The sequence below is a fragment of the Fulvia fulva genome, chromosome 13 (assembly GCF_020509005.1).
Source record: "Fulvia fulva chromosome 13, complete sequence".
NCBI lineage: Eukaryota > Fungi > Ascomycota > Dothideomycetes > Mycosphaerellales > Mycosphaerellaceae > Fulvia > Fulvia fulva.
The window spans coordinates 556,498-822,927 of NC_063024.1; the positions used below are offsets into that span (position 1 = coordinate 556,498).

The 266,430-nt window shown below is 52.6% G+C and overlaps 102 protein-coding genes across 102 annotated transcripts; 50 read left to right on the forward strand and 52 right to left on the reverse strand.

Moving 5' to 3' along the window:
- Nucleotides 1-9,794: 9,794 nt before the first annotated feature.
- CLAFUR5_14249 (uncharacterized protein) lies at nt 9,795-10,840 on the forward strand (the record flags this gene model as incomplete). Its single annotated transcript, XM_047913397.1, has 2 exons — nt 9,795-10,179; nt 10,233-10,840. The coding sequence occupies 2 exons, from the start codon at nt 9,795-9,797 to the stop codon at nt 10,838-10,840; spliced, it is 993 nt and encodes a 330-aa protein (XP_047769521.1).
- Nucleotides 10,841-10,984: 144 nt separating this feature from the next.
- On the reverse strand, nt 10,985-13,119 carry CLAFUR5_14250 (Phytoene desaturase; the record flags this gene model as incomplete). Its single annotated transcript, XM_047913398.1, has 2 exons — nt 10,985-11,024; nt 11,366-13,119. 2 exons carry the CDS (start codon nt 13,117-13,119, stop codon nt 10,985-10,987), a joined length of 1,794 nt encoding a protein of 597 aa, XP_047769580.1.
- A 313-nt stretch (nt 13,120-13,432) lies between these two features.
- CLAFUR5_14251 (Bifunctional lycopene cyclase/phytoene synthase) lies at nt 13,433-15,420 on the reverse strand (the record flags this gene model as incomplete). The annotated part of the gene is made up of 2 exons (XM_047913399.1): nt 13,433-15,284; nt 15,398-15,420. The coding sequence occupies 2 exons, from the start codon at nt 15,418-15,420 to the stop codon at nt 13,433-13,435; spliced, it is 1,875 nt and encodes a 624-aa protein (XP_047769581.1).
- An 889-nt stretch (nt 15,421-16,309) lies between these two features.
- CLAFUR5_14252 (Carotenoid 9,10(9',10')-cleavage dioxygenase 1) lies at nt 16,310-18,472 on the forward strand (the record flags this gene model as incomplete). The annotated part of the gene is made up of 1 exon (XM_047913400.1): nt 16,310-18,472. The coding sequence occupies one exon, from the start codon at nt 16,310-16,312 to the stop codon at nt 18,470-18,472; it is 2,163 nt and encodes a 720-aa protein (XP_047769578.1).
- Nucleotides 18,473-21,015: 2,543 nt separating this feature from the next.
- CLAFUR5_14253 (uncharacterized protein) lies at nt 21,016-22,009 on the forward strand (the record flags this gene model as incomplete). Its single annotated transcript, XM_047913401.1, has 2 exons — nt 21,016-21,046; nt 21,102-22,009. 2 exons carry the CDS (start codon nt 21,016-21,018, stop codon nt 22,007-22,009), a joined length of 939 nt encoding a protein of 312 aa, XP_047769579.1.
- A 1,914-nt stretch (nt 22,010-23,923) lies between these two features.
- Nucleotides 23,924-25,669, reverse strand: CLAFUR5_14254 (N amino acid transport system protein; the record flags this gene model as incomplete). The annotated part of the gene is made up of 4 exons (XM_047913402.1): nt 23,924-24,771; nt 24,819-24,917; nt 24,965-25,306; nt 25,519-25,669. 4 exons carry the CDS (start codon nt 25,667-25,669, stop codon nt 23,924-23,926), a joined length of 1,440 nt encoding a protein of 479 aa, XP_047769583.1.
- A 970-nt stretch (nt 25,670-26,639) lies between these two features.
- Nucleotides 26,640-27,216, forward strand: CLAFUR5_14255 (uncharacterized protein; the record flags this gene model as incomplete). Its single annotated transcript, XM_047913403.1, has 2 exons — nt 26,640-27,095; nt 27,151-27,216. 2 exons carry the CDS (start codon nt 26,640-26,642, stop codon nt 27,214-27,216), a joined length of 522 nt encoding a protein of 173 aa, XP_047769584.1.
- Nucleotides 27,217-28,037: 821 nt separating this feature from the next.
- On the forward strand, nt 28,038-29,245 carry CLAFUR5_14256 (Versiconal hemiacetal acetate esterase; the record flags this gene model as incomplete). Its single annotated transcript, XM_047913404.1, has 4 exons — nt 28,038-28,442; nt 28,506-28,777; nt 28,854-29,005; nt 29,115-29,245. 4 exons carry the CDS (start codon nt 28,038-28,040, stop codon nt 29,243-29,245), a joined length of 960 nt encoding a protein of 319 aa, XP_047769582.1.
- A 392-nt stretch (nt 29,246-29,637) lies between these two features.
- CLAFUR5_14257 (uncharacterized protein) lies at nt 29,638-30,246 on the forward strand (the record flags this gene model as incomplete). The annotated part of the gene is made up of 1 exon (XM_047913405.1): nt 29,638-30,246. One exon carries the CDS (start codon nt 29,638-29,640, stop codon nt 30,244-30,246), a length of 609 nt encoding a protein of 202 aa, XP_047769566.1.
- Nucleotides 30,247-30,360: 114 nt separating this feature from the next.
- On the forward strand, nt 30,361-31,053 carry CLAFUR5_14258 (uncharacterized protein; the record flags this gene model as incomplete). Its single annotated transcript, XM_047913406.1, has 1 exon — nt 30,361-31,053. One exon carries the CDS (start codon nt 30,361-30,363, stop codon nt 31,051-31,053), a length of 693 nt encoding a protein of 230 aa, XP_047769585.1.
- A 179-nt stretch (nt 31,054-31,232) lies between these two features.
- CLAFUR5_14259 (Cell wall protein phiA) lies at nt 31,233-31,511 on the reverse strand (the record flags this gene model as incomplete). Its single annotated transcript, XM_047913407.1, has 1 exon — nt 31,233-31,511. The coding sequence occupies one exon, from the start codon at nt 31,509-31,511 to the stop codon at nt 31,233-31,235; it is 279 nt and encodes a 92-aa protein (XP_047769344.1).
- A 51-nt stretch (nt 31,512-31,562) lies between these two features.
- On the reverse strand, nt 31,563-32,192 carry CLAFUR5_14260 (uncharacterized protein; the record flags this gene model as incomplete). The annotated part of the gene is made up of 1 exon (XM_047913408.1): nt 31,563-32,192. One exon carries the CDS (start codon nt 32,190-32,192, stop codon nt 31,563-31,565), a length of 630 nt encoding a protein of 209 aa, XP_047769248.1.
- A 1,265-nt stretch (nt 32,193-33,457) lies between these two features.
- Nucleotides 33,458-34,309, forward strand: CLAFUR5_14261 (uncharacterized protein; the record flags this gene model as incomplete). Its single annotated transcript, XM_047913409.1, has 1 exon — nt 33,458-34,309. The coding sequence occupies one exon, from the start codon at nt 33,458-33,460 to the stop codon at nt 34,307-34,309; it is 852 nt and encodes a 283-aa protein (XP_047769559.1).
- Nucleotides 34,310-34,415: 106 nt separating this feature from the next.
- Nucleotides 34,416-35,669, reverse strand: CLAFUR5_14262 (FAD-dependent monooxygenase asL4; the record flags this gene model as incomplete). Its single annotated transcript, XM_047913410.1, has 1 exon — nt 34,416-35,669. The coding sequence occupies one exon, from the start codon at nt 35,667-35,669 to the stop codon at nt 34,416-34,418; it is 1,254 nt and encodes a 417-aa protein (XP_047769548.1).
- Nucleotides 35,670-36,089: 420 nt separating this feature from the next.
- CLAFUR5_14263 (Efflux pump) lies at nt 36,090-37,944 on the reverse strand (the record flags this gene model as incomplete). Its single annotated transcript, XM_047913411.1, has 2 exons — nt 36,090-37,799; nt 37,855-37,944. 2 exons carry the CDS (start codon nt 37,942-37,944, stop codon nt 36,090-36,092), a joined length of 1,800 nt encoding a protein of 599 aa, XP_047769547.1.
- Nucleotides 37,945-39,321: 1,377 nt separating this feature from the next.
- Nucleotides 39,322-40,400, reverse strand: CLAFUR5_14264 (Aldehyde reductase AdhA; the record flags this gene model as incomplete). The annotated part of the gene is made up of 3 exons (XM_047913412.1): nt 39,322-39,558; nt 39,615-39,874; nt 39,905-40,400. 3 exons carry the CDS (start codon nt 40,398-40,400, stop codon nt 39,322-39,324), a joined length of 993 nt encoding a protein of 330 aa, XP_047769546.1.
- A 714-nt stretch (nt 40,401-41,114) lies between these two features.
- CLAFUR5_14265 (40S ribosomal protein S4) lies at nt 41,115-42,125 on the reverse strand (the record flags this gene model as incomplete). The annotated part of the gene is made up of 4 exons (XM_047913413.1): nt 41,115-41,404; nt 41,458-41,519; nt 41,613-41,897; nt 41,974-42,125. 4 exons carry the CDS (start codon nt 42,123-42,125, stop codon nt 41,115-41,117), a joined length of 789 nt encoding a protein of 262 aa, XP_047769544.1.
- Nucleotides 42,126-43,089: 964 nt separating this feature from the next.
- Nucleotides 43,090-44,648, forward strand: CLAFUR5_14266 (uncharacterized protein; the record flags this gene model as incomplete). Its single annotated transcript, XM_047913414.1, has 2 exons — nt 43,090-43,934; nt 43,976-44,648. The coding sequence occupies 2 exons, from the start codon at nt 43,090-43,092 to the stop codon at nt 44,646-44,648; spliced, it is 1,518 nt and encodes a 505-aa protein (XP_047769695.1).
- A 94-nt stretch (nt 44,649-44,742) lies between these two features.
- On the forward strand, nt 44,743-45,591 carry CLAFUR5_14267 (uncharacterized protein; the record flags this gene model as incomplete). Its single annotated transcript, XM_047913415.1, has 1 exon — nt 44,743-45,591. One exon carries the CDS (start codon nt 44,743-44,745, stop codon nt 45,589-45,591), a length of 849 nt encoding a protein of 282 aa, XP_047769535.1.
- Nucleotides 45,592-46,017: 426 nt separating this feature from the next.
- Nucleotides 46,018-46,578, reverse strand: CLAFUR5_14268 (uncharacterized protein; the record flags this gene model as incomplete). The annotated part of the gene is made up of 2 exons (XM_047913416.1): nt 46,018-46,313; nt 46,380-46,578. 2 exons carry the CDS (start codon nt 46,576-46,578, stop codon nt 46,018-46,020), a joined length of 495 nt encoding a protein of 164 aa, XP_047769534.1.
- A 615-nt stretch (nt 46,579-47,193) lies between these two features.
- On the forward strand, nt 47,194-48,695 carry CLAFUR5_14269 (uncharacterized protein; the record flags this gene model as incomplete). Its single annotated transcript, XM_047913417.1, has 3 exons — nt 47,194-47,757; nt 47,814-47,970; nt 48,019-48,695. The coding sequence occupies 3 exons, from the start codon at nt 47,194-47,196 to the stop codon at nt 48,693-48,695; spliced, it is 1,398 nt and encodes a 465-aa protein (XP_047769694.1).
- Nucleotides 48,696-48,807: 112 nt separating this feature from the next.
- Nucleotides 48,808-50,041, reverse strand: CLAFUR5_14270 (putative 1-aminocyclopropane-1-carboxylate deaminase; the record flags this gene model as incomplete). The annotated part of the gene is made up of 2 exons (XM_047913418.1): nt 48,808-49,693; nt 49,743-50,041. The coding sequence occupies 2 exons, from the start codon at nt 50,039-50,041 to the stop codon at nt 48,808-48,810; spliced, it is 1,185 nt and encodes a 394-aa protein (XP_047769219.1).
- Nucleotides 50,042-52,292: 2,251 nt separating this feature from the next.
- CLAFUR5_14271 (uncharacterized protein) lies at nt 52,293-53,272 on the forward strand (the record flags this gene model as incomplete). The annotated part of the gene is made up of 3 exons (XM_047913419.1): nt 52,293-52,330; nt 52,480-52,877; nt 52,944-53,272. 3 exons carry the CDS (start codon nt 52,293-52,295, stop codon nt 53,270-53,272), a joined length of 765 nt encoding a protein of 254 aa, XP_047769376.1.
- A 634-nt stretch (nt 53,273-53,906) lies between these two features.
- CLAFUR5_14272 (Versicolorin B synthase) lies at nt 53,907-55,899 on the reverse strand (the record flags this gene model as incomplete). The annotated part of the gene is made up of 2 exons (XM_047913420.1): nt 53,907-55,400; nt 55,447-55,899. 2 exons carry the CDS (start codon nt 55,897-55,899, stop codon nt 53,907-53,909), a joined length of 1,947 nt encoding a protein of 648 aa, XP_047769377.1.
- A 544-nt stretch (nt 55,900-56,443) lies between these two features.
- CLAFUR5_14273 (Monooxygenase hypC) lies at nt 56,444-57,065 on the forward strand (the record flags this gene model as incomplete). The annotated part of the gene is made up of 2 exons (XM_047913421.1): nt 56,444-56,573; nt 56,629-57,065. The coding sequence occupies 2 exons, from the start codon at nt 56,444-56,446 to the stop codon at nt 57,063-57,065; spliced, it is 567 nt and encodes a 188-aa protein (XP_047769446.1).
- A 432-nt stretch (nt 57,066-57,497) lies between these two features.
- Nucleotides 57,498-58,631, reverse strand: CLAFUR5_14274 (uncharacterized protein; the record flags this gene model as incomplete). Its single annotated transcript, XM_047913422.1, has 4 exons — nt 57,498-58,048; nt 58,105-58,186; nt 58,275-58,481; nt 58,578-58,631. The coding sequence occupies 4 exons, from the start codon at nt 58,629-58,631 to the stop codon at nt 57,498-57,500; spliced, it is 894 nt and encodes a 297-aa protein (XP_047769378.1).
- A 678-nt stretch (nt 58,632-59,309) lies between these two features.
- CLAFUR5_14275 (Fatty acid synthase alpha subunit hexA) lies at nt 59,310-64,823 on the reverse strand (the record flags this gene model as incomplete). The annotated part of the gene is made up of 5 exons (XM_047913423.1): nt 59,310-59,447; nt 59,499-64,411; nt 64,469-64,629; nt 64,680-64,706; nt 64,762-64,823. The coding sequence occupies 5 exons, from the start codon at nt 64,821-64,823 to the stop codon at nt 59,310-59,312; spliced, it is 5,301 nt and encodes a 1,766-aa protein (XP_047769233.1).
- A 977-nt stretch (nt 64,824-65,800) lies between these two features.
- Nucleotides 65,801-74,017, forward strand: CLAFUR5_14276 (Fatty acid synthase beta subunit hexB; the record flags this gene model as incomplete). Its single annotated transcript, XM_047913424.1, has 9 exons — nt 65,801-65,931; nt 65,979-70,470; nt 70,523-70,607; nt 70,658-71,143; nt 71,191-71,588; nt 72,226-72,414; nt 72,473-72,964; nt 73,017-73,616; nt 73,670-74,017. 9 exons carry the CDS (start codon nt 65,801-65,803, stop codon nt 74,015-74,017), a joined length of 7,221 nt encoding a protein of 2,406 aa, XP_047769381.1.
- A 743-nt stretch (nt 74,018-74,760) lies between these two features.
- On the forward strand, nt 74,761-75,618 carry CLAFUR5_14277 (Short-chain dehydrogenase/reductase phmF; the record flags this gene model as incomplete). Its single annotated transcript, XM_047913425.1, has 2 exons — nt 74,761-75,132; nt 75,196-75,618. The coding sequence occupies 2 exons, from the start codon at nt 74,761-74,763 to the stop codon at nt 75,616-75,618; spliced, it is 795 nt and encodes a 264-aa protein (XP_047769383.1).
- A 1,599-nt stretch (nt 75,619-77,217) lies between these two features.
- Nucleotides 77,218-77,864, forward strand: CLAFUR5_14278 (Dothistromin biosynthesis regulatory protein aflR; the record flags this gene model as incomplete). Its single annotated transcript, XM_047913426.1, has 2 exons — nt 77,218-77,387; nt 77,444-77,864. 2 exons carry the CDS (start codon nt 77,218-77,220, stop codon nt 77,862-77,864), a joined length of 591 nt encoding a protein of 196 aa, XP_047769366.1.
- Nucleotides 77,865-78,396: 532 nt separating this feature from the next.
- On the reverse strand, nt 78,397-79,200 carry CLAFUR5_14279 (Oxidoreductase ordB; the record flags this gene model as incomplete). The annotated part of the gene is made up of 1 exon (XM_047913427.1): nt 78,397-79,200. The coding sequence occupies one exon, from the start codon at nt 79,198-79,200 to the stop codon at nt 78,397-78,399; it is 804 nt and encodes a 267-aa protein (XP_047769485.1).
- Nucleotides 79,201-81,141: 1,941 nt separating this feature from the next.
- Nucleotides 81,142-82,661, forward strand: CLAFUR5_14280 (Hydroxylase/desaturase CTB9; the record flags this gene model as incomplete). The annotated part of the gene is made up of 2 exons (XM_047913428.1): nt 81,142-82,290; nt 82,347-82,661. The coding sequence occupies 2 exons, from the start codon at nt 81,142-81,144 to the stop codon at nt 82,659-82,661; spliced, it is 1,464 nt and encodes a 487-aa protein (XP_047769203.1).
- A 1,914-nt stretch (nt 82,662-84,575) lies between these two features.
- On the reverse strand, nt 84,576-84,959 carry CLAFUR5_14281 (Heterokaryon incompatibility protein 6, OR allele; the record flags this gene model as incomplete). Its single annotated transcript, XM_047913429.1, has 1 exon — nt 84,576-84,959. One exon carries the CDS (start codon nt 84,957-84,959, stop codon nt 84,576-84,578), a length of 384 nt encoding a protein of 127 aa, XP_047769202.1.
- Nucleotides 84,960-85,545: 586 nt separating this feature from the next.
- Nucleotides 85,546-87,090, reverse strand: CLAFUR5_14282 (putative 2-dehydropantoate 2-reductase; the record flags this gene model as incomplete). Its single annotated transcript, XM_047913430.1, has 1 exon — nt 85,546-87,090. One exon carries the CDS (start codon nt 87,088-87,090, stop codon nt 85,546-85,548), a length of 1,545 nt encoding a protein of 514 aa, XP_047769205.1.
- A 422-nt stretch (nt 87,091-87,512) lies between these two features.
- Nucleotides 87,513-88,367, forward strand: CLAFUR5_14283 (Ubiquinone biosynthesis protein COQ4, mitochondrial; the record flags this gene model as incomplete). Its single annotated transcript, XM_047913431.1, has 1 exon — nt 87,513-88,367. The coding sequence occupies one exon, from the start codon at nt 87,513-87,515 to the stop codon at nt 88,365-88,367; it is 855 nt and encodes a 284-aa protein (XP_047769204.1).
- Nucleotides 88,368-88,738: 371 nt separating this feature from the next.
- Nucleotides 88,739-89,266, forward strand: CLAFUR5_14284 (uncharacterized protein; the record flags this gene model as incomplete). Its single annotated transcript, XM_047913432.1, has 1 exon — nt 88,739-89,266. The coding sequence occupies one exon, from the start codon at nt 88,739-88,741 to the stop codon at nt 89,264-89,266; it is 528 nt and encodes a 175-aa protein (XP_047769201.1).
- A 1,149-nt stretch (nt 89,267-90,415) lies between these two features.
- Nucleotides 90,416-90,829, forward strand: CLAFUR5_14285 (uncharacterized protein; the record flags this gene model as incomplete). Its single annotated transcript, XM_047913433.1, has 1 exon — nt 90,416-90,829. One exon carries the CDS (start codon nt 90,416-90,418, stop codon nt 90,827-90,829), a length of 414 nt encoding a protein of 137 aa, XP_047769200.1.
- A 436-nt stretch (nt 90,830-91,265) lies between these two features.
- Nucleotides 91,266-92,564, reverse strand: CLAFUR5_14286 (uncharacterized protein; the record flags this gene model as incomplete). The annotated part of the gene is made up of 1 exon (XM_047913434.1): nt 91,266-92,564. The coding sequence occupies one exon, from the start codon at nt 92,562-92,564 to the stop codon at nt 91,266-91,268; it is 1,299 nt and encodes a 432-aa protein (XP_047769207.1).
- Nucleotides 92,565-92,752: 188 nt separating this feature from the next.
- On the reverse strand, nt 92,753-93,982 carry CLAFUR5_14287 (Metal-dependent hydrolase lscR; the record flags this gene model as incomplete). The annotated part of the gene is made up of 1 exon (XM_047913435.1): nt 92,753-93,982. The coding sequence occupies one exon, from the start codon at nt 93,980-93,982 to the stop codon at nt 92,753-92,755; it is 1,230 nt and encodes a 409-aa protein (XP_047769206.1).
- Nucleotides 93,983-94,340: 358 nt separating this feature from the next.
- CLAFUR5_14288 (NmrA-like family domain-containing protein 1) lies at nt 94,341-95,258 on the reverse strand (the record flags this gene model as incomplete). Its single annotated transcript, XM_047913436.1, has 1 exon — nt 94,341-95,258. One exon carries the CDS (start codon nt 95,256-95,258, stop codon nt 94,341-94,343), a length of 918 nt encoding a protein of 305 aa, XP_047769211.1.
- Nucleotides 95,259-96,031: 773 nt separating this feature from the next.
- CLAFUR5_14289 (uncharacterized protein) lies at nt 96,032-96,517 on the reverse strand (the record flags this gene model as incomplete). Its single annotated transcript, XM_047913437.1, has 1 exon — nt 96,032-96,517. One exon carries the CDS (start codon nt 96,515-96,517, stop codon nt 96,032-96,034), a length of 486 nt encoding a protein of 161 aa, XP_047769210.1.
- A 976-nt stretch (nt 96,518-97,493) lies between these two features.
- Nucleotides 97,494-98,657, forward strand: CLAFUR5_14290 (uncharacterized protein; the record flags this gene model as incomplete). The annotated part of the gene is made up of 1 exon (XM_047913438.1): nt 97,494-98,657. One exon carries the CDS (start codon nt 97,494-97,496, stop codon nt 98,655-98,657), a length of 1,164 nt encoding a protein of 387 aa, XP_047769348.1.
- Nucleotides 98,658-98,857: 200 nt separating this feature from the next.
- CLAFUR5_14291 (uncharacterized protein) lies at nt 98,858-100,824 on the forward strand (the record flags this gene model as incomplete). Its single annotated transcript, XM_047913439.1, has 6 exons — nt 98,858-99,673; nt 99,724-100,136; nt 100,186-100,205; nt 100,252-100,304; nt 100,358-100,510; nt 100,561-100,824. 6 exons carry the CDS (start codon nt 98,858-98,860, stop codon nt 100,822-100,824), a joined length of 1,719 nt encoding a protein of 572 aa, XP_047769349.1.
- Nucleotides 100,825-101,298: 474 nt separating this feature from the next.
- On the reverse strand, nt 101,299-102,420 carry CLAFUR5_14292 (Methyltransferase psoC; the record flags this gene model as incomplete). Its single annotated transcript, XM_047913440.1, has 5 exons — nt 101,299-101,428; nt 101,634-101,646; nt 101,706-102,251; nt 102,307-102,354; nt 102,405-102,420. The coding sequence occupies 5 exons, from the start codon at nt 102,418-102,420 to the stop codon at nt 101,299-101,301; spliced, it is 753 nt and encodes a 250-aa protein (XP_047769341.1).
- A 945-nt stretch (nt 102,421-103,365) lies between these two features.
- Nucleotides 103,366-105,994, forward strand: CLAFUR5_14293 (uncharacterized protein; the record flags this gene model as incomplete). The annotated part of the gene is made up of 6 exons (XM_047913441.1): nt 103,366-104,280; nt 104,328-104,743; nt 104,800-104,819; nt 104,868-104,920; nt 104,981-105,085; nt 105,134-105,994. The coding sequence occupies 6 exons, from the start codon at nt 103,366-103,368 to the stop codon at nt 105,992-105,994; spliced, it is 2,370 nt and encodes a 789-aa protein (XP_047769346.1).
- A 332-nt stretch (nt 105,995-106,326) lies between these two features.
- On the forward strand, nt 106,327-106,998 carry CLAFUR5_14294 (uncharacterized protein; the record flags this gene model as incomplete). Its single annotated transcript, XM_047913442.1, has 1 exon — nt 106,327-106,998. One exon carries the CDS (start codon nt 106,327-106,329, stop codon nt 106,996-106,998), a length of 672 nt encoding a protein of 223 aa, XP_047769712.1.
- Nucleotides 106,999-107,014: 16 nt separating this feature from the next.
- CLAFUR5_14295 (Methyltransferase pytC) lies at nt 107,015-107,987 on the reverse strand (the record flags this gene model as incomplete). Its single annotated transcript, XM_047913443.1, has 2 exons — nt 107,015-107,825; nt 107,878-107,987. 2 exons carry the CDS (start codon nt 107,985-107,987, stop codon nt 107,015-107,017), a joined length of 921 nt encoding a protein of 306 aa, XP_047769338.1.
- A 2,257-nt stretch (nt 107,988-110,244) lies between these two features.
- On the forward strand, nt 110,245-111,935 carry CLAFUR5_14296 (Cytochrome P450 monooxygenase; the record flags this gene model as incomplete). Its single annotated transcript, XM_047913444.1, has 2 exons — nt 110,245-111,864; nt 111,918-111,935. 2 exons carry the CDS (start codon nt 110,245-110,247, stop codon nt 111,933-111,935), a joined length of 1,638 nt encoding a protein of 545 aa, XP_047769708.1.
- A 523-nt stretch (nt 111,936-112,458) lies between these two features.
- CLAFUR5_14297 (Aryl-alcohol dehydrogenase) lies at nt 112,459-114,027 on the forward strand (the record flags this gene model as incomplete). The annotated part of the gene is made up of 7 exons (XM_047913445.1): nt 112,459-112,500; nt 112,612-112,831; nt 112,883-113,313; nt 113,367-113,544; nt 113,598-113,822; nt 113,878-113,930; nt 113,983-114,027. 7 exons carry the CDS (start codon nt 112,459-112,461, stop codon nt 114,025-114,027), a joined length of 1,194 nt encoding a protein of 397 aa, XP_047769709.1.
- A 1,283-nt stretch (nt 114,028-115,310) lies between these two features.
- Nucleotides 115,311-117,759, reverse strand: CLAFUR5_14298 (putative metal-nicotianamine transporter; the record flags this gene model as incomplete). The annotated part of the gene is made up of 3 exons (XM_047913446.1): nt 115,311-115,496; nt 115,558-117,663; nt 117,715-117,759. 3 exons carry the CDS (start codon nt 117,757-117,759, stop codon nt 115,311-115,313), a joined length of 2,337 nt encoding a protein of 778 aa, XP_047769497.1.
- A 2,051-nt stretch (nt 117,760-119,810) lies between these two features.
- CLAFUR5_14299 (Norsolorinic acid ketoreductase nor1) lies at nt 119,811-120,828 on the reverse strand (the record flags this gene model as incomplete). Its single annotated transcript, XM_047913447.1, has 4 exons — nt 119,811-119,896; nt 119,954-120,045; nt 120,113-120,653; nt 120,705-120,828. 4 exons carry the CDS (start codon nt 120,826-120,828, stop codon nt 119,811-119,813), a joined length of 843 nt encoding a protein of 280 aa, XP_047769498.1.
- An 868-nt stretch (nt 120,829-121,696) lies between these two features.
- Nucleotides 121,697-122,627, forward strand: CLAFUR5_14300 (5'-hydroxyaverantin dehydrogenase; the record flags this gene model as incomplete). The annotated part of the gene is made up of 2 exons (XM_047913448.1): nt 121,697-121,772; nt 121,870-122,627. 2 exons carry the CDS (start codon nt 121,697-121,699, stop codon nt 122,625-122,627), a joined length of 834 nt encoding a protein of 277 aa, XP_047769504.1.
- A 500-nt stretch (nt 122,628-123,127) lies between these two features.
- Nucleotides 123,128-123,509, reverse strand: CLAFUR5_14301 (uncharacterized protein; the record flags this gene model as incomplete). Its single annotated transcript, XM_047913449.1, has 3 exons — nt 123,128-123,160; nt 123,222-123,343; nt 123,440-123,509. 3 exons carry the CDS (start codon nt 123,507-123,509, stop codon nt 123,128-123,130), a joined length of 225 nt encoding a protein of 74 aa, XP_047769505.1.
- A 516-nt stretch (nt 123,510-124,025) lies between these two features.
- Nucleotides 124,026-125,727, forward strand: CLAFUR5_14302 (Versicolorin B desaturase; the record flags this gene model as incomplete). The annotated part of the gene is made up of 3 exons (XM_047913450.1): nt 124,026-125,264; nt 125,321-125,524; nt 125,599-125,727. The coding sequence occupies 3 exons, from the start codon at nt 124,026-124,028 to the stop codon at nt 125,725-125,727; spliced, it is 1,572 nt and encodes a 523-aa protein (XP_047769667.1).
- A 2,060-nt stretch (nt 125,728-127,787) lies between these two features.
- CLAFUR5_14303 (putative Rho-GTPase-activating protein 7) lies at nt 127,788-129,984 on the reverse strand (the record flags this gene model as incomplete). The annotated part of the gene is made up of 2 exons (XM_047913451.1): nt 127,788-127,896; nt 127,949-129,984. 2 exons carry the CDS (start codon nt 129,982-129,984, stop codon nt 127,788-127,790), a joined length of 2,145 nt encoding a protein of 714 aa, XP_047769670.1.
- A 317-nt stretch (nt 129,985-130,301) lies between these two features.
- CLAFUR5_14304 (Pyridoxamine 5'-phosphate oxidase) lies at nt 130,302-131,057 on the forward strand (the record flags this gene model as incomplete). The annotated part of the gene is made up of 2 exons (XM_047913452.1): nt 130,302-130,409; nt 130,464-131,057. The coding sequence occupies 2 exons, from the start codon at nt 130,302-130,304 to the stop codon at nt 131,055-131,057; spliced, it is 702 nt and encodes a 233-aa protein (XP_047769500.1).
- A 240-nt stretch (nt 131,058-131,297) lies between these two features.
- CLAFUR5_14305 (uncharacterized protein) lies at nt 131,298-131,882 on the reverse strand (the record flags this gene model as incomplete). The annotated part of the gene is made up of 1 exon (XM_047913453.1): nt 131,298-131,882. The coding sequence occupies one exon, from the start codon at nt 131,880-131,882 to the stop codon at nt 131,298-131,300; it is 585 nt and encodes a 194-aa protein (XP_047769501.1).
- A 480-nt stretch (nt 131,883-132,362) lies between these two features.
- CLAFUR5_14306 (uncharacterized protein) lies at nt 132,363-133,195 on the reverse strand (the record flags this gene model as incomplete). Its single annotated transcript, XM_047913454.1, has 3 exons — nt 132,363-132,629; nt 132,682-133,038; nt 133,088-133,195. The coding sequence occupies 3 exons, from the start codon at nt 133,193-133,195 to the stop codon at nt 132,363-132,365; spliced, it is 732 nt and encodes a 243-aa protein (XP_047769502.1).
- A 283-nt stretch (nt 133,196-133,478) lies between these two features.
- Nucleotides 133,479-133,772, reverse strand: CLAFUR5_14307 (uncharacterized protein; the record flags this gene model as incomplete). The annotated part of the gene is made up of 1 exon (XM_047913455.1): nt 133,479-133,772. The coding sequence occupies one exon, from the start codon at nt 133,770-133,772 to the stop codon at nt 133,479-133,481; it is 294 nt and encodes a 97-aa protein (XP_047769503.1).
- Nucleotides 133,773-133,777: 5 nt separating this feature from the next.
- On the reverse strand, nt 133,778-134,265 carry CLAFUR5_14308 (uncharacterized protein; the record flags this gene model as incomplete). The annotated part of the gene is made up of 2 exons (XM_047913456.1): nt 133,778-134,110; nt 134,164-134,265. 2 exons carry the CDS (start codon nt 134,263-134,265, stop codon nt 133,778-133,780), a joined length of 435 nt encoding a protein of 144 aa, XP_047769672.1.
- A 363-nt stretch (nt 134,266-134,628) lies between these two features.
- Nucleotides 134,629-135,691, reverse strand: CLAFUR5_14309 (uncharacterized protein; the record flags this gene model as incomplete). Its single annotated transcript, XM_047913457.1, has 2 exons — nt 134,629-135,423; nt 135,497-135,691. The coding sequence occupies 2 exons, from the start codon at nt 135,689-135,691 to the stop codon at nt 134,629-134,631; spliced, it is 990 nt and encodes a 329-aa protein (XP_047769673.1).
- A 511-nt stretch (nt 135,692-136,202) lies between these two features.
- Nucleotides 136,203-137,364, reverse strand: CLAFUR5_14310 (uncharacterized protein; the record flags this gene model as incomplete). Its single annotated transcript, XM_047913458.1, has 2 exons — nt 136,203-136,985; nt 137,035-137,364. The coding sequence occupies 2 exons, from the start codon at nt 137,362-137,364 to the stop codon at nt 136,203-136,205; spliced, it is 1,113 nt and encodes a 370-aa protein (XP_047769463.1).
- An 835-nt stretch (nt 137,365-138,199) lies between these two features.
- On the reverse strand, nt 138,200-138,817 carry CLAFUR5_14311 (uncharacterized protein; the record flags this gene model as incomplete). The annotated part of the gene is made up of 1 exon (XM_047913459.1): nt 138,200-138,817. The coding sequence occupies one exon, from the start codon at nt 138,815-138,817 to the stop codon at nt 138,200-138,202; it is 618 nt and encodes a 205-aa protein (XP_047769462.1).
- Nucleotides 138,818-139,479: 662 nt separating this feature from the next.
- Nucleotides 139,480-142,473, forward strand: CLAFUR5_14312 (Outward-rectifier potassium channel TOK1; the record flags this gene model as incomplete). Its single annotated transcript, XM_047913460.1, has 9 exons — nt 139,480-139,696; nt 139,784-139,914; nt 139,976-140,371; nt 140,458-140,693; nt 140,779-140,860; nt 140,954-141,110; nt 141,197-141,526; nt 141,569-142,176; nt 142,273-142,473. 9 exons carry the CDS (start codon nt 139,480-139,482, stop codon nt 142,471-142,473), a joined length of 2,358 nt encoding a protein of 785 aa, XP_047769461.1.
- Nucleotides 142,474-142,847: 374 nt separating this feature from the next.
- On the forward strand, nt 142,848-147,764 carry CLAFUR5_14313 (RNA-dependent RNA polymerase 1; the record flags this gene model as incomplete). Its single annotated transcript, XM_047913461.1, has 2 exons — nt 142,848-142,911; nt 143,056-147,764. 2 exons carry the CDS (start codon nt 142,848-142,850, stop codon nt 147,762-147,764), a joined length of 4,773 nt encoding a protein of 1,590 aa, XP_047769460.1.
- Nucleotides 147,765-148,638: 874 nt separating this feature from the next.
- Nucleotides 148,639-151,593, reverse strand: CLAFUR5_14314 (uncharacterized protein; the record flags this gene model as incomplete). Its single annotated transcript, XM_047913462.1, has 1 exon — nt 148,639-151,593. One exon carries the CDS (start codon nt 151,591-151,593, stop codon nt 148,639-148,641), a length of 2,955 nt encoding a protein of 984 aa, XP_047769386.1.
- Nucleotides 151,594-153,810: 2,217 nt separating this feature from the next.
- Nucleotides 153,811-155,538, forward strand: CLAFUR5_14315 (uncharacterized protein; the record flags this gene model as incomplete). Its single annotated transcript, XM_047913463.1, has 2 exons — nt 153,811-153,886; nt 153,938-155,538. The coding sequence occupies 2 exons, from the start codon at nt 153,811-153,813 to the stop codon at nt 155,536-155,538; spliced, it is 1,677 nt and encodes a 558-aa protein (XP_047769384.1).
- Nucleotides 155,539-156,857: 1,319 nt separating this feature from the next.
- Nucleotides 156,858-157,679, reverse strand: CLAFUR5_14316 (Putative epoxide hydrolase; the record flags this gene model as incomplete). The annotated part of the gene is made up of 1 exon (XM_047913464.1): nt 156,858-157,679. One exon carries the CDS (start codon nt 157,677-157,679, stop codon nt 156,858-156,860), a length of 822 nt encoding a protein of 273 aa, XP_047769464.1.
- A 245-nt stretch (nt 157,680-157,924) lies between these two features.
- Nucleotides 157,925-159,747, forward strand: CLAFUR5_14317 (Deoxyribodipyrimidine photo-lyase; the record flags this gene model as incomplete). The annotated part of the gene is made up of 2 exons (XM_047913465.1): nt 157,925-159,298; nt 159,361-159,747. 2 exons carry the CDS (start codon nt 157,925-157,927, stop codon nt 159,745-159,747), a joined length of 1,761 nt encoding a protein of 586 aa, XP_047769380.1.
- Nucleotides 159,748-161,403: 1,656 nt separating this feature from the next.
- CLAFUR5_14318 (pH-response regulator protein palI/prr-5) lies at nt 161,404-164,015 on the forward strand (the record flags this gene model as incomplete). The annotated part of the gene is made up of 3 exons (XM_047913466.1): nt 161,404-161,590; nt 161,640-163,107; nt 163,163-164,015. 3 exons carry the CDS (start codon nt 161,404-161,406, stop codon nt 164,013-164,015), a joined length of 2,508 nt encoding a protein of 835 aa, XP_047769726.1.
- Nucleotides 164,016-164,823: 808 nt separating this feature from the next.
- On the forward strand, nt 164,824-165,336 carry CLAFUR5_14319 (uncharacterized protein; the record flags this gene model as incomplete). Its single annotated transcript, XM_047913467.1, has 3 exons — nt 164,824-164,948; nt 165,036-165,090; nt 165,184-165,336. 3 exons carry the CDS (start codon nt 164,824-164,826, stop codon nt 165,334-165,336), a joined length of 333 nt encoding a protein of 110 aa, XP_047769714.1.
- Nucleotides 165,337-165,821: 485 nt separating this feature from the next.
- CLAFUR5_14320 (uncharacterized protein) lies at nt 165,822-166,279 on the forward strand (the record flags this gene model as incomplete). The annotated part of the gene is made up of 2 exons (XM_047913468.1): nt 165,822-165,946; nt 166,069-166,279. 2 exons carry the CDS (start codon nt 165,822-165,824, stop codon nt 166,277-166,279), a joined length of 336 nt encoding a protein of 111 aa, XP_047769699.1.
- A 333-nt stretch (nt 166,280-166,612) lies between these two features.
- CLAFUR5_14321 (Putative formamidase) lies at nt 166,613-167,617 on the reverse strand (the record flags this gene model as incomplete). Its single annotated transcript, XM_047913469.1, has 1 exon — nt 166,613-167,617. One exon carries the CDS (start codon nt 167,615-167,617, stop codon nt 166,613-166,615), a length of 1,005 nt encoding a protein of 334 aa, XP_047769701.1.
- Nucleotides 167,618-168,892: 1,275 nt separating this feature from the next.
- CLAFUR5_14322 (MFS siderochrome iron transporter 1) lies at nt 168,893-170,682 on the reverse strand (the record flags this gene model as incomplete). Its single annotated transcript, XM_047913470.1, has 2 exons — nt 168,893-170,360; nt 170,417-170,682. The coding sequence occupies 2 exons, from the start codon at nt 170,680-170,682 to the stop codon at nt 168,893-168,895; spliced, it is 1,734 nt and encodes a 577-aa protein (XP_047769715.1).
- Nucleotides 170,683-171,917: 1,235 nt separating this feature from the next.
- On the forward strand, nt 171,918-174,248 carry CLAFUR5_14323 (putative metal-nicotianamine transporter; the record flags this gene model as incomplete). The annotated part of the gene is made up of 2 exons (XM_047913471.1): nt 171,918-172,311; nt 172,366-174,248. The coding sequence occupies 2 exons, from the start codon at nt 171,918-171,920 to the stop codon at nt 174,246-174,248; spliced, it is 2,277 nt and encodes a 758-aa protein (XP_047769752.1).
- A 383-nt stretch (nt 174,249-174,631) lies between these two features.
- On the forward strand, nt 174,632-175,036 carry CLAFUR5_20381 (uncharacterized protein; the record flags this gene model as incomplete). Its single annotated transcript, XM_059463217.1, has 1 exon — nt 174,632-175,036. The coding sequence occupies one exon, from the start codon at nt 174,632-174,634 to the stop codon at nt 175,034-175,036; it is 405 nt and encodes a 134-aa protein (XP_059319200.1).
- A 442-nt stretch (nt 175,037-175,478) lies between these two features.
- Nucleotides 175,479-175,860, forward strand: CLAFUR5_14324 (uncharacterized protein; the record flags this gene model as incomplete). The annotated part of the gene is made up of 2 exons (XM_047913472.1): nt 175,479-175,739; nt 175,804-175,860. The coding sequence occupies 2 exons, from the start codon at nt 175,479-175,481 to the stop codon at nt 175,858-175,860; spliced, it is 318 nt and encodes a 105-aa protein (XP_047769697.1).
- A 104-nt stretch (nt 175,861-175,964) lies between these two features.
- Nucleotides 175,965-177,564, reverse strand: CLAFUR5_14325 (uncharacterized protein; the record flags this gene model as incomplete). Its single annotated transcript, XM_047913473.1, has 2 exons — nt 175,965-176,204; nt 176,677-177,564. 2 exons carry the CDS (start codon nt 177,562-177,564, stop codon nt 175,965-175,967), a joined length of 1,128 nt encoding a protein of 375 aa, XP_047769698.1.
- Nucleotides 177,565-180,143: 2,579 nt separating this feature from the next.
- CLAFUR5_14326 (uncharacterized protein) lies at nt 180,144-181,387 on the forward strand (the record flags this gene model as incomplete). Its single annotated transcript, XM_047913474.1, has 4 exons — nt 180,144-180,293; nt 180,345-180,449; nt 180,501-180,987; nt 181,050-181,387. The coding sequence occupies 4 exons, from the start codon at nt 180,144-180,146 to the stop codon at nt 181,385-181,387; spliced, it is 1,080 nt and encodes a 359-aa protein (XP_047769770.1).
- A 401-nt stretch (nt 181,388-181,788) lies between these two features.
- Nucleotides 181,789-182,304, reverse strand: CLAFUR5_14327 (uncharacterized protein; the record flags this gene model as incomplete). The annotated part of the gene is made up of 1 exon (XM_047913475.1): nt 181,789-182,304. One exon carries the CDS (start codon nt 182,302-182,304, stop codon nt 181,789-181,791), a length of 516 nt encoding a protein of 171 aa, XP_047769696.1.
- An 833-nt stretch (nt 182,305-183,137) lies between these two features.
- CLAFUR5_14328 (uncharacterized protein) lies at nt 183,138-184,007 on the reverse strand (the record flags this gene model as incomplete). Its single annotated transcript, XM_047913476.1, has 1 exon — nt 183,138-184,007. One exon carries the CDS (start codon nt 184,005-184,007, stop codon nt 183,138-183,140), a length of 870 nt encoding a protein of 289 aa, XP_047769707.1.
- A 1,167-nt stretch (nt 184,008-185,174) lies between these two features.
- On the reverse strand, nt 185,175-186,211 carry CLAFUR5_14329 (Fluconazole resistance protein 3; the record flags this gene model as incomplete). Its single annotated transcript, XM_047913477.1, has 3 exons — nt 185,175-185,718; nt 185,777-186,042; nt 186,098-186,211. 3 exons carry the CDS (start codon nt 186,209-186,211, stop codon nt 185,175-185,177), a joined length of 924 nt encoding a protein of 307 aa, XP_047769374.1.
- Nucleotides 186,212-188,775: 2,564 nt separating this feature from the next.
- CLAFUR5_14330 (Putative methyltransferase C9orf114) lies at nt 188,776-189,987 on the reverse strand (the record flags this gene model as incomplete). Its single annotated transcript, XM_047913478.1, has 3 exons — nt 188,776-189,676; nt 189,776-189,912; nt 189,967-189,987. The coding sequence occupies 3 exons, from the start codon at nt 189,985-189,987 to the stop codon at nt 188,776-188,778; spliced, it is 1,059 nt and encodes a 352-aa protein (XP_047769426.1).
- Nucleotides 189,988-191,756: 1,769 nt separating this feature from the next.
- CLAFUR5_14331 (Acetate transporter protein patA) lies at nt 191,757-192,755 on the forward strand (the record flags this gene model as incomplete). The annotated part of the gene is made up of 4 exons (XM_047913479.1): nt 191,757-191,954; nt 192,005-192,133; nt 192,190-192,370; nt 192,427-192,755. 4 exons carry the CDS (start codon nt 191,757-191,759, stop codon nt 192,753-192,755), a joined length of 837 nt encoding a protein of 278 aa, XP_047769425.1.
- A 427-nt stretch (nt 192,756-193,182) lies between these two features.
- CLAFUR5_14332 (uncharacterized protein) lies at nt 193,183-193,380 on the forward strand (the record flags this gene model as incomplete). The annotated part of the gene is made up of 1 exon (XM_047913480.1): nt 193,183-193,380. One exon carries the CDS (start codon nt 193,183-193,185, stop codon nt 193,378-193,380), a length of 198 nt encoding a protein of 65 aa, XP_047769428.1.
- A 6,041-nt stretch (nt 193,381-199,421) lies between these two features.
- On the forward strand, nt 199,422-201,455 carry CLAFUR5_14333 (ATP-dependent RNA helicase DED1; the record flags this gene model as incomplete). Its single annotated transcript, XM_047913481.1, has 6 exons — nt 199,422-199,751; nt 199,808-199,943; nt 200,004-200,367; nt 200,418-200,497; nt 200,555-200,900; nt 200,954-201,455. 6 exons carry the CDS (start codon nt 199,422-199,424, stop codon nt 201,453-201,455), a joined length of 1,758 nt encoding a protein of 585 aa, XP_047769427.1.
- A 610-nt stretch (nt 201,456-202,065) lies between these two features.
- CLAFUR5_14334 (uncharacterized protein) lies at nt 202,066-202,359 on the forward strand (the record flags this gene model as incomplete). The annotated part of the gene is made up of 2 exons (XM_047913482.1): nt 202,066-202,110; nt 202,219-202,359. 2 exons carry the CDS (start codon nt 202,066-202,068, stop codon nt 202,357-202,359), a joined length of 186 nt encoding a protein of 61 aa, XP_047769422.1.
- Nucleotides 202,360-203,004: 645 nt separating this feature from the next.
- Nucleotides 203,005-205,882, reverse strand: CLAFUR5_14335 (uncharacterized protein; the record flags this gene model as incomplete). Its single annotated transcript, XM_047913483.1, has 2 exons — nt 203,005-205,688; nt 205,828-205,882. The coding sequence occupies 2 exons, from the start codon at nt 205,880-205,882 to the stop codon at nt 203,005-203,007; spliced, it is 2,739 nt and encodes a 912-aa protein (XP_047769421.1).
- Nucleotides 205,883-206,485: 603 nt separating this feature from the next.
- CLAFUR5_14336 (ATP synthase subunit J, mitochondrial) lies at nt 206,486-206,945 on the forward strand (the record flags this gene model as incomplete). Its single annotated transcript, XM_047913484.1, has 4 exons — nt 206,486-206,525; nt 206,591-206,620; nt 206,715-206,765; nt 206,872-206,945. The coding sequence occupies 4 exons, from the start codon at nt 206,486-206,488 to the stop codon at nt 206,943-206,945; spliced, it is 195 nt and encodes a 64-aa protein (XP_047769424.1).
- A 2,131-nt stretch (nt 206,946-209,076) lies between these two features.
- On the forward strand, nt 209,077-210,359 carry CLAFUR5_14337 (Casein kinase I hhp1; the record flags this gene model as incomplete). Its single annotated transcript, XM_047913485.1, has 4 exons — nt 209,077-209,088; nt 209,195-209,267; nt 209,326-209,814; nt 209,869-210,359. 4 exons carry the CDS (start codon nt 209,077-209,079, stop codon nt 210,357-210,359), a joined length of 1,065 nt encoding a protein of 354 aa, XP_047769423.1.
- Nucleotides 210,360-211,872: 1,513 nt separating this feature from the next.
- CLAFUR5_14338 (putative S-adenosyl-L-methionine-dependent RNA methyltransferase RSM22, mitochondrial) lies at nt 211,873-214,344 on the forward strand (the record flags this gene model as incomplete). The annotated part of the gene is made up of 1 exon (XM_047913486.1): nt 211,873-214,344. One exon carries the CDS (start codon nt 211,873-211,875, stop codon nt 214,342-214,344), a length of 2,472 nt encoding a protein of 823 aa, XP_047769459.1.
- Nucleotides 214,345-218,035: 3,691 nt separating this feature from the next.
- CLAFUR5_14339 (Zinc cluster transcription factor acuM) lies at nt 218,036-219,778 on the reverse strand (the record flags this gene model as incomplete). The annotated part of the gene is made up of 2 exons (XM_047913487.1): nt 218,036-218,093; nt 218,184-219,778. 2 exons carry the CDS (start codon nt 219,776-219,778, stop codon nt 218,036-218,038), a joined length of 1,653 nt encoding a protein of 550 aa, XP_047769414.1.
- A 3,348-nt stretch (nt 219,779-223,126) lies between these two features.
- Nucleotides 223,127-223,898, forward strand: CLAFUR5_14340 (uncharacterized protein; the record flags this gene model as incomplete). The annotated part of the gene is given in 3 exon segments (XM_047913488.1): nt 223,127-223,373; nt 223,388-223,428; nt 223,446-223,898. 3 exon segments carry the CDS (start codon nt 223,127-223,129, stop codon nt 223,896-223,898), a joined length of 741 nt encoding a protein of 246 aa, XP_047769755.1.
- Nucleotides 223,899-225,100: 1,202 nt separating this feature from the next.
- On the forward strand, nt 225,101-225,997 carry CLAFUR5_14341 (uncharacterized protein; the record flags this gene model as incomplete). The annotated part of the gene is made up of 1 exon (XM_047913489.1): nt 225,101-225,997. The coding sequence occupies one exon, from the start codon at nt 225,101-225,103 to the stop codon at nt 225,995-225,997; it is 897 nt and encodes a 298-aa protein (XP_047769756.1).
- A 169-nt stretch (nt 225,998-226,166) lies between these two features.
- Nucleotides 226,167-230,586, reverse strand: CLAFUR5_14342 (putative feruloyl esterase B-2; the record flags this gene model as incomplete). The annotated part of the gene is made up of 4 exons (XM_047913490.1): nt 226,167-227,814; nt 228,753-228,779; nt 228,835-230,476; nt 230,544-230,586. 4 exons carry the CDS (start codon nt 230,584-230,586, stop codon nt 226,167-226,169), a joined length of 3,360 nt encoding a protein of 1,119 aa, XP_047769692.1.
- Nucleotides 230,587-231,654: 1,068 nt separating this feature from the next.
- Nucleotides 231,655-233,123, reverse strand: CLAFUR5_14343 (uncharacterized protein; the record flags this gene model as incomplete). The annotated part of the gene is made up of 2 exons (XM_047913491.1): nt 231,655-232,938; nt 232,995-233,123. 2 exons carry the CDS (start codon nt 233,121-233,123, stop codon nt 231,655-231,657), a joined length of 1,413 nt encoding a protein of 470 aa, XP_047769499.1.
- A 269-nt stretch (nt 233,124-233,392) lies between these two features.
- Nucleotides 233,393-234,766, reverse strand: CLAFUR5_14344 (uncharacterized protein; the record flags this gene model as incomplete). The annotated part of the gene is made up of 3 exons (XM_047913492.1): nt 233,393-234,043; nt 234,089-234,556; nt 234,608-234,766. 3 exons carry the CDS (start codon nt 234,764-234,766, stop codon nt 233,393-233,395), a joined length of 1,278 nt encoding a protein of 425 aa, XP_047769209.1.
- Nucleotides 234,767-235,546: 780 nt separating this feature from the next.
- On the reverse strand, nt 235,547-236,525 carry CLAFUR5_14345 (uncharacterized protein; the record flags this gene model as incomplete). Its single annotated transcript, XM_047913493.1, has 3 exons — nt 235,547-235,789; nt 235,842-236,348; nt 236,403-236,525. 3 exons carry the CDS (start codon nt 236,523-236,525, stop codon nt 235,547-235,549), a joined length of 873 nt encoding a protein of 290 aa, XP_047769212.1.
- Nucleotides 236,526-237,284: 759 nt separating this feature from the next.
- On the reverse strand, nt 237,285-239,546 carry CLAFUR5_14346 (uncharacterized protein; the record flags this gene model as incomplete). Its single annotated transcript, XM_047913494.1, has 6 exons — nt 237,285-237,481; nt 237,553-237,985; nt 238,040-238,365; nt 238,418-238,663; nt 238,720-238,971; nt 239,030-239,546. The coding sequence occupies 6 exons, from the start codon at nt 239,544-239,546 to the stop codon at nt 237,285-237,287; spliced, it is 1,971 nt and encodes a 656-aa protein (XP_047769757.1).
- Nucleotides 239,547-239,717: 171 nt separating this feature from the next.
- CLAFUR5_14347 (uncharacterized protein) lies at nt 239,718-240,605 on the reverse strand (the record flags this gene model as incomplete). The annotated part of the gene is made up of 2 exons (XM_047913495.1): nt 239,718-240,238; nt 240,293-240,605. The coding sequence occupies 2 exons, from the start codon at nt 240,603-240,605 to the stop codon at nt 239,718-239,720; spliced, it is 834 nt and encodes a 277-aa protein (XP_047769758.1).
- Nucleotides 240,606-241,155: 550 nt separating this feature from the next.
- On the forward strand, nt 241,156-242,631 carry CLAFUR5_14348 (Acetyl-coenzyme A transferase nodX; the record flags this gene model as incomplete). Its single annotated transcript, XM_047913496.1, has 1 exon — nt 241,156-242,631. One exon carries the CDS (start codon nt 241,156-241,158, stop codon nt 242,629-242,631), a length of 1,476 nt encoding a protein of 491 aa, XP_047769754.1.
- A 917-nt stretch (nt 242,632-243,548) lies between these two features.
- On the reverse strand, nt 243,549-245,944 carry CLAFUR5_14349 (Phototropin; the record flags this gene model as incomplete). Its single annotated transcript, XM_047913497.1, has 3 exons — nt 243,549-243,944; nt 244,044-244,485; nt 244,545-245,944. 3 exons carry the CDS (start codon nt 245,942-245,944, stop codon nt 243,549-243,551), a joined length of 2,238 nt encoding a protein of 745 aa, XP_047769691.1.
- Between the last annotated feature and the right edge of the window lie 20,486 nt (nt 245,945-266,430).

Consider the following 266,430-nt stretch of genomic DNA (forward strand, 5'->3'; position numbering starts at 1 on the left):
TTCAACTTTGTGATCTCGTATACGCCCGGTCAGGCCAACTCGATAGCCGACGCCCTTACCCGTCGCCCTAGTAACTCCCTAGTTAATCGAAGAGGGGGCCGGTAAATCGTAGAGTAACAAGTCATTAAAGAGCACAACCTCTCTTCCGAGCTTCGAGAGTACCTATCGAACGGCTAGCCTACGCTTGCCGCTTCCTTTACTACTCTCGTGCTCGCTCCTACCTACCTTAACGAGAGTAACGATAAATCCGAGCCTAAAGAATACGCCTCGGACGCTAAGGACTTAAACGACGATAAAGAGGGCTTAGTAACGACCGACGGCTTATCCGAATCAGACTTTAAGGGGTTTAATAATAAGGAGCAGCCCGAAGGCATTATAGTACGAGTACGAATAGCGTACGATACCAATATAGACGCCTAAGAGTTAGTTTAGGCCCTTGAATCTAGCGCGAGGACATTCCCGGGCTTCTCGCTATCCGAGTACGAGCTCTAGGAAGGTGTCGTCTACTTCTATAAGAAGCTTTACGTACCGTAGCCCGAAGGCTCTAATATCCGAGCTAAGATTCTTTAAATTATCTACGACTCCGCCTCTAGGGGTCACCTAGGCGTAGCTAAGACCTACAAGCTCCTCGCTAGGTATTACTAGTAGCCGTAGTCCTAGAAGGACGTCCGCCGCTACGTGCTAAACTACGCTACTTACCGAAGAGCTAAAGCTAACCGCTACCGTCCCTACGGTCTCTTATACCCTCTCCCGGCTCCTAATTGTCCGTGGAAGTACATTACTATAGACTTTATTACCGATCTTCCTTACGGCAAGACCTTTAGCGGCGTGAAAGTAAAGGCCCTTCTAGTGATTATAGACCGTTACTCTAAGGACCGGTATATAATCCCGTACTAGAGTATGACCGTAAAGGAGACTACTCGCTTGTTCTACGAATTCGTCTAGCGCTTTTAAGGCCTCCCGGATAGCATCACCTCTAACAGAGGCACCTAGTTCATCTCGTACTTCTAGAAGCATCTATATGCTATCCTAGGCATCAAGTATAACCTCTCGACTAGTTTTTAGCTACAGACCGACGGCTAGACCGAAATTACGAACGCTATCCTCGAGTAGGTCCTTCGTTACTTCGTCGACTACTACTAGAAGGATTGGCCTTAGTATATCCCTACGGTAGAGTTTGCTACTCGTAACTAGGACTCGGAGACTACTAGCTACTCTCCCTTCTATACTACGAGAGGTTACTACCCTCGTATAGGTATAGAACTAGAAGAACCTCTCCCGCCTACCGAAGACGTAAACGAGTAAGTAGTAGACGAGTTTGCTACTATACTCTTATAGATCTATAAAGAAGTTCACGACGAGATAGTGTACGTATAAGTAATCTACGAGGATCAAGCTAATCGTCGTCGCTAGCTAGCTCCCGACTACTAAGTAGGCGATATAGTCTACCTTAACTCTAAGAACATTAAGACGGACCGCCCCTCTAAGAAGCTAAACTAGAAGAACCTAGGTCCTTTTGAGATCACCGAGCGTATTAGTTTATACGCCTACCGTCTAGCTCTTCCTACGAACATAAAGATCTACGACGTCTTCTATTCCGTACGCCTTCGGCCGTCGGCTAAGGACCTATTCCCGAACTAAAACTAGGACATACTAGGTCCTCCCGATGAAGTAGAAGTCGACGAGCCTATTAACCTACCTTCTAACGACTATACCGTCCGTAAGATCCGGGGAATCCGCGTAGAGCCTAACGACGTTAAAGAACTACCGCCGATTAAGTATAAAGTCGAATAGTAAGGTTACCCTAAGTAGGATACCTTATAGGAACCTATCTAATATATTATCTTCAATCGTCAAGTAATCGAAGAATACTACGCCCGCGTAGACGGCCTAGAAGTTAATATCGGTAGGCTCTTCGAATCTAAGCTCTTCGACGGGGCTTACTAATAGTATATCGACTATAATATTAGGCCTAGGCCTAGTACTAAAGCTAAACATTCTCGATATATAGAACTACTACGGCTTCGTAGGAACTTAGCTTTATTCGGGGGGGCTACTGTCATAGTCTCCCTATAGAGTGTATAGAAGGTAGGGACAGAAGAGCCTTAGAGTGCTTAGAAGTCGTCAAGAAGTGGTAGTCTAGCTTAGTATATAAGCGCTAAGAATGATATACCCCGTAACATTTACTACGGGACCTAGCCCTCTACATTCACCCCTCTACTAAACCTTAACAAATTCACCTCGGCTCGTAACTATATGACTTACGGTACTCCCGCGAGCACCCGCGACTACGCTAGACCCTAGAAGAAGCACGTAGAAGACTCGGAACGTAGGGCAGGTTAGAATAAGGTTTTGAGCAAAGCTACTAAGCGCGGCTTCGTACGGGTTAGCCCTATTAATACGGGGACACGTACTCGCGAGGGTCGCGTATAAATATCTAGCCTTCCCTAGGCCTCTCTTGCTTTCTTCGTCTTTCGTTTTGTGTAGTAATTATACTATACCCTTTTATATCTACACTTCGCACCTATATTCTCGCTTTCACCCTTACATCTTATAGGCTAGGCTCTCGCCCTAACAGTCGGCTCGAGCCTAATCCCTAAATCCTTCTCCTACTACTTTACTAATGCAATAAGTTCTTTTACATTGTTAAGCCTTACTGCTTTTAGCTACGCTAATAATTTCCTCTCTGCTTTGATCTTCTAGTTCTAGAGAGCAACTAGAGCATCTTCTCTTTTCCTAAGAGGAAAGGTCCACTTCTTCCTAGAGAAGTTGTTAACAATCTTAAGCTAGTATTTGAATCCTAGTCTTAAGATTGGTAGTAGGCTACATATATTAATAGATATAAAGGCAAGTCTTTCAGGTCTTCTCTCTATAACTTTACCTTTATACTTCTTTATCTTTGCTATTGAACATACTCTGTACTAGTGAAAGCCATCCTTAGGGATAGGAATAGGTTCTTTTAAGTCTATTACCTTATAAAGATTCTGGAGCAAATTCTTCCTAAAGTGTACAAATCTTCTATACTAAAGCTCCTACTGCTTTAGGTCGGTCTCTAATTAAGCAGTCACAAAGGCATTCTCTATTAGTAGTGCACATAATGAGTAATGTGCCCGTTCTTATAGGAGAGGAGAAATCTTATTAATAAATAGAACCCCCCTAAGGAGATTTGTCTAGATAACAGTCTTACTAGAGGGGGAAACAAGAGAAAATAATAGAGGTTGAACACTAAACTGCTTGCTAAACTAGTTCTATAAAACCAGGTTTACTCCTAGCTTAGGTATTAGCAGGACATCTTCTAAAACAACTTTTCTGCTAGCTCTCCTACTCATCTCTACATTCCTAATATAAGTAGCCAATAAAAACCTACCTCCCACTTTGATCTATTTCTTCCTTATTAAGGGAGTTATAGATCTAAAGAGGTAGCTTTAGTCAGTTATATAGGATAAAGTATAGGAGTTAAGTAACTACTCTAACGAGGGGAACTTGCCTTAGACTTCTATAGTTGAGTGAGCCACTTTATCATACTCATTATCATTAGACATTGTCTCTAGGGATGAGCTGTATAAGTCACGTGACTCTTAGGCGGAAAAACCTTTTCTAGTCTTCTTTGCTTTAGAGGTATAAGACTAGGCCTAGTTCTTCTAGAGTGACAGCATATTAGAGCTGAGTTTCTTCACTATTTTCTTAAGTTCTTCTATAGAGGACTTCTCTCTTAGTGTCCTCCTTGAAGTAGGTAGTAGAGTTCTCTTCTTCTTGACATATGTTATATTCTAGGAAGATAGTAGTTAGGAATGAGATCTAAGGACCTTTCTTGCCTTAGGTAGACTAGGGCAGTCCTTGATTAGATGATCCTTCTTATAGAGAAGGTAGGAGAGTGGTCTTGCTAGACCTAAGGGCTTGACCTAGGTAGCTGCTATACTATACTTAGCCTTAGAGGGATCCAACCTAGCTTCTTAAGATTTAAGGATCTTTAAGGTCCTTTTATGATCTATCTTTAGCTAAGCTATAATAGTATCCCTAGCTATATAGTAGTTAGGTGGCAGTGAGCTTAAGAGCTAGGTCATCCTTATATTAGCTTTCCCGTAATGCTAACCCTCTAGGTCAATATTAGCAATCCTTTTTCTAAGAGAAACTAGGTGTGTCTATACAGATCTAATAGTGAACTCTTCACTTATCTCAAAGGTTACAAATTGCTTTATAAGCTAATATGTATAGGTTAGTAGCACCTAGCTATACTTGTTCTAGAGATATACCTACTTCTTAGTAGCTCTTCTAGCTTTATATAAGCCCTTAAGCTCAAATTTATCTTCTTCTATAATTCTACTAAGGATACTAAAGTTGTACACTACATTATGTCTTGTCTATATTAGCGTATTAAGGATCTCTTTAGTTGTAGCCTCTTCTTAGAGTTTTAGAGTCTTGCCCTTAATGTTATTAAAAGACACTTCTATTAGGTCATCAATTATAAAGAATGCTAATTAGCTCTCTATCTTATATCTCTAAAGGTTAAACTATCTCTTCTAATTGTCCCTCCTAAGAATTAGGATTTTGCCTCCCTTCTCCTCTGTCTTCTCTTAGTATAAATCTATAATAGATTAGATATAATGAAATAAGGTGTGTATGTTCTAAAGTAGTGGCTCAGATCCTACTAAGGCTTCTAGTGTAGAGTAGGAAAGTTCGTAGGTGTGGATACTAAGGCCTACTTAGTAAAGTAAAGAAGGAGCGGTATGAGGTCTCGGGGCTAGGATATAGGTCTGTCTCTCCTAGTAGAGCTTCAAATAACTTACTTAAAGTCCTTCTTAATAGTATCTCGATACAGTTCTACCTATAGAGTATCTTCAAGGTATTAGCTTTAAGTAAGCCGTATAGAGTCCTTATCTAGGTTACCTATTACTTAGTATCGAACTAAGCTCCTTAATAGGATAGACGGGGTAGACTTCTAATTCCTAGATGTTTTCTGCTACGATAGTAAGGGATATAAGTAACCTGTACTAATATAGGTTGCTCTTATTCCTATACAAACCCGGGCTTATAACCTATTAAACAGGTACGGGTAGATAGTAGCGGAGTGGAGTAAGAGATCAATCTTTAACTAACTAATAGCACGAGTATATAGTAATATATTAGGAACTAATATGTTGATTATATTAGATGTCTATCTAAGCTAAAGGGGAGAGAAGGTATCTCCCTATAAGCTAAGTTATTATAGATACCTTAGGCTACTAGATCACTTCCTAATTATTGACTCCCTTTAAGATACTACATCTTAACAGTAACTATAGAAAGAGAGGTAGAATAACTAGGGTGTAGGGTATAGTAGACGCCCTTAGCTAGCGGGATAACCTAAGGAATAGTTAGCTACGAAATCCGCGGTCAAGCACCCTCCGAAGCTTATCTACTACTATACAAGGGTATAGAGTAGTATAGTAACCTAACTACGAAGCGTATATATCGGCCTCTAGAGATATCTATTATAGAGGAAGGTTCTAGAATATACAAATACTAGCTACCTCTACGGCTATTACTCCTAGAATATACGGTACGTACTCCTCGTCTATCCGAGGTAGTTGCTAGGAAGAGGGGAGTAGATAGTAAAGGCGAGGAACCGGACAATTAGGGTACTCCGTAATAACGTTAAGGACCTACGGTATATTACGAACTAGATACTAGAGAAGGGCTAGCTAGAACAGTATCGCCTAGTAGGAGTAGTATAGGAAGAGAGGATACGGCGTAGCGCGACGAGACCGGCTCGGAGCGGGGGCTAATGGGGTAGTAATATAGACTACGTACGTTTAGAGAGAAAGCTAATCTAGATAAGGAGAAGTTAGGGCGGGAAGGTTTTTCACCTATTCGGGTTTTCCTTTGTATATAACAATAGATATATACCTATATAGGCCGAATAGGGTCCTAGAATAGAGGAATAGCAAATCTATCTATCTATCTATCTATCTATCTATCTATCTATATACTAAAATGCTCGCCTATATATACGTTATTAAATACGTACCTTAAAATGCTATATACTAAGAGTCTACCTTCCCGAGAGCAAAGAATAGCAAAGTCTTAGCGCTTATTAACGTTGATAATTTACGATAAACTTTTATATATATAGCTATAACTCCTACTATAGTGTATTTAATATTACGAAACTCAAATTATCGATAGATCTATATTGGTTCTATATTTCTAGAAATTTGTATTCTCGTATCTAGCTATACTACGAAGTTATATCTTTTTTTTGATTTTTTTTTAGAAAACTCGCGATTCAGCGGACCGGGAAAGCCGAGTGCACCAGGTGTTTATGCTAGCGTTCTATCGCAAGCCACAATGGTGGGGCCCTCGCCCGGCGCAGTTCGAGCTGACTAGGTTCACTCTTGGTCTTGAGCAACACAGTAGCAGCGCGAGGGCACAAGAATTCTTCAAGCGAAATGGGCGATGGATCACCCGGAGTGCAATCTGCTGGAGGACTGCTCAAACCAGTGCGACTTCGTCTACGACAGCCTGACCACATCTGAGCCATGTCTCCGCCTGCTACAAGTATGGCATACTTCTCGGGATGCAGTGGTGACCTGCTCACTATCGACGTACAGCCTCGCGAATGCACCGACCTATCAAGCACTGTCATACACATGGGGCAGGCCCGACATGTCCTGCAGCATTCTTCTAAACGGCTCACGCATGCCTGTTCGTAAGAACCTCCTTCGTTTCTTCCACGAGGCTCGAAAACCTAATGCATGCGCTACTACCTACTTCTGGATTGATGCTATATGCATCAATCAGAGTAATGTCGCCGAGCGTTCTCAACAAGTCGCGATGATGTCGCTGATATACACAAAGGCTGCGAACGTGCTGCTGTGGCTTGGGCCAGCTTACGGCGAGAGTAGAGCTGGAATGAGAGCTATCTCAAGACCCCTGACAGACGAAGACATGACTCGGATTTGGTGGAAATCTGCAGGATCTGGAATTCGTCGTATGTGCGAAAGAGGATACTGGTCAAGGCTCTGGATCCTGCAAGAGCTTACACTTGCGCGGTCCATCACGGTACTATGTGGATCGGTGCAAGTCTCATGGCAAGCCTTTATCAACTTCTTGGAAAGAGCACAACGAGCGCCTCCGCTGGACACCCGAGGAGTGAACCTGGAGTACCAACCATCTCTCAAAAGTCCAGCTATGTCGATGATCCATCAAGTGGCCGAGCAAGCGGGATCAATCTCATTGCACGACAAAGTCCTGAGTTCCGCTCATCTGCGTTGTCTCGACCCCAAAGATAAAATATATGGCCTACTCGGTGTGGTAGATTCGGCAAGTCATGGAATCACACCGGACTATTCCCTGAGTGTGCAATCCGTGATGCACGATGTCTTACGCAGCCACTTCCGAGTCGAAGCACCACGGAGCTTCAAAGATGTGCGACAACGCTATGAGAATCTGGCGAAGGCGGTCGGAGTCGACGTCAGGAGCATGTTTCGAGTCGAAGATGCCGTTACCGATAGCATGTTCCTCGAAGAATACCGGCAAGATATGAGAGACTTTCCGCTAATCTGTCGAGATACTGATGAGGAAGATGATGGTCAGAGTATCGAACCTCAGATCAGTCTTTGGTGGGCACTGCAACATCGCCATGAGCCTATTGTCCGGTTGTGTCTTAGAGATTACATACAAGCCGGGTCGATGCCTTCGAGCCTCAATGTATTGCTCCGGAACTTGGACGAGACAATAACCAGGGAAAGCATACACGCGTATCGAACCGTTGAGAAAGCTCTAGAGTTGAGCATGCACAATTTACCAGAGCTACCACTCCAAAGAAGACGCCATGATCGGGAGGAAACGCGACCACTGCTACTGGTTGATATGATGCTCCATTACACATCACAAGCAAAGTACTCTTTGCGTTTTGGACTTTCAGGTCTTGATCGCGAGATCGATACCCTCAAGACCTTGCGTGCCGATTCTCGCAATGTCTCAACGCGCCATTTCCAAGGGACCTATGTGCTTCACGTAGCGGCGGCCTTGGGTCGTACGAAGTTACTGGAGTGTTTGATAGCACACGCAGATCTTGATGTCCAGCAAATGGACCGGCAGGGTAGGCATCCCCTGTCTTTAGCTATCCAGAACGAGCATTTGGAAGCTGCGCGTATCCTCATGGACAGCGGTGAAGCTAGCGCGAATATTCTCGCCCGCCGCATCGTCCTAGATGAACAAGCATCTGCCACAGGAGCTTTCACCTCGTCAGTCGGCGCGGCCACTCCCGTATTGAATCTAGCTGTCGCCCACGGAGACATTGCTACGATCGAGTCAGTGCTATTGATGCCTATGATAGATCTGGGACTTCGCGATGAAGACGGCCACAACGCGCTTCACGAAGCTATCAAGAAAGGCATGCCACTGGCAGGTCGGCCTGTTCTGCGCAAGTTACTGGCCACTGAAGGTATTGATGTCAATGCACAGAACAAGTATGGAGAAACTCCATTACACTGCGCCTTGCGCCGCGATCTGACCTCCGAGGAGCTCAAGTTCACGATCGGTGAATTGATCGCCCACAAAGACATCAACATCAACGCGAGAGCATACTCAGGCTGCACCCCTCTACACTACGCAGTGCGCAACGTTGCCGGCATGCTCGGTGAAGAATCTCACATGGATGCCGCAACGAAAAGAGCTCAGGTGGCGGTCAAATGCTTGCTACAGCACCCAGACATCGATGTTCTAGCACGGAACGGCGCTGATGAGACTCCTCTGCGAGCTTTCAGAAATTGTTGCGGCAAGTCGATGCGCCAGTACGTCTCACGTGTTACAAGCCTGCTCGTGGACAGGGGCGCAGATCCCAGGGATGCTGTCTACCGTGTTTTTGGACCGCTCAAGATTCAGCCTGCGTGTACGCATTGTGCTTATCATGAAACGAGGACGTGTAATCTGTGTGTACGGCGTTTGGTTCCTGGTAGGTGGAGCTCGTGATCATGAAAAACGACGCCCAGGCGCATTACTCTAAGCGAGATCTTCCATTCAACGCATCAGTAGCGTCACGGATCACTTCCAGAGTTCATCGTGCTGGCACAGAGGCCTTGCTACAGGATGCTCAGCGACTGAGGATAGATCACCTCGGGCAAACGAACATCCTCATCTCTCACCATACGTTCGATACTGGCTGCCAAATGCCTCAATGTGACGGTGTGCGAAACTGGGTGTGGCGAAAGCTCACCGGCTTGCGTCCTTGAGGGTATAGCATTAGTAGAGAGATGTAAGACGCGGACAAACACAACGTGGTCATTGGAATGATCGCTTTCGACACATCGGACAGCCGTACCTTCTGATACGAACATCAAACACGTTTGTCCGGCAAGGCATGTTGCTGCCGGACTGATCGTTCTAGGAATACGTTATGAAGACTAGGTCAACAACTCTGTCAAAGCATAAAGCGAATGTGGGCTTGAAGTTGACGCAGTGATTTGTCAAGCAAACAACATCTCACCGAGCTCACCCGTATATAGCGAGTGAGTGGGGGAGGGACTTTTTCTGAGAAGCATGCACCAGCATTACGCAAGTCGAAACTATGGTGGCACCAACTCCGACGGTCAAAGAGGTAGACATCGTGCCGAACAGCAACGTAGTCTTCCTCTGCTCTTCAAAGAATATCTAGCGCGCAGCTCAGACGTGAGAACAAGCATCTCATACTCCAAAGGCTCAACTAACATCCTCGCAGCTACCACTTACGTGCATCCGCCACCGTACTCACTCTCGCCTCCCCTGTCTTTGCCGCGCTATTCAGCCCAAGTCTCAGCGAAGGGCGCAGACTTATGAACGACTCCAGCCTTGAGATCCCACTACCTGAAGACGATGCCAACGCCCTCATCATCCTCTTGAATGTGCTGCATTACCGTAATGACCAAGTCCCAGATGCTCTGTGTACTCACGACTTGGTAGACGTGGTCAATCTCGCAGACAAGTACCTCTGCAAGGACAGAATCCAGCTCGCTGCACGACTGTGGGTACGGAACATGGAAGCTGTGACAGACGCTTTGAAGCTCGCTAGGTCGCTCACCGTCTGCCGCCAAATGGAGTTTGATGGGAAGTTCTCGACTATCTGCCGTCGGATGCTGTTGTATAGCACTGGTGAAGCGAAACTTGATAGTGATGAGTGTCAATATGGAAACCTTGAGGAGAACTTCAAGCTTGCTTTTGGTAAGTCAACGGCATACCAGGAAGGTGAAACGTCGCTAATGCTTTCTGCTCAGAGATGTTGCAATCGGACAAGGAGTATCGCTTCTACAAAATCGACCAATTCATCAAAACCACCATCAAAACCTTCATCTGGGCTCGACGATCACACCCCAACAACACTTGCGACTCGACCTGCCACGTCGCCGAGCTGGCCACCTACGAGCTCTTCGACTTGTTGCGAACCAAGCACCTCGAACCAGACTTCCTCTCCTGCTTCGAACTGTACATAGTCCTCGACGCCATGAAGACAATGCCCCAATTCCCTTTCTCACACCGCTATCAACCATGCTCATCAGGGTGTATATACGACGAGCTCGAGAAGAAGATGGCAGCCGGCACCTTCGCAGCGAAAGCGGAGGAGCTAACAGCACCGACGAAGCCTCTGTGTCTGGCAGGGTATAGAGTGCATGGAGACGTATGGGGCGGGTGTTGCGGTTTGAAAGGAGGTGTCGCGCGTTGTAGACACTGCGATCCGACGCTGTGGGGCTGTGGATGTTGTGGCGTCTGCGTTCACGCTGCTCGACAAGGCTACAGTAGGGAAGGTGAGCGGTTGGCGGAGGAAGATGTTGAGGAGAATGTCGAGTGGACTGAGGCGGCTCGTGCTCGGTGCGAAGATCGTTGAGTTGCGATGTACACTTTCTGTTGTCATGGTTCCAGTGATGGTGTTGATCACCGCTACCTGGCATGTGCAAGGAGTTGTGCGAATGCGGTCGCCTCCGTTTAGGTGGATGAGCATGGCTCGATGGTGTTGTGGTGCTGCAACTTTCTACTTGCAGTATTGAGGAGTCAGAGCGAGCAGACTGAATCTATGGTGACCACTTGAGATAGGTCGTCACCGAAATCCACAGTAATGTGAAGTCCTCAACTCGTCCCCACCCCAAGCCACGCCACAAACAACATCACCACCCACCCCAGCACCCCCACCCCAATAACAGCCGCAATCCCACTCAACCGATCAAACCAGCTCGGCCTCCTAACCACATCCAACCTCCCCTTCCCACTCTCCCTCTCAACCCTCCTCCACGGCACCCCCATCCCCAAATCCCCCAAAACCTGCTCCGCCACCAACGCCCCACCCGCCAACACAATCGGCACCCCCGTCCCAGGATGCGCACTCGCACCCACCATATACAACCCCTCCACAAACCTGCCCTCGCCTCTGAACGCATCCCCCACAACCTGCACTACCGTCCCCAACGGTCCTAGGCCGCGGGTGAGATCATCGAGGGGACCGGCGCGGCGGGCTTTTGTCGAGGGCCGGAAGCAGAGGACGTTGAAGAAGGAGTGCGAGAGGCCTAGGATGGCGCCTTTGTCGAGGTTGAAGCGGGAGCGCCAGGTTGTGGGGTCGTTGGTTAGTTCGGTGCTTATGAGGGGGGTTAGGTCTACGCCGGTGCGGGTGGCGATTGTGGTGAGGATTGTTTTGCGGGCGAGGGCGATCATGGAGGGCCAGTTTTGGGTTGAGGTTGGGGTGAAGCCTGTCTGATTGGATGGTGAGGCATCTTTGAGGTGGCCGTTGGATGTTGCTGTGCCGTTTGAGGTGTTTTCGTATCTTGATCGTTCGTCATCCACGAGATGTCCCACCGGCACAAGCACCACGACTGTATCCTTCCCCTCCGGCGCCGCAGTAGGGTCCACTCTGCTGGGGACATTGACGTAAAAGCTCGGCTCATCTGGTATCAGGTGCTTCTGGAAAATCGAATCGAAACTCTCCCGGTACTCGTCCGCTAGGAAGATATTATGCGCCTCCAACTCCGGCACCTTCCTATCCAGCGCCCAGTAAAAGCTAATACTGGAACAACTCCCCGGCCTCTTCTCCAGCGCCTCCGCATAAGCAGCCTTCTTCGCGCTCTCGCTCTGCGGTAGCAGGTTGTTGTATGCATAGACCAGATCCGAATTATTCACCACCACATCCGCCTTCAACACCTCTCCACTCTCCAACTCCACTCCCTCCGTCTTACTCCCACTGGCATCAAGCAGAATCCTCCTCACAGGCGTACTCATCCTAAACTCCACCCCCTTCCTCTCCCCAACCCCCACAAGCGCCTCCACCACTTTATGAAACCCGCCAACAGGATACCAAATCCCTTCCGCCAACTCAGTATACTGCAGCAACGAATACGTCCCCGGCGCATCAAACGGCGACATCCCCATATACATACTCCCAAACGTAAACACCCTCCTCAAGCGCTCCGTCCAGAAGTACTTCGACGCGCGAGTCCAAATCGATTCGAAAGGATGCAACTCAATCAAATGCCGCAAAAACTCAGGCCGCAACATACTCACCACCCCATAAAAATTCCTCAAAAGAACCTCCCGCACACTCAACTCATAATGCCTATGCGCCTCCCCCAAAAACCCCAAATACCGCTCATACCCGCTCTTCCCCTCCCAGCGTTCCACCTCCCCCTTCATCACGCTCAAATCACTACTCAATCGAAACTTCTCCCCATCATGGAAATGCACAATATAATTCGGCTCACACTTCACCAACTCCACGCCCTCCTCTTGCAAACTCGTTCCCAGCTCTGCAAACGTCCTCCGAAACAGGTCCGGCAGCAACAACAACGAAGGGCCCTGATCGAAACGGTGCCCATCCGCGTACAGAAGCGAGCAGCGCCCGCCGGTGAAGGAGTTCTTTTCGAGGACGGTGACGCGGAAGCCGGCGTGCGCGAGGCGGGCGGCGGTGCTGACGCCGCCGACGCCGGCGCCGATGATTAGGGCGGTCTTTTGGGGGGTGGCATTGGGGGCCATCTGGGAGATACGGTAGGCGCCGTGGATATGGTAGTTGTCGGTAGTTGCATTGTGGAAGTGGTGGTGGAAACGGGGTGGGAGATCTTGACATGCAAGGTCGACGATGCATGGAAGTGGGGCTGGCGGGAAGCTTAATGACGCAAACACCATGCTGCCAAGAGATCGAATGGCTTGCGATCTTTCCGGGTTCCGAGATACCATACGTATCTCGAAGAGAGGGCAGAGTGGACCCACGGAAGCACGGATACTGTACGATGTCAGCAGATGGATCAGGCTGTCGATGTGCAACCTAGTGAAGTCTCATTGTAGATCGTATGATGGTCACTTGAGCATCAGGTGTTCACCAATCTCGCATCGAAGGGTATCTAGCGCTATGCATGCATTGTCCTCCATGAATACACCCCACCATAACTGTATCTGCAAATGCGAATGCGAATGCTCTATACACATTACTCCTACTAGCTTATGCATCCCTCCTCGGTCCCAACAAAGCTTTCCAAGCGACTGCTATCCTCTTCCATCTCGGCACAGTCGCCCGTCCAGCTTTCACCCGATAGCCAGGCGTCCTCATCTCCCTGCCAATCTGCATATAGCTCTCCACAGCCACTCTCATCGGCGCTCTCGCGGGCTTCGGCAGCTTTTCTATCGCTCTCACGCTATTCTTGTAAAAGTCGAAGCCACGATCCAGCAGTCTCCCACGGACTGTCTCGACCTTCTTAAGGAAGAAGTCGTCCACGCCTCCCGTGCTGCCGGATTTGGTGTTGTTTGCGACTTTCATGAGGCCTGCTGTGAAGGCTTCAGGCGTGAGTTTCTCCTTCTTGAGCCATGCGGGTGGGACGTAGCAGCGTCCAATCTCGGCATCGACTCCGAAGTCGCGAGCGATGTTGATGTATTGCAAGGCTATGCCCATGTCGTGGCCGGCAGCCATTAGTCGTTTGGCTCTCGCATCCTTCGTGCCTGGGTAGTGGTGGAGGACCAGTTGTATGCATAGCAATGCCACTGTGCCAGCAACTCTCGCGCCGTATAGGTCGAGATCATCCTCGCTCTTGATCGGTCCATTGACACCTTCCTTCTTCTCTGTGAAAATCAAGTCCATGTCGAATCCTCGGAGTAGCTCGTACAGTGGCTCCTTCCCAAGTCGCCGCGTAGGCATCAGCAGCAGCGTAAGCTGTGTCTCTGGAGGGAAGTTCTGCATAACGTATATTGTCGCATATCCTTGATTCGCGTCTTGAGGCTGGACAGCCTTTCCGTCTTTGTTCATCTCGGGTGCTCCATAGCACAAGTCCAAGTACCTCCGCAGCTTCTTGACCCACTCTTGCGCTTCCTTCGGACTTTTGGCATTGTCAATCAGATCGTCCGCGACTCGGCAGAAGCTGTACAGAATGATCAGATCGATTCGTAATCGGCCCTGAAAGGTGCTGCTCGCGAGGAAGAAGCTTCGCGACTTGCGCTCGAGTCGAGTGACGGCTTGTTGGAGACCGAGTATGCGATCGTCGTCGTACGCGTAAGATGGTAGAAGCAGGGCGCGAACGAGTAGCACAGGCGAAGGTAGGTTCGGGACTTGTGGGAAGTGCGCTGGAAAGGCTGTAAGAACAGCCACAGCATTGTCGAAGGCTAAAAGTCCAAAGACGATCAACATGTTCGTTAGCAGAAAGAAGAGTGCTTCCTCAATCTCCAACCCAGGCCAGAGTGTCAAGCCGGTCTTCGTTCCAGATTCAATGACCCACGTTCCACGCTTCAGAGCTAATGTGTCCACGACCCAGAGGTATAGCGTTGGTAGAGCAATTGGAAGCGCAGTGCAGTACAGCGGCAACGAGATGATGAACTGGTATGCCAAACTCCATAGTAGCAGGAGGAAAGGTAGCGCCCAAAGCAGTATGAGGCCAAGATATGTCCTCTCCTTGTTGGCCTTCACGAAGTCGATAGACTTCCTGAGCAGCAGCGACAAGGCCATCTGCCCACCCAGCTTCATGTACTTCCATCTTTGCCCTGCCCTCGTCTTGCGATCTTCCTTGACCAGGTATGTCTCCTTCAGTACCGGCTTGCTTGCGATCAAGTAGAGCAACGTTGTGTTGTAGGTCTGAATGACGAAGAAGAAGACCTCCTCAAGTGGGATGTGGTAAAGCTTTGGACCGATAATGACGTTCGGAGGATACGACCAGACGTTGGTCTGGATGAGGTAGCTGTCCCATGGTATCGTCGCAACAACAGCAATCGTGATCAGGAAGGCAATGCGGTAGAGGTCGAGACGAGTCAAGAGCGGGTAATAGAGGACCGTGAGGAGGAGAGCCGGCGGGATGGTGTAGGTGAGATGTCTACGCACAAGTCGTGTAAGTAATTCTGTACTCTTCTTCCACATGTGCTGCAGATCGTAAAGCAAGGCAATGCAATGCAATGGACGGGTAAGGTAGGGTTTCTTCACACATACACCAGCGCATAGTCGTAGCCCATGTCCGCAGCCACTGCACGGAAGACGTGAGAGGTCCGGGCGTTCGAGAGGTGGGCGATGAATGAAAGAGTAACGGCGATATGCTTCCCGCGATTGTGTTTGCCATTACAACAATGCCGCGAAGTCGCTCATTGTTCTCGACCGTCCAGGACGTCGCAAGTAGACTGTTGGAGTGTGAGTGATGACCAACTGGAAAGCATGCGCACCAATCCCAGCCGGCCGCGGAGGCACTCGCCAGCGAAGGAAGATGCTTGGCTCGGCGGTTGTGGTTGAGAGGGAGCTGAGGAACAACGACGCCGCATCATAAAATCGGCATAACAGTAGTGCAGAGATCCGGCGATGCACTATGCCATATATCATGAGGCACAAGCGAGATGGCGATACCACACTTTCTGCAGGCCAGTCGAGCTCAGCAGAGTTCCGGGTGTCATGTGCAGTGGAGTGATGAGAGTGTTTCCAGCAGACGTCATCATCACCTTGCAGATGGCAGAGCTTGAGAGCTTGTCACGTGCTTGTGCCTTGATCGAGCATGCAGAAGACGTGCAGCGTGGTGCGGGGACATTACGGCAGAAACAGGCGACAACACGAGAGGCGTCGTCTGAGAGCTCCACTTGCAAGATCGCATAGTGATGCGAAGGGCCGTCGTCGGCAGCATGTGAAAGCGAAGTCTGCTTGATCTTGTTGAAGCGACATGCTTCCCGCCGCTGGGACGTGAAACGGGAAAGAGGAGGCCAAACCAACCCAAACACACCTCCACTAGCATCCTAACTCTCTCTCTCTCATGTGCTCACGCTTGGCTTGAATGAGGAGCTGTTTCTAATGCTTACTGCTCCACTTGTTGTGTTGTTGCGTCTCTGTACAGCGAGCGGCTCATCAAGGCATTGATTGAGCATGTTCGACCAGCCGCAGTCACTTCGACCCGCCAGCCTCAAGCGAAAGCGAACCTTCTCCGACAACATCGAACGCACGCCTCTGCCGCGACATCCCTACCTCACTGGCAACTTCGCACCCATACAGCAGACGCTACCACTCACGCCGTGTACATATGGTGGTGTAATACCGGAGGAGCTCGCAGACAGCGAGTACGTTCGCAATGGCAGCAATCCCGTATCGAACGAGGACCTCGGACGTGATGCGCATTGGTTCGATGGCGATGGCATGTTGTCCGGCGTGTCTTTCACGAGAGACGATGAGACTGGACACGTGACACCCGAGTTTGTGAACCAATTCGTCCTCACCGATCTGTACTTGAACACACTCTCAAGTCCGAGGTTGAAGGTCCCCATACTACCGAGTATAGCGACATTGGTCAATCCTGTGGCGAGCTTCATATACGTGACACTTCGGATCCTACGGACAATATTGCTGGTCATACTCAGTCACCTGCCTGGCAGTAAACAGAAGATCAAGAAGATCAGCGTGGCGAATACGAATCTAGTGTTTCACGATGGAAGAGCATTGGCAACGTGCGAAAGTGGTCCGCCGATGAGAATACAGCTCCCAGGCCTGGAGACTGTCGGCTGGTACGATGGTGCGGAAGCAGAGGGAGAACCGAAGAGAGAGGTTGCTGGTAAAGAGACAGTGTTGGGACAGGACGGCGGATTGTTCAGCTTCATGAGGGAATGGACCACAGCACACCCCAAGGTCGATCCGCTCACCAAGGAAATGCTCATGTTTCACTCCAGCTTTGCGCCACCGTTCGTGCAGTACAGCATCATACCACAGTCGCCGCATGCAGAGCTGGATTCAACACCGCTGAGAGCATACAAGGCCAGGCAAGACAAGATCTTGAATGCCGCCGTACCTGGTGTCAAGAGCGCGAAGATGATGCATGACTTTGGAGTCTCTTCAACACATACTGTGATCATGGATCTACCACTGAGTCTTGATCCTGTCAACCAGCTCAAAGGTCTACCACCCGTCACATACAACTCCAGCAAGCCTTCACGGTTTGGAGTCTTCCCGCGGCGACATCCGGAGAAGACGCAATGGTTTGAAACAGACGCGTGCTGCATCTTCCACATCGCCAACACTTGGGATGACAGCAGTAGCGCTGGAGGGGTCACAGGCGTGAACATGCTTGCCTGCCGTCTGACGACTGCCACTGTCATTTTCGCCGCAGGCAATATCGCTCCACCCGTCGAGAAGAAGCAAAAGGTCGTCGCAGCAGCACGGAAGCGTATGCCTTTCTTCTCAAAGTACGACGCCGACCGCGAACAGACATACTACGACCACGCCGTAGAGTCGCCCTCGGATGAGAAAGAGCCTCTCCTCCGCATCAGATCAAACTCGCAACCTCTAGCAGACGACGACGACCTTTTCAACGAAGACCAATGCCGCCTCTACTACTACCACTTCGACCTCCAAACCAAGAACATCACCCACCAATGGGCCCTCGCCGCCATCCCCCTCGAATTCCCCTCCGTCCGCCCCGACGTGGAAATGGTCCAAGCCCGTTACATCTACGGCTGCAGCACGACAACCACAGACTTCGGCTCCGCACTCGGTAAAGCTGCCAAGATCGATGCGCTCGTCAAAATCGACGCGGGCAGTCTGATAGCCAGAGGTAAAGAACACCCACCCATAAGCGTCACAGGCGTCGTCGACTCCCGCTCCATGGCTCAGATCCTCGAGAGCGAGGACCTCAACGACCCAATCCAAGTCTTCCGCATGCCGAAGGGTTGGTTCGCGCAGGAGCCACGTTTCGTTCCTGCCTCTACTAACGTCGCCGAAGACGACGGCTGGCTCCTCTTCTACGCTTTCGACGAGTCCCAGCTCCTTACAAACGGTGATGTCCCGAAGGACTCGGACCCAAGGGCGAGAGCGAAGAGCGAGCTGTGGATTCTTGATGCGAGGGATATGACGACTCTGGTTGCGAGGGTGCATTTGCCGCAGCGCGTGCCCTACGGTCTGCATGGGACGTGGTTCTCGGCTGAGGAGGTGAGGGGGCAGAGGGCTGTGGATAGTATTCGCACTACGGCGAGGGCGCTGGAGGCGAGGGAGAGGGGGGCGTGGATGAGGATTAGGGATTGGGTGGAGAGGATGCTGGGTTGAGGTCGGGATTGGGAGACTTGTTGATGTGTGATGACGGATAGGATGTATTGTATACATGTGCATATGGGTGGGCGTCTTTGCTTGGATTGGGAATACATTGCATGGAGATGGAGATACCACTTAGGTGGCGCCGAGTATAGGCGCTTGACGATGTTGTTGTTGGCAATGCATAATGATGAAGAAATGTTGTTACCCGAACATATCTACTGGTGCGCATGATGCGTCCCACTCATCTCTTTGCCTCAAGCCTGTGTGTGAATATCATTCCTTCCTTTTAATGACGGAGCCACTCGTGATGACGTGAAGCAGGTAGAACGTATACATCCGTGTTGCACATCAAGCCCATTCGACAACAGTGCAAGGCACAATGGCTCAGTCAGTCAAAAAACATTTCCGACTGCATCCGCACTTGCCGTACCCATTCTTGGGTGCGGCGGTGGCATTTGTTAGTCGGTCGCCATTGTGCCTCGCATTGTTGTTTTGCTACGTATGGTTCCCTTGACAATAGGTCTTGGTTCTTCTGCGTCGAAATCTGTTCTGTGAGTACGATTTGAGTTCTAATGCGTTGCGTTAATGGCGCTTTGGACCGTTGATGTGGACTGAGGACTCGGGATGATGTTGATGTTGAGGGGATTTTGAGAAGAGTGCGGTGAACGAACTACGGTGGTGGTCGTTTTGCTGGGTTTGGCCTTGCTCGTTGTGTGCTATGATTCGTAGCCTGGGCAAGGTGGTTGTGGAGGAGCAGGTTCTCTAGGTTTTGCTGTGTTCTCATTAAACAAGACTTCGTCCTAAGTGGCTTCAACATGCCGTCGTGGTTGACTGTTGTGCTCTGCGTCGTCGATGTACTTTTTGCCTGTCCGACTTGATAATGGTTTGTGGTATCCGCCATGGAGGATCATCTTCATCCAGCAAAGCTCGGTTGACATTGGCGACGCAGACGCTGATCCCATATCGATATCAATGCTACAGTAGTAGCTACACTTGAGACATGCTCGTCAGTCTTTGCTGTTCCCAATCGTTCTGCACGAGCAGCAACGTCCAAGAGCCAAGATGTAAATCCTCGCGAGGCTCGCGTGACGTGAAGAAGAGGAGGTGAAGTCAATAGCCGAAGCTGCATGTACCGTACGGCTGTACGCCAGCCCAAAGCAGTCGTTGCTGCTTGGTGAGGAGAGGGGAGGAGGAGGAGCTACTACTACTGCTGCTGCTTTGCCTTGGCAGGATCCTTGCGTGCCTTGTTAGTGCTGGTCAGGCACCTGTACGCAGTGTACGGCCTTGGGGCTTGGGTCAAAAGTGCTGATCAGACACAGGCGCTAGAGGTGCCGTTGATGGCTTGCATTTTGGCTGGAGATCTGCCGGCTGGCGTGTGATCTGGAGATTTATGTCACGGTCCTTTGTGAGAAGTATCGGACCACTTCGTGCGTGAAACCGAGTGTTGTCGCTCGTGTGGTTGTTTTGGCATCGGGTCCTATGTTCATGATGAGCATAGGATGGAATGTTGGCTACGAGGTGTGTCGTGAGTAGCAGGCATCGGCTTGTTTGTAGTCGGCCGGCCCGAGCTCCGAAGGAAGAAGAGGATCTTGGTATGATGTGCCGAACCGAATGTGAGAGCAGATCGTCGGGAGCTCTGCTACTGTGCACCTGTGGTCACTTGCAGCCTCGTCCCTTCCGCGACGAGTCATAACGCACCGCGAGCTCTTGCCGTCTCGGATCCCGAGGAAGGAAGTCTGTCGCGAAACAACGCCGCATTTCTTCTCCAGCGACTTCGGCCGACAACTTCCTCATCAACTCAGCCGCCAGAAGTCGACGCGCCCGATCGCCATATCATGTGCACCTCCCACACAAACACAGAAACAATGTGGCTGGCAAAAATGCATAAGAGTGGATTCTGATATCTCGTGCCGGAAGGCAAGCTTTTCCCGCGTCGATCGTTGTTGCTTGGACGAATCGAACGCGAGCGCCAAGATCTGAGTGCGAAGAAGGTTCGCGACTAGCGCGAGCATTGTCTTCTGACCTCATCTCTTCCTTGAAGTTCCGCACACCATAAAGTCCATCACACTTCGAGGCGCCACCACGCATCGAGCGCCAGAGCTGACCAATGCCGCGGACGTATGGTGGAGCTCATCACACGGCGTTGCAGAGGGCAAGGCTTGCGGGCTTTGCTGTGTACCAATGCGTGATGCTGAACAGGGCTTTCGTCTGCACATACTGCTTCCATGCCGCAACAGAGCAACAGAACATACCGGCAGGTGTGCAGACGAACGTGTAAGCGTCTTCGATCCAGCTCTGAAAGGCTTGTGCTGAAGACACAGCCTTCCACTCCACGGGCCACTCGGCATCTTCTGTACTAAGCTCGGAAATGCTCGACGTCATGCATGCGATCTGCAGATCATTTCACGATAGCTATCCATGTTAGTCAGTACCGGTAGGCTAGCGTGGCTAGACAGCAAAACAAAAGCGCGCCCATCGCCAGCAGTATCCTCGCGTCTTGCAGCTTCATCCTCCGTCGACCTTCAACCAGAACCGTCACTGGAGCCACAGCCAAAATGGTAGGCAACAACGCATTGAACGTCAATGGTGAGCTTCAACATTCCCGCAAACCTCCCCGATGCGTACTAACCATCGACACCAGACGCCATCATCAACGGCGGAAGCGCAGACATCGCGCTCACCACGCGCGGCAGCGACTGGTACTGGGCCGTCTGCGCCGTCATGACCGCCGCCGCCTTCGCCTTCATGGGTCTCGCCTACACCAAGCCCCGCCGCGACCGCATCTTCCACTACATCACCGCGGGCGTCGTAATGGTGGCCGCCATCGCCTACTTCACCATGGCCTCGCACTTGGGCTTCACCCCCATCCGCGTCGAGTTCCAGCGCGACAACCCCATCGTCCGCGGCGTCACGCGTGAAATTTACTACGTCCGCTACATCGACTGGGTCATCACCACCCCGCTCCTCCTCATGGACCTGCTCTTGACCGCTGCGCTGCCATGGCCAACGATTCTCTGGGCGATTCTTGTCGACGAGGTCATGATCATTACCGGTCTCGTCGGCGCCCTCGTCGCATCGAGCTACAAATGGGGCTACTTCGTCTTCGGCTGCGTCGCCATGTTCTGGATCATCTACATCCTCGTCTGGGAGGGTCGCCGCCACGCCAACGCCATCAGCACCGACGCCGGTAAGGCCTTCCTCATCTGTGGCTCCCTCACCGCTTTCATGTGGACGCTCTACCCGATCGCCTGGGGTCTCTCCGAGGGTGGTAACGTCATCTCCAGCGATGGGGAGGCCGCTTTCTATGGTGTTCTCGACCTGATCGCCAAGCCTGTCTTTGGTGCTCTCCTTATCTGGGGTCACCGTAATATCAGCCCAGCTGATCTCGGCCTGGCTATTCATGATTATGGTGCTGATGAGCCGATCTTCCATGAGAAGAATCATCAGAATGGGCAGGGACCGCTTGCTGAGCACAGTGGTGCTAACCGTCCTGTCAACAGCGCTACCAATGGCACCAACGGCACCAACGGTGTTACTGAGACTGTCTAAGCATATAATGCGATGACCTTGTCCATGTCTAGGATGGAATGGAAAGGAAAGGGAAAAGAGGATGTAGGATCGTTTTTCACCACTGTTGGCGCTTTGTGCTTTCAGCGATATACCCGGCCAGATGCAATGTCACGAGCGACGCATGTCATGATGGAATGGTCGTTGATGAACTATGAGTAGCGTTGTTGGTAACTTAATCTTGATGTAATATATGATCTCTCAATCAATGGTCTCGACTCATGAAGGCGGTACGTCTTCTCGATTTGTGATGCATTGTGCTGACTTTAACTTGAGTACGTGGTCTTGCGACGATATGACGCCGTACCAGGGACCGCTTCGACATAAATGTACTCAAGCAATATGAGACATCAAGCGCAGTTCTTGTCAACGTCAATACCACATCTAACTCTTCAATACGGCTCAAAGACCAGCAGACTCGAATGCCCACTACCATCTCTCTGGCCTTCCAAGCACTACCTACCCTCCCACCCAGCTCACTCGCCATCTCCAGCAGGTCCTTCCCACCCAAGACTACCTTCAACCACGACCGGCATCTTGAGCATCGCCAAGAGTAGGAGGGTCAACATTGCTGCTGAGGCAATGCTGTCACAGCCTCGCTGAGGCCGCATATGAAGTATAAGGTGTACTTGGTGAGAGTGGGAGCGTTGCAGAGTCCTTTGGCGGACTAGCGCCTGGTAGCTTGAACGTAGCGTGGGTGTGTTGCATGGCAGAGGGTTCAGCATGTCTTGAAGCGATCGAGGTCTCGGGCGTCGTTGCAAGGTGCAGTGGTGTTTCGGATTCTGCTGTGCGAGTGGATAACGAAACACCGCGGTGGGGGTAGTGTTGTCGCACATCGCCTAGCCATTCTCATTGATCCCTTGCTCCTACAGCACGGTAAGTTCTAGCCCACTAACACGTACCTTCAACCCTCTGCCTTTCTTGCAACCATGGACATCAGCGCCAGAAACACAGGCCTCTTCTCCCTCCCCACCGAGCCTCGGATCCAGATCTAAGAACACGCTCTCACCTCTCCCGCAGGCTAAATCTACTTCTGCACCAACCACAAACGCTGGAAAGAGCATTCCCACCATGCGTATCGATCGCTCTGTCGATATCTCGCCCCTTCAGCCACGCAAGGCCACGACCCAGCGCCCAACCCAGCTGTGATCGCGCACGAGGCAGCCTGCCGCCGGGACCTGCGTCTCGCGCTGCTGTCAACATGCCGCCAGATCTACCGTGGGTTTTTGAGGTGAATACATTCCTCCTAGCGCTCCCCCCAGCAGCGCCACTCTCACGCCTAGACGCCAAACCTCTAACCCAACGCCCCAACAATCTCCAGATCCCTCCGCCGATCCAATCAAAAGTCCAGCACCTCTTCATGCACATGCGTCTAGACCCCCGAAACTCCATCGACCAAGACATCGCCACCATGCGAGTCCTGGAGGGTCTGAAGAGTGTCCTCATGAATATCTGCTGTGATGGAGTGTAATCATACGATAACCCACGAATTGGGTCGTAAGGCGCTCGAGGAGGGCTTGGAGGCGCTGCTGGTGGGGAGTGCGGTAGGGTTTGGGGTGGGGAAAGAGGAGGAAAGGGCGTTTGTGGAGGTGCGTCGTGCGACGCCGAGGATTGGGGGCCTTTTCCGCCTGGAGAGGTTGCGTCGATTCGTTAGGAGCCGGGGGAGGTGGAGAAGATGGCTAGGGTGGCATTGGAGGAACGGGTTGGGCATCAGAGGGAATTGATGGGTTGGCGGTAGCGGTGAGGAGATGACGGTCTTGGGTGAAGAGCATATTGCTTGGGTACGCTTGACAAGCTGGCGATTATTGGTCCTGATCCGATGCCCACCAAAAAGTACCACTGGCGACACTGGCCCCGGGCTGATTGAAGAGCTTGTCCTTACACTCATCTACGTCGCTAAAAAATACTATTATCCGCACACGTAAACGGCCCATTAACCCCCTGACTCTCATCCTCAAACCTCGCCAAAAGCCCACTAACAGCCGCATACATCCCCGCGCCATTAACAAAAACCGTCACCACAACAATGCCCCAATTCACCCCCGCCAGACATATCCGCCTCCAACCCTTCCCCTGCTGGTCCCAATTCAAGAACAGCCAGAAGACGCCCGAGATCCCAAACGTAAACCACGCCACGAAGATGGCGGAGCTGATCGATAAGATGGAGTCGAAGACGGGGACGGCGTTGGCGATTATGAAGGATAAAAACCAGAATGCTGTGCCGATGCTGATCCAGAGGGTCCAGCTGCGGGTTGTGTTTTTGGCGTATTCAGAGTCTGCGCGCAGGAAGCGGAGGCCGACGACGAAGAGGTATTTTATCGCTGTGTGGGCGAAGACTAGAGACGTCCCGAGTAGGCACGGAAAGAGGATACCATACGCGATCTTAGCCGGAAGTGTCGGTGCACTGCCGAGTGCGGGACTCCTCACGCCTTGTCCCGCGAGGGCGTAGATGACCGCGGCGACGATGGTGTAGATTGGTATCGCGAAAGATTGCAGGATTATGAGGGCTGGAGTGAAGTCGCGGGCTGCGTTCTTCATTTCTGCCATTACTGTGACGAAGCCTTGGTTGCCGGCGTAGGCGAAGGCGATGTTTAGGCAGGCGGACATGCCTTGGGAGAAGGTTGGGGTGCCGACGAGAACGATTTCGCGTTCCCAGCCGGGGAGGGCGCCTTGGGGGCGTTCTGCGATGCCGAGGGAGATCATGACGATGAGGACTGCTGCGATGATGGAGACGGTGCAGGGAACTGGGCTGTGTTAGCGGTCACGCATGTGAAGAGTCTGTGAGACTTACTGCCGCAGTGTGCGATGAAGGCAAACTTTCGTGGTAAGCACAATGCCCATGATGTGATGGCTGGAAGCGCAATGAAGGCAATCGTGCACAGAGCATGATCTGCAGTTCGTCAGCGTGTTCCCACAATCTGCGAGACTTTCACTCACCCGACATGCTGTTAAGCGCAATAGACATCGTAAGACAAGCAGAAGCACACGTCAACGCCAGATTAAGCGTAAATGCAATCGCAGTGATCCGGGCCAGTGGCTTGCCTCCGATTATCTGGCAGCAGTCGACAATGTTCATAACCGTGGGATAGCGCCTGTAGAATTGCACCAGCACATACGCGGTATAAGTCGTGACCAGCCCAAGTCCGATGATGGCTATGATGCCAGGTATGAGACCCAGTGTCTGCATTGCCGCCGGCAGACTGAGGATCCCGATGCCGACTTCGTTGGTGATGAAGATTACTGCTGTTTGCCATTTCCCTGGCGTCTGGTAGGAGCTGCCTGGCACCCTGGATACATTGTCAGCGTACGACATCAATGATTCTGTATCTTGCGGGGAGGCGGGTGTTGGAGAGATCGACGTGAGATGTTGGGGAGTGTAGTCTACGGCATCGCGCGCGACGCACGTGTAAGCTACAAATGCCCTGCTGGATGTGGTCCAGCTGTTTCTTGTTGCTGAGAACTTCTCCACTGCAGCTAGCAGTACTACGTACCTTGCTGCATAGACACAAAACTTCCTCGCCGTACAGTGTCTACCTGCTCCAAGTCATATCGATCTTCACTCCTGTCATTGTCAGAAGCAAAGCCGGGCTCATCTTTGGGAGCAGTCTTTTCGGTATCGTATAGGTATTGAGATGGTGGCATTGTTGGCTTGTGACGTGTCGAAACGTGATCTCTCCAGCGCTGGTCCTACCATAGAGACATATATCGCACCGCTGAACGACATCACAGGTATGATGTCGTCAAGTTGGGTCCGCCATGTGCGCCATTGCCCAGTCAAGACATTGGCGATAACTTCAAAAGTTCTGCAGAACGTAGGCCGCGGACCTAACGATGCCCCTGCCAGTGCTTGGTGTATGGAACGTCAATCCAGTACAAATCATGTGCCTGAGGTGAGGTAGGCCAAGTCATGCTCGGAGACGCGTACAGGGCTTGGTCATGGCGAGAGAGGGTCCTGCAGCTGCAGTTCTGGCCTTGGCACACGAGGTTCGCGGAAGGCAGTGACACAGGGCTGAGGAGGCTTCTTTTTTGTTGCTATGGCAAGCGATTGAGCATTGCTCATGCGCTTGGTCTGCTCTGACGTGTGTTCGGCTGCTTCGTCTCCTTGAGTGGTGAATGGAGTAGACCATTTCCTGCACTATAACACTATGGCATCCGCAGCAGACCGGAGCCCTGCTGCTGGCGGTTGATCGATCCAGACATGCCGAAGACGGGAGTCTGGTGTCGGGAACAGAAAGAGGTTTCGAGAGAGACGTCCATGTTCAATGTTGTTGGGAGCAATGGGTGACGTAGGCATAGAAGTAGACACTACAGGGGTCGTGGCTTCTTCTGCACGACCCCCAAGGGTCACTTTCACTTCATCGACTTCGCCGAGCGATGAAGAATGGTACTATGTCCACTCTCGCGGCCGACATCATCCATACTCCGAGGCGAGCTGGGCAGCAGCCTCTCGCATAGCGGGGATGTCCATGATCGAAGGAAGAGTCCAGCAAGTGCGTGCAGGCAACGCCGAAACCTTGCAGCCCAGATCACGTCCGTCACATTGCCTATTCGCCATCAGCGCCTCCCTTTTACTCGTAAAGACACACTGACCTTCGAACCTCGATTCGCGGTCATGGCAACCAACAACGTCTGGAACGAGCACCGCACCCGCATAGCAGGCGGCTGGAAATGCGTCTCCTACGAAATGTTCGACAACAGCGGCCCCGAACGAACCCTGATCGCGAAACCGCACGGCGAGAATCCCCTGGGCAGAGTTTCCATCTCACGCAATGGCTGGCTCGCCGCACACCTCGCTCGACCCGAACGAATGCACAAGCTGCGATCCGGGAAGCCGTGGCAGACCGCGGCTGACAAGGAAGTCGCCTACGTAGCAAGAGGTCTGTCTATGTACTGCGGCCATCTCAAGCTGTGTCAAGCTGAGGAAGGTGGGCTGTATTGGCCGACGTTGGTGGAGATTAGTACAGATCCGAACCGCATGGGTGGGATTGAAGAGCGGAAGGTGACTTTGCTGGAGGAGGATGGCAAGTCTTATATGGTTCTTGAGCCGAAGCAGGATGTGCTGCTTGATGTACGTTGGCTGTTCTCAAGGGTTCAGAAGAGATTGGGCAGTCTGAATTGGATAGGAACTGACAAAGCTTGAGGATGGCACACCCACACGGGCAGTTCTGAAGTGGGAGAAGTTCGAATAGTCCTTGTACCGACAACTGCTTCATGGCCAGGTCTCAAAAAATAACACGTCGCCAATACAAGTCTGCAAGCTCACGAGACGTCACAGCTGTGACAAGCATTGCGCTTCATCCTCAATGCTGACTGTGCCATCAGGCCACCAGGCTGATCAACGAGCACTACTCAATGACCGCTGGCAACGGAGAGTGCCAAGTCGATAGGTACGGCTCGTGTATGCCAAGCAGTGAGACAACCGCCGTTTGTAGGGCAGCATCCTTTTTCAGCACATGAGCACGGTCAGCACCATCTGTGTCAAGGCACAAGATATCGCCATGTTGCGGCCTAGAGATAGGTCCTCCAAGAGCCCCAGGCTCTGTATTGTTCTTTGCAATCATTCGCACGTCGACCTCTCATACCACTGTCGCGCAGAGAGATCAAGCCCTTTGCAAGTACTCAGCGTGCAAGGTCGTGCATCAAGCTATGTACACAACACCGGGTAGTTCTAGGCCATCCGGAAGTGTTGAAGGTCCGGCTGACCTTGAAGCAATTGCCAAGGCGGGCGTGCCTAGTGTGAGGAGCTCTGCAGAGCTGAAGCTGAAGCTCTGAAGCTTCAAGCGAGACCCTGCATTGCGAAGGTCAAACGGCACCTATATCGACAGTAGCATGTCAACCTTGATGTATAAAGCCGAGCTGACCTCGTTCTAGTGTTCTGATCGACTTGTCCTGCAACAGTCTACATACCTTGTCCTGCAACGTTCCACATACCTAGTCCTCCAGTACTAGGTCACATCTCGACATCAGCTCACCACCTCCACACCACATCAGACCCTCATCTCCAGACACCATGCCAGGCGAATACGCAACCTCCTGGCTCGACTGGGAAGCCCAATCCGGCGGCCGCGCCATTATGCACGGCACCCCCGACGAAATCAAAGGCATGTACGAAGGCCTCGTGCAAGCCCTCATGCCCATGGCGCCTCCCTTCAGCGAGAACGTTGACGTAACCGAGGGTGACGTTGAAGGCATCAAATACCGCATCTACAAGCCCAAAGGTGTCGAGGGTCCACTCCCCATTGGCTTCGACACCCACGGCGGCGGCTGGATGACGGGCGATCTCAACTCGGACCATATCCTCTGCGGTGTTATTGCGGAGCATACCAAGTCTGTGGTCGTGAATGTGGATTATCGCCTCACGCCGGAGGTGGCGTATCCGGTGCCGTTGGAGGATTGTTTGAAGGGGTATAAGTGGGTGAGTCAAGCCTCTCTAACCGCCTCAGCATCAAATTCTATTGCTGACATTCTAACACAATAGGCCGCAGCCAACGCCTCCTCCTTCGGCGGCGACCCGAACAAATTCTACACAATCGGCGGCTCAGCCGGCGGCGCCATAGCCCTACAAATCGCCAACAAAATCAAGAAAGACCCAGCCCTCGGCCCCGGCCTCAAGGGCGTCGTCGCTATTGTCCCTGCCACGACGCATTGGGATAACGTGCCAGAGAAATACAAGTCCAAGTACAACTCGTACACCGAGAATAAGGCGGGGACTCCAATCATTGACAAGGAGAGTATGGAGATCTTTTACAAGTGAGTCATTCGTTTGCGCATAGGTTTGGCGGTAAGGATGGGGGAAATGGGACTGCGGTGCTGACGAGAGGAACAGGTATGCGAAGGTTGATCCCAAGGATCCGGAGACGTTCACGATTCTGGCAGAGGAGAATCATAAGAATTTCCCGCCGACGTATTTTGCGAGTTGTGAGTTTGATCCGTTGAGGGATGATGCGTATGTTATGGAGGCGGCGTTGAAGGAGGCTGGTAAGTTCATTCGTTTCCCCAGCCCGAGCATGTGGCACCGTGAGGGTCATGAGGCATTATAGCTGTAGGAGCATTTGGCGTCTGAGGAACACTGACGCTGTGACTGTAGGTGTCCCGACAAAGCACGATCATTACCCTGGACTGCCGCATTACTTCTGGATCATACCAGCTGTGCCGGAGGGACAGGTTTTTATTGGGAATTTGTTGCAGGGGATTGGGTGGATTCAGGGTCAGATGTAGGGGCGTGGAGAAGAGAAGTCAGTTGGTGAGGATCGTTCCGTATGGTCACGGTTATGGCACTCACGAGCCTCGAAAATGCGCAACCATTTCCGGAGATGCACGTCCAGCTATGTACGTCCATGTGCTCTCTCTTCTGTTCCACATGTGCTCGGCAAGTCTTCCCTGAAATTCTACAACACCTTAGTGAATGCCGACCAACGGGCCCACACAATAACGCTTAGGCGTTCTTTGTCCGTGCCACTGACAAGACTCCCTTTCCGAGCAAGCCACTACGCCCATTGTCCAAACAACAAACCACTACCTCGAACATACCCTCGCACAGCACGGCCTGCAGGAGTGCTCTACCAGGAATTGAATCACTCGACAACGTACCCAAATCCACGTCAGCAGACATGACCGCCACCAACGAGAAGACGTCCATCATGGACCTCCCACCCGAGTTGTTCGAGAAAGTCGGCACAATGGTTGACTCGAAGGATCTCGGTGCCCTTCGACTGGTTTCGAGACAGGCCAATAATAATGTCACGCGACTCTTTGCGAACACCCACTTCGGCACTTTAACACTACTTCTCTCCGATAAAGAGAGTCTGCAACGGGGCGTTGTAGTTGCTGCTCATCCCGTGTTCGCACCTTCTGTGCAGAACATCAACGTTTACGTGGACGAGATACCTACGTACGATGATATTGAGCACGAGGTAGAGCTGGAGCGTAAGTATGGGCGCATTGAGCGCAGCTACACAAAGAGAGTCCTTGAGTTCGCCGAGCTTCATGAGGGATGGATGGCTACCGGCGAGCAGATGGCACTTGGCAATGCATATGTACAGCATGTCCTTCTGATGCTGCACCATCTGAAGAAGCATGGTCGTGTCAAGAAGCTCGAGATCTGGGACAACATTGTCTCCGATCAAGCACATTCTCCAATGCGTGCGCTTCAGAAATATGGTGACTTCAGCCCGCGCGAACCCTCTCGCAAGGGACCCTGGGGCATATTTGACGATTAGCGGCCATTGCCAGATGCCTTCAAGCTCAAGGTGCCGTCGCCGCATGAATCAGACTACCTGGAAATCTTACTCGAGGCGTTGTCGCTCAGTGGTCTGGAAATCCAGACCCTGAACATGGGAAGATACTTCGGGCCCAACGAGGATCTCATAACTTCATGCGTCCTACCTGTGCACCTCCTCAATAGCGACGACAAGCTCTTGTCGAACCTCCAGGCTGTGATCGCCAAGTTGCGGACGCTCAAGCTCTCAGTCTGGGTCGATAATCACCAGCCCACCACGAGCAAATTCGCGCATGTCTTCAACCATGCAGCCATTCTTCAGGACTTGGAACTTGAGATCGTCAACCAGAAATGCACGACCCAAGGTCTTAGTCGCTACATCTTTGACCTCCCTTGGTACCAGTATGAGCTGGATACCTCCGATCTTGTCAAGAATTTGCTGCAGCAGACCACCATGCCTGTTTTCGAGAGTTTACGCATCACGGGCGGCACGATCGATCTAGCAGACATTCGCGCCTTTGTGAAGCGACATGGCAGCCTCAAGGTGATATACGCTACTTGGTGCGAGATTCGAGGCATTGGGTCTTATGAAGCTAGCTTCGAAGGCGATCACGCTCGATGGAGCCCGTTGACGATGGATGAGATTCTTGAAGGTACGCCGTTGGAGCAGAAGTTGACCCAGGAGCTAGGAGAGGTCAGGGTCGGGTACTTGAGTATTCCCGAGAGGGATGAGCAGATGTGGGATACGGTGGGATGGTATGGGGCGGTCGATAACTCTCTTGAGCACGATGATGAGGTTGCCGAGTAAGTGCTATGACAATTGATCATAAGATGACAAAATATGTACAGTTCTCATCATTCATGGAGGAGCGTCATCTGCTCTTCTGCTATCGTACATGCTTTGCAAGCAGCCAATCATCTGATCATACAATGCATCCAATGCAGCGCTATGCATCAACCAATCATACTATCATCTCCATCCTGCTTCTAAGAAGAAGAAGAAGTGTAAAAACAGCTCACCGGCTTATCCGCTTTAACAGCCCTCAACGCAACTTCCAAACACCCCTCCTGGAACCCCGGCTTCTTCGCATTCGTGAACCAAATGCTCCAACCAGCATCCTTATTCTTCTCGCCAGGCGGGCAAGCCATGGTCCCAGTCCCGTCGAACTCGAGGTATCCCTTCTTACTAATCGCAAAGCCCTTCCTCTCAGCATTTCGTGGCGTAGGCTTAGCACCGGTAGTGTAACCCGACACACCCTGACCCATTCCACTGCGGTCGATCCAAAGTTGCTGGGGAGTGGCGGAGGCGGCGTAGAGTTATGCTTTGCTGTCCTTGACGTAAAAGGTTGCGAAGTCGGAGTCTTTGTCGCAGGAGGCATCTTGCTTGCCGCCGATGGAGATTCTGCCGTGGGCGGCTGTGATGCCTGTTCTGTGGACTCGGGATCCGGAACTGATTGCGATCAGGCCGAATTTATCGTCCTTCCCGGGGCGTGCGAGAGGGTCATTTGGCTTGGGCTTTGGCTTGGTCTGATCCTTTGGCTTGGGAGCTGGGCGTGGTGATGGCTTTTCCTCCTTCTCGATCTTCGTTGCGAGAGTCCAGGAGTTGGAGGTTCCCTGCTTTACCGATACGCCCTTCTTGAACAGTGTGCAAGAGCCCTTTGTCTGAGCTTCGTCGGTTGCGATGTATTGAGAGATGGCGCAGTCGATTGTGCCGTCGCAGGCTGTAAGGCAGCCTTTGTAGCCGAGCTTGGTCGTGACGATGCGGAGGACGGCATCAGCTTCGGCATCGACCCATTTGGCGCAGTCGAGCTTGTACGCTTGGTTGTTGTTTGAGAGGACTTGGCCGCCCTGGAGCCTGGGACAGGTTGTGGCTTCTTTGATGGATGCGGAATGTGTTGTTGGGGCTGCGATGGCAAGGCCGATGAGGGCAAAGTCGATTAGCTGCATAGCCGTGTCGGTCCCCATGCACCCGCGAATGCACGCTCCAGAGTTTACTAGGAACCCAGGTCTGTACCACATGGCATCGAAACTTTCGCAATTGACAACACACACCGATTCTGCCGCCTCGTACAGTTCGTGAAGGTCGTACAGAGCTCTGCAATGTGACAAAAGAGCTTTAAGCCCAGGAGGCGTGACCAAGACGGAAGATAGAGCCATACGATGCTGTGGGTGTGTGGGTAACAAATGCCTCCGGTAGCCGTCTGTCTCTCCGTAGATGTGGCGTCACTCTGGCTCGTGTTCTGGAGATCTGCCAGTAGAGATCTTCGTATGTGTCATTGCCACTGGATGACTATTCAACTGCATAAACCGAGAGTGTCGGCAATATCGTACGGTACGTATCATGAATGACCTATTTCCAGAGTTTGTGAAAGTCGTGAAGAGGAAGTAGTGGCTGAAGTATTGATCTTGACGTCTGGTTTGAACTTTCTATTTTTGGCATGCCAAGCTGCGCTAGAGACCTTTCACGTGACAGCCCAATGATGCACTTCCTCGCTTTCACATCTTGCTTGAGGAACAACGTCGCACCAAACAAGTCCGCTCCTCTCCACACACACAGAGAGATTCTGCCCACGTCGATGATATTGAGGTCTCTCGCGAAACTTCCATTCGTACCGTGAGCTTCACGAAGTATGCACGGACATGAGCCATTGAGGAAAGAGCTTGGGCATATTGAGGAGATTGAGCATTGCAAATGTGGTCCCAGCGTCAGGACAGAAGGGTGATACTTCATCTGGCCTTGTCCTCTCTTGCAAACGTGATCAGTGATTTCATGGAGCGATGCCTTTTATAGCACGCCCGACTGTGCCCATGGTCGGACGTGCCAGCATACAACCCCGCGAGCGTTTGATGAAGACATTACAAATGAGGCCTACATCAAACGGGAAACAAATTAATCCTGCGGTCTACCCTCGCAGGACTTCCTGTTCGTGCTGAGCGTCCTCCCAGAGTCTGTGAGCTAGGAGTGCCTTCGCGGCCTCAGGCTATCGTAGGTAGCACTTGAAGTGTTTCGATGTGATACTGACTCAGCGTTAACCTGCTTCGAACGTTGTGCAAGGCGGTAGCCCGCAGCGCCAGCTCAGCTTCAGCCTGAAACACCTGCCTAAGGCTCTGTCAGAGAGCGTACCAATCTTGAGCAGGAGCCTACAAGGCGCTCATCATTGTCTTCATCCACAGTGCATCCTCTCATCGTGTCAATCGCAGCCCAACTGACCATGGCTCACCCAGTATACCTCACAAAACTCGACCCCACCCGTCCAGGCATTTCCGACCTAGCCACAGAACTCCGCCTAAAACTCTACGAGCAGATCCTCTCACCAACAGGATTCATCTGCCTCTGTAAAGGCCGCAGCACCTTCGACGCAACCGGTGCCAAGCACATCAACGAAGGGAATGGCATGCAGCTAGAGCACAAAGCCCTCTGCCATGCTCCGATCGGAACCAACGTGCTCCTCTCCTGTCGTCAGATCAAGCAAGAAGCGAAGCCAATTCTGTACGAGCAGAACACTTTCATGTTCACTTGTATGCTGCAGACACCACCTTTCATGAAAATGCTTGGGTCTGTTGGGCAGGTTGGACCAGAGGTCGATTTGCCGTTGCGGATAGTTGACAGAGTCAGATCTGCGTTTTTGTTCCTGGATAGCACTGCAGATTGTAACCAGATGGAGGACGACACCAAGCAGATCTTCGCCGGCATGGCGTCGCTCGAGAGGATCCGGATCGTGTCCGTTGAGGACCAGAACTACAATCTGAGTCATCTGTCAGACTGGAGGAGTACAGCACTGTACGCCATCCTGAGGAACATCCCCCAGACCTGCAAAGTGGCATACGGGACACCGACAGAAGCTGAGAGGTCATTCGTGGCGAATGCAAAGCCGCACTGGGAAACTCGTAGTGCTAGGCATGTGCGTACTGGGAGACCAGTCCACTGCCAAGAGATCGAGTCGCAGCGTTTGGGGAATGAGGCGAAGGAGGGTTTCGAGCGGAAGATTGAAGGTAGTGTGGTGATGCAGTCTTCGGCGTATCCGGGGATGTATATGATCTTCGATGATGTTGTGGGGATGTGAGGTGATAGGAATTAGCCTGCGCTTAGCTCGAGAATGGCCTTTTTTTGATATAGTGCGGTCTCGAACACGTTACAACCCGATACCCCTATCGCCCTATTCCCCTCCTTCACTCTGCCCATCCATACCCCACCAACCCCGTGTCCTCCCCCCTCCCAAACGCCCCCGCCAGCCGACTCTGCACAAAATTAACCAACCCACTCTTCGCCAACACCATAAAAACCCCATTCCTCACCCAAATCCCCCACCCCGTCTGCGGCGCCATAATCGTCTGCACAAAAGGTGGGACCTTCTGCCACTCCTTCAACAAAGGCCGCATTTGTTGTTCATAGCCTTCCAGCGCAGCGGCGATGTCGTTGGGAGATTTTGAAACTTCGCCGGCGAGGATATAGGCAGCGACGAGAGCGGCGGAAGTACCGAAACCAGTAGGACCCGTGGCGTGGCCGGCGTCGCCGACGAGGACGAAGCGACCTGCGTGGAGGGAGGGGAGTTTGAGTTGGAGGATTTCACTGGCGTAGAAGTCGGGCGTTGTGGTCATTTCTTCTGTGACTTCTTTGCAGATCCAGCCCTTGCCATCCAATAATGCCCTCAGATATGCATTCAACGATGCATCTCCCTTGCCATGCGCCTCTCTGAACAGCCTCGTCGACTCCTCGCCATGGCCCATTAGTGTGACTTTATTCCCGCCCTTCCCGTCCTGGCCAACTGCGACCATCAAGCCGCCTGGGATACTGTACCCATGCCCGATGGTGGAGGCATTCAGGTAGTCCTTGGCGGTGGAGAAGTAAGCAGCCCAGGAGTGGGCGGGATGCACGTGGTCGCGGACACCGCAGTTCAGAGCTAGGGCGCGAGTTCGGGACGTTGCGCCAGAGCAGTCGACTACGAGGTCGTAGGTCGACGGTGGGAGGGTAGAGGTAAACGTAACATCCACAGTCCCATCATCCTCATTCTGCCGCAGGGCGGAGATCTGCGTGCCGAAGACATACTTGACTCTCGGATGGTCTCTCGTAAGATCAAATAGAATCCTACTCAAATCCCCCCGGAAAATCTCATACTCACTGACCAAACCCTGCTGTTCAGAACTTCCCGTTGCGCCGATGGTTCCATAACTCTGGCCCTTTGAGTCGACGAAAGCAATGCCCTCGATAGGAGCACGGTGGGCGCGAACGGCGGCTTCCATTCCTGGGATTTTGCGCATGACGGTCACGCCTGCGGTGCGGATGTCGACTGCTTGGCCGCCTTCGCTGCGGAGGGCTGGGAAGCGTTCGATGATTGTGACTTCGGCGCCGGCTTTGGTGAGCCAGTATGCTGCTGCTGGGCCGGCTATTGAGGCGCCGACGATGAGGACGCGGAGTCGGGCCATGATGTAGTTGTTGGTATAGTAGTCAGTGGAGGGGCCTGATGCAGTCGATTGTGTGTTGCTTGGATGCTTGATGTGGGTATCGCAGTTGGTGGTAATGGCGGTTGTGCTGGAGATGATTCATGTCGAATATGCAGGACGCGAAGGCTTCTTATCACGTCTACGACGGACAATGGATATTCCCGCGGACTTCTCATGTTTGGTTGTGTTTGGCGTAGTGTTCCTGCGCCGCATGTTACAATTCTCCTGATGTTGGCTCAGCTCGGGTCCGAATCGAATTGTAGACCCGAGGGTCCACGAAGGATCCTAGTTGATCGACACTGCTAGAAGTCCAACGTTAGAGCACTACAGCAGAAGTATGGTCTGCCCAGTGAACGCTTGTACAAGGGAACAAAAGGCTTCGCTCTTATACCATTAGCAGAACTATTGCAACTTTGTGAAACCGCTCCCGTCCAATGCCACCTCCGCGGCACTGTTTCGCCTCTCTCGCTCAACGCTGCTACCGCTGCTGCGATCATGCTGCACTTCATTCAGCTCATGTGCAGCGACCTTGCGATCTGATGTGGATTTCCTGCTTTCCTGAACAGCAATGGCCTCTTCATGATGCCAAAAGTCCTTCTTACCGCGAGCTGCGCGTTTGAGCCAGCCCGGGAGCACTCCGCCGGGCAGTCTGTATGTCCAGAACTCCTTGTCTTCGATGTTGTAAGGTCTGATGCGATCGCCGGAGATCTTCTCGATGATCCAGACGGTGGTGTTGATCACAATGTATGAGACGATACCACCGATGAGACCATATGCGATACTGTAGGTGAAAGGCATCAAGGCGATCGTGAGGAATGCTGGAATGGCGTCGCCGATGTACTTCCAGTTGATGTCAGTAGCTGCTTTCGCCATCAAAGCTCCCACAATAATGAGCGTTGCACCAGTGGCCCATGGTGGGATAGATGCGAAAATTGGCGCGAAGAAGACGCTGATGAAGAAGCAGAGACCAGTGACCATGCCGGCAATACCAGTCTTGCCGCCTTCCGAAATGCCTGCTCCAGACTCGATGAAGGCTGTGACCGGGGGATTACCGAACAGAGAGCTGATTGAGATGCCGAATGCATCGACCAGATAGGCAGTTGCAGACCCTTCGAAGTCTTGTGTCTCTTCGTCCACAAGGCCGCACATTCCTGCCATGGCGTAGAGACAGCCCGTACAGTCGAGGATATCAACGTACAAGAATGTGAAGAAGGCGATCGCGAATTGACCTCCATGAGCTCCGACCGACCAGTCCTGCGCAACGAGCGTATTCCGTATCGGACGAAACGTTACAATCTGTTTGAAGAAGTCCCACTGCGAATCGCCGAGCTCGGTGTATGGAAAGTAGGTAACGGCAGTACCGCGAGGCCACGAGATAATAGCGACCAGCAAGATGCCCGCGATGATGGCACCTTTGAAGCGGAAGAGCATCAAGAAGACGGCCAGGAATCCGCCACAGAAGATACCGATCCACATGGTAGGATTCCGCATCTTCTCTCCCGACGGACAGGTACCTTCTTCTGTGAACGCTGACTGAACGCAACCAGCGAGCTCAAGTGGCGTCGACTGTGCTCCGGTTACCAGGCCAATACCAGCAGAGTACGTCAAGCCGATCAAGGTCAGATACAGGCCAATACCAACTCCAGTGGCCATCTTGAGAGATCGCGGAATCGCACGAGCGAGCCATTGTCTCATGCCGAGCACGGTCAAAGCAACGAAAACAAGACCTTCGCCGAAGACAGCAGTGAGAGCAACGCGATATGGCACACCTCCGGATCCATGGTAGCCGACCACATTGTAGGCGAAATACGCATTGGTTCCCATGCCAGTGGCGATGCCGATAGGCATGTTGGCGAACAGGCCCATGCAGAACGAAGTGAGCGCGGAAATGGCAGCAGTCGCGGTGACCAGATCCCGATTGATGCCCTGCTTGCACAACAGGTATTCTTGGTTGGTCGCGCAGAGATCGGGACTGTCGGATGGGCAGATGCATGTGCCGCCTGTTTGAGAGACGATGTTGGCGTTGACGGAGATGATGTATGCCATGGCGAAGAAGGTGGCTAAACCGGCGCGAAGTTCAGTGAAGAAATAGCTGCCTTTGCGTTCTTCCGGCTATGAGAGCCATCAGCGTGGTGTCAATGCCATGAGTAGAAAGTAGTAGACTCACATGGCCAGAGCCTGCCAAACGGAAGTATCTGCCAACATAGCTGCGGGCGATGGCAGCATTCGTATCATGGACCCAAGTCTTGAAAGCCATATCAGCAGAAAGCAGGTACGCGACCTGACCGGATTGACGGTGTTGATGCTGTGTAGTGAACAAGCGGGAGTGCGCGCAAACCTGATATATATGCAGACCTACCTTTCCACATGGACACAAGGTCCTGTTCTGGAGGTCGCACCGAAGACCCTTCAACACTTCTCACTTCACATTGTGAGAGCAGATCTAGCCCTGCGAGTTTTCATGACTTTTCCCAGCTTACCCTGCTGAAATGGAGGGAGACGATTGGTGGTAGATTACAAGGAAATGCTTGGCTTGTGGTGGTGAGCTTGGCAGCAGGACTTCATCGGATGAATGTTCGTCGTCAACGTCCGCCGTCTGACGCGGCGCAGTGCGAGAGATAAGACGCTGTGGAGTGTGAAGTGAGAGGAAGCTGGTGTGAAAGAAGAAGACAGCTTGGAACGTTTCGCGCCATCGAGAGACTTTGAAACGTTGCTGCAGCCTGCACGCGACAACGCGACACGTCTTGGCGGTGGCGTAAAGTCAACACGCGAAGGAGTCGCTTTGGTTGCGCCTATCTTTCGCAGACATCTCGCACGTCGCCGGAGACTGCATGTACCCTTTGCCAAGAAGATGATAGGAAACTGTCGATGCTACATTCTTGCAATGTAAAGCTATGATGACCACGAACAGCATCTGAACCCGCCAGCCGCTCCAACATAAAGCCAACAGCACAATGATCCCGATGCTGATGACACCGGACGTGAACACAGCATAGGGCCCAAGGCGTGCCAGTCAGCGCCCTCATATCGGCCAGCCCCGATCGTTGAGATCCTCATAGCTGAGATACCCGGGCAGAGGACCATCCACCGAACAACGTTGAGGATGGACGACTATGCCCGGCAAGAGCATCAACATCGAAGCCAGGATCACTCTTGGGCCCAGAATCTGCACTATCACCCCATCTGACTTCAGCATAGTATCTGGGGTAGGTCAGCCTTACGGACGCACGAAAGACTACCCCAACTTGGGTCTCCAACGACGAAGGCGTTCCACAGAGCGCAAGCGGGCCGGAAGATCGTTCCAGAGCTCGATGCTGACTTGCAGCAGCTCAAACGCTCGTAGATTGATTCGCAGGCACAGCAGCCGTCTGGCTTGACGTCCTTCGACCAGGGCTTCTCTTCCAGGGCAGTGGAAGTACTCAAGCGCTGACGAGCTGGCCACGGAACGACTTTGAACGTCCTTAATCGCTCTTTCTATCGTTAGATCCTGAGAACATCGTCGAGCATTACGCGCATTCTAGGATATGCCTGGAACTCCATCACTACACTGCACTCCACATTCGTGCTGGAGAGGCAATGAGGTTGGCATGAGCCAGGTGTGTCACAATTCGTACGCGCTAGAGCTCACGTTTGCTCATTCAATATACTCCGCCCTCACCGCGACAGCTCTATACCGCACCTTCCCATCCTCAAGTCTCGCAAACGCTTCGCTGAGACCCTCAGCCGTCATCTCGAACTCCTCGACCCAAGGCTTGATCCCATGTCTACTCGCAAAGTCTAGCATCTTGATATGGTTCTCCCGACTCGCCTCCGTCGAGGCTATGAGTTGATGGCCGGGGAGTATGAACGGCATGTAAGGGATTTCGAGAGACTGGTGCAAGTCAGCTATCGTGAAGAGGGAGTTGAGGTGGCAACAGAGGTGCTTACATCCTGTTGAATCGTCATAAGCACAATCGTCGCTCTCCTCGCTAGCAGTGGAAGCAGAGATTCCAGACTGGGAACAGCATTCGAGGTAACAAGGAGCACATCGATCTCACCCGCGGGCGATGATGGAAGAGCAGAAAGATCCAGCACCTCATCAGCCCCCAACCTCTCCGCATCATCCCTCTTCCTCCCCTTCGACCCCGTCAAAGCCGTCACACCACACCCCATAGCCCTCGCAAACATCACCGCCAAATGCCCCAACCCTCACACTCCCACAATTCCCACTCTATCACTCGGCTTCGTCCCCGCAGCATCAAGAGCCTCAAACACAGAAGCGCCCGCACACATCAACGGCGCCGCAAATTTACTCTCAATACTCTCGGGAATCAAATACGCAAACTCCGCATCAATAACATGCCAATCCCCAAACGCGCCCTGATCCTCATCACAGAACGCAAATCCACGCGCTGCAGCGCAGTACTGGCGGTAACCTTGGGTGCAGGTGGTGCAGTGGCTGCAAGATTGGCGGAGCCAGCCCCAGCCTACTCGATCGCCTGTTTTGAGATGTGTCACGGCTGGACCTGTGGCTGTGATGGTTCCGACGCCTTCGTGGCCGAGGCAGATGCCTTTGTTCATTTGTTTGGCGTGGACGTCGGTGTAGCATATTCCGGAGTGGGTTGTTTTGATTAGGATGTCGTTGTGGTTGAGGTTGCGGGTTGTGGATTTCTGTGTGAATTGTTTTGAGTTGTGGTTGTAGTGGAAGCTTGTGACTGTGTGTTCCTTTTCCATCGTTATGGCTGCCTGTTCATAGCAAAGTTATGGTGGAAAGATGTGGTAAGCAGTTTCGGGGGATGTTAGCTGATTGATTGAAGATGAAGTTACGAGATGACGTGGAGGAGCTTTCGAATGAAGATTTCGAATGAAGCTTTCGACGGTGTGCACGGTGCAGGGAAAGAGAGTAGAGGAATAATGTGACTTATGGGTCCAGTATGGCAGGCCAAATATTGGCTGAGATAGATGGTGCCCTGTGGTCTTCTTGGTAGTAAGAAGTGATGACGAAGACGGCGTGTGCTGATCCTTGGGTTCATCAATCCATGTATTTGAGGTGCGAGCGGGCCAGCTTGGGTCACTGAAGATCACAAAGACGAGAGGTGGGCATTGTTTGATATCAATATGGTCGAGAGAAACGATGATAATGTAGGTGTGTCTTAAGGCAGGGCTTTTGGAAGAAGTAGGAGAGTGTCGAGAGCGCACCTGGATGGCGTCGCACTGCGATCCGAGCTTGGCACATCTCTGGCAGAGTGTGCATTCGCGAAAGATGCAAGTTGAACAGTTTCTGGCGGGTATCATTCATATCAGGACATTCGAACTACTGCTTTTCAGTCGCTATAGACCCCAGCGCCTCTACGCCGGGCGGAAGTACTTTCTGCTTCCTGGCCCATCCTCGCGAATCTGTTGTGCCCGTCACTAACGCCTCTTTTGCCATCCCACATGCTTCAACACTTAGTTGCCAGCAAGAGCGTAGGCGCGTCTGCGATCTCTCTCCTCGGCAATGCTGAGCTTGACACCCTTGCCCTTTGGAAGCGAGATCCATGGCTTCTCACGGCCGATGACGAAGACGTTGGACTCACGAGTAGCGAACTCGTTGTCGATGGCGTCCTTGATGTGCACGATGTTGAAACCTCCGTCGTGGCGCTCACGGTGGGTGATGACACCGACACGACCCATGTTGCGACCACCGGTGGCCATGGCGATCACACCAGTGTCGAAGCGGATGAAGTCCTCAATCTTGCCTGGAAGGTGTGTTAGAAACGTCGTTCAAAGGGTCTCCGGAGGACATCCTTACCAGTCGAGAGGTTGATCTTGACGGTGTCGTTGACCCGGACGGCTGGGTCTGGGTATCGGATACTGTATCACACATGTTGTCTCAGCATATTTTTCTAACCAAATCTCTGGTCCAACGTCTGAAAGACATCGCAACCACGGCAAGTTTTCACTTACGTGCGCGCGTCATGCGTAACCAGGAATGGAATTCCACCCTTGCCGAGCTGAACTCGCTTGACCTTGCCCAGCTTGTACTCCGCCTCTTCGGTGGTGATGCGGTGGACGGTGAAACGGCCCTTGGTGTCGTAGACGAGGCGGAAGTTCTCGCCAGTCTTCTCGATGGAGATGACGTCCATGAAGCCGGCTGGGTAGGTGGGATCGGTGCGGACCTTGCCATCGACCTTGATCAGGCGCTGCATGACAATCGCCTTGGTCTCGCGGGTGTTGAGGGCGTACTTCAGACTGTGAAACAGAGCATAGGCGTCAGTATGTCATTATCCCCCATGGTCCATATCCTCCTTCACTGTCATATTCATACCGGTTGCGGATGAAGACGACCAATGGCATGCAGTCGCGCAACTTGTGCGGACCTGGCGAGGCCTTTGGTGCATAGGCACCGCTGAGCTTGTCAAGCAGCCAGTGTGATGGCGCTGACAGACGCTTTTGGTGCTTCTTCGGACCACGACCCATCTTTGCTGTTGCTGGTGTTGTAAGGTTGTCGACGACACTGGAGAGCGGAAGGAGCGCACGAGACGTAAAACGAAGATGTGGAAGGCACAGAATTTAGCGAACTCTTGGCGGGTGTCGCTTCGGGATATTCCGACTGGATGAGATTGTCACGTGCGTAGCGGCCCAGACTCGCTGTCCTGCTTGCCACGAATGACGAACATGTTTACTGCTCCTTGCTCCCATCCTGATCTGGATCATTCTGCCTTGTACTGAGAGCCGCATTTCGACACATACGTTGAGGTTCTACCGTACAATCCACGGCTCACCAACGACAGGAACAAAGACGGTCCTCTTGCTGCCGCGACGGTTTTGCTGTATCCGATGTATTGGACCTGCTCGTTCACCTGCTCTCGCGCGTAACATCATGTCTCGGACTTCCGATCTCCAGACGCAGTCGTTCATAGCCACGAATATGTACAGCATACACGAGGGTTGTAGAACACTAGCATAAACACCTAGTGCACTCGGCTTCCTCGATCGTCGCGTTGAACCGCGACGTTTTAAACAAAACAGTATACTAGGCAATAACGAAGCGCTTAACTATAGTGTATTTAATATTACGAGACTCAGATTATCGATAGATCTATAACTTATTAGTTCTATATTTCTAGAAATTTGTATTCTCGTATCTAGCTATACTACGAAGTTATAGTTAAGTTATCTTATTTTCTGAAATTTTTTAGAAAACTCGCGATTCAGCGGACCGGGAAAGCCGAGTGCACCAGGTGTTTATGCTAGCGTTCTACCCCACAATGTGGCTGCATGATGAGCTGTCGTGGCTGTCCACCTGGTTGCCTTGCGCAGTGCGCACCTGCACTGCCATCATTAGCTTGGATGGTACAGTGCTTTAGCTTACTTCCGATAAGAAGCAGGAGTCCAGTCGACGCAGGTTGAAAACCTCGTTCTGTCCAGTGCTCAGGCAAGAATGGCAGAGGTCATTGCTGGAGTGGGCGTACTCGGCGCCGTATCGAGCGTCCTACAAATCGTTGACTTCACGTCTAAACTGGTCTCGCACGCGCGAGAGCTGTATTCTGCTGACAACCACGCCTTGCGCGAGAACGTCGAGATCGAGGGACTTGCTCGCCAATACGAGCTTTTGACGGAACCTGCGACAGAGCTAGAGCGTGCGATACCCGACGCGAGTAAGCGTACCAGGGAGCAGCAGAATCTCGTCGAGACGGGCAGTCGATGCAGGCAAGAGGCCAAAGAGCTCCTGAATATACTACAAAATCTTGAAGTCGGTCGGGCTCTAGGTCGCTGGGCACGAATCAAAGAAGGCACCAAGCAGGCTGTACATTCCCTGCAAGCACGCAAGGATATCGAGGAGCGACGTAAACGGCTAAATGAGATCAGTGTGCAACTGTCGACTGCTATACTCCAGACAAGACCTACGCAGTACACAGCCATCCTCGACCATCTGCATTTCCCTGACATGCAGCTTCGTGATGACACAATTTCGGCCGCTTATCCAAATACTTATCGATGGGCACTGGAAGATGACAGCATGAAACTCAAGCCCTGGCTGCAAAATGAGGAAGGCATCTTTTGGATCACTGGAAAGCCTGGCGCAGGCAAGTCTACGCTGATGAGGTACATCATAAGCGCACGAAACACGCCGGTGCTGCTACAACAATGGGCTGGAAGCTCTGAGCTTGTCCTCGCGAGCTTTTACTTCTGGTATCTGGGGTCAGCGATGCAGAAAAGTATTGAAGGTCTTATGCGGAGCATCTTATACCAGCTTATCAAAGCTATGCCTCCAGTGGCTGGCAGGTGTGTCCAGAATATTTCTCGACATCGCAGCTGCCAAACAGGAATCTTTGGACTCGTGGGAAGCTTTTGCGAGCCATCAACGATGTGATCCGGATCGGTTCTAAAGATGGCGACGGCTTCCCCACCAAGAAGTTCTGCTTCTTCGTAGACGGCCTAGACGAATATGCTGGCAATCAGCTGGACATCATCAAGCTATTCGAAGGCCTTACTCGAGACAGTGGCGTCAAGCTCTGCTTGTCCAGCAGACCCTGGACTTCGTTTCGGAGAGCTTTCGAGGCTTGCTGTCCCTATATTCGATTGGAGGACATTACGAGAGGGGACATAATGACCTATGTGCACGGTCACATCCGTGAGGCGTATGGTGATAGTCGGCGGCTGCTTGGGCCACACGATGATGTTTCGATAGACCTGGACGAAGTGGATGCGCTGGTTGACGATATCGTCAGCAAAGCTGAAGGCGTCTTCGTCTGGGTATTCTTAGTGGTCGCTTATGTCGAGAGAGGTCTAGCGGAAGACGACCCACCAGCCATGCTTCGTCAACGCGTTGAGCACTTTCCTGGGGACTTGGATCAGCTTTTCGATGAACTCATATTCGACAGAATCGAGCATGTCTATCTCAAACAAACGTGTCAAGCATTGCAGCTGGCAGTGTTCCATGCCGGAAACAGGAAGGGGCGCGATTATGGCATGCCCGACGGTCGGGGTATGGCTTGACTATTGGTTGATCTCACAGTCTGTGACCGGCTTGGAGAACGATACATCGGCTCAAAGTATCGCTCGCAGTCCCACGACTCGGGATTTGTCCAACATGGCGGCGCGGTTGGAGACGTTCCTCAGCTCCAGTACCAAGGACCTGTTGGTGCTACGAAGACCTCTTGACAACAGTCTGCCAGTGGATGTGGACTTTCTGCACCGGTCCGTGTATGACTTCCTGTGCACGAACCGAATGCAGCAGGTTCTGCTCGGAAATACCCCAAAGGCATTCCACACTGGACGCATCATTCATCTCATGGATCAGGCGAAAATGATCCTGGCCGCCGGCGTTGTCGATTACGGCGAAAACAACGTGCGTGCTGTTGCACAAGCATCACTGGGACAGCCACACCTCGACCTAAACTCGTACTATGCAGCCAGCTTTGAACCAGCACTCATGGCACATGTCAGACAGGATATACATGCTCCCGACAACACCAGGTATGTCGGAAAAGCTAGAGATGCGCCCGACGACAACAATCGAAATATGGATGCCTGCATCGCAAGCTTAATCGCTGGTGGCGCGTTCACCTTCGCAACCAAATACTACCACCTGAATCATCCTGATCATGTCTGGGCGCTGACGCCAAGCACATGCTTTGCCGCGGCTCTAGGTCTACATCCCACAATGCCTTACGGATTGCAACATGTCAACGTGGACTTTCTGAGAAGGTTCCGAGCGGGATTTCTTGGAACATGGGACGTTGAAGGATATAGAAACCCCATTGAGCATGACATGGAAAACATGTATAGGCACTGCGGGAATAACGTCATGCAGCATTTTTTCAACAAATGGGCCACAGAAGCTCATCGACAGGAACAAGACTACGACAGCAAGGTCCTGCCGGTGGTTTGGGAAATCGTCAAAACTTTTTCTGGACCCACCGAATCAATGGCTGGATAAGCACTTCTGCACGCAGGCTATCGATGGCCCAGATGAGCACGTTCATGAGTACATGAGCGCGCGGCAGTGGCTGTTGCGCGAAATTCCACGTGGCTGGATACGAGAGGCCTGCCTTGTGTCAAATGAGGCTATCACGACTTCTGATGCACTGATCACATTAGGCGTGGTCAAGTCCCCTATGAGAGAGATCGCTTGGGAAAGCTGCGAAATTGCTACCGGCGGACTAGCAACGATGCTACCATCCCTGCCCTTTGAAGACGACTAAACGGAAGACAAGAGCGCAGGGAACTTGAAATGAAACGGAACAGTACAAGTCGAAGGACTACAGCGCGTATCCGGAGCTTACCTCTTGCGGCGGGTTGTTGTGTACCAGCTTCATAGGACTTTCGACGATAGTGTCTTGCTCCCTCCCGCAAGTCTTTGCATTCAGAAGTGCGGCCACAGCCCTCTGCTTCCGAACTCCACCACACCTCCATCCGGATCGCGGACATACACACTGTAGCCTCCCCTCTCCCACTCCATCCTGCCAATGACCTCAACCCCCTTCTCCTCAAAATACGCCTCCCAGGCCTCCGTATCCTCCCTCTTCTCCGTCCCAAAACAAAAGTGCAAGTTCAGCCTTTCATTCCCACTCAGTACCGCCTTCTCAACTTCTTTGGTCGGACCTGAGGCGGGGATACAGATAGGTTTCCCGCTTTTGTTGGCATTTGCATTTGTCCTGGCTGATGCGAGGCCGTCGAAGGACTATGTATTGGTGGAAGACTTGATGAATCCTTCAGCGGGAGGGCGCCAGTCTTCAGTCGTCTCTCCCATCTTGAAGAGCAGTAAGGTAGATGTTGGCCCGACGGGATATGATATGAGACGTTCCGTCTTGACATCTGGAACCAGGCCGATAAGATCACCGTAAAAGGCTTTAGATGCCGATAGAGATCGGACGTAGAGGCATGTTTCGAGGATTGTTGAAGGAATTGGTGGTCTGGGACACATCTTGGCTTCCTGAATAAGGCTTTTGCTTGGATAGGCGAGCGGTATTTTGCTGTGCTCGGCTCTGGGTGAACTGTGGTATGGGGTGTTGCACGAGGCGATATACTTCCTTTATACAGCTTTCTGGTCGGGAGGATTTGGGTGGCGAGTCCCGAATAGGAAGGAGGAATGTCCGAAATGCCGAGGATGAGTGAATGGGAGTAGGTGAATGGGGGTGTGCGTCGAGTCACTACCGAAGACGTTGATCTGGTCTAAATCGGAGAGAGGCACTGCGAGTGGTGTGGAAGGTCAGACAAGTCTGAAGGACCTGGTGCGGTGGCCCGCGTCATGCATCAGCGCTTCGAGCAAACCCAGCATAAACATTTTCGCTCGAACAGGCGAGAGTCTTAGTCGACAGCATGGTATGTATTCATTAATGAGGTTGACTATAGCATGGCGCGCCCCACCAGCTTCACTTTAAGGTTTACACGTGCAAACGGCATCACATGCGCTGCCGTTTGACAAGGATACTCGGCGGCGCTAGCGTTTCAGAAACCTCACAAACACTCGCGCCCCTACTTCAAAAACTCTGCCGCCTTCTACACCACAACATCACCACCACCGACACCACCAACCAAGATGTTCCTCTGCAAGGCACCGCCACCAGCACCGGTCTTCGCACCAGACCTCGAGAAGCTAGGCTTCGAGCTCCGCGATGGAGCCTTCGTGAAGAAGGGCTCATCGCCACCAGAGTACTTCGACTTCTTCCACACTGACGATGACCAGACCAACGAGCGCCGCAAGGAGGCGATCCACGAGGCCGCACGCGCGGCAGTGGCCAGCGAGCTTGAGAAGAAATACGACATCAAGCAAGTCTACATTGCCAGCGACGGTGAGGTCGCCACCATCAAGCCAAGTGAGGCTCACATCACCTTGCTGGCGACCGAGGTAAGCAAGCTGCGCACCAAGCGCGATGTGATCATCGTCGTCGGCGAAGAGGCGGCGGGCAAGCAGGACGCGGGCATATGGGCATACAGAGCATTGATGAACGAGGGCGGTATGGAGAAGGGATCTGCTGTGGGATTGGCAAAGATGCTGGTGGAACAGGCGAAGGGCGCGGCGGCGCGTGAGGATGACTCGAAGGGAGGATCAGAGGAGGATCTGGTGACAAGCACTGCGAAGCTCAGCACCACGGACAACGACGTAAGTGGGCCCAACGCGGCGCGCAATTTACTGCATACACTGACTGATCTACACAGGACGACACAATGGGCGTGGTCATCTTCAACCCAGGCCAGCTTCTCTACTCGTACAGCGAGAACAAGTCAATGTCACAAGTCACTTGGGTCGGACGTCAGCGCGACAGCGCCCTCGACTTGCAGTACGAGATCTCAGAGAAGTACAACAAGGTGCCAGGTACGAAAGCACACACCGGTTTAGAGATCATCCACTGACCGCTCCCAGGCCATCGCACACCACACAGACACCTCGAGCAAGCATTCCACAACACCATTCTCGACCTCGTTAACGACGAGGCTCATCTCTACATCATCGCGATCGGCGACAGCGCCGAACACACAATCGAAATCCTCGACAACATCTGGATGGAGAAGTACGACTTCAGCATCGCCAAGCAGATCGAGGCCATCGCCTTCATCGAACCACAAGGCATTGACGTCAATAAGATTGCGTCCGCCAGCTTCCAGAGCTTCCTGCGCTGCAGCGCTCAGTCCTGGATTCGTGCGACTGAAGTGCCACTAGGCCAGGCAATCGAGATGCCAAACAATGGTCATTCGCGTATCACCTTGAACTCGAAGGTTTCCAACCTTGAGGAAGAGCTGGAGCGTGCCGAGCGTGCCGACTCTGCCAAAGCCATCGAGGATGCCGGTGATGATGAAGTCAATTCGCAGGTCTCCAGCACCGCGGCCGACTGGGGCGAGGAGCAAGAGGACGAAGAGCAAGCAAACGAGGACAATGACGAGATCGTGTGTCCGACATACAGCGCTGGAGATTGTGATGGCATCGCAGAGCTTGTGCTGCCACAGGTGATGGGCCACGTGGTCCACTACTTCCTCCAGAAGAAGAAGACGGCTGAGCACTACGAGGCCATGAACGGTGGTGACGACTTGGACTTTTACTGAGAGAACATCAAGTTCTGAGGCACTGAAGGTGCGAATAGGATGATTTCAACGACAGGAAACTACGAAGAGGTGAAACACCGAGCTTGATCATAGAGCAATGGGTATACAGCACCTACTCCTGAAAATAGCTCGAATAAGCATTCAGCGCCGGCTGACCTCCCAGATGCACATACAACACATTGCTCCCCTTCTTAATCGTCCCCTCCCTCACAAGCTGAACCAACCCCGCCATACTCTTTCCCTCATAGACCGGGTCTGTGATCAACGCATCCGTCCTCGCCGCCAACTTCATCGCCTCAATCGTGCTCGGTCCCGGAATGCCGTAGATTCCCTCGTGAAACCTGTCATCAAGCACAATCGCCTCGTCCGGGATCTCCAACACTGGATCGAGGAGTTCCGCGGTGTTGCGGGCAATCCTCGTAACTTGTTCCTTTGTCGCTTCGACTTTGCCACTGGCGTCGATCCCGATCACTTTCCTCCCCTTCCCCTCCGCTACGGCTCCCACAGTGAGTCCCGCGTGCGAGGATCCAGTGACGCTGCATACAATCAACGTGTCGAAGAACACACCAAGCTGCCTCTCCTGCTCCGCCACCTCAACGACAAAATTTACAAACCCTAGCCCGCCGAGCTCATGATCACTCGCGCCCGCAGGAATGTAGTACGCCTTCCCGCCTTCCTTCTCTACTTCCTCACACGCCGTCTTGGCAGCTTCCTTGTGGCCGATATGGAAGCCTTCGTCGTTGGTTCGCACGTCTCCGCCCATTAGGCGAGAGAGGAGAATGTTGCCGGTCTTGGAGTATAAAGGTGGATCGATGGGAACCCATTTCTCCTGGATCGTGACGGCTTTGAGGCCGCAGGCTGTGGCTGCGGCGGTCACGGCGCGGGTGTGGTTTGATTGGATCCCGCCGATGGAGACGAGGTGGGTAGCGTTTTGTGACAGGGCGGCGGGGAGGAGGTATTCGAGTTTGCGGATTTTGTTGCCGCCGTAGGCGAGGCCGCTGAGATGTATTAGTATCTAATAGAGTGGAAGCAGGGTGGCGATGTTACCTGTTACAATCATCTCTCTTCGCCCAGATTTTCACCCCCTCATCCGGACTGAGCTCCTTCGTGAGTCTAGGCAGAAACTGCACCGGGCTCGGCCCAAAAAGAAACGGCTGTCTGGGAATACTCCGTAACTTCTGCAACCACGCCGGTCCCTCCTCTCCTCCATTCGCACCATTTGCATTCGCCGCCGCCATGGCTGCTTGTACTTCCGGACTGTCGAGGTAAATGCTGGTGCGCAGGGAGTCTCTAGCGAACCAGAGCTGGTCTCGGGGCTCTCTGCTGGGCTTGATTCCTTCGCTCATGGGCACAGCTTGGATGGGAGCATTCTTATAACTTGATGACCCGACGTCGGCCTGGCACGCCTTATTCCTAGGGGAGCTGTCGGCGAGATGTCGGCTGGGGTTGGCCTATCGATACTGATGGGCTACGAGGTGATGTTGTGACTAAGAGCGGGCATGGTCCGTGGGAGGTACAGTGAGGGGTGATCTACTGTGCAAAGTCACTGGTTTCAATGGGATGGGGGGAGAGTTTTGCTGATGGGAGGAAGGAGTGCTCGCTCGGCTGTGCGGTCCGTTCAGCCGAAAGTGGGCCCATGTCTCTAACTTCTGGACAGCCCAGAGGTCTCACTTCTACTCCTACAAAGAAAGCAACAAAACATCAACAAAACGACTTATCGGCATCAGCGGTCCATCTGAATGTCACCTTCGATCGAAAAGTGCGGTCATCAAGGCCATGCTTTGCTCTGTTCTTGATGCATGGCAGATCATACTTCTTCTTCGAGCTATGCCATCATGCTTGTAGCACAAAAGTGCCGCATCACCCTCGTGTCTCGAGTCATATCGAGCTGTTCAATTCCCAGAAACAATGCTCAGAGCCCGGGAAAGCATTGCTAGTCGTGCCAGTGTAAGGACACACAAGAACCTGGACCATTGCGTGCAACCAAGTCTTGTACCCGTGCAGACTCATGAGGACAAGGTAGGGCGTGGAAGACCAAGGTGCATCATGGTAAGTCGACGAACAATTTGCTTGGAATCGACCTTGCAGGCTAGGCGATCTCAATGACCCAACCAGACCATACTGTGCCATTCATTCTACCAAGTCAGCCAAGCATAAGGAAAGCTGGGGGAGACCTTTCGGACCTAGCTGGCATAGCAGCATGCGCCGTCATCGAGTCTTCACCTCTCCTTGGTGAGCATTGGCGCTACTCGTGCCATGCAGCCCAAGCCACGGTCGTCTTGGACGCTTCAGAACCTGCCAAATTGATCACAATGCTATGTGATCCAGTATGCTTCTACGCATCGTTTATTCGACCTTGCTGCTGCTGACAGCGATGCAAGCAAGGCTTCTGCCATGAAGATGTGTGCAATGAGCTTAGCAGTTCGCGGGGACAACTCCTCTCTGTCCACGGAATGATGTTCATTAGACCAGATGCTTCTGGTTCTCACGATTGAAGCTCACGGCATAGCTACAGCTACCTCTCCATAGCATGAAGCTGCGGATGTGATGCATCGAATGGATTGAATGAAGCAGTAAAAAGTTCTGCCTCTTGCCGCCAGAGTTCGTTCGCAGGCGACAGGAGAGTCTTTGCGTACGGAACCAACGTATCGCTGCGAGGAGTCCATTTGCGGCTGATAAAAATAGGTGAGAGAACGATGTTGCCGTCGGGTAAAGTGTCTGCGTAGTGAAAGGAATCTCTCTGTTCTCCACTTGTATCTGTGGTTCCGGCAGCAGCCGATCGTGGAGATAACTGACAGGGGTCGCGGCTGAAGCCGGCCGAAACTCAACTGCCAAGACACGTTCCTTTCTCCTTTCTTTCACGTTCCTCATCAACAAACCATCAACGGTGACTGTGGCTTGCGTCGAGAGACATGCACTACTGTACACGGATCCAGTGAATAGCCCGTGCTATCAACAACTGCTCAACCCGAGGTGCAGGGTGCCGACGAACCGAGGATAGTCATCAAGAACTGTAACTTGCTATCCCTCGAACATGAGGCGTTCAACTCCATGCTTTGAGGCTGCATGTCTCGAGGTTACATTAAGCCTCTCAAGAAGATAGCTTGAAGCTTGCAGACGTTCCCCATGATCATCATACCCGAACAACAAGCGTCTCTTCGGCACGCCTCAACGAATCCTTTTCACAAAACAAGCTCTACGGGATGTCCTACCGTTTGTGACTCGACTCCTTGGCTACGCTTGTTATCGTCCGAGAAATTTGGTGGTCCACATGGGCGTATGAGACTATACATCGAATGGTTCGCTTCGTGCTGACACGAGTGAAGTTGTCTGCACGTGGAGATCGGGGGCACATCCTCCGCAGATATCTACCTGCACGATACTATGGCCATTGGCTGCCGCTCCCCGGCTTCTCGTATCGCTTTGACCAATGTCTAGAGCTTCTTACAGCCATGTCGTGAGAAGTGTTCTGTTCACTGCAGACGACGATGCATGAACATGTCTGCGACTATGCTTGACTGACCATCGAAGCAGGCAGCGTCAGTGTTACCCGTCCTCAGGGAATCCCGCATAGCACCTTCGTCAGGTTCTTTCAATATGGATTTGAAAAGGACGCAGGTCTTCTGGTTTCAGTCGTACGCCAGTGCACGTTGTGCTATAGCATTAGCTCGGGTTCCACTTTTGGATCGCATCTATCCAGACTAACTCATACAGTCCTCGCTCGACAAACGTCTTCTCAATCAGCAACGACCTCGAGGCGTTGGGCGAGAACGTGCTCTCTCAGGCCAGGAGGCACGGCATGGCCTCAAAGAACTATAAGACCTTCATTCTTCCTCTCGTCTCGAAAGAATCATCAGCAAGCAACAGACTTTCCAAGCTCCAGCCTCCGCTACCACATCCACTCTTTAACTCGCTCTATACACTCTTTCAACTCGCGGACTCAAGCAACCCAGCTTTTTAAGCCACACAAAGTCGTCAAGACGCAATACCTTGCTGTCATCCTCGCCGCTGCGAGCCTTGCTGCCGCCGTCCCAGGCTGGCCATACGGTGGCGAGAAGCCAGACTGCTACACTACCGAGACCTGTGCTCCATACTACCAGACCACCACAAAGACCATCCCATACACCGACGTCAAAACGAAGACCATCACTGACTACCAGCCATACACCACTACCGTGACCGGTAAGCCTCACATCCACCCCCATCAAATATCCCTACAATCTAGTGATCACTAACCTCTTCTCCCAGTCCCAGCAACCTACACAACCACCAAGACCGTCATCGACACCAAGGAAGTCCCATACACCACGTGGTCCTACAGCACCACCTGCATCACCACCAAGGTCCCAGTCACCACCTACAGCAAGCTCACCACCACCTTCCTCTCAACTTGCCCATACACCACCGAGACTGCCAAGACGATTGTCACCAGCAAGCCCCACGTCACAACCGAGTGCGAAACTCTCGCTACCTCGTCGACTTCCGTATGCACGGTCACTACAACCAAGTGTGCCCCTACTACGAGCTGCAAGTCCAAGGATGCGTACAAGCCAACGCCTCATGGATATGGACAGTAAGCATGGCGAAGGGGCTTGAGTTATTGTTCGACAGCGAGGTGTTGTTCTGATGTGAAAATGATGGGTTGCATATTGGATCGGAGCTTGTGGTTCAGCATGGGAGGATGCATTTTCTGTCGAGATTATCAAGCATTGCATTCTTTGCACGTAGACAGCGATGGTAATACATTAATGGTTGGTGCTCGCCAGCATGGTTCGAGCCCAAGAACACCTGCTTTCTCCAGGATCATATGCTTCTCGGGACTTTTTGGCATCATTTGCCTCTCGTTGATATTGCACGCACGACAATCTCCAGTGCAGGGTGCTGGGAGTTCCAGTCCGTTCAAGCTTTCGTGGCGTTCAGGAGGCTGACATCTGACAGATCATCACTGCAACGACGTTGTGAGAGCCGCGTGGGCCGGGAAGTATCGCTGAGACCGCGAAATGACGTCCACGCCACCAAGTGTTGTTGACCAGGCAATAGAGGTGAAGAGGTCGTGGTGTTTGATGAGAGTGTTAGCAAAGACACGAGGTTTGTTGTCAAAATGGCATTGTATTCATTGCGCTGTACACAACCTCACGAGCGCCACGACTCCATGCTAACTCCAAGCCATGCACTTCCCTTCCATCATATCACATGACATGAAGATGCCTTCTAGTTACCCGCAAGAATATCCGCAGCAATCTTCTCAGCCAGCGCATACACAGTGCCCATAGGCTGTCCATCAATCGCGAACGGGAACGAGGACGCATCCACAACTCTCAATCCCTCAACACCCAACACTCTCGCCTTCGAGTCCAAGACCGCTTTGGGGTCATATTTCTTTCCCATGGCCGCAGTACCCACACCGGCGTAGTATGCATCACTAGTCTCGGCGATGTAGCCAAGCACTTCCTCGTCAGTTTGGTACTTCTTGCCTGGCAGGAGTTCCTCGCCGTCGATGACGTCTTGCAGGACTTCGTGCTGTGTGAATTGTCTGCAACGACGGAACGCCGCGACGGCCATTTCCTGGTCGCGAGGATCGGAGAGCCACTTGGGGTCGACGATGGGGTTGTCGAGGGTATCGGTGCTATTGATACTGACGTAGCCGCGGGAGAACGTCGTCATGAGAGCGGCGGACATGGAGAAGTAATTCTTGCCGTTGAACTGTGGGACGAAGGTGTCGTCGAGGGCGATGAAAGAGTAAGTGGGCCAGTCGGCTGGGAAGTTCGCGTCGATGTCCGCTGCAGTCTTCTTGGAGAGCGAGCCGGGTCCTTCCTTGGCGTGCTTTTCGAAGGCGAAGAAGTCTTGGCCGGGGTTGGTGAGGAGGCCGGTGCGGTGGTTGTTGTAGTCGTCGATGGAACGGGGGAGGGTGTCCTTTCCACCGAGGAGCTGGGAGTGGGATTCGACGCGGATGGGGTTGGTGGGTCCGAGGATGATTGTGTCCTGGAGATTTTGGCCGACGCCTGGGCGGTCTGAGAGGACTGGGATGTCGAGCTTCTCGAGGGTTTCCTTGGGACCGATACCGCTGACCATGAGGAGTTGAGGAGAGCGCATCACACCGGCGGACAGGATGACTTCCTTCTTGGCCTCGATCTTCCACTTGAAGCCGTCGGTCTGGACTTCGACGGCGTTGGCCTTCTTGTTCTCGTCGAAGAGGACCTTCTTGGCGAGGGTGCGGATGTAGATGTTGAGGTTGTTGCTCTCGACCAGTGCCTCGCGGAGGTAGGAGGATGAAGCAGTCTCACGGCGACGAGTGAATGGGTTGATGGTGTGGGTGATGTACGACTTGCCAAGCAGGACACCGTTCGAGAAGCCCTCGACGTTGGTGAAGCCAAATGCATCAAGAGCCTTGTCAACCCACGAAGAGATGGCGTTGGTGAGGTATGGGTATGCAACATGGACTGGACCACCAGTTGCAGACCATGCCTTCTCGTCGTTGACAGCTGTGGCGTTGGCCGGACGAGGGTTGGTGTTGGGGCCAGAGAACTTGATACCGCGCTGGAAGTGTGGCAGCCACTTGTCCCAGCTGTAAGAGTCGTCGCCAATTTGGACTGCCCACTTCTGGTAGGCACCCTTTGAGCCACGGTGGTAAAGCATGGCACCGCGAGCAGTGCTGCCTCCGAGCGTCTTGCCTTGCATGTAGAACATCTCACGGTTGTGGAGACCCTACTTCTATTAGTACTTGACACGTCATGAAGATCGTTGGACTCACCTCTTGTGGCTCGGTGTACTGGTACCAGTCGAAAAGTGGGTTCTTCATGTATCCATTGTCGAAAAAGTAGTTGAAGAGGTACATGGGCACCTCAGTCGCATTACCAGCATCCATCTCGTAGAAGCCACCGGCCTCAATGAGAGCAACCGAGTTGCCCTCCTCTTCCGACAGCCTCTTGGCCATTGCCAGACCAGCTGTGCCTCCACCAACAATGACATAGTCAAATGACTGATGAGGCCAGCCAATGGGGCCGAAATGTGAGCTGAGCAGATCACGAGCCTGAATACGGCCATCATGCTGTGCTGCCTGTGCATCGTAGGTGCCAACGCCACCTGCATTGAGCATCGAGCCCAGCACGGGGATCTGATCGAAGAAAGAAGAAGATTGCTGTGCGAGGGCGAAGAGGCCAGCGACGGGCATTGCCGCCGCTGTGAGCAGGGTGCTAAGCGCCATGGTCACAGTGAAGTGCAGGCGATTGAAAGGTGAGGGATGGCTGTAGGAGAATACCACTCATCGTTTGCGCGCAGTGGTGGCTGCCATATAGACTGCTACGGATCGTGGTGAGAGCATGCTCGCCACGTGTGGTCGGACTCCCAGTGATGAGCATAGCGCGGAGAGCGACCTCCAAGAAAAGCTGGTCCAATTCATGATGTCTGCTGGTCGGAAGTGATGTGAAAGAGGACGACGGAGTTGAGAACGCGTCGAAGGAGCAAGAACACATCGGCGCGTGAAAGTGCCGTGAAAAGCGGGCCCTGGCCAATCACGTCAAGGCACCATGCTCTTGCTCTTTCGCTCCCCGACTCCCGACTCTATCCTGTCGACAACATCCATCCGACCACTGACATCAACCACACGACGGCGCAACACTATCAGCCCATTGTAAGCCCTGTAGGCCACCACGTAGGTCCCTTAAAGCTATGCAGGATCGAGACAGCTTTGCATACGCTTGATTCTCTCTCCTTCCTCTCCATCTCTCACCAGAAGAACAAACTCTCCTATGCTTCGAGCCGCAACAAACCTCTACTCCCCTCTCACAACCACCCCTACCAGCACCATGTCACGCACATTCGCCCCCTCAGATGTCGGCATCGAAGTCATCCCAGTCATGACTGGCACTTTCCTTTCAGGTACATCGTCACTCACCCCCATTTCCCGGTCATCTCCCAGATCTGACACCTACAGGCGCCATGATGTCCCTCTTCCTCCGAACAATCCCCGTAATCCTCGAAACCACCACAGCGCCCTCCCAACTCCTGCACCAATGGCACCGCATCTTCTACCGCGGCCACATCCAAGGCCCCCTCATCTCCATCGCCACCGGTCTCCTCTACAGCTTCGCCGCCTACCAACGCGCCCAGCGCGGCGGCGCATGGAAACCTCTCGCAGTTTCGGTAGCCATTACGGTGGCGATGATTCCGTTTACGTGGGTGTTCATGGCGAATGTGAATAATAGTCTGTTCAGTGCTGTGGCGGTGACGGAGAAGGGTGGTGTGGGGGATTGGAAGGAGGCGGAGGGGTTGGTGAGGAGGTGGGGTGCGTGGAATGCGGTTAGGGCGTTGTTTCCGTTGAGTGGAGCGGTGCTGGGGTTGTTGAGTACGTGTAAGTTGGTGTCGTTTTGAGGAGGTGCTTGAGGGGGTTAGGGTTGAGGTAGTGTGCGAGGTAAAGTGGTGGGACGAAGGTGAGGGGTGGTGTAGGGGTGTACTAGGATATCTGGTAGATATTTCTGTCTATGAACGTGGGTATGATAATGCCTGTTGGAGTGTGGTGGCATTGCTGTCCCATTGGCGGGAACAGTATTCCGTCGTTGTTCAGAACACTGCTTCAGTCAGAAGATGCTACGTGCGCCACATCCATCGTGCTCTGCTCTCGGCTCTCTGCCAAAATTCCGCATGCACAACATTTAAAGAGGCCAATGGTCCTAATCTATAGCACGTAAGGCGTCTGTAATCACACAAAGCGTAAGGAACAACACCGAAGCAGAGTACGAGCGACCAGACTACACAACGTTGCCGAAGACATTAACTGTACTAGCCCTACACTCAATCTCACTGTTAAAACCGAAGCAGACATACACAAACAAACATCAAACCTACCACTCTCTCCTTCAACAGAGGCTTAACCGCCTCCCTCACGGCTCCCACAACAGCCTCCCTCTGCAAATACCCATAAAACCCCAACCCAACCACACTCCCCACAATCATCACAAGATTCCTCACACTCCTCATAAACCTCGGCTTCATACTCCCCTCCACCCTCTTATGAAACTCCTCCGCCACATTCCCCATCGGAAACTCGCACTCCGGCACCTTGACCCCCAAGAACGCACACAGCGGCTCCCACCCTTGCGTCACATCATACTCCAAGAAGTTGCCGTTCTTGGCTGCAGGGATTGCTGCGCCGCAGACCAAGGCGGCGTGCTCTTTGTAAATGTCGAAGGCGTTACGGCGGATGTTGTGCCGGAAGTAGTGGTCGTTGATGTTCCACCAGCAGCGGTAGACGGCGCGTGCTTCTGAGTCGAGGTTCATGAGGATCCAGTAGAGCCAGGATTCGCGGAGGGCGTTTGCGGTGTTGAGGGTGGATTTGTACCAGAAGTCGAAGGGGCCTGGGGTGAGAACTGTGTTAGTGGGTGGGGGATGGGAATGGATACGGATTGCTTACGTTGGTTGAGGATGACCTTTGCTTCTGGATACGCTTCAATCAATTCGACGGGATAAGCAGCGGAGGGGAAGTCGGTGCAGGCCTGAAAATGGTGGTGTTAGATTTATTGTCGCCATGCCCGTCCACTGTTGCTGCACTGGTCGGATGTGCATTGCTTGAGCCCGACTCACGCTGTAATCGCCCAGAATCTGATCGAAATCTTCCCTCTTCCACGCTTTGCCCTTGTTCTCATACTTGGCCTGCATCGCCTCTACCCACAGCTGCGACTGCTTGTGGTTCTCCATCGACCTCCAGCCATGATAAGTCGGGATGCCGAGGATCTCCAGCGCTTTACACAGCGACTCTGTTCCTGAGCGGGACATGCCCAAGCAGAGGACCTGTCCATATTGTCAACGATCATGTCACACATTGTGGTGGTGTCGATGTTGTTGTTAGAGGGAAAGGTGAAAGGTGATGCGGGAGAGTTGACTGACCTGCATCGGCTGCGTCCGCTTGGCGTTTCTCGGATCTTTGAGCTGGCCCGTCATCTTGAATTACAACCTGGAGGACAACAACAACTCAAACGATATGAAGACGATGCAGAAGAGCTCGAGGATCATGGGAGGTGTAAGGGATGGTGGCAGCCTGATTGCAATGAGGCAGATATGGCGGCAATGGATACCAGAGGCAGATTGAAGGACGTCTCCGACGCGTTGGCGGACAGCGACGCGTTGATATCTACCACGAGCCATGAGGACTGCGACACATGGCTATTCTAGGGTGCCGTCATGGCGTGCTGGACCGCTTGCCGCAAGAAGAGGTGGCCGCGATGGTGGGACTGGAGGTCATGTCGGACATGTGCTCGAGTTCCGATTCAGCCATGCTCGAGATCCGACGCTGCTCGGTCATACACCGGACACGAGGAACGACATGTGAAAGTCAGGTACGATGCCTCAGGCTGGCAGTGGATACGATCCTGTCGCCGGCCAGTGGCATTCCATCCCTGTGGGATTGTAGGTGATGCTCTACCAATCCTGAGCTCAATCGATGTAAGGAGCGGCTTGGCGCTTCATTGAGACGAGGAAGTTATACCATGTCTGGAATCTGAAGATTTGTTCATGCGCCTCAGTGAGAGGTCTGCTACTATACCCTGAAAGATGCCCAACCGTGAACGCCATCGTACTTTGTCAAGCACGAACAATCACCAACCCAAAATGGAGCTTCTATCACAATGTGTACTTCGCTGGCCCATTGCCGGCAATACCAATAGCCACGGCGATCAAACAGTCCTCGCCATGACTGATGCTCAGCTGGATCTCCTCCAAACCAGCTTTACGACCAGCTCTGATGCAATCGTTATGCAACTGGAACATGTCAGTATGAACTCCAAAACACGAGAGACGGTCATCACGTACCTTCACCTTTGGCGCATTGTCACTCTTGACAATCTCAATATCCTTCATCGCAGCCCCAGCCCCTTTCGTCTGGGTATGCAGGCACTTAAACACAGCCTCCTTAGCGGCCCATCGGCTTGCAAACGCCATCTTCTGGTCCAGACTCTGTCGAGCAAAGTCCTTCTCCTGATCGGTGAAGTTGCGCTCGATGAACGTCTCATTCTCATGCGCCGAGAAGGCACCGAGGTCGACCAGATCGATGCCAACTGTGCTTGTGTCCAGCGAGCTGCGACCATTCGTCTGCTTCTCGATCCAGGCCTGGGCAGACTTCGCAGCTTGCGCAAGACCACTAGCGGCATCTGGACGTGCGTTGAGGCGTTCGCCGCGCACAAGGCGGGTCAGCCTGGCTTTCACATCGGCGACGTTGCGGATGTCCTTGGCGTCGAAGTGGTAGGATCCAGTTTCGGCCACTTTTGTTATTCTGGAAAGAGGATCCATGAAGATGCGAGATTGATCTTCCTGCGCGTACGGCGAGTGATCCTGGACTTTCACAATCGCATTCGACATTAGCGCTTTAGCGTACGCTCTGTCGGCGAACTTGCTGCGCTTCCTGACGCGGACACTGTAGTCTTTGTAGACTTCCTCGTCGAGAGTAGCGAAGAAGTACTTTGGTGCTACGCCGACGACTTGTCCACCCTTCTGGCCGAAGCCAAATGAGGTCAAGATGAATGCTTTCACATCCTGGACATGCACAGGGATGGTTGGGAAGCAGAGATGTGTAGCTGTCTGCAGAGCTGGATCGACATTGTCTGCGTTGCGATTTGCTGGGATGATGCGTGTATCCATGACTTGCAGGCAGCCGTTGAGCATCCATGCTGCTGCTGGAGCCTTTGGGTGGCCTGTCACGGATTTCTGACATATCGCCCAGAGAGGTCGTCCTGGCGTGCGGCCTAGGTGGGTCATCTGTTTGCAGATGACTTCCGGCTCGTTGATGTCGTTGGCCTTTGTTGAGGTTCCGTGCAGAGATGCTACATCCAAGTCGTCGATGGTCAGGCCCCAAGTTTCTAGACTTGCTCGCAAGGGCGAGACAGTCGGTCGCTGGCTGCGCAGGCCAGAGGACGATCGCCTGATAGCGTTGGGCCCTTGTGAAGAGCCTGGGGGCGTGACTAGTGTTGCTGGTGAGCCACAGCCACTCTCATCATCCGAGGCTTGTGTCGCACTCGAAGGCGGTGCGCTGCCAGTCTGCTCCAAGAATGTCTGCAACTGTGCCTGACCGGTCTCTCTGGCAAATGTCAAGATGCCCTGTCCAGGCGCAGGCACCGAACGGCCAACCTTATCAGCCGCCATCGTCGAGCCAGCAATGATACCATAGACCGGCAGTCCCATCTCCAGCGCCATGTCACCACGGCACAGGATCTGCACACCACATCCATGCGCTTCCACGAAACCAGATCGGCTTTCAGCAGTAGGCCTCGACATCTCACTCGGCAATCTGCCCTTGGCCAACTCTTCCGCAACGTTCACAGTCGCCTTCATCTTCGAAAACCCGTACGACTCATCCTCATGAAAATCGTCAAATCCTCCCACGATACACATCCTCGTCTTGTCTGCCATAATCGACTCAAAAGCCGAATCAATACTCTCCACACCCGTCGCACACGCCCCCATCGGCGTCTTGATCGGCCCCGTACTCCCAAGTAACAACATATTTACCCACGCCCCGGTAGTGTTGAGATATGTCTCCTGCAACACATCACTCTGCACGTCCTGATCTAAGTAGATGTCCCGATACATCTGCCTAGTCTTGAGCGCACCGCCCATCGAGGAGCCGAGGAAATTACCGATCTCGGAAAGGTGAATGTGCTTGAAGATCTCCAACGGGTCAGGAATACCTGCCGAGTAGAAAGCCTCGGCGACGCAGCAGATGGTGTAGAGGGACACGGGGTCGAGTTGTGGGATCAGGTCTTCGGGGATGCCGTACTTATTGGGAGACCAGCCTTTGGGGAGTTGGCCCGCGACGGAACCCCAGGTGAAGGGGACTGATTTGGGGATTTTGATGGCGGCGCCCCGCTTTACTTGGACGCGGCAGTTTTCGGTGCCGTCTATGGGGATTATGGAGACGTTTGCGCCGTGGCGGAGGCGGAAGGCTTCTGCCGTGGCTGTTGAGGCTTCGAATTCGGGGAGGTCTTCTTCGATGGCGATTTCGTGGAGGTATTCTTTCTTGGCTGGGTCGTAGCCGGCGCTGCCCTCGGGATCGACGAACCTGATGCCGCTATGGCTGCGGATCACCTCGCCGTATTTGGACTCAATGTCGGCATCATGGACAGGTTCTCCGGTCTTGGAGTCCACCCAGCCGACGTAGTAGCCGGTCTTGGTTGGGCCGTCGACATGTTTGATGAGGTCCATCATCCAGGCCATCTCCATGTACCCGACCTGGCTGAACTTGCCCTTGCTTTCGATCTCCCATCGCAGGCGTGCGCTACCCCATGGACCGAGCTCAGAGAAGCCCACGACTACGACTGTTTCTGCCGGGTCGTTCATATTGCGGAGGTGCTCGAGTGGTGAGAGCTCTGTCTCGAAGTAAGGCAGTCGTGGAAAGCCGACACTCAGCATCGATTTCTTCGCTACTGACGATTTGCTTGATGGTGCAGCTACCGATCGAGTCGCTGCTCGTTCGAGGTCGTCTTCTGTCTTAATAGCTCTGGCGACTTCGGCAGCTGTGTTGATCTCCGTCCGAGCTGATGATAGAATCTTGGCACAGTCTTCCAAAGCACTCAAGCCGCCCCCAAAGTCTGCCATCAGTGGCGCATTCTCGCAAAGGTCCACAAGTTCTGGTGTCATCAGCATGGCGATGTTGAAAGCCATCTCCTGCACCGAGAACGTGAGCACACCATGGTCCTCAATGGCTTCGGCTACGATATCGTTGGCATTCATCAAGCCTGTGCCACGTGTCCAGCCAATCTTCACGCCGCAGATCGTCAACTCGTCCGACCACGACTCTGACTGGACACGATTGAGCAGACTCTCCAATCCGAGCTTCGACTCTGCGTACATGCCATCACCACCAAACGTTCCGTGATTGGGAGATAGCGGCAGCAGGACTTGTGTTGGATGGCAGTCGATGGAGCGGTCTCGCTTGTTCTTGATAACTCGACCGAGCATGCGGAAGACGCTCGCCAGCATGAGTCTGTGCACGAGCTCGTTCTTCGCGCCAACATCCTGGATCTCGGTACCACCCTCGGGCGCTGCAGCGAACGGTAGCAATGCATCGAGGTCGCGATTGAGACCGGCAGCATCGTAGATGTGATCGATCAACTTCTCGCAGTCCTTTGCGCTCGCTTGGTTGAATCGCGTCAAGATGAGCTCGGACCCCTTCGCTCCGCTTTCCTCGCACATCTGTTGGAAGTACTTGGCAGTGGACGATGGCTCTCGACTTGTTGTCACGATCACTCGAGCTCCACCAGTCAGCAGGATCTGGACGACCTCAGCGCCGATGGAGCCTTGACCAGCGCCTGTGATGAGGATGTTCTTCCCGGCGAAAGACATGCCTGTGTCTAGAGCTGTCCTGATCCGGGCTAGCATGCCGTTCGTCAGGTCTGTGCTGGAGGCGGCCGACTTGAGGCTGATGAAGCGGGCCACTGCTGGATTTCCATTGAGGGTCTTCGACTGCAGCACATCAACGTAGGCGGCACGACCGCTCACGCCTGGTCTCGCCACCTCTGTGAACTTGATGTTCCCATCGTCTGAGACTGTGGTTCTTGGCCGAGTTGCTGGAAGAAGTGCCTTTGCTGTGGCTGGGCGATCAATGCACGAACACACTGCTTTCTCGGCGCGATGAGCTATGGCAGCCAGACCGGGCACGATCTCGGTCTGGTTTCGTCTGCTGAGACTGCGTATCGTGGCGAGCAAACTGTCGTCTGCCCTGTTGCTGAGTCGATCCAGAAACGCATCCAGTGCTGCATTGTCGTTCGACAGCTGTTCCGCAAGTGTACCAGTGAACAGAGCCGACACATCTTGTCTTGCCGCGTTCCACCAAGCATTGTACCTTCGATTCTTCTTCTCACTGAACGTCGAAGCAACGCCAGTCAAGAAGTCTTCGGAGAACTCGGCTGTCCAAGCATCGAGCTTCTGTTGCAGCTCTGCTGCCATCGCCTCCGACTCCTGAGTCGATGATGGCTTCATCAGATCGACCTGCAGATACTCGGCCAGTGCTTGGAATTGCTTCTTGGCCATTCTGGTGTTGGTTTTGGTAAGCTCCGCAAGGACTGTCGGATCAACTGCTCCTGATGAGCCACTGTTACCAGCAGTACTCTGAGCCGATCGAGCTTGTAGTGTAATGCCAACCCACTCGGCGTATTTGGCTGCCGTATCATCGAGATACTTTTCAGCTGCAGGCAGAGAAGCAAGTCGTGCTTCTGGCTCTGAGGCGATGGCGAATAGCATGACTGCTACGCTTGGCAGTGGTCCAAGGCCCCATTTGGACGCAAGATACTTGCCGATGGCATCAGCATTGAAGCGGGCGGGCATCTTGGAGGACACGAGTTTCGCCAACAGTGCCGATGATACTCTGCCAAGCATGAGACTCCCGCCACTGGCAGATGCGGGCACCAGTTCCTTGAGAGGGATGTCTTCTGGCCTGTCGGGAAGGTTCGTGAACTCGCTGTGGAAGTCTCCCACGATCTCGTTCTGCAATGTTGATTTGCCGTTGCATAGCTCTTTCACCGACTTTGTCGTTGGAATGCTGAGTATGGGCTTCTTTAACTTCCTCGCCACGAGAGCTCGAACGACCTCTTCCGCTGATACCGGCACATCCGCTATAGTCACTGACGGGGTCATAGGCTCTAGCAACTTCGTCGAGGTCGTCGTTGCTCGTGTCAGCCGCGGTCTTTCTGGTGCAGCTTCAGGCGCTGGCTCCTGCGCTGTCGGCTCTTCCACTGCGGCTTCGATCGGTGCATCGTATTCGTATCAAAGCTCTTTGCTATGCTGTGTACTGGCGAGAAATTGGACATTGGCTTCTGCTGGTCGTTCCGCGGACTGGACTTTGCGCTTTATCGTCTTTTGACCCATGCCAAGCAGCACGCTGGAAGGACCAAACTCGATGAAGCGATCCACAGCATCTTTGCCTGAGAGCAGACTCTCTTGCGTGTCGACCCTGGACTACCGTCAGCATCATAGGTGAGTTATGCCGTTGGAAGTACTGACCATTTTACAGGAAACGCGAATTGATGGCTGCCAATAACCTCTGTCAGTACTTTCATGCTATCGCGACCTCTTCCATGCTTACACTAGGAGCTCAACAAGCAATTGATGAGCAATTGTCTTGCTATCGAGCTTCTCTCTCGCCATCTCGTCGAGATCTGATCAAGCTAAGCTCGAACCGAATCATGAAATTTCGAAGTCAACGACAAATGAAAGGCAACAACTAAGCAACCATTACACATCGCAATACAGTATCATGCAACACCATACATAGAGACGTCAGACTAGGTCATTGCTTACACGTGGAGAGCGAGCACGTTTCGTCCTCGATGTCGGACTGTTGCGCTTCTGCTCGGGGCATGTGTTCCGAACTTGGCTAAAGCGGCTGTTCCCGACGTCCGAAGTGCTGGACACCGAGCTATACCAGACCTCTGCATCTCGTTACGCACTGACTTGGAATACAAAGAGTGGATCTCGATCTCGATCGTCGCCTGGTAATGATCAGCTGCGTCGTGCTCGTGTGGTCAACTCATAGGCGCCACGCCTGGTGGCCGGTGCACCTCGAGGTCTCCGAGCACCATCGTCGCGAGTGCACTTTTCCACTGCCATGTGTTAGTGCCTGGAGCACTGCAGGGGCACCTGGAATTCGCGCTCAAGAGGTGATTGTCTGGATAACGGCCTGCTGCGGGTGACTGACTGCCTCATCGAAGTCGTTGACGGTAATCCATGGTGTCCAGGTTGGAGCGGCCGTGACGATCGACAGTTAGCAAGGTGGACGAGACTTGCGATAGGGCTGGCTCGACTCCATGTGCATCCGGTGCCCTCGCCCATGTCCGACACTACTCTCTGTTCCCGACAGCAGCACCGAAGTCCCCACGCACGATGAACAGCTTGATAGCTGAAGCGTGCTGTGTGGTCTCGCATACCTAGCGATACGTCTCTATTGATTAGGATTCCCTGTTACACCTTACCGTCGCTGCACCTCTTTTCATATCTCCAACACATCGTTTGACTTTACCCTTCACCCACTATCTTGCATTGCCACGAAGCTAGGCTATCGACTGCCATCGACTGGCCTCACATGGTTTAACAAGTAACAACAGTGCTCGAATATTGCTCGAAAGATGGGCGCGAAGCACCAAGGTCGTCACGACTCAGCCCTTATACAGGCTGCTCAAGACGGCGATGCAAGAATCACAGCTGCCTTCGGCGGTCAAGGCCCCAGCAACCTGAATTGTTTCAACGACTTGCTTGAGTAAGTGAGAAGAGATCGAGTGCTGAAGAGAACTAATAGCCGCGTAGACTTAACAAGACGTACGGCTCAACGCTTAGACCGCTCATCCACACTGCCGATGCAACATTGAGCGAATTGGCATCACTACCTCATAGCAGTGGATTTCACGAGGATGAAGGGTTCGAGATACTGGAATGGCTGGAAGACCCAGCGGAAGCACCAAGTCGGGACTATCTCGCTCTCTCGCCGATGAGCTTCCCGATCAACACACTGATCAGCTTGTGCAACTACTGCATCACACTTCGAGCTCTCAAGCTCGACCCGAGCCAGTTCCGATCACTACTAAAGAGCGTTGTGGGACACTCGCAAGGCATTTTTGCTGCAGCCGCTGTGGCAAAGGCCGATAGCTGGGAGTCGTTCCTGGAAGCCGCAGATCTTGCTCTTCAAATCTCCTTCTGGGTCGGTCTGGAAAGCCATACTGCTGCACCACATGCACAAATCTCGGCTGCTGCCGTACAAGACTGCATCGATCATGGCGAGGGACAACCATCGTCGATGCTTGGCATCACCGGACTCAACCGTGCTCAAGTAGAAATGCTTGTCGAGCATGTCAACAAGAGCCTCGTCGACGAGAACCGACACGTCTATCTCGCATTGGTCAACTCGAGAGACAAGTATACAATCGCAGGCCCACCACAGTCACTGCGGGCAGTCTGTGTTCAGCTTCGCGAGATCCGGGCTGCCAACGGCGTTGACCAGTCACGCACCCTGTTCAACAAACGCAAGCAGGATGTAGATGCTCAATTCTTGCCCATATCAGCTCCCTATCACAGCCAGTACCTCAAGAGAGTCGGCAATCACGTGCTTGATGCGCTTGAGGTCGATTTGCTCGGAAGCGAACTCGGCACACCTTTGCTACATACTAAGAGTGGACGAAACTTACAGGACTGGAAGTCGGAGAGCATTGTCAAAATACTTGTGAGTGCTGTCACCACCGACATGGTCGAGTGGCCCAACATTTGCCAACAGCTTGACTCCTCGCACATCCTCGGCTTCGGACCTGGCAACATTGGCTACCTAATACACGAAACGACAGAAGGCACAGGCGTGCGAGTGATACAGATGAACGACAGGTCCCCAGGCTCAAGAGGTATTGGCGCCCGTGCTGAGCTCTTCTCAGACGAAATGCCACCACAAGCTCTGGACTGGCGAGAGGCATTTGGGCCCAAGCTTGTTCTTGATCATCGGGGCGATGTTCAAATTCAGACCAAGATGACACAATTGTTGAATGCACCGCCAGTGATGGTCGCCGGAATGACACCTACCACTGTGCCTTGGGACTTCGTCTCTTGTGTTATGCAGGCTGGCTACCACGTCGAGCTAGCAGGCGGAGGCTACTCAAGTGAGCCATATTTCGAGAGAGCACTGCGGAAGCTGGCTGCCAGCATACCCATCTACCGCGGCATTACATGCAATCTCTTATATGCCAGCCCACAGACGATCGCATGGCAAGTCGATGTCCTCCGTCGACTAGTCAAGGAAGGCATATCTGTTGAAGGTGTCGCTATTGGCGCCGGCATTCCATCTCCAGATGTCGTCAAAGGGTACATTGAGTCGATTGGACTAAAACACATCTCATTCAAGCCAGGATCTTCAGCCGCAATTGACGAAGTGATCGAGACCGCTCAGGCGCATCCTCACTTTCCCATCGGCCTACAGTGGACTGGAGGACGAGCCGGAGGACACCACTCTTTCGAAGACTTCCACCTACCGATATTGAAGGCGTATCCCCGCATCCGTAGATGTGCAAACATTGTGCTCATCGCTGGCAGTGGCTTTGGAGGAGGTTCTGACACTTGGCCATACATTTCTGGTGACTGGTCCAAGTCTTTCGGCTATGCACCAATGCCGTTTGATGGAGTCCTACTAGGCAGCCGAATGATGGTCGCCAAAGAGGCCCACACGTCACCACAAGCGAAGCAGCTCATTATCCAGACTGAAGGCGTCGACGATAACGACTGGCATAGCTCATTCGATGCACCAACTGGTGGAGTGATCACAATTACATCTGAGCATGGCCAGCCAATCCACATGCTTGCTACCCGAGGTGTCATGCTGTGGAAGGAGTTCGACAAGCGTATATTCTCAATCAAGGACACCAACAAACGTTTGAGCTACCTGCGCACGCATCGAGAAGAGATCATCACCCGACTGAACAAAGACTACCAGAAGCCGTGGTTCGGTGTCGATGGTAATGGCCAGAATGTGGACCTCGATAGCATGAGCTATCGCGAAGTGCTTGGTAGGATGTGTCAACTCATGTCTCGTGGCGACAAGGGCTGGATTGATCCCTCATGGCTGACCATGGTCCATGACTTTGTTGAGATCGCCGGCGAGCGTTTCGGATGCCATGTCGACACTCATGCTACAAAGTCAAGTGAGATCCGCAAAGCGTTTGAGGGAGCTCTCGGCAACGATATCGACGATACGCTATATCCTGAGGACGTTGCTCTCGTGATGGAGCTATTCAGACGGCGTGGAAGGAAGCCTGTACCCTTCGTGCCGGCATTGGACGAGAACTTCGAGACATGGTGCAAGAAAGACTCTCTCTGGCAGTCCGAAGATGTTGATTCGCTTGTGGGCAAGGATGTACAGCGTGCCTGCATCATTCAAGGACCGGTTGCCGTGCGACAATCGATTATTCACGATGAGCCTGTGCGAGACATACTAGACAATATCTGCAACTATCACATCGAGAGCCTGTCGCAAGCGGGTGTGACGCCTGGATCAATCAGCAAACAAGACAATGGCATACCGAGGTCCGTCAAGAAGAGTGTGCCCGGCGTCCAGATCTCCATCGACAAATCGACGGTACGATGTGAAGTTCTCAAGACAGATCGACTTCCGCCGGAAATGGATGCATTGATCGAGCACATCGTCGGATCTGCCGCCGACTCTTGGGCACGCCACTGTTTGAAGGACGATTGGATCTTCAGAGACCAAGCCCGACTCAGGAACCCAATACGCACTGCCTTTCTACGACAGATCCAGCCGGGAGAGGTCATCGAGGTACGTCTCGGTCGAGATGGTCAAGCCCAAGCAATAGCACTCAAGGCGGCTCTCTTTGGCAAATCGAGCCTACAGACAGTGCTTCGTATCGCGTCAACAGATGGCAAAAGTATCAAGGTGGCACTTACGCCGCCGTCTTTCCTGTCCGACAAACCTCTTGGCTTACAATTCGCTTACCAACTGTCACGGAAGTCTCGAGGCTCGAAACTAGTAGAGGTGACACCCGATAGACTGGACACCATCAAAGGCTTCTATGCGCAACTATGGACTGCCGGCACTCATGATGTCAAGCAATCTGGACTGAGCTCCGAGTTCTGGGGTGAGCCTACGACGCTGATTGCGCAAGACGTGCAGAACTACACAGCGGTCGTCGGCCGTAGCACATCACCTGAACTACAAGCTTGGAACCCAACAGGATCTGTGCCGCTGGACTACTGCATCGTGCTTGCATGGACTGCCCTTACGAAACCTTTGACAATACCTGCACTACAATGCGATCTTCTCAATCTCCTGCATCGCTCGGTCAACTTCAAGTATGCGACGAACGCAACGCCATTGCGTCTGGGAGATGTTACGCAGACTGTATCACGCATCACATCTCTCACCATTCAGCCAACTGGAAAGCTAGTAGAAGTTTCAGCAGAACTTTGTCGTGATGAAAAGACTGTGGTTACCATCACGACAGAGTTCTTCATTGTTGGACAATTCGAGGACTACGGAACACAGTTCAAGTCCTTCGATGAGCCGATGCTTGAAGTCCATGTGCATTCGGCCACTCGTCAAGCACTGCTGCAGAGCCGAAAGTGGTTGATCCTTGACGATCCGTCGATGGACCTCGCTGGCTTGACGCTGTCTTTCAATTTGAACACATACACAATGTTCAACAACGAAGGCAAAGTCGGTGCGTTACAAGTCGCTGGGACAGTCTCAAAGGTGGAGAGCTCTGGCTTCGATACTCGGATTGGCAACATTTACTTCGAGGAAGACTCGTGCATCGGCAACCCGGTGATCGACTTCCTCCACAGGCATGGCTACCTCAGGGAGACACGCCAAGCCCTCGAGAACCCTGGCTGGACCGATGGCTCGACTGTGGTAGTCAAGGCGCCGATCAAGAGCAATCAATATGCAGTGGCGTCCAAGGATACGAATCCTCTGCATGTCTGCGACGTCTTCGCGAGGTATGCTGGCCTACCGGGCACTGTGGTGCACGGTATGCACACGTCGGCAATCGTCCGACGAACTGTCGAGTGGGCAGTGAACGATTCAGATCGTTCTCGCTTCAAGAAGTGGCAAGTCAGCTTTGAAGGCATGGTGTGGCCGAACGATCGCATCAAGGTTCAGCTTCAGCACATTGCCATGGAGGATGGGCGAATGGTCATGAAAGTGCAAGCTCACAACGACGAGACTGGCGACAAGGTGATTGAAGCGGAGGCCGAGGTTGAGCAACCGCGTACTGGCTATGTGTTCTGCGGACAGGGCAGCCAAGAGAAAGTATGACGATCGCACTGTGGCCTGTTATGCTTTTTACTGACGTTGCGTGTAGGGAATGGGTATGTTGCTGTACCATGCGCGACCAGAAGCGAAGGCTCTCTGGGATCGTGGTGACAAATACCTTCGCGAGAATTATGGTCAGTAATACCCGACTCTTGTCATGAAACATGATACTAATCTGCTGCAGGCTTCTCGCTGCTCAGTCTTGTACGCGAGAACCCGACGACCTTGACTATCAACTTTGGCGGCCGACGAGGCAAACGGATACGTGATAACTACTTGGCCATGACCAAGAAGACGTCTCTCGAGAAAGATGCCAAAGACGTCTGCATCGTGCAAGGTCTCACGCCCACATCGACATCGTATACCTTCTCGGAAGCCAAAGGACTGCTGTTCTCCACTCAGTTTTCTCAACCGGCTTTGGCATTGATGGAAATGGTTGAGCACGAACATCTGGTTGCCAAGGGTGTCGTACAGCCCAGCGCACTCTTCGCTGGCCACTCTCTGGGCGAATACGCTGCACTGGGTGCTTGCACAACGTTCATGTCCTTTGAGAGCTTGCTCACATTGATCTTCTATCGTGGCTTGAAGATGCAGAATGCTCTTGAGCGGGATGCCAATGGCCGGACTGACTACTCGATGATGGCTACTGACCCGTCTCGCGTCGGTAAAGGTATGTTTCGCGCTCCACACAGAAGAATGATGGTTAACGTATAGCAGGCTTCGACGAGCGAGCATTTCAATGCCTGGTGGAACTTGTCAACGAAGAGACAGGACTGCTAATGGAGATCGTCAATCACAACGTCAGATCCCAGCAGTATGTCTGCGCTGGTCACTTCCGCGCCTTGTGGATCCTTGGAAAAGTCTGCGATGACCTTGCGAAACATCCTAAGATTCATCTTCTGTCTATGCAGGACTTGAAAGACATGGTCACAGCACATGTACCCGCTGCGACGAAACTCACGAACGACGTTGTTTTGATGCGCGGCAAGGCTACCATACCGCTGAATGGCATCGACATACCCTTTCATTCGACGATGCTGAGAGGGGAGATCGAGCACTTCCGACGCTACCTCTTGACTAAAGTCAATGTCCCTGACATCAAGCCCAAGGAGCTGGTTGGAAAATGGATACCAAACGTTGTCGGCAAGCCCTTCTCTTTGGATCGATCGTATATCGAGCACGTCCAACATGTCACTGGCAGTGAGCCGTTACAGCGAATGCTCGAAGCGATGGCATAGCGAGGAGAGTGATGGGAGGATCTGCAACTTCCATGGCGTCGGGAGCAAGCGCATATGGGCTTCGTGGCCATTACGGTGATTTCCTACCGTCTTCATTATCGTCAGATCGTTTTTAAGGCTCTGAACCGAAGAGGTCACAGCAACATGCAAATTACACACATGATGTTCGATTCAGACCCAATGAAGAGACTCGAGATACTGGCGAGTTGCAAGTGCACATACACTTGCAGAGCACAGATTTGGTCTCTGCAATGCCGCGCGCTACCAGGCCGTGCCACAGGTGCAGCAAGATCGCGCAGGTACGGAATGGTATCGCTCCCAAAATCGTGTGCAGTAGCCAGGGAGTCCACGCCAAGCTACTGTGCTTGGTGGAGCCTTGTACCGGACTCCGACACTATTCCGACTTATAGCAGCGCACGACACGATGCCAGCGTCATTGCCACATCGTACACCGAAGAATCATTTTACCTTTCCGCGACTATCGTCCAAGCAATATGCGCTGACTCTACTGTAGGTCCTAGCAAAACAAAATTCGAGCTCTTTCCCTTTCTCCCTTGCATCAACGATGGCGACCATATCAGCCCAAGTGCTTGGGTCGCTTGAGGGATATCTGAGTTTCTTCATGCCTCGTGGCAATGGTTCTTCTCTTTTCCGGCTCATATTTGGGTACTCATTAGCCGCTTTCGTTATTGGCATCAGCTCTGTAAGCACAGTCCGCCCATGGCTAGATGAGGGTGGAAGGACTGACATTTCAATGCAAGGTGCTGCTATGGACTCTGGCGACGATTTTCTACCGACTGTACCTCCACCCGCTTAGACGGTATCCTGGTCCGAAGCTGTGGGCAGTCTCACGTCTTCCATATATCCGTAGCACAGTGAAAGGAACGATCGTTCACGACTTTCACAAGTTGCACCAGCAGTATGGATCGGTCGTTCGAATTGCGCCAGATGAGCTATCTTACAGCACTCCCGATGCCACCAAAGTCATCTACCAGTCAAACCCCGAGCTGCATAAGGATCCGATGCATTTGCCTCCCTTCCATAATGGCACACCCGGGATCCTTGCAGCGGAAGAGCAACATCACAGACGATATCGACGGCTGCTCGCATACGGCTTTTCTGATCGTGGCATGCGAGCGCAACAACCATTGATTCAGCGTCATATAAATCTTCTGGTCAAACGACTGGGCCAGAAATCTGCCAAAGGCTCTCTGGACATCGTGGAGTGGTACAACTGGTGTACATTTGACATTGTAAGTATGCTCTTTTGTCTATATCTGTTCATCGGGCTAATGCAAGACCGAGATTGGTGACCTTGCCTTCGGCGAGTCATTCGGTTGCCTGGAAGAGTCAAAAACACACGAATGGATTGCATCGATAGCAGGCAACGTCAAGGCTATCCCGATCATCAACGCCATTCGTCGCTTCAACCTGGACTGGGTAATCCCAATGATAGCTCCGAAGAAGCTACTCAAGATGAGGCAGCGAAATGCTCAATTCACCGAAGGCAAAGTCGATCAGCGTCTCAACTACGGCGTGGACCGCGGAGATCTCTGGGACGGTGTCATGGATCCCAAAGGTACCAAGGGTGGCATGTCTCGACAAGAGATGATCAGCAACGCAAGTGCCATCGTGCTTGCAGGAAGCGAGACATCCTCGACACTGCTGAGTGGCTGCACATGGCTTCTGTTAAAGAATCCGGACGTCCTAGCCAAGCTAAAGGAGCATGTCAGGAGCTCATTCACAGATCAATCTGAGATTGATTTGATCAGTGTAGGCAAGCTTGACTACATGGCTGCTGTTTTGGACGAAGCATTGCGCCTTTATCCTCCAGTACCCATGCAGAGTAATAGAATTGTCAACAGTGGAGGAGTTGATATCGCAGGGCAACAGGTGCCTGCTAGGGTGAGTACTGTCCCTCATAAAAGCTGCGAGCACTGGTATTGACGACTTCCTAGACGACTGTAGTCGTGCAGCAATACGCCGCCTGTCGTTCGAGTGAGAACTTCCGTCGACCTGACGAGTTTCTTCCGCAACGGTGGCTCGGCGATCCAGAGTTTGCGAATGACCGACGTTCAACATCTCAGCCTTTCAGTGTTGGGCCACGCAATTGCATTGGTCGCCAGCTTGCTCATGCAGAAATGCGCCTCATCTTGGCACAAATTCTGTGGCACTTCGACCTGGAGCTAGATGCACCGAAGATGGGTGCGCGAGACTGGCTTCGCGAACAGGGTGTCTGGATCTTGTGGGACAAGAGTCCTTTGTGGGTGCGATTGATACCTAGACTTCTCGAGAAGAGCGGGTAGACCCGGAGATTGGGATACAGACAGCGAGCAAGAGATAGTCCCCCTTTCAAATTAAGATAATTTCCTCTCGAGACCGTGTCCTGCGTCCTCATGTTACCGTGAATCGCAAGACGCGATGTTGACCGTGCGGCGGCCATACTTCGGGAGCGCACAGACATGAGGTGAGTGAAGTAGACGCACGACGCTTCGCAGCCATGCCTGACACAGAAGTCCGTCGGATGCGGCTTTGAAATGAAGATGTCCGCAAGTGAATGTTGTCTGCGACATGTGATAACGATGAGGGTCATGTCATGCCAAGGTGGAAGGAATGTCGATTCACGGCTTTTGCGGACTACGGAGACAGGACTTTATGAAACTCTGATTCTGAATGTGAGCATACAAAGCTCCAGACCCCGCTCAGGTGCCTCAAGTGCGGACATAAAAAGTCGTATCGACTCGCAGACATCGTGCTCATTGACATCTTCAATTGCATCGAAGTTCTCGAATAACACCCACTCAACAATCCGGACACTAAGACATTCAAACCACGACCAACAAAATGCCTGCAGCAGGAGACATCATACAGTTCATGGGAGGTCAGATCTTTGGATCGACCAAACTGCCCAATGTTACCTTTGCTGGACAGACAGTGGTCGTCACCGGTGCGAATAGCGGCCTAGGATACGAGTGCTGCAAGCATCTGTAAGCACCCTGTAACAATGAGACCTCCCATTGCTTTACGCTAACACGTCCTCGGGGTCAAGATGAACGTGGGAACTCTGATTATGGGTTGCCGAAGCGTCTCGAAGGGCGAGGCAGCAAAGAGAGAGATCATTGGCAAAGGCTCTCGAGCCGATGTTCAAGTATGGGAAGTCGACATGGCCAGCTACTCCTCCGTCAGGGCCTTCGCGAGCCGGATAAGCAGAGAGTGCCAGCGGGTTGATGCAGTTCTCGCCAACGCCGGCATTTCGACCAATCAGTTCCACGTTGCGGAGAGCCTCGAGGAGACACTAACAGTCAACGTCGTCTCGACTTTTCTCCTTTCGCTCTTGGTCCTGCCATCACTTGAGCAGACGGCCCGACGAACCGGCTCGCCTACCCACCTCTCCATCGTTGGCTCGAACGTCCACGCCTTCGCGGACCCGAACATCATCACACAATCATCACAAGGCAGCGTCTTCAGCTGAGCCAGCAATGAGAAGGAAGCAGACATGGGCGCTCGATACTTCCAAACTAAGCTCATGGTCATGCTCCTAGTCCAAGAAATTGCTGGCCGGATCTCGAAGTTGGACAAGGCCAGTAACTCAAGAAGCGTCATCGTCAACTGCCCTAGCCCAGGCTGGTGCAAGACACCACTGTTCAGGACAGACGATGGTGGCTTCTGGGGTCGGAACATGTTGAAGCTGATTGGTCGTGATGCAGAGCCTGGTGCAAGGTGCTTCACTTCTGCTATCGCTGCGGGTCCAGAGACACATGGCCAGTACCTAAGCGAATGCCAGGTGAAGAACACATCAGCTTGGGTAAGGAGTCAGGAAGGCAAGGAGAGCCAGAAGAAGCTTTGGGGCGAGATGCAAATGTTGCTGAACCAGATATCACCGGAAGCGACTGAGGTATTGGTATGATTCGGAATGTCTGACAGCTCACGATGGCTGTCGATGAAGAAGTATTGTGCTGTTAGATCCAATTTATACCCCGGCCAGTAGTTAAATTCCATAATAGATATGCGTCGCACGTAGCTTTTGTCTACTGTTATCTATATTATGCTGGGCTGTACTGCAAATACCTCGCGTCTCTCATGTGCCGGAGCTTGGTTCCATTCATGGCTTTTCGGTAAGGCATAAGGGAAGAAGTGCGTCGCATTTCGTATGCATCGCTGACAGCTGAGAACGGCTATCGCCAAGCACATCTTTCCTGCGATCACGGCTTCCCTAGACAAGAAGATTCGGGTATACGGCAGGAAATCTCCTCAGGATATGGCATTGTTGACTGACCAAAGCCTTAGTGCCAGACTTCGTGCGATTCAGCTGCACTTCTCACCTAGGAAGGTCACCTATCACCTGGAGAAGGCCAACGACTTTTGGAATGCTGTGCACGTTGATCTCCATGAAGAGTGATGGAAACGGCACGCTTGCAGTGTTCCTTGCGGTGTTCCATTCCCGAACCATGTTCAGCTCGTTCAGCGGCTGGTGGGGCATGCGGCAGGAAGCCATGCCTATGTAGGCTGACGTAGCCTCCGACGGGGTATATGAGCTTTAAGCTTCGGTTGGCAGAGGTGTGTGAGTGTTTCCGCTGAACTGCATCGGCAGAACAATGTGCCCATCTGACTTGCATCATTTGCACCCGTCCGTTCTCTCAAGGAGTGGAGTGCGCGGGCCATTCCGACACATGCATCCTGTTCCTGCGATGCTAGGATTATTGGCTGCACCTCTTGCTGCATTAGGCAGGACAATCGGCCATATCTAAACCTTGTGACGAAGCTTCAGCAAATGTTGGCGGGAGTAGAGGAACAGCTAGCCTCGTGACAAAGCATGTGATAGTCTCTTGGCTTTGACGCAACTTTGCTATCCATTCTTTTAGATTTGTGCTCGCGACCTCGTTAAAATGCAATCGAACAGCATGAAGCATGAGGCTCGCCCTCAACGGAATGCACCTACTGCTGGACCGAAACTGAAAGCTCTTGCGCCGCCTGCGCAAAGTCCAGAGTGCGATGCTCCAAGGACAAGCCTTCGTGCACCCGATGCAACAGACGGGGCATGGAGTGCGTGTATGATGCATCGAAACGCACAGGGAGGCAGTCGAGCAAGACTGCGCATCAGAAGCGACCTGCGAACGACACCCTGACCAATCTCATTGATCTGGACATGACATCCACCGTGGCAGACATGTCTCTTGCCGACAGTATGATCCACGACAGCGGCTCCCTGTTTGATACAGCAATGATGTCTCCGCCCCTTGATCTCAGTACACAAACTTGCTTCCCCGATATGGACTTCGGCTCGAATGTCTGGGGTGGCTTCTTCAACTCGCCGGTATCGACAGCGCCAGTTTCCCCCAGAAGCGCTGACAGCGAAACTCAGAGCCCATACAGCGCAGTCATTGCTTTTTCTTCGACAGTCGAAAGCAGCAAAAGACGACGTGTCGACAATTCCGCTCAAGATTGTTGTCTAACAACGGCCAAGGGTATGCTTCTGCAGCTCAGCCCGAACGCTTTCTTTGGATGTATGAGGGTGGGTGGCAGTGATAGACCACACCTTCTGCGCAGTCTCAACGAAGTGCTCCAGCAAAACGAGGGCGTCGTCGACCAAATGACCAGAGTCTTAGCATGTTCTTGTTCGGAGGAGGAATGTCTTCTCACGATGGTCGCACTCATCGTTTTCAGGCTTATCGATACGTGAGTAACATCCTTACCAGCCATGAGCCACCGAAAGCTGACACTATACTGCCCAGATATGCTGCAGCCGCGCATCTCCCATCCTCGAGACCAACAAGACCATCTGCTCCGAGCTTACGCTGCCGGAACATGCACAACATGGCAGATCCTGCCATGTCCCTGTCTGAAGAAGACAGGAACCCAAGTGCGGACGATAAGTCCCAAGAGAGTCCCCATACTGTGCTCAACCACCTGCACAGGGTTCAGCGAGTGGTGAATCTCCTCTCGGATTGCTTTGAGGGCAAGCGAATTCGTGACCACATGCATCGACCTGTAGCAGGGGGCGCAGCGTCAGCTGATATCGAAGACGGCAGGAGACAGAGAACAACGAGAGGACTGTCCGTTTCGTCTGCAGCATTTGATTCGCTTGAGGGCGATGTCAGGAAGCGCTTGAGGGAGGTTTCTTTTCAGGTCGTCGACCTTATTCGCCAGACATAGAGTCCTTGTTTTGATGACAAGCCAGTTCCGACTTCGTTCGCTTTGGGTCATGAGCAGGAGTAGTTGGCTGTGGCTCGAAGGTAGGAAGATCATCTACGGTATACATCCTAAAGTCGTGCCTTACGTTCCCGTGGGCAAATCCCAATTGTATGCTCCCTAGTCACGGCCTGTGCTGTGTATACGAAGGACCGAGGCTCGGAACGATCATGGCATGAGCTTGCATCCGTCTCTTGATCTCCCAAGGTCATTGGGTCCTCAGGTTGCCGTGAATGAGGTGGCGATGGGATCAAGGTGATCAATTGTGCGTTCGCGAGGGTAATGAACGTTTCAGCGTTGGACTGTCGTCCGTGTCCGTGCTCAATTTGCAGTACGCTTGATAACGTTGCGCGATTAGAAGTCGTTGCAAGAGTTCACGTCATGTTGGGAGAAGAAAGAAGGTCGACATGGACGGTTCAGACGCGTCCGCCAAGGACACACACGCTGATGATGCGTGATCATGTGACAAAATTTAAAACAGCTATTCCATGTTCAGTTACACCCTCTTTTGCGGCAAAACCGGCATTGGCATAGCACCAGTATAGCGATAAGTCCAAGGAAAGTAATGCGCAAGCAACCCCTTCACCACCTCCAGCAGACTCTCATAAGGGAACTTAACGCCAGTCCCTGTAGGAATTACACTGACATTCTTCATGTGGTACTCATCCCCGCTGTCCGCGACCTCCACCATCCCTGCCGCAAGGTCCAGGTAAGAAAGCGGTGTCTTCTCGGTCTCGAGCGAGAGTGCATGTCCCTTCTGTGCATCTTGGACCAGACCCCCTGGCATCATGAACGTTGAAGAGATCCAATGCCGCTCGGCGGTGAGGATGCGCTGCGACTCTTCCAGATCTGCGCATTGGTTGGAGGTGGCGAGTTTGACGAGGACTTTCATCGCGTGAGGCATGTTTTGGCAAAGATTGTCGTCGAGTTTGGCAGAAGAGAGCACGATAACCTTGGGCAAGACAGCTTTCTCGTTTCCTGCTCTGATACTTTGCAGAGCGCCGACCGTGACTCTAGCAGTGTCTTGGGCGATGGTCATGCCAGGCATGTTGTCGGGCACCGCAACTGCGAGGAAGACCGCCCGGGTGCCGCGGATGCAGTCTGCGATGATGGACGTATCATTGAGGCTTCCTTCGGAGACTTTGACGTTCTTGTTGTCGGCTAGCTGTGGTGTGAGGCGAAGGAGCTTTTGCTTGGAGCGGCAGTAAGCGTGAATCTTCTTCTCTGGGGATTGAAGCAGGATGTTGATCAAGGCTTGGCCAGTGTTGCCAGTGGCCCCCAGGACGGCGTAAGAAGCCATGGTGTGGGTGTGAATGTGAGAGAAAGCTGTGTTGAGGTTGCTGCCAAATGACAGGGAGAGCATCAAACTGCCTTACCTTTGGCGATAGTAGCGCTCGTCGGACCGACTGAGATCGGACATCCAGAACGGAGCGTAGTGACTATGTCGTGCGTTCCGGCAGGACGCTACGACAAGGATGATTGTTGCCATATCGTTGCCTTCCTCGCGGTAGCGGCCTTGCCATGTCCATACATACTAAACATGACCTCTGTAGCACTATGAGACCTTGTCTTACGCCGCGAAGATTACACATAGCTCATCAATCGTGTTTTGACGTGCAGTCGTGCTTCATGTCTTGCTGATTCGAGATGAGTAAGAACGTCGGTGTCCGGTGTTATGAGCTGAGAACAGAGCTCCTTTGATGGACACGTGACGTTACCACAATGAATCCGCACAGTACGCTCTAAGATAGGTCTCTCGATGCTGTGGAGACCAGAACGACGGCAAAGGTGCGAAACGAAAAGGAGGTATCGTAGAAGAAACGACGAAGTCGCAGCTGGAGTTTGTGAAAGGATGCTTCCGCCCCGGATGTTTGTCAGCAATCACGTGCTCCTTGGCGCTTCCCCCACTGCTTGCTCTTGTTCACTTCAATGTTGTGAACATGTACGCATCATTAAGCGTAGCGACCGAGCGCTAGCTATACCGGAGTACGAGCTTGCGAGTACGTAGGTGAGGCGTCAGCGAGGGAGTGAAGCTCTATACCAGCCCTCAACTAGCCTTGGCGCCCGCTCTGATTGGTCAACTTTCAAGTGGTAGGGTCACGTGACCTACCGCACTGTGCCTGTTGGCGAACTCGCAAACATATACTCGTCGCTAACGCCTATGTCGTCGTAAAATAAGCACTGTACGTCGGGTAGCGGTAGCGTGGATCGCACGCTACTTTGCAGTCTAGAAGGGTTGGTAGAGAGCTCCACTCCGCTACGCTTACCTTTGGGGGTTCACAACCGCCAACAGCACATTTTTCACTTCATTGCCGCGATTGTGACGACACGGTCTCGTCCACATCCATGCCATCGAAGTGGTTCCTACACGACAGCTACAAATTTGTGAGACACAGCGAACACGAAGAGCCAGGAGAAGATGATCGGAAGTCTTGTCACTGGATTGCGATGTGTACCAATCTCGCGACATTGAATACTACTGCGATACTGATATGGTGTCGCGCCATCCCACCATGATGGACGTCTTTGGTGTGAGCACGCCAGCACAGATCGCCATGACGTCGCAGCATCTCGGAATGGTCTTCGCCCGTGGTCTTTGAGCAACAAGCATGACAGATACGGCTTCTAGCTACAGCATACGGTGCCTGGCGAGACAAGAGACGTATGAATACCGCATAGCACATGTCCGCAGTGCGAACACACACATCGTCCCTGGAGAAAATGAAATTTCCTAGGCCCTGGTCATCTGTACCATTCAGAGCGCTCTGGGCTGCACCGTACTCGTAGGCGTTAAGCATCGACTGGGTCGCTCTTGACTACAGTGCTCTGCACAAACACTCCGGCACCTTCACTTCGCTAGGTGAGGTACTGCTTTGTGGTCGTTGCGGTACGTCACAAGCTGCTCTCTGCGTCCGATTAACTTCCTGAGCTTTCCAGATGCCCGAATAGCGTAAGTCGGGACTAGGCTCATGAGATCTAGCTTTCGCTACTGTGTCGAGCCGCTTACCCTACTGATGAGTAATCCCAACCGCTGGACGCCCGGCAAGAAGGATGAAGCTGTTTGTGCTCCAAAGTACAACGTGGGGTACTGTATTGAGGGCGGGGTAGGTGAAAGTGTGCCTGGCAGTCTGACACACAGATACCACACCGAGAGCAAGATATATACTGCTGACGCTTCATCTGGAAAGTGCTTGATCTGTATCTCCAACACCCGAACGAAACACCAGAAAACATCGCAACCATGGTTCTCGATATCTACCTCGATCCATGCACGATCAACAGCCGCAAGGTCCTGTCAGGACTGGATATGATGGGCACCAAGTATGACTTCCACCACATTGATTACTTCAAGGGCGAGCACAAGGGCGAGGAATTCATGAAGATCAACCCACACGCCACAGTCCCAGCAGCTAGAGATGGCGATCTCAGCTTGACTGAGTCCAACTCCATCTTGATGTACGCCGCAGACTTGGACGGTGAAAACAAGGCATACCCAAAGGACCTCAAGGCACGCGCAGACTGCAACCGCTGGCTCCTCTGGGAGGCCTCCGTCTGGTTTCAGACCAACTACGTCTACGTCGTCGAGTATGTCGTCAAGCCACTCCTCGGCGCCCAGCCAGATGAGTCCATCATCGAGAAGGAAGCCCCAAAATGGCACAAAGCCGCCGGCATCCTCGATGCCCGCCTCGCAAAGAACAAATTCATCCTCGGCAACGACCCCAGCATCGCGGACATCGCCATCGCCGCCCCAATGCACATGCCCGAAGCCTCGCGTCTCCCACTCGACCAGCACAAGAACCTTTCTCGCTGGTATAAAGATATTCAGCAGATCCCCGCCTGGTCAAAGCACCAAGCTGCTGTTGACAAGGCTCTTACTCCCAACAAACAGGTTCGTGCCGAGTTCAATTACACCAAAGATCTTGGCGATAAGCTTACCGAGATTTACTTTTACGAAGACCCCAAGTCAGTAGACATCCACGAGCCCGGCGACGATCCGAGAACAATGACTGTCACTAATGGATGGGATCGCGTCAAGGAGTTCGATGTGGATAAGAATGGGTTTGCGATGAAGGAGTTTCATAGTTCATTTGATTATAAGAAACAGTGGGAAGATACGGATCTTGTGAGGGAAAAGTTCTACCCCGAAGTTGTCGAGTTTTTGAAGAAAGAATTGGGCGCGAAAAGGGTTTTGGTTTTCGATCATACCATTCGCACGAAGGGCAATGCCAACAAACCCCTTACAGATGAGAAAGCAACGTCTCAGCGTGCTCCAGTACGACTTGTTCATTGCGACTATACTGCCGAATCGGGACCGGTGCGAGTGAAGCAGCTGCTGCCCGAAGAAGCGGATGACCTACTGTCACGACGGACGGCGTTTGTCAATGTTTGGGTAAGTCTACTCGTCTATCGGAGATGTTTAGTTGGAACTTCGCTAACATATGGTAGAAACCCATCAACAAAGTAGAAGAAATGCCACTCGCTATGTGTGACGTCCACTCGGCACCACCGGATGACTTCTTCAAGCTCTACCTACGTTACCGCGACCGTACTGGCGAGAATTACGTGATGAGGCACAACGATAAGCATGATTGGATATACTTCCCCGACATGGTACCCGAGCAGACGATCCTGTTGAAGACCTACGACTCCGACACAAGCAAAGCGCAGTTCGTGGGACACACAGCTTTCGAGGACCCGACAAGTAAGCCTGATGCGCCTTTCCGGGAGAGTTGTGAGATTCGGACAATCTGCTTTTTCTAGGTAGTGCTGAGATGTTGTCGTGTCTTCGTCTTCGTCGTTCGAGCGAGTTTCCGGATGGTTGGCTCGTGTACATTACCTTCCACGAATTTTCCCACCGATGGCGGCCGCCTTTTGAGCAGCTTCACGACTAGAACTACGCCTTCTTTTACATATTCTTCGCGTCAATTTCCAGCCTTGGCGTATTCTACGTCCTTCATGTCGTTCCGATCACGGTCTACCTTACTCGGAACGAAGTATTGGCGTCTGAAGCGATCTCATGAGCTTGGCTACAGCTAGGATCAATCGCCTCCATCAACAGCGGGCGAATTGACGAAGGAGTGTGATGGACCCGCCTGGGCATTCATGGTCATGAACAGTAGGGGAGCCTCTTGGCGCCGATGCCATGTACACGTCCAGAGCAAGTTGTGACCTTCCCATTCGATCCAAGTGTGCAATGATGTATGCTGGATGAATGACGATGCTGAGTCTCGCGTGAGAGCCCTTTGAAATATAAATTGTGGCTATGTTGCTTTGCCAGATCGATATCAGCAGCACGGTCCCTGTTCATCGAGGGGGAGTCTCAGATCAGCACGAAATTCCGTTTTCTGAATTTGAGCTCTGGAACTTGCTGTGATAAATCTTCTGGCATGAGTCAATCGACCCAAGCAAAGCCCTGAAATCGCCAGCAAGAGCCTTCTGCCGGTCTTAGGACCATCGGGGCGTGACTGCCACTGGCTAGCACAAGGACGTCTCCCTTCTTTGGAGTTGCATCCATGAGCCCAATGAAGCCACATGCTGTGGTGAAATGACTGATGACGTAGGCTGGTCTGTCGGCACTGCTGATGTCCCAGCGATCCACACCCTGTTTACTGGGCCTTTTCGGGATACACACATTGTCCCAATGAGCACCTCGTGAGTACCCAAAGATGTTTTATCACTCTGGAGGAGAAATGGAAGGAACTTGCAAGCAGATTCGAGGCCGCATGCTGGGGTGCGTGGTCTGAGACTGCGGCATCTTCCAGCTTACTTTTCAGATGTGCGTGACGACCGGCTCTATCAGAGGTTCTGAGTGCGATCTGTGGCCACCAGCCCAATCTCCTCTGTTCAGCGACACGACGTTTGGCAGCATCTCTTGCGGCTGCTAAGGCGGCCACGGACTCGGCGTCACGAGTATGGAGCCCGCAACAGCCCCTTGGTCGATCTATGTGCTCTCGATAGTGCAACCTTAGGTGATCAATGACAGTGTCCAGTAGAACGCCCGCCATAGTCAGATGGCACAATGAGCTGTTGAATCCCACAACCGGTACAGGAGAGTCAAGCATCGGTCGTATCTGTTGGGTGACGTTTGACTTAATCTTGCGTTGCACCAGTTCTTGGGGAGGCTCGGAGTTGGTGAAGTCGAACACCCATAATGGCAGAGAATGAGAGTTGGACGATTGTGGAGAGACGAGAGCCATAATGCCGAAGGTTCCGCTGTCTACGATCGCCGCGAAAGTTGCTTCAGCGTAAACAGAGGCCAGTGGTAGCTGATAGTCGACACGAATCATGCTTTGCATTCCATATGATAATAGGCTGAGGAGACCGTACACCTTGTCTCTAGGGTCCGTCGAACTCGTGGCACTCACAACTCTTGTCATGTCTGTTATACGCTCCGCATGATTCCCGTTGTTACGTCTCCGGTGGTTGAGCTGAGTTATCGCTGCTTTCAAAACTCTTATCGCCGTTCCTTGTTTCATCGCGGATACTTCAAGGTCAAGGTTATACGCTACATGGCAGGGAAGGTCCATCAAGTCAGTTCCAGAGGCGCAATAAGGGCCGTACATGAACAAGGGGGGCCTTCGGGCCATGACGAACTCTTGTACAACCTGTATGTGGTCAGCAAGGCCCATGAAATATCAGATCAAGGTTCTACCATATGCGCTCCCACCAGCGCGGCTAGTGTCTGTGTAGAAGTTCGCTCAAGTATGAAGACTGCCACTCACTCTTGCGTCCGATGTAACAGTGAGAACCGTGATCCATGGTCCAGTCTTTCAGGTTCGGCGACAATTTCCAGCAGCATTGGTCGTGCTCATGATTCTTGTAGTTGTCGTCAGGCCCATCGCCGAGCCAGACTAGGACATCTTCTGCAAGGCTGTAGATTTTAGCCATGAGTTTGACTTGCTGGCCTCGCTCGTCGTTGTTTGACTGATCGATGCAAAGCTGATCGATCCAGAGCTTGCGTGGCTTGCTCCTGTGGCGAAGTCGTTTCAGTGCCGCAAGTAGGTTCTTCATGACTGGCCACTCGACACTGTTCAGCAGGATAATGCCGTGCTTCTGCATCGGGCCCCAAGTATAGCTGAGAGCCTCGTAGGTGTCCAACGCCACTCTACCTCTGCAAGCTTGTGTTTTGAGATCACGATTGATGTGTAGTCTACGTGGCGATAAGTGGCATACAATGACTTCGTCTCCATGGCCAGCTGATAGAGATAAGATGCGAATAGCGTGCTGCACATCGATCGGCACTGGTGGATATGTCGGACATGCGACCACCGGTTCGACATTTCGATTCTGGCGGTCGTCCTCCATATCGGCAGAAAGCATTTGCATCTCTTGGCTTTGAGCCTCAATAGCTGGGTTCCGAGTTCTTTTTGCACGTATAGCGCGAGCGCGCGAGCAGGCGCTGGGACTATACAGAACGCAGTGTTCACTCCAGGTCTGGTCAGGGCCATACCTTTTTGTCGTTATTTATCCCGACCTCGCACTGCGCCTCCTTCGTGTAATCACACTACTCGACCGGTGTAACGATACTGGTCCGGATTCAGAAGTGGAAGCGATCGCAGGAAGCGGGCCAAAGAACACAAAAGCTGTACAATACCAACAACCTACATATCTACACTCCACCCCTCCGCCTCCCCCACCACACAGCTCACTCATCCTCATTCAAAACCCTCTGCATCGGAATCTGATCCTTCACCTCCCTACTAACCATCATCTGCTTCCCCATAACCGTCTGCATAATCGCATAATTCACCACCGCCTTCACCCCCATCTCCTCTCCCCTCTTCACAATATACCCATTCATATACTCAATCTCCGTCTCCCTGCCCGCTCTCATATCCGCAAGCATTGACGATACATTGTCTTTCGTCTTCGTGCAGATCCCGACCACGAGAGCTTCGAGTCGTTCAGCGGAGAAGCGGTGGGGGACGTTGGGTAGACCCCGAAGTTCGGGGAGGGAGCGGATGATCAGGGAGATTTCGGCGAGCATGAGCCGCATTGTGCGGGAGATGGGGAAGTTGTAGAGAAGGTTGCCGTTGCGGTTGTCGAGGAGGCAGGTTAGGGGGTTTATGACGGCGTTCATTGCGACTTTCTCAAGTTGGAGCTGCAGTAGTTCGATAGGCGTGAAGCCAACTGCGCAGAGGACTGGGGTTCTCGTCAAAGTGCGGAGGAGGTAGCGGGCGGAAGGTGCCCAGTCGTCCGTCTTTTTCACGGATAGCTCGCCGCTATTGTCGGTACCTGGACCCGTGGGTGTGGCCGGACGAGAGAGTGGTTTGCGAGGGAGGATGCCGAGGGAGATGGTGCCGTGGCCTGCGTGCACGACGAAGAAGGGGTCTTGTTCTGCCTTTTCGGGAGGCACGTTGGCGCCGTGGGTGACTATGCCCTGGACATATGTTGGGCGGGTGGATTCGTCGGGAAAGAGCTCCTTATTGACATCGTCGATTACTCCCATACCATTTTGGAGGAAACAGATGGTCGAGTCTCGATTGAGGCGGTGTTTGATGCTGGCCAGAGCGGTAATTGTGCGGATAGTCTTGGTGGTGACGATCAGGTTGTGGATGGGTTCGTCCGACATGGCGTGATACCCTTTACCTGGTCGTTGAGGAGAATCGACTTCGACAGTTGCGGCTGTCGCCTCCATCGGCGTGTACTCTGCCACGTCCCGCTCTTTGCGCCGCTGCTCATCCGCTTCTTTCTGCTGCTCGCCCATGATCTTCGCCACTTCATGCGGCTGCGCTCCCGTCTCGTCCGCCAGACTGTAGACATCCGGCGATCCTCGCTGCACTGGCACTTTATGCTGCCTGATCGCATCCCCCTTGAGCTCCACATCGAAGCCCCCTCTCGGCACTGTATATTCCCCATCTTCCACCGTAATTACTTTTTCACTCTGCTCCCACGCCTCCAGCAGCTTATACCGGTGGAAGATCAACGTGACTGGCGGCGCATTCGGTATGCCTCTCAGCGAATGCGCCACAAGCTTCCCAATACTGCCCGTGCCCACAATGTGGATCCTCTTGGGTATATTCGGGGTTGGCGCATACTGCCTATCCACGGGTGACGACAGCACCCGCCGGACTTGGCTTTGCAAATCTGCATCATGCTCCTCACCGTCTGTCTCCGTCTCTGGCTCCGTTTCGGAGTAGTCGACAGTCGGTTGATCGCGATTGCTTGCTTTCGCCTCTTTCGCGTCCATTGTGTGCGTGCTGCTACTCCAGAATGGTGAGTTGGAAGATGCTCGCGCCCGTGAGGAGAAGAAGGCCACCCGGCCGGCAGTAATGCTATCGCAGATCCATGAGTCGTGTGTCCGCGGTATTCGGCGCGGGAGGAAGTAAAGCGCTGTGAAAGGCAGATTTACTGCTGTGCGTTTGCTATGTCAGACTGATCATAGCAACGATGTAGTACAATAAGAAAGGCGAGGGAAGAGGTAGCAGTAGTGGGCTGTAATAGGCGTGTTATAGGCAGACCCGGATTGCAGTGCAAAGTCTCAGGCGTCATCAGCCACACTTTCAAAAGAAAGCTTCGGGGAAGCAGGGATCAGCTCCGCAAACACCATTCACTTCAACAACCTCGCCTCCTGTGCAGCGAATGCGACATTGACATGTGAAAGCCATCACCATGTCTTCCGCCAAGCTCTTCAGCCGCATCCTCGCCCTCCCTCCACCACTCCGCGCCCGCACCTTCAGCGTCCTCAACCGCCCACCTCCAAACTACCCTGGCCACGTCCCTCTCACATGGCTCGAACGCGGCGCTCTCGCAGTAGGCTCAGCATTCGGCTCCCTCAAAGATCCATACCGCCACGATCTCATCGCATCTCTTGGTGAAGCCACAGCCAAGCCATACTTCGTCTCCCGACTGCGGCGAGCAATGCTAGAGAACCCAACAGGTCGAAGGATACTGCGGGACAAGCCGAGGATCACATCGAAAAGCATGCGCCTCGAGGAACTGCGGAAGTTGCCAGAGAACACAGTAGGTCGAGCATACGCGGCATGGCTGGATAGAGAAGGTGTAACGCCGGACACCCGCGATCAGGTGCGGTATATTGATGATCCGGAGGAAGCATACGTAATGCAACGATACCGCGAGACTCACGATTTCACACACGCCATTACAGCTCTCCCCGTCATCATCGAGGGCGAGCTCGCAGTAAAAGCTTTCGAAGCTGCCAATACATTGCTCCCCATGACTGCACTTTCCCTATTCGCGATTGTACGCCTCAAACCTATTGAGAGGCAGCGGTTCTGGGATGTGTACCTGCCCTGGGCGCTAAGAAATGGGATCAAGGCAGAGGAGGTGGTCAATGTCTATTGGGAGGAGGAGCTGGAGACGGATGTGGATGTGCTGAGGAAGAGGTTGGGGATTGAGGTGCCGCCTGATCTCAGGGAGATCAGGAAGGCGCTAAGGGATGAGAAGAGGAGGGAGAAGGCACAGCGGGAAGCTGGGGAGAGGCTGGGAGCTGTTCCGGAAGCATGAGTCTGCTCATGCTCGGGACCTGTTGCCGAACATAGGAAGAATTCATCGAGCTCCAACTTCGGACCAATGCTGCGGATAAGTACAACTTCCTCAGCAGTCATATTTTGTAACCCTCATCACCATGCTTATATCGGCGCCGTCCGTATCGACCGGATCCAATTGCACTGCTGCGCCTCTGTTGCACAAACATTGCCCCGCGCAGAGCTCCAGGCCGCATTGTTCGACTGTCAGCCAAAGGCGTTCTTGGCATGTTGAGTGTGGCTGTGTACTCTGCGTTTCACAAGGTTGTGCGGCATACAAAGCATAACGTTGGCCAGCGCCAGACTTCTCGACAGTTGATTTCAGTTTCATAGCAGGTCCATTTCGAAGTCATGGAGGAAGAAGCTACCAGTGATGTGCTTCAATCTGGAGTCCAGAACCATCCCGAAGCCTACGATACGGAGCAGCTGGGAGATGATGAAGGTGACTCCCAGACTACCTCCCTGGAATGGGAAGCTGAATGTTCCCAATCTGACGGAGATCTGGAAAGCTCCTGCATTCCGTATGCAGGCGTGCATATTGATCCCGAGAACGAGATACGTGTGCTTGTTCTGGATCCTGGAGACTTCGCAGATGAGCTACGAGGCAGTCTGGTGGTACAGAGGTTACGAAGACACGATGGCCAAGGTGTCTCGGACGATCTTGATTATGAGGCTTTGTCATATGCCTGGGGTTGCTGGGAACATCACGAATGGATCTTGCTGGCCGATCATATTCACCCCACTGCGGTCACTCGCAATTTATGGCTTGCGCTGCGCCGATTGAGGATGCAAGAAAAACCACGAAGACTATGGATTGATCAAATGCATCAACCAGGCTGGCTTCTTCGAGAAAAACCATCGGGTTGGATTGATGGGTGAGATCTACAGTCTAGCCACTCAGGTCATCGTTTGGCTGGGCGAAGTCGATGATGTGCAATATGATTTCGCAAAAACGAAAAGTCTTGGAGCTCGCTACACAACATATTAAGTCACGAGGCACGAATTCTGCGTCAAACACTGCGTCTAACTCAACCTCGCTGGTGGGAACGCACATGGGTGAGCATAATATTTCCTGACCCCATGACTTCCAGCTTACTACGTGGCAAGGTCGTACACGAAGTGGCAGAGCACGGGATCCTCCTCACTTCCAGTTTGGAGCTTGCACGATTACCTGGGAACGACTAGACGAGCTTGAGCGCTTTCAATCCGAGCACGGCTACGATACTTCTATTGCCATTTTGGGTAGAGCAACGCGTAGCTTCCGGTCGTTCTGTCCCGAGTCGTCATCTCGATCTCGAGGATTCACAAGCTTCGCAGATGTTTTGAAGCTCACAACCTTTTGCTCAAATCCACTCGACCACGTCTACGGATTCTCCGACTTGGTCAACCCAGCAGAGAGAAGTCTGTTGAAAATCGATTACACCGAGACAAAGCAGCGCGTCTTTGCGGATGCCACATACGCAGCCATCGAAGCGAGCAACAGGATCGACGTCATGAGTGCTATCAGCCAGCGCTTTGCAGGAAGGGCTAGCTTTCCGTCTTGGGTGGTGAACTTCGCATCTTCGCACAGCCCAATATCTCCACTGGAGTCTGCCGACTGCGCGGCATACGATCCATTATTCCCCATCAACTATGACCGGGATCGCCTTGAGCTCAGCATCGGCGCTGTCCAAGTTGGAACCGTTGTGCTTTCATGCAAAGATACGCTCAGTATGACCTCAAGTTTGATCTCAGCCCGACGACCATTGGAAACTGTCGTAGATACTACTGGCATGCAACACGAGACATCAGGGGCTCCCGAAGCACTGGAACTGGCTCGTAGCATCATCACCGACTGGCTTTTGGCTACAAGATCAAATGCCTGGCAATCGGTTGCCTGTAGCACAAGGCATACTAGGTCCACTCTCGAGCCACCAATGATTTCGACTGGTACTATGCACAGGCGCATCGGAGGCAGAGTATCTGCATGGTTAGCGTCCTTCCCGACGGAACGTTCACACGCATTCAGCAAGCTGCGTAGATGCAGGAATGCAGCAGCACAATCTCTTCCCGTCTGACCAGCGGGAGCAAAGCGGTGAGATGCTTTGCTACTATCTGAAGTCTGCATTCGGGCCAGAATACAAGAACATGCCTGGAGATGTCCGAAGACTGGCGGACAAGATCTGCTCCGAGCAATGGAGTACCTACCTAAACTTCATGGCTTGCCCAAGACGGATTTCCTTCACAGACTTCCACGGCATGATCACTGCACCTGAGTATGTACAAGAGGGGGACGTGGTAGTGGTGCCGCTAGGAAAGGCCATTCCTATGATTTTGCGCAAGACTGCTGACCATACTTGGACATTTCAATGTTATGCTGCGGCGCATTGGGACATTGTGAAGCGCGTGCAGCATATCAAGGATACCAATCCTTTAGCAGAAGAGATTTTCATACTGGCTTGAGTTTGAATGGACATGGGCTCAACAGTGCAGTCTTGACATTGCAAAGCCTGCTATGGCACATTGGTGTTCACGTAAGCCACTTCTGTGCCAGTGAAAGACTTGTCACCCAAAATACTTGAAGAGCTTGTCCTAGGATGTTGTCACTTCTGGAAGAACATGATGTCGTGATTCTGCCACTGAATAGTACTGTGCCTACGGTGGTACGCAAGGTATCAGGCTCAACATGGTCATTCACGGGCTTTGCATACGTGCATAGACTTGAAAATTGGTCCAAGGGTGATCCGAGGCTCTTCAGGACGAACCCAAGGTACTTCTTCGCTTTGGCTTGACGAGCTCGGTGAAAGGCAGCCGGTATCGCAGAAGATCCGTTCTGAGCTTCCCATCACAGATACACCGACTCGCCTCTGATGCGGCTTGATGCTGGATTTGTCCTGCATCACCAGCACTTCCACTCCCAGAACTTCTTACTCCAATTCTGCATATGATGCTCCCCATCAAGAAAACACCCCACATCGATCCCAACAAACCCCGTAAGAAACCTCGAAGCCTCCGCAGAAGACTTCGCCAGACACCACTCCTCACATCCACCCATCTTCCCATACATCATGTTGAAAGTCCTCAGTTGACCATTTTGCGCCACGAAACTCTGCAAGTCCTGGACGTAAAAGGCAGCATGATCCAGCCGCAGCGTTTCCAGCTTGGCGAATTTGTGCTTAAACAGCTCCTGCACCACAAGATGGCCTCCTGGCTGCTGGCCATTATCTGGTTCGATATCGCACGCGATGAAGCGGTCTTTCTTGTAGTAGCGCGCGGCTTCCAGGTTTTCTATGTCTTGGTGGTAGAAGCTTAGCCATAGGCTGCTGAGGTGTTGACAGTTCGCTAGCTCGCGGACGAATGCCGTGACACTGCCTCGAGCCGCGGGCACAGGAGTCCAGAGGGCGAGCTTCATATTGGTGACTGTTCGCCCCAAGCTCTCCCGGAAGTTCGAGAGGAGTGCTGGATGGGCGAAGCTATCCGTTGAGATACTCCACGCTGCGGTCTCCAGGGAGAAATGCTGCACGTCCAATTGACTCAAAGACAGCGCATTCAGTAGCAGTCTCAATGGCCTCTGATGGTCAGGCTCAGGCGTCAAGAAGACCGAGCGCGAAGAGATCCAATTGCTATCAAGATCCGCGTACTTGGTCCACGCCCTTCGACTTTGCCGAATGTGGTCTTCATTACACAGATGGTCCCGGACCTGGATTTCTACTTTATTGCCATTTCTACGAACATGGCTGAAAATCGAGTTGAGGAGCAAGAGGTCTTGTCTAGAATTGCGGAGGTACTGTTGGTTTTGGTGCAATTGGTAGCCTCGAAGCATGCCTGTTGCGGTGTTTACGTGACTCCTGGAATGCTGCGTTGTCGATACCATGACGTTGTCGGTCCGCTCGACCTCGTCTACGTTGAAGATGAGAGTCTCGATGGCTTTGCCCCAGCGTGGATGGCTGGCTATCCACTCGGTCCTGATGTGACTTTCATCGTCGCATAGGAGGGTATACGCGGTTGAGAAGTGGTGCTTCGCGAACGCCTTGTCCGCCTTTGCGCAAGCCCGTCGATTGATGAGGCGGAGTGTGGCGTATAGCTTGGCAGTCTCTGAAGGTGAGGAAGAGTCTGATGTTCCGCGTACATTCTCTACTATCTGGTCGAAGATCTCCTGAGGGAGTGTTGTGAGGTAATCGTGCGCTGCTGTGGCCATTTTGCTCGATTGTACTTCGTAGAGAGGTGGGCGATTTGGTTTCGATTGTTGGTGGAAGTCGGAAAGAGGGAAAGGGTACCCCAAAATGTGATATGTTCACTGCAGGGGTCTGCACGCAAGGCCCTCAGCTGTTGTGTAACATACTCGCGTCATGTAATCAGCTGGGACGGAGGGAGTGTGGCCATCAATCAGAACTCCCTCGACTCCCCAACCTCACAAACCTCAAACACTCCCTCCTCAATCCCCCTCCACCTCACCGCCTCCCCCAACTTCCTCACCGGCTCCATCACATCTTCCTCAGTCAGCACCCACGTGCCCCAATGCATCGCCAACGCCTTCTTGCACTGCGTATCCACCAACAAATTCACCGCATCATACGGATTGCTATGCAACGGACTCATAATGAATCTCGGCTGATACGCTCCAATCGGCAGTAATCCTAGATCGAACGGTCCTCGCAATTCGCCGATTTGTTTGAAGGCCGGGCAGACGGGGAGGGAGGAGTACTTTGGGCTGTAGTCGTCTTCGTTGTCGGGCAGTTCGGGGACGGAGCGGTAGCCTGTGTCGCCTGCGAAGTAGGCGGATTTGCCGCCGGACTGGATGGCCCAGGAGGACCAGAGCATGCGACTCCTGTCGATCCCGGTCCGAGCGCTGCCGTGCTGACTTGGCAGACAACTTATCGTCGCCTCAACAGCCCCTTCCTCCCCCTCCAAGGTGATAGTACTACTCTCCCACCAATCCATCTCCACCACAATCGGCATCCCATTCTCCTTGAACCACCGCGCCGTCCCCAATCCACAGAAGAAGCGGACATTTGGGTATTTGGCTGCGATGGCGGTCAGGGTCGGGTAGGACATGTGGTCGTAATGGTTATGACTTATAACCACTGCATCCACAATCGGGAGATCCGCCACTTGACAAGGCGCGGGGGTGGATCTCTTCGGTCCTAGGAAGGAGATTGGACTACAGCGCTCTTCAAAGACGGGATCAAACAACACCCTAAATCCAGACGGGAACTCAAGAAGATAGCACGCATGGCCTAGCCATGTCGCTCGTAAGGCATCGTCCTGTTTGCGGGAGGGGTGGAAGTGAGGCTTCCTGACTGCGAGAGTGGAGGAGGATGAATTGGAAACATCCTTGCCCTGGATCTTGCGACGGGTCATCTTGACACCGACTGTGAAGCCGCCTGGGTCGACGAAAGATGGCCATGGATTCTCGAAAACTTGGTTCCTCTTGAGGTGGTGTTTGAGGTCCTTTGCTTCTGGAGGGGATGGGAGAGTGTATGCTGGCTGAGTGATGTGGACTGTCGATGTTTTGCTAGAGGCGGTGGTGGTTGTTGACATCTTGTGGGCGTGTGATAACTTCCTGGTCAGTGAGGAGGATATATTTCTGATGCGACATAATCGCAGACAGGACATTGAATAGTGCTACGAGAGGTGGTGTGTAGGAGATGATCCTGCTCGCATGAGAGTACGGATCAAGCAGTTGGCGTAAAGGAATGATCTGGGCAGACGTGAGTGAGAGAAGATGGTACGTGAGCCTTGTCGATACATGATGCCGAAGAGCTCGGGCGTTAGTGCAGAAGATTGGACGCATCTTCGGGGTTTGGGAGAGTCCAAAGTCCACCGGAGGTGGCATCAAAACAATCGTCATTCTGTGAATTCGTCCATGCTCACAGGTACGCATGCCGGCGTACGTTACATACCTCTCTTGCCATATTCCTGTTCTGTCTGCAGCACCATACTCCATCCTCAACTGTCCATTGCGGCATTCTCTTTACTTCCTCGGAAACGTACTCTCCCTCTTCAACCACATCTCCAAATCCATCATCTCCGGATGCAACCTCTTACAAGCCTCCACATCCGCCCTATACCCCTCCGCCCCAAACCACGTAATCATATGCCCAATCTCCGCCACCATATACTTCAACACGCCCCCCAAGAACCAGAACGTCGGGTATATATTCGTCGACGTAGTATCCCTAACCTTATCACACAGCTCCTTGACATTCAACGAATCGCCCGCCAACCCCATCGCCTTGTGATTCCACTCTTGCGATTCCTTGAATGCCAGGGCTGCGAAGAAGCCGATGTCTTTGGTCGAAACCCATTGTACTCGTTTCTCGCCTATGGTGCTCTGCATTGCGGCCATGAAGACTTTCGCCGGGAAGCCGGGGGCGAGGTTCTCGAAGAAGGCGACGGGGCGGAGGATCGTCCAGCCCATTGATCCGGCGTTCTTCTTGAGGTGCTGCTCGACATTATGCTTCGTTGCAAAATGAGGCACAGACGTGACGGGACTCTCCCAGCTGTGCTCGTCGCCACCGCGCTCAACGGAGCTGTAGACGAAGTGCTTGACACCCGCCTTGACGGCCTCATCGACCATGGCGCAGCCCTGCTGGACTTCATCGCCGGAGCCTGAGGCGGGGCCGTGGCCTTGGGCAATTTGAACGCTGTAGACGCCCCAGATTGGTCCCGATGCTGCAGACTTTGCGGCGGCGAAGAGAGCGGGACAGTCGTTCTGGTCGGCTTGGACGACTTTGATGTTGGAGCCTTTGGATTTGAGCTTTTCGGCGCCGGCGCCTGTGGCGTTTCTGGTGATGGCGATAAGGGTGAAGGAGGGGTTGTTGGTGAGCTGGTCAATTAAGGCGCCGCCTTGTTTGCCGGTGGCTCCTGTGACGATGATGTTCTTGGACATGATGGGGTGTTGCTATCAGTCTTTGCTGTGGAAGTGAGTAGTGAGGGACAGCACGCGAGAGCAATGGTCAGGCTTTTGTTGTGCTGATCGTCGTAGCCTCGTGGGAGAAGTGCGAAACCTACTGCAGTGTCCGGAGCTTTTCATAGAGCACCCGGCCTGCACGACGCAACTTACCGGTACGGCATCATATGCAGCGCATCGTTGTACCGGGACCAACAAGTCATCATCTCAACCCTTTCCACGATTGCGTGCAGTGTCGGGGCCTTGCTGGTTACACCGAGCGCCTCTTGACGAGTGCCATGCCGCTCAGAGCTTTTCCTGCACAAGCAAACGCCTGGCGAGCTGGTGGTGCCGGCATTGTTGATTCTGCAGGTCGATATCGTGATTGTGTTGTTGCAGAGAGCATTGACTGAAGATGATCTCATCGGCTTCGGATCGGCGTTTCGGCTTTCGGACTCCGCGATCCAATCTCAAACCTTCTTGCCTCCTTCTTTCACACTCCAGCGACCACGACAACAAGACATTCCATCAGACATCAACTGCAGCTTGATGGGTGCTGGATCGTGTCGTGTAATGCTTCTCGAATGAAGGTATCGCACAGTGCGATTGTGCTATCTCGCAAGACTGATCTCATAAAGGCGAGGTCGTCACCACAACAGGGCATGGCAATGGTCTTCAATCCGAATGAGAAAAGATGGAATGTAGGTCCTGCACATTGACCACGATTGCTGACATGTCTAGAGGTTGGACTGATCACTGATTCACTATCAATATCAATCTTCCTCCTCCTGAATCGGCTGCCTCTCGTTCTTCCAGCTACCACTATCATCCAAAGGCTGTCCATGCTTCACCCGAGTGTGCTGCAACACATCCTCAATACTGGCATACTCTTGGTCCTGCTCCTTACAACCATCGACCGTACACTTGTACCTCAGCACCGCTTCCCACGGACGCTTCTTGACCAACTCCAGCATCTTTCGTTGCTTCTGGTCTTCCTCTTTGGTGATCGCCACGTGAGACCAACAACAGGTATCAGAGGCCCACTGGCAGTTGATATCCTGATCTTTCACGCTTGGGCATTCCTGGATCATCATCAACTTATCGACAATCGGACTGACTCGTTCAGAAATGACGGGAAAGAGATGGTGTGCGTCTTTGCATAGTGAGGGTGCATGCTGATGCTTGCACTTCTCCTTCGCCCATCTGTAACAGGTTCCTCGTTTCTCGGGAGGCTGAGGTTTGTTGCTGGCGTTGGACATTGTCTGGGTGCAGCATTCGGTTGATCGAGCGTTTTCGAAGTTGCATCGACGCTCCATTGCACTTTTCATGGAGTGAAGGCATGCTTGCTGTTGCGTTCTCTACGCTTTGTGGGTTACTGACAAACATAGCTTTCTTGCAGGCAATCTTGAGCTGAAAGCACATGTCCGGAGTCAAGACCGAGAGTTGCAGATCAAAGCTGCGGCGCTATTCTTGGCATCAACCGTTTTGACCGTTTTGCCGCCTCGGAGACTTGATCGATGTCTGATCTCATTGGATGCACTATTGGCCCACACATGAGACTATTGCGCGTCCAACGTTCTGCCAACGCCTTCAGGCTTCAGCTTTTCGAGCACCACGAAAGCTGTAACAAGATAACCGGGAACAACCCAGCGCACTTGTTGCTTGATGTATCACAACTCGGACCACTATAAAATGTGCTGTTGGCGGTTGTGAACCTCCAAAGGTAAGCGTAGCGGAGTGGAGCTCTCTACCAGCCCTTCTAGACTGCAAAGTAGCGTGCGATCCACGCTACCGCTACCCGACGTACAGTGCTTATTATACGACGACATAGGCGTTAGCGACGAGTATATGTTTGCGAGTTCGCCAACAGGCACAGTGCGGTAGGTCACGTGACCCTACCACTTGGAAGTTGACCAATCAGAGCGGGCGCCAAGGCTAGTTGAGGGCTGGTATAGAGCTTCACTCCCTCGCTGACGCCTCACCTACGTACTCGCAAGCTCGTACTCCGGTGTGGCTAGCGCTCGGTCGCTACGCTTAATGACTCGACAACAGATCGGGTGCCACGACTGAGCAACGGCGTATACTGAAGTGGAGAGACGACACAGCGGCTTCTCGATCGTCGACCAGGGCAGATCCTGCTCAACTTTCATCGGTTGATGGTGTCGTTACATCTCGTTAACATCCTAAGAGGTGGCAACCTCCAGCAGGTCTCAAGACGAAGTCACAGGGCATCCAATGACCCTACTTGGACGTACGCACAAACGATGGCGATTATGCGCGTACATGACCACGATCTCGGCGCTGGTCCTGGCCATCTTTGTGCTTTTTCGCCATGACAACAGCAGACAGCATGTGCTCTCACGAAGGCCTGACATGGCCGAGTTGCTCGCTGACTACGCCGAGGCCCATGAGGATGTGAAGCGAGACGAGGTCAATGCGCTATGTCGATTCCATGGCTTTAGACCCTATGGACAACCACGTAAGGTGTACGATTTGATTGCATTCACATCGAGTCTGGACTGGCTCGAGATCAGGTTGAACACTCTGGCGGCACATGTGGACTACTTTGTGATTGCTGAATCATCGATAACCAATGTCAGTGCTGGTGGACTAGCTTTGTCACAGAACTGGGATCGATTCAGAGCATTTCATGACAAGATCATGTATCGAGCTGTCAACATCTCACCTGCTCGAGTCGATGCTACGGATTACATGAACAACCTACAGCATGCGGTCTTCACGGAAGTGCTAGCGTCATCGGTCAGCACAGACAAAAAGCCCAACCCGGGCGATGTCTTAATCGTAGGCGACATGCACGAACTTCCACGACCAGGAACAATCTCGATCTTACGCCACTGCGACCCTCCCAGTAGAACAACGCTCGCCAGCCAATCTTTCCTGTACTCCTTCGCCCTCCATCGCACTGGCTTTTCATGGCTATATCCGCAAGCCACGACCTTTGGATCGTCTTTGAGAAATACTATCTTGCCCAGTGATCTACGAAGAGGACTACTGCCCTGGTCTTTGCGCGTTCGGGACATTGTGTATCTGCCATATCACGCAGCACGGCGATGGTGGGATAGAGCTGTGATCTTGGATGCGGCGTGGAATTGTAGCTTGTGTCATGGGACGATTGAGGAGGTGCAGAGGGAGATGCAGGATCTTGGAGCTCTTGACGCTGCGGGGAATGTGAGTGTGATTGTGGATCACGTTCACGCGAGTCAAGATCTTTCGGCAGGCGAGGACAGACTCCTGAGGCTGGTTGAGCAGAAATGGATGGATCTGCCAGAGTATGTCTGGGAGCAGTGGAAGGAGCATGGCAGGTTTGGGTATCTGGTTGATCGAAGTGGACCTGGGGCTGGATTTGGTGATATCCCGGAGACCTTTGTGGGCACATGAGTCATCTTTCGACCATCTTTCTGCCGATCACAAAGGTTCAGCGAGACAAAGCGATGAATTCCCGCTCAACAAGCTCGGGCATCGCTCCTTTCAGGCTGAGCAAACAGCGACTCCTCACATGGGCACAGCACATGTCTCACCTTTCAAAACACCAACTTTGATGAGTGGAGCTATTTGCAACAAGACTCGTCACAGCCAGCATGGCTCTACCAGAAGGAGAACAACTGTGGGTCGATCTAGATATTGATGCTTGGAACAGCGCAGGCAAAGACGGGCGGGGTCGTGCTCCATTCGAAGCAGGAGCTAGGACCAGATGGAACCAACTTGCAGCAGACACCCGTCAGCAGATGCGAGACGCCCTTCAGGGACATCACTACCATGACGAGCAAGTGAGGGCACAGACTGCTAGTCTCGGGCACGAGCCGACCAAGGAGGATATCGATGGTCTTCGTCGGTACATGTTGAAGCTCGATGACCTTATTGACGAGAGACAGAACCTTGGTCAAAGCATAGCTGCTTTGAGAACTCTGCGTAGTGTTGAGGCAGATACAGGTGGTCGGGTGGTGACATTATTGAACCGATCTGAGACCACCAATAGGGCTGAACGCACCGCGCTGATCGACTCACGAACTCGTCTACAAGCAGTACTAGACGGTCATGATAGAAGACAGCAGCGAGAGCATGCACGACGTGAGAATGCTCGCAGGGAGGAACAACAGCAATCGAGGAAGCGGCGTCAAGAGGAACTCCAAAACGTGCAAAGTCCCGGAATTATCGAGAACGATGGTAACGACTCTGATGGACAACGATCAACGAGCGTCTTTGCTGAGGAACTTTTGCGTGGACAAGCCGCAGACGAGGAGCGTTCAGACACAGAATCTGAGCAAGGAGAAAGCATTCGTCAGGCGCAAGGACAGCTGAGCAGTGCATGGGCTGGTCCGGCATCTCTTGGCTCCGGCGCAATGGGAACTTGCGAAGTCTTCGTCAAGCAGAACTCTGATGGTATCATCGTTGACGTATGTCTGCGTACGGTGATCTTCAGAGTGTATTAGCTAACAATTTACAGCGTGTCGCCATCAAAGATGCGAGGGCAGGGCAAAGTGACAAGTTCCAGCATCATGAGCTTACCGATATGCCAGCAGAAGTCGCAGCAATGTACAAACTCCGACCATTGAAGGGCTCAGAAAGGATCGTCAAGATCCGCAATTGGCGGAGATATCCGCTGGATTACCAAGAGTATGACTATCGGATCTATACGGAGTACTGTGGACATGGTGACCTCCATTCGCTTGTGAAGAAGTACTGGCCCGCACGGAGGCTAGACCCTGCAGAACCAGAGATACCTGAGGGCCAGCGCGATTGGATACCAGAGCCATTTCTATGGGCTGTCTTCGAGTCCCTGGCTACGGCTGGAGTGCTCATGCTTCGAGGCGATCTGGAACCACCCATGTCGAGGATGTGGGAGTCCATCGTGCACGGGTATGTTGATTGCCACACCATGTCATAACAGAGGCTGATCAAAGCACAGGGACCTGAAGCTCTCGAACGGTAAGCATCACTTCATCGGGACCACTATTCTTACTAATGATCCAAGTGTTCCTAGGAGAGCCATCGAGAGATCACTACCGTGGCTCTCCTCAGGCGAAGGTGAGTCCCTGTTTTTCCCGTGAGCAGGACTGAGCACGACTGACGTATGGAAGCTCGGGGACTTCGGTGTGTCTTTGATCATCAAGCAAGCACATCAGTGCTTACCAGAGGAAGAAGAACCAGAAATGGCAGATTTTTTCGCCAACGCACAGAAGGATATGCCCGAGGGAGAGAAAGGATTCGGAACTCCTAATGCTCGACCACCGGTGAGACATCCTCTTTATGCTACCTGGTAACGATGCTAATGTAAGCACAGGAACAGAAATTTCAAGTCGCAGTTGAAGAAAAATGGCAACCGGACTCGAGAGCCAATGTTTGGGGTGTTGGCTTCGTTCTCTGGAGTCTGATCAAAGGCATCGATCAGGATAAGACCCTGAACGACTTCGACGGTGCCAATACAGAAGGCAGGAAACCGGCACGATTCATCAAGGCTGCAAGAAATCAATACAGCTATAAGCTGCGAAGATTGATCCGGAATTGTCTCAACTGGAATCGGAACCAGCGACCAACATTTGACTAAGTTCTGAACGCCATACATCGATACACTGCTGCGTCTGGACAGGACCTTGCACGGGGCTTACGAGATGCCCATCCTAACGACACCGGCTTCAGCAGGCCAGCTATTCTCGTGCAGAAAGACAAATGGCCACTGCGTGCAGTTTTGGCATCGCTCCCAGACGCTGAGGATATGGATGGGGCTAGTCAACCGCCTTTACCAAGACCTGTGAGGCGAGGCTCACTGGATGTCTCTCCGTCCAGGACTGGGTCGGATGTCAGCTCGATACCCTCGTACCCGAGCGACTCTGATGACGACGACCTTGGAGGGCCGGAAGGTGATTTTCTAGACATACAGGAGATTCGAGCAGAAAGTGATGGCGAGGAGGGATCCAGCCAGCGACGCTATCCGCCGGTAAGGTTGAATCTGGGAAAGAAGAGTAGGAAGCGAAAGTGTTCTTTGAGTCTACCAGAGTTGCCTTCGCCTAAAAGGTCTAAGTCACAGGATGCGCAGGGGCAGGAGAGTGGTCATGACAGTGCAGATGAAGGAGAGGATGAGGAGGGCGAGGTGATAGACGGTCATGGTCGTGCAGCGAATGGTGTCGATTTTGATGAGTAGTTTGTTGACACTGCCCAGTCATCCGTCAACTTGATGCCCACACTGACCAAGCCACACGGAGTCTGGGCCTACTAGTCTATTACATCTAGCATCATCACGACCCCCGCCTCTGTGCCCACACCACCCGGCAACAAGACTCTGCCCCTCGATCAAGTAGCTCAGCACGCAAGCGTTGCTCTAGAGTCTCCAGGCCATCTCCGGACTCATCTACGTACGGCTTTGGGATTCCTTGATAAGCGTTAGCAACATCGTCAGCCACCACTACTTCACGAGCTCATCCCACTTACTGCCATTCGCCTTCAGCAATTGCGGCACCGCACCACAAGGCGCCTCAACCGACGCATCACAAAGATGCGGCGCGGTCGCAACGATCCTGCTCCACATGTGAGGTCGGAAGATCTTCTCCTGGACGTTCACAAATCCGATGGCTTCCAGAGTTGGCTTGAACTCCGCACCGATGTTAGGGACTCCCAACATACGCATAATGTGTCGAACCAACTTGATAAACGTCGTATAAGCTGGACCATTGCTTTCAGGAAGGACATCATCGTCTAGCTCTATCAGTTGAATCCACCCCCCTGGCTCGATGGTGTCGGTAAGGTTCTGGCCGGATTGCTTGAGGGGAGTGCCGTAGGCTCCTGCTAGGACGTTACGCTGATGGGCGAAGTCGAAGCTGTTGTGGAGGTTGGTGGGGAATGGGGTGCGGATGTCGTGTTGTAAGAAGTCGAAGTCTTTGGAGCTCTCGACTAGAAAGATTGTGCTGTTGATGTCAGTGCTGAGGAAGTAGTGGGTTGATAGGGTGCATTTGCTTGCGACATCGAAGGCCCAGGTTCCTGCAATGGGAGGTCAGCAAAATGAGTTATGGATGGATGGATGGGCTGGACATACCAGCGGCACTTCCTGAGTCCAGGATCCGGAGACCATGGTTGGTGAAGGCTTACGATGTCAAGTCGCAGTTCTGTGCCAGGGCAGATGTGCGATGGTACTTTTCCAAACGTACATCGGGGGGTCTGATACCAGGCGACAATAATCCTTAAACCAAGAATCTAAGATATAAGCGAGGGAGTGCATAGGCGACGAAGGGCATGCCGGATGGGGTAGAGCCGCGAAGGATCAGCGCTTGGTAAGCTCATGCTATACCTTTTTGCCCAACGCAGAAGATGAGCTAAGCGGAGCTAACACAATCATATGGGTTACAGGATGCGCCACGTCTAGGGCTTGAATGCCGGGTCATGTTTCCAGCTATTCTACAAAATGGTCACCCAGCGTCCACCCCCGACCATTGGCAGAGCGTACTATTCTTTTGACTAGGCAGAGCAATCATGTCTGCTCGATGAGCCGAGCAACCTCATGAACTCATCTCGACTTCATCATTCTCGCAGGATATATCAGCGACATACGCATCCCGTTATACGGTGTCACACCAACAATGCTCACAGAAAACACAGGTACTTCCAGGGCGGGATACACAACTTCCCGGCAGTACCTTTCTTCGTGCCGCACATTATTTCCTACGTGTTTGCTAGGAAGCATCGTGGGTCTTGGCGGTATAATCCTTGCACGCTGTGGAGGGATCGTAGAGAGTTGGCCTTCACGGACAATGATTCGGCAATGCTGAACAAGGATTCAATGTCGACGAGAGTAATAGAAGACGCAATTTTTCAGACCAACGACGAGTTAGATGGAAAGCCTGACGCAAGATTCGACATCGGCAGAAGCTGGGCCACGAAACTCAATGACACTACCGAAGTTGATGGGAAGTGATACCTTTCAGCTGCGCTCTTTGTTGTCAATACACGAACACCGCCGATGAGTGATGAGAGAACCTCTCCTTTGTTATCCTCCCTGATCGTGATTTACTCAATATAATAAAGCAAAAGCAAACTAGGAGCTTGCAAGTACACAAGACTCAGCAAGATTCCACAACTGCCATCGCTCGCAAGCGTAATGTCGGCAACTGCCCAAAGTGAAGCTTGGGTTGATCTAGCGATGGAAGCTTGGGAAACGAACCCAAACCGGAAAATCAGGGGTAGAAAGCGTGTGGAGTCTGCAGCTCGCGCCAAGTTCGAGGGACTTGCTGCTGATCGAAGACACAATGTATACACCCTAGTATCGAGCTGGAGCGCGGCCAGAGATGCTCTTGATGTAGCATACAAGGCTGTGGGTGATCCGGAAATTCCACAGAATGCTGAAAACCTCACTGCCCATATAACGCGGCTTGAGGAGGCTATAACGACCTCGCAAGCTGTTCGTGACGCTTTGACCGCCCTGCTGGTACGCCGCGACGTTATACCCGATACCGATGGACGTGTCGTCCAGCATGTGGAGCGACTTTTTCAGCAAGCTAAAGATGATTATGACGAGCCCATTGAGTCAAGGGTCCAGGCCCAGCAAGATCTTGAAGTGGTACAGAACAGCGCAGAAGGCAGGGGCGAGAGCATCATCGACGCACGAAGCAACTCGCAAAGTGAACAGCAGATCGCAGCCCAGACCGGTAAAAAGGCTCAGCTTCGACAAAATGAAAGCGGCCGTGCAAACAATGACACCGAAGGAGAACAGAACGGAGGTCGTAGTGGTGCGGAGCACGAAAATCAGGCACAGTCTACGGGCGCTCAGCCTGCTGACAATAACGTAGATCGATCAAGGGCAGGAAATTCAGAAGACCAGCCACCTCCAATTCCAGCAATGCCACCGCCGCCACCGCCGCTATTGTCTCCTGTGAGTCCAGGAAGTGTGAGACGAGCCAAAGGACTCCTCGGTGTGGGATGGGCAGGACCAAAACTCATCAGCGGAACGAATCAATCCAAATGCGAAATCTACGTCAAGCAGAACTCCCACGGTACCATAGTTGATTTGAGTTTGGTATTCTAATAGCTTCAGCTGAAAGGCACTTTCTAACGTCGAAGCAGCGAATAGTCGTGAAAGACACTGCTGCTGGCCAAGCAGATGCCTTCAAGTATGCAGATGTCGGCGGCATCCAAATGCCAGTAGAAGTCGCTGCAATGCATATGCTGAAGCAGCTGATTGGATCAGAGTGTATCGTGCAGATGAGGAACTGGCGTATGTATCCAAGTACCGTGCCTCACCTGGATTATCGGATCTACATGGAGTACTGCGGACGTGGCGATCTATTCGACTTCAAGAGGCCTTACTACCAGTTCGTCTCACAAGATGCAGAATGTCAACTGCCGCCAGAGAATGGTATCTGGATCCCGGAGCCATTTTTGTGGGCCGTGTTCCATACGCTCGTCGCAGGTGGACTACTGATGGAGCGTGGCGATGGCGATTATCTGGAAGCTGGAGCATGGCACACTATCGTTCACGGGTAAGTTGGAGCGAGTCGCCGTGAAGGTGTATCGACGAAGCTGACAATCCAAACAGTGACCTGAAGTTGGCCAACGGTAATTGCAACACGTGTTGAGGACGAGCTCATGCTAACATGACCCTAGTATTCCTAGCTGAAAACACAAGCAATTTCTATCGAGGATATCCACAGCCAAAGGTGGAACTTCTCAGCCAGATCTTCAAACTGTCGATAGCCCGCGCTGACATGACTTCGTAGATCGCAGACTTTGGTGAATCGTTGATGATTGCAAGTGAGGACATTCGTCAGCCAGAGCAGCTATTCGAAAACGAGGGCATTGGCACTTACAATGCTCGAGCACCAGTATGAGTGCTGTACCGTCGTTCGGTCACAAGCTGATTGTGACCACAGGAACAGACTGTAAGAATTGGGTCGAGCCAAGAAGCCCTGCCGAGATCGTCAACCAATGTATGGGGCATCGGATTCGTGTTGTGGAGTCTGGTACATGGTAAGGAGACGGACAAACTTCTGCACGACTTCGAAGCAGATGGTGATGGCCAGGCAAAGAAGAAGCCAGCAACATTCAATGATGGCGCTAGACAGCAGTACAGTCGCCAGTTGCTTGCTGCCATCGAGCACTGTCTAGCGTACGATGCCGCGGCACGACCTTCCTGCGCTGATCTGATGCACACCATTCGTCGAAATACGGGACACGGAAGACACGATCGAGCACGTGGCTTGCGAGATGCCGATTCGAAAGACCGGAGATTCGTGAAATATGGTGTTGCACCGCAGAGCGACAAGTGGCCGCTACACACTCCATTGGTCGCGGCACCAGAAGCTGGTAAGCTGGGACGTTTCGACCCCCCGCCTCGGCGTCGAAATCGCAGAGACCGCAGAGCTGTTGACTCAGAAACCGAATCTGATGACTCCGGTGAGGACGATGATGATGACGACCTTGGCGGCAATGCTGGAGACATCTTGTCCTTCAGCACAGACGAGGGGAGTGAGCGAGGTCTGGATGAGTCGGGGGTCACGGGACAGTCAAGAAAGCGTCCAGCGGCTGATGGGATTGCACCCTCCACGCCTACGAAGAGAGCCATGACGGACAGGCAAGATCGTGTTCCCAGTGGTGGCACCCACTTCTCGCCATCCACGCCCCCGGAGACAGCCCAGCTTCACAGCCAGCAGCATAATCCTAGAGGGTCCTCCGACCTCCCTTCGCCAACTTACTCGATAACAAGCAGCCGACGAACTAGTAATGCTTCATGAGTGCGTGGTCCGCGAGCTATCACAGTGTCTCACAGGGTGTCCAAATCCTTTCTTTTTTGAGCTCAAGCCCGACGTTATTGCTCATGTTTTGGGCGAAATATTGATATAGTCCAGCACAGGAGTTGGGATTTATGATGTTGGAAAAAACTTATTAGCAAATATGATGCCGTTGTAGGTGACGCGACATAGCACGCCCTTTGACAAGCAAGCTAGCATGTGCATTAGTCCGAAAAGGGAAGGCAATCTCGCTTAGCGGATGAATGATGAGCAGCACAACGAACAATTCTGGACTTCCACCTTCTGATGTACATCTCCGTGATCAATACATTACTATGGCCATCGAAGAAGGACTCAACAAGCCAAAGACGACCGTCGGGCCCTTCGTTAATGGCAAGCCGACCACAGTGTCATTCTTCTCTGCACAACAGTTACAAGACTCGCCATTCTTAACCAGTCTCCTAACAACAATCAACTTGGCATATGCAAAAGGAGAAGGCTCGAAGCCTGAGCTAGGCTTCAGCAAAACTGATCGCCTGAGCTCTATCAGTGGGATCTTTGACTACATACGAGACGATCCCGAGGCGTTTCTCGTTGTTCTCAGCCACCAGGAAAGCTGCGATGTCATTGCCACTGCAACTTGTCGCCGGTATCTGGCCCCTGATGAGAGCAAATCGCCCTGGCTGTGCTCGCATAATGTCGAAGATGGCACTGAAGAGTGGGAAATTAGGCTGCTGGCTACTCATCCGTCTGCGCAAGGGTGTGGCGCCGCAGGGTTCATCATGAAGGCAACAGAGCAGGAAGTCATCGAGCGCTTTGATCGAAAGCGGAAGGCGATAGATACCCATGCATCGACACGACTCAAGATGGTGCTCTGCGCTATCAAGGAACTGTACCCTGAATTCTACATGCGTAGAGGATACGGCGTAGACTATGTCCACGAAGGAGGAGAGGAGCGCAAATTCAACATCTTGTTCATGTCGAAGACCTTGGCTACGCTTCCGTGAGCGACTCTACATCTGACTACGGCTTCCTCCCATACACGGCATACATCATGGTATAATTGCCGACGTCGGGCTTGACCAAAGCATGATACTTATCAATCTCTGCCTGAGCCTCCTCTATCGGCTTGCCAAGTCTTTGTGCAGCGCCATACATACTTGCTTCAAAGGCCTCACGCATGTCCCGATACCAGAATTCGCCGACTTCCTTCATGGCAGGATCCGTTTCATGGGCCCCACCAAAAGATAGTTGGTATTTGTGAACCACGACATCGACAAAGCCGGCATCTTCGAACCAGTCCCTCATCTTCGTGCCTGCATGCTGCTCTATACCTAGGGCCTTGATGATTTCCAGTGGGCCATCGTGAGCCACCTTTCCACCGGCACCGAAAATGGTAAAATCGACCTCATGGTGCTCAAGGTATCCACCAGAATCCAGCATAGCGAACTCTTTCTTGAGCAGCCCATGCCAGTCGGTCATGCCAGCGATGAGTAGACGACTGAAGATGTAGTCAAAGACCGCTTCATCTTGGTCAAGAACAGGTCCGGCAGATCCAGTCCAGAGCGTAGGCTGCTGTGTCAAGACGTTGCCTCGAAGGTACTGAACGTTCGCACGCTGTTCTCTCAGCGTTGGCACTGGCGATAGGTCGAGGCCATACACTTCTGCTTTTGGGAACCTGCGGGCAAGCTTATCGGTCACGTAGCCTGTACCGCATCCGATATCGAGCACCTTGGTCACCTTCGCTTCGTTGACCGGAGCATGAAAAATATTGCCGCTCATCACAGTCTCCAGGGCTCGGGCTTGGTCTTCGAGTCGGACGTGTTCTTTTGCACTGCAGTCTATCAGCACTGGATCTGTCCTCGCCCAATGGAAGTGGAACAAACTCTTTGGGCAAAATATAGTTGGACCCTGCATCGTCATGATATGCTCTCTCTTCTTTGTCGGAGTTCATTGCTGGCTTTTGAGCGAAGTCGCTGCGAGCTGTAGTGGTCATGGCGAGTGCAGTGGGAGTTGCTCATCAGTATGCTGCGAGACATTGAGACCTTTTAAACTGCAACACACCCATGCTCACCGAGCCGCAGTTCACTGATGTTCAGACTGGAAACTTTGCGCCACTAATTCCAGAAAGACCGATTGATTTGTCGGTCCATTAGAAACCACGATACCGGTACGTGCGAACGTTGTTGGAAAGCAGACTCGGCAGAGATATAACCCTGTTAACATCGCGGGTTCGAGGGCTTTCGTTCGGTCACTCCGGTCACTGATGCCTCATCACTTCCCCGGACCCCAGCTAGCCGACCGGACCCTAGTGACCCATCAAGTTCCCAATCAAACTCCGTCAAATGTCGACAGTCTTGCACGTCGCCGTTGCGCCTCGGAGAGGGCACATCGGCGGGCCCCTACCTCTACCTTGTGAGAGCCCCCCCTCCTACTCGTTTCCGGCTAGAGTGCGCGGCAAAGATAGATGCTAAGGGGTTTTCGAGGTGCAGTTTGGAGTTGTAGTAGCAAAGGCTCAATCAACATAAGCGGTAAATGATGGGGTCCGGTCGGCCAGCTGGGGTCCGGTGAAGTGGTTAGGTCACTGACGGCACGGGGGTCAGGGTGCCTGGATAATCGTTATCTGATTGCAGCACCATCCTGGGTCAGGCTGGCCACATATTCCGAGGTCACACATTTCATCTGCGAGAGTGGCTCACACAGACCTGCAATCGACGTGATGCGTCGTTCCTAACTGCCGAACAATCAACAGATGCTGACATGCTCACGATACTGGGTCAAGGGTGGGCTCAACGCGTGCGTTACGGGAGTCCTCCAAAGTGTGCTTGACTGCGATAGATGCAGCATCTGACAGAAAGACCGAGCGGTGTGCCAAATAACATCGCTGTTGTTGTGTAGATCCTGTGGATTCCATGACGCCCAGGACGAACCTGGGGGCGGATCACCTGCCCTGGTCAAACTGCCAGATGGATGACTCGAGTGAGGTCGTTGGCCCTGGCCATTGACCTAGGCTCGGTGCCTTGCACGCGATGCTTCGTGTTCGACCGAGGCATGGTGTTCAATGCTCATCATTCGCACGTTTCATCCATCCTTTGTGCAGATGCTGACTGCAGTATCGCCATGTGGGATCGTTACTTTTCGGATCATCAAACTTCCGGCTGCCCTGTCCGGCTGTCAGACGCCAGGGGAGCTGGTATAGCTGTTGCGTGGAAGACAGGACTCCGCCACCAGAACACGCACCACTCCAGTCGCTTCAAGAGCTTCGCGGAGGCCTGCTTTCAACATCTTGTGCTTGAGGTCAACTAATTGCTACGATTTGGTGAGATTTTGCAGCTCACACCGACTTCCATCGATTTCGATTTTGAAGCTTCTTCGGTTCGTATGGGACAGCCATGAAGTTCCCACAGAACAGTGTTGGAAAGATCTGCTGGCTTCTCACGTATATCGCACGCAGGAGGGCCGGACCAGATCGAAGACGGCGTGCGACGGCTGGCTCGTACAGCGAGGCGCAGAAGACGGCGGACCGGTATCGTGTGAAGAGTTGACGTTTGCGCGTGTAACGTGCATTCCGGAATAGCACTCGCAAGACCATAAGGTTCCGACGAGGCCAAATGTATGGTCATCTGTGGGGATTTACTTGATCAAGAGGCGGCACGCAATCCGGGTTTGAGAGTTCCTCGACATCCTGATGCTCCTGCTGGCTCTTGGCCTCGAAGGTCCCGTGTTGAGCTCGGATGGCGGGTGTCATCGATGCAACGGCTGCTGCTTTCCAGCAAGTTCTGGTGTCACGAAGATGGATGGGACTGATATGGGGATCATCGCCCCGGGTCCAGTGCCCGGCCGAGGACCCAAGAGGTTCGGACATAGCCCAGAAAGCTGCTTGTACCGGACGTGCAAGATCTTTTGAGATGGAAGGCGAGAAGGCCTCTTCACGACATTCTCTACGGGCTTTTGCTACTCCCGGATCGCAATTGCCGAGCCCTAACCCTTCACAAGATAAGGTTTGTGGAGTTCATAGTCTGCAGCAGTGGCCATTCAGATCCTCCCTCGGACATACCAAAACGCCACTGTTCATCGACACAATCACTATAGGGGTCGTCGGCTACCTCGACTATCCGTCGTCCGAGCAAGAACGGGCAGTATGTATTCCTTGCAATTGAGGCCTGAAGACATGTTGACCACATCTTCGCTCAGCGTTGGCACGGCGAAGTCGACAGCTGCAACATTTCAGTGTTGGGAACGGTACACTCGCCATGCTGGACTTCATGACTGGCACGACCATGTCGGGGTATCTTAGTGCCTTGCCACTCTTACTTCTGGCGCTGTACCTACTTTACAGACGTTCAACAGGACATGACCAGCTACCTCTCCCGCCTGGACCGACTGGCCTCCCGCTCATTGGTAATCTCCCCGAACTCCTCTCATCTGTCAAAGATGGAGAGCAGCATCTCCTTTTCCAGAGATGGGCCCGCCAGTTTGGCGCAGTTTACAAAGTCAAGCTCGGCCCACACACGCAATACATGGTGAACACGGATATCGCCGTCAAGCAAATCTTTGACAAGCCTGCTGGTGTCTCTGCGAATCGCCCCGCCTGGCTAGTCAGCAGCCACCACATGTGCAATGACTGGAATGTGCTTCTCATCAACGCAGACACTCCACGATGGAAGCATCAACGCAGAGTGACTCAAGGCAATGTTGGCAGCATTCCTCGAGCAGATGCGGGGCTGCCGTTCTTGCACTACGAGACGTTGAAGTTCATGCACGAGGTCGTGAACGACTCTACCATCAGATCATCGGGACCGGCATTGTGGAACTCCATCATGAGGTATACATACAGTGCGTTTAGCACACAGATGCTGGGGTTCGATGTGCCAAAGTCCACTGATCCCGCTATTGGTTACATACACGGAACTGGAATCGCGCAAATTCTGGGTACATTACCTGGCGCTCACCTGGTGGAGGTACTTCCTTTCCTCGATTACCTACCACTCTTTCTGAAACCATGGGAGCGTGCTGGTCGAGAACGATTTCGGCGAGACCTGGCTTGGAGTGTGAACAAGCTACGAAGAATGAAGAAGGCCTCGGTCGATGGTGTAGCTGTGACGGAGTCACTACTCTACAAGGTCGTCGAAGACGAGAAATCACTTGGCTTTCCTTCCGAGGAAGAGGGTGCCTACTTTTGCTTGATGCTGACCATCGGTGCGGCTGATACCAGTCAGATCTCTACGTGGTCATTCATTGAGGCCATGATGGAGTATCCTGAGGTGCAGGAGAAAGCTCGCCACGAAGTTGACAAAGTAGTTGGTGACCGAATACCTGAGTTCGCCGACTACGAGAGCATACCCTATGTGCGGTGTCTTGTCAAAGAGACCTGGCGATGGAGACCTCCTGTAGGTCTAGGTCATCCTCATGTCACAACTGATGACATCGTATACGATGGCATGCGGATTCCGAAAGGCTCGCATATCCACCTGAACGGGTACGCATTGCAACACGATCCCGCTCGCCATCCACAGCCGGACAATTTCATTCCAGAGCGATTCGAAGGCGACATGACTAGCGTCATGCAGAGCATCAATTCATCGGATGTGCAGAAGCGAGACCACTTCGCTTTCGGTGCGGGGAGACGAATATGTCCTGGCTATGATGTTGCAGAACGGTCCCTAGCTGTTGCGATTATGCGGCTACTGTGGGCATGTGAGATCAAACCCTCTCCAGATGCAAAGCTGCCACTGAATATCGCAAATTGGCGTGGTGATTTCCCGGGTCTGCCAGGCTCAAAGATGCCCGTCATGATGGTGCCACGAAGTGACGAGAAAGTAAGGCTTATCAACGAAGCCTTTCAGTCTGCCAATGATGCTCGACAGAACGTGGTAAGTACACTGTATTGCCCCGGCATCTAGAAGTTTAGCTGACACGGTTGTAGGAGCCGCTGGATATCTGATTCTAATACGCCCACACTTGATTCTGGAAAATGTAACGGACTTTGAAATTGAAAACGACAACAGATAGCCGATACAGGATATGCTCTATACTGGAAAATGTAACGGACTTTGAAACTGAAAACGACAAGAAATAGCTGATACAGGATATGCTCTATCGTCAGCATGCTATAAAAATGGCACGTGATGGCACGCGCTTTTCGCCCGGCAAATGCGGCTGTCTTCACTATTTCCGTGCTCCAATTCTTCCCCTCCGCCCCGACCTCTATTTCTGGTAAGTCGAGATGTTATTGCAGTGGTTCGCATTTCGAAGATGCCGCCGGCAAAGTCACAATGGAGTTGACTCACGTGGTTGAACAATAAGATGTAATTCAACCACCTTACCTGCTACAGCATCCACAAGGACTATACGCTCCGTCCTATGACTTGACCTTGATGGCAGAGAAGTGGTCAGACTATCATATCAAACCTTAAACGACGACACACGATCCACAAGTCTTTGAGTGATCAGCCGACATAGCTTCAATGGCAGCGCGTCCCCTGCGCTCGGCCACGGCCATAGAGCAAGTACGTCTCATCACTTCTTTGCTCCGAGACATTCACCCGCAGAGCATGTTATCTGTAGTCTCGAATTGTCACTCGCCCGCTGGACATCGTATTAACCATCATGTCCGATAGTATGCCAGCATGACATCAAGTCAGGCGATTGTCGCTTCCGAGCCAGGCCCTGAGCACCACGGCGGAGACAACTGGGAGATGACCGATATCAGGGTACCGACCGAGCTCAAGGACGGCGAGATCCTGGTCGAAATGGTGGCTTCCGGCATCTGTCATACTGACATTGCTTTGACGAATCCTCATATGGGGCAGACGTTTCCTATGGTTGCTGGGCATGAAGGTATCACAGTCCTTCAAGATCCGTTTTGAGTACCCAACTGACTCTCATCAGGTTCCGGATATGTCAAAGCCGTAGGACCGAATGTCACAAAGCCAGTCAAGCCAGGCGATCCAGTGCTATTATCCTTCGACAGCTGCAGCAACTGCAAAGAATGCCACTCGAAACGACCTGCTTACTGCGACACATTTGCCCCCATGAATTTGTTTGGCGAGTCAGATGTGTTCAAAGGAAGTGCTGAAACGCAATCGATTGGCGCGAAATTTTTCGGGCATTCTAGCTTTGCGAAGCTCAGCATTGTCAAGGAAACTACTGTGCTCCCCGTAACAGGCTTGATCAAGAACGACGACGAGCTGAAGCTGTTTGCCCCACTTGGGTGCGGGATCCAGACTGGTGCTGGAGCTATCTTGAACTTGACGAAGCCAGGGCCGGATGATATTGTTATGGTCTGTGGACTTGGAGGTGTTGGGCTGAGTGCTGTGATGGTTCGTGAAGCTACGTGAATTGGGCGATATAGTTTACGCTGACAGTCATGAAGGGCGCACATATTGCTGGCTGCAAGCAGATCATCGCAGTCGACAAGAATCAGGCTCGCATCGATATTGCGATAGCTCAGTTCGGCGCAACACATGGACTGAACACGAGTGGTCTCGAAGACCTCACTGCTGCCATGAAGCATATCGCTGGAGGTCGTGGACCAAATATAGTGGTCGAGAGTAAGCAGCAACCCGCTAACCTGGGCGTGTGTGATGCTGACCATGGTCTCCAGCAACCGGCTTCCCTTTGGTACTCGAAAGCGCCTACTACGCAACAGATACACGAGGTGCATACGTACAAGTTGGCGGACCAACAAAGCCAGACTACAGATTCGCCTTGGATCTTGTCCAGCATCTCTTCCGTGGTGTCAAGTTATGGGGCTGTGTCGAAGGCGATAGCTTCCCAGGAGAATTCATCCCGCAACTCATACAGTACTATAGAGAAGGAAAGTTACCGGGTATGTTGGCGGCCACCGGATCGTGCATGAATGCGACGCTGACCTGTTGCTGTAGTGGACAAGATGGTGAAGTACTATGATGCCAAGGACTTTAAGAAGGCCTTACATGTAAGTTGTACCATCGATGTATGGGTTGGGTATGTGTACTGATTGGATGTAGGACATGCACGCAGGCGAGACGATCAAGCCGGTTCTCGTGTGGTAGCGGGCATTTGCAATGGCATTAGCAGATCAAGATTCACATTGGTGCATCTTCGCTCGGGTGCAACAGCAGTCTGAGTCTGCTGCACTTTGTGATGTGACCTTTGCGGCAAGTTCACTTTCGGTCTGCCACAACGGTTCATTCCTTAGATGCAGGTAGACGAGTGAATGCACAACAAGCGTATGAGATCAGACCTTGGAAGCAAACGACACCTCGCATATATCCAGACGCAGTCTGTTCGCTCCCACACTCACTAGAGAACATAGTTCATCTCAACAGTCGTTCATCAGCACAGCACGGTGCTACCAACACGAGAGCAGTTCATGCAGTCACTGAAGTTCTAGCAAGGGCACGAGATGGGGGACTGTGACGAGTGCTCAATCTACCGAATATCTGAAGATCAGTCACATAGCCAGAGGGGTCCGAAAGAGAATCGCTGCCGTGACTATGGCTTAAGAAAATCACAAAAAGCTTTCTCGCCAAGGATGTCACAATCTTGAAGGTTCCATTCCGACGATGAAGGGAACGAACAATCGCTGTCATTACGGAGCGTGACTGCACGGTTCAGGCGTAGACAGGAACAGCTATTCACTGTAGGTACGCGCGGCAACGGCCAGCGTTAGGGACGAGGAGGTAGCTCAAGACCAAAACCACATCCCGACTTTTCCAGGCTCCAGCATAGAATCGATGCAGATATCCTCCCTTGTTACTCCCAGTGATGACCATTGACGACCAAATCGGAGCTCGGTCTAACATAATCATCAATTCATGCATCCAGGCACCAGTACATCGCTGTGCAGCAACAAGCGGTGACCCAAGATCGAACTCCGAGCTGAGAAGTTTTGGTGCGGAGCTCGCACTCGCTTGCAGTCAGTCAGCAAATGATGCAGGTCAGGCAGCAGGCTCATGATATAGAGGACTTGTTGCGACCATGTGTACTCCGACTTGTGATTCAAGCCTTTGATTAGCATCTTGTCTCTATTGGTGCTGGAGTTGTCCCAAGACCGTGGACCGTCTCGTTGGCGAGGAGTGATATGATACGGTCAGTATGAGACCTCTCCCAAATCGCGAGGGAAATGATATGACGCGGGCTTCGTGCTAGGATGCACCCGCAAGAAAGAAAAGAAAAAGCAAGAGACCAAGACAAGATCACAACAGCGACAGAACATCATTCATTCGGGTATCATTGATATCTCGAGACAAGACATCCTCGTCCAACTTCTTCGTCATATCATTTTCCTCGTGAGTTTGCGAGTCTAGTGCTCATACTGACAACAAACATGCTTCTAGCAAGAGTTCGCTGGGCACGCAACGTTTGTGCCGTACGGCGATGGACCGGCGATACCTGCCACCTGGAAGACGGCGTTGATGACACCGCCGATACCCTCGCCTGCGATGAGACCGGCGGCGATGGCGTAGCCGTAGATGTCGAAAGATTTGGGGTTCTTCTTCGCCCAGTAAAAACATGGCAACTGCCGGCGACGTTAGTAAATGCTTAATGAAGGTGACTGGGTTTGAAGGAATAGTACTTACTGCACCGATGATCATAGCAAGGCCGTAGTAGGTCTGTGGCAGCACGAATGCAAGACCAATGCACATCATGTTGGGGTGGTACACGCGGTACTTCTCCCAAGTGCCGCGGTACGCATAATGCCTGACGAAAATCATAGCAGCACCAAAGATCGAGAAGCAAATGGCGAAGATTCCAGAGCTGGTAGGGACCGGGAACTCTGGATCGGTCATGGCGACAGCAACAGCACGCCACGCAGAGACGGATGGTGCGCTGAATGGGCAGACCTCAGCGTTGATGTCGAGGATACATGGGTACGCCTTGGCGAAGAGCATGAAGAGCGCTGGAGCCAAGAAGCAAGCCACGATCGTTCCGAGACCTTGTGCGATCCATTGCTGCTTTGGCGAAGTTCGGAGGAGGAAACCGACACGGAAGTCGCCGACTAGATCGGAGGCCTGGTTGGCACCAATGGAGGCGAGAGAGCCACCGAGCAAGTTGAGACGCTGTGCGTGCTCGACTTGCCAGTGCTCACCCTTGGTCGCGCCACCGAGGACGATCTGAGATGCCTTGGATGCAGCGGTGAGTGGTGTGATGTCGGTGACACCAGCGCATTGCACGGCCAGCAGGGAGAAGAAGAAGGCCAGGAAGATGGACAGCAGACTCATGCCGACTGGCATTTCGAACTGGACACCCATGACGACGCAGGTAAGGATGATGACGACGACGATGGCTGGGAGCCACATGTACCACTTGACGAGCTCGTCGTCGCGAGCAGAGTCCTCGACGAGAACGGACTCGGTCTGGGCACCCTTGCGCTCGAGCTTCTCGGATCGCTTGCCCATCTTCTTCATGCCTGCGGCGATACCAGCACATGATGCGCGGTAGATGGCCTTGGAGACGTAGAAGAAGACCTTGTACTGCAGGCCAAGCTCGACGAACGAGACGACAATCATGAGCAGGACACCCGGCCATAGCAGCCAGAAACGTGGGCTAGGAGTGTCCTTCGTGGAGGCTGCCGTGCCGAGCGATGCGAATGAGACGTAGCCGCCCCAGTGTGGGTCATCTGGAACCAGTGCCATGCCGAATGCTGCGCCCTGGTTGACGAGAGATGGACCGATGATGCCCCAGGCCAAGATGGAGCCAGCGTAGAAGGAGATGGCAGTGTTAAGACCGACAAGCATGCCAGCCCCGATGAAAGCTGGAGTCCACTCGATCATCCAGCCCCAGTTCTCGACGTTGATGGCGGCGTTGTTGTAGTTGCCCCAGATGAAGAACCAGGTGAAGATGTGCCAATCCCACAGGATGCCGATGGCATACTGGGACACGACACGGAGCACGAGTGCAGCAGAGAATGCAATGCTGAGAGCTCGCATCTTCATCTTTGCGATCGCCTCACCACCAGCTGCCAAGTGCATGGCACGGATGGTCATTGCAGTCGCGGAAGGAGTTGGGAATATCAACTTCAGCTCGCGTGCGACGTAGATGATGAAGAACTTTCGCAGTGGTGTCGACATCAGGAAACCGAAGTAGCCACCGACGATGGTCAAGGTGATGAGACGTGGGAAGTCTTCCCTTGGTGTGTTGAGAAGTCCCAATTGGTAGAGTGCTGGAATACCGGAGATGAACACACTCGACAGGCCACCGGCGGCAGTGGCTGCAGTCTGGACGATGTTGTTCTCGCGAGGACCAAAGTCGCCTCCAAGGATAGGAAAGTTGGCTGGAAGTGCTCTGCCTAGTGGCTTGAGTACAGCGAAACCGATGATGGCACCGAACAGCGAAGCACCGAAAGTCCAACCAGTCTTGAGACCAAGGTAGACGTTGGAAGCATTCACCAGCGCACCGCAGACAACACCGATCAACATGGCTCGGATGGTGACAATCGACTGTCGCTCTTCCGGTAGGTTGTCAAAGGGCTTGAAGGGATCCTGTTCCAGCTCCTCTTCGAGACCTTCTTTGAGGTCGGTCTCCTCCATTTCGCCGACATACGTGGCAGTCTTCTCGAATTCCTTCGCAGAGCCATCGCCGGTGTACTCTGGAGTGCCATGCGTGGTGCTGTCTTCCGGGGCATGGTGTACATTGAAGACATTCTGCTTCTCGGTCAATGGCGGCACATCCGGGTTGATGTTGCCCTGGCGTCGTGGTCAGTCAAGCTCCAGTGTCTCTGCACAACACCAACTCACCATGGGCTGGATCTGACGCTCCACAATCTCGTTGACGTTCGCCATGACTGCAATGGATGTCTTGCGACAAGTGTCTCTCACCACCGACACGTATTAATAGGATCGCGACACGCGCGAAGGTTGAAGTGGACGAGTCCGCAGCGCATGGGACAATGCTCCAACTTAATATGCCATGCTCGTACAGGGTACCCCCCTCCACACCAGGGTGATTAGTCCTTCAGGGTCCGGCGTGTCGTGCTGCATGGTTGCAACTGTCTATCGCGTTGTGCTACGGACTATCTTCAAGCCAACCACTCACAAGCAACAGAGGCGTCGCTTGGACATCGAAGAAGCCGTGTATAAAAGTCTTGACTCCTGCTGTTTCCGGTAAGGCTCGGCGCAGAGGTGACCTCGGATCAGCGCACAGATGCGCCCTCGTGCGAAGGATGGAGGCAAATAGAGAGCTAGCGGCGCAACATGTCCTGCAACGTGAAGCGCGGATATGGGATATGGTCTAGGCCAAGCTGATCTATCGGTACAGTACTGCCGCAATGGTGCTCTGTCCCGCCATGGTGTAGGGCAGCGCACTCGGGGAAGCTGATAAGGTGCCCCGCGGCGGCGAATGAACGCAGCCAAATTACGAGAGTCCGCTGGCGTGATCTCGTGGCGGGACATGCTATCCCGGTGAGTTCGCTCAACACAGCACGCGAGCCTCGCCCAGATCGAGCTCAATGCCCGGCCTGCCAAGGACGAGGCCGTGGAGGCGTCCACCATGGCGCATGTCGGGAGCCAACCGAAGAGAAGCAACATGAGCTGTCGGTGTTGTATGGACAGCTCGAGGAACAAGCACTTCCAGGGCCCGGGTCAGAAGCAATACTCACGTCATCTGTCAGACCAACATCTTCGATACAGTATCGACATCGCTGTCGATGCTGCCGGTGAAGACTGGTCGATCCAGAGGCAGGACCAGGATGCATCGCCTCGTGCTCCCTCGTGCTGGCCTTCTGCGTCTCGTAATTTGTGATGTCCGTCATCAACGGCTCAGCATCCATCGCCTGAAAGAGCACATGAGCGAGTCATTCGACCGCCACTATCTCTAGACTCAAGATGGCAGGAGATGCAGAAGTGCTTGCAGCTGTCGAATCACAGCATGTCTCATGACATTTGTCTTCGGAGAAGCCGTGGCACGTGGCTGGAAGACAACTTGCACGTTTCCCCCGCAGCCTTGGCAGAATGGCCTGTGCGCACCGGCTAAACTCTGCTTCGCCAAGCATCCACGCCGGCAGCAGCTGCCAACTCCCATCTCAAAACCAACAACACCACGGCGAGCGCTTGTTCAAGCTATACCGAGCCTTTGAACACGCTCAAACACGGCAAACCGCCTTCCAAAGCGACATCAGCTGCACAAACAACGCCATGCGGCACGACTCGTCATCGCGGCGCGCTCCGAAACATCCACCAAGCTGAGATATGGCTGATATGGCTGATACGAGCAAGCCCGGCTGCCTCTTGCGGACCGCGGAGGGAATCCTCATGCTGTCTGATGCTTCATCCTTCGCTTCATGCGCTGAACAGTGAGCAAGTTCCTTCATTTGTTCCATGCTCGGCATCTGCCCTGCACGCCGCACACCTGCAGGGCATTGACACATCAACGTGGCAAACTTGACCGGAAGCAGTGCGATCAGCTGGAGGTGCGCGGGAGTTGATAGCTGGGGTGCTCGAAGGGTCTACGGCCGACTGCCTCGCGAGATCATTTACTGATATCCTGCCGTCCGCTCTTCCCAGTCTCGACGAACCGCGGTCTTCCTGTACCGTCACTAACATCACGTCGCTCGGCACAACGACGAACGGTCATCTGACAAGACACTGGCTGACAAGGGCGCAATAACATCGACCACGGTCATGTCGGATCCTCACTATCTCGCAAGCGTGTCGGAATATACGCCACCCCGACAGCCAACATATCCTGGTCGGGAGAGGATTTACCCGCGCGCTTGCGAGATGCTGAGGATCCGACATGACCGTGGTCGATGTTACATGCCAGAGAAGAGAGCGTTCCACACCATGGCTACTGACCAGCAAGCATCGCAGAATAGTCACCATACAGTTCGAGCCAACTACCATGGCAGTCTGGATCCATCTTCATGCAGCAAGAACTGGCCCGACGACTCTTCCTTGGTAGCTTCATCAATCTGCAAAAGGTCTTCATCAGCAGTTGATCGCAACATTCAGCACACATCCTCGTAACTTACCCGCGCACAAATTCCATCAACACTCTGCTGCAGCGTCGTCGGCGCTTCCTTACGCCCCATCAACCTGGCACCGGAATCTCCCATATCGGTCTGGACATGTCTAAGAATCATCAGCAACATGCTTTGCCAGGTACCCCTACCCCGGACGCGTACGCGTGAGCACTCACCCAGGATCAATCACAAACGACATCAACCACTTGTTCTCAAAATGGAACTTGCGAACAAGATAGTTCGCCGCCAATTTTGTCAGACCATACGCCCCGAGCGGCGCTCTTGCACACTCCTCCATCTGCGTAATGGTGCTAATGGGCGCACCGATGAAGACGAATTTCGCCTTCCCTGGTGCTGCTTGCTCCAGAAGCGGTCTCGTTGCTTGGAAGAGGAGGAGCACTGAGTAGCAGTTGATCTGCATGTGCTCCTTGACAGCGTCCAAAGGTAAGGTCGAGGTCGGTCCATACGCGCCAGCGATCGCTGCATTTGCTACGACGACGTCTATGTGTCGGATGTTGTGTGTTGACTGCAGTTCCTCGACCACCGCGGCTGGATCTGTCTCGACTGCGCAGTCGAGCTTGACGACGATGAGGGAGCTGCCTTCGGCGTGTGGAAGCTCGCTTAAGGCTTTTGATTGTGTTGCGGCATTGCGGACACAGGCGATTACGGTCGAGTCTGGTCTTCCGAGAAATGAGGCTACGAGGCCTTCGCCGATGCCTTCGATCTTGTCAGCAAAGGACATCTACCGAGAAGTAGCATCCAACACACCTCTACTGGCACCAGTCACAAGATAAGTCGTCCTGTTTGTGCTTTCTTTCGGCCTATGGCCTATGGCCAATGGTGATGGTGTTGTGGAAGCTTGGCATTTTGATATCTGTCTTGTTTGGATCATTCAATTTCCTCGATCGAAACAGCAACACGACAGCAGAGATGATGCCAGCAAGAAACATAACATCAAGCATGTTGCATAGTGATCGCCTCATCTGAGGCTTCGAGATCCTCCTGTGGTGCTGCCTTCACTTCACCGAGCGATGGACTTCCGAGAACGGAAAGAACAGAATAGCTCGGAGTCCGGTGTCTGCGCTGATTTCACTCTCGACACCACGACATAGGACCCAATATCAATGACAACACCAGTATGCAAAGTGCTGAAGCTCAAGATGTGACATATGGGCAAAAAGAAAATGTACTGGCATCACTACGATTCGAACGTAGGCTTCCCACGCACAATCTCAAAGCTCGGTTGCAGTCAGGACCACAAAGTGACCTCTTGCAACTGTTGCCTCCCCCGAGGTTGCTATAAACGGAAGTCTGCAGCCCCCCTTATGTGGTGGACGTGCTTACCACTGCACTATGAAGCGTAGGAGTTGTTGTTGAGGAGCTATGAATGATGGGTAGCTTATTAAGCTTGTGCTCTCATGGAGGACCCAAAATGGTGACGACGACGTGCTTGTCAAGTGATAGAATCACATCCGCCGTGCCCAGCTCGACCTCCGACCTCCGTCAAGACGAGATCCGACGCATCGTACAGGTCACTTGACTCACGAGAAGAAGGCCAAGTAGAATCCCAGCACACCAGGTCGTCTCACCACCGACCTCGTAATACCACTGCCTAACCACTCCAACAATCTCCATCTCATCTCAATGAGCACCATAGCCTTCGCCTCCTACCCATCCAGCACCACACCTCGTCACCTCGGCGTCGACAGTTTCGGCTTCGATCTCTTCTTCCCTACCACATTCAACTTCTCCAAGCTAACATGGAAGCGCTCAACACCAACGTCGACCTGGCAAGCCTTGAAGGCAGGTCTGTACTCATTACGGGCGGTGCATCGGGTACGTTACTCTGAACAGCATGATAGCCACGCACAGCCCGCTGAAGCTGGAGTGCTCGGGCTCGCTGAGGCTGGAGCTCGCTAATCACTCCCCAAAGGCATCGGCCTAGCAACCGCCAAAGCCTGGGCCTCCGCCGGCGCCTACATAACCCTCGCCGACATCCAACCCCTCGAAAAAGGCCAAAAACTCGCCTCCGACCTCTCCCACAACGGCCAACACGTCAACTACGCCTTCTGCGACGTCACGTCCTGGGAGTCTCAACTCGAAGCTTTCCGCTCCGCAGTGCGATTCTCCCCCCGCCAAACGCTGGACATCGTGGCCACATTCGCGGGCACCGCCTTCGCCCCGGGGAATGAGGTGGAGCATGTCTTGTTTGCTGGTGAACCGAGTCTTGACGCGGATTTGAAGTCGCCGAATACCAAGAACATCGACGTGAATTTGACGGGCGTGTATTACTCCTCCTTCCTGGCTTTATACCTCTTCCGCCTCCCCGCCTCCGACGCCTCCCCACCGGGCGACAAGAGTCTCATCTTCGTCTCCTCGATTGGCGGGTACATGGACTCGCCCAAAGCGTCCACTTACCCGGCGAGTAAATTCGGCGTCCGGGGGCTGTTTAGAAGCACGCGCGCCAGGACGCTGGAGTTGGGGGTTAGGTGTAATTTGCTGGCGCCGTGGTTTGTGGATACGCCGTTGATTGCGCCGGTCAAGAGTGCGATGGCGAAGAGGGGGGTGGAGATGGGGAGGGTGTTGGCGTTTGCGACGATGGAGGATTGTGTGAGTGCGGCGAGCTTTTGTGCGGTGGATGGGGGGTTGCATGGTGAGGGGTTTGTTGGGGAGGGTGTAGGATTGTGCTGACGACTTTTGTGTTAGGGAGAGCGATTGCTATTCAGCCGGAGGGGACGTTTGATTTGAAGGATGATGTTGAGGATGGGTGGGGTGGGGATCAGTTGAGGCCGATCATGAAGCGGAGGAGGGAGGCTGGGTTTGATGCTTGAGCTCGTGCGCGGAGACTGCATCGTGTTCTGATTCTCGATTGTTGTGGTCAGCGTCGATGAAGCCATAGAGTGTACGAGGGTCCGACATGGGCATGTCCCTATACACGTAGGCATGAATCGAATTGCAATAAGAATGATCGGGAAACGACACCAAGCCAGTACGGTCGCCTGTTAGACGATACTTGATAGTCTTGCACCTCGTATCTTCTTACCATAGGCTCTTCACGCGTCTCGAAACACCTACTCATTCGCATGCCCCTGCTATGCCTCAACTCTACAATCTCCGGCATGAAATGATATGGAATTCATATTGCATTGTACATCTCTTAAAACTCAATATCATAACCTATCGTACTCGTCTTATCGCATACCTGCTCGTAAGGGACATTCACTCTGTCAACATGTCAGTACGAGTCGTGTCGTCTGCTTCTCGAGAAACACCTGCATTACATACCATCAGCATTGCATGCTCATATGATGACACCAAAGACGATTCGGTGCTTACCATGCCTTGTGCGAGCCTTTGCCATTCCTTGACGTTCTCCGGCTTCGCGTCCTCCTTCAGCTTGAACCATGCTATCGACACTGTCAGCGAACCATTACATCGGATGGAATGGGAAGGCTTGAAGGGCCACATGAGAGCAACAATCCCTCGCCCTCTCGACGACATACCAATGTGAAAGACACCCATGACGCCCAGGGCATTCGTAAGCGACAACCACAGAATGTGGAAAGGCAGCATCGGAATCTCAACAGTCTACAACCAGGACAGCATCCATTACTACGTTTACGGACATGGCTGCCATCAGTGGTGTGCGCTGATACCATGTCCGCTTTCTTCGGGGAACAGCCAGGTCGAGTCCCGAGCTCAGCTAGCCAGCTCCGACTCCGACATACTTACTGGTCTATCTATACTTCACGTGCGATGCCGAGCGACCCTTTACACGAGGCAGCACGCTGCTGGAACGATGAATGGCTTAGTATGATGTCCTATCGTACAGCTGGAGTCGGGTCGTTGCTGCGTCCGTCTACCTCCTAGTAGGCTTGCGAGCGATATCGTGGTAAGCAGGGCTTCACACCACGCCTCCGCCATCCAATGCCCCAGTCGCTGTCCGACATGCGCAAGAGCCCTAGTAGATGGTCTCTATGTACTAACACGTCGTCTCCATCCCTCACGTTCTTGTCTCTGGCTTGCTATATCTGCTGACTGCTAGGTCGAGCCTCTTGCCTTTTATCCTGATCAGCGCTGCCATCAATCATGTCGTCAGCGCCTGATGTCGCTCTCTCATTGAGACTGACCCAACTACTTCCGGGTCTTCAAACCGGTGACATCCTCACGACCATCCTTTCGATTCTCGGCATAGCTCTGTCTGCAATCGCTGCGTGGGGCATCTCAACCTGCGTCTACAACCTCTACTTCCACCCTCTCGCGAGCTACCCGGGTCCATTTCTATGGCGAGCAAGCTCACTGCCATGGAAGATTGCACTTCTCAAGGGAACAATGCACCATGACCTGATGCGCTTCCACGAAGTATACGGCCCCGAGCTCCGCCTGAAGCCAGACGAGCTCTCTTACGCAAACGCTCAAGCATGCAAGGACATTCACGCTCACGTGCCTGGCCGGCCAGAGTTTCTCAAGGATCCCATTCGTCTGCCACTGGCACCCAACGGTGTCATGAGCATTCTCGTCTCGGACACCAAGAACCACGCTCGCTTCCGCCGTCTGTTCGGCCACGCGTTCAGCGACAAGGGTCTGCGAACACAGCAGAAGACCATCAATACCTACGCCGACCAGTTCATGGAAGTCCTTAAGGAAGTCGCTGATACCGGCAAGTCCGTCGAGATGGTCAACTACTACAACATGGCCGTCTTCGACACTATCGGTGCTCTTGCATTTGGAGAGTCCTTCAACAGCATGCGTCATCGCAAGATCCACCCGTGGGTCGACGCCATCCATAAGAACCTCAAGTCCGTCGCTATCTCCCACGTCATGCGATCGATGGGCATTGAGCCCTTGACACCATACATCCTGCCCAAGGACCTTCGTGGTGCTCGCGCCAACAACTACTCCTACGCCATCGAGAAGATCAACCGCCGCATGCAACAGACTGGTGAGCAGGGTGACTTCTGGGACCGCGTGATCGTCAAGAGCGGCGCTGAGGGTGAGATTAACGATGGTACTGGTATGTCTAAGGGTGAGATGCTTAACAATGCCGCTGTCATGGTGGTCGGTGGCTCTGAAACCTCTGCTTCTGCGCTCTGTGGTGCTACTTACCTGCTCGCACACTCGCCGGACAAGATGAAGAAGGCCGTCAAGGAGATTCGCGAGACGTTCAAGGCTAGCGAGGATATTACCCTGCAGAGTGTCACCGGCATGCAATACCTGACGGCCGTTATTGACGAGACGCTGCGCATGTACCCGTCGGTTCCTGGACAGCCGCCTCGTGTTGTGCCAAAGGGTGGTGCTACTGTTTGTGGCAAGTTGGTGCCTGAGGAGGTGGGTGCCTATACTCTCTGACGGATGAATTGAAACATCACTAACATTCAAACCAGACCCGCGTCGGCGTCTCCCACATCGGAACATACTTCGCCTCCTACAACTTCACCCGCAGCCACGAATTCATCCCCGAACGCCACATCGACAAATCTCTCTTCCCAGACGACAACTACGCCGCCTACCAGCCCTGGTCCGTCGGTGTGCGAAACTGCATCGGCAAGAACCTGGCATACGCCGAGCTGCGTCTTATCCTCGCAAAGGTATACCTGCATCCATTCACCCTGACGTTCCACGTCACAATCACAACAACGACATGCTAACAGTAATCACTCAGACTCTCTGGCATTATGATATTACGCTTGACCGCAGCAAGACGGGCGATTTCCTTGACCAGAAAATTTGGAGTATTTGGGCGAAGCGGGAGTTGTGGATGAAGATTTCTTTGGCGGAGAATGCAAAGTAGATGTGCCTGCGACCAGATCTCCTGCTGCCTGGCCGGACTATCATGCGGGACGGTATTTGCTTGTCCTCATGGCGAGGAAGCAGAGATGGGATAGGGTAGGCAGGCGGCTGGAAGGGAGTAGGAAGATGGTAGAGAGTGCTGCGGCGCATCGGTTTGTGGGGGGTGGAGTGGGTTCATGATGATGTTGATGCATGTCTCGTAGGTATCGTCCGCGTTCAGACTTCACGTCTCACGGCAAATGTCTCATCTACATCCAGTGGAACAGGAAAACATAAGCATTCTCGTTGCCATTCGCTCAGACCATGTAAGCAAACAGCAGCCTTTGTCGCAGCTTGAGTTCTACTTATCTTCCGTGACTGCACCACCAGACCTTGACACGATCATCAAACCCTTGCAACAACAAGAACCTCCAACCACCATGTCTCTACCCACCGGAGATCAATTCCTGCTGCGCCTCGTGATCGCCTCGCGCTCTGATCCCACCTCCCAGGAGGACTCTGAATGTCCTATCTGCTGTGAAGTACTCCCCACTCCACGCTCGCCCCCATCACACTCCACCGCTGACTACCGCAGACCTACCCAGACCTCCTGCGAACACCTTGCAATCACCTCTTCTGCTATGCCTGCCTCGCAACCTGGCCTCGAACATCGAACACGTGCCCCAACTGCCGCGCTGTTCTTTTCATAGACCCGCCCGCTCCGGCAGCAATGGTTCTACCAGACCAGCCGAGGGTGCTGAGACGTCTTGCTCCTGAGCAACTGCTCGACTGGGAGACTTCGGGAAGTGTGCGTGAAGATCAGGTAGATCCGCGAGCGGAGTCTTTGAACCGGGAGATTGAGGCTGTCGTTGCAGTTATACCAGTGGAGAGGAGGACTGCGCCACCACCGGCCGATGGCTTGACTCGGAGTGCTCTGCTGACAGATACGACGCAACGGGTCCTGGTAGACGACGCAGCGAGGCAGTCGCGAGGTCACGGTGATATGCCACCTAACGTCTTCGATGCTGCTTCACGCCGTTCAATTCCCAATCCACCACGACGTCCAAGACGACGACCAGAAACAGACGGATCATCTACACCCACCACTGCGCGTCCACGCCAGCGGCGTCTCTATATCCCGCGAGATGCACAAAGCATGGCACCACCATCGATCTCACAGCAGCAGCAGCAAGAGGCTCCGTTCGCCCAGCCCGAAATCTTGACAGCTGAGCACACTGTCGAGGCCAGACACGATAGGGCACCACGAGGAAGAACGGAGCTCAAACGTCCCCACCCCCGAAGTCGTGACTGATGCAGACATGCAGGATCTTGACGTTCACCCGCCGACTAGACGGAGACGTACGTGCCTTCACGCCACCCCCGCCGTCCGCTAGAAAAACACCACATCAGGACCTCGCGCGTCAAGTCTATGCAGAACAAGGCCAGCTGGAAGGAAGCTTGCGTCCTGGAACAAGGACTCCAGGAGTGACAGCAGTGCCGACAAGACTGTCCGTTGAGGCTGGCGAGGATGAATGTGGAGATATTGGCAGGGTTGGAAGCTCGGAGGAGGTTGGTGCGGGAGTTTCCGAGGTATAGTAGTTTGGTCTCAGCGGATGAGTATCTAGGCTTAGTAGCTCGGCCGGAGTTTGCGCGGGAGGAGGAAGAGGAAGAGATGGAGGGGAAGGAAGAAGGAGTAGAAGAAGGAGAAGGATTGTAGGATTCGCAGGTCATTGGGGCTCTTGTTCCGTGGCGCGTATGCTCGTTTCAAGGGTTGTAAGACTGACTGTTCGCTTTGAGGAACTCTACAAAAATAGTCACGTCAACTACAATTCTCAGGATCAATCCATCCCATCGCATCTCACGCTCCTCATTCCTCATCATACATCAACCCCCCATACCATCTCAAAGAATACTCCTCCTCGCCACCATCACCGTGCCCTTCCAGCACGTATGCTCCCAACCCTCCATCCGTAAACTCATCGCTCTCTTCACCGCATTTCTGAACGTACACTCCACCCCTTCTCTTTTCTCCCTCCCCTGAATCGTCTCAATGTATGCGCAACGCTCGCAAGAAGGAGGCCACTAGTCGTCGTCGAAGATGGCGGTTGCGTTGATCAGGATTGTGGCGAGGACGCGGTGCTGGTAGCTAGCGTCGGCGATGACGCCGGAGTGGGTGCCCATGAGGGTGGGTCTGGAAAATGGTTAGTGGAAGGAGCATGACGAGGAGGAGGGAGGGCACTTACGCGAAGCATACGGCGAGATTCTCAGCTGTCATGCGAGTTCTGGACTCATTCTGCATGATTCTGTTTAGGTGTAGCACGAGCGCGCGGAGAGTGGCGTAGTTTGGATCTGGCAGGTCGTTGATGCCCTGGTGGATGGCATCACGTCGTTGGTTTTCATCATCGACTTGTGCGGCTTCGATGAATTGGCCGTAGCCAACCTTTGTGAACAATGGGTCTGGCAGATCTCGGAAGAAGGACTTGAGCAGACTTGCGACTGCATTGACGTCGTGACCGAAGTTCGATGGATTGCGGAAGTCAAGCTGTGGTGAGCTTGCGGGCAGATGATCGAAAGCCTGACGAAGTCGGTTGACCTGTGATGCAGTGCCATTGTGTCGATAAATGCCTTCTGTCTCCAGGCCGAATATATCTACAGCCTGGATGCACTGGAACACGATGATTGGCACCGCGGATTGATCGCGAGCAAAGAGCTCGTCAAGGCTGACGCCGAAAACTGGGGTTTTGCTCTCAGTCGGTGGACCAGTCGGGCCACCAGCGCTAGGTGGGCCATTGAAGCCTCCAGCGCTGGGAGGACCATTAAAGCCACCGGCACTGACTGGACCGCCAAAGGAACTACCGTTGTAGTCGCGAGGAGGCGATATCTGAGTAGGCGCCACTGCTGGGATTGAGCCTGTCGTTTGCTGATGCTGGCTAAATCCGGTACCGGAACGTTCGGAAGGATGAGTGGGATAAGGTGGAGTGTTGTTGTAGGTATCGCGGAGAGGTGTAGGATCAGCTTGGTAGGGAGGCTGATTGGTTGGGAAAGAAGGCACTTGTGGTGGGCCGCTTCCATATCCTGCTGAAGACGGCGGCTGAACACTGAAAGATGATGGTGGCGCAGCAGAGGCAGGTGTCCTGCTGGTCATTGATCCTGGTTGAGATGAAGCAGTGTTGAGGGTCAAAGGCGCCTGCATAGGCGGTGCTGCTGCCGCGGCTGGAGCTGTGGTTGGCATGCTCTTCGGCTGCTGAGTCTTGGGTGCCAGAGTCGGATGCTGCTCATATCTAATCTCGCTGGGTCGTGCTGGAATCTTGCCCTGGTGGCCTGCAATATAGTTGTGGAAGTCACTGTCGTTGTCAATGCCCATGACCAGCTCCCGCAGACTGCGCTGAGACACGGAAGAATTGTTGTCTGTCAACGGGCTAACAGCCAGACCGTTGCCGAGGAGCAGTTTCTCGTTGAAGGTTGCGAACTTCTGCAGCTGCAGAGACAAGGCAGAGTCGCTCTCTTTAATCAACGCCTGCAGCTCTCTCACGGCCTTTGGTCGGTGTTCGCGAACAAGCTGCTCTCGTTGTGTCTGCGCCTGTCGGACTTTGTCCTTGTAGTCTGTGTCTGCCGTCTCAACTTTGCGCATGAGATCGCTCTCATACTGCTCCGCGCTCTTTGGGCCCTTCAGACCGATCCTCCTGCTGCTCTTGGTGTCGCCCGTCTTTGCGCGGTCGTACTCATCGGCAAGACTGTCGTACCTGGCCTTGGCCTTCTGCATAGCGGCTTCCGCTGCTGAAGCCTTGTTCTCAGCATCGAGCCCCTCGTGCTTCCACTGCTTCCGCCCGCGCTCCATGTTCCCACTGAGGACATCCAGATCCTCGTGCATCTGGTGCAAGGAAAGTGCAAACTGCATGCCATGGTCGGCCATGCGCTCATGCACGCGCAAGACGTCGGTGAACTGCTGGGCATATGTTCCACTGCGGACCTCACCCCTCCTGACGCTGTCCAACTGAGACTGCGCCAGTCGCTTGAGGCCCTTGGCTTGCTCTTCCTCCAGCGAGCTGCGCTTCTTCAGAAACGACGCAAAGTCGCGAGCCGAGGCGATGGACTGTTTCAGGCGGTTGAGGAGGGTCGTGACGCCAATGTCGCTGTACATGACATCGTCGACGGCCTTTTGTAGGTGTTCGTTGGGCGCGGAAGAGGTGCCATGGTGGATGCCCGAGGATGTCGGTCGTGCTACTGCTGGCGATGGACTGGCGGGTGCCGAGTCGTCGCGTCCAAGTTCGCTCGACATGGCTGTATGGGTGTGATATGCGGTGGTGGTGACAGTGCGTGAGAGAGGTGTGGAATGATTGCAAAGGGATCAAGTGGTGGAATGTCCAAGAACGACTGCCAATCGACACGACTCGTCGGCAATCGAGGCTTGGACGGCCGGCCGTTCGATGCATCAAGGAACACCCCTCGGCTCAGGCTGCCGGATCGACAACGGCAGTGACATCAACCCGACCCTCTCTGCATGTCAGGTCTGCCGCTGTCACGAGACATTGGATCCACGTTTACATAGCATTCGAACCATACCACCTCAACGTACCGCCCACACATTCAACCGCCATGTCGGCACCACCTCTCCGCTGGGAACAATCCGCCCAACCCTGCAACAGCACAGTCTCCGACCGACTCCCCAAAGAAGTCGAGAACTGCCTGAGCAATGCCCGCTATGTGCGATCATCAGCCACATCCTCCGTACTCCAGCCATGCTGACAACTACAACAGCTCCACCTCGCAACCTGCACCCAAAACACCCCCCACGTCTCCCTCATGAACTACACCTACCTCCCCTCCCACCCCTTCCAGCACTCCTCAGTCCTCCCCCCAGGCCCCGCCATCATCATGACCTCCAACCCCTCCTCCAAAAAGACCACAAACCTCATCTCCAACCCGACCGTCTCCCTCCTCGTCCACGACTGGGTTTCCTCCCGACCCTCCACCACAAATCGCGACGCATCCCCCGTCGCCGGGCCCCGATCCTCCCTCGCAGCGATGCTCATGCAGATGAACTCGACCGAGATGTCGTCCATCTCTGCTACGATCAATGGGGATGCGAAAGTTCTAGAGGCGGGGAGCGAGGAGGAGAGGTGGTGTAAGAGGATGCACTTGGAGAATAATACGTTTGATGCGAGTCAGCAGGCTGAAGGCGGGGGCTTTGGGGGTGCGAGCAGAGAGGATGGAGGTCGGGGGAGTTATATTGAGGATGAGGATGTGAGGGTTGTGGTAGTGGGGATTAGGGGTGGGAGGATTAGTGATTGGAAGGGTGGGGTGAAGGATTGGGTGCTAAGGAGGGAGGGGCCGGTGGTGAATGGGGTGTAATGCAGAGAGGAGATGGAGATGGCTGAGAAGAGCGGGCAAAGTGCATATTCAGCGTGGCGTTTGGGGAAAGGAACCGTTTGGCCTTGGTAAGGGTGTGAGAACGAGACGGTAGAAGTGTGGATGTCACAGACAGCACGTATACGATGGCTATATGCCATGTACCCTCAGCCGCCTCGTCGGCAGTATCCATCCTACTCTAGCACAACTCGCTCCCCCATTCATTGCAGGCAGTGCCTACTTCTACTCAGACCGACGCCATGACGGCTTGGCCATAATCTCATCAACCGACAACTTCCGCTCCCCCTCGCCCTGTTGTTGCATCGACCTGGCTGGCCTATTCCCGTAACTTGGCCCCTGCGACGGAACAGTCGGCGGCGGTGGTCTGCTTGATAGAGCCGCGAAGCCTGGTGCTGACGGTGTCTTGCTGGGAAGACTTGGGTCCGAATAAGATTGCGAAGTCGAAGACGATGATGAGCGGCGCACCGCATTATCCCACAGCTCCCCTGGGGTTGGCTTGGGTAAAAACCCTCGCTGGTTTTGACCCCAATCTCCAAAGCTAGAATCTGGGTTGCGCGACTGATCGTATTGGTCTCGTCCAGGCCCGATAGAGGGGGGGCCGTACGCTTTCGATGTGCCTGGAGGTGTTCGCGAGACGTCTTGCCAACGGTTTGGCGGTGGTGCTTGTCGAAGCTGGTCTTGCTCCCTTGCTTTACGCTCGGCCAAAGTCTTCTTCGTCGCTTCCGTCTGCTGTTCTTCCATGATCTGTTTGAAGGTCTTCTGGGAAGAGTCTGTTGACTCCACGTTCTTGTCGAGTTTGTCGTCCATGATGTGGTTGAGAAGTGCTGGGAGTCTGGAGATCCGAGCCTTTCATATAGCTACTGGCATGGCAAACACTTCTAGACCTGGTCCTTTGTCTGCGATGACATAGACGAGGACCCGTTCCTTCTGGAGACAGTCAGAGCTGTCCAAGGACAGCGAGCTGATTCTGATTAACCGTGTTATGGAACCCCGAAGGACGTGCATCTCGTGCCAGCTGGTCCCGACGCCTACGTATGACTTCTAGGTGCGCGAAGAATATCTTGGGAATCCTTCAGGGCAAGAATACGCTTATTTGTGTTTCGCAAGGCCATGGCACAGGAGACAGTCTGGTCAGCTTGTCACCGGATCTATCTTCGTAGGCTTACTGCCTCTCGAGAGCTGCGAACCTCGCACAGGTCTACAGGCACAGTTCCCGACTTGAGTTTCTCCACAAACATCCAGTGAAGAGCATCTGGTCATCTACCTCGGGAACCTCTTTTTCCGGCTTCACGCCACGCCATTGGTAGTGCGCGAGAACACATCGTGCTCGAATGTGATATTGCCCCTCTCCTGGATCTTGACCTCTTTGGGCTTCTCTTCTCGCTCGACTTTCTTGTTCTGCGTCTCTGAATCACTAGCCAGCATACCGCAGCCTTTGACCATGCTCTGCATGTTCCACCGACTTAACCACTTCGCTACCGTGCCCCTGACAAGTAACAGCATCGCAAGCCCCGCCACGAGCCAGAGCCATCTTCGATTGAGGTCTTGCAGCTTCTGTTCGTAGTTATCCATGTCGTTTGACCAGTCCCGGAGTGTGAGCGAGGACTCCCTGGCTGAGCGATCTTTCCAACTGGAGAAGATTGCTCTGAAGCTCGATGAGCATGAACAACTGTTCTAGTCGGCCAGTCGAAGCACCAGCTACAGCATCTGCAGCTGCATCAGCGATCTTCTCGATCTTGTGGGTGAGCTCATTGCGCTTCCCCATCTCCTTCTTCTGTGTCGGGCTGTTCGAGTCGGCGGTGTAGATCAGATCCCGATACGCCTTCTCGAGTCGGATGAGTTCAATGACGGCATTGTAGGCACTTTGGAGACACGACTGGTTGATGTTGGCTGGGCGGCAAGCGGCGTTGAGGCTTTCGGTGTGCTTATCAACAGGGCTTGAGATTTGGTGGTTCTTGGTCTGCTACACCAGGGTCAGCACAGTGTCGATTTAGACTTGCGTCAAGACTTACAGAGGTACTATCTGCCTCAAGACTCGATTGGTCTGCTCCGTGTGGCTTCACCGGAACACCGCTCACCAGCGATAGGAATGCGACGACGAGGATGAGAAAAAGCTTCATCGTGTGCGCTACGTAGTGTCGCACGTAGTTGGCAGAGCTGATGTTATACCAGGCAGAAGAGTTGTAATTTGGGTCATCTCGGAACTTCTTGGCGCGGCGAGATGAGAAGCGCAATTGCAAGGTGGGTCATAGCACGGGCCACGTCTTTCACATGCCAGCTTCCACGGCGGGGTGTGGGTCATATGCTGAATATCAGTCTATGCTGGAGTATCTTCCACAAGTACTGGACTATTACAGACTCGTTTGATTATCATGAACGCCCCTGGCAGGAGTTCCGTGGCCATCATATCGCACTGTCCTTCTTACGCGAGAAAATATCGTGCTCGAAAGTGTCATTTCTGGTCTCCTGTTCCTTCACCTCACGGCGCTTTTCCTCGACCTTTTCGTCCTTTGCATGGTCACCACTGAACAAATGTCGACCCAGACACCGCTCCATCGCGCTTCCCAGAGCAAACAGCGCCGCGACTCCGGCCACAAGCCAAAGCCAGAGTCGGTTCCTCCGCTGCTCCGTCTCGCACTTCGTGAGAATGGCACTGTAGTCCTGCCAAGTAAGGACAGCAGTTCGATAGCTTTGCATGCTGGTCAAGCGGAGCAATGCTGTTGAAGCTCAATGAGCTGCCGATCCGTGTTTACGAAACGATGGTGAGGTCTCGGTAGTTCAGCGACGGCCTTCATGACAACCTCGGCGATCTCGTTGGACAGAGCCATCCACTTGTCTATCTCAGCTTTGGGTGTTGTCCTGTCGGAGGGAGCGACCCAGATCTCAAGCTTGTACTCTGACTCGAGCTCGATGAGCTCGATGGCGGCGTTGTTGGCGTAGAAGATACACGTGGAAGAAACGTCGGAGGAGTGACAGGTGTTCTTGAGGAGTGCAAAGTGCTTGTCGGTAGGGCTTGCCACATCTTCAACTCCATTCTGCGAGATCACGATCAGGGAAGGTATGATTGCGCACGTGCGGTTGTACTTACAGAAGCCTGATGTAGCGCTGAGCCCGCTCCGTCTGGCTCGACAGGGACACCGCCCACCAGCGACAGGAAGACGGCGACGAGGAAGAAGAGAAGGAACTTCATGCTATCAGCCGTGCAATGTGGTTGAAAGTAGGCGAAGTCGTGATGTCGGGTAAAGTCTAGATCATTTGTAACTCTGAGGTTTCCTCGTGCGGGCGTTGGCAACAGTGTAGTCGCATGGTGGGGCAAAGTTTATGCGGCAGCACGGGCCATGTCTTTCACATGTCAGCTTCGCGGATCACTGTGGGGCTCATGTAACATATGCTTAATTCATTCGTGGCTATATAAGAGGAGGAATATCTCTAGAGCTCCCTGCGGCAGAGAGCTCCGATCGCGAGCGCTTTGGCCCGTCAAGTGCAAGAGTCTGCACTCAGCAACGCTAAACGACCGCTGCCCGTCTCGCTGACATTGGTCGCCCATCTCATCTCACTGCTTCTGACCTGCTCCTTCTCCAGCGTAAATGAGTTCGTCGTCATCAGAGCCTACCTTGTCGACCACGATCCAATCCTCAGGTTCGGCTTGAGTCGTAGTCTTGAGCCCAGGATCATCCTGCTGCTCGGGGTTGGCTTGCTGTATTCTCTCGACCGTTTCGTTTGTCTGTTGATTGGACTTCTTGCAGTGTTTCCTCGCATCTGCCATCATCTCGTGAACGCATTCCAGATGCGAACACGTCGATTTGTCATGGATGGGGCGCTGGTAAGGACAGAACGCGAAGGTGAGAATGATCGTGTAGAGAACAATCGCCAGAGCCCCAGAGACCGCGTGGACCGGTACGGCTGCGACCTTGTCGTCCTGCTGGTCTCCTTCGTTGCTCTGCTGGTCATGAGAAGGTGCAGTCTGTGGCACGCTCGCCTTCGCTCGCATGTCGTTGTCCTTTCTCGCGATCCGCTGCTTCTTGAGCTCTTCGATCATGTTCCTGAGGTACTTCAGCTCGGGCTCCTTCTGACCTTTAGTTTCTACATTGCTGATGACCCTCTCGACCTGACGAATCAGCTCCTCTGAGCGATCGGCGAGCAGGCATGCGTAGTAGAAGATGTCTTCTTCTTCGTCTGGTATCAGGTCGTCGTAGATCTTGACTCGCTTCACCAACTCGTCAGCTCGCTGCAGAAGCTCAAGAGCGGCCATGAGGTTGCTGGTGTACGAGCTCTTGGCGTTAATATCTATGTAGTGGAGCTCGATCGACTTGAACTCGGTCTTGTCCACGATTTCACGGAGTTGGTTCTCGGTCAGGGTTTGGAAATGTATCGAGCAAGTCAGCTTTTGCATTTCTCATATCGTCCTTGTGGAGACTTACGCGGTCGTAGTTGATTCCTGGAACTCTTGGAAAGTGCATTCCATGAATGTTGGCAACACGTTTGTGAACAGGAGAATCGTCGTGGTACTCCTTGAGCAACTCCCAGTCTGCGTCAGGGTATACAACACTGTATGCACTCACGAGTCCGGTCAGTAAGGCTGAGACGACCAGCATAAGCTGGAGAGCGATCTTCATGATGGCGTTGATTGTGAGTTCCGTGTGCAGCACTGGCTGATCGCAGTGTTGTTGTTGTTATTGTGGTGGTGGTAGTGATGGTGGTGACGCGGGAGATTCGGAAAAAGTTGGAATTGCGAGTGGAGAGTAAGATTTTAAGTGTAGGTGGAAGGGTTTGTGTACGAATGGCGCTTCGCCTAGGTGCGGCACGCTAATGCACGTGCGCTGAGCGTCATTCACTCACAGCAAATGTCAAAGACAGCTGTGATGTTTCGGGCCTACAAATCGCACACGTGCCGCAACACAGAAATGATGAAACATTCATCGAGAGTGACTGAGACTGTAATTTAGAACACAATGCTTTCCGCTCGATTGCCTTCGAGAATATGACAGGTCGTGTCGTCCTCGTGGAGGACTTAGTCATCAAGACCCAAGTCTCGAGGACACTATCCATCTTCATGTCTGATGCCTATACTTTCCAAGGCCAATGTATGCCATCACCTGCGTGTCTCTCCCCATCACTGCTCATGTCTCAGCCACTAAAGGCGACCTCAGCTGCCTCCGATTCCTTCTTCTCCACCACGACCCAGTCTCCAACATCGTCCTCACTCTTGCGAGCTACTTTCACTTCGATGCTCGTTTCTGCTGAGCTCACTTCTTCGGCCTTAGCTGCCTCCTTCTGGAAAGCAGCCTTGAACTTGTCCTTGATCGTTGAGATCCACGCCATGAGCACCCGAGATTTGTTGTCGGCGTCCACGGCGTAGCTGATTGTGACCAGCAAGATCATGGAGAACGACGACGATATGAGGACCGGGAGGCATACAAGCTTCAGCAAGAAGAACAAGTAGCTCGTAACGAAGAGCAAAAACTTCTCCTCATGGGTGAGTGCCGCGAATGTCTTGTCATCGAATCCACCCAAAGCCTCGAAAGCGGTCCAATGCTCCACGTTCTGCTCCTTGATCTGTTGCAAAGTGTTCCCGAAATCGGGGAGAGGGCTCTGCGAGTTTACTCCGTATTCGATGCGCTTGAGGTACGGGACGAGTCCAGTATCGACCACCCTTAGAAGGTTGTTGGCCGCCCGGAAGACAGTGTAGCCAGGTTTCAAGGCGTGACGGTCACCTCGGTGCAGCTTGATGTGAGCCACGACCTCCTTGCGGATCTGCGCGCATTGATGCAAGAGCTCAATGGCCTCTTCGGTCTTAGCCAGGAAAGTGTGCATGTCGTGTCGCTGGTTGTACTCCTCGGAAAGCTCGACGATCATGGCGTCGACTTCTTCAGCGACCTTGATCATGTAGGCGGTGGTGTAGTTGGTGAGCTGAGAGATGTTAGCATATGATGATGACGAGCGACTGTGTCAAACTCACAAGATCGTCGTAGCGAAGAGGCGCGGTGCTGAGCACGAGTCCATGTCCTGTTCTGTAGGCGTAGTCGGTTGCGGTGGCCGAGACAGTAGTGGTGCGAGTCACTGTTGTCTCCTCAACGACTTCGTGAATTGTCCTCGTGATGACGCTGACACCGGAGGGTAGTGGCGTGTGGATATTTGCGGTGACAGTCACTGTCTCGGTGGCGGCGGGCTTTCCGGGCTGGAGCCAGCGTTTTGGCGGTGCCATGTAGTCGCCTGCGGGTGACCAAGCGTGCGCAAGTCCAGCCATGAACAATGGCAGAGCCAGCATGGCTGGGACGGAGATCTTCATCTTGTCGATGTTGCGAGTGGTGTTGGTGTTGCTGTTCTCGGATAGAGTAGTCTGTCAGACTCGATGCGTGATGGTTGAAGCTGATGCGTGGCTGGAATGTGGTGTGTATGTTCATGAGAGAAGGACCGCCTTTTGACTGCGGCCGATCGGCAACGGCCGTTTTCACGGGCCGCGAAGCTCATTCACTCACATCGCGCCCCCGCTGCGCCTCACACGTGCCTAGACTTGGGTATGCGGGTACCGCAGATTATGCAAGTGCGCGTGACGTGAGAAGCTAATTGTAAACCTGTTCATTACTCGTCCATTAGCCAGTGCACGCACGATGAGCAGCGCCCTGAGCATGTCCGGGGTCCCTAACAGCGCTGTATCGAGTATTTGTCAATTCCAGAGTATTTCTTGCCACACAGATAACGTGGAAATAAGCGTACACGTTGGTATCTTCCTAGAAACAATAGTTCAATCAGCTGCATGCTAACTTAGCTGCTAGTCATCAGCTTGCCGCGCTTGGCAATATAATTTTCTCTCTTTGACTACGATCATCCTCACTTTTACTTGCACTCAGGTTACACTCCAGAGCACTATTCGCTATGAAGACCTCGACGTCTCGAATGTCAGATCGCGGACCTCAGGATCAGCAATCCGGTAACCTCTTCCTCTTACTGCCCGGAGAACTTCGAAATGCCATCTACGACCTCGTCTTCATGCAACTCCTTCGACAGACGATAGACGGTCAACTAATACCAGATCCTGCAGACTACAGGAGTTATGAGCTTCGCACTTTTATCATACCAGCTCTGGCGAAGACATGTCGTCAAGTCCAGAAGGAGGCAATATCTTACATATTCGCCTTGTTCAGGCTCTTGAGCAGGTAATTGAAGCTTAAGCACAAGAGCACAAGAGTGTTTGCACAAAAATGAAGGGACGCCACACTCATGAACATGTGTCTGAGAAGGCGTTTGGTGTCCGTGCCTGGCTGGCCATTGTTGAGGCCATAAGCCCAAAGGATGTCTTGCACTGAACGACTGTTGCATACATAGGTGAGGAGAGGGCAGTGGAAGTCAGTGCAAAGTAGCGTCTGTTCCCAGGTCACGTCCTCGTGTATATTCGCGTCGTGGAGCTCTTCGTGCAAGACTTGGTCCTCGTCATGTCCCTTATCCACTGGCCGGTTGGTTGCAGCTTTCATCTCGTCGTAACCGTCAATGTGCCATACCGCCTCGGCGCTGAGACGAACAAAGTCGTCTGCGAGATCAGAAAGCATCGAGTCCAACCCCTGTGGCTGCGAGATACCGTGAGGCTGAAATAGATACTGTCGCTTCGCAGCAGCCTGGGCAGCGACGTTCTCGATGTCGGTGTAGAGCTGATCAGCTGCTGGGAAGACGATTGGTCCATCACGCAGGGCCTCATTGGTGCGAGGACCCCAGCCGTAGACATCAAAGCGACCGTTTCTGTACATAAAGTTGGAATCGAGGGGGAGGTTGGTGGCAATCTGACCCTTGACTGGGAGAGTACATTCGAGGAAAGGCAGGCGTGGCTACTCTTTCGCTGTACACGCCATAGTCCCCGCACGGCTCTGTAGGGAACATCAGCCAATTTTCACAACAGTAATCGTTTCTGTCTCCGATAGTTCTCAAGCAGTGCGTGCTGCATTGGCAGATTCCCAGTCGCCGACCGTCTTCAATGTTTTGCCAAGGTCTTGGTGGCACGACAGGGCAGTCTCGCCGTCGCCGAGCTTGAACCACGTCGCTCTCCTGCGAACCTCCATCTCGACCTTGCACACACCGCATCGATACCGTAGTGCATCACAGTCCTCTCGAGGGCGTATAGAACCCATTGCGATGGACAAAGTAGTAGGTCGAGGTTCCAATCCTTCCCTTTGAACTCGGCAGCGGCGGGTAGTGTGCCACGCAATGAGCACCTGCCCTCCAGGCTGTGTCACGGCCTCGTGCCTACTCTCCACCCTCCATTGTTACTTCCTCCCAACAGCAGTACGATCCAGATCGAGCAATGGCAATGCAAGACCACGACCTCCTCATCGAAATTGAATGACACTAAGCGCGTCGTGCACTGCACTCATACACCACGCCACCGATGCAGTAACCCGCGAGAACCACCACCATGAGCACAGTCGATCCCGGCATAGGCGAAAGCGTGTCGCGCGCCGCCGAAGATATGGAACCAGATCACAGAAAAGACGGATTTGCGCAAGAGACGGACGATGACTACGTGCAACCGAATGAATGGTGGTTTGCTTCAGCGCTCTGTCCGCTGTTGGGAGCAACGTTTGGACCAGTCGCGAACGGATTCAGTATATGCGCACTGGTGTACCCATGGCGTAAGTGACCTGTTCTGAGAGCCACGCTCGCCCACCAGTAGCTCAGACAGCTCTGTTGTCGTGGAGAGCGCGCTGATATGGCTGTAGGAGCATACATTCCTCCAGGCAAGGAGGCGGCGGATGGCATCAAGATGGAGGATCCAAGGTGGTTAATTGCTGTGAACGCGGTTTCACTGGCTTTCGCACTGATAGGAAATGGAGCGCTTCTACTAAACATGGTGAGTCTGAGACACTGATGGGCCTCTCCGGCTCAAAAGCAATGGCTAATGCTTTCAATAGGCTCGCCGCGTCAAGTTTTCCATCGCCCAGCCTACAACCATCACCGGCTACTTCGCAGCAGGCATTCTCCTCATCGCCGATACTTCAGCACTCGCTTCAGCACCCAATTACTACATTACGGATTCGAGAGCGCTTCCTGCAGCGAATCACGCTCTCACCAGCGCTTACTACTACGCCATCATGGCGGCGTCCATCTATATGATTATTGGTGCTCTTATGTGCCTCACGGTCTACGGCGCGCTTGCCGGGCGATACAAGAAGGAATTCAATCTGGGACCGGCACAACGGACTCTAATGCTACAGACGATGTCGTTCATCGGGTATGAGCTGCTTGGCGCGCTGGTTTTCAGCAAGGTCGAAGGGTGGAAATATCTCGATGCAGTCTATTGGTCACAGGTGCGTAGCCACATCGGCAGCGTGGAATGACATGATCTGAGTGGGTATCATCCAATGCACGACGCGCTGACTCGAATTCTCCTTAGGTGACCCTGCTCACGATCGGCTTGGGCGACTTCTCACCGCAGTCTAATGTTGGGCGCGGTCTCCTGTTTCCATTTGCAATCGGCGGAATTCTGATGGTCGGTCTAGTAGTTGGCTCCATACGGTCACTGGTTTTGGAGCGCGGACAGGAGAAAATGGCCGCACGGATCACAGAAAAGCGTCGGGAGACTGCTGTCAATAACGTTGACGAGCGGAAACAGACGATTAAAATCTCATGGTACGTTTTGATAGCCGCAATCGCACGACCGTAGCTCAGAAAGCTGCGATAATGTCGAAGCGACGACGCGCTGACTCGCTCTCAGGCTCGCACAAGCCGATTTTAGCACAGATCCGTCCTTGACACCGGCCCAGCGACGAGAGGAAGAGTTCAGTATCATGCGAAAGGTATGTTGCGCGCTCGATGCTTCGAGCTATCAAGCTGCTTCTGAGGTGCTGATGGGCCTACGCGATTCAAATACTGACCCACATCTACTGTAGGTACAAGCCACCGCCGAAAGAGAGCGTCGCTATTTTGCGCTCTGCATGTCCCTGTCATTCGCTTTGATGCTCTGGTTCGTGGGAGCGGCGGTTTTCATGGTTTGTGAACGCGAGCAGGGGTGGACATACTTTACTTCGTTGTACTTCGCATTCACAGGTACGTCTTTTGAGTCAGCGGCGCGCATCAGCACCTCAGAAAGCATGAAACGCTCGGGATAGCCTCAGCCTGACGCGCTTTTCTAGGGCTCCTCACTATTGGGTACGGCGACGAAACACCTGCCAGTAATGCCGGCAAGGCGTTCTTTGTCATCTGGTCACTTCTGGCTGTTCCTTCCCTGACGATCCTCATCTCCAACATGGGCGACACTATCGTCAAATGGTTCACGGACATTACCGAGGCTGTTGCGCAGCTTACTGTTCTTCCGGGAGAAGAGGGTTTCCGAATAAGTCTTAAGAATGTCATGAGCCAGCTCTCCATGACCGCACCGGGCATTTTGGGCGAGACGAAACGGAAGGGTATGTATCTCACGCGCACAGGTGCATCAGCACCATGGAGAGGCTTGTTTACGGCGGGTATAGCCCATTGCACGACGCGCTGACCCAATCTTTGCACAGACTCTCGACTCGACGGCCACAAACACCGCGAACAGATCATGACTAGGCTCGCCACGAGGCTTGAGCAGCACATCGAAGAAGAGGAGCTCCAGGATGCATTACAAGCAGATTCCACTGGCGACCCGCGCGAGCGCGACATCCACTTCTACCATTACGTTCTTTCCAGGGAGCTGAGGAGCGTTCAGAAGGACCTAAATGATTCACCGCCGAAGAAATATACATGGGGAGAGTGGGAATATTATCTCCGACTTGTGGGGAATGTGGAAGACAATACGACCGATGAGTTTCCTGGTCAGAATTTCCCTGATACGCTGGTTCCCCAGCAGCTGCGCGCGCCGCAACATGCCTTCGAACCGTCTTCGTCAAAAGGACTTCATGCGGGATCTGATAGTGATGGTATGGATGCGGATAAAGACGGTGTAGTAGATCGCGTGACGGACCGTAAAGAGAGGCTGTACTGGGACCCCAAGCCGAAGGAAACCAAGAAGGCACGCATACTCAAGACACACGACACGGCAGCATCACTCGGAGCCTGGTCCTGGCTATCAGACGAGAGCCCTCTCATGAGCTCAAAGACCGAATCACAATGGATCTTGGAACGTCTATCGGTATGTGCGCGTCCCATCTCTCACGCTCCCCACGCCTTTCTAAGGTGCTGAAGCGCGATCGTGGCTCATCACTGACATACGTTGCGACATACGTAGGCTGCACTTGTCCGGGAACTCAATCGGGCGCGAAAGGGCTACAAGAAGAAACCGCCTATCAGCATGGATCATATTACCAAGGCTCGACGGTTGAATGAGGAGGCGGGTAAGGCGCATGAGAAGGGGGAATATGGTCGGGAGCATGGTATTAGACGTCAGGCTGGGGATCCGGAGGCGCGTTATGCTATGGGTGAGAAATGAGCAGTCATGTGAGTGATATTTCGGCCGATTAGTCTAGAAATGCACTCCATGGACTAGAGTACATGTACATGTAAGTATGCGTGTTCCAGCTGCATTGCGTAGCCTTGCGAGCTGTGATGACCTTTCTGACGTATCGAACACAGAGTCTGCGACGCAAGGGCTGGTGCAACAACGCCGATCCCTGCATATACCATACGGAAGCAAACGCTGCGCTCCCCACCAAGCAAACGCAGCATCACCTCCAGGACACGGAGGACATCTTTTCTCGACGATCTTCAGCTTGAGAGCTTCGCCATTCAAGGTCTTCAACCGGCTGTCCGATTCACATAGGCTGACATCGCTGTCACCCCTGGCTAAAGACGGCTTCGCGAGCCATGGAAGAAACGACCAATGCCAATGCCCGTAGTCGGACTCCCGATCGGGCGGCTCTTGAGACCGGTATGTGCATTCATTCACTGCACTTGCAAGTGGCACAGACTCAGGTGAAGTGTGCTTGCACTCTCTCGAAGTTCTGATGCAATGCTCCGCAATTCGCCTTTGGTCCTTCCTCGCGGCTTTGGCATCATTGTTGACTTCCCTCAGAGAACAAACTTCCGCCACCTCCGACCGCCGTCTCCACTGCACCGACCTCTTCTCAGCGACTGAAGTCCACCACACCACCACATCGCGGCATCCGTGCTGGAAAGCGTCAACGAGTCTCGGCCATGGCCTTCAATGACTTGTTGACCTCCAAAACCCCGTCTGCTAGCTCATCCTCCGACCGCAGCGTAACACCACCTCACATGCGAGCTACACCATTACACGCGCGTGCACAGTCCAACAACGCCCAGCGGCGGAACTTGACTAGCCCTCCACGTTCTTCACCACGCTCACCACCAACAGGTCGACCTGCTGTACCACAACACCGCCGCCAGACCGCCAGTGATCCACCACACCAGCAATCACCACCACCTACCCGCAACATGGCACAGTGTCATACACCACCACGTCACCGCGCGGCCAGCAACCCCCTCGAGTTGAGAGTACACGCCATGCAACTACCGCGCGAGTGGACCACTCTGCATGTATACAGGCACTTCGAGCGCTTTGGCAACATCTCACGTATTGATCTCCGAGAGCCAGGCACTCGTGACAGATCTGCCAATATTGTCTTCCGACCAGCACCACAGGACACTCTCTGGGTCAATAGGCCGGTTCAAGGCATTGACTCGAGTGGCGTGCTGCGCTCAATCCCATGCAGAAACGAGACCAAGTCGGTCTTCAGGGTTACAATGCCGAGTGGCAAGCTTTCACTTCCAGAACGCATGTCCGTTCCACTCACGGAGGTCGACTTTGGCGTCATGCGCAATGAGACCGTCATGTCGAGCTTCTTCACAGCACAAACCACCAGTACAAGCCAAGCACAGCTCACCATGGATCTACAGATGAAAGCTCTCTTCATACAGTTCCCGATCCAAGTCAAGGCCTTAGCACCTTCAGGAACAGAACACGTCGTTGAGCATCTGTTCAAGGTTCGCATCAACCCAGCCCAGGTCTGCGAGGCTCGTGCTCCCATTGTGCCGGAGGGAGCCAAGTATCACACAATCGTGCTGTCTATCGATAGTCCACCATTGGTATACCGGAAGACCACGAAAGTATACGAGACGCACGACCCAAAAGCAACGTACTGGAACGACCGGCAGATATGGTTTCGACAGACAGATATTGACTTCAATCCGTCAGGCAGGAAGAGTTGTGTGGAACTGCAAAAGCACGACGCCTTCATCGACATCGGCCGTTGGCTGACCTATCAACTGACTTTCAAACCCGATATGTGGCACACACTGCCACTCCGGAACATCATGCAGGCTCTGGGCGAGCACAATATCCCGCTCGATCGGCACAAGACTACAGAAGTAGAGCTCCAAGATGCAGAATCCCTATGGGACTGGCTTGGCACCACAAAGCACGCCAAGTCAGAGTCAACATCCTTCCTCGACGAGCTGCAGGAGATGGCGGAGGAGGTGGTACACTTGCCATTCTCTCTTCGCTACCAGCTCGAGGTGTGTCTCAGCATCAGAGTGCTTCACGAGGTCAACATGAGTCAAGACTTCCTCAAGAGACTGGCCGCTATAGAGCCCGATCGTGCTGTGAAGGTGCTCGAGAAGGTCGCAGATGATCGACAGCGGTACTACAACCCATACGACATCCTCCGACTGCAGAATCAGGTGTTGGTCGTGCAGAAGAAGCGCCCAGCCTACTGCACGAAGATTCCAGCAGTGATTGTAACGCCAAGCACTCTGCACTTCGCCACTCCGGTCTTGGAGACCTCCAACCGAGTCGTTCGTCAATACCAACAGTATGAGGATCGTTTTTTGAGAGTCAAGTTCCGGGATGAGAACCACAAAGGCAAGATCTGGCCTGCAGATGACCACTCTGAGAGCGAAGTGTTTTTACGCATCAGTCGAGCCATGACCCACGGCATCAAGATCGGCGACCGTGTCTACGACTTCCTTGCCTTTGGTAGCTCTCAATTCCGCGAGCACGGAGCATACTTCTTTGCCTCGACAGCTACCCTCACCGCTGCTGATATTCGAAAGTGGATGGGTAACTTTACTCACATCAACGTTGTTGCGAAGTATTGCGCTCGTCTCGGTCAATGCTTCTCGACAACTCGTTCTATCCCACACGCAGTAAATATCGAGAAGATTCCTGATATCGAACGCAACGGTCACTGCTTCACCGACGGCGCCGGCAAGATTTCGCCATTCTTGGCCCGACTCATCGCACACCCCTATGGTCTGCCAAACTCTGATGATGACCACCCGTCCGCGTTCCAGTTTCGTCTTGCCGGCTGCAAAGGTGTGCTGTCAGTAGACCCTGCGCTACGAGGGTTGACCATTCAGATTCGTCCTAGCCAGCAGAAGTTCGCTGCGGAGACATTCGGTCTCGAGATCTGCCGCATCTCCCAATACTCAACAGCCTATCTGAACATGCAAATCATTTTGGTGCTTTCAGCCCTTGGCGTGCCGGACCATGTCTTCCTGACCAGAATGAGGAACATGCTTCGGGACTTCGACGAAGCCATGGTTGATGAGAACGCGGCACTGATTCTCCTGCAGAAGAATATCGACTACAATCAGATGAGTTTGACTCTAGCTTCAATGATCATGGACGGTTTCATGGAGACCAAAGACCCCTTCACTCTGACTTGCATGCGTCTGTGGAGGGCTTGGTCGTTGAAGTACCTCAAGGAGAGAGCACGAATCTTCGTGGAGGAGGGTTTCTTCGGCATTGCTAGTCCTGACGAAACCGGCACCTTGCGTGGCCATTACGAGACTACAGTAGCCAATGGCGACGCCAACGACGACGAGAAGTTGCCAGAGATCTTCTTGCAGATCCCAGATCCAGATATGCCCGGCAAGTACAGAGTACTGCTTGGTGTCTGCGTACTTGCTCGCAATCCGTCACTTCACCCGGGAGACGTTCGAGTCGTGAAGGCCGTAGACGTACTGGATTTGCACCACAAGAAGAACGAGGTCATCTTGCCTACCGCTGGTGATCGTCCTCTCGCCAACATGTGCTCTGGCGGTGACCTCGATGGCGATGACTTCATGGTGATCTGGGACAAGGAACTTATTCCGCCAGAGCGTAACCATGAGCCCATGGACTACACGTCGCCTCCACCAGCTACCAGCGAGGGAGCAGTCACTGTAGCCGACATGTCGAGGTTCTTTGTCAACTACATCAACAACGACAACCTCGGCCGGATCGCGACTGCTCATCGCTACTGGGCCGATATCCTCGACGATGGCGTCAAGGATCAGAAGTGCATCGACTTGGCCAATCTTCATTCCATGGCTGTCGACTACGTCAAGACTGGCGTGCCAGCTCACATGCCAGCAGATCTAAAGGTCAAGATGTGGCCTCATTGGTCTGAGCCGAAAGGCAAGTCAAGAAGCAAGGTCTACGTTTCTCGCAAAGTCCTTGGTCAGCTATACGACGAGGTCAAGCGGGAGACAGTCGTCGCTGCTTGGGACATGCCTTTCGATGACCGCATCCTTAGCGCTCATGAGCCAACTGAAGATATTCTCAGGGATGCCCGCGAGGTGAAGTCTCTCTACGACGAGGCTGTCCGCCGCATTATGGCCCAGCATGGCATCAAGACTGAGCTCGAAGTCTGCACCACCTTCGTGCTTGAGCACCACCAAGACATCAACGACTACAAGTTCGCCGAGACAATGGGCGAAGTCGCGTACAACCTTCGACAACAGCACCAGGAGCTATGCTACGAGAAAGCTGGTACCGATTCCAAGGCTCGCGACTGGAACAAGATGAAACCGTTCCTGGTCGCCATGTATCGAGTCACGGCTGAAGAGATGACTGCGGCCTTGGAGGAGACTACGCAGACGACTGTTCGTGGAGGCCGAGATGTTCCTGTCCGGCAGCGCACCTTTGAGGGCATGCCATTCATGTCGTTCCCTTGGATCTTTGCTCGAGAGCTGGGACAGATCGCAACGAACGGTGTCGATCGACACGAGGCCATGCCAAGACCCACTTTACCTCCCAAGATCAGCATTAAGAAGCCAGTCAACGATCTGCTAGATGGCGATTACGCGCCTGCGCCACTTCGTGAGGTCTGTATGGATGGTAGCACTATGCAGGACGGCGAGCTTCTTGATCTCACAGGCAATGATAGTCAGACGACCGTTGTCGCGAGCGCTCCCCAGCAGGCGCCCAATGTTGGCTCCTTCGACAGTGCCATCGACAGTGCCGTTGATGATTCTAGCAGCGAGATCGTTCGAGTCGATACACCAGCGACAGATGTGGAGGCTAGTACTACGGTGGGTGACTATGTTAACGTCCGCAAGGAGGTTTTCCTGCACGATACATCTGATGGTGTCGCAAAGGTGTCTGAAGAGGTCGCGCGGAAGCTGCGACTGTACGGGGAGGCTGGGTTGCCAATGGATGCAGCGCGCGCCGCTTCGAGTAGCATTGGGCAGACTGTGCTACCGATAGAGCGCCGTGCTGCAGATACAGAGCCATTCCCACGATATGACGACCTCGACACTTCAACCTCAGCGCCGAACATCGCGCAGGCCCCGATCGGCGGTCGAGGCGAATCGCTCTCCAACGCGCCGCTGTTCTCTTACGAAGAGCCATCGGCTGTGGTGTTGGAGGAGGCTGAGGAGGAAACAGAGGATGGCGATCAGGAGGGACCGGGCAGCGATTTCGAGGGCGAGCAGGTTGAAATCGAGTTCGACACCAAGCCGAATGCGCTGGATCGTCTCAATGCATTGGTCGGATCATAGACAGGTAGTGAATGACTGGAGGAATCAACGATAGATCGGAAAATTATTTGGTAGCCATGGAAGGCACATAGTGAGGAGTACTTGGTGCAGTCACTCCCCATAAAGTAGATAGCATGCGTTTCATCGCACCGAATCGCACCGCTTCCAAACTGGATATGCAGTTCCATGCTGTTGAAGCCAGTGCCTACTGCATCAGACAGAGCAACTTTTGAAAGCGCTTCAATTACATAAACTCACTCTGAGCACTACGGTCATGTCTGTACTTGGAAATTGCGCGATTCCACCTTCGTGGCTCGGTCATGTCACACGAGCTGTAAGGACACGTGCGTCAAGTGCCTGCATATGTTCAGCAAGGGCAGCTTCCCTGTCTCTGCCACATGGATGGGTGGAACGGCATCCAGGTGACGGAGCGGAGGCTGGGCAAGGTCGAAGAAGCGGTCAAGTTAGTCGGGAAGAGGATGGAAGACAAGGAGATTCTTCAAGGCACGTTCGAAGTTCCTCCTCGCATTCATGGTACAGTAACAGTAACGTGGGTCTAGTCCCAGTCCCAGTCCCAGTCCCGACCCGTCCAGCGACTCTCTCGAACCCAGAACCCGCCATGCGATGCAGTTCTTTTCATTCATCATACATTATCCTGTCCCATGCGGCCAGGCTCATCTTTCTGTGTTGCCGTCAGTGTATACAGCCGTGGTTCCTCCCTCCCAAATCGCTCATGCTATCGATGTACAGCCACCCTAGTCCTTGAGGTGATTCGGGCAAGAAGTGAAGTCCATGCAGCGCTGTCCGACGCCGCGCTAAAAGTGATCTGTCCAATGGAAGCAAGCTCCCCAATGACCTGCTAGAGGTATTGTCAAGAAGTGAAGGCGTGGTTGTGTTAGCTGCCGGTGCTGCTGTTGCCGCTTCCGCCGCCGACTGTGGTGCCGTTGCTGAGGGTGATGCGGTAGTCTGCGACGCTGCAGCTGATACCGCCGCCGAGAGAGATGTCGTGTGCGTTTGGAGCGTCTCCGTCGACTACAGTGCCACGGAAGTAATCTTGCAGTGCCATCTGCGCGCCATCCGCTCTCCCCAAGTCCTGAGTCTCTTGCAGGACGTAGAGCACAGTGACGCGAGCGAAGTCAAGAGCAGTATCGTCAGCTATGCGATCAGTCGAGTTAGCATTTGTTCCCGAAGCAGAAGTCGCGGTAGCTGAAGGTGAGGTCGTGGCGGTGGCTGAGCCACCTGCGGTTACCATGCCGTTGGTGGTTGCTGGATCCTGTCGCTTATTGACATGCTCGACGGTGATGTCGACCATCAATCGCTTGCTCGAAGCACTATTGAAAGAAACCAACGCATTCTGCGCAGCACAGTCCAGATTGTTTTGCGAGAACATGCCAAGCACTTCTTGCCCATCAAGCGGAACGCTGAAGTTGCTCGCTGCGCTTCGAAGAAGTCGAGGAACAGCTTCACCAACAGTGGCCTCGTCTGATCCGATCGAGATTCTTGTGCAACCCTGGGCCGACATCACCGAACAATGTGGCCCAGTGTACCCATTTGTGCACACGCACCGACACTGATCGCTGCGGCCGACGACATTGACACCGCCATTGTAACATGTCACCTGCTCGCATTGCTTCGCCGTGCTGCTGCTGCTGCTGCTGTCCTTGTTTTGACTCGGAACATAGACCAACAACATGACCGGCACAACGACTGCAGCCGCCACCAGCAGGAAGAGAAGGATCATGACCAGGATGAAAACCCACAATGGCATACCGCAGCATCTTCGTCTGGCCTTCTTCGGTCCTCCAGCGTCGCTATCGCTGGGGAGCTCAGAGTGTCGCAGGCGTGAGTTGCGCCAGCCATTGCGCGACTCTCGTGAGGTGGACGTTTGTGGAGGTGGGAAAGCATTGAGCATGTCGGCAATGCTTCCAGATCGTCGCTTCTCGGCGTCTGGAGCACCTTCCAGCCAATGGCCCATGCCAAGTCTACTGGCAGTCTTGCCACGATCCAAATTCGATGCCAGCTTGGTAGCACGCTTGATGAGGTCAGGTAGGCTGGTCAGTGAGCCGCGCGCTTCGGCGTCACGGACAGCATCGACGTCAAGTCGAGGTGGTCGTCGCTTGTTGCTGCGATCAGAGAGTCCGCCCATGGGCTTCTTAAGCTCATCGGCTTCCTCGGATGTGATTGCACCGCCTTTCTCCAGGCTGGTCAGAATATGATTGACACGTTGGTCCTCAGTTGGTGCAAGAGGCGAAGGTATTCGTTCTTTCTCAGGAAAGAGTGTAGTGGTGAGCGCAGCTCCAAGCAGTTCTCGAGAACGCTGCTTTCTGAGATCGCTCTCGGATTCATCGGAGGAGACGTCCAGGAGACCAGTGCCAGATCTCAAATCGCCCTCCGATGTATTACTACGCGCACCTTTACGCGTCTCTTCGTTCGGCTTCCCGCCAGTGAGGATCGCGAGGGCATTGCGAGGCTTATTGCCATCACCCGCTTTGTCTGAGTCGTGTGCACCAGGTCCAGCTTGACCTTCCGGCATGGTTCTTGAGCTTGCCCGGGCATATAGAGCATCGATTCCATGCTGCGTGTCAATCATCACTGGTGGAGGCTCTTTCGACGCTCTTCTGCTTTGCTTCCGAGATGGCAGGCTTGCGACTCCTGCACTATCGGTGGAAGTCTTGCGGATATGATCGCCGCTCTTTTGGTTCACTAGGGTTGGTTTGCTCCTCTTGCCAATACTAGCCTGTCGCACCAGGACCGGGCTGTGCTGATCTCTCACTGGCTCATCCTCTGCGAAGCCAGAGTTCTCGAGTCGACGGCCAGGTTCTTCATCCACAAATTGATCGTCCGCATCTCTGAAGTCTGTCGGGGTGGAAGGGCGGCCGCCGGCGGTGGTCGAATTCCCACCAATGCTAGGACGTGCATCACGGTCATCGACGTAGAATTGGGGTATTCCGATCGGAATGGCATTGCTGCTCGCGAACGAAGTCTTGCTGTTGTGGTCACCTGTACGTACGCTGCCAGTCTTGATGCTGCCGCGCATGCTGTCCGTCTCTTCTGCTATTGGGTGTACCGGTCCGACTTGTGGGTAGTAGGTGGGAGGACCGCGACGCGCTGAAGGTGGCGGACCAAGAGGTGGCCGTCTGTTCGCATGTCCATACACTGCTTGCTGCGGTATGGGTGGAGTTACGTATTGAGGTATTCCAGATTGTCCACCAGCAGTAGTCGGTGGCAGAGGTCGGCTCGGGGGAGGATGCATGGGCGCCGTGTAAGCATAACCGTCTCCCGTCCATTGGCCGCTACCATGATGTGATGGCTGCAGAGGAGCGATAGGGGGTGGCTGCTCTGCAACCCGAGGTATACCTCTTGGCGACTCACGACTTGGGCGACGATTCTCCGACAGTGGTGACTCGTCTGGTCGTTGAGGTCTTCGAGGTGGTTTCCGCGGACTGCTGTTGACATTGGATGAAGCGTGTGCGTCTCGTGGTGAAGGTTGCGGCGAAGGCTCGGCCGGGAGCGGCCATTGATCGTGCTGGACGTAACCCTCTTCGAAAGCACTTCCTTCGTACAGATTCTGTGATGCATCCCATGCTGACTGTTCGGGGTGGTACGGTTCCTGGTGGTGTCGCTGCCCTCTACCAGGTGAGGCGGTCGAGTGTGCGGGGTTCATGTGCGGCTGGTTGCGCCTGCGATCTTGCGCGGCGTAAGTGGGTTGAGGTATGCGACTCGAGTTGTGACCGGCTGGTCGCTGTCGAGGCGGAGGTGGTTGGTGGTGATGGTGTGGTTGCTGTTGTTGGTCGGGGTGGCAGTATTGCGGAATGCCACCGCTGTGGTCGTCATGGTATGGGCGACTCATGGAAACGGATGTGGGCGTTGGTCAAGTGAGCGTTGGCGGCGGGAGTGATGTAACGAGGGGATCTGCACAGGCGCGCATGCAGGCCAGGATGGCGTTTTCGTCGTGTTCGACCGTCCAGCGTCGAATGCAGGTTCCGGTGGTGCTTCGTGCTTCGTGCTTCGTGCTCTGTTCGATGCCGAAGCAGCGGTCATGTACACTGCCGCGTCGCTCCAATCTCTTTGGCTGCGTTTCCGCAAGGCAATCTCCTCCAAGCTGAGCACGGCGTGGAGAGGCTGGAAGATGATCCTTTCGACAAGTCGTGGGGTCGGCGTGGTTGAGGTTGTGTAACAAGCGAGGGTGAGCCCGGGGTCGATCAACGAGCGGGCTGATGTGCACTGCGTATTGTGTGAGCCGTAGGCACCAGGCTTGATCGACTCCCTCGACCTGAGGGAGCATTCACTCTTGACGTACCTAGGCGGAAGGCGTAGTGGTGTGCAGATCATGCGGGCAGCCCACAGATATTCTGAGGCGCGTGTGCGTTGTCCGGCTTCTGGCTGCCTTCCTTCGCAATCGCTGCAGGCAGGTTTGAAGGAGCTCGCCTTGCCAACGGCCGTCTGCACGCACGCCTTACGCCAGACTGCAGCTCGACAGCGAGTCCTGTGGCCGGGCTGAGTGGCGGCGCAGGTGTGAGGTTGAAACGCAACGTCTGCGTCGGCAAGGGCCCAACGGAAACGATGCTCAAACAGCTACCGCAAAGTCAAACGGGGGCCATCAACGCAGAGCGGCACAACGGCCGTGGTGGCAGAATGTCGATGTCGATGTCGCTGTCCAGTGCTCCCGCAACCAGACTGCAAAATCTCACCACCTTCCTCCTGGCTCCTGCGAAGCGCAATGGCGCTATCCACCCATCCGGATTCCGTGATCCGCGACGTGGATGCGTCCCTAGTAGTTCTAAGATGACCGGCGACCGCACGTGTGGCCGTGTGATCGCGGACGTGTTTCACATGCCCTCTAGCCTCTACTAGGCTCCAGCGACTCCGTTCTTAGCTTCGGCAGGTGGGGTTCGAGAAGAAGAACCTGGCTTCTTCTAGGTTAGAGCCCGCCTGAACCTTGTCCGTACAATCAATCTTGACCTTTCATCTCTCCAAGACTCTTCCAGCGTCTCACGTAGACGGCACACTGATGCTATGAATTCGTAAATCCTCCTCAGCTGCCACCTTCACGCGTTGCCGACGCGTTCCTATTGATGGTAAGGGCTGCTGGTCTTCGTCGAGGGACTGGGTTCCGCGGCGATGGTGTTTTGGTGGATGTGTTTCGCCAGCAGGAAGGGGAGTACTGTCTCCTATGTCGATGCTGTGCCCTCCAGGACACTGTTTCGATCTTGTCCGTCGCACCCAGACCGGGATCCCTCTGTTTGCCAACACGCCTACCACCTTGAGACGCTCAGCACGCTCAAGCGACACGGATGCTAATAAACCCGTTTCACGCCAATCTTGTCGACGGTCCGCTCAATGCACGATGCAATCACACAATGATGCACAAGCGTTCGCGACCACATGGAACTGACCTGCAGTGTTGACACATTTACTCCTCAACGTGCTGGCACGTGCTTCAGAATTCGATCCAAACACATCGCACAGCGCGTGAAATACTATACCAAGCCCAGCTCTACCACATTCCTTTGTGGAAGGTACCACAGCACCGGAGCGCGACTGCCGACAAGGTTAATTGCCAGATGCTGGCAGACTGGCGTTTATTTGAAGCATTAAGCGCACTCACCAAACGCATTTCGACCTTGACGTGACAAGTACAGTTGTCCGCATAGGGCAACAAGTAATGCGCAACACAGCCGAAGGAGCCACGACGTACCACCTTCGGTCTTGCTCGGATCCGTCGCAGCGGTGTCAACGCGACCTCATAGAGATTCCAAAGTCATGCTTTGTTAGGGGAGCATTCCATCTTCCTCTTTCTCCTTTCTGCACAAACAGTAGCTAAAATGTGTCTGAGGTGCCTTCAGGACATTGCTTGCATCTCATGTGATCTGATCTGGTCGAGGCTGCTTAACACGATGAGGGAATCACTCCGCCTTCCTGTCAATCAGGCGAATATCAACGGCAGAAGTAACGACGATGCCATGGGCGACGCGGCGCTACTAGAGAAGGGTGCCTGCTGGGGTGAAGTCACCTAACAACGAGATCAACATGACCCCTGTACAGCAACAGGACTTGAAAGACGAACATGTCTTGGACCGCCTATGCAGCCAACATGGACGCCAAAACGCAAGATGACACCGACAAAGAAAACGCAGCTCCAGGTACGCATTTCCAGCAAACTATGTTTGTGTGCAAGACTAATATCCATGCAGCAGGATATGATGCGCACTACCCACCTCTTCCACTCAACTCAAAAGGCAACATCGTCATGAAGCACCCTTACAGCAACGCTTCTGATCGTGGCAAGCCCTCCGCCAAATCTAAAACTTCACGCAGGCGACGTAATGTCGAAGTGTTGACAGAAACGCCGCCTAGGCCTTCGCGCTCCTCCCAGATATCCAAGATCTTTGCCCGCGAAGCGAATCCCAAAGGGTTGGTGGCATCCTCACCACTCCACTCACCAACAGGTATACCCGACGAGGCTATGCGCGTGTATGAGCACTTCAGTCAGGCTATGCGAAACGCAGCGCCAAAGACATCGAAGCAGGCAACGACCCCGAAGAGCAAAGGCAAAGGGAAGCGCAAGACTAGCAGCGGTCAGAGGACTCCTCGCAGTCTACGGAAGCCAGACTCTAAGCGATCCGTGCCTCCACCCTCGCCAGCATCTTCACCCGCAGACAGCGACCGCGTTGCAGGACTTCAACGTGTAGACTCTGGGTGTGACCTTCGAAGTCTCTCCGCGGCGGAACTGGCAGAACACTGGCCAGCGATAACATCGGCGCCTCGATCAGACTCACCACCTCCAGTGACATCGAAGCATATTCCAGATCCCGACTCTTCGCCGATCGCTAAACCACGAAACGAGCCAGCTCCGGGGCGCGAGGAGTCTGTTTATCCAGACCTCCAGGATGTTATTCAAGAGCAAATCCAGATCGACCAAGCTCGCGCTCACAACAACACTCTGGATGCCGGTGACAGACTGCGCCGTCTTGGACACCTACATTCCCACTTGCAGACCCCCCATTATCCAACACCGTGGATGCCAGCTCCTCGTCATCAGATCAGCGTTGGAAATTCCGACCCAACCCAATCGAACCTAACATCCGCGTCATTTCCACACAGCATCGACCGCCTCACTCTGATCAACCGCAAGCTAGCACGAACAGACCTCTCCCCTCAGCACCGCGGTGACCGCATCAGCTTCCTAGCCGAGTCCGACCAACCCATCAACGAGTTCGAACTAGCAATCGCCAGTTCCTTCTCGTCAACATCACCCGGCTTGGCCGAGCGCAGGAAGACGCTGAATATCAAAGTCACAGACCCATCGCCCCCAAGACGCGTGGCCACGATGCCTATCGCTACTACCGTTCCAGTCGTGCCAGTAGCACCGCAAGTTCCAGATGACGATGACGACTCCTCAACCGACAGCTGGACCGGCGACGAAGTCTTCTTCCCTCGCCCAGCAGCACCCCAACCCGTTCCGCCACCTCCAGCTTCACAACGCTCCATCAGACCACCCTTCACACGCGCCGAGACTGAGAGCACGATTTGGCAGAACCGCCGACCACCACCGCCTCCACTGTTATCGCCAATGAGGGCTGTGCGCTCTTCCCGCTTTCACGTCCCGGAGATACGAGGTCGCGTGTGCGGCCCTCCTCGCGATGTTCCTTACGCCGGTAGACCTCTGCATCGTGAAGTCGGACCGGCTTTTCCTGGCGAGCTGGAGTGTGGTGTGCCGTTGAGTATGGAGGAGCATCCGTCGAGTGCGGGGAGTGATGCTGATGGGGAGGATGATAGTGATGGCGAGGAGTAATCCAGGAGGCTGGTGTTCATCGCTTCGGGGACATGGTTCGGCTGGTAGGGTGAGGGTAGTTTGTGTATGCTTGGATATGCATTCATCACCATTCAATTCGCAGCCTCTGCACGTCTCATCCAGGCTGAACAGCATCTGCCACGTGATGATGGACAGCCTGTGGAAGAGCCTCTCGCGTCAGAAAAGTCATATCATGAACCCCATCTTCCTGTCGAGCCCCCCTCCCCTCCGTCTGCCCAATCTCCTCACGACCGCCCCTCTTCCCAGGAACAGCCCCAATCTCATCAACTCCCCATCTCACTTCGTATTCCTCATCGCCAGCAGATGCATAAAGAGCATTAGCCAAACAACGACGGGGCCGTCCAAGAATGTATGTGATGAGATAGCACACCGGCAGATGATTTTGCTGAAGCCTCGGAGTTGTACCGTCGCAAGGACTGACTTTTCTCTACCGCTCTTTCCATGAACCTGGGACAGGTAAGGTGCAGGGAACATAGGAGAATAGGTAAAGAGCACTTTGCAGTCTTGCTCGCTGTCTCGCGGTCATCCCTCTTTCTGTGAAGTGGAACAATGCAGCAGAGCAGTAAGTATCAATCTGATTGATCTGGAAGGGTCTTGTGGAGCGAAAGCTTCGCCAGACAGTAACACCCAGTTACCGCGGTTCCCAGGTGGAAGAGGAAGCTTCAATAGAGTCCCGACACCCTCGAATCGCGTATCTTCCACGACATGGCGTGAGCACATCTTGCGTGCTTCGCTGACATGTTGTGGACCTAGCCATGTACTCTGCTGCCGATGAACGATCTTTCCATGGTGATTAATGGCTTACGGAGCGGTTGCGCCTGCATTCGTTCACTGGCCCATCTCTTGTCGGACGCAGAGATATAAGTGTCATGATGGTTAGTCAGCAGTGTTTATTTGCTAGGCTTGCAGATTGGACAACTGTCAGTGCTCCTCTTGAGGTCCCATGTCCGGTAGGCGTGAATGCCTAGACATGGATATGTTGTTGAGACAATGCTCAGCCCAGTGGTATTCCGCAGCCTCGTGCACAGAACGGATAAGATACCGATCCGGCTTGTGCATCCGAAAGACAAGCAATGCACAAGTCGGCGCGTTTGGACAGCCCTACGGAGTAAACGGGATATAACTTTATGGCAGGATGCTTGCGGTCGCAGCAACGAACCGACAATGTGCCCATTGGCCATGTGAGCTTGAGCAATGCATCCCAACTGGGTCCCGCATTTGTACCTTACTGAGTGACGATGGTCAGCCTCCGGTGGAGTCCAGTCCAGCATGGCGATGCGAGCAGTGTGCGCTTGTGATCAGGCTGCCAGGACTGTTGATATATTTACGCCGTTATCACCGACCCAATGCCTGCGTACGACTTCCCTTACATCTTCGGTGATGCCTTTAGGGTCTTCAAGGCACGCAAAGTGGCCGGCGGAATCGCGTTCGCTGTAGAAAACCAGGTTACCAGTCCGTTCCACGGCGCGTTTGCTGTTCGGTGCAGTGTCGTACCACATGCTGGTGTAACCAAAAGGACACCTGATGAGGTTTTCCTCCTTCATGGCGTAGTCTGCGAATTGATGGTGAGGAACGTTCTCGTAGTATGGCAGGCAACTGGTCATGATGCAGCGGGTGAAGTAGTATAGTACCACGGTGGTGATGACGTGGTCGAGCCAGTGTGTCTGCGATGAGACCGAAGGTGATGCAGCTTCTTCGTACTTTTCTCCGACGAATGCAAGAAGGCCTATCGGATTGTCGATCAGCATCCAGCCCAAGGTCTGAGGGCGAGTGCGCATCAGCACTGCATAGCCGACGTGGTTGGTTCTCCAGTCTTCGCCTTTGGCTTTACACTTCATCTCGCGGTCAGTGGGCGCGACATCTTGCGGAAGAGCACCTGGGCAGTAATTGAGATGCACTACCCGACAGGAGTCAGAGTATTGGGCTCCAAGCTCCCGTGCAACGAACTGTCCCCAGTCGCCAGCTTGCACAGCATACTTGTCGTACCCAAGTTGGAGCATAAGCTTGTGAAAGACCCTTGAGGTGTCTTTCATCGTCCAGCCACGCCTCTTTGGTCCATCTGACCAGCAGAAGCCTGGGAGACTGGGAACGACAACATTGAAGTGCAACCACATCCACATCCACCCCTGCACCCCTGCCCGCGCTGGCCAATGACAGGCGCAGTCGCCGATCGTTCAGAGATCGAAGCTAAGATCGATCGACAGCTTCCCACGGGCCACACTTCCCTTTCTCTCCAACCACAACCCACGCTGCCCGCCTCCGTTCAGGTACAGCTTCGATGATGTAAAGGTAGGAAGTCAATGCTCGCGCGTGGAATACGGTACGGTAAACGACACGACCTCTCTCTCTTCCTCTTTTCCTTCCCATGTCTCTTCTGCTTCGACTCTCGCGATCGTTCAGAGGACCAATTATTGCCATCTCTCGTCCTTGTCTTCTTGCCTCAATACCACAGCACCGAAGCACTTTCCATACTTCCCCAGCTTCCAACATGCCGCCTAAGAAACACGCCCGCTCCGCGTCTCACGAAGAAGGCCACCCAGAGCTGAAACATCCCTCCACAAAGCGAGCAAAAGAAATCGACCAACACACCCCCTACGAAGAACTTGTCTCCCTCCTCGACGCGAACGATGCCTCAGCCAAACCCAAAAACGTGCTACACTGGTTCCGCAGCAAAGACCTCCGCCTCGAAGACAACCGCGCCCTCCACGCAGCCTCCCAAAAAGCCAAAGAGGGAGACGGTAACCTCATCTGCCTCTACCTCCACTCCCCCAAAGACCTAACATGGCACGGCACATCCCCCGCGCGGCTAGATTTCATCCTCGAAACCCTCCGCCTAATGAAACAGCAGCTCGAAAAACTCAACATCCCCCTCCACATCGCCACCGTCGAAAGCAGGAGCGTCAAAACAAATACAGTCCTAGACTTCGCCGAAACTTACGACATAACACACATCTACGCCAACATGGAATACGAAGTCGACGAACTCCGCCGGGACATAGACCTCTCCAACGCAGTCGTGAAAAACGACTACTACGACATTTCCTTCGAGGTATTACACGACCAGACCGTCATCACGCCCCTAACGCTCACAACAGGAGCCGGCTCACCGATGAAGGTCTTCACCCCGTACCATAAAGCCTGGCTCGCCGAGACGAAGAGTGAGCCAGCGTTGTTTGAGGATTTGGTCCCGGGGCCGGAGGCCAATGGGGATGGGGCGAGGGAGGAGTTGAAGAGGTTGTTTGGTGGGGATTTGCCTGGTATGCCGGAAGGGAAGAGCTTTGAGCAGTATGAAGAGGACCGGGAGCGGTTGAGGGCATTGTGGCCGGCGGGTCATGATGCGGGGATGAAGAGACTTGATGACTTCTTGGAGAAGAAGGTGAAAAATTACGCAGCGCATCGCTCCGAGCCCGCGCTGGATCCCTCATCGCGTCTCTCGCCGTACTTCTCCTCTGGCGTGGTGAGTGTGCGTGAAGTGCTGAAGCGGACGAAAGAATTCAACAACGGGAAGCACTTCGACGCCGGGGACAGGGGCGTTGATTCGTGGGTCAGGGAAATTGTGTTCCGGGAGTTTTATCGGCATATCATGGTTGTGATTCCACATAATAGCATGAATCTGCCGCAGAATCTGAAGTTTGATTTTGTGGAGTGGGAGGATGATGAGGAGGGGTATAGGAAGTGGGAGGAGGGGAGGACGGGGGTGCCGTTGGTTGATGCGGGGATGAGGCAGTTGAGCAGTGAGGTGAGTTGAACATGGAAGAGGAGACGAGAAAAGGAGTGGAAAACTGACGCTGGTGGATGTAGGCCTACATGCACAACCGCCTCCGCATGAACACCTCCTCCTACCTGCGCGCAAACATGCTGATCGACTACCGGCGCGGCGAGCGCTACTTTGCGGAAACACTGATCGACTGGGACCTATCCAACAACACGCAAGGCTGGGAGCCGAGCTACACCATCTTCAACCCCGTCGTGCAGGCGGAGAAGTGTGATCCCAATGGCGATTACATCCGGAAGTGGGTGCCGGAGCTGAAGGATGTGAAGGGGAAGGCGGTTTTTGATCCGTTCAATAGGTTGAGTCAGGGGGAGTTTGAGAAGTTGGGGTATCCGGAGCCGCATGTGGAGTTTAGGGAGAGTCAGACGAGGGCCAAGGAGAGGTATAAGAGGGATCTTGCTGATGCTGATCCGTGAGTGAGGTGCTGATGTGGAGATGTTGCTGAGGAGGTAGTGGTGGATGGATAGCAGGTTCTCGCACTGTTTCCCAATGTGGCGCAGTGGTCTAGGGAGACATGGTGCAGCGGCTCAAGCTGTTCCGTTCTCGCGGTGGTTCCTGGAGCATTGACTCCGAGGCGAGGATGGAGATCCTTCCGATCGAGATACTCAGGATGTCGTCTTCAATGTTCCGGCTAGTTGCCTTGTGTTTTTGACCAACAGCCCGTCACAGAAATGTAGAGCCTACAGCTGCACTCTTGGCATCAATACTCATACCGTTGATACCAAACGTCATTCGTCCTCACGAGGCGTTCCTGGCGCCTTCAGTGTCACGTTCACCATGCAGCAACTCAGCCACTCTCACGAGCTGACGTCTTCAGTGCCACCAAACGTGAAACACAATGACGACCGTGCCTGAACGCCTACAGGCACTTCGTTGTCAAGATCTTGCCGGCCCGTTGTTGGCTGTGACTGCCGCGATAGACTTTGATGCTTCGACGACTGGTATGTGACATGTTCCGAAATGTTTTCTGTTCAAGTCGCAGGTGATCGAGTCGTGACGCCCGTGGAGTGGTGAAACATGATGTGCTATTCATTCAGTGTCGAGTCCGAGTTTTCCATCATCACCCATCAGCCATCAAGTTCGGAGTGGCAGGCACAGCCACAGTGCGTGCGTACATGTAGTGGTGGCCAACTCTTGATGGAGTCGCCTCTACTAGCTTGCCTATCTTCACATCAGGTGTCGATGCAGGTCGCCAACTTGGCATGCAGCTGTGGTCCTTGAAAGATGGTGGGAAGTGGACCGTGGTTTTTTGTTGCAGCTCGATAGCGTGTCCGGGGACCCCAGCCGCCTGCTATTGCCAATTTGCCCGCTTAAAGGTCGCGTTGCCAGGCTCATCAGCTTGTTGATGGAGTGTTGTTTCGCATCGCAGTGGATTGTGATCGTGTGAGCAGGATGATCAAGTCATTGCTAGTACAGTCGGTTACGATGGATGAAAGAACATTTGGTGGTTCAGACGTTGGCGCAAGTCGTGCCAGAAGCGCGAGGCGAAGCGAAGGTTGTCCCGCACGTGTATTGCATGCAGCGACTAGTGTGTACATGTACCGTAGCGTGGTGCGGTGCGGTGGGATGAGGAGTCGCAGGACGAGATGCCGTGTGTCGTTGGCTTTGCTGTCTGTTCCAACCTCCTTGTGCTCTGCCGCTTCCCATGTGATATGTCGTGGGCGGAGAGCACGTCTTCCGGTCGCTTGTTGGATCGCGTGAGCGTGAGCCGTTATAGTTCATCGCCTAGTTCTACCTTGTTCGAGCTGCCCAGCGACCGTTGCGCTTAGAATAATCTCTCGCGAACGACTCCCCCTCCCAAAACCACGATCCTTCCACTATCTGCCCGACTTCACTCATCACATGCGCTTCGGGCGCTGAGCGATTGCGATACCATACAGCAGATCACACCTGCCGGAATGCGCACGACATAAGGCCTCCGACACACAGCTCCGCAGGCTTAGACGACACCGCAGCCCGCGCCTGCCGCAACAGCATTGCAACAGCGCGCAGTCTGGCCAAGCGCCAGTGAGAAGACGACCACCAACTGACCACGCTCGTTACGTACACATACACCCCATTCCTCCGCCAACATGCTACGTCCCGCCACTCCGCTGTCCATCATCTTCCTGGTTGCCTTTGTGCTCCTGCTACTGAGCACGCTATCAACACCCGTCATCAAAGGCATCCCGCTGGGCAGCTTCCAAGGATACAACTTTGGTGTACTGGGATACTGCAAAGGAGACACATGTGAGGGGCCGCGGATAGGGTACAGCACAGGTGCGCATTCTCTCTCCGATTTGTGATGCTCTGATACTAGACCTGACAGGTACAAAAGATGGCCTCTTCAATGGGACCAACACCGAAGCCGACTTCTCCCTTCCTTCCTCCACACGGAACAGCCTCTCTGCCATCCTCGTCGTCCACCCGATCGCCGCTCTGCTGTGCCTGATATGCCTGGGCCTAGGCATTGCCGCACACTTTCACGGTCCATCGCACTCTCCGCGCTATCTTCTGGCCCTTCTCATCCTCACCATCCCGACTCTGCTCGTCACGCTCCTGGCTTTCCTCGTCGATATTCTGCTGTTCGTGCCTCATATGCAATGGGGCGGCTGGATCGTGCTGGTGGCTACCATCCTCATCATTGCATCCAGCATAGTAACATGCGCCATGAGACGGACACTGGTCAGCCGGAAGGCAAGGAAGAAGCGTATTGCAGAGAATGCGGATATGAATGGTCAGAACTACTACGAGAACCTGGCTCAGAACCGAATGATGGTCGACTCGCTTCCCAAGGCTGATAGCCCTCCCCCCATGAGTGGCAGCACGGCTGTCGATAAGAACGGCAGCTCGAACTTTGCTACTGATGAGATGAAGAGGCAGGAAACTATGAGCGAAGGCGGTGGAAGGAGGAGTCAGGACGATAGTACGCCTCTGAACCCGACTCGCGACCCCAGCATCAGGTCTGCGAGCACCAATGGCGGACGGACACCCTACGCACAGGATCCAATGGCACCGCCAATGCCAATGGATGGCAGACCGAGATACGAGAACCAGAACGGCATGCCCAGACGGCTGAGTAGAGACCAGTATGGCAACCCGATCCCACCAGGTGCTGAGGTGGGAGCAATGGCAGCTGCAGGTTTAAGGCATCAAGGATCACAAGGCTCTCTTGGGTCAAACCCATCGCAGCCATCGAATGGCTACCCCAGAGGCAGAGGCGGTTACGGACCTCCTCCACGTGGATATGGACCTCCGAGAGGCGCGAGAGGTGCATATGGACCACCGCGAGGCGGACGTGGAGGATATGGACCACCACCACCACCGGGCTTCTACCGCGGGCGAGGAGGACCACCGCCTGGCATGATGGGCCGTGGAGGTCCTCCACCAATGATGGGTCGAGGCGGACCACCTCCACCTGGTTACGGCTACGATTACAGCTACGGACCACCACGAAGTGGACCTTCGCCTTCATACGAGCAGCCTTCCCCGCCAATGGCCATGCCGAATCACGATCAGTTTGTAGCTGGACCAGTCATGGTTGATGGCATCGGTCAAGCAATTGAAATGGACGAGCGACACGGTAGCCCGCAGCAAGGGAGCCCAGCACCACTGAATCATGCCTACGACAATGGACAATATGGACTCAGAGACAGTGACGCAGACGTTGCAGGTATGATTGGCTTGCAGCAGGGACAAGAACAGCATGATGCAGCACCTCACACTCTATCGCCACCTCCACAAGATGGTGGAAGGCAGGGTGATGTGCGAAGTCCATCGAGCATGTACTCTGACCAGTAAGTAAAACCAACATCAATCCTCCTTCAACGAGCATAGCTAATAACATCACAGAACATATGTGCCGCCCCCAACTCAGTGGAGCGCAGTACCTTCTCCGCTCGACCATGGTCAGCATGAGAATGGTTTGCTCTCGCGGAATACGTTAGACACGAACATCTCGAGCTCATCAGGTGATTACTCGTCTGGTCTGCCATCGTCAAGAGTCCTACCACTGTCGCCAGTTCCAGCTTCTCCAACTGGTCGATCAGCACGTGGCAGCCACAGTCCACGCCACAACCGTGCTGGTAGCGAAGCATACTATGAAGACGTCGATCCTCGCTTTGCAGAGGAGCAGAACCCATCAGCATTTCATGCGATGAGTCCGGCGGATGACATGGCACCTCACAATGCTGTGCGGGATAGCGGGATACCGAATGCTCTCACACCGGGTCCTGGCCAAGCCGTACACTACCAAGGTAACCAACATTTGAGTCCCGAGGCCTACGCCACGAACGCAGCTGATCACGGCATTAGCTCATCGTCTGTAGAAGGACGACTTCCCTTGAATGACTCAGCTGGTCATCTGGAGCCTATTCCGGATGGTGCCAGATCTCCTGGTGAAGGCAGTGAAGCTTCACACTTTACTTCTGTAAGTCAAAGAGGCATCAATCCAAACTGGAGACCTGGTCCTCCTGGTGGATATGCAGGCAGTAATCTAGGACCAAATGGCAGCTCAGCTTCTGCAGTCCAGAGGAGGAGAGAAGATACCATCCTCTCTGCCAATCCTGACTTTTCGATTCCTGGCGTGGGACTTGGCGGTAGAGGGGGAGGACGAGGACGAGGCAGAGGCGGCACAAATGCACTTCCGCCTAGTGCGCTAGGAGGTGGATTGACTCCTGCAGGACGCTACCCTACGGACATCTAGGCGACGTCCATACCTGCGACCTGGAAGCGGAGCGAGTGGAACGCCGAGACCTGGACTCCGAGAACCAGCAAGAAGTACAAGATCAAAACACCGAGGCCTGTACACGTCGAGTATGGCTCCTCCAAATCGATGATGAGCATGTCGCAGAGCACGAGGCGGGCTTTGTCGATGGCCAATTCGATCGACTCGCTTTCATCCCTGGACTATTCTCTACCGCCGAGATTCGGCAGCATGCCTGCGAAACGGAGATACTCGAATTGTGAGGCGACTACTATGCGGACTTCCTCAAGTCTCAACTCCAGAACTCGGTCTGGTCTGGGCATGGTGTGGGAGTGAAGTGTCCGCATGCACCCTGCTACTTTCTGTTCTTCTGATGTTTATTTGTTGAAGTGGCAGGCAATAGCGCGGCGTACTGTTTTTTTTTGGATCAACGGCTGTTTATAGACATACGATCGAGCCATTACAGCTCTCGATATGGGTGGAGATTAGAATCATGGCGCTATTATTGAGCTTCGAATAATGAAAAAGACACACCACAACATCATGGCCCTCACAGGCGATTGAGAGAAAGAGATCTTCAAGCCCGCAACACCCGTTCATGCCATGCTTCCACGGCTGCGTCATCGCAGCGAGCAAGAGAGCTCCAGCTAAGAACCTCTACATACGGTATGCCGGAGAACCCCGCAGCAGCAGCGAGGAACAGTAAGCAGCAGCTCTGGGAATAAACAACATATATGTCACTGAACGTTACACTGGACCTCTTTCCCAGTGGCAACGAACACAAAAACGACGACCACAGCAATCAATCATGACCATCTACGAACTACGCGTCTACACGACCGTACCAGGCCGCATGCCGGCGCTCCTCGCCCGGTTTGAGAACCATACTCTGAAGCTGTTTGAGAAGCATGGCATTGAGCAGGTTGGGTTTTGGTGAGTGGAAACGTGGACTGATGGCGGGTTGGTAGTGGGGGGAGACTGGTTTGGTTGATGCTGGTACTGATTTTGATGCTTGGATAGGACGACCCTCGTGGGTCCGAATTGTGGGAATGAGTTGACGTATTTGTTGAAGTGGGTATGTTATACTGAACTCTGCTTCTTTGATGGGGCTGGGCTGGGAGATGGAGGGTGGGTCGCTTTGTTGATGGTGTGCTGATTGCTTTGATAGGACTCCCTAGCGGATCGCGAGAAGAAATTCAATGCCTTCTCCCTCGACCCGGCGTGGTTGGAGGCTAAGGGAGAGAGTGAGAGGGATGGGGCTATTAATGAGCGGGTTGCGAGCTCGTTTTTGACGCCGACACAGTTTAGTAGGTTGCAGTAGGGTGAGAGGGGAAAGGGGAAGGGGAAAGGGGAGGAGGGAGCAGGGTGGAGGTGGAGGGAGAGTGGGAGGAGAGTGGTAGTTCTGGACGAAGGAAATGTCTCGCTGCGAGGGTTGTGGATGGCTTGACGGTATTGAATCGTACAAGGGTGGGATGATTGACTGACCGACTACATTCTGTTGAAATACAGCGGCATCGATGACAACGCACACGCAAGAAACGTGAAAGCACCTACACTTTGCTTATGAAGCTGCGACCTTTGCTCCAACTCTATTCACTTCAGCCTCACGCTTCGGCTTAGCAAGCACTCTCGCCAGATATTATCAGTTAAGCAACACATATCAACGCTTTCTTGAGCATCATTGTCTGAGGCAGGTCATGCCGACGACGATGTGTCTACATAATCGGGATGGTAGCACAGACTGTTGCCTCCCACCATTCACCTACACCTACAGCACAAGCTGCATGAGAAGGCTGCACGACGACAATGGCAACTTACGAGCTACGTGTCTATACCGCCGTACCCGGCAAGATGCCAGCGCTGCTGTCCCGATTTGAGAATGAGACTCTGAAGATTTGGGAAGGACTTGGGATCAGACAACTAGGCTTTTGGTAAGCTTTCCCTCCCATCTTCCTCCACTGCATCACCCAGCTCACCTCACATTGCCTCCGCCTTGAGCCTGCGAGGTTGCAAGGACAACGCGTGAACAAGATCACTAACTTTCCATCAACAGGACGACCCTAGTTGGCCCCAACAGCAACGAACTGACCTACATCCTCGTCTGGGACTCTCTATCTGAGCGAGAACGGAAGGTCAATGCTTTCGCTGCTGACGCGGAGTGGATTGAGACGAGGGCGAAGACGGAGAGGGAGGCGGGGGGTGCGATTGTGGAGAAGATTGCGAATTTGTTTTTGAGTCCGACGGGGTTTTCGGCGTTGCGGTGAAGGATTGAGGGACAGGAGCGATAGGATAGTCGGGCTGGGGATGGAGATGGCAGTTGTACGTTCGTTACTTCGTTGAGCGGCGTCACGAGGGGGTTAGGTGTTGGTGGGACAAGTCGATGATGAGGTTCAGGAAGATAGGGTATATCATATGAGTGCTGATCTAAACAACAAGTTCGTAACTATCTTGAATCTCAATGGCGCCCTTGCCGTACGCCACGACAAAGACTCCGCCAGAGGGTACTACCGAAGCATCCTACCCAGTGCCCATACCCATTCCCAACCATAACGCCATCGCTCAGCATCAAAGCAACGAAATATCATCCAAAGACGGCATCACGATTCCCCATCCACGAAAATATTCAACGGCACCGTCGCCACAATCGCAAAATTCGGCATATCCACAATCTCACTCATCTTCAAATCCACCGCAACACTACAAAGCATATACGCCTCCACCCTCTCCAACCCCTTCGTAACCCCCAGCCACTCAATCATAGCCCTGACCGCCTTCCTCGTAGCCTCCAGAATATCCTCATCAATCCCCATCGTCGAATACGATCCCTTGTCCGGCAGGACCTCATCCTCCAGCCGTCTGGGCGGACTCCAGAAGTGCGGCGACTGGACGTGCGGTTGTGACTTGACGACTTTGAAGCGAACAGTCACGCGCATGGGCGTCTCGATGGCGGAACCGCAGACTTCGCCGTCGCCTTGGGCTGCGTGGCCGTCGCCGCAGGAGAAGAGAGCGCCGGGGGTTCGGACGGGGAGGATGAGTTTTGTTCCTCGGGTGATGTGGCGGCAGTCGATGTTGCCGCCGGTGTCCAGGGGTGGGATTGTAGAGAAGGCGCCGGGTTGGGATGGGGCTACGCCCATGGTTCCCATGAAGGGATGGATTGGGATGTGGATTTTGTCGTTGAAGGGGGCGAGGCGTTGGTGGGAGTGGCCGTTGAGTTTGGATTCGCCGTTTGTGAGTGGTGTTGATGTAGGTAAGTTCCAGATTTTGAGATGTGCTTCGGGGAACTCATCGCCTAGCAGACCGAAGCCTGGGACGATGGCGGTCCAGCCCCAGTCGGCGTGTTCCAGCTCGAGGACTTCGATCTCGAGGGCATTGCCGGGTTCAGCTCTGTTGATGTAGACAGGGCCAAAGACTGGGTCTGCTATTGATGTGTCGAGGTTCGCCACATCTTTTGCTGTTGAGTTTAGGTTGATCTGGTAGTTGCTGCCATCGATACAGTCGAACGTTACCACATCGCCCGAGTTGACTGTCAGTTGTGGTGGCTGACGGTTGTCCCAGTTCAAGTGATATTGCTTCCTGTTGACATGGAATGAATACTTTGGCATGGCTGCCAAATTATGCTAGTCGCCACCTCGTTGTTCAAGCCAAGATCGTTGTACGTTTGGCGACTCGGCAAAAACAACAAGTGAGGTCTACTCAAGAAGTAGCTAGTAGATAACATGGCTGCGATAATGTGGTAGGCGGCTCTGCGCTTATGTTGCGGCGGCCACGAGGTGTGCAATCATGCAGACTGCCCTTGAAGCTAACCCATACATGGAAGGTGTCAGAGTTCACGCTGACTGTCGCTTGCGATCCTACGATGTGGTGTGGCATATTCCGTTTCAGCCCACGTACAGGTGGCGCGGCCAGGATTAATCTGCCGCCATATAATGAGATCGAGTAATGCCACGCCGGTCAAAGTGGAGTATTTGAGCAGTGTGTTCGTATATTTCTCTGCGATGTCGGAGCCGACGGCGTGTCCGAACTGTTCCCGTGTACCTAGCTTTGGTATTTCTCTTGGTTGCGACTGGTCAAGCATTTTTGGCCTGCCTGATTGAGCATGGTGTGAGAGCAGCGAAAGTAACGTTCTCCGATCGTCTCTGGGACTTGCTTCAAGGAGAAGGTCACTTCTTGGCTGTGGTATCAAGATGCTGCAAGAGGACTGTTGGCGGGTGGCACAGTCCGATAGTGTATGCTTGACCTCGGTCTCTTCTCAACTTTGCAGGTCTGTTAGTGCGGCACAGGTGTCTTGTATAGACGCGCCTTCGCTTCAATGGGCATTTTCCGTGCTGGAAAAGGTAACATCCATGAGAGCGATGTTCGGACGATCATCTCTCGAGCCAATAGCCAGCTGCGGAAGCATTCTCGATGTGGCACGATGGGAAGATGCAGCGCATCGTTGCTGCTGTTGGCAAGCCTGACAGTCCATTCCAGCTAGCCACAGCAAATGCCTCCCAGCTTCAGTCCGTGGATCTGGTGGTCATTCAGCCCATCTCGAATTCTCGCATTCAACGTTTCCATGGATATACGCCGCGCTCCATTCGCGGTACATGATAACCTCCCACCAGCCCGACCAGCACAGACCCATAAGCATGTATTGTACATTTCGAGTACTGGGTGATCCGCATAGCTTGTACTTAACCCAAAGCAAGCACGAGTCCCATACTGTCACCGAGCTGGAGCACAGTATCGTCCATGCACCTACACATCCTTCGCAGTGAATGATACATACCCGGGCAGAAAGATGCTGCTAGTGTAGCAGTCGGTAAACTCGCGGTTGTAGCATCCTCGCAAGGAAGTATCTTCTGCCAGAAACTTGAGCTGTCGCATTAGATGGTGGCTTACATACTCTGCTTCCCAAGACGATTCGGTAGCAGTGCTGTGGTGATGACAGCACCCATTGTCAACCCACCTGCAAGGTACAGCACCTCATTGATCGAGCCGTTCTCAACCGACAGCCCGCCCGCAGGAATGACCGACTGCGCAGTCAACGGCGCCAGAATCGAGAACAGCCGGCCCCAAAAGCTAGCAACACCGGAAGCGGTTCCACGAATTGGTGCAGCGAAGACTTCTGGTGTCCAGCCATAGAGCACCGAGTTGAACATGCTCTGGAAGAAGTACTCCATGACATTGAGACCGATGTTCGAGGCTTCGCTGTTGACGGTGCTGAAGAGGAAGATTGAGATGCCCATAAGCGCCGAGCTGATCACCATGGTCCACTTCCTTCCGATCGCTGGCACGCCATACATCATGGCTCCAAGCACTACTCCGACGATGCCAGGTGCGTAGATTGCGATGTAGCTGCGGTAGGTGTGTCGCAAGGACAGATCGAGGGCTCCGTTCTTGATGGCCAGAATGCTTGGAAGGTACGTACCGGCAAGTGTGAAACCCCAGTAGTCGAAGGCATAGGTCAACCAGACAAGTATCGTGAGGCGTGTCATGCGCCAGTCTTGGACGAGTGAGCCATATCGAAGCATTTCTGCCCTGAACTTGCCATTGAAAGTCGATGGTCCTTCTGTGTGCCGCATGCCGTCGGTCCTCATCGCATCCGCCTGATCCAGGGCTTCAAAGTCAGCAAGCGTGACGCCACACGGTCTCTTGTTCGTTTTGGCGATATGTTCCAAGACCTCCACGGCCTTTGCGTCTTGACCTCGATAGACTAAAAACTTTGGCGACTCCTTGAAGTTGAATACAACAAAGCGGAGGAAGAAGACTGCCAAGGTGATGCCTCCGATCGTGAACATCAAGTACCTCCAACCCATGTTGCTGGATCGAGTGCAACATGCCTGACCAGAGGGGACGTTCTTGCACGAAGGTAAGGCCCTGTCTCCTTGGGTGAAGTTCGGCTCACATGAGTAAGTAGGAATGAATCCATATGCAATGATGCAGCAGACCACCACTCCAATCGGCTGGAAAATTGACAATAGAGCCAGCATAAAACGTTTGTTCTGCGGGATGAACTCAAGACAGATCGTCGTGTCGATGGGAATGTTGCCTCCTATGCCAAAGCCCACGAAAGCTGTAATGACCAGGAACGAACTGTACGTATTGCACCCCCCGAGTCCGAGACCAAATGCTGCGCCGATGAGGCAGGTGATATTAAAGGCCCACTTTCTCCCGATAATGTCGACGAGCACTCCCCATACGAATGCGCCAGCCGTGAGCCCCGCAGAGAATGCGATGCTGATATTTCCAGACTGATTGCCTGCGAAGCCTAGTTCTTGCTCGAGAGGCGACAGTACTAGACCGAATGCTTGGGCCCATAGTAGGTCGAGGAAGTAGCCGAAGCCGCATAGGAACCAGATGGACCTGCGACAGTCAGCCATGTGCAGCGAAGCCAAATACCGACAGAAGGCTGTAGCTACCATTGGTATCGACCCATGCCATTATTGTCGATTTCTGCATTGATAAGTAGGCATTTTCTTTCAAACAAGGTCGTGCCTTCTTCGACAATGCTGTTCAGGTCAACGGGCGCCTTGGACGTCGAAGCACGCGGCGGCTCGCTGCCGCTGTCTGTCTTCTCCATACCTCTCGTCCTTGGGTGTGGTGCCAACAAAGGTCGATACTCTGGGTCAGAATCGAATTGCTGCAAGCGCAGCTGCGCGGGTCGAGATGACGCTTCTGAAGGCATATCTGGATCTGGGGAAATGCCACCGCAGTGGCACGCTGCCGCGATACTCAACACTTGGGCGAATTCGTGAAAGCGCAATACAGCACAATGACTCTATTGGCGTAACCGTTCGCGTCGGGAGTCGTCTATCTCACAGATCGACGTTGGTAGACCCAGATCTGCTCTGGTGGGATGTCTTTTTGTTGGTCTGCATTGATTGGTCTGAGGCTCAAAGTTCACACAAAGAACTTGCTGTTGCACTGTGTGACAGGCCACTCCATGCTTTCATAGCCAGCTTGGGAAGCCCGGACTCCGCCGATAAAGACCTCATGCTCGCAACATGCGATAATGCAGCCAACGCATTATTCCTCCAAATGCCTTGGCGAGCCAGAGAGGTTGTGAAGACGGAGAAATAGTTGGCTGATGACACGGGCACGCGTCGTGCTGCATCACTAGCCTGAAGGACAGAGTGGTGACGTTCAGGGCAAACTTTCTTCGCACGTGGTCCGATCTTGCTCGGTTTTGGCGGTCTTTTTCTCCAGGTCAGCAATAGGGAGTAGTAGCACATGCCATGATGGAGCTGACCACCGATGTAGCTTCCTGATTCACGACGTCGTCCACTCCATTGGCAATGGAAGACATCTCGTCGGATCTTCGTGAGAGCTGCTCGCCTGACTTCGCCTGAGGTGCTGCGGAGAGAGGGCCGCAGGATCTGGTCCGGCAAAGTCAATCTCCAAGGATGCGACAGATGTCACATGTGGGTAGGACGATATGCTGGCTTCAGGCACGTCGGGTAGCCCATGAAGCGGAGTTATCATCCGGCACGAGTCAACTGTGCTCTGAACGATGACGACGATTGATGACGGTGAATGTGAAAGATGAAGCTGAGAGGCACGCAGGAAAGGAAGCAACATTCGGATTGTCGGCAAGTGCCCTCGGTCACGTGCCTGGTTTCGCATACCTTGATGACCTTCTTCTGCTTGTCTTCTTTCACCACCGATCACACCTACAGTGCCTCCTCTTCGACAGCACTGGCATGATATGGTACCCTATCCTGAAGTTCGCTCTCATACCATGCCGCCCTGATCAATGACATGGCGCCTTGCAAGCACGCAATCATGCACCTCTTGCTCGCGCCTGGTTGAGCGAAGATAACCCGGCCTGCTTCAACTGCTTGACCAGCAGCATAACCCACATAAGTGTCTTGGCTACATACCAGCAACTCTTCATCTGGTAAGTCGCGCGTCTCCAACGACATGCCTCGCCGCATGGCGTGCTCCCAGCGGGGAGCGTCATCGGGCAAAAATGACGGGCGAGGAAGTGATCAAAGACTTGTAACTTCTTCTACATCATCTGTCGGACCTTCGGGCGGACTTATGTCGCCAACTGGCTGGGACAGTCATGACGGCGATGACAAGATCAACTATACTGTCGATGAGACTGCCGCAGGCGAGCGCAGCATTGGCAGTCGGGACGATGAACTTCTCGATATTACGAGGCCATTTCCGGATCTGCCTGCACAGCCTGACGAGCCGGCACGGTTCACGATACGAGCAGTAGTTGTGGGAACGGTGCTGGGTGCTGTGGTGTCTGCCAGTAACATGTATCTGTGTCTCAAGACTGGCTGGACTTTTGGCGCTTCGCTGTTCGGTATGGTAGCATCGAACTGCAAACACTCTGTAGTCGGCTGCTGATATGTTGCAGGAGCGATCCTTGGCTTTGCCATCCTGAAGCCGACGAGCAACTTTTTACCCAAATTCTTGGGTGGAGGGTACTTTGGACCTCGCGAGAACGTTGCTGTTCAATCTGTAGCCACTGGAGCCGGAAGACTTTCAGTATTGTTCGAAGGAGCTATTCCCGCATTGTATAGGCTTGGACTTCTCTCGCCTACGCCGAAGGAAGACTTCTGGAGACTGATCACCTTCACTGCAGTATGCGCATTCTACGGCTGCTTCTTCGGAGTCGCGCTGCGAAAATTCTACATCATCCGTCTAAAGGGCATCTTCCCGACACCGACTGCCACAGCAGTCACGATACGGAGCTTACATGCCGCAGGATTGGCTGGTGATGCGATGCGCAAGGCGAAAGTCCTGGTGAGCACATTTGCTGCTTCCTGTGTTTTCAAAGCTATCAGCATATATGCGCCTGGGGTCTTGTGGGACTGGAACATTGCTTGGTGGATCTACAAGACGACACGCTGGAAGAGCATCATTGCAGCAAGCAATCGGGGCTGGTATATCGAACTCACACCGGCATTCTTCGGAGTTGGCATGCTCACTGGACTGAACGTTGGACTGAGCTACTTGGCTGGAGCGATCGTTTCTTGGGGCATCATTGGACCTGCTACAGATCACACAGGACTGACAGTCGGAAGTCCATCGAAGGGCACCCCTGACATCATCAGCTATAAATCACTTGATCTCGAAGATCCCTTCAACAAACCCTCTGCGCGATACTTCTTGCTCTGGCCAGGCCTCATGATCCTCATGTGCGCCACTTTCACAGAGGTGGCCATGAACGGCCCTGCATTGTACAAAGGACTCAAGCTACTAGTAGCGGACAACATGAAGAGACTCCCGACCTCACAGCACTTCGCAAGAGCCAAGGACAGAGCCGATGCCTTCCTCCTACGCGAAGATCATGAAGACGATGACCCTGCACCACAGCACGAACGAGTCCCGAGATGGATGTGGGCTTCAGGCGTCACGCTCGTCATTGTCTGCACATGTCTAGTACTCGGACTGCAGTACGACATGAACGTTGGCCTCTCAGTTCTAGCAGTTGTGCTCGGCTTCCTATTCTCCTGCATCGCGACCCAATCCGCTGCCTCAGCCGATATAGCACCGGCGTCATACTGTGGCAAAGCATCACAGCTCGTCTTCGGTGGCGTGACCTCTCCAGGTCACTACTCCCTCCACGACAAACAACTCATCAATCTCGTAGGCGGTATTGTGGCAACCGGTGCCGCAGCACAAAGCACAGACATGGTGTCGGATCTGCGCACAGGATATCTCCTCGGAGCTTCTCACCGAGCACAATTCTACGGGCAGATCATTGGCAGTTTTGTTGCGGTCTGGCTGAGCGTGGGTCTCTTCCTACTCTTCACATCAGCATACCCATGCATTCTGGACGCCTCCATCACCGATTGTTCTTTCAGCACACCCGCACTGGGCGCGTGGGTAGCCGTCGCTCAAGCCATCTCCCTCTCAAGCTTACCCATCCCATCCGTGAGCGGTTACCTTGCCATCGCATTCGGAGTCCTGGCCATCTTCGTGGTCTATGCAAGATACAAGCTGGTCCCTGCTCGATGGCAGAAATTCATCCCGAACCTCTCTGTATTTGGTCTGGCATTCATGGTTCCGACGACTCAGTATGCTATTGCTATGGCTGCTGGAGCAATGGTCACTTGCGTCTGGAGCTGGAAATTTAAAGCTTCCTACGGACGCAATGGGTATGCTGTTCCTGCTGGTCTCATAGCAGGTGAGGGGATCGGTGGCCTTATTGCTGCACTGCTGGAGATTACGAATGTTGGTGGCTCGACGTATGGTAGTGCTGTTGGGTGTGTTGGTGATACTTACTGTGGCTGAAGATGTGTGGAAGCATTCTTATCGTAGCCTTTAACGATACCACAGAGCAGGGCGCCCTCGCAGTATTAACTCCTGGTTTCGGGGTCGATAATTCACTCCATAGCGATCTGGACCAGAGTGGCGGAATTCTTCCAAAAGATCGCGAACGAGTATATGAGGCGCTTCGGGTACATTCTCTCCCAGCACCATGTCCGGAAGAGGGGCTCACTTGTTTGAGTTCAAGATTCTTCGTCCTCGAAGATTCCAGTATAGACTCCGCTGTTCACTCATACTCCCTGCGTAATGCTTGCTGCTAAGACAACAATTCAACTTGGGTCGACACAAAGAACAATAGACAAGCAAGCCTGCCGCACTGGTTTCTAGCGGCTGCTAATCCAACAGTCATGGACAAGATCACAACCAGCATGACATCAACCACCGTCAACACCCCGCCGCAAATCGAAGAACCAAAGAAACCAAGACACACCTGCCAAGTCTGGGCCAACTATGTCCAAGCCTTCGTCCGCGGCGAGGAGTGGACGGCAAAGCTGACCTTGCGGTGCAAGCACTGTCCTCTCGAGCTAGAGTGTGCTGAAGGAGAGCATGATTGTGTGACTAAGATGGACGACCACGCTCAAGAATGTAAGGCGCGCCAACAGATGAGCAAGAAAGCAGTACAGCAGTCAACACTCGACTTGTTGAAGGCGGACAGCGAAGCGGCTGCAGCGTCGACTCGGGACGAAGAAGCGGATGCGGGAGTGCTGTCGACTGAGAAGAGGGAGAAGATAAATGGACCGTCGTGGCGTTGAAGGTGTCGATGAGGAAGATGCTGTTATGAAGGAGTGTCGATGACCGTAGATGCAGAGAGTATCATTGGCTCAAAACCACATTCCCCCAAGCCAATTGTACGTGACGAGGAAGGTAGTCCTTGTACCAGCTCGTGATGATCATCGCTCCGCGGCCAGTACTAGTCTCATCTCAAACAAGGGGCGCAGGGGTTGGTGCTGTGCCACGGTAAGTACTCATCTGGGACAAATTCACTACTGTCTCGACGGCGTGCCGACTGATATCTTCCAGACAATGTTTCAGCATCCTGCAGATAGAATACCCCACGCGCTACTCGCCAGCATCCATAACATATGTACATATATATATATATATATATATATCATTGCAACATGCTTCGTCCGATCCCCTTCACCATCCTAACTAGTTGGCACCTCTACCACCAGCCAACAACAGCGCATATCCATGTCCCTCCCAACCCGCTCACAACTCCTCCTCACCCTCACCCGCGACACCCATCAAGATCAAGCGTCCAACACCGCCTCCAACACCCTGACCGAATGCCCCATATGCTACGACATCGTAACAAACACCTTCACAACACCCTGCAACCACACTTTCTGCCACGGCTGTCTATCCACCTGGCTTCGTACTTCAACGACATGTCCCAACTGCCGCAGCGTGCTTTGCGAGCAGCCAGCACGACGGCAAATAGAGCGATTTCCAGTCGAGTCACTCGGCATGCGTCCCACCTTATCACTTGCGCAGCAGCTGCAAGCGATCCGGGAAGCGCGCGGCCGCCAAAGAGCAGAGGGCCGCGAGCGACAGCGGCGGTGGGCGAGGGTGAAGATTAATGGCGTATCAGTGAGGCAAGAGGGAACTAATCGAGCACGGTTCAATCGGCATTAATGATGGTCCTACTTGCCTCGACACGTAGCATTCCCCTGATTCCTAGGGATTCTCGTGTATAGAATCACACATGGCCTGCTGCTCCGAGAACGACTCGTCTTTCACCCAAGCCTCCTCAAGCTTGACGAAAGATCGCACATTTTGATTGCAAGCGTATCGAGGTCGACCAGGAATGTTACTGGAAGTAGCGAGAAGCAGAAACTCCTCCGTCGTGAAGTAAAGCTCCATGGGAGTTGCGGTCGATTCTGTGGGCCAGTCCCACGTTATGAACCAGCGATGCTTCTGCAGTATCGTTATATCGGTTCTTGCTTGACCTACAATGCGGTAGCGAGTTTCTTGGTCCTTCCTGAGGATGAGCCAGGTCCAGTGTTGTCTGACTGACCGGACAGAGAAAGTCGTTGGCTTGGACTCCTGGGTCGATGTGTCCTATGTCATACTTGCCGTGACGGACAGAAGAGAGATCTGTGTCGGTAGTTGCTGAGTATGGTTTCTCACTCCACTTGATCTTCAGGCAATGGCATCCGAGACGAAATTGTGGACCGTATACTGGAACGTCGAACTGTAGTCCATCATCAACATCCTCCACCGGGCAGAGGTAGCCATGATGCTGAAATATAAGCGGAGCAGAATGACTCGACGTTGCCTCTATTCCTTGAGAAGATCTAGCGCGAGCCCACTCGAGCAGCTTTGGGTGTTCTGCGTTCAGGCCCGATGCCAGTATGAATCGAACAGCTTCGTTCAGAGAGCGACTTACGCTCTTCGCAGGGTGGACAAGCTTTGTGCACAGATGCAGTCGATCGTAATCTGATACCCACGATGAGCTTAGAAGGAATGCTCTCTTCAAGCGGTCCCAGTCACGCTCGATTCGTAGCATGGCAGCCTGGATAAATGCCAGATCAACAGCAGCTGCAACATCAAGCGTCTGTACAAGTGTGCGAACGTCTGCGCCACCAGAGCAAAGGGATAGCTTTTCCCACGCCAGCTTCATGCGTTCTTGGATTGTAATTTTGAATTGCGCGACAATTTCCAGGTCCTTTATTTCTCTGATACTCCGAAAGAAAGTCATGGCAGCCTGGATCGTATCTTGATCATCGGTTTTGGTCAGACTAAGAAGCCGGCAAACGGTGCGAAAGTCCTGCATGCTCTTGCACAACGCTATGCCGGCAAGTTCCAACGATGCCTCACTACGTTGACCCAAAGTCTGCAGCAAAGCATCGAAACCTCGCGAGTCATTGCAATACGTCATGGCCTGTCGACATAAGTCGGTACTGGAGGTGTTGTAATCTATGGCGATTTGCCTCCTCGATGGCCACTTGATCAGAGCGGCAAGATCATAGATACGATCTCGCGGGTCGAAGCAAGGCCAGTCTCGAAACTTAATGACAGCGTCTTGCAAGCTTAAAGATACCATCTCTCCGCTTTTGAGGCCGAGAACAGTCCACATTGCTTCTTCACCGGTGTAGTTGAACACAGTCTTGTGATGCCATAAAGTCGAGGCTTTGGCGATGGAGTTTCCGCAGAGGATGAATAGGTCAGTGGCCAACGCACATTCTTGTACGATCCAGAGTCGGTGCCAGTAAGGTCGAGATGCGAGTTCAGCAATTATTACAGCGCGAGCGGTGCTCTCTCGCTCGGAGGGCATGACATTAGCATCATGAAGTGCCGAGAACAGGCGATCACTATCTTACGTGTGCCGACCAACACATGCTGCTACCCCGGTGGCCCCAGCATAGATCTTTCCCATCAATCGCACTTGGTGGGACTTCTCTTCGTGATCGTCCTGGTTGATACATATCGAGTCGATCCAGAAAAATGCACCAGGAAACTGTACACTCGCTTGCCACAGGGCGTAGTAACAGTTCGGACGGAGGTAAAGTGTTCGTCCGTCCACCCTGATCACTGCTTGCCGCATCTTCTCTCCCCAAGTGTAAGAGACCACGATGTAGGGAGGAGCGTTGTTCAAGTTCCAGGTTGTGAGTGAGCACCATATGCCCACATCCTTGTGGCCAGCTGCATTGCGGTCTACGGACAAGTCGAAAGGGTCAGTAAGATGATCATGCAGGACTTTCAACAGGCGAATTTGACTTGATGGCTGGCGCAGCGCTGTGTCGGTGAAACTTGAGACTTGTTCCTGATAACGTTCAGCTTCATCGACGAGTAACCGGACAGTGGTTTCAGGTTTTCCTGTTGTGTTGTTCGACTTCGAGACCTGATTACTTCCGTGTTGTCGCCCCAGAAAAAAGTACAAGATCAAAGCTCCTCCAATGACCAAGCTGAGAATGAATACATGTACATGAGCCTCTGGTAGCGAAGATAAGGATGTCATGTTACGAATGCTTCTTCAGACAGATGCTTCATAGAAAATGAGCAAGCTCGCACAACTGGCGTGGCTGTAGTACAGGATGTTTGAAGCGACGTCGAAGGCACGAAGCAAATCAGACTGCTGCGCCCCCACGTGGCGCTCAGGTGTACAGCGGGCGTGGCGCGTACAGTAGCCGCACGCTGGTCGAAGTATGCTCGCGGTGACCACCTGAGACCAGAGGGCGAGATACTGGAAGTACATCTGAAGATTGAAAGTCTCCAGCACGGTATCGTTCAGACTGTGGAAGCACTCACCGGACCAATTTTCCATGCGACAAGGCGGATGCTGTTGAGGTCCACGCCTACCGACCTGCCAGTTCAAGATGAACCTGCGGTCGCTGACTAGAGCGGATATGTTACCGAACGCATCGTCTCGCTTCGACAGCAGATCTGCAGACTATGCTCGAGCATGTGTCTCGAGCATGGAAGCGATGTTTGAGCATGATTTCTCGGTTCGAGATGGACCGGCAGCCTCTGCGGCAGTCCGAAGGAAGAGTATTGTCGATCGTGTTGTTCAGTGCTGAGACATGAGCTCTTGCTGAAGGACCTGACATCTTCTCGTCCGGCGGCGTAGTCGTGGCGTCAAGATGTGTTTACTGTTGCTGTTGGAACTTCGTGCTGGTCAAGCTTGGCATCCTCCGAGCTGCTTCATTTCGAGACTTGATGAGTGCCATATTTGCCCTGCCGTGCCTGGGTATTTCGCGACTCATGAGCATCCGCAGACCAGTCTCAAGACCTCGACAGGCATGGAGCCGCAATCAATGTGTGCTGGTTGGCACTTGCCACCCCCACAAGCCCGTACCTGCTCGAGCGCACAGCGTCGATAAGGAGCTCCGCGAGGAACAGCAAGGCACCAATGCCACCACCCCTTCATCGCCGATCTTTCGGTGATGTTGCTCGAAGTTGTTGTCACAGCCGGTCCACGATGCCGTGTTTCCACAATTAACAGTCCCGAGCGTGCCGAAAAACTTGGTTGTTGAAGCGGTCCACATATGATGTCGGCTGGTTCCATGATGGGGTCTAGAATGAGTTATGGGTCTGCCCATGGCTGTGTAAGCATAACTCTGACAGTGCAGGAGGACGATTTCGTGAAAGATGTTCTTTCCAGGGATGGCGCTGCCGAGGTTCGTGATCCTGGTCCAAGCGCTGAGACAACATCAGCATCACCATCACTCTTCCTCCATCAATACATGTGTTTGATCAACAACATCATCACCTTCCAACAGCGGAGAACGACGAGAACGAACAATCGCCTCTGCATAGGTGGAGTCTCGTCTACTCAAGAAATAAGCGCCCCTGCATGCAACTAGCACGATGGTGAAGCATTCTCTGCAGCTCCACGCGTGACCGGCGTTCTCCCACGCGATGCAGCCGATGCTTGTCGACCCTCTCAGAATACTAGTCCTTCTACTAAATCACCTCAATAGGCAATATGTCGTCTGTGCAATGGAGCACGTTCGTGTTTCCTTGCTCAAATTTCTGCCCTTGAGCCATCGCAGGATCGAAGTCCATGCGACGGGGAAATGCTTCCATCGACGGCTTAAGAATGGCCTGCCCCAGAAGCGACAGGTCAAGAATCATGTTGAGTACCCTGACTACGGGTGCTACGCATGCTTCGCGGCATGATTCTTCGGAGCGGGTTACCAGCCTTATGGGTAAGGAGGATAATGTGACAGATGCCACCGACCCTCTCTCTTTGACAGTCACTTAACTTCAAACACATTCGTTTTGCTTCTCCACTTCTTGAGCTGACCGTCCCCGGATCTCGACCTTCACCCTCGTTTGCTCGTCATGATCTGGATGGTCGTCACATGAGCGAAGAGTATCTGAAGTCTGGGGAGTCAAGGCGTTGACGGCGAGATGGTGGTCTTCGAAGACCATGCGCCGAATGTGGCTGCTACGATCATTATCCTCTCGGCCATATCGTTGGTGGTGTTCCCGTTGCGTGTGTACACACGGATCAGGCATCAAGCATGGGGGATGGATGACTGGTCTATGACCTTTGCCGCAGTGAGTCGCAACATGGAGAGCATCAGGAATACTTGCTGACCGCCATGCAAGATACCTTATGCCGCCCTCAGTGTATTCTGCCTAGGGAGCTCCTTCCTAGGCGTAGGAACGCACAAAGAGAAGCTCGACGCCCACCAGACCGAACAGGGCATGATGGTACCTCACACCCACTCCCTCCCCTCCAAGCATCCAGCTGATCGTTGATAGTGGTTCTTCTTCTTCGAAATCTTCTTCTGCATCACCATCATCCCTGTCAAGCTCAGCATCTCCTTCATGCTGATCCGCATCGCTGGCCCAAAGAAGAACTACAAATACGCCATCTACGCCATGTCCACCCTCTTCGTCGTCATGAACTTGATCTCCTTCTTCTACATCATCTTTCGCTGCGACCCCGTCAGCTTCGCCTGGGACACCACAGTACCCGGCGGCCACTGTTTACCAGCCCAGGATCTCGCGGACATATATTACGCCGACACTGCTGTCAACATTATTACCGACTGGTTCTGCGCGCTGGCACCGATCCCGCTGCTGTGGAATTTGAAGCTTAATACGAATGCGAAGATTAGTGTTGGGTTCCTCCTGAGTCTCGGAGTCCTGGCTAGCTTGTCGGCATGCATTCGACTGAAGTATACCGTCAACCTCAACAACTCGGATGATTACCTCTACAGCGTCGGCGACGTTATGATCTGGGGCTGTGAGCTCTCCCCTCCCTCCTTACCTAATCCTCCATCCCTCTGCTAATGTTGATCCTCACAGATGCCGAAAACGGCGTCGGCTTCGTAGTCGGCTGCATCGCAACTCTCCGTCCCCTCTTCCGCAAAATGTTTCAGCTCGGCACCACAGACCACTCCAATATCAAACTTTCAGGCGGAGCCAACGGCGACCTCTACCGGGGCGGATCTTCAGGCATGCCGCATGCTGGATCTAAGCGAGCGGCCGCGAAGACGACGATTACGAGTCAGCTAAGGAAAGGGAGCGATGGATCGAATAGCACGAGTGAGGAGTATATTTTGCAGGATACGAATGGGTCGAATATGAGGAGGGGTATGATGGGGATCCATGTTAGTCGGACGGTCATGCAGAGGAGGGATTGATGCGATATCGACAGTGTATTTGACAGCAGTGGTAGGGTATTGGTATAATTGATTAACATTTTCGAAAGTTGCGGCTTTGAGTTTGGCGACCAAAGTCCAGATTTGTTGCTGATGGGTATATCTGAACCGGTGATTGCTGCTTTACTTTCGAGAGGCACTACGGTGGCTTTTGAAGGTCGCAGATCGTTTCTGATGCTGATGCTGATGGCGACCAAGCCTCAGTTGTCGCGATGAAATCTGCAAGTCTGCAAGTCCACCTGTCTGCGGCTGTGAACTTCCGAAACCAAACACGACATCTATCATGTCTCCTCAAACCCCATCACTTGCAATTCCCAGCCAGATCCGACGTTCGATCGATCTGCGGTACAGATGGACCTCATTCAGCAACAGCTCGTCCAACCTCACGACCCATCCACCTTCCCCTGCTCAGCCTCCTTCACCTTCAAGTCCTCCGTCCTGAGCTGATTCCTCTTCCCCAAAATCCTGAGCGTATTCTTCTGCTCAGTCTCAGTCATCTGCTCCCAGTTCGAAATTCTCGAAAGACTGCCATCTTTGTTGACCACTAGAGGACCAAGGTGATCCATAGAGATTGAGCCTTGGCCGGACGAAAGATCGAGTTTGTGGTCTGATCCTTGGGATGGCTGGGGCAGACCGAGGGGCTGACCGTTGCTGTCGAGGAGAGGTTGGTCATCTTTGGTGGGTTGAGAGTTTGATGACATGGTGGCGGTTGTGCTGGAGAAGCTCTTGGCGATGGGACGAGATGTTGGAGTGGGTGGGAAGAATGCGAGACGCCGGAGGGAGAGGCGCTGCATGAGGCTTTCTTGGGATATGTTCAGGAGTCCTTGTTGGTAGAGGCCGGCGAGAAGTGCCAGCAGACCGATACTGATGGAGATGATGATGGCGTATGGTAATTTCATGGACGAGAAAGTTCTGGAATTGTGGCGGTGGTGAAGTCAGGCTACTGGCACCCGCTCTTGTTGTGCGCTGATCAAAGTGGTGCAAGCGACGTGGTCACAGCTATGTTGGTGGATATGACAGGTGTTGCCACCTCGATGTATACCCTGATGAGACTGTTGGCATGAGATGGCAGATTCGAGAAGTGGCTGCATAAATTGCAGCATAACTCTAGCGCGAGATGTGCATGTTGTGCACATTAACCTTGTCACGATCTTTGACTTGCTGTTTCGCCATCATCACAACACCTTCTTTCTGTGACAAGACACATCAAAAATGTCAACACCAGGAGCACAAGTCTATATCACACCGGCGATCGGTTTGGCAATATCAAGCGCGACGTGCCCCGCCAACATAAGCCAGCAGGAACCTCACCTCATTGATTGACACATTCGCGGATCAACGAGGTGCGAGGTCACGGGAGTAATCCAAATAGCTGTCGATGGACAGTATGAAGGAATCGTACGCTACCTCTTGACCAATGGCGTGCGAGTTCTATCAGCTCATATTAAGAGCGCCGTTCCACGGTGGTTCTATCACGATCAAAGCCGATCATTCAGCTTTTATTAGAACACGGATGGCCTATAGATGCTCAGCTTGGACGGTCCGATCCGCCAGTACTCGCGTAAGATTGCCTATGAGAGTTGAAGGTAGCTGTTATCAACTTACAAGGTGCACAGGTATGCCACAGACGACTTCGACTTGACGCGGGGTCGCGATGATGAATGGAGGACAACGGAAGAGTGCGCACAGGACCTTCACAGCCTGGGATCGTATTCACTATGCTTGAGATTCATTATGCTTGGGCTCCACCAAAAGTCCAAGATGCTTGAGATTCAATATGCTTGCGATCCGATGTTCCCACATTCAGATCCTCCTGCGCCTTCATCAGCCAGGTCCTGAGCTTCTTCAAAGCGGTCTCATCATTGATCCTGGCTGATGTCGAGTAGTCCTCGTCAATCCATCCTGGCGTACCTGCTGTGATAAGCTTGCATCCAAAAGGACGACAAGAACCAAAATCAATAAGATACGGCGTCTCATTCCTGTCGTCAATCATGATGTTCATCGGATTCAGATCATTGTGCGCTAGGCCGAGCATATGGAGATGCTCGAGCGCAGATCCAATTTCTACCATGAGCCTGTTAACGTCGATGTGGCGAATCATTTTCCTGTCAAGTCGCTGGTGAAGTGTCATCTCGTGACGATCGAAGACGCGTCCGACAATTCGTCCACGCTTGGTAAGGCAACCGTGATACCGTATAATGTTTGGATGTGGCATCCGCAGTAGAAGCTCCAGAGTCTCCACTTCCTGCAGCATAAGCTTAGGCAGTAAAGCAGTGCCAATGAAAACAATATTCAGTTCCAGTCTTTTCAGAAAGAGCCTCTCGTCTATGGGTCCCCAGAAGGTTGTGACAGTGGAAGTTGGTATCTCAGGATAAACATCGTCGTCTGGCAGACGCTGGAGGCATTCTTTGATCTCTTCTACGCTCAAGGCAGTTACCTTCGACTTCGACTTCTCAAAATATACATCGTACTCGGGCGTGAAGAAGCCGAATGACGAGAACAAATATATCGGGTTGCCATCCTCGTCGTCTTCCTCAGCAAAGGCAGTATACCGGGGTGAGAGATCTCGGAAGGAGGATATCAGTAGCTCTTGATCGGTCATCTTTCACCAACAGTGTCGTGGCCAAAGGCATCGAAGGTGTAGTTGACCAGAGGTGTTGCGCCGCGGTGTCGTGCCGCGGTGCTGTCGCACGGTGCAGTATAGCTCGGCAAGAAGAATTGTGCGTCTTCTGGTACAATTTTCAAACCGATGTCATGCTGTATGGTGTAGCATAGTGACTTACATGATGATTTGAAAAGTGGGGCGGCCATGTGTAGTTCTAGCCCGGCAGAGATGAGGATGAAATCGAGCGTCGGTTGGGTTTTCGTGTACTTGACCTGGTGAAGAACTCTAGCACGTGACACATGCTCAAATGCCTAAGGCATCATTCAGCCTATCTCTGCGCTCTTTCTCAAGTGACTCACTCAATACGTCAGTTAGGTTCCATGTGGTTGTGAGCGGTGTACCACATTCCTACCTGTTCCAGATGCCGATTCTAACAGGCGGAGGACCTATCGTGGCGATGCTCTCGAGTCTGTCCAATACTCTCGTGCCATTCCAGTAGGATCCCAAAGGTCCGGTCTGTTGGCGTTCTGGAATGTAGACTTTGTACGGTTAGGGTCGGCCTTGCGATCGACACTCTACACTACTTCCGCTGCCGCTTTTGGGAGAAGCGGAAGGTCCCGCTCGTGCATCGAAGCATCCTTCATTGCGTGGCACTGTGGCTTTAGGGGACGGAGGGAGCGATCGTCGCGATCAGCGAGGGAGCTAATTCTGGGGCCGAATGCTCTTTCGTGTGCCGTGAAGTGTGACGAGTGTGACGGCTGTCTGTAGCGTGGCAGCGGTAGATGCGCGCTGTCCTTTGCGCGAATCCTTTGGGTGCCGAGACGAAGGCTTCGTTGGCTGTGGAGAGACGTATCGATTCAAAGTCATTTCAGCCCAAGGTTTGGAGTGAAAGGTAGAGTGTGTACAATATGTCTCACATTTCATTATTGTCACTGCGCATCGAAGCGCAATTCCAATACTAAATCCTCCCAGGAAATTTGCTGCTCGCAGAGACCACGCGAGAGCCTCAAAAGCTGGCTTTATGCCGGGTATAACAGTCTCCCACAATGTCCTCCATATCTTGAACTCCATGCTAAAGGTCAATGCCTCAAGGCCTCAAGACCTCATGTCCGTAGTCTTCTAATAGTTGGTAGTCATGATCGTCGTCATAGTTCGAGTGCAATCTCAGATCAATTCATCACTTCCACTCCTACCAACCTCTTCGATGACTTGCCGTACCTCGTCCTCGCCAAACATGGGTCCCATCCCATCGCACCGTGCCATCTTCTTCAAGCGTTCACAGACCTCTCCAATGTCGACGGCACCGGAGAGGTACAGTGGATGTGATTGTAGCAAATCCCACGTCGCGCTTGCCGAGAGGAGATTGCTATCGCTCCCGGGTGAGCTTCCATATCTCGGTGATGTTGAATCTGATGAGAGCAGTCCATTTGCTAGTCTTGCTGCGTCCAAGTGTGGTTTAGGAGACCCCTTCGAAGGTCTATGGGAAGGCAATAAGCTTGGGTCGTCAACGAAACTGGGAGGGTGATGCGATGTGGGTGAAGAAGACGCAGTAGCGCGGAGGATCTCGTTTTCGGTTTGTGCTCTTTGCAGCATGAGCTTTAGGCGTTCATTGTCTGACTGCAAAGATGAAGTCGTAGTGGTCAAGAGGTTGAGCTTCGCTTCTAGATCTCTGACATGTCGCTCCTTTCGTTCTCGGAATGCTCTTTGTCTGAGGTTTGGGTCAGCGAACTGTGGCTCAATATGGACAGTACATGTCATCAACTTACGCTGCTCTATTTTGTGCCTTTCTTCTCGATTGTGCTGGTGTGAGGCTATCCTTCTCTTCGCTGCTGCCTCTTCTACCATGTCCCTCGTGCTCCATGTCTACAGCTATCCCACTATCCACGGAGCCATTTGGCCGTATTGAGAGGTGCTGCGGGGGAGGAGAAACGGATGCAGTTGGTAGCGGTGTCAGGCCTTGGCCCAGAGATGTGTCGAATTGGTAGTCGAAGTTGCTGAGCGAGAATGAACCTGAATTAAGACCTTCCATACTCTGCACATCGAAGTATCAGATCCGCTGTACTTTTATTCATGTTCTCATTACTCACAGGAGTGGCTCCAATGACCTCTCCAGTGGAAGACAGCAACCCAGCATCGCCGTAACCCATATACTGGTAAGGTTGCTGGGCGGAAGCGAAGTAATTGTAGTCCATAGCCTCCATAGCTACTGACGTTCGTGTGACCTGCTGATACTGCTGCCTAGTATTGTGCTATGATGTGCTTGGTGGTGCACGCAAGACACGAGCTTGAGTAACAGGTTGGGGTCCGGACGTTGACGACACAAACAGCTGAAAGCTTTCAAGGAAGCACATGAGACGTAGGAAGGAGTCTCGACATACAAGTAGTAGCTCAGCCCTGAACTCTAGCCGACCTGTCCAAAACGTGCACCACGCAAGAGATGTGAAGGCCCGGGATGATCATCCTAGTCGGGCCCATTAGCTGCACATGCTCGCGCATGGTTGCTTGTAGGCTGTAGCCCATCGCGTCAAAGCAAGCTATGGTCCATGGAAGGGACGGACGGGTTCGACGGAGCCACACTGTTGGTGGCATAAATCACGACAATCTGCAACCCTCGATCCTGCGGCCTGGCTGTGCTTTGGCCGCGAGAAGGAGCGTTTGCGCGAGGGGCAGCGGTCGGCGCTGCAGCTGTAGGATTTTAGCGTGGATGGATTGAGCCTGGCCTCATCGGCGACAGGCGACAGTTCAGAGACAGTCATCAAGATAGGCCGTGCGCATGTTTTGAGTTGGCAGAGGCAATATGATGACTGCGCGAGCTCGGTGTAGTTCCGATAGCTCTGATAGGTTGCAGATGCGCAGCGGGGCGACAGTGACAGGCACAAGAGGTCGCCGGCTCGTCGCCGTCGTCGAATCCCCGGTGATACGCACGAGATGTGACGAGGCCGTGGTCGGGATGCCCTGCCACCGATAGTACCGAGAGCCAGGTAATCCTGTTGAGCTGCCAGCGCCGAACATCGCAGGACGCTGCTGTTTCCATGATGGGCACTGTTGGTTGTGTTCCGCGTTAATCGTTCTGCCGCCAAAGTCTCGCGGCAATTGCTGTCTTAGCGCGTTAGGGTGACAGAAAATAGCCTGCGCTTGCGACAACACTAGCTGCAGATGAGTGCCAGTCAGAGTGGTGGTAGGGCGCGCTGCATACAACAGAGTCTGTGCCAGTGTGCCTGTGTTACCTCCGTCTTTTTGGAATGGGGCCATCGTGAAGTGGAGGAGGCTTGCATGGCACCGAGTACGCCAGTCGCGATGGCTGCAGGCATCACGACAAGGCCGTGACGTACGGTAAGCATATGGCAGCAAGGGTGGTACGAGACGAGCTTCAAGTATTGGACAGCTCAATGGCACGTGGGAGATAGCGTCGGTGGGAAGTGCCGTGTTCGGCTTTCCTTTCGCGGACAAATGTACGAAGTGCTGCTTGCCAAGCAACACCGCTGAAGAGTGTCGACCTGCTTGGACAGAAGTTGAGTATGTATGGTCGCGGTCAAATCATACCTCGGATGCTGATCGACCCCATTGATGACTGGATTGAGAGACAAGATTTTGCCAAGAAGCAAGAAGCGTCTTAAGGCAATCTGACGGCGCATCGGTCCGGGGAGCGCTGAAGGGTGGTGTGGTGGCATGTGGCATGCGGAGGCCTTCAGTCAGATGATCATTGGCTAGTACCACAGGGCTGAAGTCGTGACATATTCACGACCAGTTGACTACCTTCTTCATGCGGCTGAACTGCAGTCAGCACTTGGAATGGCACAGCCCTACAGCTCAATCTTGGGTGAAGAAGTCCCTGTTGTTCATGACGAAGCTGCTCTGGCGGCGTTTTTGATGAACGAAGAGCGGAGTACCCTGCCTCGCAAGCAGTACCACCGGAGGCTTTAGTGACTTTCCACTCCGAGTCAGCGGATTCCAGTCCCGCGTAGATCAACATCCATCGTGCAATATGAGCGGTGAGCCGAGTTCGGCAGTGTCAATTCCGCCGGGCGGTGATAGGGACGCGGGTTTAGCATCTCACCCGAAATGCGGCGATGAGAATGATGATACCGATCATACCAAGGTACCGTTCTGCCATTGCTATCGTTCCAGCGTCTTGCCAGGTTATCCCTCCGGAATGAACAGCACGGGTCAGCATGCCGCAAAGTCCTCGACGAGGTCACATCCGCAACATCGCTGCCGGATGTCACCCAAAATGTTCGTGAAAACAGACTGCAGCCATGTTAGGCGAACGAGCTGCACATGAGGCGCGAGAGCTTCGCGCGGGACGAACACCGCTTGTTTCACGACCGAGTACCACCCATTTCGTAGCCGCCAGATATGCGCAGTCAAGCGACTGCATGGTATTGCATGTCGTGTTTTGCCCTACACTTGGTACTCAAGATCCCTTCCATGCGCATAGAACACTTTATGCACGTGGAGAATGCAGGGACTCGTGCCAGTATGCCAGTATGCGGGGTCGAGCAGTTCCGAGCAGTGTAAGCACTGAGTAATGAGACTCCTTCTTCAGACATCAATCTGCTGCGCATTGTGTGTCCATGTGCTCGGAGCCATAGCGGGAGTCAACTGCTTCGAGATCGACACAGGAACTTTATCTTTGAAGACCCGTCGCCTGGCTAGAGGACTGTGGCAGTAGAGTGGCCAATTTGTGGGGTTGCAGACTTTGCGGATCTTCTGCCCGATAGTCCAAACGAAGATATCAGGTTGTGTCGCTGCTGCCTTACCGCTATTACCGCTCGTTCCTTGCCTCAACCAGTCCTCGCAAGCCGGTCAAGCCAATCCAGATAGCTTCTTCGGTCCGGATCGTGCGACTTCCCTGACCAAATACCAGATTGATCCAGCAATCGAACACTTCCGCTGCCTGGCTTACTCCAGCTGCCTGAAGTTCCTTGTCGGCGCGAAGTGCTGCTTCTAGCCCGGACACACCGCCGAGAATCATAATCATATGGTTCCATGTCGGCTCCACATACGCAGCGCTACCTTGCTCCGTGATAGCCTGGAGCGGACTTCCTCGCTCGCTTGTGCCAATGCTGACATCGTAGCCGCCGTCGAAGGGACACTCGGTGAATACAGATCCAAGGGATGACGCTTGTCGGACAGCATAACCCCAATAATAGCCACCTTGCTCTCGTGGAGTATCTGGAGATACTGCCTCACCAGTGACGATCTCAGCGTGCTGGTTGGCGGCACTCTCAGGAAGCTGCACTGTTACTCGTGTCTTCGGTTCAATCTCCTGCGGTATCAAGACCTTTGAGACGAGTCCACAGTCGACCAGAGTGCCTGCCTCGCGGCCGTTCCTGCCAGGGCCTATCGTGATGCCCTCTCGAAATTGACACCACTCATCGCTTCGAAGATGATGTGGCATGTCCAGACTCGGCAGCGCCCCAGCAGTCCGAAGATCAGGGTGCATAGGGAACAGAGACTTCCTCAGGTTCGGGGGCGTCTCCAGGTAGGTCAGGATGTGATACAGAAAGAAGTTGGGGTCGGCGTATGCAGTATAGCCACCCTGCTCTGGATCGCGGATCTCGGCCTGACCGTCATCAAAGACCACGACCTCATCAACGCAGAATACAGTGCACGCCCTGGCGATCTGGCCTGCAAGACTTGTCTTTTGGTCGTGCGTTGTTGCACTGCGAAGTTCGTGTCAGTAACGTCGGCGAGAAAGAGCAGTGAGGAAGTCGCGGTGCTCCTGTCTTGGTCCGGCCCAAGCCGAAGCGCTCTGAACGTACTTTGCAATAATGCTCCCTGGTAATGCGAGGCTGCAGGTATGTGTCCTCCCTTTCGAGGGCTTGAAGATGGCTGACGGACGAGATGTGTCAACGGCGGCATCATCCGCTATGCCATGGCCATTATCGACCTTGCGCTTCTGTAGCATATGTCAGTAACAGGAGATGGAAAGCAGGCTGATGGATCAAGGCACCTTTGCTTTAGGGCCTGGCATAATGTCTTTCGTCGCTGCAGAAGGAATGTTGATGTTGTTGTTAGAGTTGTCCTTGCCCTCGAAATTGAGTTTTGCAGGGAAGATGCCCGGCTTCTCCCGGTGGCTCGAGCCATGTGTTATGATGTTCCTTCATTGTATCCATTGATATATGACTGATTTGTCGAACACCTCGTGTATCGTGGCTTATTGACCACTCTGTACAGTCTCACAGTAGGCTGAGGTCGATAGACATGTTTGCTGCAGCTGCTTTGTCACCATCAGATCGACGATTCCTTCGAGTTGACTAATGCCATGTGGCTCGAATCGACAAGAAAGCAAAAGGCTGTTAGATTCGCGGTCTTGTAGTTAATATGTACTTGATGCTATGTCCTGATATACGAGAAGCTACCTTTCCCACAGGTAAGCTCAATCGAGGCATCTCAAGATCCGCTGCAGACGCGACGATGAGCACAACCCTGGCGATAGCATCCGAGTCTTGGCTCTGGCCTCTACCAGGCTTGCTTCTCGTATAGCATAACTGGCAGCCTATCGTGGCTTATGATGACCAACACAAATACCGGACAAAGATATTCTCAACCACGTCTCGGTAGCACATCGCGGCAGCTTCATCATGTCGTGCAAAGGACGACTCAATACACTCCCAGCCCTTCACTTCAGCCTCAGGGGGGGGGGGCCCTTTGCACCACTTAGCTTGTGTACGTTACCACATTGTATGACATTCGCTCGCACCAATCTTCAACCGGACAGAAGATCGAAGTTGATGTGACACTTCAGGTCGCAATGACACTTCAAGTCGCAATGTCATATCGAAGTCTTGCGCCGGAGGTAGCGAGTCCGGACTAGGAGGAGGATGTTTGAGTTGTCAGTAAGCATGTGTGAGAAGCGGACGCCCTACAAGCTTACACGCCAAGCCTGCATGTTGCTCAACAGAGGAGTATCTGTGATGAGGCCATAGACTATATTACGATCCCGGATTGAGTAGATCGGATTCAGAAGCTGTCGGGAAGAAGTCCTGAAGCGGGAGCCAGAGTCATAGCCAAGAAAATACCACTTCCAAAGTGACCAGCTTCCTGTACGCGCCTGCGGCTATGACCTGGTCTACGCGAGGACGTGCCATATGGGCAAAGTATTTCTCCGCAGTTCATTGCAAGGTGACCTTGTTGGCGAGTTAGTCCTCATCTCGAAGCAAGCCAAGGCCAAGCTCCATGTACCAGCGACTTTGACCAAGACCCTGCAGTAGTTCTCATCAGCCACAAACCACCTGCAACGAAGATCACCGGACTCTTTTCAAGGTGCCCAATGTTTACGAGAATGGCGCCATGTTTGTTCGATCGAACTGTTCAAGAAGACGGCGCCAGATGTCGTCTCTGCCCCCGATCTCATCTCTCACCCCAACCATTCTTGACCCACTTCCCCAGATTGCGTGCTTCCAGCTCTCGATGTGCACTTTGTAAGGTTTCCCATCGTTGCTCACCATCACCCTCCCATCCAACAGCATCTTCGAACGACACATGCTATCGCTCGGTCGTAACGCATTGCCGACGAAGACGCAATGCATTGTGAAAATTTGCGATGTGCCGTGTCTGCGTATAAGGCCTGGGTTGTCAGCGATATTCGTGTAACATCTTCGGCGTCCACTTTTCTGTACCTGATCTGTGGTGATTGTTTCTATTGATTGTTAGCGAGAGTGCCGATATCCTGGTAGCCGGGTCATTCACACGTGGTCTGGGATACCTATTTCTGGTCATTGGAATCGATCGACAGCGAAGATGCCTCACGATAATCGTGTCGAGCAGCTGGAAGATCTGAAGAACATCGAGACGAATGCCGACTTCTATGAGAAGCTTGCATCGGGCAAGATTGCCACGACACAGTCTGATGCGTCCTCTCTGAGCAAGATCGGAGGATATGCGCAGCCGTACTACATCCCAGTGCCGATAACGATCAAGTCGCAGCTTGGAAGTCCAGTGCGTAGACTGCTGTCCATGTGTTGACTTCGATCGCTGATGATGTGTAGACCGCTCTTGCCATCGGCGCTTTCGCGACCACATTGACGACTTTGTCGCTTGCATTGATGGGCTTCCGCGGCGTAGGTGTTACCAATGCATTCGTCGGCAACTTCTTCGGTGTGGCAGGAATCGGCATGGTATGTTCATGTTCCGTCCAGGTTGACGACGTCGTAGATCTGACTGCTTCTTGTAGTTTGTTTCTGCCAACTGGGAGCTGGTCCTCGGCAACACATATGCCTACACCGTGCTAGCAGCTTTCGCTCTCTTCTATGCTGGTTTCGGCATCATTTTGACACCATTCTTTGGCGTTGCTGAATCGTATGGTGGCGCCGATACTCCCGAGTATTACAATGCCGTCGGCTTCTTTGTTCTGAGTAAGTCTCGACGTCGGCACCTCGATCCCTCGACAGCTGACATGACTTCCTCGTAGTGTGGGCAGTATGGAACCTATTCTTCCTGCTCGGATCGCTCCCTTTGAATCTGGTCTACATCGGCATCTTCTTCACCGTGCAGATGGCGTTCACGCTGGTCGCTGCGGCGTACTTTTGCTTCGCGGACGGTAAGATGGAGACTGGTAAGGCTGTTCAGACGGCTGGAGGTGCCTTCGCGTTCGCTTCTGGAATGTTGGGATACTATACTGTCGCGAACCTAATGTGCCAGACGGCGATGCGATTCAGCTTCCCGATGGGCGACACAAGCCGGTTCTTCAAGCATAAGAGCAAGCAACTGTGCAGTGAGGTCAGATTAGAGACGGAGTGACCTTGTAGAACGGCGACACAAGTCAAATAGTAATCAAGAATGATAGATGATCAAGTATGCTCTGTGGCGAGGTGACCTGCTCTTTCCTCACTGTCCCGGGCATTCTCAGGTAGGATCGCCTCGTCTCTATGCAGGTACGAAGCCGTCGTGCGGAGGTAGTGAGCCACTGCTCGTTGCAATGCCCGGAAGATCTTACGTGACGCTCCTTCCTGTGATGTTCATGCTCGATGCTTCGTTATACAGCTGCGAAGCGTGGCCTGCCAACGACAACCGAGAGTCCTCGTCGAAACCATGCCTCGTGCTGCTTGCGCATTGCTCTGCATTAGGCCAAAGCGATCCAGCACATGCAGCTTGAGCTGGATGTTCGCCGGCCATTGGAGCTCGGCGCGATGGTGATGGTGGAAAGGAAGCCCGCCCGTGAACCAAGATGCACAGCAGGATTTCAGAGCCTGAACCACGGTCACCTCTTCGTACACAAATCTATGTCACAACACCACCATCTGCTGCACCGATCGAAGCCATGCTACACATCAACGAAGCCTGTGTAGGCAGCGAGCGAACTGTCCGTGGCATCAAGACCGTACCGGCCCCGAAGCCTCACGATATCGACCGCAACGAGCAATGACTGCACCGCAAGTGTCTCTCGACATCACGATCCGCACGAGCATCGCCTATGCACCCACCGAAGCCTACCAACGACATCGAGACACGACATGACTATCGCATGAAGGATTGATGAGCGATGAGTCCGCCATGTCGCCTGGCGCAGCGAGCAACGGAACGCCCGCGACAGACTGCACGACATGCAACACATGCGCCTTCCCGACAATGAGTGATCGCGTGCATAGTAGCGACATGCCGTGCAAGCTGCTACGACTATACCTGTCGATTGGAGAAAATACCGCGAGCAGAAGAGCAGGGACAGGCACAGTTCACCGAGCATGCGTCAGTCAAACCTCCGCAGTCGTTACACACTCCCTCAGTACTGTGTCGGCTCACAGAGCTATCACAGCTATCAGAGGCTGATGAGATGTCTGTCAGGCATGCAGACGGTAGAGGCACATAGCGCTGGACACGATGGCTCGCGATGCTGAGGAAAGAGGCACATGCTGCTCGCCGGCTGCGATGTCTGCAGGAGTGCATGTACACAAGCCGTCGGCAGGCCAACTTCCAAGCTCATGCAAGATAGCATCAGGCATATAGCCACGCCTCCTCTGGACAGAAAGCTGGACAATCTTTCCGCCCTACCGAGCCCATCGATGAGGATTGACTGGGATTGTCCAAAGAACAATAAGGGCTATATCGTAGGGCACAGCACTTCGCCGCCAGAGGCACTGTGCTACAGAGGTACAGAACAACACCCAGCCCCCGGGTTCCAGGCCGCTTCAACTGCTGCTAGGAGACGTACCACCGCCGAGATAATCGGCCATAGTGACTGGTCCTCGGAGACCTTGGCTCGATGGTTGAGACGGCATTACTTCCCTGATCCCAGTCTGCTTCGGAGATTTATGGTTATGAAGCTACCGTTGCCTCTGTAAAGAACGGTTCGGCAACGGAAGCAGCTTTAAAAGGGTGCTATGCAAGAAGAGGAGAGCCGACAACTCCTGATGGCGTCAAGCACGACTGCGGCTGTGTCGATCATCCTGGTAGTGATCGAGCTACCTCAGGCAGCGTTGTCGTGGCAGCACGGCCTCCTTTGGCGAGCCGATATCACCAACTTCTCGAGACCCTTTGTGCGCACGCCAGAAGTGGACACTCAGATGTGCCCCTTCACGAGCCCAATCGACCACGGTTCGTCGGCAGGATGGCGTTGCTGACATCGCCCTGGACTTCCGAAGCCGCTATGGAGGAGTCCAAGGTCCGCTGACGCTGCTTCAGCACGACGAAAGAAGAGTGTATTCGTCTTCATGCCCTCGAGATGGGCTGTGATCATCGATGACTCCAACGTTGTCGTCAACACATTTGGGTTCCTTTGGCAGATCCTCCAGGCACTGGAACTCGGTCTGAAGAACGGGCGTAGTCCAACCACAGCAGAATACGATCTCAAGAATCTTGATCTTGGAAGCTCATGACTCCTGTACCAGCTCTCGCCGTTGTGGTCTCGTTCGACATCAAGCGAAGCACATCAGCCACTCCATGTCCCCACCAACACTGCCTGCGCTTGTCGGCTGAGGAGATCCTTGTATAAGAATTTCTGAAGGTGGGCATGGCGCCTTCGCCACAACATAAAAGGCTTAGCACATAGCTCTGGCCGCGCAGCATCACGCGGGATATTGCCTGGCTGGTTATTGCCATCTTCTCGTTCTCGTAAGGCACGATACCTAAGGACCTGTCTCAGTTCTGCGTTGGACCTTCCTTCTACTATCGTCGCAGCTTGAAGACCACCAACATCGCAGAAGCCTTCGGTCTTGTTCCCTTGGCGGGCGTGCATTTTGAAGCTCAAGTTCTACGTCGAGAGTCATGGTATTGCACTCTTGCCCGACCCGATGTCCGCAGGACAGCAGCTTTGGCAATCTTTGACGCTGCGCGCAGTGCTTGACCTTCTTCCGCTGTACGAAGTGTTCTCGTATGTCAAGCTTGCGGGACATGCTCGTTCCCACAGTACGATATTGCGATATCACCCACCGCGAGGATCAAATAAGGCTTCGAAGGGCCCATATCCATGTCCTATACGCTGGCCAGGTCCTTCCAAGTATAGTCTGGCGCTGCCCTGCTTCCAGTCTCTCGACTAGATATCCTCGCCGTCCCGGGCTTGCTCCTTCTCTTACTGGACTCGCAGTGGCACAACGACCCGATCTGCTGAGATGTTCAATCGGTACCTTGGCTGGCTTATCAAGGTCGTGTTGAGATCTTGTCGACGACCGACGTCCTGCGTAGCGTGCCGTAGCGTGGCCGCAAATGTCGGCGCCATGCGCTGCATCCAGATCTTGAAGGTAGAGTGGACTGTCTGCTCTCTGCTTGCGCCACAGCCTTATTCCAAGCCACTTGTCGCTGAAGCGCTTGCGCACTGAGGGTCCAGAGAATGAACGGTCTTCAATGCGGCGAGGGCTCGGGGGTATACAAACGATGTCCCGGCGCTGTTACCTCGCTGCGCCCTTTCGCATGCAGGCAGGTGTGTCCCATCATCGCCGATATCGATTCTGCTGAGTCGTGGCTCCATGTTCGGAGCGCCATTGCAGACGCGTACTGGCAGTCAGCCCCGGCCATACCGCTTCCGGCTGTGGTAGAAGGAGATGAGCCTGCTCTGCCGTGATACAGCCATGCCCACGGTGGCGCCTCGTGCAGGAGGCCTTGATTGCTTCGGACATAAGTTGGTCATCTGCTGCACGCTCTTTTCCATCAGGCTGGTGCTCGACGCGTTCGCTTGTCGGCTGAAGAGCCCCAGCACCATGATCGCTGCAAAGGCCATATCTGGCGCCGTTGACATCCTCTCGCCAAAGGTGTAGCTCCTCCTCTTGCCTTGGCCGCTGCTTGCAAGCGCCTGCCTTTGTGGTATGCCTGCTGCCATACCCTGCTCTTCCATGTGCTGCTGCTCGCGTGGCAAACATTGGGGAAAGTGGGTCAAAGCCAAGATGTCGTATCGGGGACTTCACGTTATGGATCTGAGGGCTCGCTGCTGCTGGTTGCTCGACGGTCTGTCATTCTGCCATCTAAGATCTAGATGTGTGTATTGATCTGCTGTTCGTGGTGTACGCACTGTCGTGGACGTGCACTGGTCGTGCGTGTGGGAGCTGAAACCCGTTCTGGACCTGCGAGCACAAGAGCAATATCATAGCGGACTTTCCAAGAAGATCCATATCATAGGAGCGCTGGAGGAGCATGCCTCAAGCACTGCGTGCAGGACCGAATACCTGCTGCGGAGCTTCAGGGAGTCGAAGAAGGCTGCTCAGTGCCGATGGAGCCATCCTGGACTGGCCTACCTGGACTTCCCAGGACCTGCTGCTTGTGCACATCAGCTTGCAGACGTGAGATGGCTCTCATGCATGGCGATATCGTATTGCCCCGAAGGTCCTCGTCAGCCGCAACCCAGTCAAGATCTCTCGCACTGTGTTCTAGGGCTCAAGGGGACTTGCTGTTGCAGGTAGGCGGGTGATCCCGAAGTAAGTGACAGCGTTTTCGCTCTAGCTAAGCTGTCTTCTGTTCTTCCCCTTCTTCCTCTTCCTCACCCGAAAAACACAACAACGCACACGACCACGCTCTTGTACCTTCAAACGACGCCAACAGCCTCGAGTAAGTAAGCCCCTGTCTCCCTGCCTCATAACCATCATCTAGCAAGCACAACGGTAGCCGCAGCATCGTTGTGGACGACCGGACGGCCGCCCACGCCACCATATCGTGCTGGTGAGACCGCGACCGCGTAGCCTCACCTGCTCGCAACGCCACCACCAAGGACCGGACAAGGACAACACCATCTGGAGGACCTTCAGCAAGCCCATTACAAGCCCTTCCAACGATATTTGCCACCTCGCCGGCTGCATATCGTTGCGTGACACTTGTTGTGGTCAGCACGCCCTCAAGCCGGCCGCGGAGCGACCGTAGAGGCTCACCCACCAACAACGCCACCGCAAAGGGCTGTACAAGAACAACACCTTGTAGAGGAGTAACAGCAAGCCTATAACAAACTCATCAACGATATTCACCGTCACAACAGCGGCATATCGTCGCGTCACGACCCCCTGAGGTCAACACGCCCTCAAGCCAGCCGCCGAGCGACCGTGAGACTCACCTACCATCAACCTCACCACAGAGGCCTGTACAAGCATGACACCTTTCGGTGGTCCATTACCGACACTACAGCAACCTCATCAACGATGTTCACCGTCACAACAGCGGCATATCGTTGGCTCACGACTTGTTGTGGCCAGCACGCCGTCAAGCTGCCCTGCCAGCGACCGGCGGGAGAGCACCGCACATACGACGTAAGTACACAAAGTTACCTTCATCAATCACCATCGCTAACAAATGCTGCAGGACAACACATGAGGCAACATTGTCGATGGCTACCAACACCGCCGTGACTGTTGTTAATGTGCCTCACGCAGCTATTCTGCTGGGCCTGATAGCCTGCCAGACAGCCGCCACCACCGCACCAAGCTCATCGTCAAGCGGTACGTCTGCAGCATGGTCGTTCAAGACAACTCAATGCCACAACACGGTCAAGATCACGCAGTTTGCCATCAACGATTCGGCTCTCAGCACAAAGGCAAATTACGTCGGCTGTGACTCCTTACACAGGCAAAAGACCGCTGGCGACCTGCAATATTGCCGCTCAGACAACATGACACAGTTGTCACTGCAGCGTGCTCAGCACAGATGAGCCTGGCACCAACATCGTTCGAAACTGCCGACGCTGATCCCCCTTCGGTGGCGACATTGATGGCACAGTCAGCTGCATCAAGCTGGGAGCACTCTCACAGTATCATCTTCCCACCGACCATCGATAGTGCAAGCACAATCTGCCCTCGCCTGCTTGACCTCACCAGACCGACGCCATATTGCCTTGCCGCTCAAGGCATTACGGCATACGCTACCCGACCTCTCAGATGCCAACACATCCGGCCATGTCCTTCGGCTGCATGGCGCGCTTCTACCTCGCGGCCCTAGGAGGACCCTCCGCTCACCAACCCGCTGCGGAGATGCAAGCAGTGTCGTGGTATCACAGCTTCTCGACGCGCTGGCTCTGCCTAGACCCTACCCGAACAGCATATGCAAGCTTGTCCTTCTGCTGCAAGATGAGCGTCTAGCTGGGTAACTTAGAAGCATTGCCAGACTGGCCAACCGGCAGCGCAGACGCAAACGATGCTACGGTATCACAGCTCCTCAAGACCCGCCGGTACCAAACACAGGCGATCTTGTCCATCTGCTGCATGATACGCTCCAACTTTGCATGTCAGGAGGATTGCCATACATGCCGACCCACAGCGCAGATGCAAACGATGCTCTGATATCACAGCTTTCCAAGACCCGCCAGGACGGAACACATGCACTATTGTTCTCCAGCTGCATGATGCGCTCCAGCTTTACATATCAGGAGGATGCCAGACTGGCCACCCCGCTGCACAGGCGCGAGCGATTCTCTGATATCATAGCTTTTCATCCTGCCAGGACGCAAGCCATGCACTCCTGTCCTTCATGATGCGCTCCAGTTTTGCCTATCAGGAGGATATCCCACTGGCCAACCCGCTGTGTGGCCGCGAGTGATTCTCTGGTATCGCCACCTTCGGACGCGCTGGCTCCATGCAGACCTGGCAGAGCAACACATGCTGCAATTGTCCTCGTCCTTGAGTTAGAAGGCATGATACCGCCTCGCTGCTTCCGGAGGATCCTATACTGGCCTGCCCGCAGCAGAGATGCAAGCATCCTGCTGGTATCACGACTTTACGACGCGATGCTGCTCCTGCCGTTTGTGCTTGCTCCAAATGCACCTCGGCTCCTGCCGTCCGCTAGCGCTAACAAGGATGTTTAGGAAGGCACAAAACAAATGCACTCTTCCGGTTCCTCCTCCTCCTTCGGCTCTCTCTCGAACGCAAACCTCACCTCACCAGAAGCTGCTTATCTCGGCGGTCGCGAAATCTACGGTCGCTCACCATCACTCGAAGAACACGGATTCCACCCCGACGGTATCACCTTCTGTGAAGCACTCCACGCCCGCCCTCCGCACACAAGATGGCAGAGACAGCTTCCAACCCTGACATTCCCTCAGCCGACGCTGCCAAAGCTGAGCAGCATCAGCGTGCACGCGACGCGGGATGGACTGAGACAAGCGCCTTCGACTATGAAGCCTTCCAGCGCAACGGTGGAGACGATGGCACCTTCTACGGCGAAGGCAAAGTCTACGAGTGGTCGGGCGAGTATGGCGAAGTCGGACCAGAAGTCCCGGAACTCGAGAAAGTCCTCTTCGGCTCAGACCTCATCACACGTGAAGGTGTTCACCGTGCCAACATCGAGATTCAAGTGGCTCTGGAGGGGCCAACCAAAGTAGCCAAGATTGATTCCGTGAGTTACCTCTGTCACGCACCTCGCATGCTCATTCTCACTGACCACCATCACAGTTCGACGATGCCGGACTCCACCCCATCATGCTCGACAATGTCAAGCGCTGCGGCTACAAGACCCCGACCCCGATCCAAGCCTACACGATCCCCGCCGTCCAGATGGGCCACGATGTGGTTGGCATCGCGCAGACTGGTATGACAACCTTCACATGCTCGAAACCCCCCCGGAGAGAAGCTCACTGACACACAACAGGCTCCGGCAAGACTGCTGCCTACATGATTCCCGTCATCTCGAAGCTCATGGGCAAGGCCAAGAAGCTGTGTGGACCAAAGCCGGATGTCACCACCGGTCTGTACGACCACCGCATGAACCACGTTCGCGCCGAGCCACTCGTCGTCATCGTCGTCCCTACCCGCGAGCTCGCCATCCAGATCTTCGACGAAGCACGCCGCATGTGCTACCGCTCGATGCTTCGCCCATGCGTTGCTTACGGTGGACTGCCGATGAATATTTGCATCGAGGAGTTGGGCAAGGGCTGTGACGTCCTCATTGGCACACCAGGTCGTCTGTGCGATCTTATGGACAAGCCTGACATTCTCACCATGGCACGCGTCAAGTAAGCATACCCACATACCCACCTTCACGGCATTGACTGACATGACACAGGTTCACCATCGTCGACGAGGCCGACGAGATGGTCGACCAGGATTGGGAAGATGAACTCAACAAGATCATGGGTGGTGGTGGTACGTCAATCCACTCTTGCTACAATACAAGCTCCTCACATGCTGACCACTTCACAGACACCAACGAAGACGCTGACCACATCTACATGCTGTTCTCCGCCACCTTCCCCAAGGGTGCCCGCGAGCTGGCTCGCAGCTACATGGCTCAGGATTACCTGCGCATCCGTGTTGGCCGTCCAGGCCAGTCTCACAAGAACATTCGCCAGAATGTCGTCTATGTCGACCAGGACAACAAGCGCGAGGCTCTTTACGACCTCCTCTTCGCCTCAGAGCCGGCTCGTACCCTCATCTTCTGCAACTCAAAGCCCGCTGTCGACTTGCTCGATGACTTCCTGTACAACCGCGGTCTTCCCACCACCTCCATCCACGGTGACCGCAACCAGCGCGAGCGTGAGGACGCCATGTAAGTCATCGCGATCTTACATAATTCTGACCCCACATACTGACCGCTCCCAGTCGCGCCTTCCGCACCGGTCGTGCTCCTATCCTCATCGCCACCGGCATCTCTTCTCGTGGTTGGGACGTCAAGGATGTCAAGCATGTCATCAACTACGACCTTCCCAGCCAGATGTATGGCGGCATCACTGAGTACGTCCACCGCATCGGTCGCACCGCCCGCATCGGCAACCAGGGCTTGGCCACCTCTTTCTACAACGACCGCAATGAGGATCTTGCACAGGATCTCGTCAACATTCTGGTCGAGTGTGACTGCGAAGTCCCCGATTTCCTCCAGCACCTCGTTCCTGAGGGTGGTGTCGATGAGATCCAGTGGGACGACAACTCCGACGACGAGGCTGAGGCTGGCGATGGCGGCGATGGCGCTTGGGGTGATGCCGCTCCTGACACCGATGGCGGCGCTCCTGTCGCTGACGGCTTTGGCGGGGCCGATGGTGGCTTCCAGGCTGCCGATGATGGCTTCAAGACCGATGGTGGCGATGCCGGCGCTTCTGCTTGGTAGGCTCCTCGCCTCCACTACTCGTCACTTGCTTGTGTGACTGGCTTCACGGCTGGTTAACAACATGCGACACTGCATTTACGACTTTGCGCGACACATGGGCAGCCCTTTGACTCTTGATGAGCATGGACGGGTCTTGCAAATTTGTTGGTTCGGCGAGAGCGTCGACTGGTCTTTACCAACTGGTCTTGCTGGCGCCGCCAACCACAGAATGGGAACATGGGAAAAGGAGTTTAGCGTGTACAACTTTCAGGAAAAGGGACGAAACGAGTGCAAGGTCTCACAAAACAAAAAAAATCATAATGGGAAAAGAAGTTGGGTGTGTACAATAGTTAGAAAAAGGGACGAAACGAGTACGAGGTCTCACAAAACCAGCATCTGATCTCGTCTCATCTTGACTCGTGATGTTGTCGTTGACCAGCCGCCGTGAAGCCAAATTTTGGTCGTTGCCAACATCCATGACGTATAGACCCGACTTCACATGGAATCATCAACACAACCTCATCGACGTGTTGCTCAAGTATAGCGCAGGTGTTCACATACTTCGCATCTGCTCATCAACATCTCATCAGAACCTTACCACAACTCAATCCAAAAGCAAAGAGACACCACGATGGCTAACAGCCTTTTCTCCCCTCACGGCAAAGCCGGTCCTATCGTATGTCCCCACCCTTCCACATATCATTTCTCACCTCTGCCTAACTTGCCCAAAAATCTATTTCTCTCACTTCTCGCTTCTTGTGCCCCAAGCTGATGAGTGCTTTAGAGATCTACCGCCCCACTCCTCATCGGACTCGGAATTGGTGGCGGCTTCTTGTACTGGTTGAGGTTTCAGGGCACGCATAAAGGGGATGTGACGAAGAAGGTACCGCCTAAGGCGAGTGGGCCTATGGGTGGGAGTGTGTGATGAGGTATTTCGGGAGGCAAGAGGACTGTCGTGGGTATAGGGGTTGGGGGTGGAGGCGGAGTTGGGGTTGGAGAGCATAGATGGAGATCAGGTAATGGAGGGTGGAGTGGCGTGTGATGAAAGGTTTTTGGATGTGGAGCTGTGTAAATACATATAGATGACGAAAAGCTATTGCTCTCGACGATGGTATTCGTTTGGGTGGCTGAGTTGAATAGCCAAATTGCCTCGTCGATGCGCCAACTTTCGAACGCATTGATGCGTACAAAGGTGACGATGTCGTTGGGGGCTGGTTGCTCGAACGGATGTCGTCGTTTCTTTTTGCTTGTCCCACCCACTTCGGTCGTTAACGGATATTGGCCATGCATATGAAGCAGGAACTGTGACTGTGATCGAGGCCTTTCTCGCCAGTTCATTATGTGATCATGATAATTATGTTCATCCTGTACGTCTATGCTCGTTCCTGTCCATTCGTCCAATGCCGTCCCGTATATCGTATCCCATGCTCTTCCTTATGCATTCATCTCATTCCAATCATGTCACTCATCTTCACAACCCAAAGTTTCCTCGTCAGTCACCCATCCGCGGGCTCACAAAAATCCCAAGCGCCATCGCTCAAAATCGCAGCACCCAAAATCAAAATTCCCCTCAAGCCCTTACCCGATCAAACAAATCATAATCCCTTCCATCTCTTCCCATAAACCGTCCAAAAGCATACCTCGGCGTCTCATACTGCCCAGGCACAGAAGCAGGAGCAGCATTAACCCTCGCCCTCCCAAAGCCTCTCACACTATCCGCGACACTGACCTTCGACGCCGCCGCAGCTGGCACAGACATCACCTGCATCCCCGGCGTACTGCTCAGCAACCTCGTCACCAGATCCGTCTTGCTCACGGGGTTGCGGAAGGCGACATCGTCGAGCAAACGACTCTGGTGGAAGAGCTCCTTGATGCCGGCAAAAGTATTGAGGTCTGCTGGGAAGGTTGCGTGGCGGAGTGAGCTTGGTGGGAAGATCGCCAGGTATGCCAAAGCGTAGATCGTGACGAAGACGGTCAGGGCGTAGTATGCTGGCATATGTGCTGAGATCCGGACCGTCTGTAGGGAGATGTAGAATTGCGCCCAGAACACGCCGCCAGCGAGGATCGGGAGGGCTGTTGCCAGGATTGTGATGAAGGAGGTGAGAGCAACGCGCCAGTGTCTGTTGAAGATCGCGCTCAGAGTGACGAAGAATGGGAGGTCTGCAGCGTAGCTGACCAAGATCGTGCGTTCAGCGACGTCGCCCCATGCGTTCGCGGCTTTCTCCGGATCACCGTGACGCGTTTGGTGCGAGGTCAGAGAGGCGAAGGGGGCGAGGTGACGGTATGCGAGGTCGATGTCCATCCAGAAGAGGAGACACAGCATCGCGAGGAGGGTCGGAACGAAGCTGTAGAGGAAGTTTGTGCCAGAGTAACCCATGCCGCTGACTGCTGCGGGGACCATTGGGTCGAAGCCGTTGGAGACGGCGGTGGACGGGAGGTATGACACGATCAGGAAGGCGATGAGGAGGACGATTGCGATGATTGGCCAGAGGATGGCCAGGAAAGGTCGGAGATACCAGGGCAGGGCGGAGCCGTGGTGTGCGTCGCTGGACACTTCATCTTCTGCTTCGTCGCGTGGTAGCATTGCTTCCTTCGACAGTCGAGGTTGGCCACCTTCGTGGTATGAGCTCAGATCAGAGTAGCGCTTCTCACGGATTTGTCCGTCTACCACGTGGTGGCTGCGGGCTTGTTTGTCTGGCACGCCATAAGTGTGGAAGACTTCATCCGGGCGATGTGCTGCGTGGAAGTAGCCCAGTTGAGGGACACCTTCACCAAGACCATCGAGAGCATTGCTGCGCTCGAGTAGAACTGCCATGTCCGCCAGGCTTCGAGAATCCCACTTCAGTCCAGTCGAGCTTCGCCTGAGCCAGATGAAGAGAGTGATCAAAGCTACCAGTAGTAGTATGTATAGCGCAATGACCACCCAGATGACGCCCTGAGTAGCGAGCCAGCTCCAACGAGCTTGGTTGTCTTGGTAGACGTTGAAGGCACTACCAAGCAGCGGAATGGTGAAAAGCTGGAGCCATGCCACCAGTAGGAAAATGCCAACCACTGGCTGTCTTGCACCGAAGTGACCAAAGTATGGCAGAACGAAACCTTTTGGTTGCAATGGCAACTTTGCTCCCGCCATGCGGCTGATGACTCGTCGTGAAGATCCCATCGCGATGAACGGCGTTACGCGGTAGACAGCTTTCTGGATCTCAAAGAGCCACATCAGCAGGATCATGCCAAGAATCGTTGGCAGATATTGGAAGACGAAGTATCGCCCGTCTCCAAGCGATGCATATCTCCAGAGTCCCGTGTTGCCTCGGCTCCATGCCGCTGCGAAGATCAGCAAGATGACATAAACCACAAGCAGCAGGATGTAGGTGCCAAGCTGTAGTGGTCGTAGTATGCCGGGCACGAAGTTGAGAGGTGGCTGTCGCGATTCATCTTCCGGCACTGGTACGAAGACGTTTGGCCCTTGTTCGTGGCGGAGGCCTGGAGGGTACAGCTGCGGGGATTCGATGCTGATGTGATCCGAGTTTCGTGCTGGAGGGTCGGAAAATGGTGACTGTTCAACAATGTCCCTCTCCTCTTGTGCTACTGGCTCATATCGACCGCTTGGAGCTTGAAAGGGCATTTGCGTGCCGGCTGGAATCTGATATGGGTAGTCACCCTCAATGCCAGGTCCTCCAACATATCGCCTACTTCCTCTCACTTCTTCGTCTCGTGTAAGTTGATCGAGGGCGAAGTGGATGTAGGGTGTATCGTCAACGCCTGGAGTCGGGGCATTCTGCTCGCGATCCATATCCTGGGCGACGGAGCTGCGAGCATCAGTGGGCGAGATGTGGCTCTCCCTTTTTGCGCCATTGTCCTCGGTGACCATGCTGGCTACTGGCTTCCTTCGTATGCCTCCTGCCTTGAGCTGAGCCTGTGCAGGCAGCAATGGTTGCTCGACAGATGCTGCAGCTTGTTCTTGGCTCAGCCTTCGCTCGCCGTGGCCTCTCATGGGCGTCTTCCTGAACTGTTCCTGGACTGGTACTTCCACATGCTGCTGAAGTGGGAGGAGATCGCGAGATTGTTGAGGCGTCCTGTATCGAGAGGGTGGAGTCTGGAAGCGAGTGATTGTGTGGGAGGAAGCTCCAGCTGCCCGAGCATTGATCAGATCGTTGCTATGCGTTGATGAGTTGGAGCCAGATAGCGAGTAGTAGTCCTCGGAGGCGGTAATGGACTGTTGGGAAGGTCGACTATGTATTACGCTGGGGTTGGAGACTGTTAATCAATGTTAGCTGCCATGCGCTGGACAGTGGAGGAGTGGAGGTGAAGCTGTGCATGAGCTGGCAAGGATATCGCAGCTCTGCCTGCATACATCCCCATTGAGGCGTTCCCCCAATGCTACCATCTTACATACCATTAGTGTGGCGTACGACGTATCCGTTGTCGGTGGGCGACAAGTTGGTCGACATTGATCTCGGTGATCAATGCTACTGTATTATCGTGGTAAGGACTGTTGCATTCTTCTAGTGTACGCGCACGTGTGATAAGGGAGCGATAGAGAGCAATGCAAGACAGAGCGACCATGGGTCGGAGTGCAGGTCAAGTCAACGGCAAAGGAACGTCCCTACATGTACCTATCCACAATACCATAATGCCTTGTAGCAATATCGAGAGGTTGGCGGATGCACCGGGATGGCAGGAGAGGAGGTTGGGACGTCTTTTGGCGCAATTCATTGGGCCTGTGTTTGGTATTCCGTGTATTTCCTGGTCAGCTATTACACTGTGATCGTTAGTTAGGGGTGTTGTGCTCGTGCTGAGTATGTCGTGCGTCATGTGAAAGAGTACATGTTGTGGTGTAGCTGTTGAAGAGGAGCTGGAGGATTTGAAACTTGGGCGCGTGGCTGGGGAACTTTCTTAATCAATATGCTCCCATCAAATATTGCTTGACTGATCTGACCGGCAACTTCCGACTCTTTCCGCATCTCAACTTGCTTGAAGGAGGTCCTCCACGACATAGCTCCAGCTCGTATCACGACCACCACCCCCAAACCTCCTCTCAAACACCACACAAGATGCCTGGACTACTCGGAAAGAAGTTCCCCACGCCCGTCGGTATGTGCGCGAACGATGGTGGGCGCGCAATGGCTGCCGGAGCGGAGACTGACGAAGCGTGATAGCACGACCGATGTGGCCTTTCTACACTGCCGGTACGATCATATCACCCGGATGAGCGAGAAGAATGGAAAAAATAGCATGGAGACTGTGTGGGCAGAGTGATAAGATACTGAGATTGTGATACAGGCCTCATCATTGCATACGGCATCAACTCCTTCGCGACGGTTCTTGCAAACAGTGCGTATACCCTTCGATCACTATCGCGACCTTCAAAAAGATTCTCCTGCCGGCATTTGTGGAGTGACTTATGACTTGGGTAAAGACTAACATGGACTTTGAATAGCCGACGAGTACAAGAACGACCCAAGAAACCCAAACGCAAGGAAAGTGGGCGAGGACAAGGACCTGAAGCACTAGATGGGCCGTGAAGCATGAGCATGAGGCGGTAGAAACACTTCGAGTGCGATAGAAGGCATGGCTACAACGATACGAGAATGGCCTTGAAGCCAGACTCCAGGCCAAGCAGTACGGTGAGACGTGCTGTACATATATACCACCAGAAACCTCGTCTCTCGGACTACGAAATCATTAGAAGTTCTCACAATGGTTCATCTCCGTCCGCGCAGGAGGTAGGTTCATGAAATGATGTGAAGGAGACTTGCCATGAGGTGTGAATATCCGAGGATGTTCAAGCGCAAGGGCCATCTGGTACGATACGCATTCTAGCGAACACTGCAATGGCCACATAGACTGCATCCTCGCCCGCTCAAAATGCCGCCCATGGACTTCTTCAGGTGCAGATCTTGCGCTCAGAGCCGGACCACAGCTCCAAGAGTCCATAAGGTTGCCCAGTTTACAGCACTTCTGTCTTGTTCATGCGGAATGCTCCTCTCCTTCGCAGTAGCAGCAAATGTTGTCACAACGCACTCTCATCCACCGAAGGATGCAGTGAGTTCCAAAGCTGCCGGGAAAGATAGCATCACATCCGGTCACAATAGAGGTCTCGTGCCAATACTCTTCCCTATATCATCATGCATACTGAGCTCTATTCGGATAACACCTCCCACATTTCCGAGCCTATAGCAATGAAAGCCATCTCACAGCGACACTTCCGACCTATAGCACCTCAGGGCGACGTGTCAGAGGCAGACCGCAAAAGGGCAACGCTATGGGCAACTTGACAGCCACGTCAATGCGCATGCATGACAGCGCCCTCCCATATTCTCAGCACTGAACTGCGGTTCCAAAGCTACGGTGTCTTCGCCAGCTCATACATCGATGCGCACATGCAGACATGGGGATCGAGAATACTATGTTAGGCGCGATGAAGAAACACGAGATTGACACGATTTGTGAATAAACGCAGTGGTACACGCTATGTACCCGAAGCAATCGCTGTAGCCGCCGGCGATGCGGGCATTGGGTAGCTTGCTATTTCAGTACGCGAAGTAGCCGCTGTGGTTGTACAAGGATAGCTGGGGAAGTGATTGATTGCTCGATGGAGCGAGTGCGAGTCCATGCAGTGCTGCAGGGCGTCAGATATCGGTAACATGAGCCGATTCGCAGGCTCTACGGGAAGTTGGGCAGCATTTGATGAAGGACGTCAGATGTGTTGTGATGGAGGCGGCGAGCGAGACAGCGCTGTTCTGTCCATGGGGTGCGGTATGTGTATACGTGACTTTAGAGTGGAGGGAGTACTGCATTTGCATAGACTCGATCGTCATTGTCAACCTCTGAATCGTAACGTGGTACCAATCTCGGCGGCAGTCGAAGGTGTGGGCAGACAAAAGGAAGGTTGCTCTGAGGGAAAGCGGTGCCAGTTATCGCCGCGACGGACATTCCGGGCGGGCGATCAGCAGATTCAGAAGTCAGATTCAGGCAGACTCTTCGCTAACCGGCTTCCTGCCTTCCTACCAAACCGCGGCGCCTCTCTTCCCACCAACACTACTAAGCTTAACCTAACACCCTACTCCTCCTCCTCGCCGACATACCGCACTCGACGCCTTTCTTGCGGCCTCGAGTTGCTGCGAACGGTTCGCCTTGTTCTTTGACAGGTACGTGGCCATTCCCGCCGACAGCCATCCAAGCACACATCAGACACACCAAGTCAGCTGGCGGGCAGCACGAGGCGGTGCATTGCTGGACAGCTGGGCTTTCCTTTACTTGCCGTCCTCATATCACTCCTCCCCTCCTTCCCATATACACTGCTGCAATTCACTACGGCTGCCGCTTCGGTGTGTGTGCACAAACACGGCGCTCATTAACCGGCCGAGCGCTTTGTGCTGTCTTTGACAACATAATTGTCTCGCACCTCCGCAAGCAAGCAAGCTTCTCGCCCATCCCCACCGCCCTTTGTCGCTCACCGGCTACTTACTACTCACCTTTGACCTCCTCCACACGACACTGCCTACGAAGGACAACACCTTACCTTTCTTCTTCTACCACAGGCACCACACAGTCCTACGCTCGGTAGAAATACTGAGCAGCGACACGAACCCTACCACCACAACAACCCGAAAACCCTCACCAGCTGAGGTCACCCGCAACCATGACGACAATGGTACGTCCTCCCCAACACCGCTCGACCGCCCTGTCACGCCCCCGTCAGGCACACGGGCACACGACGCAGTCCCGTATGGCAGGAGGAGATGTTGACATGTTGGCAGGACCTCCGCGTGGGGAACAAGTACCGCATCGGTCGCAAGATCGGAAGCGGCTCATTCGGCGACATCTATCTGGGTAGGACAAACAAAGCAATACTGAAGCCTGACACACACATACTGACATCCTACCTCAGGCACTAACATCATCTCCGGCGAGGAGATCGCCATCAAGCTCGAGTCGGTCAAGGCCAAGCACCCACAGCTGGAGTACGAGGCACGCGTCTACAAGTCCCTTGCTGGCGGTGTCGGCATCCCATTCGTGAGATGGTTCGGAACGGAGTGCGACTACAACGCCATGGTGCTCGATCTCCTCGGCCCATCGCTCGAGGACCTCTTCAACTTCTGCAACCGCAAGTTCTCCCTCAAGACCGTCCTCTTGCTCGCCGACCAGCTCATCTCCCGCATTGAGTACATCCACGCCAAGTCCTTCATCCACCGCGACATCAAGCCGGACAACTTCCTCATGGGTATTGGCAAGCGTGGTAACCAGGTCAATGTGATCGATTTCGGTCTGGCCAAGAAGTACCGCGACCCGAAGACCCACTTCCACATCCCGTACAGAGAGAACAAGAACCTCACTGGTACCGCCCGTTACGCCTCGATCAACACTCACTTGGGTGTCGGTAAGTCATAGAACGATGTGCTTATACTGTTCATCAGTACTGACTTTCTCACAGAGCAATCTCGTCGTGACGACATGGAGTCTCTGGGCTACGTCATGCTCTACTTCTGCCGTGGCTCCCTCCCATGGCAAGGCCTGAAGGCTGCCACCAAGAAGCAGAAGTACGATAGAATCATGGAGAAGAAGATGACTACGCCAACCGAGGTCCTCTGCCGCGGCTTCCCCAACGAGTTCGCCATCTACCTCAACTACACTCGCAGCCTGCGCTTCGACGACAAGCCAGACTACTCGTACCTCCGCAAGATCTTCCGTGATCTGTTCGTGCGTGAGGGCTTCCAGTACGACTACGTCTTCGACTGGACTGTCTACAAGTACCAAAAGAATGCCCAGGCCATCGCAGCTGCCCAGAACCCGACTGGTGCCGAGGACCCAGAGCAGGAGAAGGCTGGCCGCACTCGCAACACCGCACAGGCTACTGGCGGACAGACTGGCGTCAGCAAGGCGCGTGCTGGGAACGTGCAGTCGAGAGAGGGCACTAACATGTGAGTGTGCACATACACATGACCTGCCTATGATCTCCGTCTTGTAAGGCGCCTTCTCCTCTGCGGTCGAACTTGCTTTGGCGCGAGGGGATAGAAAACTTCGGCTAACGAATACTCTTTGTCATACAGGAATGTGCAGACTCGTGGCGCAAGCAAGCGTGCTGCGGACCAGACCGGCTACAACAACTTTTGAACGGCATGATCAAGGGCAGGGCTGTCGCACACTTTCAACTCTCGACAAGGCGGTGCAGCCTCAACAACTGTACGCGTTTTGACAACTTCTGGATCCGACCAAGGAGCCAGGAAGACTTTTCATATCGGTATCGGTGCACTCGTACATGGCGGGCTCATCGTTTCGCTTCTCTGCATGGTTCAAAGCACGCTGTCCTTCCGGATGGATCTTCGACAAACATGCGTTAATGGGAGAAGCGGAATGTTGAGTTTGCAGCACAAAGGCAGCGTAACAGCAAACTGGCAGTGTCACTCGGCAGGGCTTTCGGCATCGTTCATTTGGAGTAACGACTTGCTGGATTCATCTGCAGGCTTCCTGGGCCACCTGACTCTCCCTTGTTACTGCTTACCCGATGCATGCAATCACCAACATCCCGACAACTTTTGACGACAAAACACCAAAAACAAGTTCTGTTTCCTTGGCAAGGACGATTTCTTTTTCTGGCTGGCTATGCGACGATGGAGCTTCTCTTCGAAACGGTAATAATGGAATAGCTTCCTGCGCGATGGTTCATGGCTGAGTGGCAATTCCGGGGTGGTCAAAGGGGATGAGAGTACAGAGGCGAGGCATCGACATGGATTTCAACGACCTTTCTTCGCACACGACGAGCAGCACGCCGGGCACATGGATATGGCATGTTTTCAAGCAACAACGTCTGGGTGGGATTGGGAGGGAAGCACATGGAGGAAAGGCCGATGATGCTTTGAGGATGTGAGGGTTTTGCCTGTTTGCTCAGCTTTGTGCGTTCTCTCGGGGTATGTAGTTGTGTATGCGTTCCGTCCAACAATCTCACCGTATCGTGTGCGTGAGGTCCGTGGTCATCCGTGATGAGGCGTTGGGAAGAGGTGAGGTCGTTTCATATGTTTCATCCATGTCTGGGCGGTTGTGCCGGAGATCTGGGTGCTGGGATGTCATCTGAAGGTTGTAGAGTCAGGACGTGGGGTGGCTGTTTGATTGTGAAGAAGAGTTGCTGGGAGGAACGTGGACGACTGTTCCCAGTGGACGTGCATAACTGTACTGTAGACGTGAAGTCGTTTGAAGTTATGCTAGCACGTGCGCTGGATCTAGTTCTATTCCTGTTCATCTTTTGATTCCTGGCGGACTTTGAACAGATCTGACGCTAGCGAAGTATGAAACCGGGTGATGTTGATTGGTTGCTTAACTTTCGGTGCATTGACACCTTCGATGGTGGTATGCGACTTATTTGCCAACGACTTTCTCTTACCACAATTACTGCGTGAGGAAAGTGCTATTAGGAAGAGGTGAAGATAGAGATAAGAGCGAGATGTTTACATCTTCATGCGCAACGTGTCGATTGAGGAGTCTGATTAGGACGAAGGAGGTGGCCAGGAGGAGGAGAACGGCACAATATGTGGCGAGGCCATTAGCGGCGTTGAGGCCTTTTACGACGTCGCCGAGTAGGCAGAGGAGGGGTTTGGTGCCTACACGAGCAGCACCAACGGCGTCCCCGAAGCTGGTTCCCTTTACGCGGAGGCAGGAAGTCTCGCTTCTTGAGTCTTTGTATACGTCTGGCAGCATTACGAGGGAGGAATGGAGAGAGAGTGTTGTGGTGCAGGCTGGCTTGAAAGATGAAGAGCAAGGGACAGAGGAACGAGTTAGACGGCTGAGAGAATGGTACTCGGGAGACATTGTGCCTGGTGTTCTGCTGGAAGAGGAGGAGGTGAGGGTTTATGAGAGGTTGTTTGGGAAGGCTAGAGAGTTTGAGGTTGGCGTGGAGCAGGAAGAGGGAGATGTTGAAGAGCAGGCTGGCACGGGAGTCTTGAGGGAGGGGACGGAGGGAGTGCTGGAGGAGGTTGAGTTTGACGAAGAGCTGGATATTGAAGATGAGGAGGATGTGACTAGGAGGAGAAGTAGTGGGAATGAGAGACTTGCGGATGATATCAGAGCTGCTATGGAAGGCGAGCAAGAGTCGGAGAGGGATGAAGTGGCAGAAGGTGATGATGGACAGGATGCTTTCTTACGGACACATCCTCTATCGATCGCAAACCGATTCGCGACTTCGCCCGCTACTCTACAGCTACCGAAGCTCCCCTTCATCGATCCCGTCACAGCTATGCTCTCCGGTATATCGAATACGCACCTGAACGAAACGGCACATCGCGTCTTTGGCGGTCCTGGCCTGCCGTACAGTACTTCTACACCTACAAGAGGAAGAGCAATGCCACAGAAGCCGATTGCGCTTGATGCATATCAGGGACAGATGGCAGAGATTGAGGCGGATGTGTACATGAGCACCATCATGCCGGGCATGTACTCGAGCATCATAAGCACTCTGACGGAGACGAGGAAGCGGCTAGGTACTGCGTGGGCTGAAGATATGGTTCGCAAAGCTGAAGCTGGAGAGCTGCGGATCCTCGACGCTGGCGGCAGTGGTGCTGGTGTCCTGGCTGTGAGGGAGATGCTTAGAGCTGAATGGGAGCGTATGCATGAAGACGGCCATGGAGACGAGAGTCCAATGGCACTTGCTGAGCTTGACGGGAAAGCTGGCGGCGAGAGTGCAATGCCACCGATGGGCTCAGCTACGGTCTTGAGTGGGTCCGATACCCTACGGAAAAGAGCCAGCAAGCTCCTGGACAACACTACGTTCGTGCCGAGATTGCCAGACTATGTCCACACCGAAGTGGCAAAACAGCATGGCAAGTTCGACATCGTCATTGCACCACACACACTTTGGCCGCTGAAGGAAGACTACATCCGCAAGACCCACGTCCAGAACCTCTGGAGCCTTCTCTCAAACAACGGCGGCATTCTCCTGCTCCTCGAGAAGGGCGTAGCACGAGGTTTCGAGCTCATCGCGGGTGCCCGCGATATGCTCCTCGACTCCCGCATCGCCTCTCCTGACTCCCTTTCCCGTCAACGAGATATTACTGAACCCATTCAGAAGGACCTCGAAGTGGAATGGGAGAACTTGACTTCCGTCCCGAAGGAGACTGGTATGATCATCGCACCTTGCACAAACCACTCAAGCTGTCCGATGTACACACAGAAGGGCTTGGTGAAAGGACGTCGCGACATCTGCGCCTTCGAACAACGCTATCACCGCCCTCAATTCCTGCAAACCATCTTCGGCACCAAAGGCCGCAACCACGAAAACGTCGAATTCTCCTACATCAGCGTCATGCGCGGCCGTGACCTCCGCAAAACAACCACCTCCACCATCGAACAAACCCCCGAAGCCCGCGACGCCGCCTTCAAAGGCTACGAAGCCTCCACCCAGGACCCACACTCGCTCTCCCTCCCCCGCACCATCCTCCCACCCATCAAACGCAAAGGCCACGTAATCCTCGACCTCTGCACCCCAGCCGGCAAACTAGAGCGCTGGACAGTTCCCCGCTCTTTCAGCAAGCAGGCCTACCGCGACGCACGCAAATCCCAATGGGGTGATCTCTGGGCCATGGGCGCTAAGACTTCTATACCGAGAACCCCGACCATCAAGCGGAACCGCCTGGACCCAGAGTATGCGGATCTTGATGTGAAGAGTGTCAAGGGGGATGGGCAGAAGGCGAGGAGTGAGCAGGCGAAGTGGGAGAAGAGGGAGGCGAGGAGGGGAAGGGGGACCGCGGGTGGCTTGAGTACGGATGAGTATGGAAGGGTTGTTGTGGGGGGTGAGAGGGTTGGTGTTGCTGGGGAGGTTTTGAATGGAGGGAAGAGGAGAGGGGGGATCAAGGTTAAGGGGATTAGGGATAAGAGGGATAAGCGGGGGGATGGGAATGGGAGGAGGAAGAATCTGGACTAGGCGCACGTGTGAGGATTATGTGATGATGTCCAAGGTAGATGATGAAGTGACTCTGCTCTGAAGGGATGTTTCTCGATATTCCTGGTCTAGTGGTGATGTGCTTCAAACCAGCAAAAAGACAACGACATCCGCTGGAATGGCCATCGTGGAAGAGTTTTTCAGGCCGTACGATGAGCTATCATCTTACCAGAAAAGAGCTCCAAGACTCCACAGATTATACCGAGACAGCTCTACTGCTTGCGCCACTCCACCGGATGTGGTTGCTCGATATCCTGGTAACATTTGCCAGATATCAAGGCTCACATCTTCATCTTGGGCCAGGGACAAAAAGTGAAAGGAATACTCTGATATGATGTCCGCAGGTTGCGAGGTCGTGTGATTTGACACTCCCGGAAAGCAAAAGGAACAACCACATTCGACCGAATGGCATGTCTAGGCGGAGGCATCGCCATCAACACCCATTGGTGTCGACGTGCAGCCTTGTCATGGACGTGTTAGAAAGCAACCAAGCGGCTACTGACTGAGCCATTCGACCGAATGTGATTGTCGATGGTGGGACTTTGGTGTTGGTATATATATGAAGCATCTGTCTCCCCTTTTGGGCCTCGAAGCGGCCGAAAGGCATATTTGGGCCAGGACGACTTGCTAATCAGGATGATCTAGATGCAAAGAGCAATGACACCCGCTTCACGTGGCAATAAAATAATGCATTGCACGAAGATCCAGTCACATAGCTGGATCGACGGTATCGACATCAAGCTTCAATGGCCTAGCAGAGGGAGAAATAACTGGTGAGCCACTGGAGCGGCCGTGATCGTCGAAGATGCTCGGGAACGCTTCTTCATGAACGTTGAGCATAGGCTATGGTCTCCCTCCACCGGACGGAAGAGACGTCATTGCCCACAAAAGAAGATAGGACTTGGCGCTCAGTACGGCGCAGATAGGTTTCTAGGACGTCGAACTGGGCAAAAAGAGCAACCACATTCGCTCGGGCGGCGGCTTGAACACGCGTCGGGACCGGATCACGTCTGATGTCGTGAATCGGTCTTGCGGTGCTCAAGCTGTCAGATAGAAGAGAAGCGCCTTACTGACTGAGCCAATCGAGCGAGTGTGGTTGTCGAAGACTGCTTCTTGCTTGTTGTATATATTGCTGACAAGCACTTTAACGACTGAGATGTCCTCAAGAAGCAGGCACACAAGGATGCCAAAGGATCGCCACGAATTATGATAATAGGAGGCAAAAAGAACAACCACACTCACCCGGGTGGCAGCCGCTTGAGCAGAAGCAAGAGCAGACCTTCGATGCGCCGGAGGTATACCTGATCTTTGCCCAGTGAAGGCGAGAGTGGCAGTGCGATTAGTGCTGTACTGAATGAGCCACCAAGACAAGTGCGGTTGTCGTGGTGTCTGACATTTGAGCCACACATGTAACGAAAGCGGCAAAAAGAAGACCATACTCGTTCACATGGCAGCATGAAGAGGTCAAATTGATCGACGACTGCCGATGTTGATCAAGTCTGCCCTACCCAAGCTGTCAGCCGGCCACAGTGATGCCGTTGTAATTGAGCCACCCGAGCGAATACAGTCTTCCGAAGCCAGGATTTTCAATGTCGTATATGAGCATACACTGATCATCGCTTTGCTGGATGATCGACTTTCGTACTGACATGGACTTGCTCCGTCATTGGGCAGGACAATGCAAATTCGATAGGAAACATGTGCAAGTCTTGGCAGCTTTCAAAGCTGCGCCGGCGTCTTCCATGGAGCAGTACTTGAGCAGAACACTGACTGAAGACTGCCCAGAACCTTCTAGAAGTATCATTGCTAACTCCACTGATCCATCACGAATTTCCTTATCCAGGATGACCATCACGAAGTCAAAAGATGGCAAAAAGAAGACCTCAGGTTTGACCCTAAGGGAAGAGAAATGGTTAAATACCTCGTATCGCACTTATGGTTGCCAGTGATGCAAAACTCATGAATGATAGCATATGCTATCGTAACCACATCGTTCGAACTGAGCTATGCACACGCCGAAGGTACAGCTTGCGCCACGGATGCATTTTCTGCTTCTTTGATGGAGTAAGTAGTGTTTGAAGTAATTCTATGCCTATGTGAGGATGCTTCTAACGCAAAGAAGTGATGTGAAGAGTGAGGTCTAGTGATGCTTCTTGTGAGAACGTGGGATATACGACGTAAGCTTCACTCTCATTTGTTTGTCACAACTCTGTCACTCACAGACCGGCGAAGTAGGCAGAGGGGATGAAGCCTGTGAATTCCCCTCCGCTAACAGACTCGGTACTCCAGGAAGTAAACCGAGAGCAAAAGTCCTCGATGTAATCCGATGATGGAACAACGTTACTCCATATGTCCTGCTACAAAGCAAAAAGGCAACCACACCCGCTCGAACAGCAGCTCGACCGCCTCACCTATGTACCAACTGAGGTACGATGGAGTAAGCTGTCTTGAGCATGCCGCGGAGGGCGCATTGCGCTCCACCACTTGCGCCATTCGAGCGAGTACATTTGCACGTGTACACCAGATCTTGACTGGTATATCAAGGCACGTCGGCTCGTACATGCTTCGTGATGGACGCAAGGCAAAAGATCAAGTACGACATCTCGCAGCTTCCAACGATGGAGTCTGAGATCATTTCGGAGGCAAAAAGAACGACCGTCCTTGCTCGAATGTCTGTTCTTAGCAATAGAGCAGCAGGCTTACGATATCATCGTAGTCCCGTAGCACTGCTAGCAGACTATAGTTGTGTGCAAGGTGCAAAACCATTGAGCCATTCGAACGAGTACAGTCGTCGAAAGAAACTGACTACTGGGCGTTATATCAGCCTTCGCCTAAACAGCTGATCACGCACGATCTAGGAGTCTTCCATGTGATAAGAGCGAAAGGCAAAAGTGTACTGATCAGAGCCAAGTATGACTACTCAGTGTTGTCATCGAGAAGATCTGCCATGTAGCAAAAAGACAACCCACATCCCCTCAAGTGGTACCTCACCGTCAGCATCTTTACACCACGACGCCTAGACGTCGTGGTGTGAAGGATGCAGAACGAGGCCTTTAGGTTCACCACCAAGCGCATTTGCACTTAGACCACTGAGCCACCTGGACGAATGTGGGTTGCTCGAATGTCCCTGCTTCCCCATGACCTTAAATACCCTCAACGACACTGAGCTGCTCGCCGAGCAAGAGCCAATCCAGACTAAAGGCACCGAGGCTCATGTATCTCGAACGGCATGCTTCCCTCGATAACCACCTCTGCACGAATGGCTCAATCGGCACAGAGTCTGATCACTGTGTGCAATCGATTGACATCCGACATAGCGTACTCCCAGTGCCATGCAAAGTATGTATTGATTCGTGTGGTGCATTTCGGTGCTATTCGGGCAGAGGTGGCTGTTTCCTTTTTGCCTGTTCCTACACATCACGATCATAAGCGTATCATACCCCAAGTGAGACCCGAGAACCCCGGAGGCAATGATCTCAACATGGCAGCGAAGCCTGCTCCTCATGCTCATGTCAATTCTGTACACATCATGCACACATGCGGCATTTCCCGCCATCTCATCAGAATCATAACGAACACCATCGATGTCTTTTGTACACCACATCCCACCAACCTCGCCCTACTCCACCACAACACCCCTCACCTCTCCACCCCAATCATCACGAAGCTCCTCCTAAGAACTCTGACGTCGCGGCGTAATCGGCAAGAAATTCCCCACAATCAGGGACGGTCTGTTCAACACACATCAGCAAACTTCACCAACGCCACCCCTCACATCCCCCCAACCTCTTTCACAAGCTCGGGACTTGGGTGATACTCACATATTATGCCCATCCCTCCTAATCGTAAAACTAAAACAACACCTGACCGTCTCCATCGGCACCTGCTTCTTCTCCCCCCTCTCCTTCTCCCCCGCGTCCCCCTTGACCGGACTCTTAGCCCTCTCCACCGGCCTCTTCAACGCACAACTCGTCAGAATAGCCTTCTGACTCTGATCAAACGCTATCGCGCCAAACTTCTCCCAGTAAGATACTAGGGAATCTTCAGCGACAATTTCATGGATGGCGAGACGTCCATCTCGGAGCTTTTCGAGAGGGACGCGGAGGAGGTCGGCCATTTCGGTGTTGCCGCGGAAGACTTCGCCGGTGCGGCGCCAGCAGCAGGCGGGGACGGCCATGGAGGCGAAGACGCGGTCGTATTCCATGAGGGAGCGCTCGAACCACATTTCGACGAGGACTAGTTGGACGTCTGTCAGGCCTTGCATTGCTTCTCTGAATTTTGGGCGAAAGCGGTCTAGTTGTTTTAGGATCCGGAGCTGGCTTTCGCGCGTTAGGTGCTTGGAGATGTACTGCGACAGGCGAGAGTAGCCTTTGACGTAGTTGAAAGGTTTCAACATTCCTGCATCCCATTTTGACTTTAGCAGGGCGTGCAAGCGGTTCGAGGCACTATCGAGGCCGGCGGGGTCGGCGGCTGTCATGTAAAATTTATCGCGGGCTTTGGAGTCGATTCCTGTCGGAGGGAAAGTAGAGGATGGGCGGGAGAGTTCGATGCCTGCGGCGCTTTGGGCTTGGAGTTGTTGTATTGGGTTCGGACGGTTTGAGGAGGAGGAGGAAGTGGGAGGTGGGAGGCTATTGGCTGTGAGGGCGTTCATGGAAGAGGTGGAGAGGAGTGGATCGTTGAAGAGGGCTTGGGCATCATCGTTGGAGTAGAGGCCTGTGTTGTCGTCGAGCAGGGAGGAGGAAAGGAAGTCGTTGAGGAGGTTGTATTCGTTGGTGACTTCGGAGGTGTTGAACATGTAGTTTGGGTGTAGGTGGTGCATGTCCTGGAATTGATTGCCTGCAGCATTGCTGCTCCAATCAAAGTTCTGGAGGAAATTGTTGGTGCCATTGCTATTAGCAGACTGTGGTGTGGGTCGTTGTAGTTGTACGGGCGAGACAGGCTTCGGTTGTGCCAGATGTGGATTCGCACTGCCATTGACCAGCCCTATGTTCATATCGCCATTCCCCTGCCCATACTGCGCCACGCCATTCGACGCGGGTATACTCTGCTGTCCATCCGGTGTGTCCATCGGCGCCGGCGCAATGTCTGCCGTGCTCATCTCGCTCTTGGTGCGCTTGGGCGGCTCCCTCGGCTCGTCATGGCACAAATGTCCAATGTCTCTCTTCTTGCAGCGCGCACACGGTCGCTCCAGATCGCAGGTCATATGCGAGCGGCGACAGTAGACACAGGCATGATTCACTTTGCGCCTCTTCTTCTTGCCCTCGCCATTCTCCGTTGCTGTCGCTGCTTCCGAGCTCTTGCGCTTGGGCGATGCTTGTCGTTCTTTCGCGCAGGTGAGGGACGGTTTGCTCTCTTGTGTGCCGGCTCTTATCTGCTGCTGCTGCTGCTGCTGCTGTTCATTCACGGGCGACGCCATCTTGTCGAGATGCAGTCAAGCATTGAACAAATGTAGCTCCAACTCCCAGCTTCGAGTCCAGCTCCGACCGTTGACCAGGATCCCGATTGTCCGTTCGACCGACGATAGCCGCGATGCAATGCTTCCAGCGCGCGCTCCCAAGCCTCTAGACCTCTTGCGACACTTGCGACAACCTTCTCTTGCGCGTGTGCTCGTGACCCCAGACAAGTATAGTAGTTTGTGTCACGTCTAGTCTGGAGATCGGCGCAGACGGTAGACCCAGCCTGGCAACCCTGGTAAGCGAGGCGCAGGCCGAGATGGGGAGTCAATTCACTTCGGTAAACGCTGCCGAGAGGTGACAGGGCTGGGCTGGGGAGTTGGTAAAGGTTTAGGACGATTTCTAGTTTCGTGTTATTGATGCTATAGCTACAATTGGACCTAAGCTGAAGGTCTGTGACATGATGGCCGCACGCGCGGCAACCTTCATGTCTTTGCCACTGGCATACGAAGCCTCTTCGTTCGCATGTCATGCATTCGGCCACGGCACTGATTTCCTTCGTCGCCCACATCTTCTCTTGGCCTTGAAGGAACGACATTCAATCTCGTTGTGACCAGCTGGTGCCATGTTCCAGACTTTGCGCACCATATCGACTCATCAAGTACTAGCTGGAATCTCATCCGAAACTTCCGGCCTAGCCTATCGCGATTGATGGCCATACCCTACTCTTGCTCTTCAGCGAATGAGACAGCCAGTCAGAGGCGATTGCGCATCCGCGCAATATGGGCAGCTTCATAGCCAGCCAGGAACATCTTCCCCGCAGAAATACTCCAAGGTGACATGGCCGCGAGGAGATCCTTGAACGAATAGTTGCGGGCTAGGCTGCTCCTGGCCTGGCGATAGATTGATCTCGCTTGACATTGCATGCTTCGTGCGCTGGATAGCGGAAGGTGCGAGCCTGCCTGACTGGACAACTAGCAACGCGACGCACGTGCGAGTCGTCTTCCTGGTGGGCTCTCAAAGCAGCATAGGACGTCGGCAGACTACGTGTTGAGTTGGCTGTGGGTGTCATTCACTCAGCTTTTTCGCGATCCGTCGCCGGCATCTGGCAACCTTGACAGCATACAATGACGAGTGGCGGCAGCATGCGATGTTCGGCCAGGTAGCTGAAGTACGATCCGTGAGTACGGCACGCCCCTTTGCTCTGGACGTGCGCAGGATTTGATCTTCCTCGACTGTCCATTTTGCATTCGGTGGTTGAGTAGGATTGCCACATTTCGACCACCGGACCATTACGGCCTGTGTTGATCGCTTCAATGCAAGCCCGACCTGTGGGAATGACATGCCCTGCGCCCGCAGGCGCTGGAGCTCCTTATCTTCCTCAGAACTCCAACTCCGCTTCACCAGTTGTGTGGGTGAATACCCCCTGAGGGACTCAACGGCCTTTCTGACGGCGTCGCGGTCCCGTCCAGGCAGAGCTGCCACCATTACGTCTTGTGATAAGTTCGCCTTTCGCATCATTGCAAGTTTGTCCCTTTCGAGGCTTGACCATGAATAAATTCCTGCGTTATGTGCACGTTTTTCGCTCCCTGCGAGATGGCACGAGATGCTCTTTTTGGACCTTCCAAGAGAATCTGCGATCGATTGCAGGGTTTGCCCTTGTTCCTGGAGCATCCTAAGCTTGACATCTTCCTCAGGTGTCCAGTGTCTAAAGCTGTGCGTAGCCCCATCACGCCGATGATGGTCTACCGTTGAACGACCCCGCGAAGGGTACCTTGGACCTGCCAGGTAGTATTGATGTAATAGTCGCGATGGCTATGGATTTGTGCGACTGATGCGACTCGCTAGCCTGTATGTGCGCACGCCAGGCCAGGTAGCTGCAATCCTACTGTACCATGCAGTGCTGTACTGACGAGACGAGACTGCAGGGTTGCCAGGGTAGAAACTGTAGAAGTGAGAACTAGCCGCAAACGCAGAACGTCCTGGCAAGAGCTTTGCGATTCGTGCAAAGGACATTCCCGCTGCTCTTGATGATCTCAATATTTCTGACTCCTGGGCTGTCCAGATCGGCTTGAAAGTTCGACATTTCAACGCAGATAGTTTACTATAGACGCTGGCCAACGGTCGATCCAGACGCTTCGCGATCTCGTGATCACTAAGTCGCAAGTCGCCACGATAATGTTTCAGCAAATTCTCCTCCTTGATTGACCACGGTACAAGTCTGTCACCGCCTGATCTACTCGAAAGTCTTCGAATCTTGGCATTGATGCTGTGCTCGGTGCGATCTGGGAATTGTCCGAGTATCTCGCGCCGTGAATGACCGGCGTTATGCAAATCTTGGAGACGCCGGTATTCAGCTTCGGTCCAGGCTTTCTTGACGGGTAATGTGCCGATTCGCTGATCTACATTGCTCAAGCGGGAGTATACACTTCTGCGTGGGCGTCCCAGGATATTGGCGATTTCCCCTGGGGACCGGCCCTGAGTGTTGAGTTCGACAAGTGTGTCCAGTTGAGACTGAGTCCATCGTCTGACTTCGCGGACGGGATTCGAAACAGGCCCTGACCTGAACCTTTCTCTTGCCGCCCCAGAACTTCTGCCGAAAATAGTCGCAATGGAGGCGAATGTTTGCCCTTGAGCACGCAGTTGAAAGAGCTGGTCGATCTCGGATTGCGTCCAAGGCCTATGGGGAGGTGTCGTCCTGGGCTTGGCTTCAGCATAATACCGATGGGAGACCTTTGCAGCACGGATATCAGTCCAGTGAGGCAGCCGTAACATGGCACCTAGTTCGGGACTCCATCTGCTGAGCATAGACCTGCCTCCATTTGGAACCCAGGATATCACCATCTCTCAGAGTCAAGGATTGGCAGCATCATCATCGCCCCGAATTGCGTGGGCCTTGTGCTTCAAGTCGATGATGCTGTCTTCAGTGGACTGCTGTTGACGATGAAGATGTTGAAGTGTTGGAGGACGGGTTGAAGTCGAGGTCGCGAGATTGTCATTCCGGCGCCAATCTCGCTTAATTGTGGGTCCAGCACTTTTGCTCCCGAGGATGCATCTGTGCATAGCGATGACAACAAGCAGCTCGACATGGCAGACACTGCTGCGTCATGTTGTAATGTCACCGAACATGAGGTCGGGATAGCATTGATAGGGAGGAAGGCAGGAACCTGGAAAGCAGTCTGAGATGCTCATTGAGTTTCGGCACTTGCTCAGCCGGCCCCTTGGCGGTCCTGCCGACATCAGGCTGTCACGATGTGACGATCTTGTCGCTGTGCAAGAACAGTGAAAGATGCGAACATGGCCGTGCTGGAAGCAAGATAAAGTGTACGTTAATGATTCACGATACTGGCAGGTCTACCGCACCTCGTGCAATGGACACGCCCAAACAGCCCGCTAATCTGGCCCCTCCAACCAAGCCATCACTACTCCGGCATCACCAAGACCACTTGAGAATCCTCGCCTTCGGAAACTCCCTCACAGAAGGCTACACCGACTTCGGCATGCGATTCCATCCCTACGGCAACGCTCTCAAGTCCAAGCTCTCAGCCCTCGCTCCCGACCTCACAATCTCAGTCGACATCAACGGGCAAAGCGGCGACTGTGTCCTGGACTCTCTTCGTGGGAACTTCAAGAACCGACTACTCAACGCGATCGGATCAAGAGAGCATGGCAAGTACGACTTGGCCATAGTACTTGGCCATAGTACTTGGCGGGACCAATGACCTTGCCCACAAGCTCGAGAGGGGCCTTGAAGGCTCGGAGGAGATTTTCCAGGGGTTGCGCCCGCTGTATGAGCATGTTCTGAATGCTGGGACGAGTTTGATTGTCATGACTGTGCCGGAGCGAGCTATTGATACTAGGAGTTCTGATCTTGCAGTGAAGGCGCACGCTAATAGGGAGCATCTCAATCGCTTGATTGTGCAATGGGCAGCAGACTCTCGTCTGCATAGAGAACAGATTGATGGCCCGAAAGTGTACTTCTTTGATCTTGCTGCTTTGGTTCCATTCCCGAGGAATGAGGATGATGGTGATACGACACCGGCTGAGGGAGGGATGTGGTCACTCGATGATCTGCACATGACATCCAGGGGTTACGACTTTGTCGGAAACGAGCTCGCGGCTTTCATCAAGAATCTACTGTAAGAGGAGCACCTCGTACGAGATGACAGGGACTGTGTCGATGACTTCACTTTCGAGGGTGAATCATTAAGAGCCATCCATCGTTGACGGGATACATGAAGAGCCTCACGGGACCGCTGGATCAAGGTTGCCATTCCAACAACTTTTCTGTACAGGCTTATCAGGTCAAAGAGGTCATACAAACGCAACTCTTTATGTAGCTGGGAGTACTCACACGACTCGAGCTGTTCCCAGAAGGAGACACGTTCTTGCGCCTAGGGGGAAGCAGCAGAGCTTGAGCATGAATCGAAGGAACATCTGAAGAGGCTCAGAGAGAAGTACGAGCGCACAACGGAAGCTCACTGGGATCAACATCACGAAAGCCCATAAATCACGCGTCGTCCGCGTAGACATGGAGCTGCTCCGGTCCCGCGAGGTTCGCAGGGGCTATGCAAATGTAGCGTCAGCTCGATGATCTTTGCCTCGGAGGCTATGCTAGCATGCAGACCTTCCCGCATCTTTCGCGTGTTGTTGCAATATAGTAGCGTGTCGGGTACAGCACGGGCGCGCAGTGAAAGACTGTGACTGCAACGTTGGAGAGGAGCTGCGAGCTACAGGCGTCGCTAATGCTCAGGCCAGGTTGAGCTTCGGCGGCATACAAACGCGTTCAAGAGAGGTTAGGCGGATAAGAGAGAAGTCTACGAGAAAATGGTGGGGAACATCTTCTAGCCGTTGTGGAGGCGAGTGCCGTGTCCGGCGATGGCTTGCGCAAATCGTCGAAGGTATGTCTTGCCAGTGAGATGCAAGCATTGTAGTCCTTCAAAGCTTGCTGGAACACCCATTCCACCACAAACATTGATCCTGCTATGTCCTTGACGCGCCGCGCCACACCTGCTCTGCAGTATATCCAACGATTCTTGCATTCACTTCTATACACTAACAGATGCATCCCAGTGAATCTGCAAGCTTGGGACTTGATGCAACTGCCACACGTGACACCGTGCGGCATTCACCGCCGCCGTTGCGCTAGCGCGATTTCCTTTCTTATTGTCGACAATGCCATGGTCACAAATGACTCCAACACACTTTCTGAAGAGACAGATTCTCATCGCAACATACAACACACAACACTTTGCATATCCCCAGATTCGCGTTTTCACGACATCAACCACCTACACTTGTAAAGATACTCAAGACCGGTCAACATCTCAACATATACAATCACCATGACCAACCTCGCCAACTTCGAAAAGCAGCTCGCAGACGCCGAGAAGGCGGGCAACAAGCAATCCGCCCAACGCCTGAGGTTCATCATCCAGAAGCAGAGGCGCAACACCGCCAACCGCGACGAAAAGCAACAGACTCGGAAACGCAAAGCCGAGGATGATGGCACTGGCCCATACAAAGCCATGCGCTTCACAGACAGCGGCATCAGCATGGGCACCGTCGAGGACATGATCCAGGAATCACACGCTCGAGACCAAGCCGAGATGAAGAAGCGTGAAGAAGCGCGTCTGAAGACAGAGCGAGCACGAAAGACAGCCGAGTCGCAGCGTAAGAGGCGCGAATACCAAGCTCGTCAGGCAGAGAGGGAGCGCCAGGATCAGGCTGAGAAGGACCGCAAAGCCAAGGAGGAGCGCGATCGCAAGGACAAAGCGCGGAGGGAACGAGACGAGAGATTCCGCCAAAAGCCACCCCCAAAATCCCAACCTCCTCCACCACGCTCACCACCAAGATCCCCTCCCCGCCCAACACCAACACGCCGCCCAGCAGCACCTCTAGCAACCATGCACCAAATCAACACCTGGCGGACCTTCAGCCTCAACTGCTTCGCCGACTACTCCAAAGTGCTGACCTTCCCCGCACCACCTGGCGGCTGCTGCAGCAGTGCGGAATGCCAGGCGGCAGCTGAAAATCGAGTGTTGGAGGCGTGTGACTGTCATATCCGCCTGGCGTTCAGGAATGCGCGAGTCACGAACTTTAGGATGGAGAGGTTGAAGTGGCATCCGGATCGGTTTGGGCAGTGTGTGGATGAGAAGAGGGCGGAGTTTGAGAGGGCGGAGTTTGAGAGGAAGGCGAAGGAGATGTTTGTGGTTGTTGATGGGTTGTATCAGGGGAGGTAGATGTTGGGGTTGGTGGCGGTAGGGAGAGATTGGAGGGATTGTGGCGGTGATATGGTTGATGAAACCCATGATGATGGACACACAGCCTAACGTGGCTTGCATAGCACAGCATCACATTGACAGCGTTCACGCATCCTTCTAAACACACACATCCACCTCCTCCCCTCCCCTACGGCACACACCTCCAACTCTCCACATCCTTATAATTATCCGGATCCACACACTCATTCCTCAACGGATACCTACAATGCCTCCTCTCAAAATCCACCCCCAACGCCACCGTATCATTCACAAACCTGACCCCCGTAATACTCTCCGGCGCCTTCCCTTCTTCGACCCACTCAATAATCCTCCTCAACACATTATGCTGCGCATCCTGAAACGGACTCCCAGCCACAAACTCCTGCCCAACAACATACGCCCCCAACCCGCCCGTGCAATGATCCATCCCCCCGATTCTAAAGAAGCGGTAGAACTCGTCGAGCTCAGAGGGGGATTGCGACATGGTGGCGGCCACGTGGTCGTAGTAGCGGGGACTGTTTGCGGAAGTGATGATGCTATCCATTTGGCCATGGTAATGGAGAATTTTGCCACCGCGGGCGGCGAAGGGGAATAAGTCGCCGTTCCAGCTTTCGATGTTGAAGGGGTTTTTGGCCGCTGCGTAGGCGGCCGTGCTGGCGTTTAGGGTGGAGGCGTTCCAGGTGGGGTCGTTGAGGATTGCGTAGCGGAACCAGTCTTCGGTGTAGGGGAAGGGTTGGCCGTTGTATTCGATGTGGGAGGAGGCGAGTTCGCTGCCGGGTTGCATGCGGGGGAAGATGAGGGCGCCGTTTTTACCGTAGTAATCCTCGAACACTCGCTGAACAGTCACGACTTGTTTTGCGGTGAGGCAGTTGGAGGTGTTGGTGGCGGTTGAGGAGCATTGGAGGCTGACAGGCTTGTAGGAGCAGAGGGTTGGGTCTTCGAGGATGCCGTCTTTGACGCCATCGAGGGCGTCACATTGTTTGAGAATGTCCTGGTGAACTAGCGCCCACTTGTCTGGAGAGACGAAGGTATCCGACGTGTTCGAACCAGTAATTGGCAAAAAGTGACCAGACCAAGACGTCAAATTATCAAAAGCCAGAGCAGGCGCGCCTACCAGGACCCCATCAAACAGCTGCGGCCAATCCTGAACCATCTTGAACCCTTGCCGTCCTCCAGTGGAGCAGCCTATGTAATAGCTCTTCCCCGGGATCTGCTGCTTGCTGTAGTAAGCCTTCGTAATCTCCTTGCCAACTACCGTCTCAGTGTATAAGCTCCGCCACGCAAAATCTTCCATCACATCTGGATTGTCCTTGAAAGCCAGACCGCGAGTCCCGTTGTGGCCGTTATTCGCACCGACCGTGGCGAAGCCGAAGGAAGTTCCGTATGCTACGTCCTCGTACTGGAGACATCCGTTGAGACCGCCGTTGCCAGTACTCAGGAACCTTCCAGTCCAGTTCGTGGGGAGCCAGGCTTCCAAGGTGATGCCAGAACGGCTCGATGTCGAGACGTACATGGCCACGCGGCAGAGGTCGACGGGCACGACTTGAGATGGTCGCGTACACGACCGTAACTCAGGCGTGCTCTGATCCAGACTGACGTTTGTCCCAGCCGCAATATAACGACTAAAGTTGACCGTAACATTCTCTCTCTGGAACTCTCTCGCAATACCCTCGCACGCAGCCTCTGGATCCCTTAGCACAAAATTTTGAGTCTGAGTCTGACCTTGCACAAGGCCTAAAGCCACAAGGCCCAACGACAAAACCCGAAGAATCATTGAAAAAACTTGACAAGCAGCACTTTGGAAGAAGCAGTGTCAGAAAGGGCGCCGAAGCTTGCGAAGCCCTACCTCGATGTCCAAGGAGATGGGGACAAGCATGTTTATACATACTCGCACACAGCCGTGACAGCATCTCGGAGTAGTCTTGATCCCCATAGTATTAGTTCGTCCACTAGCCCCATGGGCGACGCACTCCACGCGTTGGCGCCATGCATGGTCACGCGGCCTTGGTGTCGGCAGCAGGTAGGGGAAGCCTTGATGGAGGCTTGACAGTTGGGCGGCACATAGATCGTGTAGCTTCTGTTGGAAATGGTTGTTGCCAAGATGTATGGTTTGGTCCAGTCTTGTAGCAGTCTTGTTATTCACTGGATGCCGTTTTTGGTTGAAGTGATCGTCCCTTCGTCGTACTCTTTCCAATCGTTTGCAGAAAACGTTCAACGGCCTGACGTTGCACGGCAGTCGTCACCTCAAGCGCGGTGTGACCTCGGCTCCCGGTAAAGTCCAACCGAAGGCGGGCGAGATTAGGTTCGGCAGATGTTCCTGCGTCCAAAGACTTGGCGGACATTTATCCGCCACGCAATGATTAGTAGGGCAGTGCAGCCGCATGCCGTTTGTGGTTCCTGTGTCCCTGACATGGCCAGCAAGGCTGCGTTTTCAATACCGGTATATCCGTCTGCTGCGTTCTGTACATGCAACCTCAGTTTTGAGATATGGTAGCAAGGCCGTACCATCTGGCGCTCAAGTCGTTGGTGAAGGTGCTCTTGAGTACTTAACTCGTGCCCAAGAGCGTTTGCCCTTGCACTCAAAGTTGGATAGCAACGATATCTTCAAGCCACTCAGGCTCCATCGTCTGATTCGCCATCACCCTCCGCGTAATGCCACCATTTGACGCTGAAACTTCTGTACAATTACGTTCACATGATACACAGCCACTTGCGGGATTATCACCCATCAAACACACCATGCTGGAGCTCAACTCCAATCCTGCGACACCATTAGTTAGCAAAGTTCCACAAAACCATTCCACGTTCAAACTCACCCCTCCGCCATCTTCTTCATACTCTCCTCAATATCATCATCCATCCCCTTCCCCACTCCAACCGCCTGTCTAAACTTCGCCCAATAAAACCACAAATCAGTCGCAAACAGCACAAACCTAAACAGACAGTGCTTCCCATACTCTTTCCATCTCTCAACCGCCCTCGCCTCACGATCCTCCGTCAAAGCTCGACTAGCCCAGTAGCCAGTAATCTTGATCCTGTTAACGGGGGAGCCGAGGAACTGGTTGTTCCCTTGCACAATCCGGAGGTTGCGGCCAATGAAGATAAGTTCTTGCGGGAATTTGTCCTGGTTCGCAAGGATATCGCGAATGTCGCGGCGCATACGCTGTTGCATTTCGAACTGTCGTTGTTTTTGGTCCATTTTGCTGAGTTTCTTGATGCCTTCCATGGTTTTGTTGTCGCCTCCTTGGTAGGGTCTCATCAGAGTGGCACTGGCGAAGATGTCCGGTGCGTCGACGCCCCATTCTTCTTCGGTGATCTTGGCCATGGTTTTGTTGTCGAAGGTCATCAAGCTTCGCCAGAAGAGGGCGTATTCTCGCCGGAATTTGGGAGACATTTGGATGTAGAGACCGTGGTCGATCAGGACGAGTTCGGGTTTGCCGGAGGGGAGACGGCGGATGAAGATGTTGCCAGGGTGTGGGTCGCAGTGAACGAGGCCCCAGAGGAACATTTGCGCGCTGAAGAGGTCGACCATTGTTTGCATTACTGGCTTGAAGCTCAAGCCGAGACCCCCTTTGCCGGATGCACCACGCCAGTGGTCTCGTTTCGGTTTGAGCTTTTCATCGTCGGGGTTGTTCGCTCGGATAGAAGCCTTGACAGAAGGTGGTGGTGGTGGTGGCAGCTGAGCACCGCCTGCACCAGGTGAGCCTTTGCGCCAGCCACCTTTCCAGGAACTCTCGACGCCTTCTTTATCCCACAGACGAACACCCTCGATCCACTCTGCAGTCATGACGCGCTTGCTGCTGAGCTCCGGATACTCTGCAGGGATGTAAACTCTGTCCCGTAGACGAGGTTCGCCTTGAATGAGCTTGCGCATCTGTCTCGAGTTGTCTGCCTCTTTCCGGAAGTCCGTCTCAGCCATCAGTCTATCGCAGATGTACGGCACCAAGTGGTAAAGCGGTAGATCAAACCACCACGAATATATCTTGCTCACAACCCTGAACGACCACAGATCCCACCCGACTTGTCTCGCAATCTCTTTCTTCTGAATCTTGATGGCCACCTCACGCCCATCTGGCAGACGTGCCCAATGTACTTGCGCCACACTCGCACTTGCTCTTGCTGTCCGTTCCATTACCCCCTTATCCGCATCACCACTGAAGCTGATACCAAATACTTCCTCTACGCTCTTGCCAAAGTCCTCCTTGATGACCGTCTCCACCTCACGCCATGTATTCTGCGGCGCATCGTCAAACATGCGCGCGAACATCTTCTGGAACTCTGGTGGCAGAATCGCGCTCTGCATAGCGATCGCTTGGCCGATCTTGAGGTATAGCCCGCCATTGGCTCGGAGTAGCTCGAAGACTGTCCTCGCACTGCGGTTGTGTACATCGGCTACACTGTCGCCTACCCAAGGATCAGGGCGAAAGTTAAGCTGGTAGTCCAGTGCGATCCATAGGCCTGTGCCAAAGGTTCGGAATGATCGAGTTATACACGAGTCGTAAAAGTTGGTATCAACGCCGTATACTATTCCGAGCAGGATCGATAATCGAACTAATCGTCGTAGCCATTTCCGCGTGCGTCGATATGTCTTCGCCGCAGTCGGTTTGCCCAAAGATTCTGGTGAAGGAGGTCGCACCGGCGAGAAGGCGCTCTGGTATCGTTTGAGTCCAAGCCCAGCATTAATCGTCGGTACTCGGCGTTGTATCGCTGCATTCCTGGTATGTAAGTACTGTCGCGTGCTCAGTCCACCACTTCGATGCAATGATCTGATCGCGTTGAGGTCTGCTCCGGAAACAGATGGAGACTTTGGGGTCCTGCTTGCACATCGCCAGCATATCGGCGACACGGCACGAAGCATCACACTCCGCAGGCGCCAGATATGCGCGATGGTAGCAAGAGGAAGGCGATATCGAAGTGCTCACACGATACATGTACATGTATGGAGGTCAAGGAAACATGTCATGCACGTCATGCTGCCTCGGCCTGCGCCGGCGATTTGGAGCGTCCGTGCTCGGTTCGCGGCTGAATGGATCGTGCTGGACCAATTCCATCCATTTGAACGTCCCGGGAAATAATATCATTGAACCGCGAAGTCGATCTGACCTGCCCGAAATGAAGTCCAAGCCGACTCCACGTTAGAAGGAAGCACTCTGGAAACATGAGAGATTGCTGGGTTGACAGACAGAATATGCAACCTCTGATCGCCATCTCAACTTCGCCTAGGATAAAATGTGCTGTTGGCGGTTGTGAACCTCCAAAGGTAAGCGTAGCGGAGTGGAGCTCTCTACCAACCCTTCTAGACTGCAAAGTAGCGTGCGATCCACGCTACCGCTACCCGACGTACAGTGCTTATTATACGACGACATAGGCGTGAGCGACGAGTATATGTTTGCGAGTTCGCCAACAGGCACAGTGCAGTAGGTCACGTGACCCTAAAACTTGAAAGTTGACCAATCAGAGCGGGCGCCAAGGCTAGTTGAGGGCTGGTATAGAGCTTCACTCCCTCGCTGACGCCTCACCTACGTACTCGCAAGCTCGTACTCCGGTGTGGCTAGCGCTCGGTCGCTACGCTTAATGAACCATCCAGTCCCAAGCTGCCTGCCACTCTCAAAGATCCCTCGTCGACCAGATAGCCATCAACACAGCTTCAGCTCAGACCAAGGGCGATCCCACACCGATGCATCGGCCAAGAGCTCGTCGTCCTCACGCAGACGTTCAGTCATGCCTTGCTCAAGCTCATAGCGCTGGTCCGTCTTCTCTTCGAACACATGGCTCGCGCGAAGTCCTTGAAACACCGCAGCCATCAGGAGTAGAAGAGACATTAGTCCCAGTGGCATTTTGACGAGTGACCAGGTGCTCATCTTGGTGTTTTGCTCCGGTACTGTGGGTATCACCTTCACTTGGCCAGGATCTGGAGTCGCACTCTCGGGAGTTAGTCTCCCGCCTTCCTGCTGAGAAAGATCTGGCGGAGGCGAGGGTACCTTCTGGCCTGGCCAGTGCTTCTGGCTCCGCAACTGCCACAGATCATCCTTGATCTTGATCAGCATCTGGCCAGTCTCACTGGCATGATTATCTGTGGCCCATTCCAGCTGCGCCATAAGAACCGCCTTCTCAATCTTCATCAGCAGTTCTTCCGCAGTCCGCTGGGTGCTGTGAATTTGCCAGTCCGGACTGTCAGGGTCATGGCTGTTGTAGTAGTCATTGAACCCCAGGAGGTCTGCGAGAGAATTTTGGGTCATGCTCAGACAACGTGTTGTGTAACAACCGCTTTCACATGCTTGATGGACCGCAATTGTGCTCATGCTGAACCAGCTAGTGAAGTGGGTGGCGTTCTGGCAGGCTTGGTCACAGACGGGGAGGTACATGTGGACTTCTTCGCCGTCGATGGTTGAGGTGTGGTCGACCATTTCTGGCTCTGAGGGGCCTTCGACCTCTTCATTTTCCACGCGGGAGGGGTTCTCACTGGCGAGGATATCACCCTGATCCAGGACCGTCTTGTCCTTCCCTGCCTCATCATCATTCGGAGAATACTCCATCTCCGGCCTCTGCCTTCGGACTTGTCCAAGGGTAATAATATCATTCTGAAGGAACGTCAACATCTTGATATTAGTCTCAGGATCCGGGATCTCATCCTTGTGCTCAAAATGAGCGGTAACAGCTCGTGTGACCACATTCACGACCTTATACCAGAGGACAGAGGCCTGCGCCAGCTCATGGCTCCGCTTGTCATCGGTCGTCCAGATGCCCTTCTTGTGCCACTCAATTTGCATAGCCTCGTGGTACTCTTCTTCCCAGCCTTTCAACATATTGAGTGAGGCTTTCAGGACGTCGACGCAGAGCTCTGAGAGGAGAATGGGGATCTGGCTCTGAGGAGCGTTCATGCATATGTCCTGCACCTGAGGAATACGCCCCTGGACGATCTGGACATTAAGAAGTCAGCATATTGTGTAGTTCACCTGCCGCATGATGGACTCACTCCTGCGTACGTGAGACCGTCTCCGGTGTGGTTGCCAGGGTTGAACGCTGATGACACCTCGGGGTATAGAGGATGGGCGCATGTCAGCGTCGCTGCTGTCGCCAGCAGTAGCGGTAAGACTCGTTTCATGTTCTGCCGAATGTGGCGGTGCTGCTGTAGGACATGCGTGGTAGGGTGGTGGATGTGGTCGCCAGAGGTTGTCGTCAGCCTTAAGAAGTTTCACCGATGTACAAGCGAGGCAGTCACACCGCGAACCAACCGCGTGGTAAGACACTAGCATCGAGCTCGCACGTGAATCATTTGGAGGACATGTGAAGACTCTGGAACCACTCTTCTCGGGAATCGTCTCAGGTTCAGCTCAAACAAGGGACTATCCTACTCTACTCAGTCGCCTTGGTCTACTCGGTTACTTTGGCTATAAGCTCCTCCGTCTCGCTTATGCCATCGCTCATGCTCTCGTTCAGCTCAAAGGAGTCAGCAGTCCTCAATGCTCGATATTGCTGCTTGCGCTTCTGAGCATTGCAACGCTGGACGCAAAGAAGGACCACCAAGGAGAGTCCTAGCATGCCCAGGACGGAAGCAACCTGGGCCCATGTTGAGTGGAATGGACTCAAAGACTTGTTGATCGCCTCGCTGTGGTTCTCGCCTTCTTCCTCTTCGGGCGAGACTTCTTCAGTCACTGGGACCGCCTCGTCATGTATTGGATCCAGTTCGTGTGTCTTTATCGGCATGAGCTTTGGTTCCTCCTCTGATTCCTGCTCCTGCTGAAGAGGTGGTGCCTCAAATGCAGTCCAGATCCCCGAGTCGAAAGCGCGCTCCAAGTCGGTTTGCATCTGGGCAACCATTCCATCAAACTCTTTCACCCCGTCACCTCCTGGATTAACGCTCGCCAGTCCCATCATAGTCTCGACCTTGAGCGCAAGTTGCACTATGAGCGGCACAATACCATCGAACTTCTGTCGATTTTCGTCGGAAAGGCCATTGTAGTTCCGAACGATATTGAGGATATCGTCGACAGCAAAACGAGCTTCGAGGAGAGCATCTGCGATCTGATCGCCCTTCTAGAAGTGCATCTTCAGATTGACGGCACGGACTTTCACCGCAGCTTCTGCTATGGCCACGTCCATCTGCGTGCGGCAAGCTTTGTCGCAGATCGAGTCTGAAAGGACATGCTTTGAAGCTTTCTCAGTGGACGGATCTTTGTTCAGGCGTTGAATGCGCATTTCCTGGACCCGGCTAACATCCTCCTGGAGTGCTGCCAGATCATGAGGACCCTCCTCGCTGGCCAGCTGCGTGCCGAGGTTGTTGAGGCGGTCGTTGAGGCGGCGGTCCACGGCTCCTTCGACGACGTGCTCGATCATGAGTAATAGCTCCGTCTCGGCAGCCTCCGTGTGGCTATCAGCTGCACTGTCACCTTCTCGGTAAGCGTCATCAAGCTCAGTCGCGGTCTCGAGCGAGAAGCCAATCACCTCGACGCATCCTGGGGTAAGGACTTTGTTGAAAGTGCCATCTGCAGACGGTATGCAGTTCTTAGAAATGTTGGGAATATGTGCCTCCAGGAGCTGGAAAGGTCAGTGAAGAACGTGTGATCATGCTTGAGGGCATCAATTTACCTGCTTGTCTTGGTCTGCCATCGCGGCTGAGACCTTGGCTTCTTCTGTTGCGTTTGCTTGCCTGAAAGCTCCGCCCTCTGACATTATTTTGACGTTACGTGGGTACGCGTTGGTAAGTGTTGCTGCTGTTGCTGACAGCAATAATAGTGGAAGCTCCATGTCGTGTCCTGTGTGGTGGTATTGTCGCAGGTGTTGTGCAGTACAGTGGAGGATGAGCTAGGTACGTTCCAAAAGGATCTCGCTGGGCTTAAAAAGTCTCGCCGGTCTGACAGCGAAGCAGCCACAGCGCGAACCACGCGGCGCTAGCTTGGCGTGCACACATGAATCATATGAAGGACATGTGACGGAATCTGTCTATTTGCAAGATCTGGATTTTGCTGCTACTGACCGTAGAGCCTACGCGAAAATCTACTTAGGGGTTACACGCCTCTGTTCTAGAGGCTGGCTAACATCTCCGCTACGTCACCTAGCAGTGTCCATGCAAATTATAGCACGCCCTCGGGCCACCATGACAGCTCGAATCCACCTCAACGTGGCACAGATCCGCTTCCAGACCATCATCGCCGTGATCCCCTGCCAAAAGACCCGCCTTCTCGCTATGCTCCAATTCCTCCGCCCCGGGTACGCTGCACTCTTCAAGGTCCTCCTTGATCATCTTCTCGTCCCTCTCCCGACGCTTATCGCGTCACATCATGATATGTCCGATGCATACGAGTAGGACAAGGGACGTGAAGAAGGCCACGAGTCCCCAGTCGATGAGACGTGCGAATTTGACGTCAAACTCTTCGTTCTTTCTCTTTCTTGCATTGTGTGCCTCGATCTCGCCATAAGCACCACGCAGCGTCTTGATCTCCTGCAGCTTCAAGAAATCTTGCTCGATGGCACGAAAGCAATCTTCTTGATGGTATGGCTGTAGGCTTGGTGTACGACTTTCAACCGCTAGGAGATGACTTCGCCCAACTGAGAAGAGAGAGCTTCGGCGTCTGTGAAGGTGAAGTACTCGTATGGGACAAGAGCTTTGTCGTAGTTACCCTCGAGGTTGAGGAGCAGATCTAGGCCTTCGCGGACTTTGGTGTGGCAGACGGAGTACTCGAATTGAACGGTGAGCGTGTCGGTCGAGTTTCCGTTGGGTGCACAAATGGCTTGGATGTTGTCCGAGGCGTCCTTGACGGAGTACCGCATCTGGAGTGATGTGGTCAGCAGAGAACTTTGGGCTCGATAGGGAATGATATACCTTGATTAGCTCTGCTTGTGCTGTCTCGGCCTTGGTAGGGATGTGTTTTGGTGAGGCAGATGGAAGGGCTGGGAGTGTTGTGCTGGGCTTCTCGATCGCAGCACTACCTTGGCTCTCTTGATTGGGACCGTTGTGCCATCCCACTGGAGTAATGCGACCTGGCAAGGTAGTGCGACGACAAGAGTCGATCCACTCTCCACGCTGTCGCTCCAAGCTGGTCAGATTTCTCTGGAGACCTTGGAGTGTCGTGCCCACCTGAACTTTGGCCTCGAGGTCCATCTCCAGTCTGTTGAAGTTGACGTAACTGTCAACGATCCGCTGGACGCTGGATAGCAGTTTGTATTTGCGAGTGTCCTCCTGAAGATTTCTCTCGCCATTGCAGCGCTCCTGATAGTATTGATTGAGCTGAGTGACTGCAAGATCAATGTTCTCAGCGCAGTTTTCGAGACATGATGATCTCGAAAATGAGCAATCTACTTTTACGAGATCGTTGCCGTACGACGCAGTCTGTCATACGCGTGTGAACTTCAAGATGCCCGAGCATGAATGGATTGAGCTTACTTCTGCACTGCACCCTGGTGCTGATTTTCTGCTCCATTGGAGGGTGTGAGACATCTCATCGTCAGGTAGCGCCTGCGTAAGCGCCGTGGCGACTGGAAGCAACAATAGCACGATAGGCTTCATTTTGTGCGACTTGTGGTGGTTCTGCAGAGGGATTGGTGTGAGTGACGTTGTTCTGTAGGGCAAAGAAGTCAAAGAAGTAGTGAGGTCATGGGCAAACGCTGGAATTGACGGCAAGCACGTGCCACATCCGCCGCCTGATCACATGTCAATCCGCTATTTGCGACTACGGATCTGTGGCCTCTTGTACAAGGCTCGAGCATAGTTTCATCAGTGTTTGAATAGCCGCAGATACTTTGCTCTATCGTGAACCACGCAACCACGGCAAAGACCTCGTTCTCGCATCGTTTTCCATGCCGACTGATGTTCCATCCCAAATGAGAAGGGTGCTCGTCAATCACGCACGTCTGATTGCGTCGACTGATATCAGGGGAGGGGGAGGAAGTTCCGGCCAGGACGAAGGTCAGGGCAGAGTCAGGAAGGGGCGATGATCTAGCGCGGATGGCGACACTAATGACGACGAGCTTGGGGAAGTCGTGGTCGAGGAAGACAATCTGGAGGACGGCAAGGTACATGTAGACTCGAAGACAGAAGACGAGAGGGCTCGAGAAGCAGCAATCTCATTCGTTGAGTTCGTTTCATTTCATCGACGGCAGTGTCGTTCTACTCTATTCAGCGTGGCCTCGAGCTTTGTTGAGCGCCAGCCTAGCCAGCGTTGAGCTTTGTCAAGCGCCGGTAGTAAGTATGTACTCATCCATCATAACAGAAGCAAAGCAGAAAACCTTCCTTGCTCATTCGTAAGTATGTGTCTCCTTGCCCCGCCTAAGCGAAGGCACCCATGAGAACGGCAACGACACTGAACGCGGCAGCACCGAAGCCGCCGAGACCAGAAGCGCCGTTGTTATAGGTCGGTGGGGCCTCGGATGGCTGGCCAGTAGTGGCGTTGGCGGTTGGGTGAGTGAGGCCGATGGTGCCAGAGGCGAATGGGATGGTGCTGTTCGCAGAGACTGGGCCTGGGCCTAAGAGATACATGTCAGCATAGAGATCAAGGACAGGAGGATGAGATGCAAGCCCTGCCACATGAACATACCAAGCGGGTTCGGAGTACCAGGACATGGCAGTTCAGGGAGGATGCACAAGCCACTCCAGGCAGTAGTGTAGCAGGACTTGTACCCAGATGGGCATGGCTTACCGGTGGTGGTGGCGGCTGGGGTACCATCACATGGCAGTTCAGACAGAACACACGAGCCAGCCACGGCAGTAGTGTAGCAGAACTTGTACCCAGGTGGGCAAGGCACGTCGGTGGCGGCTGGGGCAACGAGGAGGGAGGTGGTCGAGTTGCAAGAGGTCGTCGATGGGTCGACAGTCTTGGTGGTAGTCTCGAAGGTAGTTGAGGTGGAGACCGAGGTGGAACTCGAGGTGGTAGTCTCGTCCTCGTGACGCTTGCTGAGACCGAGCACAGCGCAGGCGTAGCTGGGGAACATGCCGCCCTGGTTGCACTGAGCGTCGCACTGCTTGAAGGACTGTGGAAGATGTCAGCGAAGTCATTATTTTGGATGAGGGTGAGGGCTTCGTACGTCGATCTTGCCTGGCTGGCACATGCAGCCAGCAAGCTCGAACTCGTGGCCTGCGATGACGAAAGGAGTGTTGCAGCCCAGCTCGGAGCTCCTCGTCTTCCAGCAGATCTCACAGCTGGAGTCGCGCTTGCTGGGAGGTGCCTTGACGGAGCCAGCACACTTGTTCTGGCGGAAAGTGTGGCCATATTCGTCAACGCACTTGGCGTCGCAGACCTTGAAGATGTCGTTGTTGCCGGAGGCGCAGACTGCCGTCAGTGGGTTGTCACCAGCAGTATAGGCTGGGCTGTAAGCGCTGGAGAGAAGATTGGAGAAGCATGAGGTGCAGTCTGGGTGGTGTTAGCATGCGATGGATACGAACGAAGAAGACACGAGACTCACCCTCGGAGTAGCCCTCGTAGCCGGAAAAGACGTTCTCAGCCTGACGAGCCTGCATGAGACCGTGTCCGGAGCCAGCGCACTTGCTCTGACGGAAGGTGTGGCCGTACTGGTCAATGCAGAGCTGGTCACATGGACGGAAGAACTGGTCGTTGCCCGAGGCGCAGACGGCAGTGAGTGGGTTGTCACCGTAGGTGTATGGTGGCTGGAAAGCGCTGGGCAGGGCGTTGGAGTAACACTGAGTGCACTCTGGATGTGAGGTCAGCACGTGAAGCGTCCATGACTCTGGAGGACTTGATACATACCCTCAGAGTAACCCTCATAATTGCCGATGACGTTCTCGGTCTGACGAGCCTGCTTGTGACCACCGTTCTGGACGGAGCCAGCGCACTTGTTCTGGCGGAGGGAGTGTCCGAACTTGTCGATGCAGAGCTTGTCACATGGCCGGAAGGTCTTGTCATTGCCAGCGGCGCAGACGGCGACGAGTGGATTGTCGCCCTCGAAGTAGCTGGGGTTGGAAGCGCTGGTGAGCATCCAGGAGTTGCAGGTGATGCACTCTAGCCCAATGTTAGTATGTGTGGTAGAGGCTCTCGAGGATATGAGAAGGGGACGTACCAGCGGAGTAGCCCTCATACGCAGATAAGTCCGCAGCATAAGCGAGTGGGAATGCCAAGATGGCGGCGGCCTTGACGGCAGTCATGGCGGAAAGCATGCTTGCTGTTTGGGGGTGTGTGTAGGAAGTTGTGGTGGTCGGAGGAGGTCTGTCGTGAAGTGCGGTGACCAAGCGAGTGTGGTGTTTGGGGTTGAGATGAGAAGAGTTATTGGGTGGATGGCGAAAATTCTTATGCGGTTGTGTGTGAGGCTCGTGCTCAAGCTGAAGGTGCAAATGACGAAGATGAAACGGAGTCACGAGCGCGAGAATGAAGCAATCTCGTGAAGATGCGGGCTCAGTGATGGACTCGAGAGCCCGAATTGGCTGAAATGAGTTGTTGTCGACGCGGCGTGCGTTCGGATAGACAAGGCTCACGAAGGCGGAGGAAAGAACGGCGATCGAACTAAGGGTCAGTGAATGAGGACGGCAGCCTTGAATGTCTGTCGTGTGTGTCCTCAGTGACGGAGCAAACATGGGCATTCGTGTGGCATGGAACAGCACGTATACAGCTAGCGTACTGCGGACTCACTCAATCGAGTCAAGCACACTTTGCCCCGATCCTCGTCTGCGCTTCCATCAGTTCGACGTGGCAATGTCCTCGCAGTCCTCGACAGCCATACACCCGTGTAGACCACACATATCCTCACCCACTCAGAAGAACAGGAACTCCACCTTCCCTTCACCCTTCCCATACCTCCCCCTCAACTCCTCCCTCCCCAGCAACTTCACCAACGGCACCTGAACCTCCTTCATATCCAGCACTCCCCTCTTCTTCTGATCAATATGACTCGCATCCACCACAACCCTCTCCAAGCCCTCCACCTTCAACGCCCCATCTTCCAGCAAATCAATCACCCTCTGCGGCGTCCCAACACCAATCCCCATCTTCGTCTTCTTGACCGTCTCAATGGCCTCCTTCAGCTTGATGTGCTTGGCGAAGAGTTTGGCGACTTTGCTGTCCTTCGTCTCAAACTTGCGTAGCGCGCGGGTCAGGTCTGCGGCGCGGAGGCCTGCGCCTGTTATGACGAGGGTGTGGGGGAAGGCTTTGGAGGTGGAGGATTGGGAGAGCTTCTTCTTGCGTTTTGCTGAGCCGGCGAATTGCTCTAGGAAGTCTGGGAGGACGTCTGTTGTCCGGGGCTTTTCGAAGGATGTTGTGTCGAGGATTGCTTTTGCTGTACCGAATGGTCAGCAGTCATGTCCATACCGTATCTTCTAGCATTTCCTACCTGGTATATGCACGTCCTCCAATTCCACGGCACTCAGATCCGGCTGAAACCTCCTCGTCCTCTGCGCGATATGATCTGCCATCAACTGACTGTCCATATGCGCGAGCGCCCTGTTGATCCCCAGTTCACTGTCAAGGTTCGAGTGGTCGACATCGTCGGGCTTTTTCTTCGTTCTCTTCTTCTTTCTGGCTGCTTTCTTCGATTCGTCGTCAGCTTCGCGCTTGCGTTTCGTAGACTTGGACGCTTGAGGGTCGGGAGAGTCTGAGAGGTCTTCTATTAGAGGCACGCCGGCCTGGTCTTCTGAGTCCGACATGGTTGGCGATGTGAAAGTGCAGAGATGTTCGTTGGTCGCAACTTCTTTCTTGACGTGCTTGAGATCTTATCTGATCTTCGGCATATCCTTGCTAGCGCCTAAAGCTTATATAACGTCGTGTTTGGGAAACCGCGTCGCGTGAAACCTCCATGGCTCTTTCTCTGTTATCCTACTGATATCGCCCAGCCTTATTGGACGAACGCCTGCTTCCGTCGACCACCGGTAACATGTCCCCTCAAAATCTTTAATGCTATCGCCGGTAGAAGGACTACTATCTTCGATCTACGTTTCTGCCCCCCAAGATCATGACCACAGAACGAAGAGGGATACTTGTATCAAGTCAATCTCATCGGCGTACTAAGACGAAGACTATTGTCTGTAACACCCGAGATCGGCGACGAATTCGGTAAGTACCTCGAGACGTACCTCATCTGTCATTCCATGCTCCTGCGCTTGCATGGAACCCGCTGTCGTACATCTCAAAGCATATACAGGGAGCTCAGATTGCTTTTTTTGGAGCATCTGCTCTATCAGTAATTTCCTGTGTCGCATGGCAGAGACTGGCGGCCACGAGCTGGGTCGAGATCTGTGCCCAGGATCCAGCGTCACTGCGAGGGGAATCATACAGCATATCTGGAGTGGTCTTGAACTACCCAGCCATATGCTGGATGCATTGCATCTGAAGGGAATAGGCCATCTCCTCCCAACATCTTTCAGAGTTGCAGACCTCGCTCAAGCTTTAATTGCCCTTTCTGCCCTGACGGCGAGCTTAGTCGACGCAACTCACAACAGCAGCCAGACTCTAAGGTCAGTCACCGTAGATCGTAAGCTTGCTGTCTGCGAGTTCGCCTCCGAGCAACTCTACTCCCTGAATGGCAAGCCAGCACCTAGCGGCTGGGGACCTCTGGAAGGGCTGCACAAGACGAAGGACGGCTCTGTGAGGATGCACGATTCGTTCCCCAATCATCGCACGGCAGCTTTGAAGTTGCTTGGTCTGCCAGAAGGCGCAGCGAGAGAGGATGTTGCAGCCAAAATTGCGACATGGAACGCCATCGATCTGGAAGCAGCAGCACAGGAGAACAAGGCTGTGATGTATGCACTGCGGTCTTATGACCAGCGGGATGCAACCCTACAGGCCCAAGCCGTGCCGAGCTTTCCCATCTCGATCGTGAAGCTGAATAGTTCCGTACCTGCGGGCCCTCCAGCTCATCTGCCACTCGATGCAGATCGCTGCTTACGTGGCGTTCGAGTCCTCGACCTAAGCCGTGTCATCGCCGCTCCCGTGGCGGGCAAGACTCTTGCAGCTCATGGCGCAAACGTGCTCTGGGTGACTTCACCACACCTCCCATCGCTCCCAGAGCTTGACGTCGATGTTCAACGTGGCAAGAGAACGGTTCAGCTTGACCTCGATGACCCATCGGATGCAGACAAGCTCCGCGATCTAGTGAAAAGTGCCGACGTATTCCTCCAGTCATACCGCCCATCTCCACTGGCCGCTCGCGATTTCAGCAGTGCCGAGCTCATGAAGCTAAAACCCGGAGTCGTAGTGGCCAATCTGAGCGCATGGGGTAGCGAAGGGCCATGGAAAGAAGCAAGAGGCTTCGATAGTATGGTTCAGACCGCCTCAGGTCTCAACGTGAGTGAAGCTTTACACTGCGGTGATGAGTCTTCTGCGAAACCTCTACCTCTGCAAGCACTGGATCATGCTTCCGGGTATCTGCTCGCCACTGGCATTGCCGCTGCACTGTACAAACGTTCCAGAGAAGGAGGTAGCTGGGAGGTGAATGTTTCCTTGGCTGGAGTGGGGAAGTTTCTGAGGAGTCTGGGTCAGGTTGATGGGAAGGCTGGTTTTGAGGGAGATGTGAGGAGACCTGAGGAGCTTATTCAGGCGGACATGATGGAAGAGCGGAAGACTGGCTTTGGAACGCTGAGAGCTGTGAGGCACTCGGCTAGCATCGAAGGAATGATGCCAGGTTGGGACGTTATGCCGAAGCATTTGGGTAGTGATGAGGCTGTCTGGCTGTGAGGTCCACGGAAGGCATTTCTCGCCCAGCGTCCTGTCACGATTGGGTGAGTGTTGGACCTCTTGGAGTCTACAGCCTGAAACACCCAGTACCGCCCTGCGGACTGGACACACTGACATATAGAGGGCTAAGCACCGTGAATCAGCTATGATGAGGGCATCCGTTGTGGCGGTTCATGTACCCGGCGAAGGATCGCAAGCGACTTTCGGTCAACTTCTATTCACAGGGCGCATCCGAGCGGTGACGAACCCTTTCCAAATCACTGCAGAATTCGAGAAAAGAAATCTACCTCATGCTCAACACGGGCAACCGAACCAAGGGCATGCATGCGTACGGGGTATCCAATAAATTGAACGCGTGAATGGATACGATGACGCTTTCCGAGACTATGCAGGTCGCGCGTCTGGTGTTCTATACGAGTCATTTTGTGGTTGAGATCCACCTGAACTACCCCAGACAGGCTGTAATGGGGAGGCAGAGGTTCGACTTCGAGATTTTGCAGCCGAGAGAGGAGGAGCCTGTGGATGATGGAGTCTTTGGGTAAGCTTGCGTCCAAGAGGGGAGGGCTGGAGGAGAGCTGGAGGCGAGCCGAGCTGGGGGAGATTGTAGATGCTGTGTTGAGGTTCGATGGGCATGAGGAGCGGATTGGCGATGGGTCTAGGTCTGTGATGGAGAGGCCTGAGGTTTCGAAGAAGGAGGAATCTGGTAGGCGTATGTTTGGAGGACGAAGTATTTATTATCAGAGCAAAGGAGAAAGGATCTTGACACAATACGATCACATGTTATCGTACACGCGTACATGAACAAGTTACCAAGCAACAGCACCCAGGGATATCTCAAGCGAACCATAACCAAAATCCAAACTCTCCCAAGTCTCCCATATTCTTCTTCCCCTACGGCTCCCATCCCCTTCCCACCCCTACGGCTCCAACCTCAACCTCCCCTTCCCCTCACCACCACCACTTCCCCCTCTCCCCCTACTCCCCACAACACTAACCCCCACACTAACCGCCTCCGGCAACGGCGGCACAACAACCACCATCCACAGCCCCACCATGCCCGAATAATGGATCAGCGGCGTACAATGAATCCACCTCGCCTTCCCCTCTCCCTCGCCCTCCTCATTCGGCTCGTTCAACCACCTTACCCTTGCTGTGACGTTCTTGCGGTGCTTCAGGGCCGTCTCGAGGTCGGAGCGCATCCTCGGTGATCCGCCGATGCGGTGAAGGAAGTGCGACTGGAGCGTTCCCGGGGTGCGGAGGGTGGGGGATGTGAAGAGGATGCGGAGGGAGGGGTGCGGGCGGATTAGGAGGTACTGTGGGTGGGTTAGCTGAGAGTAAAGGGAGGGAGGGAGAAAGGGTCGGCAGGTGCTGCGGTACTGGGGTGAAGGGAAAGACAGGACGTGGGGACGTACGTATTTGTACACGCCGGAGAGGTTTCCTGGCATGCCGCCGTCTTTGAACAGTTGGGAGGGAGAATGGCTGGAGGCCGCTCCATCCTGTGGTACGTCGTCCACGGGATCTTGATCAGAATGCTCGGCGCCACTATCCTCCAGGACCACACGTGGTGATGGCTGGGCCGGCTTCTCAGCTGCAGGTTCGTAAGCTCTATCAAGACCACGTTGAAGGGAGCCGCCAATTTTGCGGACGATGTCAATCTCCGGCATGTCGAACATATCGCTAAGAGCTTTGAAGTCGGCGTAAGGGTCAGGGGATGGGAGGACTTCTTCCTCGGCTCCGGAGGGGTGCGCGGAATCTTGTTCGACGAGACGACTGAGACTTTCCATGCCGCTGCAGTTCTTCAGCAGGCCGGAGACGTCGACTTGGGCGCCGAGGAAGTAGCGGACTTTGCCCTCGCTGGAACGGAGTTAGCAGAGTGAAGTTGGTGAAGGTCCTGGAGGGATGTGAGGACATACCTGTCCATCAGTGGCGCGTTCATGACGAGACTCAAGAACGGACTGCCATCGCGACGATAGTTGACAAAGATCTCCGTGTGGTCTCTGTTCTCCTGGCACGATATCGCAAAGCGGCGGCAGGAATCTACTGTCGTACCTGGTCCTTGCATGAAGCGGCAGTTTCTGCCGAGAACGTACTCCAGGCTGCAGCCAGAATGTCGAGTGAAGGCTTCCGACGCTAGAATGATGGGATTATCCTTCCTGGTGGGGTCTGTGATACAGAACACTTCAGCGAGGCCATTGCTTGTCTCGAGAAAGCGGACGGGTAGCGTCCCGGTGATACGACGCTGGACAATGGTACTGACGGCCTTGATCCAGGTGTGGGTTATGTAGTAGTGCAAGTCGTCCTTGAGCAAGGCATCGAAGGCTTCTTGTGCTGCAGCTTCGAGTTGTGCATTGGTCGCCACACCTGAAGGGTGAAGACCTCGGTCGTGCGGCAATGAAGACAGCACTTCTGCAAGGGAGTTTGCGTAGTCAAGCGCCTTCTTTGCTTTGCTTGCTGCCAGGTAGTAAGTCAAGAGGTTGACCCTCCACGGTCTGCACTTCCTAAGGATATTCGAGAACTTCGACAGAAGCTTCGGATCTTGGAGGATGATGCGCAGATGTGCTTGGCTGTAAAGCTGCTCCGCCCGCTTTTCCAGCGAGTACAGCTCCAAATTGCGTTCCTCAGCCTCTGTGCTCGGCTTGATAAGATCCCAAGAGGTCTCATCGTCAACAACCTCCAGCTCGGTGTTCACTATACCGCTTTTGTCTGGCGATGGAGTTTGCAGCTGGACTAGGGCCTCCTCCGGTAGCGTTGCGGGGACTGGAGGAGCGCCCGAGAGGACGGAAGCCAGCGAGGGCCGATTAGTATGGTTGTGAGGCGAGGTACCATTGTTCATGGAGGTCTTTGAGCGTGAGACTGGTAGCGATGATGGTCTCGATCTTTCTCGAACGGGAGCGTCGTCCTTGACTCGAGAAACAGAAGATCGAGGTTGTAAGAGGCCGTCGTCAAACTCGGAAAAGCTCAGCGACACATCATCGCAATCTCCGCGAAGGGTCACTGTCTTGCTTCTGCCAGAAGAGTGCTCACGATTGATAGACCCGTTGGCGCTGTCTGCGCGCTCTGTCTCTCCCCTCTTGGCGCTCGACACTCGGTCTGGTATAGGCATAGGAGTGTATGTAGGTGGAATCGGGAACAGTGCAGGATCAGTCAAGGACTCCTTGGAGGTGACGTTGCGAAGTCTGCTGTGCTGCTCATCATCACTTATATCCCTTCCACTGGTAAGATCGTCCAGTGAGCGTGGGTGGCGATGTTCGCGCTTCCGAAATGTGCTGAACTTCTGGAGTAACTTATGTCCGGACCGCGTTGAGGTCTCCATGGTGCGTGGGATGAAGATGAAACGAGATGAGCCATGGCGGTATGTCTGTTCTTGACCTTGGGACAGAGGGTAGCTCCACCTGCTTCGACAAATCTCCGGCAGTGCATGCCCTGGTCTAAACCTTGAACCTGTAAGCGCTTCACTGCTCGATCCTCAGCGAGAATTGCGTTCACCAGACTGAATAGTGTCAGGTTCTTCAAGCGCGTACGTCCTTGTCAACCTTGTTCCACGCAAATGAGGTGCATTTTGAGTTCCTGTCTGGCGTGAAGAACCTGAACTTAGACCTAAGTAGGTATACACGCTAGCTACGAACCCTGCTTTGAGAAGTACATTTACTGTAGCGCGGTACCGCAGCACCACCCTGATGACGCGCACCGGGCGTACTAACAACGTCTGCTGACTGAAGAAAGCTGCAGTGTTCCTGGCCAGGAGCAGGCCAGAGGAAAGGATATGAGTGCGAGTCATGAGATTCAGGAAGGCCATTGGATTGGGCGTGAGCCGAACGCTCCATGGCTGAGTATATTCGAAATACAAAGCACGTGGTATGCCGTCGCAGGTTGTGTACATGCATGCGGAACGCTGCCAGAACCCAAGCAAGCAGTGCCGTTGGTCCTCAGGGAGATCCATGACTGTCAGTGGACAGTAGGGTCCGTAGTGGTCGTATCATGGTATGGCCACGATTGGTGGAGAAGAGCGCAGTGGCCAAGGCGAGTCCAGTCGCTCACTCTGCAGTAGAACTAGTGATGTAAACGTCTCGCATCGGATGTCGCTGCCCTCTGCACTGGAAGTAGTGGCCGCTGTTTGACGGAGGCTTGGGGGTCAGCGGCCCGAGAGCCACTGTGTTGGTGGTCACAGCCCTATGGAGGATCGAATCATGCCACGGCGGCTCAATGGGGATGACTGGTCGCCATGCTTTTCTGATTAATACCTGTACGTATCTGTGTTTGGCAGCCTCGGAGGAACAACAGGGCATATTCGGCGAGTGTCCGATGGCGCCAAGGACGATAGTACTGCGTAGTAACCAATAGAGGTCAAGTCACCGATGTGTTGTCCGGGAGGTGAGCTCTCGCCATGTGTGTTTGTGCGACATGTTCATTTTGTGATCATGTGAATGCAGTGAAGATCTCGAGATCGAATATAGGGTGGATGAATAACACAGATATTCAATCGAACTTTGCGCGCAAGGCTGATTTTTGGTAGTGGAAGTCGAATAATAGGCTAGAACGCTAGCATAAACACCTGGTGCACTCGGCTTTCCCGGTCCGCTGAATCGCGAGTTTTCTAAAAAATTCAGAAAATAAGATATAACTTCGTAGTATGGCTAGATACGAGAATATAAATTTCTAGTAGTATAGAACTAATATAGATCTATCGATAGTTTGAGTTTCGTAATATTAAATACACTATAAGTTAGTAGGAGTTATAGCTGTATATATAAAAGTTTGTCGTAAATTATTAACGTCGATAAGCGCTAAGACTTTGCTATTCTTTGCTCTCGGGAAAATAGACTCTTAGTATATAGCATTTTAAGGCACGTATTCAATAACGTATATTATTATAGTAAGGTAGTAGACGAGTTATAATTTGGATCTATAAAGAAGAGCGCGAGATACGCGAGCTATTTGAATACGCGCCAAGCCCGGGTAAAAGTTGATCCGGCGCCGAGCTATTCACTACGGGGTAGCGCGTTACCTATATACGCGTACCTTTATACGTAACAGTACCCCCCCCTCTAAAAGAAGGAGCTCCTACAACTATTATACTATTTAGAGTCTATACGCGCGGTATAGAGCTAGTATTGCTAGGTAATATAGTAGCGTCCGGTAGTAGACCTTTTTTAATTACTATAAGGCTATATAGAGATAGCGCTTTAGGTAGCTCGATAGGTAGCTTTAGCTTATTCGGATATTAGGCGTAGAACTTAGCTAGTATCTCTTCGTACCTAGGTATTAGATCAACCTATTACTAGGTCTATTGTTCGCCGCTATTATAAAGTATAGTATACTATACTTACTTATTCTTATACTTTACTACTACGTCGAGTACCTTATCTACTTCCTACTCTTACGTAAGTCCGTCGTCTCGGGCAATTTTAATCGGCGGAGGTAGTAGTATACGCTAACCGGGTATCGGGTCGTCCGAGTCGCGTATAAGGAGGCTAGAGTAGAACATATTATATACTTTTATACCGGGGTATAGGGATAGGTCGATACGGTAAGATTGTCGGCCGATACGCTTAAGGACGGTAAAGGGGCCGAGTCGTTTACTATCGAGCTTCTTAGATAGGCAACGTGTTATAATGTATCGTAAGTTAAGAAATACCTTTTCGCTAGCTTAAGAATCCGGTACGGCTATACGGTACTTATTCGCTTAATCCGCTATCCGTACGCTACCGAAGCTATATACTACTTAGAGCTATACTAAGACTTCCTTTATATATATATAATAGTCGTCGTCTTTACTACGTATTAAATTCTTATTCCCCGGATATATTAGCTAATTAGTAGCATTCCCGTTAACGCGTTATAAGACTAGGACGGTATTGCTCGGGAGAGGGTCTCGAGGCGCTATCGCTAAATACGACATATTCGAAAGCCCTTATTAAGGCCATTCTAACGATCTATAAAGTAGGCTACTACCCCTAGAATTAAGGGAGTTCTACCTTATTTAATTTAGATAGCTTAAAGTTCTCTTCACCCTATTTCTTTAGCTCTAAACGCCGCGGAGGTGCCTAGCTACATTAGGTAACTCCTAGGTAATAGTAGCCTAGGCTACGGTACTACCGGCGCCTACGGCTCTATAGGCGAAGCTCCCCTAAGACAACTAGTAGTAACTTATAGAGGACGTAAAAAGTATAGAAACTAACGACTAGCTCCTATACCCTCTATAGGTAATGATTACTTAGCTACATACGGCGCTCGTACTATCGTATTACCGAGGGTAATAAGAAATAAGGACGACGTCTTAGGCGATTAATAAGGCCACCCGGAATTAATACCCCTATAGCTAGGTATCGGTCGCGGTATCGATACTAGGCCCCCGCCTAACGTACGATATAGTTACGATTATTACGAATATAGGTCAGTAGGTATGTTGTACGGTACTAAGACTAACTTAGTATATACTAAGCTAGTCGAGACAATAGTACGGTAATACTACCGAGACACCGTACGAATAGTAGGAGCGACTTAGAGGACCTAAAGTCGCTTAGCTAGTTAGTACGAGACTGTCGGAGGAACTACCGTCGTAGGATAAGATATAGGTGAAACTAATAAGGCGTAGTGAAACAGAACTAGGACTAGAGCAATATCCCTCTATATAGGTATAAGAGATGTAGTCTCTATACCGATAGTAGAGATACCTTTAGTACTAAACACTATTCTACTATATACCTTCGTATACTATATTAGTCCTTCCTCCTTCCCTATTACGTGTCCTAACTTCCGTATATATATATACTATATCTATTTAACAGGTTATAAGCCCGGGTTTACTTAATAGGACATCGATATACTAAGGAAGTATAACGTAGGGTATTATACCCTATACCCGGAATCCGTACGGTAACGTACTAATAGACTCGGGGAGTCTACTATACGGAACGCTACTAATAGACTTAGGGAGTCTAAGCTTATTCTAACTACCGTAGTTAAGTAGAGCTTGCTATATATCTAAGGCTACCTTCGCTATAGAAGACTTAACGAGTTACGAGGGCCCCCGGAAGGTCGGCCCTACCCTTACTCGTAAGAACTAAAAGCGCTAGTTTGTTATACTACGAGACTATCTCGAAAGCCGGGAGGTATTCTAGGTTATCGACGACTCGTCGGCTAATCTCCTAGAATCCGTTACGCCTAAGATTACTTCGAAGGCGAACGGTATAGCGAGATATACTATCTTAGTATATTTGTCCGAGGAGGATAACTAAGAAATCTTAGATATACGAGATACGAAAGAGATCTAGAAACTTCTATAGAAGAAGTATAGTAAGGTCTATAAGGTATACGTAGTAGCGCTTATAAAACAGCTAGTGTCGTTTAAGCTACCGGACGATTAGACAATTAGATAAGGGTAGATATATCTAGGTAACCTATCTATATAGATTACCGAAATAGATAGTAAAGAGACCTACTATAAGGACCCTATCCGGAGGTTTAAGCACCTACTAAGTAGCCTCCCGGACGTCTATACTAGTACTAGGGATACTATCCTAGCCTAGCTAAACCTAGACTAGGAATCCGCTATAACCTTACTTAAATCCTACGAATTATAGATCTAAGAGAGTAAGGGCGAGACCGCTCTATACTCCTAGAGGTAAGGGGGTAAGAGCGGCTACTTTATCTACAATAGTAAATACCTAGTTATATTGTGCCCGGAACTAGATTCCGTAAAGGAGTTTATTAAAAAGAAGAATACCTAGAAGTAACCGGAGAAGAAGTCCTACGAAGAGCTAGTCCGGGATCTAGAGAAGGCCTAAAACGCCCTTAAGAAGTCTAGGAAACAGTAGAAGGATAGGAGAAGCCAATCCGACAACAAGACAAAGGTAAAGGCGATACGAGCCTATACCTTACGAGAAAGCGATACCGAGGAAATATACGACGACGAAGTCGCCTATTCTACTACCAAAGTAAAAGGCAAGTTTCCCGCCTCTAAATAGTTACTAGACTCCTATACCTCCTTATATATAACTAATAACAAGTCTCTATTCAGATCGCTTAGGAAACTAGCGAGAAGGAAAGTGATTAAAGTCGGTAGGGGGTACCTAGATATATTCTATAAAGGAATAGTAACTATAGAAGGCCTAACGGGGAAACAAATTACGCTAGAGAAAGTCTTGTTTATTCCTAATCTCGGAGTTAATCTGGTTTCATAGAGGTAGTTTAGTAAGTAATTCGATGTCAAACCTCTAAACTTTATACTTAAGTATAAGAGCGGAAAGCCTATCGTACGAATAGTACTACGAGGGGGGGTACCGGTAGTATCTTCGATATCCGACTCCCTAAACTAGGTAGATAATAGACCCCCGGAGATACTATACGAGGAAGCTCTAGCCGCGGTAACTACCGAGAATTAGTAGGAGCTTTAGTATAGAAGATTCGTATACCTAGGTAAAGGATTGCTCCGGAACGTCTATAGGGTAAGTAATAAGAAGGACCCGATTCCTATCCCGGACGAGTATAACTATAAGGTATACTCTATCGCAAATATACGGAAGTTTAAAGGCGCTATCGTAGAACGAAAGAACGAAAGACTTACGCTTATGTCTATCGATATCTACTATTAAGAACATATAGGCCGCAGGACAAGTATATAGGTGTGGATGTATTATATAACTAGATTACGTAACTAGGGTTTACTAGCCTATAGGCTAGCAAATATCCGGACACCTAGTATCTACCTATACTAATACTAGCAATACTATATATAGATACACGCTATCCTATTAGGTCCTTCTTCGTCTTTTATATAATCCGCCGTCTTCTACTACTACGTAACTCGTACCTATTTAATAGGTTATAAGCCCGAGTTAGTAACTTAGTATTTCACCCTCGACAAAGTCGTATTAGAGTTATTCCTCTTCAGAACAAAAGGAAGGTAGACTAGAGGCCGTACCCGCCTTATATAGGAAGCTATAGCCGTGCTATAGGTATATATAAGACGTAAAAGAGCCTAGTAAGGCACTGTTAGACTCCGAGTTAGGGAGCCTATACTAATACCTTAGACAAGTAGGCGAGCTTACTAAGAAGAGTCGCTCTCCGGACATCGCGTTCGTATCGACTAACTGTTTATTCTAAGAGAGCCGTAGTGTCTTAGAAACCCCCTCTACTAAGAGAGTTACGCTATAGTGTCTTAGTACTAATATGATCCTTTGACTTTCCTCCCCTTCCCGGCGGATAGCTATCCTCTCCGCTATTAACCTCGCGTTCGTTTTATCCTATTTCGATCCGATCGCGTACGACCGAATATATCCTTTTACCTAAGGGTAGCTAACCTGTCCCTTAACTTATAAAAAATAGAGAACGAGACTAGGTTTATAAGAAAGAGAGTAGTACCTATTCTAACAAGAGAGAACTACGAAACATAGTTCAAGCTAATAAGAATACACCTAGTATTAAAGTAGGTTGACTAGGTCCTCGAAGACATTATTACGGACATTCCCGCTACAACCCTATCTATAGCGACACCCTCTATATTATCGGAGTCATCCCTTCCTTTAGATTAAGCAATAAGGAAGGCATCGTATAGACGGTACAATATAACGGCCCTATATAAGATGTATATCTGTCTGTCGATAGATAACTAAGAGATAATATACAAGATCCGGTATACGAAGGAGTTATAGGAATAGGCTAAAGCTAAATATAAGAGAAGACTTCTTGCTACTAGAAGAAGTTTGCTTTAGCAATATACTAATTTCGTAAGAACAGAGGACTAGTTAATAGATAACGCCTAGTAGGAGCTTAGCTTAATTACAAGGAGGGCTATTTTAATCTCGCCTTAGTTCTAAGACATCAAGACTAAGGACAGAAAGATCTAGTAACTCTTAGTAGCTCTACTAGACTCATTTAGCTCAATTCGCAATACAATTGATACCTAGGTGAATCTCTTACTATAAGACATTCTTACAATCCTTAGGGAGAAGTAAGAATTAATGATTTATTAAGGGATAGCTATGTTCGCTAAGAAGGGTTTCTAGGGTAAGCTTACGTGCTATCTCTATAATAGAGACCATTTTATAAGCAAGTGCCTACACCTTTCTACAGCTTAGTAGGCTATTAGGAACAAGGACAAACTAGCTAGGGTTACCTACCCTACTAAGAGACAACCGTTACTACCTCGTAGGAGGTCATTATTACTAAACCTTCGTAATGTCCTTAAGGTAATAACGGACCTTACAAAGTAGATAAAGGAGAGCCGTAAGCTAAAGGCCTCCTCTAGTAAGCCTATAAGGGCCTATACGACCTAGGAAGACGTATTAGACTCTAAGATACTAATAGAAGATAATGATGTTAATAAGGTCGCCTATTCTACTATAGAAGCTAAAGGTAAGTATCCCTCGTCCGAGTGGTTACTTGACTCTTATGTATCATTATATATGACTGACTAAGATTCACTATTTAGGACACTAAAGCCTCTTTAAAAGAGGAAGTAGATCAAGGTTAGGGGTGGCTATCTATAAGCTACATATATAGGAAGTGTAGTAATAGGTAGTCCTTCTAGAAAGCAAATTGTCTTAGAAAATGTCCTATTAGTTCCTAGCCTTAGAGTTAGTCTTGTTTTGTGGAATCAGTTTAGCTAACAGTTTGCTATCTAACTACCTAGTTTTACCCTAAAATCCTTGTCTAGTAAACCCGTTGTCTAGACTAAACTTCGAGGAGGAGTACCGTTTATCTACTCGATCTCGGAAATTCTTAAGCTATAGTATACTAGTATACTCTCTTAAGAACGTGACGGTACCGCTATAGCTAATACTAAGTCCGAAGATCAGTAGGAGCTATAGTATAGAAGATATATACACCTTAGTAAGGGACTGCTAAGAAACCTATATAGAGTTACTAATAAGAAAGATCATATTCCTATTCCTTCTGAACACTAGAATTATAAGGTCTGCTCCCTTATAAACATAAGGAAGTTCAAAGGACCTACTATAGAGAGAAAAGGAGAGAGGCTAGCCCTTATCTCTATTGACATCTATAGGCCTTTTTAGGGCGTAGTCTCTAGGCTAGGATACAAATATTAGCTTGAGATTATAGATAACTTCTCTAGGAAGAAGTGGGTAATCCCTTTGAAGGCTAGGAGCGACGCTGCTATAGCCCTACGGGATTAGAAGGTCTAGGCAGAACGGTAGTCAAGGTGCTTTCTATCTACGATCCGTAGTAATAGTGTAAAGGGAATTCTCGCCTTACTAAAAGAGTAGGAGAAGGAGTTTAGTACTTAGATAGACACAACTGATGCCTATAACTCTCTTTAAAATGGACCTATAGAAAGGTCAATTCAAGCCTCTAAGAACATAGTCCGGGCTATACTTAAAGACTCTAGTATGCTAGTTAAGTTCTAGCTAGAAGCTTTATAAGTACAGACTATAATTAGAAATAGACTGCCTAATAGTCCGGTTATTAATAGTATTGCTCTTTTACTAGAAGAAGCCTTTACTAGCTAAGTACCGTCAGTCGACTATTTCCGCGTCTAGGGATATAAAGCTATAGTCTATATAGACCTAAGAGCCTAACCTTAAGGCTTAAGGAGAGACAAGTTGATAAACCGAGGAAAAGAAGCCGTGTTTATAGGCTACTTAGAAAACACTACAAAACAATAGCTGTTCTAGGATCCCGACATAAAAGCAATAAAAGCGTATAGTCACGTCGACTAGTTTAAGAATAAGAAGGGGGGAGATATAGATCTTAGTATCACCTTCACTAACTAGCCGAGTCGAGCGCTATAGCGTAATCCTATTAGGAGGAAGTCCTTAAGGGCGAAACTTTCCGATAGGAGATTATTAGAGACACCGTTACGAAGGCTAGGAGAAAATATTAAGGCGGTTTTAACACTGTCAAAGGCCGATAACGGTGGGTCTATACAGAACCTACCTAAGTCATTAATGCTATAGTAACCGCTATTTATATAACTTCCCCCTCCCCTAAAGGACATTAGGGAATACTAGAAGTTTAGAGATTAGGGTACTCTAATAAAAGAAAAAGAAGATGTCGTTCAGTTCGACCTATCCGAACACCTAGCGCTACCTTAGGTTATAGGTAACAAGAGGTTAAGGGGGGACGGAGACAATAACTCTAAAGAGTATAAGGCTAAACACTATAAGACTATTATCGCCTAGATGTTCTATCTAGACCCTATAATAAGCTAGGTAGAGGAGATTCTGAACGACGTAGAAGAATATACATTTGCTACTGTTAGGTAGGCTATAGCCTATTAGTAGGAAGTGCCAATCCTAAAGTCCTATAAGGTAGCCGTAGGAGACCCCGAATAGGGATATATATAGAGAGAGGCAGTCGAGAACGAACTTATTGCCTTAGTAAGCAACAACACCTAGGAAGTAGTTATACCGCTAAAGGGTGCGAATCTAATTACTTCTAGGTAGGTCTTTAATATAAGAAGAATGATTAGTAGAGCTAATAAGAAGTTCAAGGCAAGACTAGTTATAAGAGGGTTTTTAGAGAAATATAGGGTTGACTTCGAAGAGACCTTTATACCTACTACTAGACATAGTACTCTCCGAGTATTTATAGCAGTAGTATATAAGAGAGATCTCGAGATACACCTAGTAGATATAAATAATGCTTTTACCTAAAGTAGCCTCCTTAAAGACATCTATATAATCCCACCCCTAGGAGTTGAAGCACCTCTAAACATAGTGTTTAAGGGCCTACGAAGCCTTTATAGGCTTAAGTAAGTAGCTAGAGACTGGAACAAGCTCTATGTTACGAAGCTAGAGAAGATTAGATTTACCTAGTCCTAGGTAGATCTATACCTACTTATCTATACGGATAGAGACCTTATAGTCCTTACCTATATAGATGACATACCTATTATAGCTCCGAAGCTATTAGATGTTCAGTAGTTTAAGGCTAAGCTTAGAAAAGTGTTTAAGATTAAAGATCTTAGTAAACCTACGAAGATCCTTAGAATAAGGATTATAAGAGACAGGTCCTAAGGCACTTTAAAGCTTAATTAAGGACACTATATCTACGCTAACTTAGCCAAGATGAACATAGCTAGAGAGAAGGCTACGCCAACCTACTCACCTATAGAGAGCTACGAGCACTTAGTACCTACGGCACCTATAGATAAGAGGTGCAACAAACAGGATTACTAGAGCTATAATAGTACCTAGATATAGCCAATAATAATGACAAGGCCAGACTTAGTATTCCCCCTTAGAAGAATTAGCTTATATATTACTAATCCCTCGTAGTAGTATATAAAGGCTTTAAACAAGCTCTTACGATACCTACGGTCGTACCTAGACCTAGGTCTTATATATAGAAAGGGAGGGGGCAATCTCTAGGGATACTCGGACTCTGACTACGCTATAGACAAAGTGGATAGAGTCTTAATTCTAGGATACGTATAGTTCCTTTATAGATCACCTATGTCCTAGATAAGTAGGAAGCAGAAGTCTATTATAACATTAATAATAGAAGCTAAGTTTATAGCTATAAACGTAGCCGTAAAGTAGTTACAATTTCTTACTACTATCCTTAGGGAAATGGGGTGCCTAGAACTAGTGGGAAAGAGCTCTTTCTAGCCGAGTGTAAGGGTAAGTAAGGGCACTATTGACGAGCTAAGGCCAGTCAAGCTTATAGGTAATAACTAAACCGCTTTCATACTTATTAAAGATGCCTATATATATAAAAGGTCGAAGTATATTAATGTTATATATAACTATATTAGACATCTCTAGTAGTAGAAGAAGATTATAGTAGACTACTACTATATAAAGGACATAGCTACTAATAGGTTAACAAAGCCCCTTAATAGCTAGTAGTTCTAAAACTTTATAAGGTAGCTCTAGCTTACGTAAAGGGATTGTAGGAGACTATATAGCCTAAGTAGGAGTGTTAAGAACATATAGGCCGTAGGACAAGTATATAGGTGTAGGTATGTTATATAACTAGGGTTTGCTAGCCTATAGGCTAGTAAACATCCGGACACCTAGTATCTACCTATACTAATACTAGCGATACTATATATAGATATACGCTATCCTATTAGGTCCTTCTTCGTCTTTTGTGTGATCCGCCGTCTTCTACTACTACGTAACTCGTACCTATTTAACATCTACGGACTCTTCAAAAATACGACATCTAGGCTAGGTTTTAAATACTAGCTAGAGATCGTAGATAACTTCTTAAGAAAGAAGTAGGTGATCCCGCTTAAGAACAAATCCGACGTATCGTAAGTACTACGATAATAGCGGCTAACTATAGAGAAAGTATCGAGATACTACGTAAGAGTAGTACGGAGTAACAATATACCTAAGCTACTAATAGTTCTAAAAGAATAGGAGAAAGAATCGGGGGTTTAATACGATACGACGGATACTTATAACTCTATACAAAACGGAGTAGTAGAAAGGTTAATCTAGGTATCGGAGGACGCGATCCGCGTAATACTCGAGGAATCGGGGATACCGGTAGAATTCTAGCCTAAAGCGCTAGAGGTATAGACGGTTATACGTAACCTACTACCGAACGGACCGTTACTTAACGGTATCTAACTTTCGCCGGAAGAAGCATTTACTAGCAAAGTACCGACGGTAGATTATCTAAGAGTATAGGGTTATAGGGTAGTAGTTTACGGAGAACCGAAATTATATCTAGAAGGGCTACGATAGGATAAGTTAATAAAACGGAGTAAGGAAGCTATTTTTGTTAGATACGGTCAATCGACTAAGTAATAGTTATTCTAGGAGCTAGATATACGAGCTATTAGGTAGTATAGCCAAGTAGATTGGTTCGAAAACAAGAAGGGGGGAGATCTAGACTTAGGTGTCTCCTTTACGAACTGACCTAGTAGGGTACCTAAACGAAGGCTAGTCGGTCGACTACTAGCGGTCTCGCGACCACTACTAGTTTAGCGACTAGCGGATGCCCCGATAGTAATCTTACGATCCTCGGGTAGTATAATACCCTAACTTTCTACTACTAAAGTAGCCGAGTCCTCTATAGAAGAACCGACCTAGCTAATTCCCGCTCTCTACGTAGAGACCGAACCCGCTACGGCTAAGGACAAAGGACTAACTGTCTTAAGACCGCTCTATATCTAACTTCCCGGTAGACTAGATAATATCGCGGACTATAAGAAGATCGAGGAAACCCCGGAGCTACCGGAACTAATCGTCCGGAGGAAAAGGACTAGGGATCCTAACGATAACTACGGCTAGGACTAGGACTATAAGGCTAAGCACTATAAAGCTATAATAGCTTTGTTCTACTAACTACTATAGGTAAATAAAAGACTTACCGATATCGACGAACGTATATTTATAGCTACGGTAGAGGAACTATTCGACGAAGTCTAAGAATACGCCTTTACTATATTCGGACCCGGTATCGCCTACTAATAGGAAGTACCTATCCCGAAGATATATAAGGCTACGGTAGGGGATCCTAAATAGGGCTAATTATAGAAGGACGCTATCGAGACCGAGCTACTATCGTTATTAAGTAATAATACCTAGGAAACGGCTATCGCTCTAAGGAGGGCGAATATAGTTACCTCTAAGTAGGTCTTTAACGTAAAGAGACTTATTAGCGGAGCAATCGAAAAGTTCAAGGCAAGACTTGTCGTAAGAGGGTTTTTATAGAAATTCGGCGTTAACTTCGAAGAGACATTCGTGCCTATAGTACGCTATAACACCCCTACTAGGAGTCGAAACCCTACTAAATACGGTCCTTAAGGTACTCCGGAGTCTCTACGGCCTAAAGTAGGTAGCTAGAGACTAGAATAAGCTCTATATTACTACGTTAGTTAAAATAGGATTCTACTAGTCCGAGGTAGACCTATATCTCCTAAATTATACTAAGAGAGACATTATACTACTTATCTATATAGACGATATACCTATTATAGTACTAAGGTTAGCCGATATCTAATAGTTTAAGAAGTAGTTTGCGTAATACTTTAAGATTAAGGATCTCGGGGAACCGGAGAAACTACTAGGACTAAAGATTGCTCGCGATAGGCGTAACGGTACCCTAAAACTCGACTAGGGCTATTATATCCGTAAGGCCCTTACTAGAATAGACATAGTAAAAGAAAAGGCAAGCCTAACACTCTCGCTAATAGATAGTTACGATAATCTTCGTCCTATAGCCCCGAACGACGAGAGATATAGTAAAGATGACTACTAGAGCGATAATAGGACCTAGATATAGCTAATAACTATAACGAGACCGGACCTAGCCTTCCTACTCGGGAAAACTAGTACATATGTCGCCGATCTAATAAAGCGGTATATAAAAGTACTAAAGAAGGTCTCGAGATACCTAAGGTCGTTCCCCGACCTAGGGTTAATATTTAGACGTAGTAGCGGTACCCTAACCGGATACTTAGACTCCGACTACGCGATAGATCGAGTAGATAGGGTCTTAATTCTAGGATATATCTAGCTAGTATACGGTACGCCTATATCCTAGATAAGTAAGAAGCAAAAGTCTATAGTAACCTCTACTATAGAGGTAGAGTTTATAGCGATAAACGCCGCCGCGAAATAGTCCTAGTTCCTAGCGGCTATCCTCCGAGAGATAAACTACCCGGGGCTAGTAGGAGACTGCTCTTTCTAACTAATAGTCCTAGCCGATAAGAGCACCGTCGACGAACTAAGACTAGTACGCCTTATAGGGGACAACTAGGCGGCTCTAACCTTAGTTAAGGACGCCTATATCTACGAAAGATCTAAGTATATTAATGTTACCTATAACTATATTAGGCACCTCTAGTAGTAGAGGAAGATTAAAGTAGAGTACTACTATACTAAGGAGATAGTAGTAGATAGTTTGACTAAACCGCTAGCCGGTCTCTAGTTCTAGACCTTCGTACGATAGCTATAGCTAGTATAGTAGGAATAATTGTTCCTTACCTTACGACCTAAGTAGGAATATTACGAATATAGGTTAGTAGGTATATCGTACGGTACTAAGACTAACTTAGTATATACTAAGCTAGTCGAGACAATAGTACGGCAATACTACCGAGATACCGTACGAATAGTAGGAGCGACTTAGAGGACCTAAAGTCGCTTAGCTAGTTAGTACGAGACTGTCGAAGGAACTGCCGTCGTAGGATAAGATATAGGTAAAACCGATAAGGCGTAGTGAAACAGAACTAGGACTAGAGCAATATCCCTCTATATAGGTATAAGAGACGTAGTCTCTATACCGATAGTAGAGATACCTTTAGTACTAAACACTGTTCTACTATATACCTTCGTATACTATACTAGTCCTTCCTCCTTCCCTATTACGTATCCTGACTTCCGTATATATATATACTATACCTATTTAATAGCTATAATAGTAGTTACATAGCTATATCTATAGAAGTAGTATAGTTCTTAGTAAAAGTAGCCCGCTCGGTAGTATAGCCCGCTCGGTAGTAAAGTACGTTACCGTTCTTTAACTAGCTCTAGACGTTCTAAAGGGAGTCCTTGACGGTACGGTACTTAGAGGCTTAGAGCTTAGCTTCGGTAGTACGCTACTACTCTTAGAACTTAATATCGTCGCTCTTTAGATCGAACTTAGTAGGGGCCTTTAGCTCGTTAGAGGACTTAATACTAGTAGTTATATCGGCGTCGTAAGTTGTATATACGGAGATAGGGGTACTATCTAAGTCGGTACTCGGGCGATTCTTTCTACCCTTACGACTACCGTCCTTACGGCTATTCTTACGGCCCTTATTACCGTCGTCCTCGTCGTCTAATAAGTCCGATAAATCCGGGTCCGACTTCTTCTTATTAGGCTTACCTCTATTCTACCGACACTCTAGTAACTCTTTAGACTCGGTTTACTAAGGTAGTAGGTCTTACTTTTCCTTAGACTAGCTACGGTCCTTCTCTTACTTCTTAAGCTTAGTAATACGCTTCTCGGCTACTACGAGCTTAGTCTCGGTCTCTACTAGCTTACTCTCCGCTACCTTACACTACGTATAATATACCTTCTTTATATCTTTAGCCCTCGTAAGCTCGTCTAGGTCGATAACGATAGTATTATCGCGCTTAGCGATCTCCTCCTTTAGTCGCGTAACCTCCTCTTCTAGGGACTATCTAGTCGCCTATTCCGTATCGATTATATCGTCGAGTCGGTCTATCTAGCCCTTAGTATCTTACGCCTTACGGAGGTTGATATAGTTAGCTATATCGAGCGTAGTATTAAGCTTATACGTACGTCGGTAATCGGACTCGATATTATAGAGGATCTTATAGATCTACTAGGGATAGTTATTGACCGTCTTCTTAAATTTGTCTATATTTAACCCGTTTAACGAGTCGAAGGCTTCCTAGAAGTTATCGATAGTAACCCTCCTCTTCCTCGGTACCTTAGTACCCTTATCTTATATCTTATCCTCGATAAACTCCGCCCTATATAGGTTAGCTAAGTTTAGCTCTATCTCGACCTCCTCTTCCTTAATCGCCTTAAGTTAGTCGAACACCTTCTTATCCTACTTACGGTACTAGTTATTCTCGTCGAGGAGCTTATTTACGATATTCTCTTTACGTCCTTAAGTCTACGTCGCCGGGTTCGCGCTATCGTTATCGGGCGGATCGGGTAGTAGGGTAAAGAAGGATAATCTATTAAGTAACGCGTAATAAACGCGTCTATTAGTATTCTCTATACTTACGCCTAGTACGCCGGTACCGGTCTATCTCGCTATTATTACTATATTAGCTATAATCTACTTTAAGATACGACTTAGCGAGTACGATACCTAGTCTTAGTACTTCCTCGTATACTATTACGGTTTCTCTATAATCTCCCGAATATAGCTTCTTATATCTCTCTATACGTTAGTAATAATCTATTTAAAGTGTTATAAGTAGGTATAAGTACGTAGTCGGGTAAGGTATAAGTCGAATAGATATTCTATCTAAGAGAGGCGCGGAGGGCGCGAGAGTTATATACGGGCGCCAAGCCGCTAGTCGGATTAGTTAGCGGGCGCGGGGTCTAGGCACGTACCTACGGGTTTAAGTAAATATACGCCGGTACGGTAATACGTTTATAGTACTAGTTATTATCGTCCGTAAGCCCGGAGGTAGCTTCCGTATCTATATCGACTATCGAGGACTTAACGTAATTACCGTAAAATCTCGATACCTAATTTTACTTATATAGATAGATATTTCATTAAGCTGTTATAGTGCCCTTTAGCCTATATAGCTATGCTATCTTGTTTTCGTATATATAGAGGGGAAACCGTATTAGTAAAAACTCCTCCTCCTTCCCGCCTATCTTTCCCCCCTAGTTATCGTCTTAGATTTCCCTTATTAGGGGTACGCTAGTGTTATAGACCTGCCCTAATAACTACCCTATCTACAACCCCCCTAGCTTCCGCCTCTTGTCTATCTACTCCTCCGTCTTGCTAGTAAGGCTAAACTACTAGAGGTATCTCTACTATAGTATCTACCGAGAGACTCGGCGAATGTTACCTTTATCCCTAATAATTAACTTATAGTCTCTCCTTCCCGCTTAGTACCTCTAATTTCCCCTACCTCTCGCCAACTACGGGCATTGTAGTAGTATATATTCTAGGTTTTACGATAGGTAGCTATACTAGTAGGCTAGGCTATAGATGTCTAGTACGCGTCTCCTAAATAGGTAGGCCCTTAATCTAATATATTTGGACCTAATTTGGATCGCTATACTTGCTTCGGCCCTTATTAGGTCCCTATATAGCTAGTAATTATGTTTCTAGAAGGCTCGGAGTACTATCGGGCCTATTGTCTTAGGGGGCTTCCTTTTCTAGTCCTACTCCTATAGGTAGCTCGTAATCTATTCCGCTAGGCTTTAGGTCTTAGCCTTGCTCCCGCCGGCCTAGCGAGTCCTACGCTCCTCCTCTTTTCGTACTAGCTATTTAGTACTTGTCTATACGGCCGTAAAGGTAGTAAGGTCATCCTCTTTTTAGCTTGTCCTATGTCCGGCCCCTCTCCGGTAGCGGCTTTCTATCTTATTCTTTGCCTCCTAGATCGTAGTTTATACTAGGTAATCTATCGTCTTTACCGCGTATTGAATTCCTATTCCCCGGATGTACTAGCCGATTAGTAGTATTCCTATCTCTATTTCTACCGTACTTATTAACGTTATCTTATATACGCCTAGTATCCTACGTAGGTTACCTACCTATATCCTATTTAGGGGTTACTCTATCCGTTTCGGGATCCGCTTACCTACGCCTCCTATTCCCTAAATCTGTGCCCCGTATAATATAGCTAGTCTAACGATCGCCTTATATATTACTCTTGCCTTATCGAATATTACTCCCTATATAGATACCGTAAGACTCTTTATCGAGGCTTCGTTAACTTACGCTCGACTCTAGGCTTTCTTAATCTATACATTCTAGCTTAGCTTCGGGTCGAGCTAGATCCCTAGTACTCGTAGCTCCGCTAATAGCTTAGTCTCGTAGCCTTAGATTCTTACCGCCGCCTTTATATTATAGTATGTTCTTGCTTTACTAAAGTATATAAGTTAGTACTTTTTAGGGGCGAACCGGGCACTATACTTCTTTACCTACTCCTCGCATTTCTTATACCTATCTTTAAGGAGGCGACAGTTCTCTTCTGTCGAGTCTAACTAGGCTAGAATGTTTATATCGTCTACGAACCCCGATACTAAGGTTTACGGAGAGGTAAGTAGGGGGATTAGATTAGACATAAATATTAGAAATAGGATAGAGGAGAGAGTAGATCTCTAAGGTATTCTAGCCTCTGCCTTGACCGGGTCGGACGTATACCTTCCTAGGACTAGGTATGTCGTCCGTTCCTAGAGAAAGGAGTAGACGAACTTCGTTACCTACTAGGGTATACCTTTCTACTATAGGATATATATTAGCCTTTAGTATAAGATGTTATCGAAGGCCCCTACGATGTCGAGGGATAGTAAGGACGCCGCTCGGTTCCTACCGTAGTGCTAGAGGGTCTGAATTTGCTCCGTAATTAGCTCTATTACTATTAGTATCGATCGCTAGCTTCTTCCCCCTATCTATATTACTAGGAGTACGTAGTTGTCCTCGGTAAGCTACGTAAGTCTCTAGGCTACTATCTTTTCTAGGACCTTCCCTATCGTATTTAGAAGTGCTATTAGTCTGTACGACTTAGGCTAAGTATAGTCTTCCTTCTATAGCTTACGTAGTACTACTGTTATAGACTCTCTATACGGCTTCGGGTAATACCCTAGCCGTAGGTACGCGGTAAATAGATTTATAAGGCTCGGCGCGATCTCTTCTCTATACTCTTTTAGTAGTATATTTAGTATCTTATCTAGGCCTAGGGCTTTTCGTCCTTTTAGCTTACTTATGACTCCTATTACTATATTAGAGCTAACCGCCTAATCTATGTCTAGGGGTTCCGGGTATATACTCGGGTCGATATCCGTAAGGTCTACCTCTACTTACGTCGAAAATAAATAGTCGGCTAATACTTTTGCCTTACTCCGGGGCGTAGCCTAGGCAATCCCTTTACGGTCTACGATTAGAGGGAAGTAAGGGGTTTGTTGCTCTTTAGATAGTCGTGCCTATTTAGTAAGTCTCTATATCTATTCCGGGTTTTCTATAACAAGCCCGATTGTCGATCTCTAGTCCTATAGCTTATCGCGTCTTATCTATGCCTTCTTCTCTTATATCGCGCGACAGTATTGCTCCTACGTCTCTTAGGTATACTCCTTCGTCTACTATCGCCTTGCCCTTCTAGCCTCCTTTACCTTCGTAGAGTATTTAGGGGTCTAGAAGGCCTTCTACTACGTTAAGGGCCGGAATAACGGCGTATATTGTTCCGCTACTTACTATATAACCGAGATAATCTGTTCTGCTACTTGATCTAGCTAAGCTGTCGTCTCGAGTTCTCTATACTATAGTAGGTTCGCTATTAGGAAGCCTCTTATATCGTCCTAGCGTGCCTTCTTCTAGTTACGGCGTGGTTCGTTTACTAGCTCCTCTATCGCCTTCACCCCTAGCGTCGTTTAGATAGGGATATAGTCTAAGGAGGCTTCTAGCGCGTAGTTCGGTCGGCATTAGACTAGTCTCTCTTCAAGTTCTCGTGATAGAAAGCATAGGTCGATCGTGCTTACACTAGTACGGGCCTTCCACGTCTCTATTCCCTTTAGTGTTACTAAGGCCATTCCGTAGCGTACGGTTATGTCTAGTAGCTTCCCCCCTAGAAATGCGTACGGGGGAGTGAATTCGAGTCCCTACTATAGGTAGTAGAGGTTGAAGTCGCCGAGGAGTACTTACTTCGTGTCTTGGCTTAGGGTCCGCTCTAGGTAGGCGAGGGTTCCTAGTTCCCTACTCGTCCGACCCCGCGGTAGCGGGTTATAAACGTTATAGATCTAGATAGGGCCTTATATCGTGTCGATCTAGATTAATGTTATGTCTCCTAGGTTGCCCTACTACGGTAGTATAACCTTCTACGACTCAAGGTCTATAGTCTTACTTACGTATATATATGTCCTCGGGATAACGCCTCGTTAGCCTACGATTACGGTATAGTATCTCCGGTCATTACAAGTAGCTAGGAGTCCTACGTAGGGGTTGATCTATAGTTCTTATACCGTAATAACGTAGTACTATAGCGGGTCTAGCTCTTATAGAAAGTAGCGCTAGACCTTATCCCTACTTTTGTTTACGTTATACTATACGATAGTAATGTCGTCGTATAGGATTATTCGTTATTCGTAAGGTCCATTTCTATACTAACCTACTATATCTCCTAAGCCTATATCCCGCTATCCGGCTAGCCCTAGGGCCGCTAGGGCGCCCTAAAGATTCGTATTTAGCCTAGTTCGTTAGCGGCCCGGTTAAGGTGTCGAGGCCTACCGGGAGGCAGATACGTTTACGGTTAGGTTCTCTTGTTCGTCTCTTCTACCCTCTTCCTTTTGCTCGGCTCGAAGCCCTTATATACGGTAGGTCCCTCCTACTATCGTTAGGGGTACCTAGCTAGTATAGAGATCCTTACTTATCTCGCTCGTTCTTATACTACTATTCTAGCTAGGTATTAGTTTGAATACGCTAGGTGCCTTCGGCCGTAGTATATATACCTACTCTCCTTTTTTAGGCATTCCCTTCCCTAGTATAGGCCTACGTAGTAAGGACACCTTAGGGTCTTCTCCCCGTATTTTAGGGCTATATAACCGTACTATTAGTATTAGAAGTATTGTAGTACCCTATAGCTACTCTAATAGATCTCCGTGTCTATTCTCTTGTAGTTCTAGAATAGCCTATTGCCTAGTATCTAGTTAGCTTGTTCCGCTGTCTCTACCTAGATAATAAGTAATAAATGCGTCTTCTCTCGGTCTACTATCTTATATAGCTATACCGCCTTCGTTAGTCGTACTCCTAAGGAGGTGTTCTAGTTCTATACTTAGAGGTAGGGAAGGTCTTCGACCTTAAATGTCCTAGGGACCCCGTTGGCGATAACGGTATACTATTAGTAGGAGACTCGTACCGACTTTGCGACTTTAGTAGTCTACTCCTTATAGGTCTCTAGCTTTCGTCTATTAGACTCTTATACGGTAAAGAGTCTCACTACGCCTATTACCTTAACCCTCGCTCTAACTACCTCCTTTTGGCCGATTCTGTCGACAATCTCCTTACTTATTAGGGCCACGATTTCTTGTTTCTCCGCCGGATTAGTAATATATAGGCGTACCGCCTTACTTGCCTTTAGAGGGGGTTAATTCTTACCTACTACTACTATTGCCTATATAGGTAGTCTCTAGGCTGCCTTCTATATTACTTATTAGATTGTCTTTGGGACTTAGTAT